The 288358-nt window shown below is 41.6% G+C and overlaps 5 protein-coding genes and 1 long non-coding RNA gene across 12 annotated transcripts in view; 3 read left to right on the forward strand and 3 right to left on the reverse strand.

Annotated features, from left to right (window-relative positions):
• Positions 1 to 1115: 1115 nt before the first annotated feature.
• On the reverse strand, positions 1116 to 117150 carry LRP6 (LDL receptor related protein 6). Of its 3 annotated transcripts, none has more exons than XM_063153961.1 (23): positions 117002 to 117150; positions 101936 to 102329; positions 71643 to 71840; positions 61443 to 61639; positions 60493 to 60624; positions 51453 to 51849; positions 50780 to 50951; positions 36712 to 36928; positions 34958 to 35247; positions 33642 to 33868; positions 31282 to 31466; positions 29146 to 29472; positions 24598 to 24800; positions 22955 to 23166; positions 22578 to 22768; positions 18218 to 18427; positions 16878 to 17003; positions 15329 to 15523; positions 13552 to 13662; positions 11539 to 11769; positions 10647 to 10783; positions 9393 to 9490; positions 1116 to 6878 (listed from the first exon to the last, which is right to left on the reverse strand). In XM_063153961.1, the coding sequence occupies exons 1-23, from the start codon at positions 117054 to 117056 to the stop codon at positions 6578 to 6580; spliced, it is 4806 nt and encodes a 1601-aa protein (XP_063010031.1). In that variant the 5' UTR covers positions 117057 to 117150; the 3' UTR covers positions 1116 to 6577. The 3 variants fall into 3 exon arrangements, with proteins under 3 accessions (XP_063010031.1, XP_063010030.1, XP_063010032.1); XM_063153960.1 differs by having other exon boundaries at positions 15329 to 15565; XM_063153962.1 differs by lacking the exon at positions 60493 to 60624 and having other exon boundaries at positions 15329 to 15565.
• Positions 117151 to 117691: 541 nt separating this feature from the next.
• LOC134417118 (uncharacterized) lies at positions 117692 to 127193 on the forward strand. The gene is made up of 3 exons (XR_010027506.1): positions 117692 to 117890; positions 118261 to 118346; positions 126096 to 127193. It is a non-coding gene; the product is annotated as an uncharacterized LOC134417118 (long non-coding RNA).
• A 1934-nt stretch (positions 127194 to 129127) lies between these two features.
• On the reverse strand, positions 129128 to 133433 carry MANSC1 (MANSC domain containing 1). Its single transcript, XM_063153963.1, has 3 exons — positions 133199 to 133433; positions 132245 to 132385; positions 129128 to 130455 (listed from the first exon to the last, which is right to left on the reverse strand). Exons 1-3 carry the CDS (start codon positions 133416 to 133418, stop codon positions 129482 to 129484), a joined length of 1335 nt encoding a protein of 444 aa, XP_063010033.1. The 5' UTR covers positions 133419 to 133433; the 3' UTR covers positions 129128 to 129481.
• Positions 133434 to 137336: 3903 nt separating this feature from the next.
• Positions 137337 to 197608, forward strand: BORCS5 (BLOC-1 related complex subunit 5). The gene is made up of 4 exons (XM_063153970.1): positions 137337 to 137422; positions 137837 to 137980; positions 178421 to 178578; positions 194236 to 197608. Exons 1-4 carry the CDS (start codon positions 137365 to 137367, stop codon positions 194464 to 194466), a joined length of 591 nt encoding a protein of 196 aa, XP_063010040.1. The 5' UTR covers positions 137337 to 137364; the 3' UTR covers positions 194467 to 197608.
• A 2668-nt stretch (positions 197609 to 200276) lies between these two features.
• DUSP16 (dual specificity phosphatase 16) lies at positions 200277 to 258531 on the reverse strand. Of its 5 annotated transcripts, XM_063153967.1 has the most exons (9): positions 247728 to 247821; positions 233594 to 233707; positions 230590 to 230666; positions 224139 to 224732; positions 222856 to 222994; positions 211561 to 211724; positions 208409 to 208568; positions 207601 to 207724; positions 200277 to 203881 (listed from the first exon to the last, which is right to left on the reverse strand). In XM_063153967.1, the coding sequence occupies exons 4-9, from the start codon at positions 224367 to 224369 to the stop codon at positions 202765 to 202767; spliced, it is 1935 nt and encodes a 644-aa protein (XP_063010037.1). In that variant the 5' UTR covers positions 224370 to 224732; positions 230590 to 230666; positions 233594 to 233707; positions 247728 to 247821; the 3' UTR covers positions 200277 to 202764. The 5 variants fall into 5 exon arrangements, with proteins under 5 accessions (XP_063010037.1, XP_063010039.1, XP_063010036.1 ...); XM_063153969.1 differs by lacking the exons at positions 233594 to 233707; positions 247728 to 247821 and adding an exon at positions 258363 to 258531 and having other exon boundaries at positions 230594 to 230666; XM_063153966.1 differs by lacking the exons at positions 233594 to 233707; positions 247728 to 247821 and adding an exon at positions 258363 to 258531.
• Positions 258532 to 277818: 19287 nt separating this feature from the next.
• Positions 277819 to 288358, forward strand: part of CREBL2 (cAMP responsive element binding protein like 2) — an 11247-nt gene continuing 707 nt past the window's right edge. Inside the window, exons 1-4 of the mRNA XM_063153973.1 lie at positions 277819 to 277954; positions 284818 to 285015; positions 286394 to 286541; positions 287250 to 288358. The exon at positions 287250 to 288358 is cut by the window's right edge and continues 707 nt beyond it. Coding sequence (XP_063010043.1) covers positions 277940 to 277954; positions 284818 to 285015; positions 286394 to 286541; positions 287250 to 287251 — 363 coding nt within the window. The 5' untranslated portion in view covers positions 277819 to 277939 and the 3' untranslated portion in view covers positions 287252 to 288358. The remainder of the gene's footprint in view (positions 277955 to 284817; positions 285016 to 286393; positions 286542 to 287249) is intronic.

The raw sequence follows: 288358 nt of genomic DNA on the forward strand, positions 1-288358 counted from the left end.
GAGGCAGGGGGGGTGTAAGGAAAGAGGCTGAACACAGGTGCAGCTCACAGGGGAATTTTGGGAGAGGGAAGGGCTTGCTGAGGTGTCTCACATCATTCCCAATGCCATTTCCTCTTCCAGCTTGCCTGCTCCCTTGTCCCCTCACTATCATTACATAACAAATTACAACTGCACAGACACCAAATGTAGCCACCATCGTTTAAATTAAGAAAAAAATAAATAAAGGAAGGGCTGTTGAGCCCTTTGCAGCCCAGCAGCAATTCCCAAGTGGCATTTTAAGAGAAAAACACAGCACCCTGCAGCTCCAAACTAATGGTTGTTTTCCAAGGTGAAATCAATGTAACACATTGAAACAAAGCAGGCACAGCACCCTGGCTGAGGGTGAACAGGAGGTGTTTTTACACTGCTCTGTGAGATTGATAAATGCACACCCTGACTTACTGATGTGGGAAGTGGGTGACTTGTCCAGGCCTCCATGCAGAAAAACTGGAGCCGCAAAAGAATCTCAGTACAGTCAGATACAAACTAATACAAAACCATGTGATTTTTTCCAAGACCAGTGGATGCAAGTGGAGTGGGGAATTCCACTCCAGAACTGGTTCTTCTCCAATTACTTGTTACAGCAACAGGATGAGGGGTTGGGGGAATTTCTTTTACATTTTGAAGTTAAATGCTTCTCTCTTGCTGAACATTTCAACAGAGATTTCAAGAATCAGCAGTGTCCAAAATGGTCACCTGGCACCTGATAAAGATTCATTTGGTAAAACAATCTGGTTGTTATTATCCTGTAAACCAATCTCAGGGATCAATAATTGAGACTTTAAGCTTTAAAAGATCATCAGTTGCACTTCAAACCCATGTGTCTGCAGAGCCTTCTACAGCATTAGAAAACTCAGCCCATTCTGACTTTTATGGAAAGCAAAGACACACATTGTACATTTAATTACATGTCCTCCAGATGCTGAAATAAAATGAAACATACTTCTCCTTTTTCACTCTTAGTTTTATTATAAAAATCAACATTTCATTTGTTACAACTCAGTTTATAGTAATAATTGGAAAGGATTTTTGTACAAGGTTTATATACACCGTACAAGTAAAGCACTTTATTTTACAAAAAAAAAAAAAAAAAAAAAAGTTAGTGAATGAGTGAATAGGGCTGGCCAAATGTTGGCCATTATAATATAAATACATCCTTGCAAAGCACCATCGTACTGAAGTTGATGAACAAGAGACACCAGCTGGCTTTAAGACAATGACAAACAGTGATTAAAGCTTACCAAAAAAAAAAAAAAAAGAAGAACAAACAAAACAAACCAAAAACAAAACAAAGAGTTAAAATCTGAAAGCAGCACCAGATCCTTCACTTGCAAACAAGGCTAGCTCAGCTTAAGCCTGGTGGTATCCTCTTTGCAAAAAACCATTTTTCCACTGACTCTCCCTGCATGGTTTAAGGCTGCAGCCATTTTAATCAGGGCTTCAGAGCTGCCCCTGGTTCATTCAAAGAGGGGAACACAGGGTCTCCAAGAGTTTGTAACAACTAGGACAATCCTGAATAAAACACCAACATTTTACTCACCCTGCCCTGCACAGATTCACAGGTGTGAATCACCAGTCCCTATAAATGCTACAAATCCCTTCCCTTTTTAAAGATGGAAAAGAAAGGAAATTTTGGATCACTACTGTATTTTGACTTCTTTTAAAAAATAAATCTACTGTTTTGTAGCCCTTTTCAAGCTATTAGTTCATTCCTAACTTATTGGCAACATTTATCTGTCACCGGCTGTCAAGTTAAAGGTTAATTTTCAAGCCATACCAACACCAAAATGCAATTTAAAAAAATCTCATTGCTAAGAAAGCAATTTCTGAATAGCAATGCTTAAATTATTTTTGCACTCAATGAGCCAGTTATTTTTCTGCTGCAGAACTAATCACAGTACAGGTTCAGAAGCAGATTCTGTCACTAACAGTACTGTGTGACAAACATGCTCAAGGCAAAAAGGTCAGGAAAACAAAGTGATTGATTTCTTGTTAAGAGGTATTTTGAAGAAGTCATCTGATCCAACAGCACGTGTGACCAGGGAGTTCTGTAGCTCAAGTAGTTCCCCCTAGAGTGGTCCTAGTTAGTTAATTAATTAATCTGACATTTGCCAAGTAATTAGGAATGGAAATAATATTCAAGACAGTGGCCTTTTCTTCATCTTAGCACAGGTTTAACTACTTTAAAGCTTAAAGTGTGTTTAGGACTTACCAATGAAGCCATCTCTAGAGAATAAATAAAGAAGCAATGCAGAGCTGGAGACCACAGCACCATCAAGGCCCATTAGTGTAATAAATAGGAATGACAGGGATTTTCCATGTGCACCCTCACTTGCAGCTGACTGCAGCACCTGCCATGCCAAGCAGTTTGGGGGCAGTTTTCTTCATAATTACTCTAGGGCTGCAGCAGACTGCTTTTCATGTCCTACAAAACACAGAGGAGCTTTACTCATCTGCAAAATGGACTCCAAAAGTAGGGGAGCAGTGTAAGAAATGTGCTTCCTCTCCTGGCAGGCCTGACAGAGCATTAAGGACTCAGGTGTTCTGCTGTAAACCTGGCCAAAAGGAGCCCAGGGCAGGTGAGACACAGCAGGACAGCACTCTGGCAGTCAGGGAGGCTGAATCCATGCACAAGGGAAAATGACCAGCTTTGGGTTAAGTGCCTGGTACTAAGATTTGGGTACCTGCACATGGGGAGGGAAATGCTGGGGCAGAAATCCAGAATTTACAGCACAGAAAGTTCCAACTCACAGCAAAGTGAATCCTTTGATATCAAATTATGTATTTTGCATTACTGTAAATATTAAATTTAATGTCTGTGCACAGGTTGCATTAATTTATACTCATGGAGAGCATTCTTTATTTCAAATGCAGATGCCACGTGCATGTTCCATTTATCTCATCCAAGTTATTTCCTAACAAATACCTTGGTATCCAAAAGCAGTAGCCATGAACTGCATGCACCATGACATGCCAGGTATACCTTTAAAAGGTAGACTTAGCTCTCATTAATGCTGCCATTTAAACATGCAATGTTGGTTTTCAACAAATGATGCTGTAATTTGTTGATTATGCTGTAATTATGCAGTCTTGTTTTGTTTTTTAGCTACAACAGACTGGGCATGCCAGCTGCTCCCATCACCAGCCAGCTCAGAACTGCCCAGTATCTAGAGAGGAAAAAGTACAAAAGGTCCCTGTGTTAATGCCCTACTGAACCTGATGCTGTAGGATAAGGAGCTTTATGCTTAACTGGAAGGACAAGGAGCAATTTCCACTGCCATCATGCTACAAACCCACTTCAGCAATGTCCTGGATGGGCATATCTGCGTTATCTATGGTCCCAATACCTCAGTCAGCTGGAGAAGGAGAAAATATGATCCTCACTGAGGGAAGGAGAGGATATGAATCACAACTGGCTCAGTGCCAAAGGGGAACAAAGAGAAAATGTTCAGTCTCAGCATTTATCTATTGATAAAGTGTCAGGTGTGGGCATCAATGCTTTCGTAATTTGGAGATCTGCTCAAGAGGAGCTTCACAGATCAGCACCTATTTCAAAAATTTACTCCAGATTTACTGAGAAAATACATGTATTTACAAAATCATATCACAGCTTCCTGCTCAGAAGAGGACCAGCCTGTTCTCTATGCTGGGCATTTTCAGACAATGGAAAACCCCAGCCTGTCCCTTCCCCTCTCATGAACCTCCCAGAGGCACCCAAAATATTTGATGCACAAATTGAAACATCTGTATCAGAAAAACCTGATCAAATCCTACATGGAATTCTATGGCAACACCACTGACTTCAGTTGGGATATGTGGATGTGAACCAGCACAGGAGGCAGCAGGATCCATATGCAGAGAATGTCTTTCTTTTAAACAAATCCTTGCTTATAATTAACACAGATTTACCTGCAGGAAGCTCCCTCCAAGGGGATGCCTCAGTGAGGCAGCCCAGCTGCACCAGAAAGAGGATACCACTCCTTAAGCTCAACCATCCTGGACTTTTTAAAAAAGAAATTGGCACACTGAGAAAAAAGCATTTTGCAAGAAGAGACCATTGCCATTGCAGTACAAGCACTTGGACTGAGATACAACAATACAATATTCTTCTGAGTTCATTAGTGCAAGTTTCCACATGTGAACCCCACACGGAATGCTGCACATGAAAAAATGTAAACAACAGAGAAATTCTAATTCTCATTGGTGTGCCAGCCTCACCCCCACCCTGACACACCCGCCCTCCCCCCTTCATATAAATGGTTTTCAGTTCCCTTATGGTTCACAACACCCTCCTCAACATCCATCCTGCTGGACAACACAAGGAGGCTTCTCCACCAGCAAGGAAGAGCCAGAAGAACAGCTACCACAATTCCTAGAAACCTAGAATGAAGCTGGGCAAAAAACCCCTCAGTACACCATCTTCAGAGACCAACAGCAAGAGCCTGGAGATCATCAGGCTTTTTAAAGGTATTCTGGACTAGAGGAAAAACTCTTTGTTACAGATGGAATCCCAATGAGAGTTTTCCTTGGAGCTGAAACCAAATGAGGATCCAGTGCTCCAGATGAGTGGCAGCTAGCAAGAATAACTTGTCACTAATTTTGTCAACAGTGTCAACTGCAAGCCCATGCCATATTTTCAGATAACTTCTCTTTTAGGTGAAACTGGCTGGGAAGGAAGCAACAGAGAACAACGAAACCCCAAAGGCGCCTCTGGAAAGTTGCTATCCCCATTCCATAGCCAAAGGTGAGGAGGCAGGAGCTGCCAGGACCTTTGTTTTGAGAGAGAAGACTCAGAGGGCCAGTCTGTGAAGGCACTGAGCACCCTCATTCTGTGGATGTGATGTCAGAAGAAGGTGCAAATGCACAATGCCATCTAAGACCAGGTATACTGTGTGCTCTGTTGCAACAAAACAAATTCAAAGCACTGCACTGGAGTCCAAGAGGAGTTAACAATATCCTAGGCTGCCCCTTAAACCACACAAATAATGTTTTCACTTGATTAATAATCTCCCTGTCAAAACCACCGTGGTGAGGCTGATGGGAGAAGGGGCTAAATATGACAATATACAAAAATAGAGATGTGAATATAAAATGGTTTGGTTAAGAATATCTTAAAATTTGACATTCACAGCGGTTAATACTTAAGTATTAAACTCACACCACGCAAAAGAGGAGGTATGTCAAAATCATACTGAGAAAAACTGGCTTTACCTAACACAAAGAAAACGAGCAGTTAATACAGCAGGGGAACCCCTTCCAATGATCAAAACATCTATTTTTCTTATGGACAGTTGTTCCACTGAAAGTTAAATGCTTCCTTACTAGGAAAAAAATAATATATATATTTATATATATGATTTGTATACTGTGATATCAATATACACTGAAAGTACTGCAAGGATATATTATTCATTTACAGTAAAACTAACAATCCATGGTTAAATTTATAGATTATAAATATGCTGTCTATATTATATGTGGTATAAAAATATTTGACATTTTGTGGGCACTAGGTCAAAATAAGATTTTCTTTTTTAAGGGACTAAAAATCATTCAGGTATATGCATATTACCCTTGTCAATGATGTGAGAATTGTACTGACCTGGTACAAAACAGAGTCCTACCATGCTGGCAAAATGAGGAGGGTAATGTATAGCATGATTAGCATGATAATCACTGCATGACAAGGCTAATTAGGAGAAAACCCGGCATTTACAGCAGCCCAGTTCTAGCAGTACTTTAAATAGAAATATCATGAATTTAAGTGACACAGGCAGGAAGAAAGGATGAAGAAAAGACAAGAAAACCTAACTGGGATTAAAAACCAAATTTTAAGATACACCCAACAAAAATAACTGAAATTCCAGACGAGGGGAGAAAGCTTTAAACGCTCTCATTTGTTAAATGCATTAAGGAAAAACAGAGGTGCATTGATTTAAAAAAGTGTGCAATTGATTTTCTGGATTCACTGCTACGACTGCTGTATTCCTGTAGAAAACAAAGCCCTTTGTGTAAGGTTAATATCTGTCCTGACTGCATTTTCAAGTTTAACTTTAGTTGCTGGCCCTCTGCAGTTAACATAGAGGTTATTTGGCTACTTCCAAGTATCTATGGTATGCTGCTCTGAGACGGACTTCTTTATTATTAATTACTTTAAACATTTTTGGTATTGACAAAACCCACGTATCACCTCACCGGACAAGAAACACATCCCAGTCCTTCCATTTCCTTATGTGCTCAGTCACTTCACTGGATTAAGGCATGTTTTTGTGTTCCATTTGCAAAAATAAAAACTTTTTGTACAAACGTCTGGGTTCTTTTTATACAAAAATTTCATTTCTTCTTATGGCACAAGCAGCAGCTGCTGTTTAAGAAAATATATAAATATCCTTTTTTTTTTTTTTTTTTTAATTCTTCTGTACAAATATCTTCAGTGCTCCTCCCCACATTACCTGTACACGCTCGGCTCCCTCCCCCCGTCCCCGGCGGAACTTTTTGTATTTACAGCGCGGCGGGCTCGGGGCGGGGGGGCCGCGCCTCAGGACGAGTCGGTGCACGGCGACGGCGGCGGCGGGTACAGGTGGTGCGAGTAGCTGCGCTCGGTGTACGGCGACGGCGGGCAGCTCTCGCAGTTCTCCTCGGCGGACAGGTACTGGCTGCGGGGCGTGGGCGGCGGCGGCACCGGCTCCGAGTCGTAGTTGAGGTCGCTGGTGTAGCCCTTGGCGGCGGCCGAGGCGGCGGCGGGCGGGCGGCGGCTCGGGCCGTAGTCGCTGTCGCACACGTCCGTGCTGCAGGGCGTGGTGGGCGGCGCGAAGTGCCGGTAGCTGTAGGGCCGGTAGCTGTGAGGGGACACGGGGCGGGGGAAAGGGTCAATTTTCCTTTCTCAAGGTGGAAACAGAAAGTGATAAATACAGGGTGACCTCTGCGGTAATGCACGGCAAATATTAAAATGAATGTTATATGTGTTGTGTTAGAAAGTAATGCTGTATTAATTCTCTTAAGTACTGTGTTAAATATAGTTTTAGGTTATAAAAAATGTTCAAATAGAAACTATGCGCTGTAGGATACTTTTTTTAAGGAAAGGACTTGCAGCGAGATAGCAGCCACAGGACACCTAAATCTGTCAGAGAAAAAGACTTTATTGCCCTCTTATCAGAAGAAATGAACTTCTTCCCGCCTTGAAGGCGCTGTCAGGATTCAGAGGAAGAAGTTCATGATGACCAGACAGAATCCTGTATTTGAATGGAATTTATGCATCATGTATGAGATGTATGAACATGCAACAGGCTATTGTTTTTAAGGGTTAATCCTTTGTTAATGTGTGTCCTTTTTCGGGCTCATGCTGCCCAGAAGAAGGTACCCGGATGTCTGTAACTCTTTGTCACTATTGTTTCACCTTGTCCTAATTCAATTTGTCCAAATTGTTATTATTCTAATTGTATTACTATTTTTTTATAACCATTTTGTTACTATTAAACTTTTAAAACTTTAAAAACAAGTGATTGGAGTTTTTCACACCTGCAGAAGTGCTACAGCATTGGGCTTTACTGGTAGAAAATTAATTTTGTGTCCAGACTGCTGGGATTGGACAGTGGGTGTAAGTATTCTGTTATCATGTTTGGGTTCATTTAATCCATAATGCTGTGGGCTTCTCATCCCTGGAGGTGTGCCAGGCCAGCCTGGACAGGACATGGAGTAACCTGGTCTAGTGGAGTAACCCTGTCTAGTGGAAGATGTCCCTGCTCATAGCAGAGGGTGGAACTGGACGGGCTGGTCATTCCCTCCCAGCCACAGCATTCTGTGATGCCAAGGTCACTGCAGAGCCCAGGTTTGCTGAGTGCTTCCCAGTCTCCAGCTGTTCCCAGTGACCCTGGCACTGCTCAGAGATGCAAGGAGCACCTGTGAGAGCTTGTGCCTGGGAACAGTCTCTCACACAGCAGGCTCCCTAAGGAGTTAGGTAGAAAAATGTAACAGCTGTGTTGCAATTATGGAGATAATTCTGTTTCCATTACACAGTTTCTGGATACTAACTTCCAAAGCCAGACAGAAGGACTGAAAATTACCTGGTACACTCAGAGTACTCAGGAGAAGCATTCCTTAAAGAAGTAACTGGGATGAAATTCTCAAAGGCTGCTACCACCAAACATCTTTTAAAATGAGCCCAAGACAGTTTCAAGGAAACAGATTAGAAGGGGAAATGTATGGTAACTACAACTCCCAGCACCACAGTCAGCGGATGCAGCTCCTCTATAGTCAAGTCAGAATACTAGGAAAGAACTAAGATCAGAAGCAGCAAGAGCAGTGTTTATTTTTGGGTGAGGGAGCATTTAGAAAATATCAAACCCTCTGCTACATCCCTAATATAATTTATAATACTGAAAGTCACATCAGCTAACCAGCAGATGACCCATGCTGGTGCCTGAATTTGGTTTCTTTCATTAGAAAATTACTTGTAATTTTGAAAGATTTTTCATATGGCTGCGAGGGATCATTATAAACATCTGGTCTGACCTTCTGCACAACAGAGGCCATATTTTCTGCTAATGGAGAAGAGATGTCTGTTCAGCCCCAGAGACCTCATTACCCAGAGCCCCCAAAGGCTCTGTGTTAGGGAGGCACATCTTTCAGACAAACACAGCACTCTCTTCTCACTGACCACATCCACTGGTGATTTGGGAGGGGAACCTTTACACCCTTGGGTAGCAGGGGTCTGTTGCTCTATTTTTGGTAACTTGTTATAAAATCATAACCAACTCCAGCATTCTCACAGGGAAAGTAAGAAAAATACATTCAAGCAGAGATAAAATGCGTGCTCATAAATTCTAGTCAAGAGAAAATAAAGCAAAAGGTTAGCAATCTTTTCCAGATATTAACCCTTCATGTGTCAAACTAGAAATTCTGTGCTTTATCTAGACAACATTAATGTTATTTATGACTTATTAGCCTTTATATTGCCAACTTTTTCTCAACAGGGTATTTGCTTATAATTTCTGATAATTACATAACAAATTATTTATAGCAGAAGCCTAAAAAAGGCAGAGTTCACTGCAGGGTAAGTTTTTTTGGCTCAAAATACTCATGGCACTGCATTTCTTTTGGCATGCAGCTAGTTTTGTGATGAGGAATATACCCCAGGGATGTATCACTACCCCCTCAGTGTATGATTTACCTCAAACAGTAACTGCTGCACTTCCACACAGGCAGCAGTGCCATGGTACAATTTAAGCACCAGTTTAGTGCTTGCAGAATTAGGGCCTTTGATTGCAATTCTTACAGAGCAGAGGCTGCCTTTATTCTGCATTTTCTACACTAACTGCTTTGATCCTGACAGAAGCTATTGTAGTAGTAATTACCTGTAGGATCTATGAGTGGATGGGCTGTTTGAAGAATAACCAAATTCCATGGTGTAGTGTGAACGTTCAGTGGCTGGTGATGGTGGTGGGTTCAAAATCTAAGGAGTAAGAAAGGAAAAAAGGCACTTGAAAAAATGAAAGATACAAAGGGAACTTGAGAAAACACCAGTTTATAGCTTTTAGTACTGTCTAATAGGAACCTTAAGTAAAGAACTGCATACCTAGCCCTCCCAGCAAACAGGATTTTTTCCTATTTATTCCCCAGCTCTTAAGCAGACCCTGGAAATGCCATTTGTTGCCCTTCCTGTTAGTTACTACTAAGCTCTTCTCAAAAAACCCTGACTGCTTTGGCCATTTTGACACAGCCAGTGCTGAGAAGTAAAGCTGCAGCAAGCTGTTCAGTTCTGGATTGTCACTAGGGCCACCACGGCCCCAGGCAGACTGGCAGATCTCTGCTCCTGCCAGCTGCAGTCCCCAAGTATTGCTCTGCTTACAACACTTGCAGAGTGCTGGCCAAGGCAAGCATTCCTCCCCTATGCAGGCATGTTCTTACTCCATGTGTCTGGATTAATTTAAAGCTGATTTAAAGCCTGATCAGTTGATTCTCAGAACTGAAAACCAACAACTGGAGATTCCAGCCTTCACTGACCAAGCATGGGACTCTAACACTCAACAGAAGCTTGGTGAGCTCCATAAAAATTCCCAAACCAAGCACCAGAGATGATAGGAGTGAAGAGACAGGGAGCCCTCTAGGGCTGGCACCAACTGTTACACAGCACTTAGTGCAGCACACCACACATTTGTGATGGAGCTGCAAAACACTTGTTTACTTATTTACCTGTCACTTGTGAGACACATGACACAAAGCTTCATTTTAATTCCTTGAAAGGTCTGTGCAGAACCAACCTTAGTTTTACCTTCAGAGGAACATGGCAGAGCATAATAAAGGAGATCTCTCTGCCAGAGCTGCTCAACATCTACAAGGATTTTTTCATCTCTCCTGACATTCAATCTAATATATTTCTTCCTGGCACTGAGCTCTCTCACAATTTTTTTTAATTAAGTGAAAATTTCTAGACCATTTGGGAAAAAGACAATCCTCTTCCTTTCAAAATCACTTACTCCATATCCAAACAAGTTTATTAGACTAGAATTCTAAATCAAAACATGAATCTGTCAATTGATTAACCTTTAGAAAGACACTGTCACTTCCCTGAAAGCTATTAAAGGTTTATGAACAACAGAATGACTTACTGGAGGAAAGTAAGTGCCTTTGGTACTTGAAGAGCTGCTGGAGGAGGCTCCTGTAACATGGGCCCTGTCATAGGGTGGGCCACTGCTCCCTCCCATGATGCTGAGGGAGCTGATGACAGATTTACCTCGAGACATACCTGAGGAACAGAGATGTATGTCAGTATTCAATTCTTCCTCAATTCACAGACAAAAGGAAGCTTAAAAAATAATCTGGAGGACAACAGCAGTATGTTGTCCTTGCAAACCCAGAATTAGTTATCTTGGTATTAAAACCAAGTTATGCTCTGAGAGCAGCCTGCTGGATCTCAAAGCCACAAGTTACAGTACATATTTCATCAATCAATATGAACAGAAGCAATGCATATAGATGAAGTGCAATGTTGTGGTTAAGTTTTACTTTTTCAACAGCAGTAGCATCATGTGCTTGGACTGGTATTGGAAAATTCATCGTTAAATGAAATAAGCTGAGACCAAAGTTATTGCTGATCATTACAGACTTGGCAAGAAGTCTCACCAGCATACAAACCTAGACTGCAGACCTACCAAGAATGATTACATAATGTTTAAAGTCTCATGAATATAACTCTGTGTAACTTTACCCTGTACTGTTGTGAAACTTTGCTGGTGCTACAATAGCCCAAAAAGGGGATTCCTTAGTAGCAAAAGAAGAAAATGCACAGTGTGTGCATTTATTTAAGCTTAGGTTCTGCTAACTACCTAAATGCTTGGGTAAAATAGCAGTTCATTATTGTGAAGAAGGATGGCAACAAGCCTTGGCAGCCCTGGCTTCTCACAGCTTCCAAGAACTGCATCTGGAGCAGACATTTCCTGCACACAGCATCCTCAAGTACAGCTGTGGGGTGCCAGGGACAAGGATCACCCCTTTACTCACCAGGCAGAGAGCCTGACAGGGAGCTTGGATGAGGCACGTAGCCCAGAGGCACCGAGGGTGGCCCCTGCACCACGTAGTCGTTGGTCATGGTTTCCCCATCGCCCTTCATGCGTGGGCACAGCACCCTCTGGCAGATGAAGTACATTGCTCCCACCACAAAGACTGTAAGGATCACACCAATGATGGAGCCTATGGTGTTATTGGGCTGTGGGGCAGGTTCCTCCGTTGTGTCTGAAAGGGAAAAGGAAAATCAGGCCATGGAAGTTGAGACCAACATTAGTTTTTCTTGCATCTTTCCACTTTCCTGTTCTGTAGGTAGACAACAACTTCCAAATTAATATATGGGAGGAACAAACAGGCCCTAGGTCTGTTCAAAGACTCTGAGTGTCCATAAGGGCTAAATGCAGCCTCCAAGACGAGCTCCAAACATGCCATGAGGTTTTTTGGATCACAAATGACAGGAAATGAGCAGTAAGCACATGCATGTGCAGGGGGAGTGATGGCCCTGCTCTTGCTTCAGGCTGACAGCAGAGCTTTCCTTTGAACCTGATGAACAAGACCTGCAGCCACATCTCCAGATGACACTGTGTGTGTGCAGGGGACTGCTCTTGTGCTTTTCATGTCACTGAAGATGGCAACAACTGCTTTTCATGTCACCCTCGCCTATCAGGGTAACAGACTGGCACTCCCTTTTCTCAGCAGTGTAACAATCACTTATGGTGCACCACCTTCACTGTTCAGCAGTGATGAATTTGGGGATTGCTGCTGTTTATTAAGCTACCTAAACTATTCCACATCTGACCCACCCTTCTGGTTATAGATACAGCTGAGCATCAGCCTGAGAAGTGCCACCTTACGAGGAATCTGTACCCAAAACAATTATTCAACAGTCAAAATGAGTGGCTTTCCCTACAAGACCAGTTCTAAGCAATGACAATTCTGGGAGTAACTGACAACCCCCTGCCTGTGCTCATGAATTTGACAAGAAAGGCAGACTTTAAAGTATTTTCTGTTCTAGTCAGTGTTTTACATCTTAAGCATTACTGAAAGTTTTTTTTCTCTACACATTTTCTTCTCCCTGAACACCAAACCCACACTTGAACCAGCTTGTCACCGTCTACAGAGATAAGTAAACAGACTTCTGATCATAGTGAAAGAGGGATGGTGACAACTGCCATCTTATTCTGGGTGGGCCAATTTTCCATCCTCTGTTAAAAAACTGGAGAACACACAAGCTCTAATAAAGGGAACTAGACAAGCCTGTGATAATGTCACTAGTGACTTGGTAGCATGACAGAACATCTCTTAATACTCCTTCTTAAGATCAAGGGTCCAACTCTGGCTTTGCATTTTCAAATTATCTGTGTGCCAGCTGTGATACATGGATCTCTAAAACAAGACAAGATGTCCCTATTTACAATTTCTTTTAAAGCACCAACAGTGAAAGTAAACTTTCGAGTTGGAATTTTAAAGGCAGTGGCTTTCTTGTAGAGCCCTGGAGATTTCCAGGTAGGGATATCACATGTTACAAATCAGAAATCAAGCTCAGAATTACATCCTTTCAAGATAAAAAAAAAAGAAATTTTAGAAGGTTTACTCTATAAACAGAGTGCTCCTCTGATTCTAAAAGCACCTGCTATTAATTCTCTGGATGAGAAAACCATGAAGCAGAGAAGTTATAGGTGAATGCCTCATGCCAACAGATATTTTTTAACATTGCACCACCTCAGCATATAAATATTATAGTAAAACAAACCTTTGATTTCTTTTAAAATTTAAAAAAATAACAAGAAAAATGGCAGGCATTCTCTGCCTCAGAAACTTTTTCAGAATATGAATTATTTTTGTTATTCCTATTCCATCACATTAATTGCATGACAGCAGTTATGAAGCATTAATTCTGGGAACAAGTAATTCAGTCTGCTTGGCAGAATAAAATCAAACTCGTAGGAAAGGTGAGAAGCAAATTTTGCATGCTGCAAGCAAGTCTCCAGTGTCAGACAGTACACTTACAACATCCTTGCTCATCAGAGCTGTCACTGCAGTCCAGGTTGTGGTCACACTTCTTGCTTTTCCCGATGCACTGCCCACTGGCACAGCGGAACTGATCCGTTAAACACAGCACTGCAAAGAGCCCCACACCAACAGTCAGCACCAGAAACTGCTCTTGAAAATCATTAAGAAATAAAGACATCAAAGTATACAATCAGGAGTTGCTTGGGAGAGCTTGGAGTGCTGCAAGTTTCATTTCTGGAAGTGGACAGTGGCACACAGAGTCCCTCATGTGAACTATGCAGAGCAAGTGACTCTGTTCTGTTGAGGATGGTGCGCACTGGTACCTGGGCTTTACTGCCTGCCCACAGTAAGAACACTACAAGATAAAGTGACCCTCATCTAAAATAACAGAGGCCATTGAGAAGACAGGCACTTCTCAGGAAATGGTTATTGCAATATTACTATTAGGATCTCCAAATTCAAGCATTTACTGTAATATAAAAGAGAAGAATTAACTTATGAAAAATAAACCTGCCAAACCATGATAATAAAATTGTTTAAGAAAGATAAATGTCCTTCTTAATGTCCTTGTGCTCTTCCTGTAAACCAGAGAAATCCTCAATCATGAGACAATATACTGACTTGATATTATGTTTTTAAACTGAAATGAAGGTCAAAAAATAAAACCGAAGCTTTGCCAGTACACTGAAAAAATAAAAGGTGCTGCAGGCAAGATGTTGGCTGCTGCTGTTTCCACATATTCCTGCCTCCTGTTTCTCATAAATCCAGAAATCCTTTTTTGTCTTCAGTTGAATTAAGAAGTTAAACTAAAGGCTTTTCTGATTTGTAATGAACTTGAATAATCTCAGCAACAGGACCCCTTTGAAGGTGATAAACAGCCCCTAGTCTGCCATCTCCAGTTGCTGAATGACAACTGAAAGTTAACTTGCACAACAGATTTTCAGATGTCAGCATCTCAGCTGGCTAATAATCACCTTTCAGCACACAGGAATTTCAGCTCTATGGTTTTGTTTGAGTTGGAGCACATCTTTTGGAAAGAAATTTAGCCTTGATTTAAAGTCATTTCAACAGTCTCCCCAAAGAAGGAAAATGCACTGAAAGGATATAAAGAAGAAGCATCCTTTCAAGCTTACAAGCTCTCCCTACAACTCTTCACTACATTTGGAATAGGGAAAGGATCAGTTTGCTCAGATTTCATGTTCTGTAGTGGTGGGGCAGTTCAGATTTCACCAGCAAAACCTGCCCTTTCCAAAATGAACTTAATTCTCATTGTGCTGGCAACAGCACTTCCCTCTGTAAAGACAGCTTAAATACTCTCTTTTGCTGTGCTCTACAGGAAGAAGAGGTCTCCAGAAATCTCCTCTGTCTCTCACTCCTGCTTACTCAGAAAAGCTCATTTTGTTCAGGTACTGTAAAATAAACAACCCCAAAACCTTTACTCGGTACGAGGCACACAAAAAGCTATGACAAGGATTTGCTCCACTTTGTAGTTCACTCCCAGATACTAGGTTTTTAGAGCTTGAAATCATGCCATTTTTGATAGGACTTTTCACAAACAGCATTTAAGCCTCTCTGCTGGAGACCACTCTTAATTTCCACTTCACAGGTAGAGAAACAAAAGTATGGAGTTATGAAATAACTTCTGTTTAACAGACCAGTTTAAAAACTAGCAGAACTTTGGTTCTTTTCAAATCCTGCTCAGCAGTAACACTGCTACTCATCCCTGTTCCTGTGACAGCTACATTCCCATCCCAGTTGGCAGCATCCCCCGTACCTTCGCAGTTCTTCTCATCTGAGTTGTCCTGGCAATTGGCTTCCCCATTGCAGCGCAGGGCACTGTCTATGCACTGCCCACTCTCACACTGGAACTGGCTCTCAGAGCACACTGGGCAGTTCTTCTCATCACTGTGGTCCTCACACTCGGTGAAGCCATCGCAGCGCCAGGCCACCGGGATGCAGTCAATCTCACCTGTGAAACAGGTGAACTGCTGAGGGGAGCATGTTGGTGGTTCTTGGGAAATCAAGCAAACAAACAGAAGTTAAGAATCCAGGTGAACAAAGAGAAGGACAGGTAAGGACGAGAGCTCAGCTGCTTTCCTATATCAAAGTCAAGGTCACTTCCACAGCCACTGTGTTCACAGCCACTTTTGCAGACCTCGAGGCCAGTGTGACTGATGCAGGCTCACAGCAGCAGAGGCTTGACAGATGAAGAACAAGAGGAACAGAGAAACATGCACACTCAAAACACAATTCTTCCCTTCCCATTTCAGACTATCACACCTTTCTCATAGTAAGATTTCATGTCAAAGTCATTGCACTCTTCAACTCCCCCTTTGCTGCAGCACCACTGTGTACACAGCCAATGGCTTACCCTCTTTTTCATGCTTGACAGTCATTGTATAGAAGATGTTAAAAGGATGTAATTTGCTGCAGATGGATGCACTGTGTGACTCAGTGTCTAGTTATGTGCCCTTCACAGCTCTATTCAGTCAAAATTATTTTAAAACAAAAAACTGCTCCATCTAGTCAAGTTCCACTACCTCAACACATCTGTTAGCTGTTATTTAACATTTACTACATTAACTGTTAATCTCAGGCAGTAAGGAAGTGTGGATCTTTTCCCTTTTTTTAATCTCCCTTTCCTCCCACGGCTTTTTGGCCTGGTATTAAACTTGCTCTGAGAAAATATCTGGATTATGTTAGCTCTTGTTCCATTGTGAGACCACACATCGCCTCGATGGCGAGATGATTGCATAATAACCCCATTCAGCCCAGTGGCACCAAAGTGCCTGTCCTGGCCCCCATTCCAGCCCCACCCCAGAGACACCAGGGCGTGGGCTACAGTGGCCATGGAAGGAGGCAACTCGCCCTTCTGGGGCTGCAGTTCACAAAGACACGCACAGGGTGAGCTTGGGGAGGACAACAGAGAAGACCAGAACAGCACAGACTGTGCAATGTGCCAGAATGTGAGAATCCACCACTGCCTGAAAAGGCAGAACATGGGGAGTGACAGCAAAAAGTAATGAAAATCATACAATTAAAGAATCAAGTTGAAATAATTCAACTTAAGTGGAGTCTTAAGTAGAAAGGGTGAACAGAAATCCTTATTCAGCAGTTAGGGATTTTTTTCCTCTTCTTTTACTTCTTCTCAATACTTGCAAATTTAGCTGGAGGGTGGAGGGAAAGAGGTGAGTCTGTACAGGTGTGTAACAGCACCTGGCGCACTGTCACATTCCTTGGCTCAGAAACCATCCCTGAAGATGGAGACACTCCCCAAGGCTGAAGCCAAGAGCTCAGGGACACAGAAGTGGGGAAGGACTCACCTCCACAGGACAGCTCATCCTGCAGCAGCACCAGGTGCACGGGGCAAGAGCAGCGCGTGGAGCCGTCCCCCTTCACAATGCAAATGTGGGAGCAGCCACCATTGTCCTGAGAGCACGGATGCTGTCCTAGGGTTTTAAAAATGAGACAGGGACTGATAAGAAATCCCCAACTATTTTATGACCTTTCAGTCATTTCTTCATTACTCCCTACCCCCTGGGGAGAGGATTAATGAAAAAATCTCTGGTAATGTTGCATTTTGTTGTGTGTATTTCTCCATTTACACTCATCTAAATTTATACATTGGTAACTATCCATGATCTGAAACTAAGAATTTATACTAAAACAGTACTCAAAGCATTCTGCTTCTTGTGTGAGGTAGCAGTAGTTCTCTGCAGCAAATGGCACATTAGTAACACAAAAAGATATCTTGGATTCCCTACTTCATTTTCTCTACCAAAGACCATTAAAAAAATAAACTTTTCTAATTTATGAATTCTGAAGCTTCCACACAATCTCTGAAACTCAAATTAACATGCTCTAGATAAATATGTCTCTTCATTTTAATGTTTAATAAGGACAACATACTTCTCTTGGAACTCCTGACAGATTTACTGAGATTAATAGCACACAAAACTAGTAGTAGTCTGCACTGATGTTTTAATTAAACATCCCCAGACATTTTTCTACATATTTCTCCAAGGCATGCACCAGAGCCTACTAACCAGGCCTATTTCCTCCAGGATGACAGCAACTCCACTGCTTTAACCATTCATCTCTGTGTGTGGAAAGGTAAGCAGAAACTTTTTATAAGTGCAGCCATGATCAACACAAATTGCTATTTAATACACACTTCCCTTTGTGCAATGCAACGTTGCTCCTCTGTCAATTCACTTTCAGTATGAAACACCACCACCAAAAGTTGTTCACTTTGCCTTCAAGGCAGGCAGTCCACTGAAACATTGACAGCTGGTGACAGGCCCTGAGAGCTGTGCTTGCCTAAACAGTGAACACCCCATAGCAATGCACTAGCACGATCCAGAAAGTCCTCTATTAGGGATAACAGGATATTTCCACTGTGTCTAGAGACACTGAAATGCCAGGTGCCTGCATGGGACTACCAATCAAGTTGTCATCAGCAACAAAACACGATGCTGGGGTTGTGATAGATTTCCAGTCTGTTGCCAAGTGCCTGAAGGAAACAACCTAACAGCACCGATACCAACTCCTCACCCCCTCCATCTGCACTGATGTGCATCAGCAACAAGGCACAACAGGCTCATGTCTCTTGGCTCCAGCCTCACAGGCCCTGCTTGCACCTGCAGGCAGGGATTGCACTCACTGTATTCCTGCAGGTTGAGCTCCTTCACAGCATGGATGTCACTGAGTTGTGCAATGCGAGCCTGGACCTTTGTGCGTCCTTCTCGACCGGTCATATCAATCTTCTCAATCATCTGCTGCTGCCTGTCAATCCAGTAGAGCCAGTTCTCAAAGACAGTCAGGCCCACAGGCTGCAGGATATTGGAGTCTTCCAACACGATCCGGTTAGCACCTGCAGAAGGGAGACAGGGCTTGGTTCAGCTAGGCAGAACTATCAGAAACATCTCCTACACCACTCACACCATTATTTTTTCACCATTATTTTTTCACTACTTTTATGCTACTGGGTAAGCCTACTACAAAACCCCAGGCAGTTCTGGGTCCTCTGATGCAAGACTGATGCATTTTGCAGACAGATGATCAAACTATTCTTTCTGCTTTCACCAAGAAGAGAGTTTTTGTGCTTAAAAAATATCTAGTGTATTTAAGAAGCACCTGGAGTGGAGGGGCTCATCTCTCATGAGCCTTTCCAGTCTCATCAATATGATGGAAATCGGGAGCTCTTTTCATTCCTCTTTCCCTTTTTGAGAGATTAATTGCTTTGTCTTGCTATACAACAGGGAATAAGAAAATGGATTATTGGCTTCAGCTAACCCATACAAGATAAATTCCAAATGAAAGCAGGGTAATTAGGACTTCTCACATGAATGATGAGATTAACACTTCTGACTTCCTCATGTTCTTTCCTTTCAGCTACATTACCTTCACTAAGCTATTAGTGCTAAATGGGGAATGCTCCTTTCTTTCTAGCAGACTTTCCTGAGTTCCTTTAGCAGTCACCAGGAGCAGACAAGAGGCCTTACACCTCTGAAGAGTGGTTGTTGATTTCTGTGCCAGATTTTCTGGCATTAAATACAGCCAAGAGCAACTGTCACATTTCATGGTTAACTCTCCACATGAATAGAACACAGCCAACAGTTGTTTTAAAGGTATCACTAAAGTCTGTCTGAAGACAGTGAAGACTTTGTAACTCATACAGAAGAAAAATGTTAGTTAAAACCTGAGGGCTCAGGAGGGAGGCTTAATCTATGCTTCCATTATTTAACAGGATGACGTGGTCATTAACAGTCAAACATTCATTGAGTTGATCAGATTCTGAGCACAAATTACTTGCAAAGCACATGGAATCTGCTTCAGTTTTGAGAAGCTGAAACAGGATCACACAAGTCAAGCTAAAGCTTGAAAATTTACCTCTAAATCCTGGTATTTCTGATATGTGAGCTCACTGCTGTGCTTTTTTTTCACTTCTACTACAGCAAACAATATCTTTACCTTGTTCATCCATAGAATGATTTAGCATAAGTTTTAATATTTTTGTTCTGTACAACTATACTGGAGTAACTGAATACCAGGGGAAGAAAATCTACATTAGCCACACAATATAACCTTACAGGACAGAAGACACACGCACTTCATGATTTTCTACTTCAAATAAATTCTATCTATCCTTTGTTTAGTAGCACAAAGGGGTTTTTTGCTCGTTGAGAATTTAATCAACATAATGCCAATGATGATGACTTATAAACAAATTCAGCTATGAAAAATGTATTTATCACCTTTTGACTAAATGCACAGAGAGCTCAGAAGTTAAGTAACCTTCCAGACATTTACCAAGCACTAAAACCTGAAGGAAAACATGGGAATTCAAATCAGCTAGGCTGAGCTCTCACCACCACTTTGGAGCAACACCAGCAATGATCTGATTAAGAAAAGACGTTGATGAATTCTGAAGGAGGTTATACCCAGACTGATGTAGAAATTAATAGACTGAGTGATGTAAGTCAACCTAAATAACTGCAACCATCTATTATAAACTCCAATAACATGACTAATTCTGACAGAAAAGGTAAGAAACAGAAACCTGCATCTTGAGAAATAAAGTTAGGCTGAGAATAGGGCAAAATGCAAGGAAGACAGGAAGGAATACAAAAGGTAAAACCTTGACCTACCCAAATGGAGTCTCTACATGCCCTGCTCTGCCATGCCCACGTCAATCAACATGGCGTTTTGCAGTATGTTCCTAAAGCTCTGAAGCTTAATATTTTCATTCCCTTAATGTCTTAATCTTTCTTTTTAATATTTGTGACCAAGTGTAACTGACTATTTCTGACTAAACTGAGACATTAAATCCCTTCTTCCATAAACCAACAATGAAACCCTAAGCTGACTCATCAGGGTGCTAGTCTCCATTATTGGGAATGTCAGATGAAAGGGAGACATGATTAAGAGGAGCTTTGTCTCCTGGCATCACCATCCCCTTTCCAGCAATACCATTTACAAAAAGACTTAAAACCAACCAAATAAATACAGAAAATCAGGACACACCCATAGCTCATTCTGTTTCCAAATAAAAATGACTTAATTCCAGAATCATTAGACATTTCCAAATCACACTAATTATTCTGGAATAGAAGAACTAATTTCCAAATAGTTTCCATGGTAGGGAGCTAATTCCAGTCATCTTTTCATAAACAACCCCTTAATCATGTGAAGAATCTGGTTAACTTCAATAGGATCTCCCATTTGGGCAGAATAACCAAGTCCTAACTGCATGCCTGAAGGACAGGGAGGAAAAGAAGGACTACATCACATAAAAGGCATCCTAGCTGTCCTTGTCTTTATGGGCACTGGAATCTACAGAATTGACAGAGCAAGAGACTGAATGTTTTTAAGAAGCTAACATGCAGAAAAATTACTCTGCTGGTCAAAAGAGCTTATTAATCAGCATTCCTAAGCACAGGAATGCATCTCAGCAGTCAGCAATTTATCCTGGTGATTATAGCAATCTATTTGTGGTGCAAATGCCAAAAAGCAAGAGAGGTTTTGGAACAGTTTTTTTTCAAAATATGGTTTGTAAAGCAAATCTTTTACTACATAACATTGGTGATCCAACAGCCACATCTTTCAGGAAAAAAAAAAGGAAGCAGAATCATTAAACCTAGACTGAATTAGAATTTAGACCCATCTCCTTGTCTGGTGTCCCAATTTCAGGTAGAGAACAGACAAAGACAGAAATAAAGCACGTGTAATATTCTCCTGCCTGTTACTCTACTCTTGCTAACCCTGGATCTGGGACAGCTTGGAATGTACCAAGCAATGCCACAGCACTTTTTTTTTTTTTTTGTTCTTTAATAATTCACTAACTCAGGTTGTGTCTTGCATTTTAAAACAGTAAACAATCATGATATCGCAGTTCAGTAGTGACCTTGAATCTTCCAGTGACACACCACAGAAAAAATTACTGTCTTTCTGAGCTTTAATTCCAACCATCTAGGAAAAACAAAACGTTTTCCAAACCAAAAGCTTATTCTAGGAAGTTAACAAAAGGCTGAAAATCCAAGTGGTGTCAACAGGGTTACATGCTGCTGCTTTGAATGAAGGTACCATGTCATAAGTGGAAGACATTACCACAAACATTATTGCAAGCTGCCATAACTCCTTTTATGTTTTCAACTCTCACTTCCAGCAACAACATCCAGCCCAATCTGTATCACAAATTGGTACTGATGTTACATGAGGCAGCTGAGCTGATCCAACACTTTGCTGGATTAGGCTGGTAAATGAAAGACATTTGTCTTTCTTACACAATCTGGACCATATAATTTTCCCCTCTTCTCTTACTCCACTTCTGGTTGCTTGCTGGACTCTTTCCTGAACCAATGCAGCTTTCCAAGCCAACAGAACACCATTCTCTAGTTGCCTTTTTCTGTATAATGTTGTTAGGATGTTGTTAAATGGGCTGAATGAACTCAGCTCATAGAGGAGGTCAGACAAGCAGCATAACCAATCTTGGGGAGCAAGCAAAGAGAATTCCACAGCTGGAAGAGGGAGGTTTTTGTCTTTTGAGGACAGAGAGGTGTTATATCTTCTCTATCCTTCTCACATCTTTTCACCCCATATGACAGGTACAAAACTAACTTGGACACCTGCTGCTTCAACTCTGCAGGACATATTTTTCCACTAACAGGGAACTTTCCTCTGATTGACACCAAAAGCAATGCCTTTAAAAACAACTCTTTTTCTTCCCTTTCCAAAACTGCTACTATTTATTTGTCAGCTGACTTTGGGAAACTACACAAAGATTTTGCAGTGAGAAACCAAAGTAAATAGCATGTGTATCAATTAATAATGCAGATCACAGAGTCATGAAACTGTAAAGACACGCTGCATGAATCATGCCCATTCCCTGGCTGGGAATTCAGGGAGTGATTAGAATCATAGTACAGACTGTTTATAGTAGGAAGGAAAAGATGACACCTTTCTCTGCATTCCCCCACACCCACACCACACACATGAGTCACTGAATTAAGGTGCTACTCTACCTGAAAGGTCACTGCTTTCAATCCTGCGCAGATCTGAGTCAGCCCAGAACAACTTGCCCAGCTGGCTGTCAACAGCTAAGGCGATGGGCTTGCTCAAACCACTGAAGAAAAGGACTTCTCGCTCAGTTCCATCCAGTGCTGCTCTCTCAATTTTAGGAGATCTCTCCTGGAGGTTGGTGAAATACATGTATCTGGAACAGGAATGATTAGAGGAAAAAAAAGTTAAAAAGTTCATTTGATCTTTCTACATTTTTTGCTATAAATCCAAGACATCTTAACAAATGTCAAGTTGTTTTTCATTCTGCCAAACAGAAAACAAGCTGCAGCAAGAAAATAACTTGATTCTCAAAACCCTGGGCCTGAGTTTTCCTACATACCCTTTCTCTGGATTGACCACAATGGCTCTGGGCCTATCCTGATCCCCCTTGAGCACCACTCCCATGGGTCTCCCATCCAGGCGAGTGACATTGATGACGTTGGTGGCCTCACAGGTCCAGTAGATGTAGCGGCTGTAGATGTCAATGCTCAGGTCATAGGGCTGCATATCCAGGTTCTGATTGGGAACTGGACTTGTCACAACAGTGAGGCTCTGCAAAGGAAAGAGAATCAACACACATCTTAATCTAATATTAATAATTTTATGTGTTATGGATGCACCATTTCTACTGCTCAGAAAAAGGAGAGAGCCAAAATATTAGCATAAAGTAAGGAGAGACCCCGGTTCTGTTGCCACACCAACACCTTTGATAAGATAGAGGCACTTAGTCCTGATGGTTTGCTGTAATGGTAATCACACAAGCTGACTGCAGCTTGTAAGACTTTGCAAGTTTGACCAGTAAGTCCAAATTGTCTCTGTGTTCAAGGTCCAGAGTCAGCTCCTGTATTTCCTCTACTTTTTTGACAACTCAGGAGTTCAGTTTGGATAGACCCAAACCCAGCACATTTAACACTCTACAATAGAAATGTAGCACCACTAATTCACAAAGCTGTAGTTGAGCAGAGCAAAACAAATGCAAAGTGAGGCCAGACAGCACTTGAACACTGGCCTCATTCTTCTCCACCATTGCTGCCATCTCAACTGGAGGACATGAGGGTGGTTAATAAATGGAAGGCAGCTCAGCCAAAGATGGAAAGGACATCAGCCAGTGCACAACACTGACTTCAGAGCATTTCCAGCTAACATCTTACTAGTTCAAGGTCATGCCTTCTACTGGTCTAGACTTCTGGAGCATGCCTTTTTCTTCTTTTATAATTATTATACTTTTAGAAAGTACCTCATCAACATATTTCATGGATTTTTCTAAAATTCTGAAAAGGATTAATAAATCAGTAAACATGGCCTACATAAACGTTTTGGAAGACATGGTTATGAAGTGAGCAGCCTCTACCCTCTCATCCCCAAATTAAACTTCACCAGAAAATTTGCCTAACTTTATTTGGCTTGTCACCTCTATGAAATGGTGTGCCTGCAAGTCTTCATTTGTTTATTCTGCTGAAGTTGGCAAAAACATGGTGGCTTTGAGTAGTTTTGGGTATTATTTAGATATTCCAAAATTAAAAGCATTGCTAAATTAAGAGTCAAGGCTGAAGGGCATACAGCAGGATCCAACTACTACCACACCCACCACCAGAAACCACACTCTTAAAATTCAACTGAATATGGCACCTCTCTTGTGTTGTGTTGCTCATCTTAGTCTCTCGCTTGCCCCACATTCAAAAAGTCAGGAAGAAAAGATCTATTTTAAAATGCAAAATTGAATAAGCAGTCACTGGTCACAGTTAACCTCACTAAACTTCACCATTCTACCTTTGGTAGCTATATACCTTCCTTTCTCTTCCTCTCTCTTTTTTCCCAGTTCCTTCTCAACGCATTTTGCTGTGGTCATTCAATAAAGGTACATTGGTTTTTGATTAATACTGCACAAACCACTAGGGTGTTTTTTTGCACTCTGAGATCAATCCATGAAGCATCACAAAACCCATTTGTAAGGCTGGCTTGTGACAGCAGCCCTGAGGATACCTGGCTGCCATCCTCCTGTGCCTTGCGGATGACGTTCTGCCGCGAGTCGATCCAGTAGAGCTGCTTGTCCAGGGGGTCGTAGTCGATGGCGCGCACGTTGCGCAGGCTGTGGATGGGCAGGATGATGTCCGGGCTCTGCTGCTCGTCTATCACCATGCGGTTGATGGCGTTCTTCTGGCTGAACAGCAGGAACGTGGTAGGAGCTGCATGGGTTAAAAAAGAAAAGGGGTTGAAAGGGTCACGTGTGGCAATAACACTGGGCAATAACATTTTTATGTTTAAGAATAACAATTACAATCCATAACCAGACATTTATTTCATTCCCCTTTTCCCTCTTCCTTTGCCAAAACCAAACAAAAAATCAAACATAACAATCCCGCTCTCTGATGAGTACGAAGTCTTTCAAATTAACTTTTTACTATAGATGTCTGTATGTGAAAGTGATAGGCAAAGATCAGATTTTTTAAGTGGCAGGACTAGTGAATGTGAAGACTTTTGTCAAAAGCAGTAACACTGGGCATTTTTATGTTTAAGAATGACAACTACAATCCATAACCAGACATTTATTTCATTCCCCTTTTCCCTCTTCCTTTGCCAAAACCAAACAAAAAAATCAAACATAACAATCCCAATCTCTGATGAGTACGAAAAGCCTTTCAAATTAACTCTTTTGACTGTAAATGTCTGTATGTGAATTTGATAGGCAAAGATCAGATTTTTTTTTAAGTGGCAGGACTAGTGAATGCCAAGACTTCTGTCAAAAGCATCTCAAAGAAGAATGGTCAAATATGCCTCTCAAAGAACTGTCCATTTTCTTTCCAAAGGGGTCTCAGGGAAATGCAGCTCCACTATATTGAACTCTTTATTAGGTGCACTTATACTTGAAGAGGAAGGTAAGAAAAATCCAGCACTCATTCCTTATTTAGATGTTTCAGGGGAAGATTGACAGTGGTTCAGTCCTGTTCCTACAAATCCTTTTTCTGCCTGTACTGGAATGAAGCAACTAATTCATAGGAAAATTTCTGAACTGTGTGTGAGGCTGTGTTTTTGGAGAAAAATGCATTTGCTCTTCTCAAAGCTATGTATCTTTACTATTTCTAGGTGGTTATCTGGGAATGACAACCTACAGTGAGAAAAAGGAATCTCATATTCTGCCCTGCAAAAATTTCCTGGACAAATGTTTGTTCTTCGTAATTAGAAATACCATCAAAGAGCAGAAGGTAAGATTTCAACACCCTATACAGCTGTAACTTACAGTAAGTACACAAAACATTTAATACATCATTGAGAAAAATTATCTCTGTATTACATAGCTGGGTCAGAAATCAGAGAAGGGAGTGAAAGCATTTTCCTTTTTCAGAGGTTTCTTTTCAATAATGCTCTACCTGAAGCCACTGCTGTGCAAGATGGTACAAGAGCAAATTGCCAGAAATGCAGCTTGAAGCCTCCCTGAAGTTTGTACAATCAATTCTCTACAGCCCAAGCCTGTAGAGAGATTAGCAGTGGGACACTGCATTCATTTACCAGCCTGTAAAACAGGTACTGCAGCACCTGGGAAAGGGGAGGAAGCAAAAGTCTCCTAGAGAACATCATCACCTTGCTTTGTTATTTTAGCATAGGCTTTGAACAGCTATTCTGACTGCTGGGAAAAAAAAAGCAGGGAGGAGTTTCCTTGGAAACCAACACTCTCTCCTAACATCCTATAACAATCAGGCCTAATTGCAAGGTATTTCTGCTTTCTGGAAAATCTCTGTTTTCCTTCCAAGCATTTCTCCAATAATTTCAGCTGCCTTCTACTTAACTCTAAACTGTGTAAGAAAGCACAAAAAGAAATAAAGTGAAGATAAGTTTATATGAATTTGTACAGCAGAATAACGGATTCAGAAACATCAGAATTCTTACCAAGAAATTATGATAGAAATGGAAAGGGAAAAATCTTAAGGTAAAACAGTGGGGGTAAACATGTAGGCACCTAAAATTATTTCTACTCTTCCCCAAAGATACCTCTCACTTTCTAAGACTGCCTGGCTTACAACTTTGAATTGATGGCTCATTATAAAAAGCAACAGCCGAATTTCTCCCCTTGAGACTCCACATCTCTGAAACAGTACCAATTTCAGAAATCCCTTTCCAGTTTTCATCATTCTCCCTCCCAATAGTCACATATTTTAACTGTATTTTTGGCAGCAGGCAAATGGAGTGCATTGAGTATGTCTCCTGTGTAACCCTGCCTTCCAACTTCTTGACACGTGGTAGGTCTGAAGAGATCTCACCAGAGTATAATTAAAAGAACTATGCATGCATGAGCAGGGGGTTCTGGAAGGGAGGACCTCTAGACAGGGCCTGGACTAATAATGTTCAGGAGGTACATAAGCAAGTAATACAGGCAAAAGAAAGTTAAAACAATTCATGCTCCAATTACAGTGTCCAAAAAAAGGAATTAAATTATACACAGAGAGGCCTAAATCTCCAATTAGCTACAAATGAGAAGCTGGAAATTTCCCAGGTTTGAATATAGCAGAGGAAAACACCTAATACCACACAAAGAGCCCTGAACTGTACCATGGGGAAATGGTTCTATTTGCTTACAATATATTTCCTGTATTTTGCTCCTTGCTCTGTTTCCAGGAGCATTTTCACAAGAAAAACATGACCTTTGATTATTCTGCTACTTTTTCTCCACTGCAAGTCAAATTCCTCCACCTAGAAGATCACAGTCCCTATCAGAGAGGTGCCTCTAACTTCACAAACATGTGAAAGTATCAGGGTGCAAGAATCCAGCTGTCATGCAGGGGCCATTGTAATAAAAAAAGGAGACAAGAAGTACAGAACATATGGGGAGTAGAAAAGCACAGTTTTTTGAAAAGCATGGTTTTCAAAAAATGCCATGAGGTGGCATTTGTGCAACAATCTGCCCAGCTTTTGGCTTTAAGACAACAGTTGGATGTCTCTATTCATGCATAATGTGGATGAGATACAATCTGTCTCTCTGTACCAGGAATCTCTTCACCCACTGACTAATGTGAATGACACCAGTGGAAATCAGCCATCCAGAGTTGCTGCCAAAATTATGAGAGCTTCACTGCAGCCAGTTATTGAGAGATGGATAAATTATTTGGTTAGAAACTAATTACACACAGCCTGAGGGGCCTTGTGGTTTGTATTCTGCACAACAATAAAGAAAAATGGGGCTTGGCTGCACTGAGATCAGGAACCAGACTGCTGGGGAAGCCATGGAGCCCAACCCATCCTCACTGAGGAAAAACACTTGTAGAGGTCTGAGAGTGGCCCACCTCAGCATCTCATCAGCCAGCAAACACAGCTACTGCAGAATGAAATCCTGACCTCATAAAAGCTGCACAAAGTCTGGAATCCAGACTAAAGTATCACATATCCTTTATGCCAGGCAAGACTAGGAAGATATAAGCAGATAAAAAAACAAGCAAGTAAGCACTTGAAGAGGGTCTGACAGAGACACAGAACCAAAACATTTTTGGCTTTTGTGTTTACACAGATGTAGCCAAGCCACTGGAAAAGTTCACTAACAGCCATTCTTCTTATTTAATTAAGATATTGGTATGTTGCAAGATTATTTTCTTGGGGTTTTTTTGCTTTCAACATCCTATGTTGTCTTAAAACTCAGTAAGATATTACTACAGGAAAACTGTAAAACTCTTCTTTCCTCCCAGTACAATGCTGGCATGGGTCACTAAACACATGTGCTCCTGCACTTCCTGTTCATTCCCTATGGCTTACTGTCAGAACCCAGGAAATTCCTCTGGCTGCCCTGGAGGACTCAAGCCTTGCCCAGGGGGCACAGAGACCTTGGCACAGAGCCCAAGACCCCTGTGCCTTTGATTTAGCCCTTGGAAAAAACAACCTTACCAACCTTATATGAAGAATTACAAGCCACGAAAGTTTAAGTAGAATGATAGTGAATTTATCACGGGGCAAAAAATAGATTTTTGGGGTTTTTAGAATGGGGGTTCAGGGGGAAGGCAGAGTGCCTCTTGCTGAGCAGACCTCGGCAGGACAGGAGAAAGAATTTTATAGATAAGATACAATAAACAACCTTGAGACTGAGAAATGAAGGGCTGGGAAAAGAGACTTTCTAACCTGTGACAGTGTTCACAGAGGTTTGAGATTGGGGAAGAGACGAGGATCTGACTCTGTTTCAGAAGGCTTGATTTATCATTTTATGATATATATTACCTTAAAACTATACTAAAAGAATAGAAGAAAAAGTTCTCATCAGAAGGCTAGCTAACAATAGAATAGAAAAGAATGATAACAAAAGTTTCTGTCTCGGACAGAGTCCAAGCTAGCTGACTGTGATTGGCCATTAATTAGAAACGACCACATGAGACCAATCACAGATGCACCTGCTGCATTCCACAGCAGCAGATAATCAATGTTTACATTTTATTCCTGAGGCCTCTCAGCTTCTCAGGAGCAAAAATCCTAAGGAAAGGATTTTCCATAACAGATGTCTGCAACACTAACCTATCTCAGGGTCACTATGAGCAGCTAGAGACCCCCATGGCTTACCACTGCAGGTCCTGTTGTCAGAGTTCAAGGAATAGTGAGCTGGGCAGCCACAGACAAAGCCTCCCACGGGGACAGCCAGGCACAGGTGGGAGCAGTGCCCGTTGCTGGAGGCACACTCGTTCCAGCCTGCCTGGCGGGAGGAGTGGAACACCAGGATGTCCATCACGTAATCCAGGTGGCCCTGGATGATGGTTCGGTTCTGCCCGCTGGTCTTGTTGGCGCGCTCGATGCTGCGGCGGCTCCAGTCTGTCCAGTAAATGTAATCCTGGTACTGGGTCAGGCCAAAGGGGTGAGGCAGATCGTCAGCTATGATCTCACGGTCCAGGCCTGTGTAAAACAGAAGGGACAGAAAATGGGGTTACGTGGGCACAAGCAGTGCACTGCTGAACGTGTCCCTGCCCAGAAAGGTTAGCACGCAATTACTTTAAAGAGTAAATGACAAAGTCATGGACAGCAGTCAAAAGGAATCTCAGCCTACCACAGAAATGTGCCAATCCTGCTTGCCATTCACAGAAAAATGTGCTTTACTGAAGAAAAAATGTCAATGCTGAAAGGTATGAGGGGTCTCAGAAAGATTCTGTCCGTCATGTCATGTCATATATGTCATGACGTGATAAACAATCTCCAACCACATTCCAAAGCAGCAAAACACAGGAGAAGCAAATGAGATAGTACTGTTTTCTTTTTCTCTAAGGCTTCTCAGCTTCCTGGGAGAAGAATCCTGGGCAAGGGGATTTTTCAAAAAATATAATGGTAACACCCTCCTTCCCAAACTGACAGGATGCCTCTCAATCCAATGCAGGATGCTGACATTGTATTTCCAGTTGAGCATCTCTTGCACCACACTTTCCCCACTGCTTATAAAAAGAAAATTGATATGAACTTAATGAAATACTCCATTGCATTATGAGAAAAATTAAATGTACAAGGCTAAAATAACTTGTCTATGGAATGTCACAACATTCCAGAGCAGCCAGAAAGTCAGGACAGGGAACAGCTAATTGTGTATACCATGGAAATGTTGAGAGATTTTAAGGAGCAAGAAATGGCAGGGGGAAATTATTTCAACTCTGTTTTATTAACTACTTCATTACCATAGTACCTCCTGCTGTGTGCTCACATAAAATGAACAGGAGATTATGAAGCACAAAGTCATTCCCTCTTTGCACACAGAAGTCAAGGATGCACAGCCCCACACTCTGCTGTCACCAGACACAGGCACAGGGAAAAAGAGGCTCTAATACTGTTTCCAATCCCACATTTCAGAGGGAAACATGCAGCAGGCCTCCACAGCACACCAAAATATATGAGAAGCTAAAGAAAAGCTTTTCTGTCACACGTAATTCCCATATTGCATTTTCCTATTTTGATCTTTTTCTAGCTTTGTTCCACTACTGCAAGCATACTGTTTAAAGTAGACTAACTCCTTTAGCATTAAATACTGGCTAATTAATAATGCTTAAATATTGGCTATTGTTAATGCAGTTCACTCCTGTGGGTGCTCAGAAGTTAAAACTAGGTACTGTGCAAATCTGAGAGGGCCTAGGTCCTCCACACAGTACTCGGAACAGTTAAAGAACAAAATATTCCACCACCATTTAGCTGCAATTACCAGTTTATAAAATCATCACAGACTCCAGCACAAGAGAACTCTCATGCTGATAAGCACTAGCCAGGAAAAGGTCCTCAACATGCAGGATACAGGGGGAGAAAATGTCTGAGGATACTAACAAAGATATAAAACCAAATTGTATTGAATTTCATGCTGAATAAGATGTTATCTTCTTTTCCTTTTTACCTTTTTAAGTATTTTCTAGTGCTCTTGAGAGTAGCATAACAAGACTCTCCAAAACACTGCAAGATGACATCTTTGTCCTACATACAACTGGAATTATGTACACCTTGTGTAATTTTAACTTTCTGAGATACCCAATCACAAGAAAATCGAGGCCTTGCTAACCACAGCGTCACATGAACATGAATTATAGAAGCAAACATTAAAGGCGTGTGAGGTTGGGAAATTTTATTTCTGTCTGATGATGTGTATCTTTGCATTATTTAAGCCACAATTTGCCACGAGGGAGCTGCAAAAAGCAGCATGGCCCTGAGGATGCTGCCCAGGGCTCTGGGGCTCACCTAACATGTTGGAGGACTCGATCAGGTTGGTGTCCAGGTCGGTCCAGTACAGGCGCCTCTTGGCGTAGTCGATGGTCAGGCCGTTGGCGCGTCCCACGTTTGGGACCAGCGTGGTCCTCTCACTGCCATCCATGGCAGCCCTGTCAATCTTGGGCTTGCCACCCCACTCAGTCCAGTACATGAACCTGGTTAGGACAAAAGAAAGAAAAATAATTGCATTCAATCCAAGAGAACTCAAGAGGAAAACCAAAACAAAAATCCTTAGAAAGCATAAGAGAAAAAGAAGAGCTGTAAATTCAAGCATTGTGCTAAATTAGGTTGGCTTTTTTTCCAAAGTGTAGTCAAGGTTCCTCAAAATGTTTCCAAGATCATTTTTTCCCACTTGGACCTGGATTTTCACCAGCAAGTTCTGTGTGACAACACTTTGCTAGTAACTAATCTGTGTATGTCATTCAAGAGGCAGAGGCTGGCAGGCAGGCACCTTCATTTATACCTGGTTATTTAGTAGGGTGTTTTTGCAGAGCACTTATCTTCTGTTTCTAGTCAGCTGTCTCTCAAATGAAGGAACAAAAAAAGGTAGATCTGCAGGGCACTTTTGTTAAAAGGTGCCACCACTCATGTCCACACAACTAAGTCATCACATGTACACAAGTGACTTACATCTCAGCCAAGACACACAAATCTGTGTGCAATTTCCACTAGAGCAAAAATACAATTATTACATACTCAAATACCAGCTTATGCCTCATCTGGAAGAAGGACAGACTTGCACATGTCTACATTTTCTTTAGGCACTGCACAGTAGAGTAGGATGTATACTTGTATATTATATACTTGATGGCTAGTTAGTCACTTCTTCCAAAATATGAGGCTGATACCATTCCAAAATAAAAGTGAGAAGCAGCTATCCAATATTTATACCTTTCAGTTTTAATAACTCTAATAACAACGCCCTGTGAAGCCTTTTAGTTCCAACCAACTGCACAATAGGAAAAGCTGCCTCAGACACTGATGATCAATGGGGAGAAGTTCACTGAACACCAGGAATACATGCAAACTTTTCTTAAAATTTTTGCAAGTACTTTGGCTACAAATTTTGCAAGTTGGATACAGCACGGAGCCAAGTGTTAGAATTGCCCCCAGGGCAGCAATGCCTTTAAAACTTTCATTTAAAGTATAACTATACTGTATATTTATATAAGTATACATAATATATAAGTATAGATAATCTATAAGTATACAGCTATACTATTGCTGTAAGGAAAAAGGGGAATTCTGACCCAAGTAATTTTTTTTCTGATCTGTGGTGTAGAGACAAAGCATTGAATGATGATAATCCTTGGGAAAAACCTACTTCCAGTGTAAAACTAAAATAATCCATCACAGCCTTTTGTTACAAATGAGTAACTGGATCTAAGAATCTGATGTGGAATTCTCATCCAGGCAACCCCTGGCACATCAGAGCTGAATCCAATCTAGGATCCCACTGGAGGTGACCATTGCCACCACCTTGTTGAAATAAAGGAGAAAGAATCTCTTTCAAGTTCTCTGCATTGCTGTAGCTCTCACAGCATGACTGGGAACTAGGATAATGTCATAACCCTTGTAAATGAAGTTCCTTCATTTGAAAAATAATGCAATATTGGTATAACCTCAAAAAAATTTTGCACTAATTAGTTATTGTCAAGTGAGGATTTCAGGGTAGAAGAACTATTTCAGAAGCTGAACAGTTAGCTTGACTTGCCCCATTCCTTCCTCCCTCTCCCTGTTTATTGCCCTACTTTTGCTATCACACTTCAATCCAACTGAGAAGTTTCCTCTCAGAAAATCTTTCATTTGGGGCATAGGTGAATACAATTGCTTCCATTCCTTCTCTGTCCTTCTTCCTTTGTCTGCACAAACGAAAAGGTTTCCTTATCTGAAGAAATAAATACCTTCCTTATGCTCAGACCATAAACTTTGCTCTCCCACCCTCAAATTAAATCATTTAATACCTTCATTGGACCCTAACTTGTGCTAAAAAGAATCCTAATTTCTAAAATGATAAATATATTCCTTTCAATGCTATAGTCCTTTTCTGATTAATGAATTTCATAAACCTAAAACTACTTTGATTCTGTGGTTAATTAAAAACTAAATATAAATCCCTTTCTAATGAGCTGCTCTGAATTTTTTTTTTTTTTAGTGTTTTTAATGATTATTCAGGACATTAAGAGTGTATTTCTCTAAATTACCAGGTTGTATTCCCCAGCTCAGTTCTCTCAGGGTTTACAGGCAGCACTTCACTACCATGCCCTAGAGGAAGCATGGCAATGTTGTTTTTCTCTGTTCACAAACACAGAATTAAACCAGCGAGTTACCCCTCGGCAGGGTCGAGCGCCAGCGCCCGGGGGCTGTCGAGATCCTTCCAGACGAGCACCTGGCGGTGCTGCCCGTCCAGCTTGGACACCTCGATCCTGTTGGTGCCAGTGTCAGCCCAGTACAAGTTCTTCCCCAGCCAGTCCACGGCCATGCCCTCGGGGTAATCCAGGCCAAACTCCACCACGTGCTCCAGCGCGCTGCCATTCATGAACGCTCTGCTGATGGTCTGCGGGGATGCAAAGATACACAGGCAAATTAGAGAACTTACCAGTCTGTCACTGTTTTCTTTGTTGGATTTTAAACACTTTCAGATTTTAGACATCTCATAGGAAAGAGGATCTTACAATATGCTACTTATTTGCAAAGCAAACAATGCTGCTATTCAGAAGTAATGATTTACTGTGCTCTGTGAATGTATTCTGTGTCAATTACAATAGCATTTCACTGGGGAAATAAATGGGATAACTAGTCTGCTTGAATTAAGCATCTACATGACAAAGTGACCTTAATAACTCAGTGCCAACTTCGAGGGGGAAATATTTTGGCTCTCCCAGGACTATACAAAAGCATCAATGTTATAGCACGGAACACTATTTAAAGCAGCCTAATGAAACAAAAGTGCAGGACAGAACAGCAAATAGAAGAAAACAACCAAACAACTGATGAGCTCAGTAGCTTCAGTACTGATGGCTAAATTTAATTTCACTAAACACAATCTCTTCCTGGACTTTTATTCAAAAGACTTTTTTAAACTCTGTTCTCAGGATCAGCCTGTGATAGCAGATACAGCCAGAATTCCATTTTAATAATATATTAGAGTTTAGGCATTCCCTGATAAGCCTGAAAATGTTAGAATAGTACAGAATTCTTTTGGCAAACATGGGCTACCTTTCCATGTCCTCAATATTTTTATCTGCATGCACTCCTCATACTCACAACCAATCAGAAGTTAACAAATCCCTGATTTTGGTTTACGTCCTAGTTTGAACACAACATGCTAATTATGCCAGTTTGTGACAGCAGGGCAGTTTACAGATCAGTCATCATCACTTATGCAGCTCAAAAGAATATCATGCTTAGGGAGTTCAGCCAAGTCACCTCTTGCAGACTCATTTAAACTCCATGTTTTTAACTACTATGATTCTCCAATTGCAAAAGTCCATAAGTTATTGTTGGCACATGTCTCAAGTCAGTTGCAGAAAATGTAATTTAAAACAAAACTCTTACATATCCCTTGAATTTTGTAAACCCCATTAATCAACCTACTCTTAAAGACCTCAAGGAGTATAACAGCCAACATTGGCTGAATCTCTACCTTCAGTGAAATGTCAGTCCAGTAAATGCGATTGTCTGTCACATCAAAATCCAGAGCAGAAGCCTCCTTGACTCCGGTGAGCGGGATAGCAACGTTGTTATTGTTGGTTTCGAGGGAGATGCGCCTGATGTCTGCTCTCCTGGAGAAGAGCAGGAAAGCTTCTGGCACAATGCAGGTCCTCATGTCACTGATGAGCTCCAGGCCGATGGGGCAGGCGCAGCGGAGCCCTTGGGGTCGGTACAGGCACAGGTGGCTGCAGCCCCCGTTGTCCTCTGCACAGGGGTTGGTACCTAAGCAGGCAGAGAGGAAAAGCAACCATTGCAAACTGCCTGCAGGTGAAAGGTGAACTAGTCCTCACATGCATCAGCCACACTATGAGTCCTCCAAGCAAACATGCAGTTTTTCTCCTTGTATTCTCTGATCAAATTATTTTTCATTCATTTCCTGTAATTTTTTAGACAGACCTTACTCTCCTCTCCTCAGGCCAAGAAACAAACCCAGCACTAGGGAAAGGGATCTGGGCTTCAGTAGCTACTGATGATCCCAATTCACAGCACAAACACTGAATACATGGTAGGTGTATGTTCTGCTGCCTTTTACAGTACGCTGGTCCTGCCACATACCCCCTTGCATTCCTGCAGGTAAAAAACTTGCAGAGCTATTTTCACATGCATTCAATGGTCTCTCCAGGATGCAAGTGAAGCAGCTCTTTGCAGTACTCACTTATGTACCTGCACATGCTGGAAATTGAACTAAGAGAGGCTTGGCACTAAGGAGTTCAATTGGCCAAGGAGTTGCAAAGAGGGCTCCATTCAAAACACGGTACCTTGGGGCATCAGCCACACAAAGATATGTATCAGCTACATTTTACTCCTTTCCTGCAGTACAATCCAGACACAACAGCAAGAGGCTGCAAGCCTTATCCATATAGCAGGATACTCAGGTACTGTGATGAGTTCTGTGATGCTACAATTATACTGCTACCAATGCTTGGATAGCCTAGGGTAGGCAAATTAAAGCTAGATACTGCTTTTTTACACCACAAGCACTACAGGGCAGAAAGCATGTCTAGGTTTTTTTAAAGATAATTTTCTAATATTAACATAAAAACTATTGAACACGCTAAAACTGACTCATTCTTAGCTTTTGCATACTGGGAGCACATGTTCAGCTTGATATTCTTCCAAGCTACAGAACTGAAGCTCCTCACAGAAGACCCAACCTATTGTATTTGCTGGGAAATGTCCCAACAAAGGCAGGAATGATGGGTCTGACTCCATGTTCTCAGAAGGCTAATTTATTATTTTATGATACTATATTATATTAAAGAATACTATACTATACTAAAGAATGCAGAAAGGATACTTATTAAATGCTAAAAAGCTAATAATGAAAACTCCTGACTCTTTCCAGAGTCCTGACACAGCTTGGCCCCGATTGGCCAATGAGTCAAACAACTCACACCAGAATCCAATGAAACAATCACCTATGTTTTGTGAAACAGATATATTCTAGATGAGCAAAACACAGGAGAAGCAAATGAGATAAGAATTGTTTTCTTTTTCTCTGAGGCTTCTCAGCTGGGCAAAGGGATTTTATCAGAGAATGCGAATACTACACTAACCCACCCACTCTATCAAGCTGCAGCCTGCATTGCCACAGGACTGAATTCTGCCCATTTCTAAAACTCTGCAGTACAGCAGTGCTGACATTTTCCATCCCATTGTCCCTTGGGTGATTAGCAGCCCACTCACCGATGACCTGGTGGACATTGGTGGCTTTCAGGCCCATCAGGTCGGGCAGCTGATCGATGATGATCTCCCTCTCTGCCGTGCACTTGTGCACGCGCTCAATGCTGCGCCTCTGCCAGTCTGTCCAGTAAATGTAGTCTCCCAACAAAGTGAATCCAAAGATATGAGGCAGCTTGTCCTCCACCAGGACTCTCCTGCCAGTTCCATCAGCATTCATGACCTAGGAATATAGACAAACTTTTTAGATTTATAGAATAAACCTGCCACTATTTGGAAGATGAACAAACTAGCTGCTTCATGCTCAGACTTCAAATTAAAAAATAATCTCCTATGCATTATAATGTCATCAATGTTACACAGCGCCCTAATAAAAAAGAAGAGACTCTTTATTAACAGGTACTTACTCTAAAAGCCTTATTTACAAAGTTAGTCTTGTAACCAGATCTTAGTGTGGAATTATGACACAACACTCGTTACCTTTGCTTTAGGAACTATTATTATGTAATAATAGTTACTTCTGTTATGACTCTCTCATTTCTGACACGAGTTTTGGTTCAGTTTTAAAGAGGAGTCACTGTGTTTTACATAAATGAAGACAAATTTATGGCCAAGGAGTTCTGGCTTAGCATCTTCTAGTCCACAGTCCCTCCCAAGTGACCTCTGCCCATATTACAGAGAGCATTGAGAGGAGACGCCACACAAATACCGGGAGGCAAACACTGAAGAAGATCCACAGAGTATATTTATATTCCCCAGTATATTTCTATTCCCCAGTCTGAATAAGGAACCAGTTTTACATTCTTCAAAATTAAGTACAGTAATTTTTTTTTTTTACTACAAGGAACAGCTGTGGTCTGTAAATAATTGCATGCCTTTGATCGAGACACTTGAATTTACTGTGTCATTTTTCTCTACAGCTAAAAAGGAGTAATACCTAACTTCCTCAGTGAGGCACTGAAAGGATTAATTAAACATATGTATGCATGTTCAGGTGATGGAGTGCCTTATGAATGCCAAGTATTATTATAAAATGTACCATACTGACAGGGGTAAAGAGTCCCATGTTTTAGGACAAGCTTAAAAATGGTTCAGTGCTGCAATTTTTCAGAAAAAAATCCTTCTGAAATACTTCTACTTGTTTCAAGGCCATAGCTTAAGTTTACAGTATGTATACCACTCTTCCAAAACCAGGAAAAAACCTCCAACCAACCTCACTATAAAAACTTTCAGAAAATGTGATTGATAAAATCCAAGGTAGCATGATAATCTCTGAAACATTAAAGCATCCTTCCCACCACCCAAGTATGTTCTAAGTGAATGACTGAAAAGGGGTGGTTTATTAAACCATTGTTTTCAAATCTCTCTCACTTATGGAACTGAGATAACCACAACCAAATCTATATGGCTTCCCATCCTTCCCATGGCTCAAATCCAAAGATTTATGCAATGACAACCTTCAGGATCAACTGGTTTAGTACCTCAAACTAGACTGATGATAGCTGGTGGCCAAAATATCTTCCCAGATCACAAGAAATGTAAAGGCTAGTTTGGAGCAACTCCTACCCAGACACGTATGAGAAGAGAGGAAAGGAATAGAGAAATGAAACTGAAACACACACCTTTCCCAGGACACAGTATAATAAAATATGTATAAATTCCCTTTAAAAAGTGGAAGAAATGCTATAATCTTAACAATAATTCAATTTCTCCTTAAAACTATACCTTGTCCAACTTCCCAACATTTTGGCACTTACTCTCAGTATATTAAAATAGGAACTGCATCTTTATGTGCACATTTCCCTAAAGGGACACTGCATATTTGCTGGATTGTAGGAATAAGCTCCATATTTACATTTGAAGAAAGGTCATCATTACTTGATGGAATTAGCTTATCAAAACCCTTCAGTCCAGCAGAATATACAGCATGCTCCTACAAATGCTCTAATGTCTCAAAAATAGATGACTTGTCTGTGGTGACTTGTTCCCCCTCCCCCTTAAACTACAGAGATAAGCCATTTGTTCGCAACTAATTAATACATGGCAATTAGTGCTTGCTGAGCAGACCAAGAAGATCCACGGAATGGAAGGATGTTGAAAAGTGAACCAAGTAAACCCACACAGTAATAAGCAATAAAACATCACCATCACAAAGTAGCATTTTTTAAAATTACATTTTTTTGCCTTGCATTTATAAAAGAAAGAAAATTCTTTATTTAAGGGAGTGCTTAACTACTGACAAAGAAAATTAAGTTGGAAAGTGTGGGGTGTGAGATGAACTTTCTTTGGCAAACTTTAAGAGCTGTTTAAATAAGCTTCCCCCTGTAGTGAAAAGAGTCAGTAAAAGAGAAGGGACTTAAGGATTAAGTATCTGCTTTTAATGAATTTTTGGTTATACACATAAAGGCTATTTTGAAAGACAGCTTTACACCTCCTAGACAAAACAAGCACCTTTCTGTAAAAGTATTTACACATATCTGCCATTCTGCTCCCACTGCAATTTTACCTGATATACACATATACACACATATATGGTAGCAGCCATATATGTGTGTGTGTGTATATATATATATAGATAGATAGATATATTTCAAACATATACATATAATTTTTTTTTTCCATGGCACCATGTTGTCTGCACTGACTTTGGCTGCCTGTTAGGTGACTTCAATAGAATTACATCCATTGGCTACAGAATGGAAGAGTCTGGTGTAAGGCAGAAGGGAAGTGGCAAGGGATGTAGGGGTGATACATACAAGAAGAATAAAGCAAAAAGGAACAATCACCTAACAACCAGTTTCAAGGGATTTCAGCATCACCTTTTCACACACTCAAACTCAGACAACAACCAAGTCCCAGGCTATAATCTTTGCTGGATTCCTCCCCCTTCCTCAGCTCCACATGGATGAGGCTCCTCACAGTGAAGCTCCACAGAATCTCCCACACAATAAACCCACCTTCAGCTGCTATGAGGCAGTGTCTCCAGAGCTTTATGCTGCTTTTAACCACAATGTGGTGTGAGTTTCACATTCTGAGGCCATTCTGAATACTGCAAATCACACTGAGAATATAGGCTACAACAGGAAACAGATGTGGTGTAACCACAAACACCATCTTTACTGAAAGAGCGAGTAGTTCCATGAAAAAAACCCTAAAAGTGCAAAAATTAAATGGCCTCAGACAAAATACCAGATCTCCTGCTTGAAGAATAAGGGCTTTGTTTATCCTACAACAATAATGAATGCAAACCTATAGTCTCATGAACACACAGCTTATTCAAAGTAAGTGAATTACTGCTGAGAATGTAGTCACATTTTAAAATGCTGTACTTAGTGATCAGCAGAAACAATAAAATAACAACTTTGAAGCACTACTTCTAATTTAAAGTTACAGTCTGGAATGAACAGTGACATATTCTAAGGGTCTTTCTTGTTAGAAAGATACCTTGCATTTAATTCACTTCTAAGTAGCAGTAATCACTGGGATAAATAGGCTAATGCAGTGAATTTACCTTTCTGATAATCTGGGATTTGAATATATGGCAGTTTAAACTTGTCACTTGACTGCTTTAGGTCTAGAGTTTCATCACGAAATCTATCTCATTTATGAAAACCATGTTCAGCTCTGCATAGAGCTTGTGCTGGGGCCCTGGCAGCACTGCAGACTAGCAGTCCCCTCAGGGGCAGTGCACCAAGGGCAGGAGACAGTGAGCAGATGTGACAGGTTTATGTGCACTGCACTGAGGAGATGCCATCACAGAAAGGGTCTGTCCCTACCAGGGATGCTGAGCTCAGCACCAAACTAAGAGCTCAGTCCTACAAGGTGTCAAGACTGAGATGAAGGTGACAAGTTAAGATCTTTCATCTTAACTCATAAGCACAGATGAATGTTCAGTACAGAAGCACAACATCATAGACCAGTCCAGGTTGGAAGAACCCCTGAAAGATCATTTGGTCCATTTTTTTGTGGGAAAGAAGCCTAGATAAGATTATCCAGCATCCTATCCAGTTACATCTTAAAAACTTCTAGTAAGGGACTCCACTACATGCCTCAGTAAACTATTTATTTCTTATATTAAAATGAAACCTCCCTCAAGGCACCTTATACCAGTTGTGCCTGTCCTCTCCAAGGTGGCACCATCCATGTACCAGGAGCGCCTCCCTCCTCCTCCGTGAGCACTGGATAAATGTGAGCCTTCTCTTCCCCATGGACAAAAGACCAAACCCTTTCTGTCTTTCCTCACAGGGTGGGATCTCATCATTCCTTTAGGTGCTCTCCACTCTCCCTGCAGCTCTGTTGGATTTGGGGACCAGAGCTAGACACATCCCTGAGTGGGATATCAATGTGCCTATGGATGCAGCCCAGGACCCTGTTTGTCTTCACTGTACATCATTTGCCCTCAGTAAACCTGCATTGGCTTGTCCCAACCCCCTGCTTCCTTTGCCTTGCAGGTTTCTAGGAGAACTCTCTCCAGGGATTGGAATAACACTAATGGGCCTGGAGCTTCCCAGCTCCTCTTTTGGATGTACTTGTAAATGATCAGAGGGCAGGTTAAATATTATGCATGCTAAGCTCTGTCTCTGGCTGACAGGAGCAGAGGAAGTCAACAATCAATGAAAACTTATAAACAACACCTGGTAACACTATGTTCAAAAAATAGATTACTTATGAGCATGGAATAGGCCTCTGTGATGGACTGTAAGTCCCCAGCTACACTACAAGATGTTGCCAAAACATTATTTCTTTCACAGACACACATCAGTAAAACAAAAATCCAAAACGAACAACTCTTCCAGTAAAATCCATATGCTCCTCTAATTTCAGATACTTGAACCCAAGCCCTGATTTTTGAAATCAACAGCCTGCTTTTGGACAAATACCTCAGCCATTACTGATTTCTGAACTTCAGCATCTTTACCAGCACCACCTTACTCATCATCAGAGAGGCCAGAAGACCTCAGTTAATATGCAGGACCTCAACTGCTCTGCTCAAGTACTACTGCCATCACTGCCCCAGCTCTACAACATTTTTATCAGGCATCACAGCTGGAAAGCATCTTCCCCCACTGAGTCACAGGAAGGATGCAATTGTAGCATTCACCTTTCTTCTGGAAGGAAAAGGAATTAGAAAGACTTCTGAACCCTTGGCATAACAAACACTACATAAATAAGATTTATTTGGTTAAAGAAATTTGAGCAGCATCTCTCTTAAAAATAACTCTAAAAGATAGCTGGAATGCCTTATAATCATTATATTTGCATTTTTTGGACTGGGTTTAAGAACAATGTATTTTCAACTTCTCTAAGACAGACTGGAATGATTTCACTGTTATGACTGCAGCAATATCATATAATTAACACATGTATTTACTGCAAAACAGCTGCTCTAAGAGAGAAACAAAGAGATATCTTGTCTAAATTTCCAATTTTATTAATCAAAAAAGTCTTGATTAACTATACTCTCTTTAAGTGAACAACTGAAGCTTTCAACTCAGTTTGAAGAAATCATTCTGTCATTGTCATTTATTTACTATTAACAGCATTCCTCCTCAATTTTAAAACATTAAGGAATGAAATGGGAAGTCCTCTCTTCATTGTGGTGAAATGCTGAGGAATCAGCAGAAAATCAGCAGAAGGGATCCCTGGAACCCTTTGGATTTGCTTCAGAAACCAAATGCCTCCAGCCAAGTCCATGATTTCTTACTGTTAATTATTTTATAATAGCTGTTAACAATTCCTAATTTAACAGTTCCTCAGCACCCTCAGTTTCCTTTAGAGCTCCAACAATTTTTCCAAAGAATTCAAAATATATTTTTTCTGACCATGGATAATATCCTAATAGGACTGCCATGAAGATGAATATGTACAAACAGTCCAGAGATAACTTCATAAATACCCTTTCTATCAGGCTACACACACTCTGTTAACTAATTTCTTTCACAATAGGACGAACTCCTTAGTTCACTGACCAATGCCAACAGCAGAAATGTTTTAGAAACAAATGGTTCAGTTTTTAAAGAAATGGTTAAAGTCAGGTAAAGTTACAAGTAGGCAAGGAAAAGATTTTAGAACCATTGTGACAATCACAGATGACATCTAGGCAATCACATGCAATACAAAAGAATCCCTGCATTTGTAAAGAACAGGCCAACACAAAAAAATGAGCCAAAATTACAAATAAGATGAGAAGAGAGAAGGAGCTCCTCTGAAAAGATTCAGTGGTAAAACAGGTGACTAAAACCACTTTACTACAGAGATTAATTTTGGTATGTAATCCATAGGGTGGAGAGGCAGCAGTCAGGGAGTGTTCTGTTACCTGGCCATAGGCTGTGGGGGCAACAAAGAAAATTAATGACTGCATTTTGCAACTTACTATTTAGCAACTAATACCTGTGGGCAGCTGCACAAAACACTCTGGAGAATGTAAACCAGACCAGCCAAGCCCAACCTGAAACCTCACAGTGGGTTTGGGGGAACAGTTTTACAAGCTCAGCACAGCAACTCCTGATGCTCTTGCATGTGGGCAAAAGCCTCTGTGCTCTTCTTTCCCAAGGTTCTTTCCTTCAATGCCTTGCCCCAGAAACTTATTTTTCATTTGTTCTCTATCCTGATGTTTTCCAGACTCTTTAATAAGTGACTATAATTGTTTTTTCATAGAGGGGAAAAAATGTTGAAAGTTTTCTACTGTTTTACCAAGTCCAAGTTGCTCAGGCAATAGTGCAGTGAGAGACTCAGCCAGTTATGGGACAGTTTTCACCTTTGGTGGCAGTAAGCTTTCAAGCTGATTCAGTTGCTCCTATTCCCTAAATCACTTTGATTCCAAGGGTCTTGCATGTCCAAGAGCTTGGTTTTCCACCTTTTTCCACAGGCTCTTTGCCACACTACAAGATGATGCATGGTACCAGAAAAGATGTTCAGGTTAAGACTACAAAATCTCCCAGCAAAGTAAGAAGCCTGTGTGAAAAAGCTAAATCATTATTGAGAGTGATTGGAGGTGAATACTTCCAAAGAAGCCCAGGTCCAAGATCAGTACCAGGTTTTGCACACTAATGCAACTCAGCTTGTGAAAAGGGGAAAAAAACAAAGCCAGAATTTCGGAGACTAAGGGATGATAGTGGACAGACAAACAGAACTCAGCTGAATCAGAAACACAGACAATAGCTCAGTATCTCTTCACATTGCTCCCCAGCTTGCCATAAAATATCTGATGGCAGACTCAGCTGAGCTGATGACTCTGGTTGGGTTGGTTGGAGGGATTTCAGTGTTTTGCCTTAGGTAACTGATACTGGCTGCTAGCAGAGGCTTGTTGCTTTCTAGGTGAGACAGCTGGGTAAACCAAAATACAATTTCCTAACTCCAATGTGAAAAATCTGGGAAGCATCCATGACATATAAATGTAGATCCAACAGTTATACTCCAATCAGCTGCATGCTGGGCCATGGGGACCATGAGGCTTTCAGAGCTATCAGCAGCAAACCAGCACTGCTCATCTTTTAGCAAAGGTTGTGAGAAATGTCTCTCAATTCCCAGTGTGAGCCAGTCAGCACAACTTTCTGCTCAAATGTGTCTCAAGCATGGGTACTTGCCTCTGACATGGTGATTCCAGGCTCTCCTTAGAGGTAACAGGAAAAAAACCAGTGCTTTTAGAGTAGGACTCATCTAATCTATTCTAAACATTTATAGTGTGGAAGTGCTGATTTCCAACATTTTCATAAAGGAATTTAAATGAGCTGAATGTGTCTACATCTCATGAGCTGAAATTACAGATTTCAGGATGAACTGCAGATCTGTGACAGAAGAACTATTTGAAAACTGAATGCCAAAAAATCTTTTCCACATAATTTTTAGGGCAGTAATTTCACTTAGAAAAATACCATGTTTGGTACTCAGATCAGAGGGTCAAGTTACTCTTGGGCAGGAGTTCTGGCTCCATTTCCCCAAAAGCTTCCCTCAGAAGCCTCTTTGGTAGGAACTTCTCCCTGTCCCATGAAGCACAACAGCCTGGGATAACAGATTCCCTCAGGACTTCTTGGAGAACTCCTCAGCAGAAGTGGCTTGCAATGTAAGGTCTCAGTCTCAATCATCATACTTTTCACATCTGAATTTTGTTTGGGTAATCCCAATTAATCAAAAGTAATAAAAAGTTAACTTTTATTGTTCCAAATTTGAAACTAGCATGGATGTTTTAAATGTTTTTTATTTTTGCATTAAAACACTGGCGGTTGACTAAATGATCTCTAGAGGTCCCTTCCAACCCTCACAACTCTATGATTCTGTGAAAAGGTACATCTCTAAGTGATAATTCTGTAGCCCCATGTTCAAAAGTCAAAGCAAAAAAAGAGATTTTTTAAAAGAAATAGTAACAAGCTTACCAGTTAGGTCCTAACTCAGCATAGGAGTCCATGACAAGGGACCATTCAAATCCTTATATTCAGCTCTGCAACAGCCAGGAGACCTTACTAATAAGTTGTCTGTGGCTGCCATTTGTTTGCTTTTTAATAAAGTTTTACTATCTTGGTCAACTTCACAAAATTTCATTCAGAAGTTCAAAAGAAACCTGTCAAATGCAAACTACACCAAGTATAAACTAATACTGGTTTGGGTTTTTTTTTTAATAAATCCTTACTCTACTACTAATTTCAAAAATCTATATTTTTTCTTACTACAGGCTTAGTAGGTGTTAAGAAATAGCTGGAAATACCCCAACAAAGTAAGTTTTAAATTTCTGACACTGGGATGGAGTACAGGGATCTGTCCCTACGCTCTACAGTACATACTTGTTTTTTGTTGAATGAAATTCCCAAGTGCAAAGCAAAAGTAAACAGCAAAAGCAACTTCAGGTATTTGTTTCAACTACCTTACTTCTCATACCTGCAAAAGTTTAATGCAAGTACACAAAAGCAGTTGTGTTCAAGGACTAGGAATATAATGGATTTTGCTTCTCAATTTTCAAACCTGTGCTTCAAGTAGGCTGGATGGGGTAGGATCAGTAACCAGGCTTGCAAGTCATCAGCATTTCACAGCACAAAGAATAATGGTATGAGACAAAAAATTCCCAGTCAGAAAATAATTGGTGTATACTTAGAAAACAAAATTTCCTTATTAGGGTGGCAGTAAAATTGAGGGAGTTGTCATCGGAGGAAAATATAGCCCTGCAATTTCAGGATTAAAATATGAATTGGAGCATTCTCTACATGCCAGACTATTAGCTTCTAGGTCAAAGACAAAAATGTCCTCTCTGTTCAAGATTTCTGTGCTCTATAAAGTCTTAGCAGCATCTGCTTTTCTGTTGTCCAGCAAGGCTGAGTTCTGAACACTGGTGTGTACTTAGGCTGAAAAACAGCAGGATGTAGTACTTTCCATATTAATCATGAGGATTACAGACAGTAATGCCAGGCACAGCTAATAGATTTGGGAATGCACAAACACTTCAAGTTGGAGCTGCACTTAAAAACCACCAGATAAAGGTTGGATCTGAGCAGGAGGGACATCCTTTCTCTACACTCACCACTAGTAGGTGTTAGTGGGCGCCATCTCCGGCTCTGAGAATGGAGAATACAAGAGGATGAATAAAGAAAAACGAAGCAGAGATTGAAAAACTATGAGAAATCAGCCATATCATCATGACTTCCCCTTAACACACACAGCCACACATGCAGGCAGCCATTTCTAATTGCTTTATCAATACCAGCTTTGCTGACCATTTAAAAATCCAACCTATGCTTTAAAACAGGTAGTGTACGTGCCAGGAACACAAATGTTCACCAGAGCAGCAAAACACAAGACCAATTCAACAGAGCAGATCATACATTTTTAACCTCATAGCACGGCAGGAAAATGCTTTAAACCTGTAGCAAGTCAATGAGAATCTTCCCCACTGGTAAGCACAATAGCAGCCATCCATTTCAATAGAAGTTTATCAGCAGTGAAACCTGACCGAGATAAATGACGAAGCTGTTGAGCCACAGCCTGCTTCTGCCTGCTGCAGGCTGCCAGATAAAATGGGAACAAAAGCTCCCTGCTGTACCCCCTACCAGTCTCCATTAACCCCTGCTGATGCTTTATTATCGTCTGGGGGCTCCAGAACAGCATAGCATGAATCAGTGGGTAAAAAATAAATAATAAAAGCTCCTATGTAGCACAAACAAACCAGAAATGTGGCTTGTAAGAATGGTATTCGGTTTGGTACCCCTGCAACTGAATAAGGGTTCTGAGGAATCCCACATGCAAAGGCGAGAAAAATGAGAAAAATCACAAAGTATGTAAAATCATGTATGAAAAAGGCAATAAAGGCAAGTACACAAATGCATTTCTCCTGCTTTTACCCCCCTTTTCAACCTTACACAAACACATGAAGCAAAGCAGGGACCAGGGATTTTATTCTGTTGCCTTCATGTCCAATTCCAAGTTTCATCTTTGGAACCTGTCACAAACACCTTTGTTTGCTGCACCTATGCCAGTGTCCTTTCTTCAAATATAAGTTTAAAACATTTACTGAAGGCCAAAGCATCTTCTATTACACAGATATTAAAAAATGGACGGTGAGGGCATGGAAAGTGCAGCAAATCTCCTCAAGATTCCTGGTTGCCATTGGAGAGTAGGCAGTGTGAGCAAACTTGAAATGTTAGTAGTATTTTAGCTATCACAGATTAAGATAGGAATGCACATTTAGCAAAGGCCACCTGGTTAGCTAACACCAGAGGCTCTACCAGTCCAGCTGGCCCTGCCCAATCAAAATCTCCACTGTAGAAGGGGATAAAGTCCTTGTGGTGCCTATCAGGAATGTATTAGGGAAGACAGTTTGGATCAGCTCTGCCTCAAGCAAAGGCAAACCCATCTGTGGGGTTGTTTTTGTTCAAGACTGGGGTGCACTTGGTGGGTGATGTGGAAACAAAATGGGCACCTCAGGGGGATTTATTTTTTGGGTGAGAACTGTGTGTGATGTTGAGCTGTATAATATTGGTTGCTGAATGACACTGTCGCTGCATGCCATAACTCCATGGACAATGAGGATGGACTGCTCCCGACACACCAGTCATGAGCTCCTGATGTAATTTGCAACCAGTCAATGCCACAAGAGTCCTCTTGTCCTAGAAGACACTTGGGACAGATAGAACCCACAGCCATGGACTTAATTAACTCAACAGACATCTTGGGGGGATGGCCATTGACTACAGAAATGAAAGCTATACTTTGAGTGTGTATATATACATGTATACATGATGGACATGGTATAAAATAAGGGGTAGGACATGTCCTGGTTCTGGCCAGGACAGGATTAACTTTTGCAGTAGTCAGAAGGGGGCATGGCCAGGAGCTGGAGGTTGTTCTGTACCCCCTAAACTCATGCTGGGAATGGGGAAAAGGGATTCTCTTTCAGGGAGAAGGGGTTCCTTCAAATTGAGGAAGCACGGCAGAGAGAGCCATCCAGTTTTTTCTCTTGTCAGGAACAGTCTGAATGAATCATTTCTTTCTGTCATTACTATTGTGCTGTTACTGTTAGTTTTCTTATCTCCTCGCTGTTTTCAGTAAATTATTCTTATCTCAACCAGTGATCTCTGCTTTTTGTGCCTCCAATTCTCCTCTCCATCCTGTGGGGAGAAGCAAGAGGTGTGTGGTTTGGAGAGTCTCGATGGGAGCACTAAACTGGGGAGCCCCATTCCTTAATCATGACAGGTGTGGATAAAAATAAAATCCCCTTTAGACTGAACCATTCCCTTGGATAGACACCCCCACTGCATCCTACAGAGCCCTTCCATGCTTTACTCACTGCAGAAGCCACACTGAACATGTGTGCTGAACACCACCAGGGTCACTGATTTTCGGCCCTTTCTGCCCCTCTGAAGGGCAGTTAGCAAGCAGCAACATTGCATCTAAGGAAGAACATGACAGAATGGCCTCAGCAAGCAGAAGAGAGGCTGTATGGGTTCCATCCAAAGGTCTACCCATCCCAGTAGCCTTTCTCAGAGAATAATCAACACTTACAGAACTGCATAACTGAAATGCATACAGAAACTTTTCAAGAAGTCTCCTTTCTTCTACAGCAATTTACAGTTCAGTGATTTGTAGTTCAGAGGCAATTTTATTTGCCACTAAACTGTAGTGGAATTCCCTTCCACAAACCTACCCAGTCTTCCTAGTAATGTGTAAGCTTTTAACATCTACAATCATTTCCACAAGTTACAACATCAGCTTTTGCTTGTTCTGCACCCACCACCTAAAATTAGTTACAAGGACCAACATCTTCCGTCAAAAAAAAGTGTCTGTATGGGAAGTGTTGGCCACCTTATGCAAAATTTTATATATCTGTGTCACATATGCCTAAATGAACACCTTCAGGAATCAAAAAATACAAACCCACAACCTCAAACAAAACCAAAATCACCAAAGAAAAACTGTGGGAGAACTTTTTCTCTGTTGCTTTAAAAGTTTTAGCCCAACTGTTTCAAGATTTACTGCAAGTTGATAAGAGTTAACTTTTTATAAAAAGCAGCAGCGGTAATACAACTAACACTTGGAGACTCATAGGAAAAAATAACTAGTAATTCTGAAATCTTAGAGTGATAAATCTTTTCTGGTGCCCTGCAGAGATGGTACATGACAACCTGGAACAAACTCATTTTATTGGCTTACACTGATTTAAGAACAATGAAATGGAAATTGTCCCAAAAAACCTTTGTGCCAAATCAGATATCTTCTGTCCTGCCACAGACACTGTAATGTTGACATAAACATTCTATGATGTGTTCTAGCCAGTTTGACAGAATTGCAGCAGTGAGCTCATGCCTGATCTAGATGAAAATTTCTGCCACAAACTGATCCAGCACTGAATAGCATCATTATTAATGAATAAGGAATCTCAGTGTTCTGGCAAACATGAGGGTGAAGAATGCCTAACTTTCCTTTTGCAAAACACAGTCAAGGCTGAGACAGTATCAGGGCTGAAGTGCTCAATAAATAAATCTCTACACATCCCTCAGACTATTTTCTCCTCTTTTCACAGAGTTGGTGTAATATTGGGTGAATTACAGACTATAAATCTTGTTTTCAGGACAAAGAAAACTCTGCTCCCTCAGGCTCTCTCAGGGAGTGCTTCAACGCAACTCACCTTGCAGGACTGGAGTTACTTTGGCTCTAAAGGAGAACTAACAGTTGTGTGACCTTCCAGCACATGACTGTGACTTCACCTTGACTTATTTGTAGTTATAAATGAGTAAAAACAACTTTGTAAGTCTAGAAAAAGAAATGATTGTGCCAAATATGATAAGTGTTAAAAGTTATTTGCAAACAATTAGGAATCAACAAGGAAACTAATTCCGTAAGGAAGGCAAATCTACCAGGATATAGCACAGGCAGACCTGAGCACCAGGTAGCAGTCAGGTCTTCCACTTCCAACAAAAGCTTTTGACAACAAATTGATCAAATGCTAAACAATACCATTTTCTCAAAGACTAACAGATAATAAATGCCAAATTTGTTTCGTAACTGTTACACAACAAAAATAAATGCAAGACTTTCAATGTGGGAGAGAAGAAAAAAGTGTCCTTTTTTTTTAAATCAAGTTTCAATTGGACATGTAAGAAAATAGGAAACTCTATGCTCTTGCTGAAACTCTAATTAAACAAGGGAGATGCAAAGTATAAAGGATTTCTGGAAGTATAAATAAGTGCATGTGAAAAAAGATTTATTTCTTTAAAATATATTTTACTAGGCTCTAAATTGAGCAGTGCAAAGACTGAAAGATGATTTTTTTTTAAAACTACATACATTAATCCCAGTAAAAAGCTTTTCCCCCCAATGACCTAAGAATTTGCTTATCTAACAAGTCCTTATCACACATTCTTACAAAGACAGCTCTACTACAGGGATATAATTTCTATTTTACACACAAAAAAATGAGGGAAGAATAGCAAGTAACTTGCACAAAGGCTGAGAAGAACAGAGTTGTTTCTAAAAGCACAACTCAAACACCATCCCATCACCCTTTTCAGCTGTATCAGAATATGAACACCTAGAAAAGCAAAACTACATTCTATAACTTCATGGAATAAAAAATGCAGGTACAGTTACAAACCTCTATTTTGTCTGTTTTGGCATCTCCCCAGTATATTTTGCTTTCTGCATAATCCAGTGCCAACCCATTTGGCCAGCCAAGCGAGGTGTTCACCAGCACAATTCTGTCTGAGCCATCCAATGCTGCCCTCTCAATCTTTGGGATTTCTCCCCAGTCAGTCCAGTACATGTACCTGCAAAGGAAACAAACCTCATTAATCCAAACCTCCAATATTCTTATAGCATCTTCTGGACTACTCTTCCCCAAAACCACACAGCCTGCAAAAAGCTACATCCCTAAACTAAAAGTATTTCCTTACCTAGGTAAGAATGCCCAAACCATTCAGAAAGAATTGGCATGCAAACATACAAAATTCCGGTACCAGTCTGCTCAGCAAGACAATATAACCAGGGCTATTAGCTAGAATAAACAAGCTGATTCACTCAGTCCACAAAAATATTTTTAAAAATCATAAAATATAGACACATAAGGTGACTACCCACATGGTCAAAACAGAGCAGCAGTGCTTGTGCCTCAGAGATTCCCATTATTTTCATTTGGAAAGCTCAGAAGTTTATCACTACATAGATAGAGAAACTATGTAGATAGTTTACCACTATCTAGATAGAAGCAGACAGAGATATCTTCTTTGCATGACAAATATGTTAAAAAATGCTCCCAAACAGCTCCTCACCCAACCATGGGATCCAGCACAATGGCTCTGGGTTCTTCCAGGTCCTCTGATATCAAGATTTTCCTCATGGTGCCGTTGAGCCTGGTGACCTCGATGCGGTCCGTGCCCGTGTCCGTCCAGTAGAGGTTGCGCGCCACCCAGTCCACGGCGATGCCGTCGGGGTGCGCGATCTGCGCCGTCACCACGAACTGGCTGCCCGAGCCGTCCAGGAAGGAGCGGCGGATGGCTCTCACTTCGTCGTCTGTCCAGTAGATGTACCCTTCCAGAGGGTCAAAGTCGATGGCGATGGCGTGGCGGATGTCCTCCAGCGGCAGCACGATGTCCGTGAAATCCGGCGTGTCCAAGGAAATGCGCCTCAGGTCCGTCCGGCGGGCCAGGAGCAGCAGCGCGGTGGCACCTGCAGGAACAGGACAAACACCTTGGAAACATTCCTGGAAACAGAGAACCTGAGTCTGTTCTTTCCCAACAACATGGTCTAGCTACCTTGATTTCACAGTGTTAAAAATCATGGATTTCTGTGGTTGAGCTGACCCCCGAGGTATTAGAAAGTTTTTTTTTCCCAGCTCCATTACCACTGAAGAAGTTGAGATTTGTTTGTTCTGTTTTTCAAGGTTGTTTATTTTTTCTTATCTATTACATTCCTTCTCTGACCTGCTGAGATCTGTCTGGCAGGTTGGGTTGTGGCACAGTGACTGCCCTTGGGGTGGTGACAACTTTTTATACTACAAACTATGAGTACTTTATTTACAATAATTTTCTAATACCTATCGTTAGACAGTCTGTCTCTACCCTAAACCAATCAAACAGTGTCACCATCCCAGCAGAAGATGGAGGACAAGAAGAAGGGAAGGACAGAACATGCCCAGACTCCTCCATCTTGCCTCTTGAATCCCCATAATTCTACTTTTCCACCCTGTGACAAATTAACTACCATTCTACTCAAACTCTTGTGGCTTGTAAATCTTCACACAAAGTTGTTGATTGTTTCCATGGGCCAAAATGGAAGGCGCGGGTGTTTTTGACTCCGTGCCAGGGTCTCGAATCACCCAGGGCAGCCAGAGGAATGTCCTGGGTCCCGACAGTTAGAAACTGTTGTAAAATAGTTGACAGATCCTTAAGCATGTACTGTTAGTTTGGTTGTTGTATTGTAAAAGGGGTTAAAAGAGTAATACACCTCAATAAAGTGCACCATGCCCCAGGTGAAACCAGCCAGCCTGGAGAGAACTGTAATGGGCCAATCAAGGCCTTAAACCTTCATGCAAATGAAGGATCCAAAAAGAAACCAATCCAAAGGGACAAAAACCAAGATTAAAAGGGGATTCTGAGCCACTGAATCTGTGCCACATCGGGGACATCCCCAGCGCTGGTGTTGGTTGCGGCATCCTCGACGGGAATGCTCCTGCTCGGTCCACGGACCCCCTTGCTTTAGGCCTTTCTTTTTTTTTTTTTTTTTTTTAATAAAAGCTGAAACCACTTTACTACCAGGAGCCTGCTCTTGTTTTTATCAACAGGACCTAACCAAACTGCTGGGTACCAGCAGAGAATTCCACTCCAAATGTGAAGCTGCTTATAATGTCTCTATTTATTCTTCAGAACAAGTCAGATGTGTTTACAGAGAAAACTCAGTGGTCCTTTCCCAGAACGTATCATGTTGCTCATATTCTCCATCCATATCATTACCTCCAAATTACTGAAATAGATATGCAGCAACTATGCTGCTATTTCATGCAAATCAACAGATGGCCTGCAACCTCTTAGATGAGAAATTAATTATTTACTGTTTGGTGCTATTAGTGAGAGGACACCCATGACAAACAAGCTGTATGTTTCAACAATGCCTGATAAATGGAAAAATTGTAACAGAACACCATGAGTAAACCTCTTTTGAGAAACTCTACTTGGAGGAGTCAGATTTGGGAACAGACCACTGTGCAATGACCATGCAGAGCAGGAGGGCTGTCACCTTCTCCCACATTTGCTAAGAACAAGCTTATTGAAGACATGAAGATAAATAACAGTGTCTTATAAAATACTTTTGAGCCAAAGCACACAAAAGCCTTGCCGGCTTTTGGGTCAAAAGTCAGAATCACAATAAATAACTAAGATCAGCTTGCACTGCAGAAAATGCTTTCACACAGGCAACTCAGCATGTTTAATGGTACTATCAATGACAGTTGCCCTTATTGTGTAATCTAGTTCATTTTCATTTAATTTTCTATTCTATGTCCCCAGTTTTCAAGGTAATGAAGGATAAACAAGCACCACACCCCATTCCAATTAAACTGGCTTATCAGTTTGGAGTCTTAGGGAGATAAGAGCAGCTCAGGCCCGAGGGAAGCCTGAGCTAAGGTGAAAAATGCATGTATAATTGCAGGGAAAGTGTGGTGCAATGGCTCTCCTCAAAGAGTGAGAGGACAGGCTTTGGCAGGGACTGATGGAGGATGAGGGGGAGGGTGGAGAAGGCTTAGGAAAACAAATGCATGAACATGCAGTGAAAATGAGCAATTGCCAAGCCACATTGTGCCCATGTCTCGATTTTGGTGTGTAAGAGGTATAAATAAGAGCTAGAAAACTGAAAAAGCTAAAACTGAAGGAAGTTGGTGATGAAAGAAGAATTTTGGTACCTTATGCCAAATTTGTTTTTTTTTAAAGACAGTAATTGATGTCGGTGCTAGCTGAAACCTCACTGCATGCTAAACCTTGGAAAGATGCCAAAGCAGCCACTGCTTCATTTACAGCAAGTTTTAGGTGTTAAAAAACTCTAACACACTTCCACAGTGCTGCGGGAAACAGAATCTTTCAACAACTGAAGTTGAGGATATTATTACAAGTCTTTCTGATTGGTAAGTCAGAAAGAGTCTTTCAGAATGGACTAAGATCAGCTTTGGGATCCTCTGCCCTAAAACACCTTGTGTTCAGAAATACATGCACACAGTGCTAAACTGTTCTTCTAGTGAGTAAATCCTATGCATTAATTAATCAGGAGGGGAGAAACCTGCAATTACATGCCTATGTATCCTTCAGAATACTGTAAAGCATGAGACACAGCCAATGGGAAAAGGGCCTGTTAGAGAGGTTCGTGGGGGTTTTTTTTATAATTACAGAAGCAATTAATCTTGACACAGCAGTCTCTATGTGTATCTATATTTGCTGCTACTATGTACAACAAAAAATTCAGCACTGAGATTCAAGCAGACAGGTGCATTATGTTCATAGAAAGTCTTAGTACATCACTAATCCCTACAATTTAAGTTCAAGGAAGAAAGAAACCCCTACTACATTTTCTTAGCAACTTCACAGTCATTTATCCAACATAAATGGATTAAACATGATAATGACAAACATATTAAAAACACCAAACAATTATATCTTTTGTGCATTATGAAGTAAACCTAAGGTTGAGCAAATGCCCTAACCTCAGAGTTCAAAAAATATATATATTATCTACCATATACAGCAATAGTGTAAAGCATAATTTAAAAATAATTTGTGTGTCTTGGCTGAAGTTGACAGTCATTTCAAAGAACCAATGCCAGGTTTCCAGAAAGGCTCAGTTCAGTATAACCATACCCTTGCTCAAACTCACCCTTAAAATTGACCAATTGACCTTCCCATTCTTCCCAAAGACAACACATTTCAACAGCTTCAGTATCCTGTTTTCAGCCTGCAACCCTGTTGTTTAGTCAAACAACCCATGTGTTTAACTTTAATTCAGCACTGGGAAATGAGTGGCTTTCAGCTACCCCGTGCTGGACTCTGGAACCCCGAGCTAAGAATTTCATGCTTCTTATCTGGTGGCTTTGCCAGCATTCCAATCCCTCCATCAAACACCAGCCCTGAGCCCTCCAACCAGGCAATAAAAAGTTGAAAGCTTGCTTCAGAGCTATTACCCAAACATTTGCAAGCCAACACCTCAGCTGCTTAGTTAGATCAGCAGCCATTCAGCTCAGGAAAAAGAAACCAGCAGCAGAGAAGCATCACACCTCCAGGCAGGCTGAGGGAAAGATGGCTCTGAATAGCTCCAGGCTCGTCCTGACAATAGCAAGGGCTGGGAGTATTTATAGACTGATCCCATTACCGCCTTGAGAACAGGCAGGGAACAGAACCCCAGGTGGTCTCAGAAGTGTGGCCAACCCCAGCTGTGCAAACTTTACCTGCCTGGGCACTGATCACCACTCAGAAGATGCTTGAGGTACTCAAGGGTATCAGGACATGACAAAACCAATCAATTTTGTTCACTTCTACTCAAAAGATCAGTTATGAAGCAGAAACTAAAATAACAGCAGGATCTCCAGACCTCTTGCCTTGCCTAAGAAAAATCAAGCCTCTAATAATGAGCATGAGGGAGAGAATATCACGAGTATAGAATCGTATTTCAAAAAAAGAAAAAGACAATACAGGTTGCATGCAAGCATAACTTTATTTTTGGCTTAAAAAAAAAAAATTTATCAGCACTTATTAGGGGAACTGGAACAAGTCACAAACATATAAAACTTCTCAAACCTCAGCTGGCTCGGATGCTTTCAAAGGGCACATGGAGGCTGCAGCCAGAACTCTGATCTCACACACATATGCAGACCTGAGGCAGTTTTCCCTCTGTTTCTAAACCATTCAACTTGTGGACTATGCTCAGGATTCTTTTCAGCAGTGCCTCAAGTCACAGGATATTCAAGAGAGTTAGCAATTTTTTGAAAGCCAAGTCCCTTACTTGTCTAAATATGGACATATAAGCCTTACTACTCCAGACTCTTAGTTTTGAGAGCTTTAGCCTACTTTTATTAAGCACTTTGAAAGCTGGGATTACAAGCTCACGGACGGTGCATTACATTAGTACTGGAACTAATGCTTGCCTCAAAAATTCACTATTAAAATTCTAAATAATTTAAATCTGTGTGCTAGCTGAAGTCAAGAGAAGGGGGAGAAAGGGGGAATCAGAGCAAGCACGAAGATACATGCAATGGCAGAGCTTTAAGTCCAATGCCCTTCTAACCTTTATAATTAATTACATCTTCTCAATGATATACAGGCCTCAGTCATTTGTAAGTTATTGAACTTTAAAACCATCAGTGGTTGCTGAGCTACACAGACACATGCTCAGGAATGCATACAAAAGAAATGCTAGACCTAAGACATGTATAATGCATTCCCTGTATCTGAGAAATCACGATTTTTAATACATCCCAAATAGAATTGCTTCACATTTGACCAAAACATTTAATTCCTAGATTTCTCCCCTAGTTTCACAATAGTGACTAGTTTTGAAGTCACTATTGTGAAAGAGTCCCTGATACAACAATACAAACTAGAGTCTTTCATGTAAGCTCAACCTTAAAACTACAAAGTCAAAAGAACACGCATCTGCAATTAATTATATATTTCTTCTTTCCTCTAAAAGAAATTAAATAATGATAGTGTGAAACTAACATATTGATCTGTGCTGACAAATTGGGATCCTGGCTATTCCTGACAAAGCAAATTAGGCAGTGGACTGCCCTAAATTGCAAAACAAAGTGCAAAATTCTGCTTCCTGCCTCCAGGCATATCAGGGAAATAGAATGTGAGTATCTATGGGGAAAAATAAAGATTCTTTTCCTGGAAGAGAACAGAATGGCCAAAGCAAGGCTGAAACTGAAGTGTGCGGCACTGCTTTTTCTTTGTGAGTCAACTCACACCTCCTTGCTCAGCTGAAGTTGCCACTGGTTTTCTCAGTTTAAACCACATTTCACTGTTGGCAGAAGCAACTGCAGGACACAAATCAAACTCCTTACGGGCAAAGACAGAAGCTGAGCACCTGGACAGAGAGATCTTCAGGCACCAGTAAGAATCTAACTCCAATGACAAACTCATTTATATAGGAAAATTCAGGTTTGTCTTACAACTGTCAAAAGATCATTTGAATGTAGCACTGCCAAACTCAGAACAGCAGAACACACAATACTGAAAAGGAAACTGCAGTATGTTGTGCAGAAGAACAATACATTACCAAGAATATGACACAAGGTGGTAAAAGCTCTCTGGCAGAAGCCCCAAGTCCTGTCTGGGTGCTCAGAAAGGACTCTTTGCTTCACATGTCACTGAGAGAGGACTATCTGGCCATGAAATAACTTACTTGGCTCTCTTTTGCTTGAGGGACAGGGATTTACAAACTTTCACCTAGGGAATGGGGGAGCTAAAACCTCACTAGAAGCCCACATCTCAGTATACTTTATTGTTTTGATTTGTGTTATCAGGTATTAGAAAAATAGTTTTATTCTAAGGTATCACCCCCCTTCCTGAAACACTGTGGAGAAATCTTTCAAAATTGGAATGTGTGTGTTATTGTATTCACAGATCTTACCAGAAATAGTAAAACTCCTCGAAGGTATGATTAAAAAAACCCTATAAAAATAGAGAAACTAGCACTGGGAGAAAGGCAAGGGAGGAAAAGATTTCCTATAAACCAAGATTATTCAAAAACGCTAGGTTGTCATGGAAACTGCTCAGGGAGGTCAGCCAGCCTCACCTTTGGCTGCCAGCATCATCTGTCAATGCCAAAGCACTGCAAACACCACAAACACACACTCAAAATTCACCCATCAGAATCCCTCCAGCACAGCCCAGTATTCTCCACAGCACAGCATGAACTAAAGCTCTCTCCTCAAAGAGGCTCATTTCACCATGAAACAATTTGGATTAGGAACCAGGTTGATTTTAGTCTGCTGCTATAAGACAAAACCATCTTAAAGAAGAGAAACTCAGCCTAATTTTTCACCTTTCTTCACTTCTCAGTCACCAGTCTCTCCCATGGTCATGTACACATTCTAATTGCAAATGGGGGTTTAATCAGCACTGCAGCATTACAGATGTACACTGAAACTATCTGAAGTAAAAAATGTTCAGTTCTCAGGGTTCTACTCTAATTTCACAGCAGATATAGAGAACAGGTAAGTACAAGGGGAAAAAAGCAGCCCAAGAAATTAGAAACAATCCCCCACCACTGCACACCTGAAAATGAGAAAACAAATTTATGTCCCAGGGGTCCTGGAGGAGCCTAAGAAAGGAAATCCTCACAGAGACAAGTCCAGATTTACATCCTGAACTCTGATCTATGGCTACTCTGGCTCTGTTCACTTGCCACACTCTCCTCCCTCCCCCAAATAAATAATTGCAGCCTTTGCACCTACAGGAAGGAGTTCCAGGGGATCTGTGCCTGGAAAAGCTCTGGAAAGTTGTAGGTCACTCACAAAAGCCCTAAGTATGCTTAGGGATCTGCACTTCCCTTCAGGGAGAGAGGAGTGAAAAACAATCACTGTTTTGGGGCATGCTCAGCTCTTAATGCTGAACTTCTTGCATGAGTATGTCAGAAATTAGCTCTGCACAGGATCAAAGCTGCACAAAACCAGTGGACCTGATGAATAATTTGAGTAGGTTGTTTCATCTGGGCTATGTGCTGTCTCCTTTCTAAGACCAAGTTAAATAAACAGACTCAATTTTCTCCTCTCTTCCCACTCTTTTTTTCCTGAAAAGGCAGAGGCAGAATGTGCCCAAAAGATAAAGTAGCAGAATGGTTTAAAATGCAACATGATATTGACAAGCAGAAGAGAAATGTTCCTGAATAAATTTTTTTGCATACAACTGGACAAAATACTGTAGCAACTTGGTTAACAATATTTCTAGTACAGTGGGGCTTATATTCTGTAAATTAAATACATGGCTGACTGGGAACAGAAAATTTGGCTTCTCACGTTCAGGGAGTGGGAGAAAAGAGCAACAGTTATAAATTCTGAGACATAAGAAATGGCTAAAAAAGTGAAATGATGATTCTGAATATATCTGCATGAAAAATCCTTTTAATAAGGTTCTGGGGTGGATTTTTAATACCATTCTTCTACTTACCCTTGGTAATTTACTTTGATACACTGGAATTTATCTGTGCATATCAAGTATTTTTGAAAAAGCACATGGATTTGTGTCACATTCTGACTGCATACAACCAACCCAGAGCAGTATTATTAAAGCTTCTTCTTACACCAAGGGAAATGGAAGAAAAACATCTTGTTTGTGTATTGGGAAATTCTTATAAACAATCCTGCCAGGCTAAATTGGGAGCTGCTTTTCACATAAAAGCAGCAATTTATTTTAACAAGGTTCACAGAGACACTCAAAAATAATCAGCAGAGAGCATGAAATAGCATGAAATTAAAGAAAACTCTGAACACAGCTGACAAACCTGAAATAATTTTTGAAATATAAAACTCCAATTAAAAAAATATTTCTGTATCCATTTTATTTGGCTTATTTACACTAAGCTCTGCTGTATCATTTCTTCCTCTATTTACTTCTGTCCTAGGGAGATGATCTGCATGAAAGATGGTTATTTATGATCCAGCTAATTATCTCCCAGTGTTAATTTTGAGCCTGTTAGTGTGCTACAGCAACCACAACACAACATCACAAGACCTACACTTAAAAAATATAACAATTTAAAATCATGTATATTAGCCCACAATGAGAAACTAAAAGCAGTTTTTGGTCAGAGCTTGCAGCTCTAAATCCTGATCATGTCTTGAGTTTTAGGGCTTTCAACACCTCTAAAAACATGTCATTTTCAGAGAGAGATGTCAGGTGTAAGTGTGTATAATAAATGGAAATCAGACTTAAAAAAAAATTAAAAAGGAGCTGTTGTACAATCTAATTAGCCAAATACTTCAGGATCTATGCCAGAAATATTTAAGAGACAACAGAGAATGTAGGTATCTTTTTCTCTAAGAAAAAGCAACAACAGAGCCCCCCAAAACTTGCAGGGAGTTAGTGACAAAGATAGAACTGCAACTTAAATTTGGTAACTGGAGGTAACCTGCCCTTCAATCACGAGAATTCTTCCTTTTTACAATGTAAAGGGCATTTTCCAATCACTTTTATCTGTACTGCAAAAGCATACACAGTTTCAGAATTTGCCACCCCTAACAGGCATCATTCACATAGTCCAGCTGGAAGAACCCCTTCCCTCCAAAAGCTACTTTGTGCTTAATCTACAGGATTTTTTAAAAACAAAGCCTACCATCTTTGCAGGTCTTTCCATTCTCAAGAAGTTTCACACCAGTGGGACATGCACACTGATAAGAGGGCTTGGTAGGAGACATCAAACACAAGTGGGAGCAGCCACCATTATTAGTTCCACATGGGTTTGTAGCTGTTAAACATAAATCACACAGATTAATGCTTCTGATAACGAATGACCTCATATCATGTGTTAAGACACAAATGGCATTTGAGTGATGGAATCAGTGGCAGCAACACAGATTAAAGGAGGAAATGATAAACACAGAACAAGTAAAAATTACTTCCAAGTGTTGAGTAGTGGGGTACTTATGGTACCAAAATGCACTGATGTTGAATATTTCCCTTCTTGGCAAAGTAGCACTTGGCTCTAAACAAGAACTTTGTTTCAGCTCTGCTCTTCTCATTTTTACAAACTCTTCAGCATACTGGTGCTGAATGTGTATATATATAAAAAAATGCAAATACAGTAAATTAACCCAATGGTTAAGACAGTGGTTGCTACACTAAAATATATACTTTATATATACTATATATATATATTTATATATACACTATACTAAGACAGTGGTTACTACACTACTACACTAGTCCTGCTTAATATCATCTGCCAAATTAACACTACTTTCCACTCAGGAACTACCTCTTAGAAAAATAAAAATATTGCGTTGCCTGAAGTTATGGTACAGGAAACAGAAAAATATGACAAGAGCATAAATGTGTTGGGCAGAAAAAAAAAAAGAAAGGGAGGAGTTTTCTTGCACTCAAAAATCCCTACAAAAAATGCAGAGAATATCTGGTTTCCCTTTGGATCTTTTACTATTCTCTGCACTGGAAAAATTGCATCATGACGTGGTTGAAGCCACCCAGCACCATCCAGAAAGACTAATTAAAGATTTTTGCAAATCAGTTCCAGATTGCAATTAAAAAAAGGACAGCAAGACAGCTTACCATTTGGCTGCCTCTTCTGGCTGAAGGCATGGATATCCATGGGGGAGAAGATGTTGGAATGGATCTCACGCAGGTCCTCCCCGGAGTACTTGCTGCAGGCCAAGATGGAATGAGTGTTCCAGTCCGTCCAGTACAACGTGTCCCCAAACAGTGTCAGAGCAAAGGGATGTGGAAGGGAGCCTTTAACCACTGCTTGCCTAATAGAGCACAGGAGAAAATGAATGTTCAAACACAATTCATGTGACAAGTTTTGCCTGAACAGAGCTTCTATGAAAAGAAGTTTGGGTATTGCTGATCGCAACATTGTATTTATTTATTTCTGGGAAACAAATATACTGCCCCTGCTTTGGGGAATGATATGAAGGAACAGCACAGGAATAGTATTTTCAGGCTGCCTAGTGGTGCTGAGAAGCCCAAGAGATGCTAACTGAAATCCTTACTGACATCTATTGGTCCTTTTTATCTCTTGAACAGCCCATGCCTGTAGGGCTCTCTGCCACCACATGAACACCAGCTGATTTGATGCAAGTCTGACTGCTACCTGCTGATACACCATGTCCACCAATTCCAGCCTCACCAGATTTCACACTGAGACAAAATGGTCAATTAGCTGTCCATCCATCTCTTCCAGCTCCTCTTTTCAACCATCAAAAAAATACTGTAAAGTCGTTTTTCACTCTAAAGAAATCCTTAAAGTTACTTCCATTATTATGATAATTATTAAGCTATTGTTTTCACTATAAGCAGTGCCATTCAACAGAGTTCTAGTGATTTTCTGCCATGGTAATGATATAATTTCTGAGCAAACTGGGTCACTGCCGCTCTCCAGGTTCACAAACAAAATTAAAGCATATACTCATATATTTTATGTATATATACAAAGACATGCTCATTAGCCATCACAAAAATGCAGCACAAACATTACTGAAGACAGTTTTTCCAGGTTCTTGTGATGTAGAAACTAATTATCTATACCTAAGATCCTCAGAACTGGAATTAAGTAGCTCAAGTCTTATTTTTACTTTATTCACAATCACAGAGAAGTTTAAGATGGAGAGGACTACAGAGGTCATCTGGACCAACACAAAGCATGACACCACACAAGTACCACTTACAGGAGTGCTTCTTCCCACCTCCTTTCTTCTTAACTGCCTAAGTGGAAGTGTGTTCCCACCTAGGCAAGGTCCTTCTGAACAGTGGGGGTCACCATCCCTTTCCGGGAATGTATGGATAATCATCCATACATTTACTGAGAAAACGCCATGACTTCTGGAAATAAGTCTAACTGAAGTGGTTTAACAGACGACAAAAATACTCTTATTTTCCAAATATTTGCTGTTAAAATGTAACAGAAGAGTATATTAAAGCAAGAAGATTGAAGGTGTCCTCTGAATACAAAGAAACTATAGTCATTACTGTCCTTTCACCTTAGCTTCTGGAAAAAGATGCATTATCATTAAAGCTTTTATTTTTTTTCCTATAGATTCCCTTGCTTATCACTCTAGTGTTCCAATTCTACATGAAATGAAATCTTCTATTTCTTGGTATTGTGCACTCAAAAGTAGGACATAGTATCTTTTCTTTCTTATCTCTGTCTGGAGTCAGGTATGTATTTGCTTCTAATTAAATGCACCAACTAAGCATCTTACAAAAGACCATTGTAACATAATTTAAAGCTGAAACCTGCCAGCCAAACAGTGAAGCCAGAATGACATAACACATTCTGGTAACAAGTATAAAGGCATTCTAAATCTGCAAAGAGTTTAACCAACCCTACTCCCAAACTCTAAATATCTTCAGATTTGAGTTTTATTTTAGAGCAGGCTAGGGGACTAAGTCTTTATGTATGACATATTGTACATTTGACAAATGACACCTACAGCATTTTGTTATATGAAACAGAAGCAAAGACCAAAACTCTCACTATAACCAAACCTGCACCAAAGGCAGCATTCCCATAATAAAGGAGCCACAGTTTCATGAAACATTCTGACTAACTTTAAAACAAAACTGACCAACCAAAAAAAAACCCAAAAAACACCGAGAAATTTTACATGGGATTTGTACCCACCAATAAATCTTTGAGTACAACAGCTGCTGTTAGACATACCTAACTTTCAGACAACCCTCTATTCATATGACAATGCATCAGGTGAACTGTGACCCTTATTCAAGCCAGCCCTTATCTGGAGAGATTCAGAATCCTTTCATTTGACTGTGCTGTCAGTCACAGTCTTGAAGCAATTACTGCTCAACTTGTATTATTTTTCTCAGCAGATATAAGGTTGCAATGCATGAAGATGGCTTTGGGTCCAAATACAAGTGTGTATTTCTTGCATCTCATTAAGATCACTATTACCAGGAACATGTACTCTGTAATCTTTGTTTCCAGCAAGCCAGTACAAGGTGATAGCTCACTTCCAACCAGCAAAACCAGCAGGGCTTTTTCCCAGGGCTTGAGTTGAGCTCAATGGGTCTCCACACCCTAATGAGGAGTGGGAAGAAGGGACTGGAGAGCCCAGCTATTAGAAAACAGGAAAAGGAAGAAGAGAGAGAGCAAGAAATGACCTTCTGATGGCTGCTGTGAGCAGCTGTGCTTTAGCACAACCTGCATGAGGAACTGTAGAGCTCTCTCTGCTTTTGATGAGCAAGATGAGGGGCTCCGACTTCTTCCTAGACCAATTATTTATTAAACACATCCAGGTGGATGAAGGTGGCCAGTGTCACCTGTAGCACTCAGCTGCTGCACAGTGCTGATGGGAGCATGTAAGAGCTGAAATGGGGGATGTGAGACTCCAGGAAGCTCTCCAAAATGCAGTTTATTACATCCAATGTGTCACAGCAGTCCAGGGTCATGGGTGACAGAGCTGTGCCCACAGCTGTCAGCTCCAGCTGCAGGCAGGCCTGGAGACCCTTTGGTTTTGGTTACAGTGCATTATATACTTTGCTGAGCATCTTAATACAGTAGAACCAATCTATATCTTAACTTTTATCTATAGCCTATCATAACTACTGTAATTACCATATTCATGTTACTATTCTCCAAACACTAAAAGTTAGTACATGACAGTTTAAGCTAGAAGTTGTTTTCCAGTTTTCTTGCAGTGGAAAATTCTGAGACCTTTTTTCTACTTGCAACTTTGCTAACTTGTTCACCTGTGCTATCTTTCTGCTTGGTAAAAATATCTTGCTTGTGGTGGGTTTATTCTTTGCGCTAAGTCATAAAATCTCCTTTCTAACTAACACACCCTTTGCTTCCTAGGTTATCCAGTAAGACTGGCTCAGCAATTCTTTTCTTCTATATCAAAACTTGCTTCCATCTCTATTCCTTCTTCAGATTCTACATTCAAAAATATTTCTGCTAAGCATACATATCTGTGAGACTTTCTGGTCAAATTTTCATCGTTCCCAACATAAGCAGGTGCCTCCCACCTCCAGGGTGGTTCACAAGCACCCACACAGGGTTGGGGAGCAGAGAGGTCTCCCCATTCCTGGCCCTGATGGGTTCCAGGTATAGCCCTGCAGGTGCAGCTGGGCTGATGGGGACTGACAGCTCCTTGCCAGGCTTCACTGCAACAAGTGACAGGACAGCAAAAGGCTCTCCACCCTCTTATCCTCCATCAAGCTCCTTGGATTCCTCAGACTGCTGCACTTGTGTCATTAGGCTTGTTTAAAAGAGACGCCAGAGACAATGGGAAAGTGGGAGCTGGGGGTAAGGAGCAATGGTATTCCTTCAGGAGACATCTCCAGGGCCTCAGCAAGATGCAAATTGGATCTAAATTAGATGGAACCAAGTACACACAAACTTTAATAATCTCTGCACCAGACATATAATCACATAAATTTGCTTTAAAAATCTGGATGGCGATTGGCATTTAAAAGGCCAACATCTCTGTTGAGTTGGCTGGGAAGAAAATGTGTAAAGGGACAGCAGAGAAGGAAGGTGAGGAGAGAAACAGAGAGAAAAGATGCAAATTCCAGAGAAATTAAATTCACTCTGTGTTGAATATCATGATTTCCCAAATACAACTATTTATCATCACAGTAATCAGAGATGCCATTACAATAAATATTTGCTATGGTAGAGTTTTCTACTGTCTGGAGAAAATATAGAGTTGATTTAAAAATATTCACCTTTGTTCTATTTTTATTCTGTAAAGAGTCCTGTGAAACACTTGGTGAAGATAAAGGAAACAAGCAATAAACAAGTTAAAGTGGGAATTACAAAAGGAGCTCAGAAAGTGAGAAGTGGAAATCTTAGCAAGTGGCCAAAGCACTCAGAGCATGAATCAGATGAAGCAGGATGAAAGATTAGGATGCACCCATAAAATACCACACCAGGGATGCCACAGGAGGGCAGGGAGCTCTGGTTCCCTCAGCTCACAGGATCTCCTCTCCTGCCAACCTGACAAAAACATTTGCAACACAAACTCAGAAAAGTAATGCATTTTTATGTATTTTTATCATGGATGCTTGTCCAAATCTTCCTATCAGAAGAAAAGCATACTTTTAATTAAAAAGTAAGCAAGAAACATGATTTGTGGGATATAATGCTCCCTTTTTCAGACTCAAGTGTTTTTGTCTTTTGCCACTTCTTTAAGCCACAATTGCCATGTGTTTCTAGAAAGAATATATAACAAACAGGTCTAACCATGACATTTCAAATCCCACCTGCAATGAAAGTCTGGAAAAGTCAATCAGAAATCAAATTATAGTTGAGAAAGGAGGTCATTCTGTGGGTCACTTTTCAGGCAAACAGATGCTTTGAAGCTCCAATTTCTAGCATTTTTGTTTTCAGAAGTACCTTGGGGAAGAACCAAGAAATTCAACCTAGCTCTATGTCCAAATAATCTAATTAATTCTGTTTATGCAGGATTCTCTAGCAGTTTTAATTAGGGCATTATTTGGCTTCTGCACTGGCCTGTGTTGGTGAGGCATTGAAACAGGCTTCTCACCACTGACTGGTTCTTCATTGCTTGAAGGTGTTAAGCAATTTCATCACCCAGAAATATACAGAAAGACATGAACAGAACATGAGATTTTATACCTTGTACATAATGTCATGTACTGTACACATTATAGGCAAATAAGGAAAAAATCCTCTTCTAAATGCAGGGATACAGTATTTTCAGTGTTTCAACACATCTGCAACTAATCATCTGGCAGACAGACATGAGCTGATGCTTGAAAAGAGGAACTAGAAAAAAAAAATCAATGCTCAAGTGCAAACTTAAGACATTCACCTCTTGCAAGAGCTTCCCAGCTTTCTGACAGTTGCTGAAAGTATGTTTTCTTACAGTGGCCTCAAAAACCATCTCATTAGCACAAACACTTCCTGGGGGACCTTGTAAGTGCATTTCCCTTCAGCCAGTAACGTGTTAACTTATTAATTAGAACTGCTGCTGCAGGGTAAAGGAAGGGGAAATTAATTCAAGAACTGCTTTAGCAGGCCAACCTATCTTGGGGACTCTACTCACAGGAGAGCTGTCTGCATTTCAGTTTTGTTTAATTAGTCCCACAAAAAGCAACTGCTCCTTCTGATAAGAGCAGGGCAAGAGCTGCAAAAAACACAAAACCACCTCTTCTATGCATCAATTTAGTTCTGTAATTATTGCATTCTGACATGAAAAACTGTTCATTCCCTTCTCTCACTGGCAAATCAAGGGCATTAGTCATCAAGTTCTTTGCTCTTCGTCTTTATTCTAATGAGCCCAACACTGGAGCAGCTAGGGCTAGTAAATCCCAGGGCTAGCAGGTAATGAACCATAATCATCCCTGTAAAATTTGCTAGAGAGGTTTTCTCACGAATTTATGACTCTACCACGTATTTAACTGAGTACTACTGCCAGAGCTGTCACGCACACTGCTTTAGTGGCTCACTGTGACTACTGGAAGATGTGACAAAAGCTCCACCAAACCCCAAAAATCAAGGCTTATAATTTGTTTCTCTCTCTACAGAATCCTCCCACCAGCCTACTGTACTCTTTCACTTTCCAGACCCCTGCAAACAACAAGTAAAGGATTCAAGTCCATCATGAATCTGGGATGGGGCAGCCCTGGACACACTGGAGTGAAGCTGGAAAGCAGTGCCAGGGAAAGGGACCTGGAGGGGCTCCTGGTCAATGGCCAGGTGGACATGAGGCTGCAGTGTCCTGGAGCCAGGAGGGACATCCCTGTCCTGGGGACATCAGGCGCAGCTGGGCCACAGAGGGACTGTCCTGCTCTGCTCTGGGGCAGCCTCAGCTCGAATATTGTGTGAAGTTTTGGGTGCCACAATGTAAGAAAGACAAAGCCATTAGACAGTGTCCAGAGGAGGGCACGAGGATGGTGAAGGGCCTTGAGGGGAAGCCGTGTGGGGAGCAGCTGAGGGCACTTGGTCTGTTCAGCTGGAGGAGGCTGAGGGCAGACATGGCAGTCACAGCTTGTGCTGAGGGGAACAGGAGGGGCAGGCCCTGAGCTCTGCTCTCTGGGATCAGGGACAGGAGCCAGGGAACGGCTGGAGCTGGGTCAGGGGAGGGTCAGACTGGAGATCAGGGAAAGTTCTTCCTCCTGTTCAGGCACTGTCAGGCTCCCCAGGGAATGGTCACGGCCCCAAGGCTGCCAGAGCTGCGGGAGCGTTTGGACACCGCTCTCAGGGATGCACAGGGTGGGATTGTTGTGATGTCTGTACAGGGATTGTTGGGGTGTCTGTGCAGGGATTGTTGGGGTGTCTGTGCAGGGATTGTTGGGGTGTCTGTGCAGGGCCAGGGGTTGGACTCTATGATCCTTGTGGTTCCCTCCCAACTCCATATAATATTCCATAATTCAGATCAAAGTACTTCTCTGAGATATAAATCTTAAAAGTTTTAATTCTTGTGTAGTGTCAGGTGTAGAGAGCTAATATTCAGAATATAAGAATAAAAGAATAAAAAAGTTTCGGATTTCTTACAGACTTAGAAATACGTCATGAATTTCTAGAGAGAACTCCTTCCAAATTTTAGATCTCTGAAGTCTGAACTTCAATACTGTCAGTGACATCAATTAAAATATTTTCCTATTTACATTGCATTTTTTCATTTTCCAAACCACAAGGTCAGTTTTCTCTAAACTGTTTGAATTTTTTTAATACAAGGATGTTACTTGCTACCAAATTTTTCTCCCAAAGCAATTAAAACTTATGCCATCCTACTTTACATGAAGGTTTTACAATTGCTTACCTGCTACAGACTCTTTCCCACCTCCTGTCATGCAACAGTAAAAAACTTGACAGATCACCTCTTTCCTCATCTGCTTCCTTTTCTAAGTTACCAAAACTATTCAGATCTAGAAGACCCAATTCTTATGAAGACATGTCTTTCAATAGCCCATTTGCCTTTTTCATTTCAATAGGGCCAACTTCCAGAAGCATATATTTTCCCAGACATGACATTTGATAAGGCATCAGAAAAATTAGCAACACTTCACCAGGATAAAAGAATCTATTCTGATCAAGAGAAATTTAGAAACAAAAAAACCTCAAACCAACTAAGTATAAATATAAAGCAGCAATTTAGAAAAATGGTCTAAATATCAAGATTAAAAAATCACCAGAACTGGCAGTTTCTAAATAAACCAGAGTCTGGTTTAAATTAGATTAGGCACTTGATAATGATCTTGTTCGCCTCCACACTTAACTCTTAAGGAAAAACCCCTAACTGATAGCCCTCTTAAGAGCTGGTGGTGGATAACTGTAGGTGGGGTTATTTGCTGGTTGCTTTTTTTTTTTTTTTTTTTTGAGGTGTTGGAGATGGCTAAAGGCTTTGTGGATTTTGATTGGTTCTGTGGGGTGATTTTTTCCACAGAAAAGTAAAATCTAAAAGGATTTTGCTTTGGCTACAGAATTAGAAACTGTGTTTTCTTTCCTAGTATTGATGAATCAGTCAGTGAAAAAGATGAACAAAATAATTAAGAGATAAAATATGAATTACAGCTGTAAAATATCTCATTGAAAAAGCTGAATTTGTTGGATAGCCAAAAGACAGTATCTACACAAAAAAAACACCCCAACACTTTGGACATCCCCAGAAGATCTTTTTTCTTAATACAGGCAGAGGCTAAGAGGTCACAGCAGAAAAGAAACCATCCCATAAAATCCCACTGTAGAACAGCCTAACTTCTGCAGTTCTCTTTTCCCCCCTTATGATGTAATGGCAAAGAATAAAAAATGAAACCAAAATGCCTCGATACAGATGTTGACTGCTTTTTGAATCTTCAGAACTTTCTCCCATGCCTAGGGAAAAACAGGTGCTGTTAGTATTGGTTTGTGCCTCTGAGTGCTTAAGGGAAGTCAAATGTGCTTTCCTTTCTAGGAATGACTTCCCCTTCTGCCCCTCAAATAGTAATATATTAGCATACTGCCATGACATATTCCTGGTACTGAAATGTATGAATTTGTATGAAAAAGAAACTTAACCTAAAGCATTGGACTGCTTTGGGTTTTATGGCTGTGTAAGAAAGAATTAGTAGATCTAAAAATCTAAATTACTTGTCTCTACAAGTCTTTATTAGAGGCTTAAGTAATTCCCGAGAATTTAGTGTGGAATGAGGTAACTGCTGGGACTCAGGTGATTTCAATTGTGTGCCATGAGGCAGCTGCTGGACACAGCTGTGTATGCACAGACAAGGCTGGTCAGCCCCTTGTACCAAGACAATTCAGCACCTCCTCAGCCTTATCCCCCAGATTAACCCAGGGCAGACCAGGGAATAAACACCATGAAAATAAAAACAGAATACCATGAAAATAAAAACAATATACCCAAGTATATTTACACCACTGTGCAATAGATCACCAGCAAGAGACAAACTGCAAAGAAGTCAATAGCAAAACAAGATTGAAAAAGCAGAACTGCCAGCAGGAAACACTGAAGTAGCTCTGGAAAAAGAAAGGCTGGAGACACCAGATAAAATTAAAAATACTCAAATTTCTACCATATATAATAATTTCTATCCTTTGCTCTCAATCACTTGGGAACTTATGTGACAGTCATTTTTTTTAAAAGAATCTCTAGGAAATATTCTTTTTGGTACTGAGTTTTTTTCTTGTGAAACAAACAGCAAATGAAGGACTACTTCAAATTAGATATCCACTATCCATGTTTTTTATTAACCAAGCTAGTCATAACACATATCCAAAGACACAAATTTAAAACTGCATCCAACTCCAGGTACTTTCCATGAACCATACTGCATGAACTTGTGATCACTTAAAAGGCAAAACTTAGGAGAAAAGTGATGTAACCTTTCAAACCAGCATTACAAAGGCATTGTGGAGTTCAAAATAAATATCACAAGAAGACAGTGGGCATGTTTCATACATGTTGCCTGTGGTCCTACTTGTCAGTCCACACAAAACAATGATCTTATCAATAGAATTAATTCCTTTATGTCAAATTAACATTTGTGGTGAAAGGTGGGCAAGTCCCTAAGAGGCCAGAACAAAGAGCATAAGAAAAGATATTTCACACCCATCTAAACTAGCTGAAACATCACAAAAATTTGCAAAGAATAACCTCACAAAAATCATCTCTCCATATGACACCTTGGACACAAGCTGTGATTTGTGTATGCAAGCAGTAATCATCAAACTCATCTAATGAAGAGAGTCATCACCCAAATTAGAGATGAACACATATACACAAAGTACCAGTTATACCCTAATTAAGAAATAGCCATGATTGGATCAAAAAGAATCACTTGATTGCTATAAATCTGTTTTTAAAAAAATCATTTTAACATAGCTCTCCTTTAAGGACTGTTTTCCACTAATTTCCCAGCACCTAGGATTAATGAAACTGAAATATTAATATATGATGATCCATTTTCTCATATTATCTTCTGCCTTTCTGAATACCACAGCAACCTTGCACAGAACACCTACTGAAAAGAGACAAATTTGCTGTATAGTCTTACAGCTATTAAGAGCAGGATTTGAGGATTTTTAAATGGAACTGGTTCTGAGAAAAATCTTTGGGAGAGTTACAGGATACCCTGAAGAGAAGGACACATTCCACTTCACAGTGCTGGAAAGGTGAGGATGGTGAAGGATAAAAGTTTCTGACAGCACTGGTTTGCTTAAAATTTTGTGAGTGCTGACAATTCGCTGCAACAGAGATTACAATATTGCTTAGGCAGCATCTTCTAAGAAAATCCCCACATTACACCCATAAACCAAAGACTTCTCACCTATGACTTCCATCCAGATTTGATTTGTGGATGAAATTCAGTTTAGCATCTGCCCAGTAGAGTTTCTGTTCCTCATAATCCAGTGTCAGTCCGTTTGGCCAATAAATGTCCGTGTTAACGATGATGGAGCGGCTCGAACCATCCATCCCTGCTCGTTCTATCTTTGGTGCTTCTCCCCAGTCTGTCCAGTACATGAACCTGCAGTTATTTGGAAAAAGACAAAAAAAGAAAGCAATCATGTACAAATCTACACCTTTCAGTAAAGGTACTGTCTGTTCTGCAGAGACAATGTCTGTGGAGCTCTGCTCTACTGGGTAAGGGGCACATACCCTGGGAAACAAAGCAAAGTTACTTTACAAAAAGCTGAAGAAAAACAACTTAAAACAAACCCACAGTACTATATCAGGTTATATTTCCATGTTTCCTTCTTTCCTTGGGTAACAGAGAAAGTTGGAGATATCCACCAGATCTCAACAACAATCTCAAAATTCATCATAAACAGCAAAGGCAGATATTACAAATTGTCATAAAAGTACAACCGCTCCTCTAATATGTGTCAGAATTTAGGGGGGCACAGAAGAAGGTGTGCAGACTTATAGCAGACATAGCTGCATGTGATGCAGTGAAGTGGTTTTGATGGAAGATCAATTCATGTCCTTTTATTTCCAGACAAATTCCAAGACAAGCAGCTACGCCAACATGTTTAGAAGCACAGCTTGCAACCAGTAACTGAGAAAAACATTCCATAAAATCTTTTAAGACTGGACAAGCAAGTTTTAAAACATCTAACATGCATCAATCTTTAAACATTATTTAACAAGTAGTGGGGAGAGGGAAGCTATTCGGTTGCATTTAAGATAGTGGCAAAGCAAGGGAAATCACTTTGTTTTGGTTGGAGACTAGCAGGGAGTAAGAATATTTGCCCTTTTTCTGCAGGTGGTAGAAAATGGATTTACTTTTGTGGGTTGTTGACAGAATGCATAAGTAAACTGAAGTAACATAGAATACAAACAGATCAGCCAAAGTGTGTCCATGGTGCTTGCTCTGTTTTGTTGTTGCAGCTGAAACAGACTACTGTCCTAAATTGCTTCTCATAACCTCATGACATCTGCCAGCATTACCTGCTCCTATCTGTGCTCCAAAGCCTGGCTCAGTCAAAACAATCCAGATTAGGAAAGACCTGAAGCCTTTAATCAAACTCAGATCATCACACAACCACAACAGGTCAGTGTATGGTAGCCACATGTGAGGAGGCCTAGCCACCCATCCTCTAAAGAAAAACAAATGTGCAACACATTTAAGAAACACTTGCAGATGAAGTTATTCTTGGCAAAGATTTTTTCTTATTCTTATTTTTATTCCTATTCTTCTTATTTTAAAAATTCAGGAAATTCCATGTTATATCTTCCCCCTTAATTCATGTCTACAGCATGTTTGTTTTAATGTGCAGCAAAATCTGTGCACTATAGAAATGCAGCTGATTAACACAAATATTATCCCAAGTAAGTCATTCTTCATGGAGCAACACGTTTAATATCTGAAGAGAAGATGTGAGATTTCTGAAAGCACAAACAAGTGCCTCAGATAAACTGGTTTTTCACCAGGAAGAAGGACAAACACCAAATAATTTTCAGATGGGTAGCACAGTAGCAAGGCATCTGGTCAAGCTATGCAATAAGAAATCACACTTGAAAGAAGAAATGTTCCAAAAAGTCAGGCAGCATTTCACCAGTGAGCATGTGAGAAAGGAAAGAGAAAAACACAGCTTTACTGTTAACTTCTTTAAGACAGCCCTGCTTTGCCCCAGCTGTCAAGTCTTAGACTTACAAATCAAGGTTAATGGGTTCCAAGGCTCTGACCAGCCTGCTGGACTGATTTTTTGGGGCTGAAACAGCTCATTAATTGCTGTACAGCCTCATATTCTTCCCTATCTCACTCTCACCTCTGCAATTACTGAAGCAAAAGCAGGTAAAGGTAGTTTGGTAAGAAAGTAAAGGCTTCCCAGACATCACAATACCAGCCCTATTGCATTTGTCAACAGGAAGACACACATACAGAACTCACTTTAAGATTCAGTAATATTTCCAATCAGCTCCAGTGACCTCTTGTGCATTTTCTTCAAATGTTTGGTTTTTTTCATTATCAGGTTTGTTTTCCTCTACCCTGCTTGAAACCCTGTGGGTTTTAATGTCTCCATTAAAATCTCTGGAACCAGCCATGCTCCAGCTGATGACAGCCATGCAGACAAGGTAAGGGCCGTTCTCCCTCTTCCCCATCCTCTTCAAACACATTTTGCTATTTCAATTAAAAAAAAATTTAAAAGCCACCACCCAAGCCCATGGGATAGATCAAAATATTAAGAGAAAAGTAATGTCTTGTGCTAAATCATCTAATTATACCTTGCAATACGATTAAAATCCAGGAATCTAGATTTTAATTTTACCAGCAGAGGCTGGAAATGGTTGTGAGCTGTTATAAAATCTAAAAGCAGAAGAAAAACAACAAGAACAAAGTGTATTTCTTTCTATATGTGCTTATAACTTTCAGTATTACAGAGTCATGCTGCCCTCCAAAGAGTTAAGGAACATCAAGTGTTTGATATACACTTATAGAAGAGAGGAAGGTTCTTAGACTTCAATAAAAAATATTAGTTGATGGTTTTTTTGACTGTGGCTGAAAATGCTGGTTTATATTAAAATTTATCCCATCATTAAAAATTATGAACAAATAGAGTTTTGATAGTTTTCCCTACAAACTGTTTTCTATGCCTCTTTAAATCTAACAATTTTTGGGTTTTGCATTCTGCTGCATAAGGTGAATCCATGCAATAAAACTTCCTTCTAAAAGGCCCCTTTGCACTGTATAGTTGTAACTTCACAGTTTTGATTGCCTCAAATAGAAGGTTTTGCCATGGGTAAAAAAAAACCCAACCTAACAAAAGGATGAAACAGCATGTCACAGTTTATTCTACTTGATGAACAAATCTAATAAGTAATAGAGATTTTTTCCAAAAAGCCTATAAAGTCTAGGCACTCTGATGGCAGAATATCCCCCATACAGAGGAGGAAACTCAGACTACCAATGCCAAGATTAGATGCTGTAATTTAACACTGATTTCTGACAGTAAGCAGAGGAGACAAATTTATTGCCAGCGCCCATCAGCTTTGCAACTTTCTGATCCACAAACACTCACTTTCCTGAGTGTTACTCAGCTGCTTAATTAGGGCAGCTAATTATTTGGTGAGGTCCTTCACAGTGAAGGCCCCAACTCTGCAATTATGCTTGGTTCAGGGCCCTAAGAACTTGTGAGCTCTACAGGGAGCTGCCAAACTTCAGAGCTTGCAGCAGCCCCTGTGGAGCTCATCAGCTCTGCAGTGGACTCTGCTCCAGCTCCAACAGGACTGGCATTCCTGTAACCAATAAATCCAAAGTTACACACAGTTCAGGAAAACTATGCACTATAAGTATGTTTGGTTATTAAAATAGCTCTTGACTTGAGCAGAAACGTTCAGGAGTTTACAAAAAGACAATTGAATCAAGCGACCCTCCAGGTAGCTCAACAGAGACTCTTTCTGAGGCAAGTTCACAAAGGGAGGAAAACTGCAATCCAGAAGCACACAGCAGCAATGAACAACACAGAAAATGGATTTTCAAATAAGTATGACAGAAAGGTTTTAATAACAAGTTTCTCAACTGACTGCAAAAGTCAGAAAATATTTTCGGTCCTCCAGGAAAAGCAAAAAATGTACATATAAATTAAATATGGAAATAATTCTTCATAAAAGAGAGGAAGAAATATCCTTTGGGGATACAATCAAGATAAACATGAGAGAAAATATGTTTTTAGCTAGCTGAGAACTGTGCTCTTTTACAATAGCTTGTCTCTCTAAATAAGTATATTAGTTGATTGACTAGATTAGTTGAATGTAATTTTCAGAGCTGCTTTACAATAATATCTTATGTTAATATTCAGTGCAGCCAACATAATTTTCTGTGCAAATTACCCTATCTGCAGCCTTTTGGTTGCCTCTACACCACTCTTGCACATACTAAGAGCAGCTATGTGAAGAATAGATGTGAACTAAGCAGGGAACTGTGTTAATACCCTAACACACTGAATCTTTTACTTTTTATCCTTGTTTTGGGTTCAGAAGCCAAAGGGTTTCCAACAGAGTTTCCTATTTCAGACAGGTATGGCTGGCTCTGAACCACCTGCCTTAAGCAATGCTATGTACACTGGACAAAATCAAATCAAGATTTCTTAAACTGCAAAGCAAGGCTTCTTTTATTTCACTATTCTGCAAAGCATCAGTGTGTCTAGTAAATGAGTAAATGAGCTAGATGTGCTGAAAATGCTTGACAAGCAAGAACCAGTGGGCCCAGCTGTGCCTCTGCCACTGTCCCCACCCTGACCCTCCATCCCCATCCCTTGCACCTCAGGGAGGGTGGAGGATGAACACAACCCCACAGGTGCTTGGATCTCAGCTACTGAGTTCCACAGCCCAGACCATCAAACCTAGACAGGGGTCTCAGTGCAGTGCCTGGAACACAGTGACACCTCAATATGGATCACTGCTCACACAGCAGGAACCTGTGCAGGAACAGGGATCATTGAGGATAAATTACTGCAGCCTCTGCAGCTCACCTGTCAGAGATGCTAAAAGACTCAAATGACAAGTGGGAGAAACCCATGTGTAAAATTCCATGTGTACGTTTACTATACACACCAGGAAAAGCTCTACTGGGACTGCTGTTTTTTAAGGCATACAAATATTTTGCCCAGTATACTCTGTACTGGTTCCCTCAAGATGAAGGTGCTGTTCTGGTGACAGCACTTTAATGCAAATGTCTGCATTTATCCCAGGACATCAGGCAAAAACCATCTGTAACCAGAATGGCAATGTGAGGATTTCCACTTTGGAGCTGGTTTTACTCCCCTACTCAGACCTTATCTAGCAGGAGAAATAAAATCATCACCAGACCTTCCCTTTTCTTGGAATCCATTTCTAAAATAAGGGATAAATACAAACATTCCACTTTTGGAATGAAGAAAAGCTTAGATGAAGAGATCAAAAAGTGATGCTTTGTCTCTAGCTCAGTATCAGGAACGAAGGATAAAACTAGAATGAGATTTTGTAGATGGCATTCATAAACCCTGAAAATAATGCTTTGGAAAAGCCACTGAAAACCTTTCATAAGAAGTCAACATAGAAGAATAAACCTACATGATACTCTCATTTCATAACCAAAAAGAAAAAACGCAGTGTTCAAGCTAGTTACCATGGCCTCTATTTTCAGGTATTTCAATTTTAAAGAAAATGCTGGGCAATCTAACAAAACAGATGAGAGATTGTTTTTCATTTTCACCCAGTCATTTCTGAGGCTCTGTAGGAAATAAGGTTTGACTTAGCTGTCAAACCAAACACAGACTGATGCACTGCAGAGTCTCATGCATATGGTTGTCCTTTTGGCCACAGACCTCCAGGAAAAAGAGAAAGATATTCATTAAAAAACAAGAAGCAGCTTTTTTTTTTTTTTTGCTGAATGCTCACAAAGGCAGAATTTTAATTGTTTGAGCAGGTGGAAAGGTCTCCTGCTCCTTGAACTTGTAAAATTAACCTTTGCTGTCTCCTGACACAAAAGGTCTAATGACATGCCTTCCACAGTTAGGAAACAAAAGCCATTTCTTGGTTTCTCCTAGAGCCAGCAGGAAATAAAGCTTGCTAGAACTAAGCAGCATTTGAAAAACAGTATTTGAAACAACAATTTCCCCAGTTTATGCCAAAAAATAGAGAAGGATACAATTTCCTCTGTCTGCTACCAATTAACACCATCCCTAGACTCTTGCTGACCTCAAGACAGAAGCAAGATCCAAATGTGCTTTGGAAGGCTCCAGCCAGCCTCTTGCACAGGAGCCTCTCCAGATATTACACACCAGACCCTGGCAAGTTCACACAGCAGGTAAGCCAACAGAAAAACAAAAGCATTATTAATGTAAAAGGAGATGGACAAAATAGGAGTAGAATTCCTTGCCTTCCAACCTATCTTGGTTCTTCAAATATAACAGGAAAATAGAGGAAAGAAAACCAGCTGGCAGACTTTCAGAAAAACCAAGCACACAAACAAAAATACCACAAACCAACAACTGTGACAGAGTCTCTCAAGAGGCCAGGAGAGAAGCTGAGCCAGGAACATGTGCTGGGTAACTCTGCAGGGCTGAGGAGTCTCACAGAGACTCCAGCATGGCCCAGGAGGAGCCCACATACACAAAACACCTTCCAAATAGTTCTTTAAGAGCCTACCAAAAGGTGCAGATCTCTATGCACCTGTGAACTGAACTAAATTGTAAAAGCTAGGACAAAAGAATATTTAGCTACGTTAAAACTACAAGTGGGGGGAAAGCAATGAGAAAATGGTGAGATCACAGTTCTTCACATTTCTCAGATGAAATTTACCTTCTTTGTACAATGAAACAAATCTGTTTCTTTACAGGGACTTGCACTAAAATATAAACATTTGCATTTCACATATTTAGTTGGTAAATGAGGATTTAGAATTCTGTAATTTCAAAGAGCTTTGGGTTGAAACTAGACAAGTCAGCTGCTACAATAATTTTTCACTTCTTGCTTTTTCAGCTCAGTCAAAACCAAACTTGTTTCTTATTCTTCAATAAAAAAACTGGGAGAATTGTTCTCCATATCTCCCTATACATCCTGAAGGCAAGAAGGGCAGAAAGATTTTTCCCTATACTTGTATCTTAAACTGAAGCCCTAGAACTTCTAGAATTGAAGCCCCTGAACTTCTCCGTGGCAAGACACCACAGTCATTTATGCCCAGTTGTGTTGCTCAGTGAATGAGGGCAAGAGATAAAAATCTGCCATTTGGCATTCTGGGCTGTTTCTCAGAAACACCAATCTAGGCATACCCCACTGCTGTGCAAGGCTTGGAGTGATGAACTGCTCCATTCCAGGTACCCCACAGATACATCCCCTACACCCAGCAAACAGAACATTCTGCTATGACCATCCCAGCAATCCTCAATGCAGAGTCATCTTACAACGAGAACAGTTTTTAACCATGACTACTCACTCAACTTTACTCACTGATTTAATGGATGTTTACTCTAAGTTGAGTCCCATCAATCCAGCTGTAGTTCACCTTAACATCAGAGGGTACCAGTGCTAAAACATGGATGGGCAGGATGGCACAGCCAGGAACAAGAGAAAATTAGGTCAAAAAAAACCTATCAGACATATGACCTGTCTACAATCAACTGAAATTGGGGAACATGTTCAGTATCATGAGATCTTGTAATCAGTAAAATATCCCCTTGTTATTCAGCCCCTCTATCAGGGCACAGCTACAAATTGGATGATTTTTATGTTCTTGATTCCTGACTCCTCCAAGAAGCCCTACAGAACTTGAATGTTCTGCCAAGCCATGCTGAATCCTACCCTCCATATCACATTTCAGCACCCTGCTAATTCTTTTTTCAGTTTTCATCCTATTGTCTGCTATGTAAATCAGGCTTACTTACACTTACATCATTCCTTAGGCTTTTTTTAAAATTCAATTAACTCATGTCATCCAGGGGTTCAGTACATTTTCAGTGCAGCTCCTGTCCTTGTGATTTATCAGTTTGTTGATATGGAAACCAACCTGATGCCACTTTGATCTTCCACCAGAATCACTACATCAGTTATTCTCTTGTAAGAAAGTGGCACACACCAATTAATCTTTTCACACCAGAAAATTACATGAAATATGGCCTTGTTTTTAACCAAAAGCTACATGATATTCATTACAAAACAAACCACTAAAAAGGGGGTGGGAAGACAAGAGATTTCTCTATAGCAGGTAAGAAAAACAGAAATAAAGGGATGCATTGTAATTAATGCATAATGAGACAGGTTACATTACACAAGATTTGGTTAGAGACCTAATTCTGGAGATACAAATCTAGGTAAACTTGGCTTAATTGAGAAGAAACTATGTTTGTCCAGAGCATTTAGAAAGGTCCACAAAATGTGGTCTGAATACTGGCCAAAGGCTTCATACACAGATGGAACAAACACCACTTCATTTCTGTACTGGAAACATTATGATAAAATAACCTTATTATAAAAATAATAATAAAATAACATTATTATAAAATAACTGAGATGTCTGAGACTTCACTCAAGCTTTTTCTAGGTTAGATTTTGCTATAAAGGAAGTAAGAATTCTTCTACTTTTCCATTCCTACTGCAAACAGCTAAATATTAAGTACTTGGATTCAATTTTTATGGAAGAAGTGGCTATGCATTCTACAGCAACTATTACACACCTGTAATTCTGAAGTTAAAAATCAATTAACACAGTTTTAAACCCAGGTCATTAGCTTTTTCTCCCTACAGGTTTCTTTTGCAGGTCACTCACAGCTCTTCAAGTAAGAGCCACTTGCATACAAATTGCTTCCAGCACAGAGATACATCAAAAGTGGGAAAAAATTCCAAATCCTTGCCCTAGTACAAGCCTCATTCACAAGGCACACAAAAAATGCCCACCAAATATTACACTAAGGGAAAACCCCAAGTATGTTTCCAGTCATGCATGACGGGTCACAGGGTCTCTCACTTTGATAAGTTCTGGTCCATTAACATATTGGAGTTAATTGTCCAATTACAGATTTAGGTTATGAAGTCCCATCCTTTATTGTTTTTGCCTCTTCATTCTGCCATTGTTTATGCTCTTGGGCCCAACATTTGGATCAGTTGTCCTTGGTCCCCAGCTAGAGAAGAAATTGTTTCGTCTCCCTGCTCTGTGAAGAGAGTTACTATCCCTTAATATGAAGCTCAGAACTACACACTAAAGCAGTCCAGAATCTGAAAAATATAAAAGCTAAAACCTGAGGCATCACTACTGATGATCTTGTGTTAAAAACATCTTGATACAACCCCCAGAACAACTGCACTTCAACAGCAAGTGAGGGCCAAGCAGAAGAAATGCCAACTTAATGATTAGTAATTTAATTCAGAGAAATTGCATTTCCCAATATGTAAACTTGTGCCACATTCTGCCCTGTAATCTCTATGCTAGGCAAGATCAACTGTTCTCTAAAGCACAACTGCAAGAGCAATGCAAGAGGAGAGGTGCTGGTGTCAGCTGCCACAGAACTCCTTCCTGACCACTCACACACAAAGGTGGGGTGCAGTCTTTTTTGCACTGCAGAATTGCATTAGTGGGGTGACTGGAAGGATGCAAATTGTCAAATTTCTCATCCCTCAAACCACACTTTATTTATTATTGCTCTCCCACTATATCCCTGTTACACCCAAAAGCAGATGTTTTAGCACTTGGTGTAACACTGGTCCTCTCCACTATAAATTAGTTGTTTCTCAAGCTGACTGAACACAGCATCTATTTGCCATCAATGCAAGGGACCATGATTCACTCTCTTGGAATCAGGACAGCATTAGTACTGTTTTATTGAGGAGGACAAAGCTCTTGTATTCCAAACCTCTTACAGTCACACTCTTCAGATTTGCAACCAAGCTGTAACTTACTGTATAACTTACAGTTTTTGCTGTATATGTCTGAAAGCAAAGTATGGTAAATATATCTCTGTTCTGGGTTTTCCTTTAAGCTTACATCTTTCATGTAACATGCTCAGCCAGTGCTCGTAGAAAAACACAAACAAAATCCCCCATGATGTATTCATGGATGTTCTTCCCCTCAGGAGCTGAGTTTATGTCCACCAGTGATCAAATCAAATCTCAAGTGCAACAATTTCTGAAAACTGACTGCATACACTTCCAAAAAAATTGTCTTTTGCTCTACATTTAATTTACTCCTTTCATATCAGGTCCCCCTTTAGTCTGTCCATTCCATGGTCTGCTTCAGATAATACTTTCCTTTGTTATAAGTCATGAACAGTAATCCCTTCACGGTTGTTATCCAATTTTACCAAAGGCTTTAATCTGCTTTATTGACAATAACTCTTTAACTACTCTTCTCTGAATTGTAGTAAAATGGATCTGCAGTTCTGCAACTGAACAAAAAACCCCAAAAACCCAAACAAATCAACAAACAACCCAGAGTTTAGAATCACCACTGAGGACAAAAATATGTTTAGAAAATTAATTATATGAAGCAATACAAACAGAGTATTTCTAATAATATACACAAGTGGTAGCAACAGTAAAAATTTCCCAAGTGTGTAAGAAATACAGATGGTTAATTGATTCTAAAGAGACTTAACTCTTTATAACCTTGCTCTTCTTCTGTTCCATGGACTGCTGTGAGCAGATTTTGCAGGATTAGCAGTGAGGAAACAGAGGACCAACCCTTTAGATAACAAATGGCACAGGGATGTGTGACACAAGGAGGTGACCAGACACTCAGAGACAGCAGTGACAGCCCCCAGACTTTCCTGCTTAGACTGAGAGCGTTAAAAGACCAGGGTTTCCTTTGTTCAGGGCCTCAGCTCCAGCTGTTATTTAGCTATTGCACCAAGATAAAATTATTTTAAGGATTGATGTACGTGACACTGTGCCATGGGAAACCTGGTCTGCCTGGGTGAGTGTGGGGCTGCAGCTGGAAGGAGATTTGTTCCCAGCTCAGGGGTGGAAGAGCTTGAAATGGCCCTGGATGGTCCAGCAGGGAACTTCCCTCAGCACCAGCCACTAAGAGCTTGATAGAATCACACCAATTGTATAAAAGGGATGGCTGGACCACAAAGAAACTCTGTTACTTGATAGGGGAAACAAATGCATATTTAGCTTAACTTTACTAATTAAAAATGCAAGAAAACAGGCACTGCAGCTTTGTCACAACATAAGGAAAGAAAATTGACTTACTGACAGCAGTAGATATCTCCTAAAATCTTCTAATCAACTCCCTTCCCACACCAGTAACAATGCCAGTCTCTAAGTCACAACTCAGAAATTTGAAGAAAGTGGCAGGGGTATCAAGGTACTTTTTCCACCTCAAGTCTAATTGACTCATTTCTACAGGATCAACTGAGTGAGCTGATATAACTACTTGCCTGGGAAAGGGCTTTTCCAGTGCAGCAGGAATTAATTCTGTAAACAAGCCCTTTTCTAGGATAGTATTCAATTCCATGCTCTGTACTCAGGGAAGCTAAGAAGCTGAAATTCCAAGTAATACATAAAATTACAGGGTTGTACATACTGATGACTTTATTATCCCCTTAAGATTTTCAGTATAAAATCTTCTCAGAGCTCTTCAGTGCTCCACTACACTGGGCTGCAATGCTTAAAATAAGATTTTCCAAAGCAAATTCTGACATCAGTGCATAACAACCATGAGGACTCCTATGAAAAAGGGGATGGGGAGACTCCACACCCTCTCTGGACAATCTGTTCAGTGCTCAGGCACTGCACAGGGAAGAAGTTCTGCCTCATGTCCAGGTGGAACCTCCTGGCATCAGTCCCTGACTGTTCCTCTGGTGCCATTGCTGGGCCCCAGAGCAGAGTAGGGGTTTTTTCCAACACAAAACCCAAGCAAACTTTTCCTAAATCATTTAAATAAAGTTCACACAAAGAGACTGTTACAAGAAAACATAGTAGCAGAGATCTATGTATTGCTTTTTCTGTTGTGCACCCCCTGCAATGCACTGGATGTTGACTCATATTGACTAATGGGCAGAACCTCTGAAAATAAACAGAAACTGCCCATAGGAACTTGATCTGTGAACAATGGAATGAAGAAAATTTGATCATCTAGAAAGAGGCACATCAAGCTAGATTCCTTGAAGTTTAATGGAAACAAAGGCACTAAATGAAGCACGTCCAGCAGGTGCAGCACTTGGAGGCCACTTCATCTCCCAGTGGCCTCCCCTGTCACAAACATGCAGCTGGGGCCCAGCTTGACCAAAATTGAGCAACAATTTGCAAAGGTCAAATTGGGAGTTAGACAGATACCTGCAGTATTCACACATGCATCATATATTAGCTACTATTGGTGCTTTTATTCCTGTTTTTAGACTACTGTCAGCTCCTAGATCAGTCAGGTTTTTGTATGCATGTACTCAGTGTTAGTTTAACACAACCCAATCTCAGCCACTCAATGTGAAAAGCTGTGAATAGAATACTGCTTTTCTCAGCTGCACAAACCTCAGATGCATAAATCTGTAACCTCAGAGGAGCTGATGAAGAATACCACAAACCCTTTCCTTTGCACTCTTCCATGTGACCCAAGGTCAGGAGTGAGAATTGCCATCTATCACCAACTAACAACTTTTGGCTTTTAATCACACTGGCAGAGGTAGCAATAGGCTCTAGATATCCATGCATGAAATATGTGGAAAGCTAGACAGGCAGCAGAGTTCTTGATGAAACTTCTTGGACAGAGCCACATTAGCTCTTGCAGCACCCTCATGGGAATGGCTTGCTGCTCTTTGTTCAGCCCTCCATGGGAAGCACTAACCTGTGTCCAGATTGTTTTTGAGCTGGGCATATTTAAGACAAAATTATCAGAGAAAAGAGGTATTAGTTTGCAGAATAGCCTGTCACTAACTCTGCCACTCCACCACAGCAGTGTCCAATCCCCACACCACTGAACAGCTCAAACACTCAGTTAACAGCTGCTCTGACAAGGCTGGAGTGGTACATGAGGCCCATGAGCTATTTATTTTGGCATAAAGTGATGCTACTTCTTTTCTGTTCTCCCAATCCCACCTGCAGAAGCAAGAATGCATCCTTTGCTAGAAGCTGATGGAGCAAGAACATCCACCAAATGATAAAAAGGGTCTGCTAATAACTGTGTATATTTCCTCTTTTGCATCTGCTCCTATATTTAAAGACAATACAACTTTTACAAAGTTGCTTAGTGCTGAGACAAAAGATGAACAAATCACAAAGTGAATTGGAAGGCTGCTGTAGCAATTTAGTGACATTGCTTTTGATAAGTAATAAAGTTAGATGTTTCTGCATTTCATAGGGTGGACCTCTATTAGTCAGCAAGAAAATCAGACCTTTAAAAAATCAGAAAACTGATATGACAGCTTAGTACCTATTAACAGAAAGCTTGCCTATGAGAACAGCAAACAGATAAACACCATTCCTGTTATGTCAGTCAGATCATACAATGGAAGTATACAGGTCAACAAGCACAGGAAGATAAAACTTCTGCCAAGGGGAAGAGGTTCCATCTCTCTTCAGCTGCTCTGTTTCTATCTCATGAAAAAAAGACCTCAAACCCATATTTTTCTCACCCTCTTGCCTTCTAGGGTCTACAAGACAGGTATAAAAATTCTGGTGAGCCTGACAAGCCTTGATACACTCTTCCATCCAGGCAACATGCAGTGCAGGACAAACCACAGAGCCAGAATGAGGAAGAGCTGACAAAGGAAGGAGGACTGGGGATGTGGACAGGGCAGTGTGTTTTTTCAAAAGTTGGAATTTCACTGTCATATAAGCATTGCTTAGTTGTCACTGCAGTGGAACAGCATGTGACAATAGCATTTAAAACTGAAATATCAGTGTGGATAGAAACACCTAAGAAGAGTAGGATCATGATGCTGCCACACCTGAAAATCCTCATCCACCTTACCAGCTACCCATGTGGAACGACTGGAAGAGAGCAGGGAACTCAAGGCTCCCTCCATGTGACCCAGGATGCCACCCTTAGGGAAAGCTGTCAAAACAAATGTTCTACCAAAAAGGTCAATTTTGATGAATCAGATTCCAGCTAAAATAAATGGTCAGATAATTCTAGACCAATTTCAACTACCTGAAAATCCTTTAATGAAAGCTTTAGCTCTTACTTCACCATTCAGTTTATATGATTTATCTCTTCATTAGGAAAAGATAAATCATATAAAATTAAGACAGGTCAGCACCTGTTTCTTTGTAGGCAGTTCAGCAGCACATTAGCATCATGTTTTATACAGTCTTAAGGATGCAGCACTGGCAAAGAATGCTTTTATCACAAACATTCCTAGAGTTCATCTCAGAATTTCCCAAAGCATTCCCAAAAGTGTTCACATTAATTCTAGGTTTTGAAACACATTTTTACTTTTGCCTTTCTAATTAATCTGAACTGTTTGACAAGCAGTGCTGTTAGAATGAATATATAACAGCACAGCTGCTGCACCACACATTTTAAAATAATCTCAAAAGGCTGGCACAGCTTTGGCCCAGGCCTATCCCATTCAGGCAGAGAGAATCTCAGCACCTCTTCCTGCAGAAATCTGCAGGAGTGGAAGATGGGAAAAAGAAAAACAGAGAATCATATTGTGCTCACAAACCAGCTAAATAACATTAAATGTTTTGAAAAAGAAAGTTAAGTCAGAAATAGTGATTTACTCAGGATTTGTCATCAAAAAACCACAACAAGCCACACAAAGAAGAATCAGAAACAAAATTCTCAGCTTTCCACCCCTTGAAAAACGTTGTAGTATACAGAGAATCTGTTCTGTGATACACAAATTACTCACTCAGCTATAGTGATAGGGCAGACTGCATCACTACTCAAACTCTTGTCTTTTAATATTACACCACTAAATATGCTTTTGTAAAGTTACATGCTTGTAACTATTGCCATTTCAGGGCATATAATCTTCAACTTAATCAGTACCTAAACATTCCTTATCTAAAGATGTTCTGAAGCTCAAGTGATGCAATGCTACCGTAAACAGTTATTATTTTCTACACACTGACTTCCTTGTGTAAACCAGCTGTTGGAATTTTCAGAATTATTTCAGATTATGCTGTCTGGATGCCTGATACTTTATATCATGGCCCACTCTGCTGCAAATCACAGGAGCTAAGCATCCATTATAGCAAGAGTTACACACAGAAACCTTCCTTTGAGACATCGTCTATTTATCTATGCAAGTGGTTTGACAGCTTTTAACTTAAATTAAATAGCATCTCACCCTCAACTAAAATATTCAGTTGCTAGATTTCCTGACTTCATTTCCCAGGTTACATTTGGACCTTTACAACACCAAAACCTCACAGCTGTGCCCTTTTGGGTGACAAACCATCAATTAAATGCTCTCTTAAGCAATTGTCTATTTCAGGCTTTGTGCTGTGTTGTAATTTTTGAGCTGTCATTGATATAAAATATCAACATAAATATATTTTATGTATTATAATAAATATATATTTATAATATAAAACCACTACCCATCAACTCAGAACCAAGTGCAGGTGACAACAGATGGCCCCAAGTGGAGCCTGGTTCCAGCCCAGCAGCCACCATTTCCATGTGTTGGTGTAACATTACCCACACTCAAATTCCACAAATCACACAGTTAAGTGTTTCTATGCAAAAAGAACCTACACATTAAAAAGTGCCTCAGTCTCTGTGAACAGCATTCCTAGTAGAGTTTACATTTACCTCACTCACAGTCACCTTGGCAATGGTCATGGATTTTATTACTGAAAATACACATCAAAATTCAATCAAACGGTACTTTTCTCTGGCAGCCACAAAAATTTGTCTGTGGGATCATTCAGCTTAATTTTGCTGCCATGTTTTGCCCATTGTTGTGCTTCCAAAGAGATAAATAAAATAACTTCTTCTCTAAACAAATTCATCCAATGCACTCTGGAACACATCAAGAGTGACACAGACAAAACACTACAATGCAGAATAAAAGCCTGAAAGAGCAGAGGGAACTCTTAAAAAGGGAAAAAAAAAAAAGTTTAGCTTCCTCTTATGATATGTGAAAGCAATCCTACTTCTCACTAGAGAAATAGTAGTAAAACACTTGTGTTGAAAAGAAGTGGTAGAAAGGAGGAAAAACAGAAGTTGGTATTCACATGTGTTCGTGAGAAACACCTTGATCAGGTCACACTGTCTTCACTACTAGTTATTTTTATTTAATTTAAAACCTCCTATCTTCTCATTCCACTTTCATGCGTTCCCACTTCTTACCATGGTGATAGAAACAAACTTAAATTCAGTGAAACTTGTGAAAAATAGACCAGGACTAAAATAAAACTGAATTCTGAAAGAACCAATTCAACTCCTCCACTACTAAACTGCAGTCATACCCTCACTGAAGGGCAGCCCTGTCCCAAACCAGAACCCTGTCCATGCCACTACTGTCTCCAAAATCACCAGCTGACTACAGAGAATTTCAGCATTTGAAAACAACTTAAACCACTTTGAATCCTAAAGAGGGTAACAAATCTATCCACAAAAAAAGTCAAGGAAAAATAAGACACTCTGAATAAAACTGGGCATGGCCATTCCTGTCAAACAGTTCCTCCTGCTGAAACACTGAATGAGGTGTTGTAATCAAATTAACTATATAACAGGGCATGTGAATTGCATAACCCAGTCTACAAATGTCTAGGTGGAGACTGCACCAGGCCCTAAATTACCACTTTCTTAACTTACATGATTTCTCATCAGGCATGGAAACACAACTACATTAAAATGGTGTTGTCTTCAGTTATGAAAGACAGGGTAATTCTAGGTGAAAGAAAACTATTTAAAGTCAAAAGTTTTATGTACACAGTTTGCCTAGGAATTTTTGTTGATTTTCTAGATATATTAATCAATAAATCAATATCAAATATATCCCATTATGATTTTGGAGCATTAAACAGTTTTATTTTTCTTACATCCTTAAAACTTCACAGTTAGCAGCACAAAGAAAAACCAAACTATCTCTGTGAAGATTAGCACACAGCTCTCAACAGCATTGAGAAAATAGATGCCAGTGCCTTTGTAATTCCAGAGGGACAGGCTGAAATGAAGAAACAAGTCATGTAATATCTTCAAAGCCAGACATAAAAAAGCTAATTGTTCCCCTAGATTTTTCTTATTGTTTCTTTAAAAAGGACCCAGAACTTTTCCATCATAAGAACATTTAGTCAAGCATTCACTCAATATATGTTTGACAAGCTTTGTCTTACACTCATGTGAACTTCTTGACCATGCTCACACCAAAGGAAACCCACCTAGAAGCAGCAGAGCATAATGAAAATGGCAAGTTTCATGGTTCACAAAAACCATACATTTGCTACAAAGATATATGTGCAAAAGAAGAAAGTAGCCATTCCTTTTGTTGAAATGAATTTTTAAAAACTTCAAGCATAAAATTATTTACACACTTGTTTCTCATTATGTAGCTTGGGCATTTTTCAAATTCCCAGCTAAACTCTACTTCATTAACCAATTTTGGCACACACATAGGGGAGAGCAGTCATCACACTGTTTTAAATGTGATTTTGGTCAGAAAAAATACATAGATTAAGCTTAATTGTATCCTTTACCATCTGAAGGGGAAAACCCTTGAAGTTCATATTCAGCAGTTCCTGAAAAGGAGTTTTATATGGTATCTAGGGTCCTGCACTAAGAAAACAATCATTCAAGTCTGGACACTGGAATGCCACCAACTTTTTGTACAAAACCAGAGCTCTCTACCTAAACAGCATGGTCAACACTGTTATGGCAAAATAAGGATTAATACTGTGATTTTATCTGTGCAAGCTGCATGGTCTACCACAACAAGCCAGCCTGAAAAACCAGACAGGTCACAGGACAGATTCTAAGGAGCATCTGAAAGATAGTTGGGAAAGTAGAACTTGAGAAAGAAAAGCACTTAAAAAGCCACAAGCCCAAAGGATATCCCTAATGCTTACATTACATACATTCCCCCCAAAAGCTGATGGCAAAGCACACTTTGAAAGTCAGAAAAGTGGATGATGTACATGGTGGAGGCAAATGGAGGGGTGAGAATGAAAGAAGAATGGCACAATTACATGATCTTGATAAACATGTATTCTAAAAAAGTCTCATCTTCTTCCACCTCAAAACCCACATATTTGCTTCTAACTCGGTGTTTTTAATGCAGAAACTTCACTGAGTAACCCTATTTTCAAAATACTGCATGCTTTTCCATTAGCAGAATTTTCTCTTTTAGTATGTTTACTCCAGAAATTTAGTTTATAGATAACTGGCTCTGCAGATTCTTTCACTGCTACAAAACATTTTCTTTTCCCTAGCTAAGCAGGTAGTTGTAAATTTAGGAACAACAATCCCCAATCAAATTCAGTCCTGAAAATCAGCAATAGAAGAATGATGCCAAGTAATTAATGAGTTTAAGATTAGACAGGCAGTACTCAAAGCAAGGTTTAAGCATCAAGTAATTCCCATAGATGACTTTTCACCTGATTTTAGGACTGTCTTCATCAAGCCTGTTTAATTATTTAGTGTCACTGTATTTGTTTTGTCTTTTCTCACCTTAAATATAGGACGTTTCAATATGACAAATTTTACTTCTCATCTTCATGAACTGACTTTTAGAGTACCTTAAGGAGTTTCTCTCTCCTCCATCTTCTCCAAACATCCTGATAGCTGTTCCAATCCCTTAGCTCCAGGACCTCAAAGTGTGAGGTGAAACAAGCAGCAAGGAAGGATGCTTGTGAAGGCTTCCAGATTAAGTCCAAAGACACTGTGGACTCTGAAATATTTACACCCAAACCAAGCTGTTCTGCAACTACATTCTGTTTTTAATGGGTTGGCATCTGTAACACATTTCAGGCACTTCTTACTCATAGATCATTTGATATCATGTGTACTGCTAACATTATACTGGTGAACTTCACAGATAAAATATCCAGCAGTTGTTTGCAGAGGTCACTCTTTGCAAGCAGAAGAGTAACAAAAAACTTTAACAGGAGCCAGAGCTTGAAAATCTAAAACCTCTCACCCTATTGCACAGGTGGCCCTTGGGCATCTGGAATCCTGTTCATACTGGAGAAAGCCTCAAGACTCTCTCTTTATGGATGACCATAAAGCCCCAAAACACAAAAATTACCAAGCCTTTCTTCCAGACACTGCTTGGCTCTATTTCAGGTGTGTCCTGCTGGACATTTAAAATTGCTGATGCATAGAAATCCTCCATGTTCTGGATTCTCCTTTTTTAATTTTCATAATCTAATTATCTGTGTGTGACAGCAGCCATTTCATTCTGAAGAGGGATACACAGAAGACAGGACTTGCAACAATAGGGCCACAGTTTAATGAGAATCTGCCCCAGACAGGGAAACTTGTGACTCCAAGCAAGGAGAACCTGTTTACATTTCATGGCTATCAATAAGGCTGCCCTTTGTCTACTTAAACAGTGGGCAAAATGCTCTGGTTATGCAAGCTGATGAAAGATTACCATTTTTAATTACATTAAAACAAATACATTTATATTAAGGACTCAGTTCTCCAAGTCTCATTTCTTTAAATAGAAGAACATTCTTTTATGCAAGGAGACAATTCTTCTCAAGTTAAGTAACACATTTCTGTCAAACCTCAAGAACACATTGTACTTTCATGCTTTCATAGTATCCATCATTTAAATCCAAATTTGGTTTGTAGTTATAAAATGTTGATTAGGACTATATAATTTATTTAATGCTAAAGCTTTTAGTGGTTATGAGCAGCAATCAGAGCTTTACTAAAACAAATCTCTGGTTACAGTGCTGACTGGTTGGCCAAGCCATCCTACAGCTGCCAGCTCAGCACTGAGGGCTGGCTTGGACACCACATCCAGCAATGCTCCTGCTCAGCCAAGAGATTGTCTTTACATGTGTGGAGAGACAGGGCAACAGAAATGCTCACCAGAACCTCCAGCTACCACTGCTGGCCACAGTAAGCACATTATAAAATACTGATTAAAGCAGCATGCCACCCTATTGCAATAAAACAACAACTAGTTGTTTAATCAGGAAGCCACAGTAAAGTTACAGCACAACCTGGACTTTTTATACAGCTCAGAGTGTTTGTGTGACATCTCATGACCAGGTGAAGCACCAGTTCAGCAACACAAGCAGGGACAATTAACCAGACTGCTCTGGACTGTTAACAACTGCCCAAGCTCCATCACATTCCAAGTGTTTACAGTAATAAATAGACAGGTTTTGGTTTATGTATCTGAAAGTTCTTCCAGAATGTACTTACAGTTCCCCTGCTTTATAAACCATATATCCCTCTGGAGTAATTTCCCTCCCCTGTTTAATTTTTACACCAAGTTAGCCAGGCTTATAGCCAGATCTAAACATGCACTTCACAGAAACAATTTTTTTTAGCATATACAAGAAAAATGCATGCTAAAATTCCATAGAAGTATCAAAATAGTATCTTTTAGTACAAAAGTTTGTCAGAATTTAACCTGGTGGTTAGACCATTATATAAGGAACAGCTTTATTTTATGACAAACATCTTGTTTATAGCAAAACAATCTGCTTCTGCTCAAGAATTAAAGACATTTATATGCTTTGCTATAATACACAGCAAAAGAATCACATAAGCTTACACAATCACACAAACAAGACCATTTTCTTGAATTTTAAGGGAATTTTCAAACAATGGGCTAGAGCAGAGATCTTACTTATCCGTTGAATAAGAAAAGCAAGTTTCACACTTAACACAGATTTATTTAGAAAAAAAGCTCTTAGACTTAACAGTGCTCTTAGCTGCATAATTTCCTATCTTTACTACTTCTTGCTTGAAGTGACAGAGAAAACTTAATACAACTAATACTTTATGCTGAAACATGAAATTAAGATGTAAAAGTGAGAAACTACACAGTTCCCATGAGAAATGAAAATGAGAAATGAAAATGTAAAGTATGTGTTAAACAACCCTGGGGAAAGAAAGGAGGCGGGGGAGGAGGGTGGAAGAGAGAGGCCCAGAGTACTGACTTCTTTTTTTTTTTTTTTTTTTTTTTTTTTTTTAGGAGAGTGGTATTAGAAGGATTCTAATTAAACCATTAAGGTCCAGAAAATGTGTTACTATTCTTTATGTTTCTACTCCTCAGTTCAAGGGGGAAAAAAAGGTTCCATATTTATGGACACTTATGGTTTGTTGTTTGTGTTTGGTTTTTTGGTTGGGGTTTTTTTTGGGGGGGTGGGAAGGAGACGTTCTGTCAGTTTGTTTGGATTTTGGGTTTTAAGGTACAAACCAATTAGACTGCTTCAAGTATGAGATACAATTAACTAGACACAGACACCACAAACACATATTACATATACATTCTCACCCACACATATGCATTTAAAGTACACACAGTGTAAAATCTAGAGCACTACCATGGAACAGCATCACTGGCTGATCTAAGTGACTCTGCTCCCACTGACAAGGCTCAGGTTTTTTCTATTACTTTCCCTTGTTACAGAACACCCACAACTGAGCCAAAATGTTTTAAGAACAACCTAGAAGGGGGAATCCACTGCCAAACAAACAGACTAACCAGAAACTCACAACTCACAGGCTATAGCTGTGCAGCAAAAAGGAGTTAAAAGGAGTAATTTCTTTCTCCAAGTGTCAAGCAGAAATCCAAAGCAGGAACTTTTGTTTTGCTCAAGCTGGTCTTCATGGCATATATACACAGATCCTAAAATGGTAAAATAGTCCTGGTTCAGATATAGGCTCAACTAACAGCCCTGACATCCTGTAATGTGAACCAGCTCTAATCTGCTCCTGTCCCAGGGTCACTGCACAAGTTCTCAAAATGCTTATTTAGGGATTTTATTAGGCCACCTCAGCATTTGTCCCTGCTATGTCCTCTTTTCTCACTGGCTGCACTGCAAAAGCTGCATTTGCTAAATGTCCTCCATACAATGTATTGTCCTGTAACATTTTATCTGACCACTTTACAGAGATGTCAGAACTGGAACACATTCATTCTCCACAGGGACAGTCTTATTTTTTTCCAGGAATGCAGCCAAATAAAGATGGTTTTTCTTGTGACTATTTTCTTTGTTAATAATGCCAAAATTTCATACAGCTGAGTGCTCTGATTTTCATTTAAAAAAAAAAAATATAATCCATACTTAAAAAATATAATCCATTGCTTAAAGAATATTATCAGTCTGCTTCAAATCATGCTAGCAAAAAAATTTATCAGCTTTCTTCAAGAAATGAGCCATAAATCAATCCTTTTTTTTGTCAAGAACATAAATCCAGTTATCAATGTCCTCCAGAGGAACAAAGGCAACTTTCTGCTCCACTTTATACAACAGAGACCAAAACCTTTGTTCTAAAGTTTGGACCAACTTTTACCTCTAAAATGAACACATTTCAGTAACTCCCCAAAACACAGATGGAGGGCACACCCAATCCACAACCAACCATCCCTACTTTGATTTTAAATGAAGGAAATTAAGATTTCTTCCCTCTGTGCACCCCATGAAAAGGCCAGACACCACCACGCTCCTCTGCCCTGCCGTGTCTCAGGCTGGCTCTGCACAGCTACAAATGCCCCTGGCCAGCTGTACAGGTGTATTGGCTGACACAGCACAGCAAGAACTGCGAGTATCATTTCATCTTATGGCACAAAGGTGTTTGTGGTGCTGCCCCTCACCAAGGAAGCCGTGAAGATGGTTGCAGAACGCATTAAAAAAAAGTTTAAACCTCACTGCAATGAGTTGCAATCACTAAAGGCTAATTTTGTCTTCTGGTGCAGATCTGCCTTAAGATACACTGTGTGCAAGGCTCATCATAATTTCTGAAAAAATCCCCTCTGTAATATCCTGCTTTGAGATAGTAAAGAGATTACAAACAAAACCTTTTTCCAAGATGAATTATAAAAGTAATTCCTTGTGATGATTAAGCTCAGTCAGCTGCAGTGGTTGCAGTGAGCAATCATAAGCTCCTGGCTATGAGTCTTAACAGCTGCCATGGATTCTGAAGTTATGATTTCCTGACAAACACTGCCAACTTAGATAAGTTACATTTGGGGGAGGGAAGGATTATTTGTAGAGTTTTTGCTTTGTTTGGGGTTTTTTGACTTTTTTTTTTTTTTTTTTTTTTACTCTGGCCCCTTCCTCAGAAACTGCAGGGACTTTCCTTTAAAGCCTCTCCACTTCCTTCACAAGCAATGCTACTTTAGAAGTCTCAAGCAAGAACATGGAATGAACAACTTACCAGATTATAACTCTCTGCTGTAAATTAATATGGTCCCTTTGAGTTCCTGTTAAGGTATTAAAAGTTATCTTCATATTTTCATTTTTAGAAGTGTGTGAAAAAATATTTTTAATTAACATAATGCATAACAGAAGCTTAAAATCATTATTTTTCTTTTTTTAAAATACAACAGGTCTTCATAGTCTAGACTTGGATGCTAAATTATAATTGCAGGGACTGAAAATGCAGATACAGAAGCCTGCCCAAAGACTCATCACCAGATGTTATTCATGCAGAGCAGAAATTACTACCTCACTTTAAATACTTGGTTCTAACTTATTAAATAAACACTGCATGCAAATCTGAAGTATACTTTGATACATGAATACTTTATAGCAAGTTGCATGAAGTTAACTAATCACTAGAGCACTGTCACCCTTATCACTACAGCACTGACCTGTTAAAGGACAGGATAACTCATACTCTTGAAAGTTACCTTAAATTGCCAATAGAACATCATTTTATACATGTCTCACCCAAACAAGTCTGAAGCTGAAGATAAAGTGAAAAAAAAAAGCCAAAGAACTGTTCTGACAAACTCCACAGTGCTGCAAGATGCTCCTGACATTCACAGGAAGGTTTGCAGGAGCTGGAAAGCACAGCTCCCACTGGTCCCCTCCACAGCCTTCTTTTCTAGCCCAAGAACTGAATGAAGGAGGTAGGGATGTAAAACTATTTTCAAACTTGCCTACAGATAAAAGCATCTACAACTTTGTTATACAAGTCTATAAGAAAGATGTTTGTCCTGCACTGATCAATTCTATGCACTCTGGTTTGATTTTTAGCTAGCCAAATCTCTCCCATCTCCTCTCACAAAGAAAAAACCAGGTAAAACAACTGCAAAATAAAGAAAATATATTAGCAAGCATGTTCCTCTGAGTTCTTGGCAACCTCTGGCAGTAGGGTGAGGACAGGCAGACAGTGGCAGTAACATCTAAAACCAGCACAGCAAGATTTACAAGAGAGGTCACCTCTCCAAGTCCTCACTGGTTTAAGTATGAGGGTTTCTGGTTACCTTCCTTCACCTCCTCCTTCAAAGACGATGAGGAAGAAACTAACATTTTGAGCTGTGCCATAAAATGACACCTTTACAATTTCTGCATCAATCCAACATGGATGGATTCTAGTCCTAGCATAGGACTAGAAACTAGCACAGACCATACAAGACCAATCTCAAAGAAACTTTGCAAAGTTTTGCCTGTCAATGAGATTAAAACTAAGCAAAAAAAACCCTAAATAATAACAAACAACCCCCTAGAGTTAAAATTCAAGGCTATTACAGTAAATGAATGTCTGCTCTTGTTCCCAGTAGCCACAAAGACCTTCATAGGACCAAGAGCCAAACTGCAAACAGCAGTACCTGAGAAGCAAAGGGAGCTACAGCAGTTCTGGGGCAGGGGGTGGCAAGAACATTCCAGATGCTGTGCCAGGCTCCTGGCAGTACAATCCTGGCCTGGGCAACCTTCCCTGCTTTGAAAGGCCATGCCTGCAGATTACAGTCAACCAGCAGTGCAAGGATCACCCACCTATGAGTGACAGCAGAGCTGCATTTTAGATCTTCCCAGAGCTACATGCAGCCCCTTCAGCTGCCATAAAAAGTGATGCAGCTCTTTGTACTCTAATTCCATTCATTAACCAAGGTAGGCCACTCCTGGGGCAGTTTCATCAGGACAACCTCTGCAATACTGTTGCAATCTTGAAGTAATGAAAAAGTACCTTGTGGATTGTTTAATATCCCAGCTATTACCTGAATTTAGTGATGTATTTGCAATCATCAACATCAGCTGATCAACAGAGCCTCCTTAGGTGAAGAAAGATGAAATACACCTTATAAATCTCTGTGCCATCAGAGGAGTCTGCAGATTTCATATCACCTGCCTCCCTGTCACCTGTAAAACCTCAAAATTACCTCCTTGGTGCACAGGCCAGGCTATACAGAAACAATCAGCTGAGTGCACTGATCTGTCACCTGTGAAGCTTAACTGTCAGCACAGGAGCAGCAGAAAGATTCCCAGCCAGAAATCATCTGCTCAAGGGAGAGGTGGCATCAAGCAAGAGAAGGTATGAAGCAAAGCCTTCAGTTATTTGCATTATTTTGAGAATTTACATCCAAAGTGCCATTTTATTTAATGTTAAAACAAAGATATACTGTATAAAATATATACAGTATATTTTTGTAAAACATAACTGTATTAAAAAAATACTTGCCTGAAAACAAAAATATACTGTACAAGTGAATTTACTGAGAAATTCTGGGGTTTTTTTTTTTCATTTTTAAACTGTTTTTTCCCCAAATCAAAAATACTGTAATTGTTAATAGAACTGTTCATTTCCCTTTTCTTATTCCGTTGTATAACATCTACCACTCAGCAAGAGTACTACCACTTCCCACAAATCTTTTGTTGCAATGCTAAGATGTAAGCCCTGTACTACAGTTGCTTTTATGCTTGACATGCTCAGACACCAGTTTTCAACTTTCAAAAAAAAACAAAAGAAGTAAGTCTATAAAAAAAAGTATGTGTTCCCTACAAAATTTTGCATGAAAAAAATGCAAGTCTGCTGGGGGAAGGGTACCCATTAAACCTGAAGATCTTCCCCAGCATTCAAAGCACTTCATCCAGAAATCAACTTCAGCTGCCATAAAAAGTGCTGTAGCTCTTTGTACTCTAATTCCATTCATTAACCAAAACCCTTTACAACCCAAAAGTTTTACAAGACCTTAACAATTAAGGTAACTCTATATAGTCACTTGATTTAAAACATGTACTGAAAAGCAAGCAATTAGTCACCACTTCTAGGAGACACTTAAAATTCCCTTTGTGGTGAACAATACACACATAAAAGTGAGAAAAGCCAGCTCATTCTGATAGTGCTCCTCATGAAGAAAGTTGATTGTCTACAGGGTAATTTTTGGGGAATTGAAACTATGATAATGAAGTCTTTACCATAATGACAAAAGGGCTGCTCAAATTAAAAAGCAAAAATAACCAAAGATACCAACCCCTAATAACAAAAAAACCCAAGACAACAAGAAAACAGCAGCACAAATACACAATACTGCACTTGAAAGCTGTACTTGCTCAAGAATCTGGATATGCCTTTTTTTTTTTTTTTCATCTTGAGTGCTGAAGCAGAAAAATCTCTTTTCTACTTGCTCAACTTTCATGTGAGCTGCTCTTAAATACAGTGCTCTCCTGTGCTTGGTGACCTAACACTTGGTCTTCTCCTGGAAAAAGTCACCAATACAGTGTCAGTGTCATCCCCACCTGCAGATTTTTATTAATTAATTATTTTAAAGGGTCTTGTGTTTAACACCAGTCAGGAAAACAGTTCCAGAAAGGATGGATAGGACCAAGGAGCCTTCCTGGAATGTGCCAGCTCACTTCAAAAGAAGGCTAAACTAACAACCCATTCCCCTCACTTTCACCTTGGGCCCTTCTTTCTCCTGCTACACACAGAGTATTTTATTGAGTATCAAGACAAGTAAAACAAGGAAGTTGTAGTGTATGGAACATAAGGAATAAGAAGCCCAAACCTCAGAGTATATATAGTAGATAGCCAGTGAGAGGAATATAGATTTTTAATTTTTTTAATGCTTTCCTACAGAAAGTAAAAAAAAAAAAAAAACAACCCAGACTTGGCTGCTGTGCCTCAGTTACCAAATAAGAAATATTTTCCATTAGTAAATCCACTGCATTTCTTATTACTGATATCAGACACGGGAACCAAGTCCAACTTGTACTCCAGTATCTCTGCTCCACACAGAACCTCACACACAATCACCTGATGGTTTTGGCAGTGAAGTAAAGGCTGCCCAAATCATTTATTCTTTAATGCCTCAACTGTTTCTGTAATCTGCTCTAAAAGAGCCCAGTGACATTCCTCCAAAGCATCACAGCACCAAGCAGTGACCTCCACAACCCTGGAGTGTCCTACAGCAGCAGCTGTGAGAAAGACCAGAGCACTGGTGAAACACTGAAATTTCACTATGTGAGACACTTCCAAGAAAATGCATTATTCACCACTATGTATCTCTGCTAGCTTATACTGTTAACATTTCATTTCCAAGTAGGCATTCTCATGTTTTCAGCAAGATAGATGCATTTAATAAATATACATCCAACCCCAGAAAATTCTAATAATTTGGGACTTATATCAGCCTTCAGCTTTTTCATGAAACTCTCGGTGCATGCTATGTTAGATAAACTATTTTTCACAATTTAACTTTAATGAAAAACTGAACCAATTGGTAAAGATGACCTTAGTGTAAGTTTTGCTGCTAAATTATTTCTTTTCATGAATTGCAAGTTTAGAAAGTTGTATCTGAAACAAACATCATCTGAGCATAACAGGAGGTGGATTAGACTGCAGGAAAGCGTGAGTGGGTTTGCTTTTCCAGGTTTCATATTTTATTAACTGCTCTTAGAATTTTTTATGGCTTACTCCTTCCACTATTTGCCAGGCAACATCTTGAAACCAAAAGACAATTACAGGACTAAAAAAAATGCAAATACTAGTGAAAGAAGCATCCATACACAAACAATTTGGGGAATTATTTTTCTTTTCAAATTTACATCTCTGTGCTCATGTCACCCTTCCACCTATATTTCAAGCTTTGGAGGGTGTTCTGAAATGTAACCAAATTTATTAAAAGCTGAAAGGTTTTCTGCTTTAAAACAGCATGTGAGAACTGCCATTTTTGCACCTGCAAAATGGTAAACCAGAAAGTGGATTTACTGCTGTATTACCTTCTTAAAACATACTCTTCACAAAACTTAGAAAGTGACCTTCAAAAATTTGGAAGAAAAACTATTTTGTCCTTAAATTACAGTTGTTGGAGGGATTTTTTTGTTTTGGTCAGAGGGATTTTGCTTGAGTTGGGGAAGGGGGTTTGGTGTTTGCTTTTTTTTTGCTTGTTTTGGTTTAAATTTCAGTATGTTTTTAGGAGTGTTTACTCCTACTGCTTTAACAGATCATCAGTATGGAGAAAGTTCCAGGTTTGCTTTACTTCTGACCTATTTCATTTTTCTTCTTTTATTTTCCTCTTGGTGTAAAGTATTAAAAGTAAGGAGTATGCAAACATCAAGCTGGGATTGCTGGACATACTACTCTGCACACTCAGAAAATACAAACACTGTTCTAAAAAAGACCAACTGGCTCCACAACAGAGCTTTACTCCTAACCAACCAGAATCTCATTCTCTCTGGTTACAAGCCAAATCAAAGCCACTTTCAATGTGTGCTTCCTTCCTTTTTCTCTCACTTTCAGGATGGTGGGTAGAAAAGACATGAACATTACACTTTCCTTACACTCTTAAAGGGTTTTAGAGTCTAATAAAATACACCTAACACTATCACTGCCTCCAATGTACAAGTTGGGAATACATGGAAAAAGCATACATCCATACTTTTGTTATTTCCAAAGCTTGTAATATAGGTACCAGAAAATAAACACATCTTCTGTTTATAAAAACTATTGGAACTGTAGAAGAAAATACTCAAGATATAGTGTTTCTATGAAGTTCAGGAAAGAAGCTGTGTTTTGCAGAGATTTCTTCTTTTGGACATAAAAAGCCAAACAAAAATTATAATGCAAAGAAATGGCAGCAGTGAAACACAATCCTCATCTTTCCAAAGAAACAAGGCACCAATTTGTCACCCCTAAAAAAGAGTTGGCTGAAAAACATGTAAAATGGCAGTACAACAGATTAACTTGCTTGATCAAGGAAAAAAAATACAGTAAAATCTCATTCTATACTACAGATATAAAATATTTCCAGAAGGTTACACAGCATCAAGGATATTCCATTAGTATTCCACTTTGGCTCTCCCAAACACCTTGCCACAGATGACTGCCTTTGGGGTAACCTCAAGCCAGCCATTCATGTAACATCACCAAAACTCCACTGAATTTTCCACTGTTGGCAAACACTGCTTTGTCCCAAGAACAGAGCAAAAAGAGCCACATCCAGGGCTCAAATGAGAGCTGAGAATATAAATCAGTTCTAGAAGGAGCTGAGACAAAACCACAGGATTTTTAAAACAGGAGTTCCCCCAAGGGTGGGGGAAGGAGCCTCTCTTGTAAATTTTCTGATTAAGCTTCAAAACACATCTCAAGTTGTTATTAATAGAGTATGTTGACTTCTCCCATTTCTTCAGATGCTTCAATAAAGCATGAATATCAACAATGAGTAAAGCTCCAAAAAATTTCATTTCCTGACACTTCAGAGAGGCACAAGTCTGTCTGTTCACAGGCAGCTGACACAGCTTTCTAAGGAAAGCAGATTTTATTAAATTTTAGGTTAGAACTTCTCCATTTCTGCTAATCTTCTGCACTACAGCCAAACTAAGTTTCTAGTACTGTTTTCTAAAGTCTGATGATTCCTGATTGTTCACAAACCAATATGAATGGAACTTCACAAGTCTGCAAATCACACCAACAGAAAGAGAAACAAATGATGCAAAATGGCTTAGGATAACTCTAACAACAGCATTTGAAATCATTCAACAAACAAGTGCTACAGTAGCCTCTTCCAGCCAGGTCTGGTAAGCTCTCAGAGGCCTATAACACACCCAAGATGGTTCAGCTACCCTTGGAGGCATAAAAATCAGCAGGATGGCTTCTGTTGCAGTGTTGAAAACAAAAAGGTTTAATAAAAAGGCAAAATAACAAACAGAGAAAACCTGAGCCAGGTGCCAGAGGTTCTTGCTCCTGGTAAAACACCTTACCAAAGTGATTAGTTTCTTTGTTCACTTCTTTTTCTAGTAAATTGCCCAAGTGAGACTTTTTGGCTCCTGTCCAATTAACTATCCTTAAGTCTGAGGTGAAGTCCCCTAGTGTAGCCATGACATTTTCTGAAAAATCCTCTCCTTAGGATTTTTCCTCCTGAGAAGCTGAGAGACCTCAGGAACAAAATGTAAACAATGATTATCTGCTGCTGTGGAATGCAACAGGTGGATCTGTGATTGGTCTTGTGTGGATGTTTCTAATTAATGGCCAATCACAGTCCAGCTGTCTGGACTGTCTCAGTCAGTCACAAGCCTTTGTTATCATTCCTTTCTTATTCTTGCTAGCCTTCTGATGAAATCCTTTCCTCTATTCTTTTAGTATAGTTTTAATTTAATATATATCATAAAATAATAAATCAAGCCTTTTGAAACGTGGAGTCAACATTCTCATGTCTTCCCTCATCCTGGGATCCCTGCAAACACCGCCACACCCTAGGCTTATGAGGTGGCTTTTTCACCTAATCAAAGAGAGAAACTTCTGGGCTTCTTTCCTTTTTGAGGAGACAAGGGATAGTTTTGTCACTCTGTCAACAAGAAACAGTACAAATTCTGGTATCTGTAACTATTTTAAAATAGACTTACCCTCTTGCAGGATCTAAGGCAATTGCTCTGGGTTGATCCAATTCTTGCCAAAACAAAACTTTCCTCAGTGATCCATCTAAGTTAGAAACCTCGATCCGATTTGTTTCCGAATCTGTCCAGTAGAGCTTCTCCCCCAGCCAGTCACAGGCCAGCCCGTCAGGCGACAGCAGCCCAGAAACCACCACGTTCTGCACGCTCCCAGACCTGTTGAACTCTGTCCTTTTGATGGCCTCCTCGCTGACATCACTCCAGTAAATCAAGCCCTTGAGGAACACGAAGTCCACGGCGGCCGCGTCCTCCAGGCCGCCCACGATCACCGTGGCGTTCTCCTTGCCGTGGGCGGCGTCCACCAGCCGCAGGTCCCGGCGGTTCGCATACAGCAGCAGCGGGGCGGCTGCACACGGGACAGAAACGGGGACACACACACAGACAGGTGTTAGCATCACTCTTATCCATCACAGCTTGCACTGTCAGGTCATCAGGAGCTACAGGTTTAAGATATCTTTACAAAATTAAGAAATAACGGAGAGCCGTTTTGAAGTTTGACTAAAAAGCACCGGCTCGAACCTTTTCAACTTGGTTATGAGTCTTGGTAATGGGCAGCTCGCTATTCTGGGTTGTGCATTATTAAAATAACATTAAAGAAGAAGGGTGAGAACAAAGAAAAGGGAGGTTTGAAGTGCCCAAATCACACTGGTCTGTAGAGAAGGATCCGAAAGACAAGAGCAAAGCAGTTTTCTAAGCACTCAGTACTGACTCACCTGAGCAAGGATTACTTTTCTTGATAGAATTTAGTAACATACACCCCACCTCTATAGAAACATAATTCATGTCAAGCTATCAGAGCCACCTGCATGTCAATATTCCCTGAAATTATGTATCTCAGACATTTTACATATAGTACATAAAAATACAAAATTCATTGCACAGCATGAGGCAAATGTTGGTTTAGAGTGTTGAAGGTAGAATGAGGAGGTAGGGAGAAAAATAATTCCACAGGAATGGACAACACAGTTCTTTCAAACTCAGCTCTACCATTCCTGTTTAGTTCTCTAACACAAAGCTTTCATTTTATATGCTTTATTTACTTACCCTGTCTGTATATTTTTCATAACACCTAAGATGACTAATGTAAAGCAGTAACCATGAAAAAAGACAGCTTCTTAAATGTAATATGCCTGCTTAATTGTCCTTAACCACAAGCTATATATAGCATTATGAAAATTCCAGCCTCATTCCTACTTCAACAAAAGGTTCAGAAAAATACTACATTTGTATAAGGCAGACAATGACACCCTTTAAAACCCACTACCAGAAAACATTTCTGCCTTTCACTGCATTTATTCAGAAACTGTAGCACCAGAGTTCCATAGAGGCATTTAGATCTGTAAATGCTCCTCTACCTGTCACCACACAGGGATCCTGCAGATTTATTCTTCAGCATAGGTGGGCACTTCAAATCTGCAGCAGGATGGATATCCTATGCAAAAGGTCAAAATTTACAGAGCCAAGGACATGCATGGCTCAGGAATGTCAAGGGCCACACTGCCAGAAGAGGAACAGTTCCCTGTATGTCAAACACACACTGAAACTGGAAATACTCAGACTTCAGTGAACTCAGAAGTTGGTTTCCAAGATCAGACTACTCCTCTCATTATCTTATCACGAAATTTCTCAAAGACCTTGTCACATGTGAATTGGGAGAAGTTGAAACAACTAAGAATGTTCATTCATCTACCTGCAATTAAATGAGTTCTATATATGTTTTGGGGTGGTGAGAGTTCTGTTGGTTTTTAAGAAAACTGAATTGCTTAGATTGTCATCCTAAATTTAGAAACACTGAATATAACATGATTTATGCTGAACTTTAGATAGAACAAGAGAGGGGTGAAACTTTGTTGGTTTTAATAATACCAAATTTTTATTTGTGTTCCCTTCTCCAGAAAGCAATTTTTTATTGGGGGAAAAATTTTTTATTGGGGGAAAAAACCATGCAAGTTTAGAAATTATCCTCCCATGGAGAAAGAGTAGACTTTTTAAAATTAGATGGAGAATCTTTATAGTAAAATAAGTTAATAATAAATTCTTAATATCTCCTTCCCTTCCTTGCATAATTTCCTACCCCCTAAGATTTAAAAATAATTACAGTACATTTTCTTGAAGGGCAGATTGCTTATGAAGACCACATGTTTCAGAAAAAAAGTATTCAACAAACTGCAAGGTGTAAAAAATTGTAATACCATAAACTACAAGGTGTAAAAATTTGTAATACAATGAAAACCTTTACTTTTTAAAGCCTGCCTTCAACTGTAACCTGAAAAAATCTAGTTAACAGCCAGCTCAGTGTCATCCAGTGCACACAGGGGTGTGCAGCCAGCTGGCACAGCTTTCTCTGGTAAGACAGCGTGCCCAGCATTTGGAGAAAAGTAAATCCACACAGCAGTGAGTACAAACTTCATGACTATGTGCACCAGGGAGCAGCCATGCACACAGCATGCCCTGAACTGAACACCAGGTAAGCAGCCAGGCCTGGAGGCACTGCTGAGCCTCCCACAGCCATGAGCACAGGTTACTCACTCCCTGCTGGGGCTCAGACTGGCTGAGCAGGGACCGCAGACAACACCTCTGCATCAACCAGACAGCTGAGCTGAATGACAACTCGGGAGAAACACAGCCACACTTAGGATGTGCAGCTTCATGCACATTGATACAAAGCCTCAACTTGTAACACATTCCAAAGGGCTGGCAGATGAGCACGTTCAGCTTTCCAATTTGTTGCGACATTCAGGAATGAAGCCTGCATCACCAAAATAATAAAAACCAGGTTTGTTCCCCACTGCCTCCAGCCCTTCCCAGAACACACTAAGGCTGCAATGGGCTATAAAACCCAGTTACTGAAGTTGGCAGCATTAGGACTGAGTACATCTCTGCAAAATTGTGCCAGAAGATCCCACCCTGTCCCAGCTCCAAAAGCACAGGACACTGAAGAGATGGAGAGATGGCTTTCTTGAATAATGAAGTTATGACCTGTGCTAATAACCTGGGAAGAAGTCCAGGAGCATCTCCTGTCAAAGCTGGGCAACTATTTGGCAGTTAAGTTATAATGGGGCAAAAAGATACAATTTAGATTTTATTTTAATAAGCTAAACTGTTTATATGTTTTTATTTCTCTTTCTATAGACATAATAACAAAATATAGCGTAACTACAAAAAAAACTACAATACATTGAAGAGAAGCACATATTCTTGAAAGAGAGAAACACCTACCCTGGAAATCAAGAACAGAAATACTAATGAATATCACCATGTCCTCTATGACCTGAGAGGTCTACATGCAGGTAATTCTTCTAATTAAAATATCCAATACTTTGGGTACTCTTACTTACAAGAGTAAGAGTTATGCTTAGTCATAAACTAAGGGATTTTTTTTGTATCCACCAGCAAGAAAAAATGTTTCCTTAAAGAACACAAAAATTACAAAAGCTCAAGTTCAACACATTTCAACCGCAACAAAAATAAATTTCATGGTTAGAAACTTCTGCCGGTAGTGGTCACTGAGCCTGTAACTGTTTCTCAACTCCAATGTTCAGGTAAGACCTTTCTTAAGTTTACCACAAGCAGTATTAAAGTCCAGACATTATCTTTTTTGCCTTACTTTTACATCTAGAATTCTACCAGCATCCTTCTTCCCACCACCAAACTCCAGTTCTTACACCATGTATTTCTCTTGGCTGCAGCTCCTGTCTCTCTTACTGAAAGTTGCTAATCCCCAGGACACTCAAGTCTTGTCTTATGGGCATTTTGCTTTATCTGATTTATGGGCATCTATTACAGGCATAAAAATGCTGCTGCCCACAGGATGCAAAGTGACAAACCAAGATAAAATGAGCACTTTACCAGCTAAAAAGGATTTTTAATCTTTTTGGTGTTTCAGTGGGCAATTTTAAGCTGTCAGAATTTGTCATGCTTTTCTTTAACTAGTCCAGTGGCCTTTTCCACAAATTCCCACTTTCTCCTTTCTACCTTCAGCGATCCAGGACAGCTCTGGGTGCCATGAGGTGAGAGCAGTGCTACCTTCAACATGCTCATTTGTCACAGACATGTTTTATGAAAAATCCTTTCCTTAGGATTTTTTCTCCTGAGAAGCTGAGAGGCCTCAGAAGCAAAATGTAAACAATGATTATCTGCTGCTGTGGAATGCAACAGGTAAATCTTTGATTGGTCCATGTTGGTTGTTCCTAATTAATGGCCAATCAAAGTTCAGCTGTCCAGACTGTCTCAGTCAGTCACAAACCTTTGCTATCATTCTTTTTCTAGCCTTCTGATGAAATCCTTTCTTCTATTCTTTTAGTATAGTTTTAATATAATATATATCATAAAATAATAAATCAAGCCTTCTGAAACATGGAGTCAACATTCTCATCTTGTCCCTCATCCTGGGACCCTGCGAACATCACCACACTCATTCTCTTTCACTGACATGGAGTTTAGCCTGGCTAAAATAACTAGCAGACACTCATTTCCCCCAAATCCTTATTTCTCAGTCCCAATCCCCAGCAATAGTGTTCTACCCCTCCCTCAGTTAAGGGCCCCCTCCCAAGCTGATCCAAATCCCTACGTCAGCGAAAGGTTGGACTGGGTTAGCAAGCTGAATCAACTCAAGAAGTGCTTCAGCCAACTCCAAAGCTGACATAAGGCGAGCAGCAGGGAGCTGGCAGGGGGAGCAGCTCTCCCCCCTCCACTGGCAGCCTGCTCTATCTGCTCAAGATGTGACTGCAGCCATCTCCTTTCTCCCCAGCTCCACTTCCAGCTGTCGGTTCCTGACCCTCTTTTGCGCTGGCTCAAGCACTTGTCCTGTGCCACAGTGCAGGAGGGACAGTGCAGGGAGCTGAACCAGCAGAGGGATACTGAGCTCTCCCCATCACCTGCCAAAAAGCAATTTTTAGCCAGCCATCATCCAGAACCAGTTCAGACCAAAAATCAAATCAATATAAACAGTAGCACAGCAGGGAAAGGAAGGACTGCATCAGCTTTGACTAATTAGCTGAACCAGTTCCTCACGAACCTCCAGTTAAGGAACAGGACTCAGAGAAGAGGTGGCCACTGATAAGTTGTGGCAACCTGCCACAGAACCACAGTGTGGATACCACTGAGCAGCTGCTGACATTGTGGAAAGGAATAACCATGTTGAAGTCACAGGAAGAAACCCCTGGACTGTCACACTGAAAGATGAGTTGGGAAGGGAATAATCCCCATCTTTTAAAAGTCTTGCTGAGGGATTCTGAATGTCTGAAGTGAATTGGCATTGCCAAGCACACTGCTATGAGGACAGCAAATGTGAGGAGTGGAGAGAAGAGGAGACAGTGATGAGATGTACCAAACAAATACATGCTGACCTGGAAGAGGCACAGTAAGCAAGGACTCCAAATGTCTCTCCAGAATGACAATGCACTCACATTCAGCTCACAAGAGAAGGAAAAATAGAGAAATGGACATAGATAACCAGCAAAGAACCTCCCTAACACCATTCAATACACAAAACTCCTTGTATGCAATACAATCATCATCCCCAAGATGTCCCACAGAGAACCAACACAAGAATGTAAGGAAAAGTTTCTGGACTGGCACAAGGACTCTGGAGCAGTCAGTTGTGAGGACTGTCCCTTCACTCCCTGGGTTTCAAATTTCTTCATTGCTCCTCATGCTTCCAAAAAATTCTGTATATTTATTTTCTGCAAATGTTTGAGTTTTGCTGCTCAGTTTGGAGAAGCAAGAATTAAAAGATTGAGGTGGCATTGGGAATAAAGCCAGGGAGACTTGTATCAAATAAGAAGAGAGACAATTAGAAAATTAACATAAATTTTTCCAAATAGCAGGGAATCAGCCTCAAAAAACTTATACAGAGATGGTTTATATTTTCCAGTAAACAATAAAATCACCAGGAAATACATAAGAGTTTTAAAGCACAGCAAGCAACAGGCCAGGATTTTGCACCTAGTTCTCCATCACAGCACTTTCCCAGTTTTTTCCACACGAGACACAATTCCATAGATTTTTAAAAATAAAAATAAAAATAATTAACTGACTTTCACTGTGAACCGAGAGCACTCTTCTCTGTGAAACTCCTTACTCTCACAAATAAACTTGCAGGACACAGCAGGCAACAAGGAATTTAGTAAACAAGCATGAGGCAGCCCAAACTTGGCAGAAAGGAATTTCTCTCCTCTTTTCAGCTAACTTAAATATATTCCTCAGGTTAAATGTTCAGATAGTAACTCAAAAGGTCACAAGAGCAGCAGGCCAGTGAAGGAGATGAGTAGCCATATCAGTGCAACAGCAAACACACCAAGCTAGGCAACAACAGCATTTGGATTCTGCACTAAACTTTACTTTTTTCAGACTTTGGCCAGATACCAGCCTTATAGACCAAGACATCCTGCAGGACTAGCTGGTACAGAGGCAGTAAGTCACCCTCTAGCCTGCTAAATGAAGGGAAAAAATTATCTTACTAAAGCTAGAAGGATGGAGACATGAGAATGAGAGGAGGGAAAAAAAAAACAGAAAAGGACTTCAGGAAAGCAAAGAAATACCAGGTCCAGGCATAAAAAGCCAACAGACCTGCCAGATTATAGCAAACGCACTCATCACTGAAATACACCACGAAGTCCCAGCCTATGACAGGCAAAAAACCTTCTGAATAGCAGGAATCACCTGCCAAATCATCCCACTGGCAACAGAGCCACACAGCAGGATTACCAGAGCTGGGCTCTTCTCAGTGCTAGGTAGCACACTCACAGAGACCTTTTGTACACCTTTCTGTAACATGGACTCCCCTGTCCTGAAGCTCTTTTGATTGCACTCTCATGGGGGTGGAACACAGCACTTTGGCTCTGACATTTTTATAACTTTATATTCTGAATCTACTTGGCTGACAACAGGATGAGCAGAGAGCTGATGCACCATCTTGCAGCTGCACTGCCATGAAACACTACTAAAATGTATCACCACACACTACCATCTTCTTCCCTGACCCTTCTGGTAACAGAGCAGCAGCAAAATAAAGGTGACCTGGCACTTTCCAGGGCAAACTGCAGGCTATGGAAAGCAGGAAGGGATGTTCAATCAAGTACTTCCGTGATCCACATTAATGTCTGCAGAACTTCAACATTATACAGCTCATTTTCTCAGGTGTTCTCATAATTTTCCTCCAACACTCTTCCAGCCTTTCAAACAGTTGTCAGAATAACACACAGGGCTGCAGATGAAGTCATTCCAGTTCCACACACATTGGCAATAGCTCCCCAGTTCTACAGGCAACACCCATGTTTAAATCGACATGATCTGTTTAATGAAAATGTGAGTTAAAAGCACCTCTGCTCCTGCAGAAAGGCCTTGCTGGGCTCCACCAAGGAGAGTCCCACATCTCAGCAGAGATGGCATTCTGCAGTCTAAACTAAGGGAGGAGAACTGGATCACACTGAAACAAAATACTGCCCTTCACTCCTTCTGGCACCACCTTTTCCTACAGTGCTCCTTTTCCTAACAGTGACAAACAAGCCAAAAGCCTTGACCATATTCCTCAGGAAGCTGTTGAAGCTGAGTCACTCCACTGAAGGACAGCACTGAGACAACACTGTGCTGCTGGGACAGCTGGAGCCCATTTCCCAAATGCTAGGAAGGCTAAAGGCCACAAGACACAGGTGGGAATGCCCCAAGGTTTGTTGCTACTCTGGAGCAATTGCAGCTCATGATGTGTTCCAGCCTAAACAGCTCATGTTTGAGGGTGCAATCCAGTCAGGAATGGCCTGGAAGTGTCACTCTCAGTCACTCACCTCCTTTGCTGGAGTGTAAACCAAGCACATGGGGACAGCCCAAGCCATGGGGTCTTACCCCAACTGCTCTTAGTTCCAATGGATCAAAGAATTCACACCCTCAGCAGCAGCACCCTTCCAACAAACAAGGCTTTTCTCCACACTGACAAGAAGCTCACAGGCAATGAATACTCTCAGATGACTCTTCCAACAATTTATCCAAGGTTGCACAGCAGTCTAAAAGATACTCAAAAAATATTTCCTGAAGTGTGGCAGTTTGTCTCACCAGATAAAAATGAAAACAAACAAAACAGCTAATTTATTCTGTTTTGTTGGGTTTTATTTTTTTGTTAGTTTAGATTTTTTAAGCACTATCAGGAAGTTGCTGTAAAGTAGGAACATAGAATTTAGCACAAAAGACCCCATTTAGAATGAATAGTTATGGATTGGTTTTAATAGGTAAGGAAAGATGTGCACATACTTCAGTAATTTTGAGAATTATTGCACATTCAATTTTTATTTTGTGAAATAACTATTGTAGCATACTTGTAACTCTCATACTTTTAATATCCCAGCACTACTAATGTCAAATGTTCAACAGGCTTACATTAGATGTAATGACACATAGGAAAAAAAAACAAACAAACCACCCCATGAAAACACACACACACATATATATGCAGGATCCCTTGGAAAAGGTGAATGACCTTGTCTTTTTCAAATTGAATAGGACTCATTCTGGAAATTCAAAAGAAAAACAAACAAACCCATATATACAAACCCACCCAACTTGGAATTACATTACTCCTTTTACCATTACCTACAGGGTAAAAGGGTAACTGCTGAGATTCAGTTACGTTTTTGAGTTATAAGAACATCATTGCATTTTCTAAATGGACATAGTAAGACTCAAGGTCTTATAATTTGTAGACCTTGTATCTTATAAGGTCTACAAAGACCTCATAAGATACAAGGGCTACAAATTCCTACTCCTCTATTATTCTTTCTCTATTAATCTGTGCGTGGACAAGAGGATTCTTGGATTTCCAAAGTGTTAATATTTTAATTAACACTGTAATTAATTTAATTTTAACTAATACTATGAGTATAAGTAGGAGTTTTATTCCCTGCTTTGATAGAACAACTAAGGGAATAAAGTTTAAAATCCTATAATACCTTAAACTTCTGTTACTTTCCACATATCCTTAACTTCCAGAATGCCAGCAAACATCAGCTACTTTCTATAAGCCTGAACTGACAATGGACAGAGGGGAATCTTCGTTATTAAGGAATTCTAGAGGCACAAATGGGTTAAAAACCTCAGCACACTACACACAAACTATATTTTTCCTCTGGGAACTAACTGGGCAGAGAGGGGAGGAATAACAGGAAAAATATAAAGGTATCATAGAGAAGAAAACAAACCATTTTTGATTATGCAAAATTATATAGCTAGCTGATTAAAATTTTCTGTCTCAAATATGATTACTTTTCAAATTGGACATCAAGAACTCACACATGGCCCTCATAAACAGAATTAACACTATAATCCCATTATTGCTGCATTGATTATATCACAAGGGAGTAATTCTATTTAGGTAATGTGATCCTGTAACAAGATACTAAAAAAATCTGTATTAATGTTGCCATTTTCCATGTCTGTTTATACTAAAAACATTTCCTTATTGTTCTCTCCTTATAAATACTGAAGCTCAAAAAGCATTCCAGCTTTTAAACTATCATGCTTCTATCTCTAAGTAGTTTATAACATTTTGCAAAGGAAGCAAAGTTTTACTAACTAAAGCATTGCCTCTTTTAACCTAGACTTTGGTTAGTTTCTTAAAAGTCTATTAAAAATAAGGTATTACAAACAAAGGTATTAACAGTATTCCCATTCTATTCATACACTGGTATGTTTGACTCCATTTCAAAATTGGTGGGGAACTGTTCCAACTACATGGAAATCAAAAGGTCTCTAGCAAGATAATAATGAGACAAAAACCCCACCCTATTTTCATAACCATTTCACCAGAGAATATATCCAAAAGCAGAAATGACAACAAGATCATTTCTACTTGCAAATGCAAGCACTGTGTTCTGAGCAAGTTTGTCCATGTGGAGCAAACAGCAAGCCTTTCACATTGTGAATGTCCTGACATAAATATTTATAAACTACAAGGATATCTAGAGAGTTTAATGAAGGCTCTCTACGTCAGCTTGCCTGGTAAATATATAAATTGGAAATTATTAATATTTAGGATGTCAATACCCAGCATTTATTAATAATCTGTTAAAGATCCAAAGCTTTCCCCTTTCAAGCCTTAGACAATTACCACAAAAGAATGACACAGCCTCTTTGTTTGGAGCACTGTGCATTCTGTAGCTCTGCAAGTGGTACATACTCTGAAGCCACACCTGATGTGTGAGCTGAAAAACTAAAGGTTATTAGGAGAGCACTTCGTTCACTGAACAGCAATTACACTTTGGAAGAGTCATCACTACAAAGTGCTTGGCACAGAAGGAGTGGAATCACTGCTGGCTCATCCCAAACCTCATGTGCACACACCAACAGTCACCCTTGCTGAGCCACAGCTTTTAAAACTCCAGGGCTCAGTTTTAAGTGGGGAGCACAATCTGTGAACATGAACAGACCATCCCTGAAGCCTGCAGGGCAGCTGCATCCCCTCCACATCTTTCTAAGCAACTTACACCTCTGACTGCTACAAGTCCATCTGAGGGAAATTCCTATCAACCTAAATTCTGCCCAAAGCTCTCAGGTGAGGGGGCTGAAGCATGAAGGCTCCCCAAGAGAGCTGGAGAGGAGATGAGCAGGCTCCCAGACCCAGCAGAGCCACCAGCTCAGCCAGAAGCAGGAGTGTGCAACAAAGCTTCAGCTCCAACTGCACTTCTGGCACCACAAACAGTAACATGGACCCCTCCCTACAGTACAAGTAGCTTTGGAAGATAGCATCAGCAAAGCAGCCCAAGTATTTAACATTTCTTAGGAAATTAATGAGGTTAAATATGTGGGGGACAAAGAACATAGTAATATTCTTTGAATATAGAATATATCTGCAGACTTGCTACCAGAGGAGATGAATGGTGACAAACCAGAAACTGAGACCATTTTCTCCCTGTTTTCCTGCCCTAGCCCACTCCCTCAGAGGGAAGAAAAAGTATCTTCACTTCAAAAATAGTTGGTTTAAACTAAAAAGTAAGTCCCATATTACATGCACTGTAGCAGATATTTTTGAAGCTGGCATTTTTGAAATGTGACATCATCTTAAAGGTGAATTACAAATGTCCAGAGGAATCAGATTTCTCCAGCTCCCAAAGACAGAGCTTGAAAGGTTCCTATATGCCCAATCCTTTAAAACAAAATAAAACAAAAACAAAACCCTTCTACATATTCTATCACTCATAGCCAAATTCCTTACCTAAAACTCTGGGAATGCAGATTGAAGCAACACTCTAGGGAAAAAGGAAACATGAATACAGTTCATGCCCCTCTAACCAATATTGCTGTGAAACAAAAACAAAGCTTTCCACATGAATACCTTCACATAACTCATGCTGAAGGATACAAGAAGTCCTTTACCTGCATAAACCCTGACCAGACCTTCCCTATACCTTCAGAACTTCCCTATATCTTGTCAAAAATGCTACTTTACCTCACCTCCAAGACAGTAAAAACTGCCATCAAACTTTTTAAGTCCTAATTTTTCAGTTTTAAATAAAAGCCAAAGCAATCTGATGATAATTAAACTGTATCACAGAGATGCAATTGAAAGAACTGTAAAATTAATAGTGGATTTAGGAACACCTTAGATCACACTAATTTTAGACTATTCTATGAAAAGATGAAAGAGGAAAATGGCAGACAAGGGCACACTGATTTCTGAGGAATCATACAATGAAGAAACATGACTAGAAAATGGTTGATTCAAGCTTGGAAGCAGAAACAGACCATGATTATTAAAAAAAATATTTGCAAGTCTTACTGCCATAGTATTGTACAGTCTCTAGGTGAAGAGACCCTTCCTTCACCTGAATGCAAAAACACAGCTCCACCTGGAAATGCCACATCTGGTCTCCAACCTGAGTGCTTCAGGAGTGACAACCTATTCTTTATCCCCTTCTCTGACTTCTGGTAGAAAAATATGTGCACACAGCCCCAAAGTATAGCAAAGTTTTGAACATTAAACTCCTCTAAACAACATGCAAATGGATCTTAAAAAAACAAAACAAAAAACAAAGGATCTGTTTATGAAAACAGAAACAATGGATTAACAGATTAAAACAGTAACAATATTACAACAATAATAATGGATTCAAACAAATTCTCTTCTGAACTCTAGGAAAGCATAGTTTGAAAATACCCATTACCAAAAAGGCATTTTCATTTCTTCACTATCTGACCCTAAACACAGAGGCCTGCAACATTCAGTAAGTTTTTACAAATATCTTTTATAAGATTTCTATTCAAGCAAGAGCTTTATACACTGCCTGCATGATCAGGGTTTAAAGCCAAAACAAAGCAGCACTTGCACACTGACTGGAGAGCTATTTCAGGAAGAAAGCAAGCCATGAACACTGTGGAGGAAGAACTCTATTTAGCACTTTTTAAAAAGTTGAAACCTCAGTTCCACAGTTATCTGCAGTGTCCTGACAGATATGATGACACTGCTCTTGCCTCTCTGCAGCTGTCAGTTATTTAACAATTCTCTCTCTCACTGCTTTCAGAGCTGTCCTGAAGAACACCTCAGAGTGCCATGGAGCAGCTCTGACTCCACTGCTCTGGAATACCCTGAGGGAGTGACTTCACTGTCGGTCAGGGGTGGAAGCCCAATCTCCCAAATCAAACCATGGGCCAAAAGGAGAGAAGAGACCAGGGACATCTTTCTTCTAGCAGCTAGAACATTAAAAAAACCCCAAGCCCAAACCACAGAACCTCCACAGCATGCTGTCCTAATGGTAACCTCCTGTCCCAGAAATTCAAACATCATCAGTAGGATCTGGTTTATTGCAGTCCTTGGATGATTTTTGAGACAGGTGCCTCGCCCTGTGCATCAATTTCTAGCCAGTAACAGCTCCAAACTTCTTCAAGTCCTAATGCATTTCCAGGTACTGATTTTTTTCCTTTCTAGACAGGTAAGCAAATTAGCAGAGTTTCTTCAGAGTAATAATAGCTCAGCTGTCATAAACCTTTGTCCATTTGCCTTTTCTATGAGAATGGGAGGCTGGCTCTGGAAGAGAGAGGATGCTGCAACCCACAAACACACGCCACTGCATTTGCTGGGTTTCTGTCTCCAGCACTGTCAGCCTCTACAGCACTGAATTCACAAGCTAAACAGTGAACTTCCTAACTTCAGCTCTACTTTCATGTATGAGCTTATTCATACTCATGCTGGCACTGCCTCTGCCTCATTAAGGAACTGCTGACACCTCTCCTGAACTCAACACATCTTACTCCAGCCTACTCCACTTGCACAGATGCTGTTTATTAGGGAGGATGTGTGCATTAAAATTTGATTTTTGTTTCTTCACGGTTCAGCTGTTCCTGCTGTTTATCTCTATCTAAAGTAACAATTAGCCAGTAGGAAAATTACTGTCGTGTCACAAACAGAGGATTACAACTTCAGGTAGGCAAGCTAACAGCAGGGCACCATGAACACAGAAGAAACAGAAATGCTGCTGGGATACAAATGTCCTTGGAAATAGACAGAGGTGAGAGATGAGAAAAGGAATGACAGCCATATGATTTACAGACTTAACGCTTCTTCAAAGTGTCCCATTAAGCATGAAATATACAAAAATTTGCAAAAGCACATGCCACTATTTTGAGGTTAATTTCAGAAGTTACTGTAACAATATTCTGTGATATCACAAACAACAGCTATTTCTGGGCTGTCATTTGAATTAGACTGAACATCAAATTAAAGCCAAATACATGGCATATTAAGCATGGGTTATGATTGTTACTTATTAAAATAAACTAATCAGGAAACAGTTTCTCCCTATACTGGAGAGCCAACTTAACTTTTGAAATTTGGGGTTTAACAGCCACAATGTAAGTATGAAAAGTTACACATGCCATTTAAATAAGTATATTTGTATCTCTGCAAACAGGATACAATATGGCAAACAGATGCACAGGGTGGAAAAAAAAAGGCTATGGATGAGATGAAAATCTTTGTTTTCCAGATTACTGAGCAACTGGAAGCTGAGCACTTACTTCAACCTACCCCACCTTTAGACTAACTTTCATCAAAACACTCTAATGGGGAGGAACTCTCTAAACCAAAATGTGGTTGATTAACTGTTAGCAGTTAATCTCTTGCCCATCTAGTATGAAAAAAGTCCAAATCAAGTAAACAGAAACATCATGTATGCAAGCACCACAGATGATTTCTTCCCAGAAAGACTGAACAGAGATAATAGTTACTGTAGTTAGGTCTACAGCATTTTAAAAAATATATAAATAAATAAAAATCCTGTTTTCTTTCAGAGCGTGTCCTGTAAGATAAGAAATTTTGTTGGAGCAAAATCCTCAGCTACTTTAAGTAACATCCCCTCGTAAGGCACTCGACTGCTCCTTTAAAGCTGCGTGAACATCCGTGGCGAAACACAAACTTCTCCCAAGTCCCAGCGCAGCGCCGGCCGAGCTCAGAGCCGAGCCTTCCCTGCTGCCCAGGCTGCGGGGCGAGGCTCGGAGCTCCAGCAGCGGCTCCCGGGCATTCCCCGCTCCGCGGCCGAGCCCGCGGGGGCTCCGCGCTCCCCGCACGACGGAACGGCGGGGGCTGAGCGGGGCCAGCCCGGCCACGGGCACAGCGGGACCAGCCCGGCACCGGCGGGGCCGAGCTCTGCCCAGAGCCGCCGGTGCCCACGGACCGCCGGGCTTGCAGGGAGACACGGCGGGAGCGTGCGATACTTTAGGGGGATCCTTAAAAAATAAAAGAAGGAAAAAGAAAAGGAAAAGGGAAAACTTGAAAACAACAATGGGGCGGCTCGGGACGCGGCCGGTGGCCGCTGGCAGGGCGGGCTGCTCCCGGCGCGGCTCGGGAAGTTGCTCAGGAGCCGCCGGGGAGGCGGCGGCGGCCGGGAGGGAGGGAGGGAGCGCTGCCCCCGCGCCGGGCCCCGCGCCCCGCCGGCAGCCAGGCCGCGCCGCTCCCCTCCCGCACGCCCAAACATGGCCCCTCGCCACCAACCCGGCAACTTTCCCCCTGCCCCTCCCGCCGCCACCCGCCCCGCTCACCTCGCATCAGGGAACAAAAACTGCAGGCGAGTAGGCTGCGCAGGACGGCCCCCATCTTCCCTCCCTCCTCGCTCTCACCGGCGGGGAGGCGGCGGCGGGGAGCAGCACCTCCGCTGCCAGTTCATGCTTCCAGGCGGGCGGGGGAGGCGGCGGGGAAGGGGAGGGCGGGAGGCGGGGAAGGGCGGCCGCGGAGATCGCCCCTCGCCGGTCCCTAGCAGGCCACCGGCCCCGGCATGCCGCCGCGGGAGCGGGCGCTGCCCTCCATGCCGGCTGCTGCTGCTGCTGCCGCCTCACCGCGACCGCCGCGCTCCTTCCCCCATCCACCCCTCCGCCTCCGCCGGGCGCGCACAGGCGCAGGGATACAGTCCTCCTCCTCCTCCTCCTCCTCCTCCTCTTCCTTCTCCTCCTCCTCCCGCGCCGTGCCCGGCCGGCTCCCGGCGCAGCGCCCGCCCCCCGGCACCGCTCCCGTCGGGGAGGGCGGGAGCGGAGGGGCGGGGGCGCGCAGCTCTGCTCTCCCGGGCGGGATCGCGCACACCCCCGGCAGCTCCGCAGCCGGCAGAACCCCGGCGGGAAGCGCGGCCCGGGGGGGTTCCCTAAGGGAGAGAGGCGAGCGGGGTCACGGCACCCCCCGAGCGCAGGGACGGGGCGAGCTGGGGGGCAGCCGCATTCCAGCGGGACTACTTTGCCTCCCCTCGCCCCCTCCGCCGCCTGCGATGCGTTCAGCCCTGGCCCGTGAGGACGGGACTACTTTCTGCCACAGAGCTGCGGCGGCGTCCGAGCGGCAGCACAAAGGCTCCGATCCCAATCCCGATCCCCATCCCCGTCCCGGGACGGGCCGTAATCCCGGAGCATGGCCCGGGGGGCGGCAGGCAGGCAGGATGAAGTTACGGTCCGTCCCCCCGGTGTGCGGGCTGAAAAGCGATAAATCCCGGCCTTTCCCGGAGCACAGGGAGCAGGCGTTCCTTATCAGCAGGAATTGCCGCCCGGCTGATGTAATGATGCGTGATTTATTTCCCAGAGATTTTGGGGGTGCCCTGCGTTATCGTCCCCCTTGCTAAATTAAATGTGGTGGGTTGGGTTTGGGCTGCTGGAGTGTTACCAATAATATGAGTTTAAACGTAGTCTTTTTCCCCTCTTGCATAGTTCAGATTTTGTAATACACCCCCAATTGAAAGGAAAAAAAAACAACTTCCCTCCTTACCTTCTTTGTTTGTTCCTAATAAACAATGTAAAATGCAATTTTCTTGCATTTCCTCTAGATGAGAAAATCTTCATGATTTCAAGGTTTTCATTCAGTCTAGACGTCTACATCCCAGTCTCCCTCCCTCACAGAATGTGACAGCTGGTGAGTAGAATAATGGCATGGAGCAGAACAACTTAGAGCAACATTTGAGGCACTTCCATTCCAAAATCAGTATAATTTTCAGGACTATTAGAAACTCACAGAAACATTTAACTTTTACCGTCTTATGCGTTCAACATATATTTTCATAGACTTTCTCGTTATTACAGTAGGAGATAACATCTGGGCCAGATTAAAGGCCTGGGCATTGTAGGCTGACTCTGAAGGTCTCCTGATGTCATGTGATATTATCAGACTCTCAGCTTTTACTGGGGAAAAATTTTTAAAATAGAAGAAAACAGAAGGATTCTTTAAAATGAAGTGTATTCCCAACCTTCAAGGTTGCAAAAAAAATTTTTTTTTGAAAATGTAAACAATTCAGCTCAACAGCAATATCTGCCTGAGGCCAGGTCTACATTACAAAATTTGTCCTTGACTGTCTGCTGGGTGAAATAGCCCCCTCTGTTACTGTGCTGTCAGCTGGGAGAATTAGCAAAATTAGTAAGATCCACGTGGATAATGGATGGGAAGACTTGCCATACAAAAATGTACCCTGGAGAAGAGAGAACCTGTGTCCAATCCTTGTTTGTCACCTCTGGATTTTGTAGGAGCATGCAAAAGAAGCACACTTTTATATTTATTTTCACCCTTTAAAAGGAAAATGAAGTTGTTGTTGATTTGGGGTTAGGGGTTTTTTCCCCTCACAGTGTTTCCTTATACTTTTTCCATACTCACAGTGTTGCATAATCTGTCATTAACCTCTTGAGAAGTATGGCAGATCTGTAATGAATTCTTTGTATCTTAATCATACAGTGCACAGCTGGGGAGAACCTCAAGCCTGCACCCCTCCATCACAAACCCACATTTCTCCACATGCCATTCCCTCTCACATCTTATCTGTTTCTGCTGGAAACACTCTGGTGCCTTGACTATCTCCCTTGGGAGCCTGATCCCCTGCCTGGTTGCTCTGACTCTTCAAGGAATCTTCCCTGCTGCCCAAGCTGACTGGTTTTATTTTTAGCTTTTGAACATTTATATGCTATCACTGGTGCATTTTGCCATTTTTCTATAATTCAAACCCTTTCCTATTTGGATTTCCTCTAGGCCAGTTAATGATTATTGGCTTCACCTCCCTTAGCCTAGCCCCTTTCCCCACAGCCTAGAATCCTCCTCTGTTTATTCCAGCCCAAGTATCATAAGATCACAGAATCACAGAATGGTTTGGATTGGAAGGGGCCTTAAAGAACAGTCCAGCCCCCTGCCATGGGCAGGAATACCTTTTACTGTCCCAGCTTGCTCCCAAGTCTAAGTCCAGCCTGGCCTTGGATGCTTCCAGGGATGGGGCAGCCACAGCTTCTCTGGGCACCCTGTGCCAGGGCCTCACCACCCTCACAGAGGAGATTTTCCTGATGTTTGACTTAGATCTGCCCTGTTTCAGTTTGAAGCCATTCACCCTTGTCCTGTCACAGTATGTTCTTGTAAATAGTCCCTCTTCATCTTTCTCATAGGCTCCCTGCAGGCACTGGAAGGTGCCATTTGTGTCACTGTCATGGTTTAGGAATGGTGCTCCTACCAAGACTCTCCAACCCATGCACTGTCACTCACTCCCCCAAATCCCTTTTCCCCTCTGCAGCAGGATGGAGAGGAGAATTGGAGGCACAAAAGGCAAAGATCATGGGTTGGGATAACAACAATTCACTGGAAACAGAGATGAGATAAGAAAATTAACAGTAACAGCACTCTAGTAATGACAGAGAGTACAAAGAAGAAACATTCTTGCTCACTGCAGTAGCCTCAACAACAGACAATAAATTGTTCCCTCTGGTTCAGAACCTGGGCCTCCCCAATTCTCTATTCAACTTAGTTACTCCACTAAGTAGGAGTTACTCCACTAAGTAGGAAGGACCCCCTTCTCCTCAGAAGAGCTCCCTTCCCCTCACCCCCAGCACTGACAGAAGGTGTCAGGATAACTTCCATGTCCTTGCCTTGACCTCTCCTGGCTACTACAAAAATTAACCCAATTGGGTGGGAGCAGGACAGTCTCCCTGAAGCCTTCTCTTTTCCAGGATGAACATTCCCAGTTCTCCCAGCCTTTCCTCACAGCAGAGCTGCTCCATCCCTTTATTCATCTTGTTGGCCTTCTCTGGACTCATTCCAACAGGCTGATGTCTTTCCTGTGCTGAGACTCCACTTCCCATGGGCCACTTCAGTCCAGGTCCCTGTGGACTGGCCTGTCCTTCAGGTGTGTCCCTGCACCCTCAGCTTGGTGTCATCTGCAAACCTGCTGAGGGCACACTCAATCCCTTCATCTGTTATTAATTAAGATATTTAAAGAACTCTGGTCCAATGTGGACTCCTAAAGGACACCACTTGTCACTGAGATACATCAGGACTCTGCGCCATTGATCACTACCCTGCAAAAATGGTCTTTTTTGAACCTTTGTCCCCATCAGTGCTTAGAATTCAAGACCAAGTCTATCTCCTAAGTGTTTGTCAGCTTTACTTCTAATTCATCCATGTAGCATTACCTTCATAGCAGAGGCTTTTACAAAGTAAAATAGGAGACAAGATTGCCACACACAAAAAGCCTCCAACAGGCATGATTTCTCTGAGGTGATTATGTTCCTTTATTTGAGTTTAAAGTCAAAGTAACTGGAGAGAGAATGTCTCTTTTATTTTAGTAAGAAGCTCCCCTTGTTGGTCACAGTTATTTTCATTCACCTTAGAAAGAGAAGCCTTGGTTTGCTGACTCAAATCCAGCTGAGGCTGAGAAACCTGGACAGCTCTTACCTCTGAACTTGGATGGTGGCTCGATGACACAAGAGTTTTCATGGGATTATTTTTAAACTTGGGCAAGTTCCCTGGTTTAGTTGGTGGCCCAGCTTCACGAGGAGTTGTGTCAGCTCTCAGGACAGCAAGGGACAGCAGCCAGAGCTCATGAAACCAGCAGTGACTGCCAAAGTCCCTCTGCTTTTGAGCTGTGCCCTGAGTTTGAGTGGAGTCAGTGGGATCTTCTGTAGAACCAGAACCAAAGTCCCTAATGAGCAAAAGCTGTTAGAAGAAGATGGATGCTCAGCAGTTGAATTTGTGGCTGCCCACATCACAGAAGCCACTATCATAATTAGCTTTCTCACGGAATGTTTCCACAAGAATTAATGGGCATAGCGTGCTGAAATGCTGCTCCCTCTGAAGGCAATGGTGAAGTTCTCACTGATTTCAAAAGGGCCAGGGTTTCATACTGAAACTCAAGCTCAAGCCCTCATGCCCTCAGCAGGAAAGTCTGCAGCACAGGAGCTGGGGAAATGGGATGTAATGTTGCCATCCAATGATGCCTGTTACAAGCATTTCACAGAATAAAATAGGACACCTTAAACTGTGATGTCATCATCATCATCTTGCCACATTGCTTAGGTCATACAGTTTTTATAAACAAAAATATTTCATCCAACTCTTCCTCAAAACAAGGCCAGTTCTAATAAATGTGATAGAAATGTCTGACACAGTTTATGCTATTCCAAGAGAGCAATGGGTTCACCACAGCATTCCTTCTTCAGGATCAGATCATAGAATAATAAAGAATTTCTTCCTTCCAGTTGGAAGCCATTCTCCCTTGTCCTCCCACTAATGCCCTAGTGAAAAGCCCCTCTCCATCTGTAAGCCCCCTTCAGGCTCTAGAAGGCTTGAAGCCTCCTCTTCTCCAGGCTGAACAACCCCAACTCTCTCATTTATGGCTCCAGACCCGAGCTCATCCTTGTGCCTCCCCTCTGGATCCAGCAGGTCCACATCCCTCCTATGTGAGGAGGCAAAGAGCAGGATGCAGGACTCCAGGTGGGGTCTCATGAGAGCAGAATCACCCCCTCAGTGATCATGTTTTCCCTCTTGAAGTTCAACCACAAGCATTGATACTTTTCCCCTCACTTTTCCTCCCGTGCCATAAGAACTGCACCTTTTTACCAGGGTATAGGTGCCTTATAAGCAGATTTCTTTGAACAGAGAGTCATCTCTCTAGTACAGCAATTTTCTCCAAGCATCAAACCTGACTTGTTTTTTGCCATTACTATCACCACAACCAAATCACAGCAAAAATTATCACTTCCACTAATTCTTGGGCAATTTTCCCATCAAATTCCCCTTTTTTATCACACATGGAGTTGCATTTTCTCCTTGCATTTCAGTACTATTTTATTATTCCCCCAACTCTCCCTCTCCCCCCATTCTTTCTTTCCCATCTTCTCTACCAGAAGAGGTTGCCTGGTGCCCAGGATGAGAACTGTATTTCTTTGTGGCTAAAAAAAAATCCTTGCAACAAAAACTTCACAGAGGAGAAGGTGCTTGAGTTCAGCAGCCCATACAGGCAAGCTAGTCCAACAGAAATCCAGCAATATCCCCACAGGGAAATATGAAATAAGATGACCTGGAAGGCTTGGGCATTTTCTTTGTGACTTTGGAGGAGTGTTTGGACTCCTGCTGATGGGGCACTCAAGGTCAGGCTGTCTACCTAGTACCTCTTTTCTCCTCTCCCATCTCCCAGGGAGTTGAAAATAGCACTGCCTGAGGATACCCTTCTTCAGCAGCCATGTTTTTTAGTGTGAACCATGCAGGATTCTGATTTTAATTTGGCACTGCCCACCACCAGACCACAGGGCAAGTCCAAGACTTTCCTCAGGAATATTTAGCTGTGGCTACATTTCAAAGCCATATTACAAAAATGTCATTTGAGAAAGTTACTGTTCTAAAATTTGTAAAGTACTTTAATGCTATGTTGATACAGCAAAAACATCCTTTTAAAAGAGCTCACATTTCAGGCTGACAGACACCAAAACACTATTTTGTTTTAGCTTGCTCAGCTTTTCAAAACCAGTCAGCATCTGGGCTCTATTAAACATAACGTGCGTGCCTTTTAAGCAACAACAATTTAAGAATATTTCCTTTTCAACCCCCTTTCAAACCCCTTCAGCATTTTGCAATATGCATAATATTTAAGAATTCTGCTTTGCACTGCAGCCTTTGAAGTTTAAAAATTAGTTACTGGTAAAGCCTTGTACATTTTCTTGCACTCGTTTTAGTCACAGGGATTAGTGACTAGAATTTATGCCTATGGTCAGGAAAGGTAAGTCACTGTGTCACAATAATTAGCAGTCTTTCCTACAACAGTTTTCAATCTTTATGTATGTCTTATGGTGTGCAGAGAAGAGCTCATTTTCCACCTGCAGTAGCCACTTCTGGGCTAAAGTACTCTACCACAGAGTGCAGTGTATGGCAAGAAAAGAAACCATTCCTCTTCACTCAGACTTTGTGAGGAAGAGTCATATTCATATTTCCTATTTGTATTTCATATTTATGGCCATGTTCATGTTATATTTGTTGATATTATTATCTTAATTTTTATGTTCATATATAAATTAGTCTGCAATTCAGCAAAGACACTAAGCACCTCAAGAATGTGGATGTGGAGCATCAACCCTGGTATCTCTTCAGGGGTGTTGTTTTTATGAGCTGTCAGTCAAGCTCTCAAAATAGGCTAGAAAACCATGCTGAGTTCCTCAGAGCAGGAAAGATTGCCCTCTAATGGTTAATCTCTAGGTTTAATGTCTGCAATATTTTATGAAGTGCTCTTCTTCTACGTGATTTGTAAGGTAAGGCCACACAAATGCAAGATGTTGGAACAATTATTACTTCAAGGAAAACCCAAATCTTTCTTATACTCTTAATTGATGAATAAATTAATTATTAAAAATGAAGATGAAGGCATATTCTTGGTAACATTTTCATTAAACTACCATTAGCCAGGGTCTCTCAGAGGAAGAGGGATGCCTCTGACAATTCAGAGCTATTACTCACACTGGATTTGACAAATTCTATATTTCACTGTGGGAAATGTTTCAAGGTCGGAAAAAACAGCATGAAATATATCCAGTCTATCATAAAAGTTATTGTGAATGCCCTAAAGATTGATATCACTCTTGCAGGAGTAAACTTTAAGGAATAAAATTCTTAAAGTCTTTAAATCAACTAATCACAAGGCACTGCCTGTTAAAACAGGAATTCATGTGGGTCCTTAAGCTTGCAGTGGCTGCATCTATAAAGGTTTCTGTGGCTTATGGCCTGTAACTCATCCTGCATGTGATGAGGGGATAGAAGAGGCAATTATACAGAGCTGAAGTGTCATTCACTGCCTTTCCATTTTCATCAGTTCTTTGAATAATTTCCTGGCAGTGTAGATTTCAGTAAATGCTCTTCCAATATAGCTGGCAACTAAATGAAGATAAATGACAAAGGAATACTCAGAGAAAGTAAGACCCAGTTCCCAAATATATTTATTTAAAAAGTAGTGGCTGCTATGAAGACATTATTGAAAGATAATATATTTTGGAATAATTAGATTATATTTTCTCCTTTCAAGAAGAAACAGTGATTAGAGTGAGGTTACCCAATCCATTCCTCATCCTTCCTTTTTTCTACCCTACCCCCAGTCAAAACCACAAAGATAGTATTTGGTCACATGGATCTTTGCATAAAAGACAGGGAATTGTGTCTGAATAGCCCTGGCTAATAAAGCTCCTTCCAATGCCTTTTTCAGTGTCAGAGCTTTGCAGTTAATGCAACTTCTACTATTTTTTTTCCTTATTGCAGTTGTGAAAAATCTAATACCTTTACAACCATTTGAAAAGGGCTTACACAGAGCAAAATCCCCATTTAATCTCAGCATATTAAGAAATCTTTTTTTTTTTTTTTAACAATACATTTAAAGTGCTATTTTCCCAAAACACTTTTTTCTTTCAAGATAACCAAAGCTCTAAAAGTGTTGAAAGGAACTATGATTTAGAGTCCTATCTTCACTTGTGGTTTAAGAATCCTGCCACTTTAACAGGAGGAAACAGCTAGTATATGTGTGGCCTAAGGTACACTGTAGCAGCAAATAATTCAGTATAGCAAAAGGTGTTCCAGTCACCACAGTTAAAAACCCAAAACAATGGGAACCACAGACCAAAACCACTTGAAGATAGGAGACAAAAATGTTTGCAGACACTTGGCCTTGTCGAATTTCTGCCTCTGACATTTCTGGTTTAGGCACCCATTGCTTTCAGCCTGTGCACCCCAGAGACTACAGCAGACTCTTTGGCATTACATGGGAGAGCTAAAAAGCCTTTCCAAGAAAAGAGGGTAAAATGAGTCAGCTTTGGCTAAGCTGATTCCAACTGATGCTGGCTTTAGCTGTATAAGCCCACTGTTGGGTGGAAATGTTTGCAGGCTTCTGCAGCATGCACAAATTATCTTATTACTACTCCTGGATATTATTGGTCTGACAGAATTTTCAATTTTCTTCATCAATTTTCTATTAAAACAAAGTGAACCAAAAAGAAAAAGGATCAGAACAGCTTGAACATGCCATATCTAAACTCTTGCCTCTTACAAAAATGACATTTTATAGGCTGGTAGGAGAGGAGTAAGAGAAAAAGAGAAAAGTAATGCATGGCCCTCACACCTTTTTTTTTTTTAATTAAGTGAGCCAATATACAGGAAATAGTGATACAGCATAGTTGTAGTGAAGGTTAAAAATACTTTTATGCATTGTTTATAATACCAAACACACAGGTGACAAAGAGCAGCATTTTTATGCTTTGTGCTTTGACATCCTCAAGAAGTGTAGAGACCTAAAGGAAAAAAAGCAAATTTAGACTGTGAGATTGAGTGTAGGCTTTCTGAAGAGGAAGGAAAATGTTCAATATATCCATGTTCAATATTTCCTAGCCCTTCAGGGGACATACCTATCAAGACATTGGGAAAGCATCTGGACTTCAAGGATGAGGGGATGCAGCCAACTACCAGTGAACAGGAATTCACTGAGAATTAATGTGGAGAAGTGCATTACCTGTGTGAGAGGATAAGTAATGCACAGGGAGAGCACAGCTGTCCAGGCCCATTTCAGGAGGGTGACAGGAAGAAGTCCACAGGAGCAGAGCTCTCTGTGTGATGGACACTGCCTGGGAACTGCTGACTGCAGAACTGGCACCTTAAACTCCACGTTTTTATCAGCATGGAGTGTGGGATCAAAGCATGTCATCAGATTCAAATCCACTGAGATGGCTTTGCAAGAGGCAGGAAAGCAAAATCCAGTTTTGAAACTGTCTTCTCATGTAATTTTTTTTTTTTTTTGGTGGTTTTATTTCCTTGTTTGTTGGGTTTTGTTAGTTGGTTAGTAACTTGAAATAATCCTTACTGTAAGCCTTTCCTGCTCCTACAGGAGTTAAAATGAACTGAAGCACTATTTGCAGAGAACACACCATGCTGTTTGCTGCCCTTTGAGGGAGGGACTTTGCACCCTTCTCATCCATCTCAAGTAGAGCTACAATTTATTTCTTTACAATTGTTTGCAGTGGTTACAAAATTTGGGCTATTTGCTTTACTGTACAATACCACAAGACAGTTTTGTTCATGGCAGTCTATATTTACATGCCTTATGTTTGCTCAGCACTGTAAAGCAACAAGAAAACAAGCAGCTACAGGATTTATGACACTCTCCAGGTGACAAAAGTCAACCAGCTTTTGGCCTGCTGCCATAACAGAACTGGTTATGGCCAGAAAGAGCCACCCCAATGTGAGACTTGTCATCACAGCGTGGTGATTAATGATCCACTTCCATGGGTGGTGCACAGTGAAGACCACAGGAGATGTCAGTGGAAAAATAGAAGAGTGCACAGAAGTTTTAATGTTGGAAAGCATAACAAACTGGGTGGACTTTTTTAGTTACTTTGTCTCGCTCCTTTTTGATTCATAATACAAGTGCATTATCCAGGCAAATAAATAAGCTCCAAAAGTGCATTTAATAAATCATCATATTCAAAAGAATGATGATGGGAAATCTCTCTCTTTCTCTGTTAACTGGAAATGCCAATACATGACTAATAATGCAACCTGATTCAATGTTATTAAAATAGAGAATATGCTTAGTTTTGTTGTCTTCTATGTTATATGATGCAGTAAAAAGTTTTAAAAATGTGTGTATATAATCCTCCACCCAAACCCTTTTCAATAAACAAAAACCTTTCCTATAAAACTTTTCTGCAATGAAATAGCCATAGTTTGGGAAGTTAAAAAAAACCAATCTTACTAAAACTTTTTAAAATCATCAAAAATCCTCATAACTTGTCAATTCTATTTAATAAACTGTTGTTGCCCTCTAGTGTTCAAACACAGTTTGTAAAGGCCCCTCTGGAAAGATCCAGACTGGTCAGCTATCAATTAATTCCCTGATAGTTCTTAATCCAACATGTATTCTTCTCAGTATCTAATCTAAACCTTCTCTCTTTAATTTAAAGCTACTCCCCCTTGTCCTATCACTGCATGTCCTTGTAAAATGCCTCTCTCCAGATGGATACATGACCTGTGCTCTGAGCAACACTGAGATACATCTGCTGGTTTCTCTTGAATATTTTGCTACTGTACTTTAACCATATCAATTAATACCAACCACCTTTTCCTCCAACAAATTATTTATTGCAGCAGAAATGCACAGTGAGCACTCAGGGGTTGTTCTCAGCACCTCTCCTGCTGTAAAGACATCAGCAACAAAGAAAGTTTCTCATGAAGGTTGCAGTTCTTACGAGAGAAAATTATGGCGAACCTCAGATCTGCATCTGCATTTTTACAGCTAAGACTAGTATTATCATTCAGTGAAGTAATTTCCCAAAAATGTTCCTCCTTGTTATGTTCCTTGACAAGAAACCTCTGAAAATAGCCATTAAAATGAAAAGGAAAAGAAAATGAAGTTTAACAAAGCACAGTCAAAAAACAAGCTAAAAGATACATTTGAGGTACATTTCTAAATTTGAGGTACATTTCTCCTGTAATTTTGTTCACTTTTAAGAGGTTATCCAGAGGTTATCCTGCTTTTTTTAACCATTGTCAGACTTAAACAATGTAGCAGACCAGCTGTTTTTAGATATATAAAGCAATTTGCACCCACCATAGAGTAAGAATTCAAGTTCTTGGCACAAGGAACACTGACTTTTCTTTGATCTCTGAATAACGGAATTTTCAGAGAATTTTCTGCATTTAGTTATTTAGAGCTTTCAGAAAACTTGCCTTGAGGCCATTTTTTGGATCACACCTGCTTCCCACCACACTAAGCTCGACAGATCTAAGAATCTCTTGGATGTGAGTCAAATTTCATATTTTGTAACAGAATTGTTTCCTTGCATTTGTAAGGCACCCTTCTTTCTCTGCTGTGACATTTGCTGTTGATCATGCCACCTGACACGAACACTTTGAAATCCAGCCTTTCATTCTAAAACCAGGTTTAGACTGACTGCACATGAAGGGAAATTTAAATAACATGAACTGGAAGTTGTGTGGCAGTAGATGCTCCCACTTACTCTCCCTGTTGAAGAGTCAGGAAAACATAAAATCATAGAGTTGTTTAGGTTGGAAAAAAACTCAAATATCAAGATAACTGTTACTAAGCAGCCATGCTTATTACCAGTCACATGAAGGGGATGCTAGAAATGAAGAGGGTGTGCTTTGAGAGCACTCACATTTGCAGTATGTAGTTTTAGGATACCTGTGATGTATGCAGAAGAAGAACTTTAAAGATATGTATATAACCATAAGCTATATTTAGGTAAGGAAAATTAAATTATGCCATATGTAATACATTTTTTTCCTGTTTGTACCTAAAACCATTTGGATGCAAAGCTCTATTACTAAGTATTTCTTTAAAGCAACAAGTAGGGTAAATAGGATTGCACCAGCATTTGGTGCAAATAGCATTGAAAACACCCATGTGCTGCACAGGTACTCAATTTATTAGGTGCACTTCAATTTCACTAATCTTGTCACAGTACAGATTAAGCTCGTGAAATTCCTTTTCTCCTTAAATATAAGACCTTCTTAGCTTAACTTGGATTTAGATGTTTACTCTCAGGATTTAGGAATAAATCAAAAATGACAGACATTATAGTTCAGCACAGACAGAGCATTCCTTCTCACCACCAAACCCATCTCCTGTCTCCTGCTTTCCCATTAGAGCCCAAAAAAGGAATCCATCCTCTTCTGAGATTTCAATATCTACTGTTCCATTTCAGAGTTCTCCTCTCAAAAGTGAGAGGTGCTCCCCACAATTTTATTCCCTCTCCCAGTCAGACATCAGCATAAATTCCATTGATCAAATAATCCAGCCTGGTGTAACGCCTCTTCTGAAGAGATTCATGGATTTTCCTCCCTGTCAGCACAATAACCAGCAACAAGAACATCATCCCAAAAAACAAAGCTGCTACAAGGCTGCTTTTTTCCCCCAGCTGAAAGACACCTTTCCCTCTCAGAACACCTTCTGACAGGGAGCTCTCTGAGTCAGACAGGTCATAACCTTGAAGGTCATTTTGGGAAGATGCAGGAGAATCGCTGGACAGAATGAAACCTGGAAAAGAGGGCAGGGTCCCATGGCTGGTATCACTGGAGGAGAGAACTGTTGGCTCAGGAGCCATGGCTGGAGTCCTTAGTCCTGATAGGGCAGTGGCAGATCCAGAATTCGTGGTCACCTGCACGGTTGTAGAAGGAAAAGCAGAATTTGTGGGCTTGGAAAGAGGAACATGATGAGTGGCAGTGATGCTGGAGGCAGGGACAGCAGGATTAGCTGCAGGTGGAGAGGCAGCTGTGGTGGGATGGGCTGTGGTTGGTTTGGCAGCACCAGGATGCAGAGAGGTTGTAAGAGACTCCAGCTGGGCAGTGCCTGTTGGCAGAGCAGCAAGAGCAGCACTGCTGGTTTCAGGGGCACCTGCCTGAGCAGAGGTGGGGAAGGAAGCAGTGGGGTTTCCAACTGGAGCAGCAGAAGGAGTGCTGGGTGGCACATTAATTCCCTGCTGCCTTGAGATGGGGTCCAAGCTCTCAGATTCTTTTGCTCTTTGAGGTTCAGGAGAAACTGTATGAAGTTCCATGTTGTCCAAATGCTTGCCTATGTGGTTCAGGAGCTCAGATGCCTGATGAAAGACAGACTGCTCCAAACTGGCAGTGTGATTCTGATGGATGTCCTGGCTGTGAGAAATGAAGGTTCCAGCATCCGAAGGCAAAGAATGCTCATCTGAAGAAAAGTTCTCAGTCTTGATGGATTTATCCTCTGAAAACAGAAATACTCATATTTAATTATGAAATCTATTTTTGACTAATGTAGGCATACTCTATTTGTATTTCTTAGAAATATTTATGTAAGGGGGCTCTAAAGAGATAATGACTAATGAAACTCCCTTTGTTTAAAATAAGCACAGTGACATTTAAATTCTATGTCATAAAAACTGTCAGCCTCAAGCCTACTCACATAACAGTGTTCTGTGCAGGAATACCATTCAAATAATAACCCTAAAAGCTACCTGATTTTACTGTATTTACCTCAGGTATTTAGGTAGGTATTTACAGGTATAGAAAGTACTTGGCTGAGTAATTGTCAGTTCATATTATATATATAATTTTATTTATAAAATTATAGAAATATATATAATATATTCATTATAACCATTCAGCTGCTGCACAGAATATTTAAAGGGGAACATGCTCTCAAGTAATTCTGACTCTCATTCATCTCTTTTTAATACCGAAACAAAAAGATTTGTTAAATGCACTGAAATTGGAATAAATGAAGTATCTTTTCCCCTTTCAGTTTGGTTTTCAGTGTAACCACATACAGATTCTCATATGAAAGAACAAAGTATGAAACATTTGTTGCTACCGACACTGCTCAGGTGCTACCTTTGAAAACTTACCAGGAACATTAAACAAGCTAGCATAATCTTTCTGCAGTTAAATGCTCACAGAAGATCAAGTCTCCAAAAAGAAAAAGAAGTGTTAAATGCAATCACGTTTTTCACTCAGCACTGCATTACAAAGAAGTGTTAAATGCAATCAGATTGTTCACTCAGCATTGCATTACATGCCGAACAATAGCACAAGCATGATTGCATTTCTTGTTTCTTTGTTTGAAACCCCTGATGTTCTTCTAGGGGAGAAAGAGCTGGAGGGAAGTTTAATTTTAGTAATAATTTTACAGAAATGCAGTTCGTTTGTTGCACATTGCTTTTGCATGATGCCTGTGAGATTGGGCTTGCACAAAAATACTTGGTAACTTTACGTGAGTAATCTTTCTCTATTTCATACTGTTGCCCCTTGCACAGTTCCTCTTGGAAAAGTTCTCTTTTCCAGCAGAAGTTTGGTCTCTCAAGCAGCCATACAGAAACCACCTTGGCATTATCAGTTTCTTATCTGAGCTGTTCAAACAGGTCTGGTGCAAGTCAATGTCAATCAACAAGTAGGCCTTGCTGTTAAAAAAAACCAGCACAGGCCAGAGAGCAAGAAATTCCAGAGTGTGCAGCCCACATGCCATAAAGCTCTAAGTTTAGAAAGTTTGCTTCTGCACTCCAGGTTCCCTAACTGAATGCAGAAAATAATGATTATTTATTATTTTTATTATTGCCAATTATTCATCAGTGTAGCATGGGTCCTTTAAATACACAGCTGGCTACAAGGGTGTGGTATTTCCATTGGTTTTCATGATACTTTTCAGTATTATATACAGGAAATTTTCCTTCCTGACTACATCTAGATGGAAGCAGCTTCTCTTTGTTTTAAGCAAGGACAAATTATGAGGATTTCTGAATCTAATGTGAAGGAATATTATAAGAGTTGGGACATTATTCCAAACTGGAAGTGGGGCCCACAAAGGAGCTCACCACACACCTGCCCATCCATCCTCCACAATGAAAAAGAACAATATTTTAAAATCATAATGCTTGGCTTAGAACACTTTGCTAAAAAGATGACCCCTCAAACAGTTCCTGGTCACTACAGAAAGTTCACAGGTGCAAAAGTAATTTTGCAGTGTGGTGTGGGGGCTGATGGCTCTCACTACTATTTACCTGTAGTTATCCAGTAGCTCACAAGTCCTGTTGCAGGTTTCATTGGACAAGCCTCAGTGCTAGGACAGTAAAACAAGTAGCAGTTTGGATGTGTACTTGTTCTTGCAGCATAAAAAATAATCAAATTACACTTCTTGTCTCCTGCAAAACAAAGTAAATACCTGTTTCAGCAGTAAGAACTTTTATAGCAGTATGGTAATGCGATCTAGTTTGTTAACTTTTGCTCATGTGAGTAAGAGGAAAACTACTAACACATAACATTCCTACAGGAAAAAAACCGCCAAGGACTGCAGAAGAATGGCCCAGGGCCAGAATATGAAAGGTCACACCTTCCTTTTCCTGTACAAATAAAGTTGGGGAAATTATGAGTCTAATCTCTCATCCTCCCCTCACGCATACCACACTGGCACCACTTTATACAACAATTGCTTGCTTACAAATCCTGATAAATCTGAAAATCTCCTTGATATACTCATGGGGAAGAAAATTATTTAAACATTTTTATTACATCCCAGGAATCACTTGGCTAGTTTCTGCTTTGGGGGGTCACCTTCACCACTGCCATTTCTACTTGCTGCTCTGCCTCCTACTGCTCCAAGAGCTTGATTCAAACCAGCTGTCTCACAGGAGGGTGAGCATTCTCATTTTTGGCTAAAATTAAATACAGTGCAAAGTGTCAGGTAGTTTTAGTGCGTTTACTAAACACAGCTTATGCACCTTCGGGGTTCAGGATTTGGGAGGTTTTGACACTGTTTCTGTGATGCAACTATTTTTCTGAACACTACGGGGTCTTGCCTTATCTACTGGCAAAAGAAGGTAGCAGCCGCCAGCTGGAACTAAGCGCAGCCTGAATGAGAGGGTAAATCCCGTGCTGAATAGGGAGAACGCCACCCCGAGAGCCCAAACTGCAGAATTATCGTCCCAGGCGGTGGCGGAGAAGGAGGCCGGGGTTACCTGCGAGCCGGTGCCCCGAGCAGCAGGCGCGGACACACGCACCCGCGCCGGGGACGCGCAGCGGCTCCGCGCCCCGCACGCCGCGGGGCAGGGACAGGTTTATATCGATGATGGAATTCTCCATCTTCTCCGCCGAGCACTCCTGGCCCAGAGCCGGCCCGGCCATCAGGCAGGCGGTCAGCAGCAGGCGAACCGGCCAGCGGCTGCCCCCGCGGGACATGGTGACCCGGGCCGGTCGCCGCGGGGCTCCTCCGGGACTGGCGCCGAGGGGGCTCCGCTGATCCCTGGGCGGGAACGCGTTCCTGGGACACCTTCGGGGTCGGGAAGGCAGCGGCGGAGCCTGGCCCGGCTCGGGGGAACCGCGGCTGTCCCGGCACGTCCGGGAGGAGGGGCCCGGGGAGGCGGGCCCGGGACGCCTGCTGCCCTGCTCCTCCTGCCTGCCTGCCCTCTTCCTCCTCCTGGAATTCCTGCTTACCTACCTACCTACCGGCCTTCCTGTCCTCCTCCTGCCTTCCAGCCTGTCCTCCTCCTCTCTTGTTTCCTTTTCACCTGGAATTCCTGCTTACCTACATACCTGCCTTCCTCCTGCCTTCCAGCCTGCCCTCCTTCTCTCTTGCTTCCTTCTCCCTGCCCGCCATTCTCCATTCCCATTCCTGCCTTTTCTCCTGCCCTCCCTCTTTCTCCCTTGCTTCCCCCCTCCTGCCCTCTTCCTCCTGCCTGACCTTCTCCTGCCTTCCTCCGGTCCTCCTCCTCCTGCCTCCTCCTCTCTGCCACTCGCCGGCACCAAGGGTCCTTCCTGAGCATCAGACACAAGGCAAAACCACCTAGAGAAGCTCTTGGTGGTCAGGCTGCTACGGCTTTACCCACAGTCAGACTTTTCCTCCACCTGAGAACTGGTTTTGGGAGCTGTAATGAAAGAGATTAATATGCATATCCTGGACTAAACGGATGTGGACATAGTTCTGTGTGTGTAAAAGTCTCCCTGCTACCTGAGTAATCCTGTTCAAATCATAACCAAGCACAAAGTGTTTGTGGAATGGAGAAAAAAAATGAACAAAAAAGCCTGTCTACTGGGACCCTGACTGGTGTCTTGGCCATTCTTCTGTCAGCTGTCTCAGTGCAATTGCTTGCTTAAGTCGTGGTTTTGCTTGGAAATTTTTCATTTCCGCTTTTTAGGTTTTTTTTCCTTACTATTTTGGGGTTGTGTTTAGGAGTAAAAGTAGACCAAAGGAGTGCAAAGAGTAAAAGGATTATAAGACAGATTCCTTCTTTTTCAGGAAAGAGACCATTTTCTTTTCAGAGATGTGCATTACCTGAAGAGATCCCAAAGGGCAGGTTAGTTTATGTACTGTAATGGTTAGATGCCAAGGCATGGGTGGCTGTCTTGTTTTCCATGCCCAGTCAGTCCCCTTTGTCAGTACTGCTGGGTGTTGGCTTTTATTTGGACATGAGTGCTGTAAGAGACTGAGCCCACCATCTCATTTTGCACCCCATGGCCATCTTGGGGCAATTAATAATGTTTGTGATTCTCACAGTCTTGGAGGGATGGTTTCTCCTAAAATTTTCAGCTGCACTTGTTTAAGAAAATGTTCCTTTCTAGGTAAACTGGTGACATTATTTTCACTGTTAAAGAAAAAGTCCCAAGAGAATCTGAACATTAAGGCGTTGCCTGCTAACTGCATTACACAGTGAATGAGCAGGGGAATGAATACTAAAGGCAAGCACAGGTATTACCCCTGCTATGTATTAGACAAAGTTGCAGCTTCTACCTGCCTTTGCTTAAAGTAGATGTGGTGGAAGAAGCCAAGCAGAAAGAAGCTGAAAAATAAGGCTAAAGGTCTGGCTGAAGTGGTCAGAACAGTTGAGGAAACTGGTTTTTCACCTCAACTGTTGGGATGGTGAATGTGAGAATATGCACAGAGACTGGCATCTCCCAACTGCCAATAAATATCTCACTGTCCAAAGCGAGATCTGGAATGATAAGGTGGATTTCTGACTGACAGACATCTCACTTTACAACTATAAAAACCACACCAAACTTCCACAAAGCAGAAATCTTCTACATATTTCCCTGGAATTGTGGGGAGTTTCTCCCCTGAGCAGGGACACTGCTTTGTGGATACTCTCCTGGAGGCTGAGTGAAGGAATCTGTGAATGTTGTTGACCTTTCAGTGGGAAGTTACACATCACTCCTAATATTATTTCTTTTGCTACCTTTAATAGAGGCACCTTGATATCATGCACTGTTTTGTGTTGTGCTGTAATCTACCCCTAGTTGTTTTAGTTTTATACTGTGTAATAAGTAATTCTGATTAAGACCTTTATCTGTTTATCACTTGTCTGTTCAATAAATAATTCATTTTTATAAATAGACCTGATCTGCCATCACTAGAACTTGCAGGCCAGAGTGAGTCCTTACATTTAAATAGTTGCCAAAATCTGAGCAGAGCTTATCTGAAGCTCCCACTCCTCCCATACACTCTTCTTATAGGAGAGATGTTGCAGACCCACATCATCCTCTGCTAGACCCTCTCCTCACCACAAACTGGGAAATGAGCTCTCTCACCCAGTTTGTTAGGTTAGAAACCCGACATTACTTTATTCAGCACACAGGCACATGGGTATTGCCTCATCAAATATGTTAGTCAGTTATCAAAACTTTTGACTATTTATACATTTTGGTAAATAAAGGAATTAGTATTCATTGGTTACTGGTAATGTAGTTCTTTTATTAATTAGTATTCTATCTTCTATTAGTTAATGATTCACTTGCTTTTCATGTTAATTAGTCCATATGTGTCGCAGACATATTTTATGAAAAAATCTTTTCTTTAAGATTTTTCCTCCTGTGAAGCTGAGAAGCCTCAAGAACAACATGTAAACAATGATTATCTGCTGCTTTGGAATGCAACAGGTGAATCTGTGATTGGTCTCATAGAGTTGTTTCTAATTAATGGCCAATCATAGTCAGCTAGCTTAGACTCTCTGTCTGAGGCAGAAGCTTTTGTTATCATTCCTTCCTATTCTATTCTTAGCTAGCCTTCTGATTAAATCCTTTCTTCTATTCTTTTAGTATACCTTTAATGTAATATATATCATAAAATAATAAATCAAGCCTTCTGAAACATGGAGTCACATCCTCATCTCTTCCCTCATCCTAAGACCCCTGTGAACACCATCACACACATGCTCAGTTTTTCTCTTCTTTTGGGTTTAGGAGTTTCTTGGGCTGGTGGTCTGTGATCAGTGGTTGGAGATGCCCCCTACTAGAATGACCTTTTCCCACTTGGAGCTGATTTCAGCACAAACACTGAGCATCCCTGGCTGGGCCAGGAGGGGATTGTCCTGCTTTGCTCTAGGCTGGGGCAGCCTCAGCTCGAATATTGTGTGAAGTTTTGGGTGCCATAATATTGGAAAGACATTAAACTATTAAAGAGTGTTCAAAGGAGGGCACGAGGATGGTGAAGGGCCTTGAGGGGAATCGTGTGAGGTCTGTTCAGCTGGAGGAGGCTGAGGGCAGCCATGGCAGTCACAGCTTGTGCTGAGGGGAACAGGAGGGGCAGGCCCTGAGCTCTGCTCTCTGGGACCAGGGACAGGAGCCAGGGAACGGCTGGAGCTGGGTCAGGGGATGTCACACGAGATCAGGGAAAGGTTCTTCCCCCAGTGGGTGTCGGGGACTGCCCAGGCTCCCCAGGGAATGGTCACGGCCCCAAGGCTGCCAGAGCTGCGGGAGCGTTTGGACACCGCTCTCAGGGATGCACAGGGGGAGATTGTTGGGGTGTCTGTGCAGGGATTGTTGGGGTTGTACTCGATAATCCGTGTGGATCCCTCCAAACTCAGGATATTCGGTCATAGGCTCCTTTTTAAAGAAATATAACTTGTCCGGCAACACCGAAGAGCACAGAAGGGGACACAGCACTACAAACATCGGCCTCACTAGGGAGAGCAGCGGAGGAGCATCCTTCCATGCCACACAGATCGCCGCTCTGCCGCCCCCCAGGCCCTGGGACGCCGGTTCCGGCGGGGCAGAGCGGGGCAGATCCGAGCAGCCCCGGCGCCGAGCGGGGCCCCGCCCGCCGGGCGGAGCCGCCTGACCCGGCGCAGCCGGAACCCCGTGGGCGGCGGCGGCCCCCGCGCTGCGGCGGGCGGGGGACGGAGGCAGCGCCATGGGCGCGGAGCAGAGCGCCGAGGCCGAGAGCCGCCCGGGCGAGCCCAGCGCCGCAGGTCGGTGCCTGGCGGGGAGCGAGGGCTCTGCCGGCACAGCGGCTGCGGAGAAGGGCACGCACGGCTGTTTCCTTGGGAGGGACGGCGGCTGTGGAGAAGGGAAGGGCTGTTGCTGCGGGAGGCAGCGGCAGCGCGGCCCGGCCCTTCCTGTGACGGCGCGGGGGCACCGCCCGGTTCGGGGGAGCCGGGCCGGGCATGGGCAGCGCCCCGGGGCCGTCCGTGGTGCAGGTGTTCCGAAACAGCTGTTCCCCCGTGGGGAGAGGGAAAGGAGCTTAGAGCCCTTCAGTGGTCTCGGCGATGTGCTATAAAAAGCCTGCCTGTGCAGTGTTGAATAGAGCAATATTCGCATAGGGTTGGGTTCTGGTGTGGTTACACTGCTTATAAAGGGTTATTCCCTTTCCCTCCAATATCCAGCATCTCCGTTGCCAGCCAAGCAACGAGCAAAAATGGACGACATTGTGGTCGTAGCCCCAGGAACACAATCCTCACGGAATGTCAGCAATGATCCAGATGTCATAAAACTGCAGGAAATTCCAACTTTCCAGCCCCTTTTGAAAGGTAAGTGATTATTCTTCCTCTGTTTTTAAATGCCTTCTTTTTTTGTACCTAATGGCATTTGTGCATCCTGAGGTTTCTACTGAAGTTCATATTTCTGTCCCTGTTTTTCACTTCCCTCTTGTTTTAAACCTGACTCTCTTTTATAATGCCATGATTAATCCCAGCCTTCTAAACAGTGGGTGAACTAGTTAAGAGGTGTGCTGGTAATGTTCTCTGCAATGGAACCATCTACTGTGAAGACAGAACAGATCCAAACATACCAGCTTGCCCTGTACCACTGGTTGATGAGAGATGCTGTGTTATTTTCTAGTATATAATGGATGGCAATCTCCTGTTTTGCTCTAGTCTTTTAAAAACAGACTGTATGTTACTCTCAGAGTCATAGCTACCTGTGTGTGTGTGTTCAGCTGCTTGAAATCAAGGTACCTTGTGGGAGTTTCCAATACAGAGCAGGTTTTATTCTTGTTTTTTTGTAGTGGGGTAGATGGGCTGAGACTTTTCTTTGTTTCTTTTCCTCCCACTCTATTTTTTTTACTTTCATCCTTGCACTCATTCTTTGTTCTGTCGAAAGGAAAGTGAAGATTTCAGTCATAGTTGTTGAGCCTGCAGTTTAACAAAGAACAGAGGTAGCATCACACCACCACTTTTTGGACAGAAAGTAATTTACTTTTTGTTTGTTTCTGTATGCTTACTGCATGAGGGTACTGAAACAAGACTAAAACTTGTAGACATTATTATAGCCTACTGGGCCATGCATTTAACATATTATTGGACACTTTATTTTATGAGTGTGTTCTGGGTGTGCATGGCACTGACTGCTGTTTACTGCAGAAGGGGCAAAAAGATAGAGGGGCCATGAAAAAAAAGCAGAACATGCTTTGCCTGTAAAGCACATGCTTTGTCCTGCTTTGTATGTAAGACAGAACCAGGGTCATGCCAGTGACAGCTTGAAGTGTAAATGCTAGAGTCCAAATCCCTAAAAGAAATGAGGAAGTTTTAATATGAGAGAAAAAAATTTAGAAGATGCTACAACATCTGGCACAAAAGTTGTTGTGTGTAAGAATGTGATGACAGAGTTTCAGTTCCACCCAAGCTCATGAGCAAACCTGGGTTGCACAAGACCTGTGGAGGGAAGTCCTGGGAAGTGAGACTGGTGATTACTTCCAGAGTTGGTGTTCCTGGGAGTCTGTTAGAGTGTCAGGGTTCCAGGGCTTGAGGTGGGAAGAGAGAAAGAACAGAGAGCAGCAGCCATGTGGCTGAGATGCTAAGGTTGGAGAGCACTGCCTTAGATGACCAGTCCAGGTCCTTCAGCTCCTAAATGTGCACCTTTAAGTTGTCTTGGTGACTGAGTTGCTTTTTCTGGCCTTACTTTGGACCTAAAGCTGTGGATGTATGATAGAATCATTCTCTTCTGCTTTTGTCACTTGGCTGCTTCCCCACGAGTCTCCTGAGACCTGGTGACATCTGGTGACTGCTCAAGAGTTTTGCATGTTCAATCACTTTTGTGATCACCTTTTTCACCCTCAAGTACTTGTTATTACTTGAACAACCAGACTGATACTTGTGTTCACTACAGAAGGCAGTGTGGGCCTGTTGAGTGAATTGACTCTTGAGAGGTGGCAGATCTACCACAGGCCCACTTGAGAAGCTGTTCTGTTTTGGACTGGTCTCTTATCTGTATTCTTCCCATGCAAGATTGTTTCTGGAAAGGTGGAAGAAGTTTCAAGATCTTTTAGGAGCTTATTCTAAAAGCTTGTGTCTCGTGATCTACCAGCTTGCAGGTGGACTTCATTGTTCTATTCAGTTTCTCCTTGCCTAAGCAAAGCCAATTGGTTTTGTGTTTCAGAAGGGGAATAATCATTAAATAAATGGACTGGCAAAGTACATGGTCATGTAAACACTGCATGTTCTTGAAAAACAAATGCCCTTGTTCCTCCTATCCATAGTGAGCTGAGCTTACAATCAGTGAACCTGGAAATCTTTACCATTGTGCAGTCTCACTTGGCAGAAAATGCCAGTGTCCTGTCCATTACATCTTTCATGCTTTCCCTTGACTTCTACAGTGAGAATTGCACCTCAGAGGTACAGCTATGACCCCTTGTAGAAAGTCCCTCTCCATATTTCTTATAGGCTCACTTCAGGAACTGTAAAGCTTCTGTCAGGTTGCTCAAGGCTCTGTCCAACTTGACCTTGAGGACTCATGATCTGGACAGCCTGTTCCAGCCTCATCATAAAAAAATTTTCTTCCTTATGTCCAATCTAAACCTACTCTCTTTGGTTTAAAACCTATGTCCTTGCTCCTTCATTGCAGGCCCAGACAAAAAATCTCTTCCTTTTCTTACAAGCTTTATTTGTCTCCGGAGGCTTTTTGGGGAAAGAAATGTTTTCTTGCTTATGGCTAGAATTGTGCACTGGTAAAAGGTATAGAAACAGAGATTGCTATATGACTGCAGAGGCACTGTGTGAGCAGCAGAACCTTCTTTACATACTGTGCCTCCTCCAGTTCCCATAGGATTTTGTGATTAGTTTCCTCTCCAATCTCATTTCATGGTTCTTCAGGTCAGCCTGGTGTTACTGTGGCCATCTGAGAATCCTGACTGGGTGACAGAAGCTGCCAGGTAGGCAGTGACTGTCAGCTGCTGCTGTGACCTTCCTCTGGTGGATCTTGTACATCAAAATTAACCCCTAACTAAAACAGCACCTGTAGTAAGTTGAAACAAACTTTTGGTAACCAGTCCCCTGTAAATACTGGTTATATTTTTGTGCTTTCCCTTTTGTGCCTGCCCTTTCCTTTGTTGTTTCCTCCTTGTTTGGAGGAAGCTGTTATGGCAGCATCCCTTGGAAGTCTGATACTGAGTATTGAGCATACTGTGAGTTCACTGAATATGGGCTTGTGGTTATTTAGACATAATTCAGCAGCCCCTTTTGTGTTCTGACTTATTTCTGGAGGAAACCTTAGTACTAAAAGAACAATTTTAATGCTAGATATTTAGCTGTTGAAGCTGTTGATGGTAACTGCTTGGCTTTCTGCAAGAATGTGATGATACTTTTCTTTCTGTTTTGTTTTGTCTGATGGTGTTTGGATTGTTGTGTGCAGGTTCCCAGGAGAGCAGGGATTGTTTCTATGAATTAAGCAATATGCTGATGTGCTGCTGGAGGCTGGCCTATGAACAGTTCAGCTATGTCACATGCAGTTTGCATTTCTCATGTGCAGCATGTCTTCTCTCACAGGAACTCCTGGTGCCTCAAGCCCTGAGAGAAGAAAGGTCAGCAGAGGCTGCTGAGGCTCACCTGCATTCCCAGTTGTGTCTCATAAATGTCTTTTTGCAGACATTCAGCAAGTTACTTGTGCACTCCCATTCCCCTTTGTTTTGAAGACCACTTTGTAGCCTTGTGAAGGGTATTGTGTGCAGCTCATCCTCTAGCCCAGAATAACTGGATTCTTGTCCTACAAATAATCCTGCTGTTTTTCTAAGAATAGCAAGTAATGGGAAGAGGTTCTTCAGTAAGGTTGGGGCATTTCTGCCCATAAAGTTGTTTAAGGGCATATTGAGCAAAGCTCTGTCAGTCATGAACTGGAAGTAAATTAAGTAATTACATTAAGGAGTATACAGTGAGAACTTTACTTACTCTGCTGCTTGTTACCCATATTTATTATTGTTATTTATTAGAAAGACATTTCATAAAGAACACAATGAGACTTTTTTACTCTGAAAAGTCGAGGCTACAGTTTACCTGGAAGCAGTGCAACAAGGAAAACCAGGTTACATGGCAGAAAGAGTAGGTCCAGCACAAGGAATTTCCTTTTAGACTCAATATATTTTGAAGTGGCAAACTTGTCATGTATTACAGCTGGTGTACAACTTCAGCTGAGAAGAGCAGGGAGATGCTGAAAAATCTGGGGTGAAACTTGTGATGCTGTACAGATGCTCTGTGGTTCTTCAAGAAGAAGAAGCTTGTGTTACCTTGAAATGATTGTTTATACTTTTATAACTTCTTTTATGAAGTTGTTTTTCAGGTAGGAAAGCTACTTGTCAAAAAAAATACCAGTGTATTTTTCTTTCTAGCATAGTGTATAAAGGAAGGATGGATGTTTAGACTTTACTGCAGTTAAAGCAAGATTTTGTCACATCTCATTCTTCAGTATTTTCTTACATCCTCTCTTCTTCCCCTTTCCTTGCTGTATGCTCCTACTTCAATTTATAGTGTAGGGAATTTAGCTAATAGCACATGTCAGTGAGCTTTATTGCTATAATTCTCTACACATGCTACTTGAATAGTTTTATTATTCTGCCCCTGTGCCTTAAAAGGAGGATCTGCTGCTTGCAACTGCTGAGGGTATAGGCCTCTACTAGAATTGGAAACATCCAAGTTTGTTGGATGGACCCCATGCCCAGTACTTGTAACAAAATGTGCATGTTGGATGGAAGGAGGTACCAAGAGTGTGAGTACATCTGCCTGGTGAGTTAGAGCTTTTTTATTGTTATTATGTTTGTTAGTGGGGTTGTTTTTTAGGTTTGGGTTTGGTGTTTATTTGGGTTTTTTTAGGGCTGTAGAGCAATATTCTGTATTGTAGAGATCTGTCTCTCCATTTTGAATTCATGACTTGAAAGTAGCTCCTGAAATCAGAATCTAGAAGGCGCTTCAGTTTTGGGGAAGGGAGCTTTCCCTTCAAAGGACAGCTGAAGGAGTGGATGATGATGTCTGACTTCCATGTATTCCTCAGTTGTTTGTTGGCTGTTTGGAGACCTGAACTAAGTCAGTTTTCTGTGTGAGAGGATTTGGGTCTCTGGTTAGACATTATCCAGTCAATATGCTCCATACCCACAGGGAGAGCATTAGGAACTGCAGATTCTCCACCTTTCCCTTCCCTTCGCCAGCTGTTCCACACCCCTTGGTGTAGTTTGTGTGTTGGCTCCTACCTTTACCTTCACAGAGCCTGGCAGAGCTGCCCTTGGGGTACATTAGAAGATGTGCTGAGCAAAATAACCATGTGGGAGGGAGTTAACTGTGTCCTGGCTTATCAATTTGCCACAGACTTTAATGAGGTGTATCTGCATGCTGGTCAGTGTGCCTTGAAATCACTGTTAACAGGCTAAGGTGAAAGGCAAATAACTGCTTACAACATCCAGAATATCCAAGTGTAATCATAAATGCTAACAGAATGTGTGATCCCTTTATGTTGGGAGGAGACTGGAAATCAGATGCATCTGGTTGATTAGGCAGAGGAGCTGGAGTGTGTTCTGCTGGAGTGTAGATAGTGAATCTTTCCAGACAAGGATAAGCATGTAATGGGAAAGCACATGGAGAACTCTTTTGTCCTCAAGGATTTTAGGCATCAAAGTCTGGATGGAATTTTTTCTTTTTTTTCTCTCTCTCCTTTACATTTGTGTATTTTATTCAGCATTACTGCCTTGTTCATAAGCTAAGACTTGATTGAGTCTTTGGCTGAGGGGCCAGTTACATTTCTCACTTCTTTTTAATGTGTCTCTTGGTATCTTTCTCTGATGGATATCCATCTGTTGAACTTGATGTTTTCTGTCAATGAAAATTGCATGCAATGAAATGTTCATGTCAGAGACATGTTTAGGAGATACATTTATGCCCTGTACATCTGTACTGTTTTGTAATTTATTTCAAAGGCACGGGGAACACTGCTGCTAGTTTAATTACTGTATTAAATTTGGTGCTTCTCTAGTTTTTTACTTGCATTTCCAGAGAAGCAGAGGAAATAAGAATTTCAGCAGACAGACATTATAAAAGAGGAATTAAGCGCTGCATCTCTGGAGGAAGGATCTGTATATACCAGCTGTACATGTGTAGGTTGCTTCATGTGATGCTGTGTGACCCCCCTACCCCTGTTAATATTCTTTCTCTTGACTGGTGGCTGGTTTTGGAATGTTTCTGTCTTACTGCTGGACCAGCATTGCATTGCATTGCATCACTTTTGAAAATTGAATGTTTCTGTTGGATCTTAGGCTTTATATGAATTAATAAGTTTATCCAGGTTCAGAAGGATATTTGGTTTTGGGCCAGTTAGTTTATTGAGAAATGTTATGCTTACCCAAGAGGGTGTAAATTATTGCACCCTAATTATTGATTTTTTTCCCTCTATGGGTGCTGATTCAGTCAAGTGACTATGCCAGAGGTAAAAGATGAGAGGATGCTTCTGTATGTTCTGCCTGTCTGCAGTTAACTGCACTTTCTGTAACATCACATCATTCAAAAACTCCACTCTTGTATTTATTTCCTGCCCAAACACTATCAGCAGAATAAAGAGCAGATTCCAGAAAGTCATATGTGTAAATAATATGCCCCTTTTCTAATTAGTGTTTGACTTACTAAAGTAGTATAAAAATGAAAAGGGTTTTAAGGTACAAATGAAAGAGCAGGTCTGCTCCAGCCCTTAGCTTGTTATCAAAGCAGTGTGGTGGGAGCTCAGCTTTAACCATGTTCTCTCTTGATAATTGTGTAAGATGAGATCAGCAGCTGACCAATAAAGCACAGGTCAGCAAGCTCATTGTTATGAAACCTTGAAGTCTAGAATCAAATTTGATCTGCCTCTCTTCCTTTCTTAGGGCATCTTAACAAAAGGGAAAATAGGAATTTTGTGGTTCATTTGGCTTAAACAGTGAGGTCTGACACACTGAATATTCCCTCTATTTTCCATGTGGGGCTGGCCATGGTATGCTTGGCTTGTTGACACCCTTGCATGCATAAACCAGATGATGTGCAATTGCAGATTGAACCCTGAGATACAGATGATCTCCTGGACACCCTGATTTTCAGTTTGCAGTGGTAACAAAGTGATGAGTAGTAATGTTAGTAGGGAGTGGAGTTGCTGCCTGTTGTAGCTGTGCATAGGCACCACTCTGCCAGCATGCCTGCAGGCTGAGCTAAGGGCTCCAGGCAGCCTTTGGTGGGAGCTCTGAGACACTGTGGTCATCCTTGGAATGCTGTAATGCTTATTGGTGTGGGAGATTAGTGTTTTCCTTTTTTATAGTGGAAATTCTTATCTTTCAGCAATCTTAAGCCACTTGAGTAGTTCTGAGGATAGCACTGAAGCGATGTGAGCACCTTCTGTGTGTGAGCTGGTATCCTGGATGCTTGTAGAGTTTTTTGTTTGAGGTTTTCCTGTGTGTGTGTGTATGACTGTTTACATGGGTGTTTTTACCTGTGTTGCACATGTCTGCTTCTCTCATGTTTCAAAATATTTATAATATTATAATTACATGTGTAATTGTGGCAGTAATTTCAGAGAGGACACAATATGCCCAAACTGCCCCTTGATGTATTCATTAAATGCAAAATATGCAATGTCTCCTGCCTGTTGTATTAAAGATCCACTATGAGTATGTTTCTTATTAAAGATACACTATGAGTATGTTTCTTCAGGTGGTAAACAGTTGAAGGGCAAAATTAAGTGCACTTGCTACTTACGAGAGGTTTTTTAAAGAGGTTAAGGGCAAACAGTAAAAATACCAGGCTGCTGTGTGAATACACTTGTATGGGGTTTTTGTTGTTGTGTTTTTTGTTGGTTTTTTTTTTTTTTTTTTTTTTTAATATGCTGATGTATATAGAAATGACACTCTTGAAAAGGTGGATGAGTCTGTACTAACACAGTGAAAACTGAGACTTTGGGATCCCGTGCTGCTGTTGTTAGTTAGGATGTCCCCTGGAAGTCACTTGTGTAACTTAGACAGCAGTATTGAAGTGTGAAGTGTCATTCAGTGCTGCAGTAAAAGACCTGAGAAGCTGAGGCATTAAAATGAGATTATTTTCACCGTGCTACATCAGCATGGCAGTGCTGTGTTTGTACCCAAGGGAAAGGTGTAACAGCAAGTGGGATACTGGGACAGCAGCACAGGCTGCTAGTGGGTAACTGCTGTGCAGGAGAAATCTGTGCATTTCATGCCTTGGGAGTAAGGAGATGCACCAGCAGTCCTTCAGCTCAGGCTTGCATTGTCCTTTCTCTGTTTTCTGGCCTGCTGTTTTTTACCCCTGTAGTTAAGAAAATGGGTATTGAGATTGGAAAGCCTGCAGTCTAGGTAAGTGCCACAGGGTGTCAGTGGAATACAAAAGAAGTAGCAGGCATGGTTGAAAAGGGGTGGAAACCTTGCTGAAACAGCACGCTGGAAACTGCTGTCTCTTCAGGCTCTTTCCATGAATATTTGTGTTCTGTTTGCACTGGTACCAAGTGACCAAGGTCTTGGTGACTTTGCTGGGTTTAGTACACAGTTGATCCACAAAGTGCTTTTTGCTGAGAGGCTGCTACAGGCTGAAACAGTACTAGGTATTTGAGGAGGAGATGGTGCAGTGATCTTCAGCTGAAAACCTTTCAGAAAGCTTTATGATCTTGCAAAATAGAAATTTTGGGTGCCACTTATTTTTGGTTACTAGCAGATTTCTAAGTGTGCGTGGTAAGAAAATGTGTGTATAGATCAGCAGTAATTCAGGTGAAAGAATTTGAGGTTCAGAGGCTGTCCATGGCTCTTGATCCTCACCTCAGCACCATCTGTAACAGGGAGTTCAGTAATTTTTTCTTGACAACACTCTTTTGATCATAGGTGTGTTGAAGACCGAGGTGGTCTCATGCCAAGAGTGGTGCATAGTAAATGCTTCCCTGTTGGCCCATTGTGCTGAGAAAAAATGTTTATCCAGCACAGGAGATGGAACTCCAGAACTGTGTCTAGAAAATGATTGCAGCACTCTTCCCTTCTCCCCAGCTCAGAAATGTTCAGTTCCATGAGTCTTCTTTCCAGTTCATCACCAGCCCTACAAACCAGTGTTGGTGCAGGAGTGCAGATCATGGGATGAACTGGGAGAGAACTGATCATGGGACAGACACAAAGTGAGAAGGGGAAAGGGGAAGAAATAACCTGTCTGTTAAGAGATAGCCTAAAATTCCAGGCTTTTACTCCACCTTCCTTGTGTATGAGTACAGGTAATCTCACATAAATGAAGACATTTGTTTGGGAGAATCTTTGTATTGATCACATATGTCTGTTCAGCTAAATCCAGTGCTTTGCTAATTCCTAAGTTATTTTTAGGAGAGGGAGTATGGAAGAGGAATGTCTTCAACCTTAATCTCTCTTGCCTTGGAAATGTCATGAAGGTATCTTGTGTCCAGTCTATCATGGCAATAAAAGCCCTTTGAGCTGGCAAGGGATTTATGTGATTCTCTTCTCATCAGTGCATTAATGGGAGTCTGTACCACAACATCTGGACATCAGCTGGAGAGTAGTGCTCTTCACTATGTGCTGCCCAAACCTTTAGGTGCTTGGGAAGGTTGTTGGTGCACACCAGGAATTTAAGATTATAACCTATTTGCATATAACCACTTAAAAAAATTTGAAATGCTAATATAGGCAATGTTACTGCTTGCCTAAAGTTGTTCTCAGTGAGACACCTTGCAAAATTACTTGGGCATGTTCTCCTGCCCCTGATCTCAGCTGTCCAAAGTGAAATCCCTGGCAAGGCATGCCTCATCAGCATATGATGAGCTTTTACACATTTGGTGTAAAAGCACTGGAGTCTGAGTTTCCTCGTTTAAAATTCACTCTTTCTGCAGACTTTTTCTAAACTCCTGTGCCAGCTACCATGGATGGGAAGCCATATTTCAAGTTAAAACAAGAAGCATAGTGCCAAGGAAAACCCTTATCCTAAAAAACCCTTTCCTTTTCAGATATTAGCTTGGCCACACAAGTGTTTGTCTCTTCTCACTGTGTTTTTACTCTGCTGTGTCCTTGTTGTGGTGGGTTTTCTGCTGTGCATCCTCCACCTTCTGTCTGACTGTAGTGTGTCATTGGAAGCTGACCTGGGATCTGCTGGACTGCAGGTACCATTTGCAGTTGTGGTGCTGTAAATGGAATGCTTCCAAGGAGCTCCTTGGAAAGTGTGATCTTATGGACCAGGGAATTATAAATCATGGTCATCAAGAGATCTCAAAAAACATAATTTTCATCTGCTAGTGTTTCAGTGAGTAACCCTTTGCTTTTAGTTCTTAATCAGACTAAGATGGTGTTGATGAGCTCCAGGAAGAACAAATCCTGGTGATGCTTCACAAATTTTGGATAAAATTAAAGCGTTCCTTTTGATACCAAACACAAAACTGCTGGAGAGGCACTGCTGGCACTCCTGGTGCTGGCTGATCTCTCTGCAAGGAATGGCTCAGGGTTGGTCTCAGCTGGCTCAAGAGGAGGATGGGAAAAAGGTTGGTCAGAATTTTATCCATTCTCATTCTTTGTAGTAGGAGTCTAGGAAGGTTTCTGTCAGCTAAACAAAGCCTGAACCTAAAGGGGAAGCTTGATTTTCCTTTTAACCCTGAAGTCTTGACTTCATCTGATTAAACAGAACATTTACCTTTAATAGGAAGTGGAAGAGATACTGGAAATAAAACTTCTAAAGTACTGCATGCTGCTTTGCCTCCCATGAGAGCAAATCTTTTTCTGTGATGTGAAAGTAGCAAGGTGCAGGTGACTGAAATGGAGGTACATGTTTGCATTTATACAGTTGCAGAAACAGGACAAATCAGGATAGGATACTTACTCTTGGTTTTGGTTGTCTCCCCTTCAGGGAACTTGTCACCAGTTTCAGTATGAACTGAAATTTGGAGTCAGTTTGGGTGGTGGCTGAATTTCTTTTTTTTTTTTTTTTGCAATAGTTTGCAATTTTCCACTGTTGTACATTCCCTCAGTTATTAATCTGATTTATTATATTCTGTGGTAGAGAAAACAGAAAGAATTTGTAGATTAATCACTTGGAACATAAATGATTTCTTTTGTGTAATGATCTCTATTATGACAACTGATGATTAAGCTGCAGTGGTGTTTTAGACTTTCACTTCTTTATTTTAAATGCCAAATGCCTTTTATTACTATCTGAATCCAATTACTTTTGTGGTCAATGTTTGCATATGTATTTAGATGAGGAATGTAAAGGCTTGGCCTAGATTTTAATGCCAGGCAACGGGACAAATGTGGTTGGAGCAGAATTATTTTTCATGTCATAGCTCTTGCTTGTGCAGGGAAAATGGTGGTGGTCTGTCAACCTTTGTACCACCTCAACTTGCAAAAGGAAGCCTCTAAAAAGCTTAAAGTTTTGATTGCATCAACTGTTTAAGATGGAAGTAAAAATAAAGCAGTTTTCTATGCTGTGAAACACAGGAGTGTGAGTTGGATACTGAAGTACTGTTCTGCAGGAGTAGGATTGATGTGAAAAAAGGTGGTTTCTCCATAAAGATACAGTGAAATGGTTGAGTGAGTTGGCTAAAAATGGGCTGTGCTGATCTGCCATCATGGTCAGTGCAACAAAGATAAGGGTAGTGCATTCAGGACAAAAGAAAAGGTAGGAATTGTTAAATATTAACAGATTTGGTAGAGTTTTGGGAAAAGATAAGAAACTGAGGATGTTTGTTTTCCAGCCCCCAATCAATTAATATTTAACCAGTGGTCCTGAGTGACTCATCTCTACTCCTTGTAAACAAAATTTTAAGATGAAAGGAAGAGAGAGTGATCAATGTGACCAGGGAACTCCCTGGGAAACAAAAAGGAAAAACACTTCTGGCAGTCAAGGAACTTGATTTGGCTCACCATGGGATGTGGCAGGCACTTGGGCTGGTGTGGGGAGCAATCCCAGGGGTTGTGGACTGAGGTCATGTGGGCACCAGCTGAGATCAGCTCTGCCAGCTGTCCCAGTTAGGTACTTTAGGACTAAGGCAAGCACATATCTAAAATTAGCTTCTGGACTTGGTGCAGGAGAAGATAACATGGGCAGGATTCATTGAGGCACTCTGGCTTCCCACAGAGTGTCCCTTTTGGATTCTGTGATGCTTTGCTGACCAACATACTCCTCAGGAAAGTGGGGCAGGGTGGTTATGAAGCACTGAGTGGTGATGCTGTGGCAGGAGCAGAGACAGCTGGACTGGTGGACTTGCACCTTTGGGCATTCTGTACAAATATTTTGTATTCTGCTCTTTAATCCTCAGTCCAGTTTGGTGATTTTTCCAAGAGCAAGGGTGAGCAGAGCAAGCTAAACCTAATGGCTTTGGGACTCTTTTCCCTAAAACCAGCGGAATTGGTCTTTACTTTGGAAAGCTGCCATCCAGAAGGAACTGAGGTTGGAAAAGATAAAACATTCTGAGACTGTTCATAAACTTTTTGTTTAGAAACTGTTTTGATGCCAACTATTTTGATGGTTTTGATTTTCCCACTCCCTTATCTTCTTAACTGAAGGGGCTTGGTAAGAAAACAAAACCTGTACTGCTTCTAATTTTTAACCCTACTGAAGTTTTTCAGAAGACTGATCAAGTTCTCTGCTGTGCTAAACTGCCTCTTTATTATCCAGATTGCTAGGCTTATTTTTCTTGCAAATCAAAATAAGGTACAGTGAAATCAAGATAAGCTGAGGAGCAGATGGGCTGAGGGCACACGGATTGGGGTCCCCCTCCTCAGCCACAGGGCTGTGTGCCTCTTGCCATGCTGAGGTGGAGCAGAGACAGCCAGAAAAGCAGAAATAACTTGGGATGAGATGCAGAGGGGTTGGTTCTCATTTTTGAGCACTAGGGAAAGCATCAGTGCCAAAGTTCTAGGTTGTAGCAAGCCTTAGTGCATTTCTACTCCCTCTGTGTAGTGATAAAGTAAGGTAGTCACAATCACAAACTTGCTGCACAAACTCTGTTGTCTATCTAGAGCTGTAATTTCAGGGAGGAGTGAGTTCTGCTGGTGAGCTCTTAAGTACTGTTTCATTAAACTTTGGTTGAGCTATTGCTGTACCACTTTGGATTTTCAGCTGTGGGATATTTTCTCTGGAAATTAAGTCAGGATGTGCTCACTTGCACAAAGTTGTGTGCAAATGCCTTTTTTCCCCCTTGAGCCTCAGTTATCAAAGTTTGGAGTTCACTGTACCTTGTAACTATTTTCATTAATTTAACACACTAGGCTTGTTCCAGCCAAAATGTTGGTCATGAAACAGTGCTAAGAAAGAAAATTTTGTATTTCTTCCACAGGAAATGTAATAAGTGACCTTAAAATAGTGTCTTATCTCATGTTTATACTGAACTTCAACTCTTGTTTATCAATATTTTCTTATGAAAGGAATGAACATTATTTCAATCCTTAAGGATCAGAGAGCTGAAAGACTCCTGTGTTTGTATGTTTTTCTTCTTCCTTGTATTTTTTTTCTTCACAGTGACATTTTAGGACTTGCACATCCTAATGAAGTTGTATTTTATTGGTGAAGGAGCAGCTGCTCCATTTGGGGTTCCCTGTGGTTCCAGGGACACTCAGAGCCAAGGTTGCTGCAGCTGGAGGAGGCTCTCATCTGAGCTGCTCCCTCACAGTGATGGTGTAGGTGTTGTTCTTGTTAAACAGGTCAGGAAATGGAGATGTGCTGCATCACTGCCCTAAAAACCTTAGTTTTGCACATAGTTTGGGTCAATACAGATGATTTCTTAACAGATGAGGTGCCTTGTTGGGTTTTATTGAGTTAGGTTTATTTTTTGGCTTTGGTTTCATCAGTGAGCCTTTGAAATGAGACCTGGGATTTCTGACTGTAGTAGAAAAGCAAAAAAAGTTTAGTAGCTGGTTTTGGTTTTCATAAATATTTTACCATTAGGCAGAAATGGATCATCAAGACTTTTGCACATTAGGAAGCAGTAGGACAAATGACAGTGCTAACATTTTTATTTTTGCCTTATTCTTTAACTATATGCTCCATGGGGCAAAAGACAGAGCCACTTAACAATGGGCCCTAATGTTCTAAATGGCCTCAAGTTTCATTGTGGCAGCTTTTTATTTGGAGCTGAGCTAGGGAGCTCACCTCAGTATTCCTGTCCTTGGAAGGACAGTGTTCAGCCTTCACTGAAAAGCCCTCACAGGAGGGTGATTCCATCAAGGACTCCAAGATTTTTAAGGCATTTGTTGCCTGAATGTAGGTAGGGGTTAACCAGTGGTGAAATGTACAGATTAGTTCACTGCCTTACCTTCTCATTCTCTTGTGAAGTGACCCTGTAAATGTACTGAGGGCATCTCTTCTGTCCAGGAGGGCATACTGCCCAAACCTGGAAAGGCAAAAAAAAAATTTAGATTGATTTTTTTTTTTTAATTGTTGGGGTTTTTTTGGTTCTTACAATGTAGAAGACAATTAATTAATTAATTGCTGTAGCCCCAAAGAGCTCTGCTCTTCTGAGGTGTCATTGAGGAGTTTGGCATGACACTAAACATGCTTGCCCTCAGGCACGTTCTTGTTCCACAGTTAATGATTCTGTCTAAAGGAGATGATGTAGCTGATGGATTTTTTAAAAACTGTGTGAAGCAGGTTGTACTTAACTCCTGTCCCCCTTTTTTGGGATAATAATCATAGGTTTGTGTTAGGAAGCTGTTCTGTATTGAGAAACTTGTTCCTCAGGTGCAATAACTTACAAACTTTTGACATATCTCTGTTTAATTTATTTTTTTGTTTTGAGATGTTGGCATCTTGCAGTGAAACACATGAAGGTGACTGTTTGTGATGTGCTTTGCTGTCTCTGCTTCTGGGAACAGTTAAATTAAACCAAAAAAAACCACTTTGCTTTTAAGAACATCCTAAACCACTGCAGTCTTTTATTCAGTGACTATCTGTCCCTTTGCAGTGAATGTTAAAAACATGGTCACAAAGTTGAATTTTCACTGTCCCCTGCTTCTGATGCAAAGAAACAGTCATTGCATACTTTTCTGATGTCTTTGAAAGGAAGCTATTTCTGCAAAGTGAATACAATCTCTGTTATCTGAGTGAGCTGCTATCCCAGTGCATGGCTGAATCAATCCTTGCACCGAGAGGATGCCTGAAATGTTCTAGATTCATCATTTCTTAATAGATGAATCAGACTGATGCATTAGTTTTGCTTTTTGGGCACATCTGATGAACTAGCCCTCATGGAAGATGTGGAAAAGTAAAATAAGGAAACATGCTACTTTTTTTCCCCCTTAAATGAACATTTGATTCCTATCAAAGTAACATTTGTTGCTTTGCAGTCATATAGCCCTGTATTGAAGTGAGGCTATCACTGAAGAACTGCAGGTTTAAAGGCTGTTAGCTCTGAAAACTTGCAGAAAGCAAAATTCCTCTGGCCTGTGTGTGGAAAGAGCTTTGCTTGGGCTCTGCCTGGAGGATGGGTTCCATGGGGACTGTTGCTCACTGCTTCTCTGCAGGTTGTACCTGGGGTTCCTGGAGTCCATCTGCCTGTGCTGATGGATGGGAGAACATTAAAATGGTGCTGAACACTGCATGGAGAGGCTGATAAGAGAGGCTGATGGCTCCTCCAAGGCCAAGTGAGGCAGTCTGGCTCCTCAGGGTATGCAGTGTAGCTTGAGTTGATGTAATAGCTCCCACCTGTCCAAGGAGGAGAATACACCCACCCACATTCCTCCTTGGCATGTCCTCCATCCTCACCGAGTCTGACATTGATCTGACCTGTGTGAAACTGATTTGTGCTGCTAACCTGGCAGAGAGCTCTTGTTGTGCCAGGTTAATGTTCCACTGTTAATAACCTGCTTTGGTCTATTGCTCTATCAGACAATGCCAGGGCTGGTACAAGAGAGGAGGTGGATGCAGGGCCACCACCCCTTTGTGTCAGTGATGGACCTTTGTAACTGAGGGAGCTGATGGAGCTTCATGCCAAGGCTTTGCTCCTCTGGTACTGAGTGTTGCTCTTTGATGACCCCATCCCTTCCCTTTACTTTGTGCTGCTGCCAGCCCTTGTTTGGGTGATGTGCTGAAACACACTGACACTGCCATGAAACTGTCATCTCTAGGTATGATAAAAGAGCTTTCCTTGTTTTTTCTCTTGGTGGGAATCATGTTTCACTGATGGCATTAGCCTGGCATGTGTGTTCTGGCATCCCATGGCACACACATGCTGTTCCTGCTCAGAACTCCAGGGTGCATCCGTACCTTTAGATAAAGTCATGGCTCCCACGTCTGATTGCTGCATTTGCTGAGTAAAACAGGTCTAATGGATCATACTTCTGCCATTTATATTGTCAGCCACATGTATATTGTCCATTTCAGCTGAACTGTTTATTTTTGTCAGCAAACTACAGTAAGAAATTTGGACCCAATAGTAAGTCCCTGGTGGAATGAAATTAGATTTTTTTTTGGCCATGACTGAAATTGTTCTGGATATCAAAGACACTCTTAAATTCTTTTTTATTTTTAAAGACACTGAATAGCCATTCATTCTTGGCTGTTGTCTTCTATTTCTCCCCCTGTTAAGTGATTGCACAACTTGACATTAAAATCAATAATTCCTCATTGATAATTGCTCTCAGGCTATGACATCAGGATTTTCTGGAAATATAAATCCATAGTGCTGATAGCAGACTATATGATTTCACTCTGGGAACTGGCCAGTACAGTTGGATTCCCTGATGTGCAGGAGATGATACAACACAAGTCTGTGTATGTGCCTGACACATTTGGTCTGTGTTTTTGATGGTACAACACGAGTCTGTGTATGTGCCTGACACATTTGGTCTGCGTTTTTGATGGTACAACACGAGTCTGTGTATGTGCCTGACACATTTGGTCTGTGTTTTTGATGGTACAACACGAGTCTGTGTATGTGCCTGACACATTTGGTCTGTGTTTTTGATGGTACAACATGAGTCTGTGTATGTGCCTGACACATTTGGTCTGTGTTTTTGATGGTACAACACGAGTCTGTGTATGTGCCTGACACATTTGGTCTGCGTTTTTGAGGGACTAATGTGTTACAAGAGCCCAGTCTGTAATTCAGGTGTGCTCTGATGAAACCAGAGCACCTCCTTGCTATGAACTGCTGGAATATTTTGCTGCTCTTATTCAGCTGTCCTGTTTTCTGCCTTTGCATTATTTATTTTTGCTTAGCAGAGTGATTAAGTGCTTCTTCCAAACATTGCTGCAGGGATTAGTCTGCCATAGGCTTTTTCCTTCTGGCATTCCCAGCGTTCCTGGCAGTTTAATGCCTTCAGGAGGCCTGGTGCAGACCTGCATTGAGGCAGTGCTCTGCTCTGGAGCAGATGTGTTCACAAGGATTATCAGGAACATTCCTTGCTTGCACGTGGGTGGAGTGGGCTCGGTGTTTAAGTGAGACAGACCGCGGCAGGCGGCTCCAGAAGTTAGGAATTGCAATTAGATGCTGGAACAGTCAACCACAGGATGCTGCTGGGGCCAAGAATTTAACAAGGTTCAAAAAGGAGTTGGATGCTTGCTTAGGGGTTAGGAATAGAGGGAGTTGTCAGAATAAATGATTACCAAACGTTTTGGAGGGAGTCTCATGCCTTGTATTTCTGAGTCTGTGCTGGCAAGGTTACCTGTCTTCTGCTGATGCCCGGGCTCCTAATATTCCTGTTAAGGAGAATTAGTGTGATCAGTATTATTCATTCCTCCTAGGCTGCAGTGCAGCACTAGTCAGCCCTCTAGTTATGATCCACTTTGGCAGTTCTCTTTTTGAAAACTATGCCTGGGGCTTTTGGGGAGCTGGGAAAATGAAATTTGCAGCTTTGGCGTGCAGTGCAGTTACAACCTCTTGGTTTTATGCACTTAGGGGAGGGCTGCTTGTGGTAGGGAAAGGTAAACACACCCAGCAGTAATACCCTTGCTGTGAACACCCAAACTGCCTTGGAAGGAGCAGATTTGGGTGTTAGGGACTGACTTTTAGGCAGTGCAAGGCAGTGTCAAGGAGTCTCAAACCAGAGTAGTGGGGCAGAATCACTCTCAGCTAATAAAGTTGTTGCCCTGAGCTCGGGCTGTGCATTTCCCCCAGACCTCACCCTGTATCTTTTGCAAGAGCCTGTGCTGGACTCTGTAGCTTTGCCTGCTTGTTCAGCATTGACTTTTACCTCTTCAGAAAGCTTTTTAGATTTTATCATGTGCATTGTACACACCTCAGGCACTGCAGTGGTCTTTGGGGAGTGGCATGAGCACAGCAGGTTTCATCTCCTGACCTTCCAGCTGGCTCGCCAACTTCACTTGGAGCTTAAAGCTGCTTGAAGGCAGTCTTGTTTTCCCTACTCCCTTGTGTTATCCCTGCTCTCATGCAGCCAGACAGGGAGCTGAGCCAACTGAAAACTTAACCCTACCCTCTCTAAAACACCACTGGTTTCTCTCAATCTAATTTCCCTGAACTACTTTTGTACTTAGCTGTAAAAGCAGCAGTGATGTAAAGGAGAGGTCAATATAGTGTATTTGGGTTGCATTTGGGGATGTAGGACAGCAGCTTTGGTTTAAGTTGACCTGCCTTGTATGCTGAAATACAGGGTAGAAACCAGCAATCCTGAATGCAAATTCAAAAGAGAAACAAGTTTGGGGGTTTATACTTTAGGTGTTTGAGCTTAGGCTTCCATGAACTGTCCTCATTCCTCAAGAGGTTACTTATTTATTTATTTTGCTGCCAACTTTAAGAGAAAAGAAAATAAGTAAAAAATCCTATGGGTTAATTCCATTGCTTTTAGATAAAAAGGACAGAATTTTCATTCTCTTCCTATGCTTGCTGGAAAGCCCTCTTACAAACAAGGACAGTGATATTATTGAGGGCTGTTCATTAATGTTTCCTATAGCAGCAGTGTAATTTCTTGACAGTTAAATGGTAGGATTTTATGCTGTGCTTCTACCAGTTTTAAAAAATTTCCTTAGGAAATAAGAATAGGATGGAAAGAGACTTAAAGGATAAGAAGAGGGTGGAAAGATACTTAAAGGGTTTCAGGGGTGAAAGAGTGGATGAAAGAATGAATGAAGCCTTGCAGGATATGGTCTAATGGTTGTGGGGAAGGTGACATTTGGCTGTAGGGAAGGTCACCATTTTAAAAATCATTTCAGTGATGTGAGTCAAAGATGTGGTACCTTCAATGTAGTGTAGTTAAAGAAGGAAACTTGAGTTTCTTTACATTGTGATTTTTGTGCTGCAGCCATAGTTGAGAAGTGATTTGTTCTCCAGAGGTAGAGTTTTCTGCCCTGTGTTTCCAGCCTGTCTTGGTGTCTGACAGTGGCTGGGTGAAGGTTGACATCTGGGATGCAAACTGCATCCTCTTTTCCAGGTTCTCTGCTTCCATCACCATTCTCTTGCAGTGAAACCTCAAGGATGCAGACAGAACTCCTCCACTCCTGCCCCAGCTGGTTAAACCAGGACAGACTGGTTAAAGCATGTGCAGAAACAATGGTGCTATGGCAAAATGTTCAGCCCTCACTTCTCTTTTTTAAATTGTACTGAGACATGACAGTGTTCTGGTCTCAAAACCAGTGGAGTCTGCCAGACATGTTTTATGGTGCTAGTCTGGTGGAGAAGAGAGTGTCTTCTTAAAGACTGAACATAGGCAGGTTGGAGATAAATAGCTGTGAAGTTTGGTGTGCTCTGAGAGGGGAGAGGTTGGGTTAAATGAAGCAAAGCAGTGACTTTCAGTCATAGATCTTGGAATGCTTTTGGTAAAGAGCACCAGAGCAGGGCTTCATGGCCTTTGCTTGGAGGAGAGAAGGGTGAAGCTGCTCCTGTTGGAAAGACAAGCTCTGTGTGATGGTTGAAGCCAGTGCAGGTGGCAGGAGGTGCATGACTCATGCAGGAGGGGGAGTTGGAGCTTCTTCCTGTGTGACCTCGGGGGAGTGTTCCTGTGCACAGCTCCTCTGGATGACAGTCATGCGTGATTTTGAACAATTTGCGTGGGCATCACAGAAATTGTAAGTTGAAGCACCTGTGTTTACCTGAGTTCTCTCTGAGGAAAGACTTGATGTGGATTGAAGTGTTCTGGTTGAATGACAGTTGTCTTTATCAGCCACAAGCACTGAAGAGTTGCATGCTAACCACAAAAATTGCCACTTAGACATTTTGCTTTGCAGACAAAAAATCAGAAGGCAAATGGAGAAGTATGGGAAGAACATGTGTTTCAAGTTCTCTGAAGCCAGCATGTCTAGAAGTACAGGAGAGAGTCCTATAACTTTGCTAGTGCTGAAAGAAAAAATCCTGCACATCCTGAAATTAGCAATGCAGTTATGGAGGTAGCACTGAGTCTCAGAGTGTGGAATGGGTGCATGCACACATTCACGTGTACATTAATTACAATGGCCTGATATTGTGTCCTGGCCACAGTGAGCTTGCTCCATTTCTCAGTAACTAAGAAAGGAATTTGGCCCTGTGAATGAATTTGAAATGCTGTCAGAAGCATTCTTTCATGTTACAGGAAACATGTGCATTCTGTGGTCTCAGGCAGTGATGGCCATATACCAGAATGCAAATGATGTGCTCCTTGCTGCTGCTTCTCCCACCCTGGCTGCACTTGGCCAGTTTGCATTGACCAGGTGGGAGAAAAGAGGCAGAGTACAAACACTGAGTTAGAGCTCAGTGTAAGTTAAAAGTTCTGTCCTGGTAGCATTTCCGTGGAGCTCTTTGTTGAAAGGATATACAATGATCCTGCTGCAAAGGGGTAATGTGCTGAGAAGTTTTGTAATGTTCTTTAAGAGTAGCAGAGATTACAGAAGCACTGTTTGCAAGTCATCAGTGCCTTAAAGACCCTAACATTTGCCTTTGCCCTTGCTCAGAATTGCTGAAGGTGGCTGGTGCCTCTGGAGACACACTAGTCCAGTTTCCCTGTACAAAGCTAGGACAGCAGAAGTGGATTGCCCAAGACCCTGTTTGGTTGTGTTTTGAGTATCTCCAGGGATGGAGACTCCAACTTCTTTGGGTACCTGATCCACTGTTGGATTGCCTTCATAGTAAACAAAAAATCAACAGAACAAAACCAAAAGAAGCTTATGTTTGTGTTTCAGTTTTTGTCCACTATGTCTTATCCTTTCGAAAAGAGCTTGACTCCTTTTCTGCCTCCCATCAGGTGTTTATCATAGATGGGATTCCCCTCCATGCTTTTTCTTCTTAAGGATAAGCAGCTTCAGCTCACTCAGCCTGCCCTTGTGGGACAGATTTGTAGTTTGGTTGTGTTTTGAGTATCTCCAGGGATGGAGACTCCAGCTTCTTTGGGTACCTGATCCACTGTTGGATTGCCTTCATAGTAAAAAAAAAAAAAATCAATAGAACAAAACCAAAAGAAACTTATGTTTGTGTTTCAGTTTTTGTCCACTATGTCTTATCCTTTCACTCCACACTTGAGAAGAACCTGACTCCTTTTCTGCCTCCCATCAGGTGTTTATCATAGATGGGATTCCCCTCCATGCTTTTTCTTCCTGAGGATAAGCAGCTCCAGTTCACTCAGCCTTCCCCTGTGGGGCAGATTTGTAGCCCCTTAATGATCTCTGTGATCTTCACTGGACTTGTGCCAGCCTGTCCATGCCTGCCTTGTACTGGGAAGCACTGGGCACAGCACTGGGCTGTGCTGGCCACAATGGAAGGAACACCTTCCCTGATGTGCTGGCAGCTCTTCCCCTGCAGCCTGGGATCTCTTGGCTGCCTCTGCTGCAGAGGCTTGCTGTTGGCTCATGTTCAGCTTGCTGTCTGTCTGTCTGTCTGTGAGTCCTGCTCTGTGAGGCTGCTCTCTCCCCCAGCATCATCTGGGGCTCGGGGTGGCTGCTCCCCTGGTTGTTGCTGAAATTCATGAGATTCCCAACAGCACATTTCTCCAGCCTGTCAAGGTGCCTCTGAATGGCAGAGGTGTTTTCAGCTATTTTACATAATCTGAAAGTTTGCTGAGCAGGCTCTGTCCCTTCATCTAGGTCATTTATAGATATGTAAAACAGGATTGGCCCCAGTATCACAGTCTGGAGTCACACCACCAGTGACTGTCCTCCAGCTGGACTTCATTCCACTGACCACAACCCTTTGAGCCTGGCGGCTCAGCCAGTTTTCAATCCACCTCACTTTTCTCCAGCCCATTTAGAGGTTGTATGAAGTTAAAATCTGTGTCAGTAAAGACCCATTGAAACCATTGCTAATTAAAAGGTCCAGATAAATATTTTTTAAAACAGGAAATTAAAAATAAATAGTAATGCATAGGCAGAGACAGAAGGTTACAGAAGAGCAGGGAGAGGAAAGGAGGTGGATAAAAGTATGGTTTTGGGTGGGAATTCTGCTAATGAGCTGTGGCTTAGCTTTTCCTTTGTCTGTAAGAGACTTTGGAAATGTAGACTCATTTTTGGAGGAGAGCAAGTCAAAATGTTAGAAAGGAAAAGTTCACAATCTTCTTTGGAGATCTCAAAAAGCTGCACAGAAAACCTGAGCTGTGCCATGGCTCAGTTTCACAAGGACAACTGGCTGAAATAAATGTACTGGATTCAAACCCTTCTTGTCCCCATAGGAGAAAAACTTTCCTTTGATTATTGTTGATTTATACAAACTTTTCTCTCTTGAGTATGGGAAATGATCCAGTACTTAATTATTAGGCATTGTGGACCTCAAGGTTATGCATGCTGTGTGTACACATTTATCTCAGCTGGTTCTGTTTCAATTGATACTAATTGGTTTTGTTGAAAGAAAAACTTCTGATAAGATGTCTTGTTATCAGGCTTCATTTGAAGCTAATTAAACCCCTGAGACAGCACTGCTATATGTTTTTTAATTCCTTTTGTGAAAAAAATGTGTTTATTTTGTTCCCAGGCATGTGAATTGCTGTATTGCAGCTCTCACCTCCCTCGTTGCATGGGGTGTATCCAGTGGAGGAGAGCTCTGGCAGTTTCTGCAGTCTGTCTGTCTGCTGAAACAAACCAGCCAGGGAGGTGTCTGTCAGCCAAGCACCACTAAAATTAGATGGTTAATTATAGTCAAGGTCGTTTGGGAATTTGTGTTCCTGTCAGTATTTCTGTGAGCAAACATCCTATTTCTGGGTACTGGAAATACTCACATACTTCAAATGCTCTAGAAAAGATAGCCTAGAAAAGAACTCAACCCTAAAGTGAGCACAGGTGGGACCTGGCACTCAGGTTTCCTATGGAGCTGCATCCCTGCTTGTCAGCCAAGGCTTGTTTCACCTTTAGGACAGCAAAACAACCATTGATGGGGTAGCATCAAATGAAAATGCTTCTCTATCCCTCCAAAAACACTCCCCCCTTTTCCACTCAATTCTGTCTGGACACTGTATTAAAATATGTTTCAATGCAAATGCTTGTAAGCAATTTTGTGCTAAAAATGTTCTTTGTGTATTCTGGAAAATCAGTCATTTAAAAATTGTATTTTAAGACTGCTGTGTATAGTTTCTGTTTGTGTGGGGGTTTTATGGCATGGTTGTTCATGTTTGGTTAAAGGTGTGTAGTGTTTCTGTGTGAGGTGTTGGTACATCTGCCTGTCTGTTTAGTCATGGAAAGGGACAGGATAACCTTGAGGGCAATCTGGTACAGTGGTGGTGTAGCATCTTATCAGGCCTTCAAGGCAGGAGGAGAATTCCCATTTATTTAGGCTGCCTTATTGGAAAGAGAGAGGGGATCCCAATAAGATTAAGCACTACTTTGCAAAATTTGTATTTGATGGCTTTATTTTTCAGCTGCTACTAATATTTTGCAATTCTGAAATAACTGTTAAGAAAAGAAGAAATAAGACCCTGATCTTCCAAAGCACCTCTCTACAAGATGGCAACCTTCTCACTGAAAATTGAGATTAAAAACTCTAATTTGTTGATTAAAGTTAATTTGAGAGCCTGGATGTTGCTTCCTCATGGTTTGAGAACATATTTCTTGCCTGACCTTGACTATGATTATTACTTGTACTCTGCCTACTTCCATTAAAGCAGTCAAGGCTTTTAGAAAATCAGGTGATGAGGAGGAACTGTCTTGTTTGATAACATTTTCTGTATGAACTAGGAAAAAAAAAAAAAGGGAACTACACAAGAACAGAGCTTGCTGTTATGTGAGATGTTGCAGGGACCCCTGTGGCAGCAGGTACCACTGGGATTTGTGAACTCGCAAGGGCAGCTGGATCCAAGTGATGTTAGAGACACCACTGAGAACTGGGAAGGTTGAAGAACCCAAGGACAGGTTGAGGTCCTGTCTAATCACTGGATTCCTGTGCTTTGTTTGAAGCCGGGTTGTCATCTTGCCTTTCTTCTCTCTAACTTTCTACGTTACAGTGGCAGGGCAAGGAGTCATTTCCTGTGGGTTTTTCTGGGTACTTCTAATACATTAGTACAGCTGGCATATGTTCATGGTAATATTCAAAACTAATTTTTTTTCCTTACCTTCTTTCTGAAGGTACTTGTTGTTCATTGTGTCACAGAGAAGCTAAAAGAACATTTTTGTTTTCATGAGCTCTAAGAACAGTTGCAGCCTTTTCCTGAGCACTGGGGGAGATTTTAAGATGGGTTTCCTAGAAAAGTGGGAGACTGCAGGTTGGTGCTAGCAGAACATCTTCCATTTACAGCAGACCTTTCCTTCTGGATAAGTGTACAAATGGATTTTTCTTGCTCCCCAGTGACCCAGGGAAGGATGCAGTTGTAGTTGCAACATATCAATTATCAATTTGTAGAGTGCTTGCTCTTTGATGGAATTGTATGTAAGAGCCAATCAGGGTAAAAGGTGTCTGTTTCCAGTCTTTATTCACTGCTAAACATTTCAGGGCTCTTGACCTTTACTCAGCCCTTTAGGTTTTGTCAAATTTACTCTGCTTCTTGCTTTAATAGATTGTCCATGGGCCCATGGACAGACAGCAAATGCATTTTGTTCAGCTCTAGTTGTCTGAAGACACAGGTTGATGTACTTCAGATAAATGTCAGCTTGGGTAAGGGAAATGGAGAACATACCTGGAAAAGGATCATTTGCTTCCCTTTTCTCCAGAAAAGGGAAGAGGATGTGAGAAAGGATGGATAAAGGAGGGAGGGGAGAAGAGGAAATCACAGGTTCTCCATCAGGTGGGAGGAAGGGACACCAGCCCATTAATCAGCTATGGCTCTTCATTAACTTTAGAGCATGCTAGGAAAGGATATAAGAAAATCTGTTAAAAAAAGAAACCTAAGGTTAAAAAGACATTGGTCTGCACTCCTAAATTTTTTTTTATGTCTGTCCTTTTTTTTTTTTTTTTTTTTTTTTTTTTTGCTTCTCTGCAGTATCAGCTTTTTCTTGTTCACAGAGAGACAAACAGACTCTTGTTCCAGGGGAAGGGGGTGGTGGGAGACCCGGGTAAGCAGCAAGGAATGTCCTGTTCACTGCTCCAGGTCGGAGACATGCAGGGGGGAGGATTTTAATGTATAACGAGCAGCAAAGTGTCAGCAAACAAACAACAATGAAAGCAAAACGCAGCCAGTAACCTTGGGGCTCTGACACTGAGCAAATGTTTATCAGAGGAAGATTCTGCTGGACATCACCGGATAAGAATGAGTTGATGTCACTCTTGGCAAGGGAGGGAGCTCGTTTTTTTCCACACAAACAGCACAACACAGCAAGAGGAAGGAGAGGGAACGGTGGGAAGGAGGGGAGGGGAAAGAGGAAGAGGAGGAGAGAGCTGTTTGCTATGAATTGTTCTAATAAAAATGTACTAAAGCATGGCTTGTTTTGTTGGAAGGGGTCTCAGTGCTGCTGGGACATAAACACACAGAAGTTAAGGATGGACCAGGGCTCCTCCTGCACTGTGGCTCTGCAGACCTGTACACAGATTCCTGACAGCTGTTGCATAATTTGCTTTGACTTGCTCCCAGTCCAGAGTGTGCTACAGGCTTATTGCTGTGGCCCTCATTCAACAAAACCTCATTTGGCTTCAATGGGAATTTCTGCTTGAATAAAGAAGTTCAGCTTTTGTGACCTCTGGTAGTTTCTGTGCCTGGCCAATGAATAGGAGGACACCCCCTCACCCTCAATCTCTGTATGTCCTTATTTTGAAACTTCATCATATTTTATACTTCAAGTAATGCAAAGTTTGCTCTGTAGAAAAAGAGACTTAAATCGCATAGGCAGCAGAACAGTGAAAGCTGCCTTTCAACAGGGACCACTTGCTAGCCAAGAAGCCACAACTCGTAGGTATTTGATGAATTTCAAGGTGAGCAGTGTTGGAAAGCACCTCAGAAAAGATGTAAGTATGATAAGTGGATGTAGTGATAGAACAGTTCTAGAAAAAGCTGTTCCTAGAAACAAAACAATCTTCTAAAACTGAAAAAAACATGTGAAATCTTTAATAGCATCTAATTTATGGGTTGTCTATACTGAAACATCTACTGCTCATCATCCCCTGTATGAATGCTCCTGCAGAGCACAGAAGTGACAGGGAGTCTAAGAAAAAATTGTTTTAAAACATATAACAAGAAAAGGAGTTGTATGGTGTTTGCTCTGTGTTCATGCACTCTAGCTCAGAGCAGACTATTTCTAAAGTGGCTCAAGTTAAACTAGACAAGAGCTCTCCTAGGCTGGAAGAGGTGCCAGTACTGAACCTTCTAGGAATATGGATGTGAGGAACTTTTTGTGTCTGTATCCTTCCCTTTCTCACCCTCACCACGTACATAGGTTGCCATCAGCAACCTGAGCTATGCAAACATCTCTGAGGTGTTTGTGTGGTTACCAAACAGCCCTTCAGGATACTGAGCACTTGTAGGAGATGGGGCCATTCTCTTCCAGAACCTTACAGGGTTTAAGGGCTTGGCTCTTCAGAGCCCAAACATTTCAGATCAGTTAAACAATGTAATATGTCCAGCTGGCTCTCACCACCAACCTTGTAAGGAGGCAAAGCTTTACATTTGGCCCTCTTGCTATGGGATTCCTTAGGTATGTGTGACCCTCTGGAAGCTTTTCCATGTGATCACCTCCTGCTAGACCACACTGTGTCCTTCAGAGCCCTCAGCTACCTTGGTGTGGGGGCAGCAGACTGGAGTGTTCTCTGCTGAATGACCTTGCTGGACTCGTGTGCACTGGAGACCTTTGCAGTGACTCAGCTCTGGGCATGAGCAGAGAACAGAGCATCAGCCCTCGAGGCACCCTGGACAAGGAAAAGAAAAAGCTGTTGTGTTTGTGTTGGCTGGAGCCTTTGATAAGTGCAGGCAGCTTCACTTGGGGAGGAGGAACAATCAGATTTGTTGCATGTTCCACTCCTTTACCCAAAGCTTTCAGAATCAAGCAAATAATTTAGCTGCTGCTGCTAGTGCTGTCCTCCTCTCCTAAATTAAGTCAAAAGAAGGGGGGGGGAAAATCACACATTCATTACCTACACAGTTGCATGAAAATATTTAAGGTTCTAGTGAATTTTTAGGAGATTCTTAAGAAGTAAAAGCTCTGGGCTTTAAAGTTCTAACATGTCCTAAATTGTTTTATGCCTTAATTTTAAATAAGTTGAAGAGGCAGATACTGTTACATGTTGCTATTGCTTGTATTTATATAGAGCTGGTTTTCCTATTTTTTCTTCTCCAGTCCAGGAAGAGATGCATATGTGTCTGCACTACCACAGTTTGTTTGCTTACTGCTTTTAGTCTTTTATTGTTAGAGCAGAGATGTGGAGTCAACATGTTGATGTGTATTTATATTAGTAAGAACAAGAAATGCTTCATAATTTCAGAGCAAAAAATGGTTCTTCTGTCATCACCCCTGTGGTTACAGATGATCCCAGATCATCAAAATTCTTCTCCTACAACTTCAAAAACGTATGTATGGCCTTTACTGAAATCTACCTGTCAGTCTGCTTTTGTCTTGTTTGAAAAAGCAGTGCTAAAAATCACTGCAAAACTGGAGATGTTAGCATAGGGCCTGATATGAAAACAACATCTGGAACAGCTGCTTTCTGTTAATAGCTGCAGAATTAATTGCTGTCACAAACCAAGTATTGTTTCAATGAAGAGAAAGTGAGCTCTGTGGACATGTATATATATTAATATTAAACTCAGCAGCTGAGTAACTGTTCGGTGTTTGTAGTTCTGTTTGGCTGTTGTGCATATTTTCTAGTATGAGGAGCATCTGGTATTAGTATGTCCTTGTGTACCACAATTACTCTCCTTGGTGGTATTCCATAACATGATCTTCCTCACAGTGCAGGAGGATTATGCCAAGAGTGAATTCTGTGCTCAGGGAGGTGCTTTTATAAGTTTGCATGCCAGACTCTGCCCCAGACTGTGGAAGAATGTCTGTGTCTGTCTGTCTGTCTGTCTCCAGAGCAGGAGAGTCGATGTAACAGCTGAGAGGAGGGAGGACACACCTATGGCTTTGTGTGAGCCAGCTTGGCTCAGGGGGATGAGGAGAATCTAGGAGGGACAAGTAGGAAGTTTTCTGGTAGGGCTGAATCCGTCTGTGCAGGAGCTCAGTGAGAGCCAGAACTGGAACAAGAAAAGCAAGGAAGGATGGCAGAGCAACAAGATGAATTCTATTTTCAGGTCAGCACTCCAAGATCTACTCAGAGTGTCATTCTGAGAGTGTCTTTAACAGGGACAGGGGACTTTTCCAACTGCTAGGAGGATTTGCAGCTGGAAAGGCTGTATAGGGAGTGTAATGGACCTTATAAGTACCTTTGTGGAAACTTAGAGTATTGGCAATATTTTTTAAATTTGTTTTGGGATTTTTACTTTTAGGGGAGCACTGACTTTGACTTCTATTAACGGAGAAAGTTTCTTAGACTTTAAGATAGACTAGAATCTACAAAAGTGTAAAATAGATAATAGAGAGTAGTGTAGGTGTACTACTTAAATGAAAAAATTAAGTTTTGAGATTTTTACTATGTTGTAAATAGAAGCAAGATAGAAGACACAGAGTGTCATCCTGGGTTTCTTCTTCATACTTCTTCCTTCTTCATGGGTTAGGGCGGCATTTTGTAATTAAGCAGAAAAGTCTGCATTACAGACTCTTGGGAATCAGTTATTGGGTTAAAAGGGAAAATAATCTAAGTGTCAGTTCTTAATTAAATAGTTTAGTCTTAAAAGATCTTGTAACAAAAACTTGTTTACCATTTTGTACCTTCTAATGAAAAGCTACCAAACTCACACTAATGAAACTATTTTATTAATAAAAATAATAAACACTTAAGTCCAAACATAAACTACCATATCAAGTGCCTTCAATCCAAACCCAAAGAAACCAACAGCTAATACCCCAACATACCTTGAGGGAGATGTGATTCAGGATGAGCAAAACTCCACGTGCCACTGAACCTTCTAGGAATATGGATGTGAGGAACTTTTTGTGTCTGTAAAACCTTTGTGGTGACTTTTTGCTGTAAAATGACTGATCCTTTCCATGACAGACATAGGAAACTGGTTCATGCTGTGTGTGAGCAGCACACCATCAGCAGGCTGGATATAGAAAAATAAAAAAAATAAGGGGGGATGTTTTGACAGCTGCCCTGTTTTGAGGGGGTTAAGTGGAGGAATGAATGAATTGTTATATTCTGGCTGTTTCTAACTACAGAGAAGTGGTGCATGTGCTCCAGTCAGGCTCAAGGAGCTCCCAGGCCTCCTGAGCCTGGGCTGTTGCTCATTGCTGTAAAAGCAGCACTCCTAGAATGCAGCTGCCTAGAAGGACAGGATCACACAAATGTTGTCATTTGGTATTCAAAGCTTGCTGAAGTAGCAGCTTATTTTAATAGTGAGATTACTCTCTTTCATAATATTTTTACTAATGACTTCATTTACTGAACTGCAGAAGGAATGTAAACTGAGGAGGTGCAGTTTGCTTTATTTTCACCCCCCTTCTTCTGAGAATTTTAAAACACTTTGTGCTAAGGATTCCTTTTTGTGCTTTGTCTTTCTTCAAGGCACGTTGCACTTGACAGTATTTGACAGAAGATGATAAATACAGAGGTAACACAGAGCACAGAGAGCCACTTACTTCTGTAAGTGTAACTGTTGAATGTTTTAGGTGCCACGATAAGGCCCTCCAAGCTGAGTGATTAGTTTCTTAAAAATAATGTCAGAAGTAAATAGAGTGTGTGTGTGTGTGTATATGTGTGTGTGTGTTGTAGGCTGCTTCCCTCTCCAACTCAACTTTTAGGTCCTTTCAGTATCCTAAATTTGTTGTTATAATTTCATGCCAGCTCCATGTTTCCCTCCCATTTACCCTAAAAAACAAGAGAATCCAGTTAAACTTGTTATAAGAGCCATTTCCTGATTTCTGTAAAGTATATGATGTATGAGCTATGTATGGATGGATTACAAAAATCAAATGTTTCCTCAGCCCCACTTGGACTTTGCTACTCCTGAGTAGTGCAGCCATTTCATGTCAGGCTGGTAAAGCCTTCAGAGTAGAAAAGTGTCATTCAAATTAAAATTGCATGTGACAGGGAAGCCCACATTGCTAGCAGAACTGCCGAGTGATAAGTTGGGTTTCATGTGAGAAAAGAAGATAAAGTAGAAAATGTCAACTTTGTTGCATTTACAAGTTTACTCCTGTTCTTTGCTGTATTTTCCTGAATGCACGCAGCAGAGATAAATTACTGTTCTTAGTACCTGTGGCTAGAACATGCCAAAGTGTATTTTAGACAGTGCTTCTTTAATGTACATTCTAAATAATGCTCTTGAAAAATAGGCAAAGGCCATGATATGGTCATAATTCTTTTTATCATGGCAATGTGCCACCATTCTGTCCTCTGTATTGTGTGGGTACAAAACTGATAGGAAGTAAATGAGTTGGAGTTGATGATTGTTGTGAGTCCCGTCCAACTCAGAATATTCTGTGATTCTGTAAAAAGTACCAAAGAGGAACAGTGTTTCATGAATATAAATGATGGTTATACCAGCACCAGCACTGGGTTTAGTTTGCAATTATAAAGTACTGATAAAACATTCAATTATAAAGTACTGCTAAAACATTCACCCAGAGATCCTATTACTTCTTTAAAAAGGAACTCTTTTTGTGAAGGTTTTCTCCACCACTTTTAAATCAGTTTTCTCCATGCGTGGAAAAGAACTGAAATCTTGGACTTGCTGAACCTGTTGGTAAGTGTTGATCAGTCTTGCTCCATACTGTGCTGTGAAAATAAATTGCAAACAAGACTCTCAGATTTACATCTGAACTGAAGAAAATGCCCAAAAGTAAATTTACACTGCTGTCTGTTAATTTTCTCCAAACTTCTGGGCTCTTGGTGTAAGCAGCACAGTGCATGTGCCCCATTGTTTACCTGGGGTTAGTGTGGGTACACAGGCTGGAATAGCAATTATTGTTTGTTATTATTGAATTATATTATTTGTTATTGTGGAATAGCAAATGTACCCCAACTTCACATGGGTGCCCTTGTGCTTAGAAGTGATTTTAGATGTCACCTTTTCTCTAAACCACAAAATGCTGGTATTTTGGGGCTTTTTTTTTCCTCCTGGTATGGGCTGTGTTGTGGATGAACACCCCTGCACTTCTGCCTAAAATAAAATAAAAGTTGCTGTGAGGCTTATCTTTAATACTAGTAATAGAATCAGTTGCATGGGTTTTGGCTTGTAGATTTTTTAAAAAAAAATCTTTAAAAGAAATGGAGTTTATTTGATCCTGCTGTCCCATTTCTCATCCATCTACAGCCTAGAAAACTTTGCAGTGAGAGAGACAGAAAATGTAGTTAAGGTCCCATTATTTTAAGGAAAATGGATGGGCAGGTAAAGTTGAGATTCACTCAAGGCTTTGCACACATGAATTCACTCACTTTGCACACATAGAATAATTGAAGTGACATCTTGTTGGTGCTGGAGCAGATAAGTTCTTCTCTGTCCTTTCCTTCCCCCTCTCCTGCCTCTCCTGGGACTAGCTCTAGTGTTTGATCTTGTGGTGCTCTGATTCCTTCTGCTACCCTAGAGGAAAGAGAAAACCACAGGATTAGTTGTCTGTGGTTTCAGTGGAGTGAATAATTTTCTGTGCAAGAGCTGTGGTGAGGAAGGTGGGAGTTGGATCCTCCTTTCCGTGGAGCCTGAATTTGGGAGTCAGAAGGAAGAAGCTGTTGATTTGGCTCTGGCTTTGATGAACCTTTAGTAGATAATCTGGGAATCTGTGTGGGAGAGGCTGTGTCAGTGCTCAGCCCTTGTGGTGCTGTAGGAAATGAGGCTCCTCTGCTGCTTGTCCCTCTGGTGTTTGGAATTTGGAGGTCAGAGAAGGGGAGGGATGTTCTGGTGCTGAAGTCATCAGGCCAAGGGACAGCAGCTTCCATGTGGTCTCAGATAAATGGTCTAATGTCTTGGTGTCTCAATTCCTCATCTTTTAAGATGCTGTTAGTCTTGTAGCTTTTGGGTTTGCAGATTAGTCAGACTATCAGCTGCAGCCCCTGGATATGACATGCTTGTCTGATCAGATGATTGTACCCCATGGGTCTCTCATGGTGCATTTTCATTAAAAAAAAAGGGTGTTGCAAAGCAAACACAGTTCATTGCACAGCACAAGAGCATTGTCTCTCACTTCCCTGTGAATAACCCTGTCCTTTTTTCTACCCTTGTGTCTATTTTTATACTTTGAGGTCTGTTGCAGGAAGTTGAACCTATGATATTGGAACTGTGTAGTCAAAACCACTTATTTTCCATATTCTGTACTCTAGAAGTGAAAAGTTCATGGGGACATGGCCTAAGTAGGATCTTGACACTTTTAGTTGACAAAATGCAGCTGTGTGCTTTCTTCAGAGTATATTATGTACCTTTTTCCCTACCTGAAGCTTCCAAAGAAGTTTCCAGTTTTGTGGCACCCTCTAGGAACTTTTTGAAGGTGTAACCCCTGGGCAATCTCATACTTGCAGAGAGGCACATCTTTAGTGACTCCAGACTGAAATCTCAGCACCTGCAGATGGTGCACTGCTTTTTCCTTTTCTTCTGGACATTCAGGTTCCTAACAATCTAAATGAGGCAGCATTTCTGATTTATTTCAGCTTCACATATTTGGTCTCTGTGGTCAGAAAAGTTGCCTCTTAAAGGATTTGACAAGAGGAGAGTGAGCCCATGTGTCACCCATGCAGAAGTAAATGCTCACATGGTACCCACTCCAAAGTAGAGGGAAAATCTGCTGCTGCAGCCAACATTCTTTGCAACAATACAAATGTGTTCTTTGCTCACACAATAACTATTCAGTTTGCCTACAGTCATTGTGCTCCCTCACTAAAGTTCAAAGGAATTGAAAATATACACAGGCAACAAAGCCAACTTTTGTTTTGGAGTGAATATGTGTTTTAGTACAAGGTATTTTTTTAGTGAGATTTTTAGAAAATTAATTGCTCTGAGTAAAAGATCATGAAGTCATGAACACTTCAGCTTAAAAATTTCTGGATGAATAGTAGTGATTTTATTTTTATTTCATTTTTCAGCTTCTTTATGATTGACTTTTACTAATTGCCTTTTTCTTAGGGGTGGCCTGAGTTTTCAAATTTGAGTGTATAAATATTGATGTTTCCTAACTCAAGTGTTCTTAAAAGCACACAAACAAACAAAACCTTCCTCAACCAACCAAAAAAGCAAACCATCCAAAACCCCACAACAAAACCAAAACAACCTTCAGAAACGTTATTTTAACTGTTCAGGCTTTGCTGAAAAATTTAATCTTTTCTTGGTTTTTGAGAATGAGAGAGGAAGTACACAATTAGAATTCAAAGCATTTAGTCAGTAAGAGTCCTGTAAATATGATTACAATATCTGTATGCAAGTATTTTAATATCTTTTATTGTGCTGCACATAGGTGTGCAATTCTTTCTTTTCATCAGATGATATTGAAGTGCACCTGCATAGACAATATATGGAAATGAGCTCTCTATTGCAGCTAATAACAAAATCTGCTGCCTCCAAACATGAGCAAGCAGCAATGGTCAAGAAACAAGACTCTGTCTTCAGGGATGTAATTTCATCTGTTTCTTGTGTGGATCTTTTTTTAGTACTTGGGAATCTTGAAGGTACTGGCAAAACAATCTTCCCATGCAAATAGCAACGAGGAAGACAATGATGACAGTGAATCTGTGGCCAGACTTTATTGAAGAAGCTGACCAGACTGGGCAGCTTCTACCTAAGAGCTTTAGAAATGCTTGATGAGGCAAGTTGTGGGGTTGATAGGTTTTAAATACCCTTGGAACACCGAAATATTCCTGGAGACTTGAAAAACATAGTTATTTTTGAGCTGGAACTAATGCTGCCTTGATGATAGTAAATGAAATTACTCTTTTATATATACTACATTATTATTACATACTATAGTAACTGTAATCTACTCAAATTTATGTGGAATAGAAGAGCTGAAAAATTTTACTGTCTTGGGTTAATTTTATGAAGTGGAATATCATAAAAAACTGAGAGTGGCAAGGGAAGTGGGGAATGGCTGAAATAAGTTTCAGGCAGCACAGGTGGGTTTGAAGAATGGTAGAAGGAAAAGCAGTGTAGTTAAAGCAGTATGAAGGGACTTGTAGGCAAAAAGTTACCCACACTCCAAAACAAAAAAAAAAAAACCTCAAACCCAAATAAAAAGAAGCTTGTGTTAGGAGAGTGAAAGGTTAAAACTGTACTGGATTACTTAGGGAATCATCAGAAAAGCAGAACAGAAATCTCCTTCAAAATCACTTGAAGGAAAGCCATTTTCTACTTGTATGTACTTAATAAAAAAAACCTAAAAGCTTTTTAGGTTCTCTAGAAGCTTGCTGGAGAGTCTGTGAGATTGCCTTCAGAAGGGACTTTCAGGAAAGCATCATTCTTTACCAGGATGAATGAGAAGTTCACTGAAGAGGTTTTAGAAAAAATGGTAATGCCCATTGTAATAACCCTCCAAAAGCAGGTACCAGCAGCAGGAATGCCTCTGTAAAGCTGAGGAGCCATTGCTAACCATGGTGTGCAATCTGATGCTTTATTTAACCTTGGGAAGAAGTGATGCTGTGCACTGTAATGCACACTCTTAAAAAGGGTGGTGGTGATTAGCAGGTCCTGCAAAGGGGTAGCAGTTATAAAAGCATCTGCATTTTTTGTGACTAATATACTCTGGAGAAGAATTGACTTGGCTTTTAAGGAGAAAAGTAAGGCCTCAGGTTAGAGGTGTTTGAAGGTATTACAGAGGTAATCAAAAAAATTCAATTATCTGTGGGAGAGGAGACTCCAAGCTCAAAAACTCCACTGGATCAAGGATGTTGGGATGAAGTACAACCTGCTCAGACTTCTCTTGGGTCACAGCACAACTACAGAGCATAAAGCAAGTGAGAAGGGGTTTTTTCATGCTGTGTAAATAAGCATTGTACTTATTGTCACAAGACATTGTGGAGATAAAAATATACCTTTCAAAAAGGAGTAGTGAAATTCAAGTATCCACAGCTTCACTGAGCACAGTCTTTTCTGCCTGAAATTTTTATTAATATCTTATGAGGTACAAAAAATATGGGTTTTTTTCCTTTAATATTCATTGTTGTTAGATGTTGGAAGCAGTATTCTGGGCAAGGCAAATTTCTGGCCTGATTTAGGAAGGTGTAACTTCTGAAGTCCTCTCTTATATTCCACAGAAAGATTGGCTCATGACAGCAACTCTTTCTGGCCTTAGAATTAGTAACAAGACCCCACAACATCATATGCTTTGCTGTCTGTAATAATAAATTAACAACCTACTGGTTTACTTTTTGTAATGCCTGCTGTTACTGGTTGAAAGGGGGATTGACAAGTGGAAGTACAGAAGTCAAAATGAAATATTAATGCTTTTCAGGTTGGAAAGCACTCAAAATGTTGTTGGGATTGCCCACTAAAGCAGCAGAACATAACCATGGTGTGGTGCTGTGTTCTGTATGTGTGTAGAACCAGCATTGCGTGAAAAGCTTGCTTTCAAGAACTTCACTTCTAGTAATAAAAATGCTTTTTAAACTAACAGCTTTCTTCTGCTCAGTAGGATATGATTTGTTGGACGTGTATGTTGACCTGGAACCAGCAAGGAGATGACTAAGTAGGAGGAAAATGGTTTTAACATGCCTCTGCTTTGCCAAGGAATATGGAAACAATAACAGATTTGTCAAGTCTGTGGGTCAGCTAGCCTTGTAGTGATATATGATATTTCTCTGTGCACAGCATACTTGGTGTATTGAGCTGTTTTTTTCTGAAGCATCGTTGTGCTTTAGAAATGTGACTCTTTCTTTGTCCCAGCTGCTGTTTGTCACCTCCTGGTCATGCTGTTTACTGACCAGATGTGTGGGTAGGTGGGAGGTTTGCTGTCTCGTCATCATGGCAGGCACAGAGGTGGTCTGTGGTCTTCCTTTTTTTATGGTGTAATTGGATAGCCGGGACTGTGCAGTGTTTGGCACTTGCCAAACCCTTCTGCCCTGCACTGGAGCTGTGCAGGAGCCTTCTCCTGTTCTCCCATTCCTGTTCTCTCCAGCCACAACACCCCCGTGGAGCCCTCCCTCCTCATGCTGGGGTGTGTTATATCGCTCATGTGCCAAGGAGCCTCTTCCCAAGGCTCCAGACAATCCTCCACACAGAGGATTCCTGGTGTGCTTCCTCCTTTGGAAGAGAACCAGCAGCTTGAAAAATGAGTATTCGGTTTAATAAGAAATGAAAGCTCTCAATGCTGTTTTCTTTTCATTTAAGAGCAGAGCTGTGCTCTTGTGGGGCTGGGAGTAATAATCCCACAGAAGAAATCCCAGGAACACCATTTCCTCAGTGCAGGAGGGATAGTGCACCAGTGGTTGGTTGCTCTGAGATGTGCTGGTGGCCAGGTTCAAGTTCTGGATGTTTCAGGAGCGAGCCTGAACCACTCAGTGACCTCTGTCTCTCCCCTTTTTGGCACTTGTAAGAGTGACCTAATAAATATGTTATTGCAACAGATGTGATCTCATATCCTCTTACAAACCACATGTAGACCAGCCACTGAGGGATGGCCCTGTTCAGTGGAGAGGTCAAAATGTGGGACAAGGCTTTAAGAAGGAAGCAGTAATTTTTAAGAGGAGAGATTTTTACTAATATATTAATATAAATAAGGTTTACTAAAAACCAAAATGCAGCAAATTAATTAAATCATAGAATGGTTTTGGTTGGCAGGATGATCAGATGGTTGGGAGGTTTTGGTCAGGAGGATGACAAGATGGTCTTTGAAGATCATCTAGTCCAGCCTCCTGTCATGGGCAGACACATCTTTCACTCCCTTTCACTAGATGACGTTGCTCAAAGTCCCATCCAACCTTACCTTGAACACTTTCAGGCATGGGACATTCAGCTTCCCACCACCCTCATGTTTACAATGTTTAAAGACATGTTTACAGTGTCTTCCTTATGTCCAATTTAAATTTCTTCTTGTTTAAAACTATTGTCCTTTGTTCTGTCACCTGGTAAAAGTCTCTCTTTGTCTTTTTCACAAGCCCCTTTAAATATTAATAAGGTCTCCCTGGAGGTTTCTCTTTCTCAGGCTGAACAACCCCAGTGCTCTTCCCTCCCTGGGGAGGTGTTCCAGCCTTCTGACCATTTTGTGTCCCTGATCCCTGTCTGTCTTGTGCTGGGTCCCCAGAGCTGGATGCAGAGCTCCAGGTGGGGTCACACCTGAGCAGGGCAGAGGGGAATGTTAGTAAGAAATGCTAACATTTATAGTGTGGTTAGTAAGTGGTTACAGTGAGCAGCAAAAAATGGTGGATTGACCTTCTGACAATGGGAGTTCCTGCCAGGCTGCATGGCCTTTTGGGGCTCTTGTTTACTGTACTTTTTCCTTTCTTGCAAGTTGAAAATAAGCTAAATTGTTCTCTGGCATTGTCAGCATTGCCCCAGAGGTCTTTGGATAAGCTAATTCCTCTGGTTTCTCCCTACTGCATCACCCAGAATAATACCATAGTCTATCTTTATGCAGCATATGTTGTTTGTTTTTTATCCCTAGTCCAAACATTTGTACTGGATTGTATTTCCCCTCTGCTTCTTATGAAGGCATTCCAGCTGAACAGGGAATGTCTCCCTTCACTCGAGCTTGTGTTTTTCAGGATAGGAAATGAGAGGCTTAGGTTTATTAATTTTTGTTTTAGCATTATGTAACCTGTGCAAGGCTGTAAGTACATGAGTTTAAGTAGCATGTTCTTTATTAGCTCATTTTACAGTCCTTGCCCTGTTCCACTTCAGAATTTTCATAAGCAGCATAAGTTGGCCAAAGTACATACTTCATGTTAATTAAATCTCTCAAACAGTGTCTAATTTTCTTTTTCCTCTTGAAGTTGGTGAGAGATTAGTAATAAAAGAAAATTAGCTGGCTGATAGCATCATGTATTTGATCAGAGCAGAGACAAGATAAGTGCCTCAGGTGTATGGTGAACTCTTCATTCCTGTGTGAACATTCAGCATATTAAAAGTTGACAACATCATTTGAACATTTGTCCTGACAAGATAATATTGTAAAAGATCCCAATTTGTGAACTGAGGAAGCACTAGAATATGAAACATAAACAATTTTTATAAAGTCTTATTTCATTCAGTGGGTTTGTTCCTGTCACATTTTTGTACTTTACCTGAAAATAGATTTGAAAGATCTGCATCTAAGATTTTGTTTGAGATTATTCCCTCCAAAATATAAAAAATAAACTTGACTGTTGCTAATACAGGGTTTTGAGACTAAATGGTTTGTTTCCTCTCCTGACTCTTGACTGAGGCAACACAATTGTAGTGGACAAATCAGTAAAATTACCTTTTTTTAAATCTCTTATCATGAGGTTTTGTGTGGAGAGCAATTGAGAACATCCTGGGAGAATAAGATGTTGAGTGTTGATGAAATGTAAACCTGCTTCTTCTCCATATTTGATGAAGTTACTGTCCTAGTTTTATTTTCATTTTGGTCTGCAATGTTTTCAAAAAGGTTTAGCTTGCTCATATTCATAAGATATTTCTGACTTGCTTCTTGGTTTCTCTTTTGTTCTTGAGCTTTAGCTAGAGCTCAATGTCACCAGTTGTAGCTTCCAATAGGCACGGGGGCCATTCAAAATACTTTCCATTTTCCACTGAGGTACATTCTTAGAAGAGCTTTTCCAATCCAAATAACTGGCATTTATGACTTTTTAATTGCTTAGTATGATACTTGCTTACATTTGCTGTTTTAATGTCTTTTCCTGTCTGTAAAATGAGAGTCCCAGAGGGCACATGCGTGCAGTCACTGAATTCAGTTTACATAGCTTGATGGATGTTTTGGGAAAAGCACATTGTGTGTATGTGCAGTTTGTCACACATGGTGTCTCAACAAGAAGAGAGTTGTGCTAATGCTGAAGGAAAATTTTTTCCAGCTGCTGTGGGGAAGGTGGTCAGTGTGGCACACACATGCTTGAGCTCAGCAGGCATTCTCAAGTTGCACTATGTAGGCAACAAACAATGGGCAGGAAAAATTTCTCTGGGCAGTTTTGCTCCTCTGAATATTACCAGTGTCCCACTTTTAAGTACAATGTCTTTTTTTTTTTGGTGAACTTTTTTGTGAAACCTGGTCATGAAAGTAGGTAGGGATCTTAATTCCATACTAAAGAAACAAAAAGAGGTATATTGCTAGTCTTTGAGAGTGTAAAGTAAAGCCTTAGAAGGTAGAAGAGTTCTGAAGCTTTAAAAAAGGCAAGGTAGGGAAAATGCAGACAATTCACCCTTAATAATTTAACTTAAGGTGGGCCATTTGTTTGCTCAGGTTTATTTTGGGGAGCAGTGAATTTTTAGAGCTCTGGTCTTGGCAGTGTGAGTCTGGTGAAAATAGTATGACTCCAGTGCCCTTCTGAGAAAGCAGATTTCAACTCCTTCCACTTCTGTCTTAGATAAATTAGGAGAGGGCTCATTCTTCACAGTTTAGGATTGCTTGTGGAGGAGAAAAAACAGGACTAGCATATTGCTGAAAACTGAGGAGATGTGCATGATGGACTTACATTTAGTGTCTGTTTAGGCTCTGTCAGGGAGAGCCAAGCTTTGTGACAAACTGTTCTATGCACTGCTGTGAATTCAAAACATCCTTAAATGATTCTGAATTAGCTTTTCATCACCCCTCACAAATCTTGTCCGCTGGGTTTGTTCTGTATTGTATTGTGGGGTGCCCTGTGGCAGGAAGGAAAAATTGATCTGACTCCATGTTCTTAGAAGGCTAATTTATTATTTTATGATACTATATTATATTAAATATTATTATATTATATTATATTATATTATATTATATTATATTATATTATATTATATTATATTATATTATATTATATTATATTATATTATATTATATTATATTATATTATATTATATTATATTATATTATATTATATTATATTATATTATATTATATTATATTATATTATATTATATTATATTATATTATATTATTTAAGATGCTATATTATATTAAAGAATTCAGAAAGGATACTTACAGAAGGTTAAGAAGATAGTAATGAAAATTTGTGACTCTCTCCAGAGCCCCGACAGAGCTTGGCACTGATTGGCCAATGAAAGAAAACAATTCACAGCAGAAGCCAATGGAACAATCACCTGTGGTAAACAATCTCCAAACACATTCCACATGTGAGCAAAACAGAGGAGAAGCAAATCAGATAATGATTGTTTTCCTTTTTCTCTGAGGCTACCCAGCTTCCCAGGAGAAAAATCCTGGGCGAAGGGATTTTTCAGAGAACGTGAATGCCACACTGCTGTCTCTTGGGTTGCACTCAATCAACAGCATGAGCAGTCAGATGAACTCTGTGCCTTCTTTTCTCTGCAGGACTCCTCAGTGGGCAGACATCTCCAACCAACACCAAGCTGGAGAAGCTGGACCCGCAGCAGGTGCTGCAGCTGTGCCTGCGCTACCAGGAGCATCTCCACCAGTGCGCCGAGGCCGTGGCCTTCGACCAGAACGCACTGGTGAAACGCATCAAGGAGGTGAGGTCTGGGCAGGGGCTGGGGCTGTGCTGGGCATGGTGCTGGCTGAGCTGTGGCATCCCAGGCACGCCAGGGCAGCCCTGTGGCTGTGCCCTGCAAGCTCAGTGCCCGGGCTGGCACTGTGGCTCCTGCCAGGGCAGCTGTTGGGAAGGATGCAAGTTTGACAAGGAAGCCTCACAGATATGTATGCCTGGCAGAATGTAGAGTCTGATGAAGGAATAGAGATGGAAGCAAGTTTTGATCTAGAAGAAAAGAATTGCTGAGCCATTCTTACTGGATAACTAAGGAGGCAAAGGGTCTGTTAGTTAGAAGGGGTTTTTATGGCTTAGAGCAAAGGATAAACCCACCCCAAACAAGAAGATGTTTTTACCAAGCAGAAAGATGGCACAAGCAAACAAGTCAGCAAAGTTGCAAGTAGAAAAAAGGTCTCAGAATTTTCCATTGCAAGAAAAGTGAATAACAACTTCTAGCTTAAACTGTAATGTACTAACTTTTAGTGATTGGAGAATAGTAAAATGAATATGGTAATTATAGTAGTTATGATAGGATATAGATCGTAGTTAAGGTTCTGGTTCTACTGTATTAAGATGCTCAGCAAAGAAAAGTATATAATGCAATGTATCCAAAACCAAAGGGTCTCCAGGCCTGCCTGCAGCTGGAGCTGACAGCTGTGGGCACAGCTCTGTCACCCATGACCCTGGACTGCTGTAACCTCTTGGATGTATTAAACTGCATTTTGAAGAGCTTCCTGGAGTCCTCACAATCCTCATTTTAGCTCTTACAGGCAGCCCTGTGGCTGTGCCCTGCGAGCTCAGTGCCCAGGCTGGCACTGCAGCTCCTGCCAGGGCAGCGCTGTGGCTGTGCCCCAGGAGGGCTGGCCATGAACAGTGGCTGCTCCTCTGTTGGAATGGCAGGTGCTGCAAGCAGCTCTCCAAGAAGTAAAAGATGAGTGAAGTTTTAAGGTAGTGTTCCTTATTTAGGTCTGTACAGCATTGTGGTGCTGTTCACAGACGTCCCACCGTGAGGGAAGAGATGAGAATGTTGACTTTGTTTTAAAAGGCTTGATTTATTATTTTATGATATATATTATATTAAAACTATACTAAAAGAATAGAAGAAAGGATTTCATCAGAAGGCAAGCTAAGAATAGAAAAAGAATGATAACAAAGGCTTGACACTGACTTGGACAATCACAGCTGACTGTGATTGGCCATTAATCAGAAACAGCCACATGAGACCAATCACAGATGCACCTGCTGCATTCCACAGCAACAGACAATCATTGTTTACATTTTGTTCCTGAGGCTTCTCAGGAGAAAAAATCCTAAGGAAAGGATTTTTCAGAAAACATGTCTGTGACACAGCATAGATTGTATTGTGCTCCATGGCTAGCTTCTAATTTAAGGAAGGAAGCATTTATCTGAACATCTTCTGTGGCTGGACAAGGTAGTGCTTCAGTTGATTTGTTCTCAAAGCCCATAACATGCCATCTCATTTCTGACCTCAATGGCAAAAAGGTCTCCTGTGCTGCTGCTTTACCACTAAACCATCATTTGGAACACTGATCTGTTGAAATATTGAATGTTTGACTGATGTTTGATGATACTGTTTGGGATTGTATTAATTCCTGGGATAAGCATCCTGCAGTGAGGTTGTCTTTCTCATGTGTGACTGCTGATGTTGGAAGCAGTAGAATGGCTGCCAGATTTTTTTATTTTCTAAAATCAAGAGTCTGGCATGACAGGGAAATGTTGCTTCAGGTGTTTTCTCAGATACTCCCAGATGTGTAGAAGAGCTGGTGAATTCTGCATATCTCAAAAGTCCTTGAGACCAAATATCTTTTCAGTGTCAAAAAAATGTTTTTGAGCATGTGGTTAATTTTTATTCACCAAGTATAAACACTGACCTTGATTTGTTGTTGCTCTGTTGGCTTAGAGTTAAGAAAATCCCACATGACAATCTGGGTAATAAATTTGATTCATGTGCTGTTTGGAGAAGCTGCTGTCATCATGAAGTTGTAAGTCCAAAATAATGTGGGAAGCATTAAAAGGCCTTTTTACTTTGGCGTATCAAGATCTGAGGCCAGCTATTACACAAGATGTAAAGATATTTGCAGGTGTTGGTGACTCAGATCACACAATCTCAGAAATGGGATTTCATTGCCAGCCTAATGACAGTGTACTGCATTAATCCAAGCAGATTGTAATTCTTTTGGCTGTTAAAGTGTGAGAGGGAATAGTGACATGATTTAAAGTCATGGTAGACACCACCAGAGCAATATTCATTAATTGGGATTGCCTTCTGTAGGGCAAGTGGCAGAGTCCCTTTCAAATTAGCTATGCTGGTTTTCTTCTGCTTCTTAAGGCTTGTGATTATCTTTCATCTAAAATAAATTAAATTATGATACTGATAGTCTCACTAGCTTCTTTATAACAGCCTCCTCTGACAAAGTGATGGGGAAATGATGAGGAATTCTGTAAGTCAGAGAACTGAGAAATCAGCTGTGGTTTGGTTTTGGTTTTTTTTTTTTTTTTTGGTCACAACTTCTAAGCAACTTCAGGTGCTTTCAGTCTCTCTGCCAGATCTGGTGGGTTTTTACTGTTCGTTTTCCTAATAATTTTTAAATATTTTTCTTGCTTTGGCTGTTCTGCATGTGTGTTCTGGAGGATCTGGGTGGGACCCACTTGGCTTAAATCATTCTTTCCAAATTGTTTGGGCTCTCCTTGATGCACTGAATTGAACCACTGCTGACAGTTGTTGACAAGCCCAGGGTGCAGCTGAACCAGAGCAGGGGATGTCTCTCCTTACAAGTGCAGACAAAGGAAATTGCCTTTGGCTTCACCCATTTGTCAGCAATGATTTCGTTTTGCCATGTACACAAAACTTTGACCCTTAGTAAAGCTTAAAAATGAAAGAGAAAATCAAGTGTATTGTGAAAAGCAGAATGTGTGCACAAGCTGGGACAGTAAGTTCTTTTATCCTCATTTGGGTAGCCAGTATTTCCCTTTCCCTTTCTTTAACCCTGTAAATACTGAAGTGTTTTTCTTCTGATACCAGATTTATCAAGTGATGATACTGATAAAACTGATGGTTTTATCTTTCTACAAAATGTTGGTCAGCTTCAGTCTCTGATTTCTTACTTTTTTTTCTGAGTTATGTTCACTTCTCAGACTCTAACTCTACTAATATTCCTGCTGTATAATATGCTGCACTCACACTGCCTGCAGCCAGGATTTTTTTAGTCTTTCCTTGACAAAATGTCCAAGAGCAAATATCTTTTGTTCATTGTCTGTGTCACCAGGAAAGAAGTTTCCTGGATTCTGCCAAAACTCAGAAGTACTGCTGTAAACTAATTGGCTCTCAATAACTCAGAATTAAGTGTGGTGGTTTGCAAATCAGCACACAGATTAAATTACAATGGTTCTGAATAGGAAAGAGAATGAGCTAAATAAAAAAAAAAAATAAAAAAAACCCCAAAAAAAAACAAAAAAGAAAACTACTTGCATGACAGTGACTGCAGGTCTGAGCAGAGCCATCTGTGCCTTCAGGGAGCAGTGCAGTCTGGCTTTGCTCTCCATCCCATTTCCCAGTGCAGCCAGAATTTCTTTGCAGTGTTGGCTGGATCCATGTCTGCTCCTAAATGTAGAACCCTGTGCAGCTTCCAGGTGGCTGTGACTGTTCTCTCTTGAGCAGAAATCCATTTATCCAAGAGATGCCTTGACGGGGAAAGAATTGAAGACAGGATGGAAGGTGATTGACTCAGGTGCCTTTTTTCATACCAGAATGAGTTTTGCTTTTGGGAGGGAGTGATTTACTTGTGACAACAGATTCTGTCTTCATTGTCAAGAAAAAAAAAGAGGATGTGCTTGCATCTTTTTAGGGAAAATACTATAGATTTGCACTGTAACTCATTGGAAGTTTTGAGGAACTCCAGCTGCTGTGGGTTTGATAGAGTCGCATATGCTCTCTTCACCAGGAGTGTCTGCTCCAGTTCTGTGATCTGCAAAACAGGGTTTTGGACAAGATTAGTTTGAAGGCAAATGTTGACTAGCTCTAAAGGTTTGAATGGGGGAAAGCAGCAAATAAGGGAGGATTACTTTACATTAAGTCCTTACCAGTGGAGGATATCTGTTTTGCGTGCCAGGGAGACAATTTCAAGAGTCATGTGATAGGAGATGGTGAATACCAGGGAATGGGAAACAAGTAGAATAGGTAAAAAGCTGGGGAACAGAGCTAAATTTTCAGAAAGTGCCCATGATTTTGTGTGCCTTCAAAACAGTCTAGTTTCAGTGCCTTAAAAAAGGATTATTGTGCTCACAATGTACTAAGCTTCTCAAAAATCACATCTTACAAAATATCTGAAGGTGAGCTTACAAAAATTACTTGTCACACGTGAAAATTGAGGCCTGTCTTCTTTCTATGAAAGCAGAGAGGAAACTGAAAGCCCTCTAAGCTTTTTTCAAAGAAGCTTTGAGTGAAAAGATCTTCAGCATTTCTTACTAGACCTCCAGCATTGTCAGTGGGGTTGTGTTTTTGAAGTATTTGATGTACCCTTAAAGGCAAATGTAATTCCTGCATACTGTATGCTTAAGATGTATTTGGAAATGGGAGGGGTCTGATGCTTTGCCTTGAAAACAAATGTTAATGCAGTGTTATTTGTAGCTTTTATTATTACCACAGGAATCCTAGACTGCCAATAATTTTGAAAACAGAGCAGTTTTTACAATACAAAGTGAAATTTCAAATGTCTCAGTCTAAGCTGGCACGTATCTATGGGTGGGAGTTGGGGGAAACCCCCCACATTTTTAAATATAATAAATATTGCTTTTATATTTGTGATAGTTAAATGAATCTTGTCCAGGCAGGCATTATGGCTTGTTTCATACCTGTAAATTCTTTGGGAGGGCTGGCTGTGGTAGGGACACCTTGTAGCAGTCTGATGTTCCTGCTGGAATTTGAAGGGCAAGGTCCCTGAAGGTGGTGGTAAAGGGAAAAGCTGCCCTAAGTGCAGCAATGAATGAGATCTGGGCCAGGAACTTTGGCAGGACATTGCCTGGCTGGGGACAGTGTCAGGCACATCTGCAGTGAGACTCAAGGTGCACACTGCTGTAAGCACACAGAGCTTCTGCTGTGTGAGACACCACAGGCACTCTCCTAACTCCAGCCCTCCATGGGCAGAAAGATCTGAAGTGCCTGGGATTCATCCCATGCTCCAGTCACAGCTGGGCTGTGTCCCTTCAGGGAACAGACTCAAATGAAGAGCAGGTTTCAGGGAGGTGTTTTTTGCCTGGTCTTTGGTTTGTTTTGTTTCAGGACTCATCTGAGTGAGGTGTTTATTGCCATTTCCTCTTGGTTATGGTTTCCCTGTAGGTGGTTTCAGACCTGGGTTTCCAAGACTGTGAAATATGTTTTCAGCAGATGTGCCCTGAGAGTGATCCACCTTCTGACTAAACTGAATTAGGCCAGGAAAAGATGAATGGCCTTACTAAGTCCAAAATGCATCTTCAGCTTCAGGCCTTTGCTTTAAGGCCCATATGGAGCAGCCCATGAAGGAACCTTTCAGCTCATTAAAAGGAGGGCTCAGGGAATCAAAACTAAGCCTGTTAAAAGAAGCCTGGCCAAAGTGAAAATGGAGATGTGTTTAATTTTGACACAATATATAAAGATGTTCTAGATGAGGCTGTGTTAACTTGCAAGCAATATTGAGCCTTTTGGTTCACAGACTTAAATTACCAATGCCTCAAATCCAGGGAAAGGGGTCTGAGATCCCTTGTGCTATAATATTTCTGAAAAGAGGAAGAACCTTGGTTGAAATGCCACTTGTATTTTCAGGGATTTAATGCCACACTGCCCTTTAGAAAAAAATAGGGAACATTGTGTTCTATAAGAAATAAATACCTTAAATTTAGTCTTTGGCATCTTGGAAGTTGATGGATGAGGACTGTGACAATCTATCCAGCTCTTTATGTCTCCTCTCATCAGCAATGAAGTGTTGTTTATAAAGACTGGAATCTCAACAGGCACCATCATGCAGAAATAAATGCACAGGATTATTAAGCTGGAAACATGTTAATCTTCATGTCCTTTAGTTGATCTTGCTCATTTTTCTCCAGTCTGCTGTGCAAGTAGCTTGAATACCTAAGTGGTGGGGTGGTGTCTTAACCAGCCAGCACCAAAATGTGACAATGCTCTTGAAAAGGCTTCACAATTGTTATTCAATATAGAGAATTAATGTCTAGCAGTGTATGCCTGAGGCAGATGGCCAGTGCTCTGCGTGCTCTGCTGTACCTGAACTTTATGAAGGGATCTAGCAGTTATAAAGGAAGAGGAAAGATTGCACTGGTGGCAGTCTGAAATCTGTTTTGCTGACATGCACTGCTTTGTATGGTGTCATAAAAAAGAGCAGTCCCTTGCTCCTAGAATATATGTGTGTAATCAGTTCCAGCATGTTCCCTTCTCTTGTGCTTTATGGCCTTTTGAGAAAAGATCTAAACTGGAATCCTTTCCACAACTGAATTTCCAAGGAAGAAAATTAAGCTTGAACAAGCATCTAGCAGTCAGAAAGGTTTGTATTATTATAGAGCTTAGGTGCTTAAGAGACTGTCACTGAATATCCCAAGTCTGGCATGCAAAACCTTTTAGTAACACTTTCATTGGGATTAGTGCATGGAGTTTATGTTCATCAGGCACCAGAAGGAACACAATTCACTTCCTTCTCACGGGATTATTATTAATATATTAATTAATATATTAATTAAACTAGGAAACTGGATTTCTTATTCTAGCCTTCTTTTCCCAGGTGGAAAAACCCTCCAACAACCCCGTGCCCCAAGTTTGTAGAACTTCAGATAGAAATACAAAGTGCTGGATTTCATTGCAGAGTGAGCAGACTTGATGGTGGACTTGGGCATGAAAGGGGCTTTGAGATAGGAAAAAAAGAAGTATCAACCTGGGGTGAATCACAACTTGTACTTGCAGGAGAAAGGTGAGGATGCTGATTGTCTTGCACAAAGCTGGGATCTCATCTGACACACTGTGGGCAGCTCTCATAGTGCTCAAACACAAGGAAAGGGCTGTAGGGATGTGTGGGGAGTTTCCTCGTGGAGGAAACTGGAAAAGCTTTGCTTGTTTGGCTTAGTCAAATGATGACAGAAAATGATAGGATTTCTCTTTCTAAATCAGTTTGGCATTAATGTAGACTAAAAATGGCCTTCTCCCTCCCTGAAGGATTGTGTTGATACAGGAAATGTCAATTCACAAGTTTCATTCTTAACTATGATGTCCTCTTGCAGTGTTGCATTGAAATTCTCAAGGTGTCAACTCTGCCCTGAAGTGAGAATTGGCCTGGAGTGTGGAGGTGCCAGGAATGTTGGCTAGAAGCTTTTCAGCAGTTGAATCTTTGTTTTAGACAGGTTAGCCAGCCTTACTTGCAAATATTTGGAGTTGCACTGATGACTTTAAGATGGTGGTTGGTACTTGAGGGAGCAGGGTGGACCTTGTGTTGGCAATCCCATAATGAGCATTGTGGCAACAATCAGATGTGATCTGCAGAGGTGACTTCGTGTTGAAAGCATTACAAAACCTTAGTGCAAGTAATCTGCCCATCTTGCTTTTTATGAAGGGAAGGGTTTCCTAAATGTTTCTGTGCCACTGGGGCATGAATGCCTCTACATGAGAACGTTTATTTGCCATTATTGCAACACTGCTCTGAGGTATGAAACATATGATTTACTATTAATTAATTCCTGAGGGCATTGCTCCTGACTGGATGTGTCATCTACCTCTAGAAGCCTGGATAAAATGTTGAACTGTGGTATAGTAAAATTCCCTGTAATCACATGTATGAACTGTGCCAAAACTGTAGTGAACTGGACAAAAAAAAAAAATAAAACTTGTAAACTTTTTTTAAACTGGAACAGCAAGTGATGCATTTGAAGAGTGACTGCTGGACTTGCTGCAAATTGTCTGAAAGACAAAATCTCCAATCAGATGAGTTCCAGCTGAAAAAGAGGCTCAGGTAGCAGTTATAAAAGAAATCAGCATAACAGCAGTAAATGGTAAAGAATTTATAGGAGTTTTTAACATCAGAAAGGATTCTTGGGTCATAGCTTTTCCTTTTGCTTTATCCAGTCTAGAGAATTTAATTCTTCCTTATGCCTGACATAAGACCACACAGAAACTAAACTACTTTTCAATTGCAAGTTCTTCTACCAGACTGTAGTACAAATTTTCAAAGGCCTTCTTGCATTTGATCAATTTATTCTAGAGATTCATTAGTAGACATAAATAAGAAGAAATAAATACTCAGATTTCTGTGAATCTTGGGGCCTGTGCAGCTGAATACAATAAAAGTGAATGCTCAGAGTGGATCAGAGCTGGCATTACTGCCACACTGAACTTTTGTGTGAATCTCTGATGGTTTTGTACTCTTGTTGCTGTATTTTGAGCAATACTCTATAGCCTGAGAGGAGCTTGGTCTGTAAATGATACACAGTGCTCAGGATTTCCTTGAGGCTTTCCTGAAGTCAAAGATTTGCTGTCCAGATGTTGGGACCTCCAGAAAATTGCTGGGATGTCTGAGCTTCAGCATTGTGGAAGTTATGGTGGAGTCAGCCTTGAAAGTCTCTGTTCTGGGAATGAAGGAGTAGAACCTTCCCTTAACATCACTGGGGTGTACTTGGCTCATTTCATGTGGCTTGCAAATGTAATGGTGCTGACTGTTTTCACTCTGAAATGAGAATGGTGTTTTCTGAGAAACATCTCATTAATGATAATGGTTAGCTCTTTTCAAAGAGATGGCAAAACCAACTTGCTTAAAGCTAGTCATACTGACATGTTGAAAGTACAAAACTGAAACTTATTTGTAATAACACCCTAAATAACATAATAAATAACTGTAAATAACATTTATAATTGCTGTTGTCCTGTAGCATTCAAGTAATGTGTCAGCAGTGTAAAATCAAGAAACTAGGAGATTGAAGGTTGTGTTTTTCTAGCAGAATTTTTAGGTAGCCTGAAATAAGAGTTGTGCAAGTTGTCCTTTAGGCAAGAGATCTGTAACAGATAAGTATTTGTTCTTTTCCAGGAACAGCTGATTAAAGACAGATCAGGAATGTGTTATTAATTACTGTGGAATTATATTCCACAAAAGAGAGGTTTTGTGAGAATTTTGCACACACAGGTGCAATAATCTTGTTTGTGTAGCATATTTGTATTTATTTTTCTTAAACTTGGTTATTTAGAATAGGTATGGAAGCATGTCTAATGTTCAGGATGTAACTTAGCATTTTTAGCCATGACAAATTTTAGAGATGAGTTCTTAGATGGATGTAGATTGTTCTACAAAAGCAGCAAATGACAGCTCTTATTAATCAAAGACAATGAGCTAGAAATTACTGTGACCTTTTCTTGGTGACAGTTTAGAAGGCTTACTAGTAAAATTTGATCTTTTGGGTTTTTTTCCTTTCTGCTTTTTCAGGAATCTCGTGCATTAAGTCTGATACAGCCACAGCAAAGGCTGTGGAACCCAGGACCACATGCAGGGGGAGAGATGGTGCTTTTCACCATGTGACCCTGCTGGTTTGTGACTGTCAGGCCAGCTCCTGGGCCAGAACACCAAACCACTGAAGAGGGAGGCTGGGAAGACTGGGAGGTGAGGGAGGGACAAACACCTCCTGTCTGATAACACAAGAGGCAGGGAAAGACTGACATAAAGGTGGAAAAGCTTATTTCAAGAACAAACCTTCTTATTCTTTGGAATTCTGAACACTTTTGTGTGTCTCGAGGCCTCCCAGAATAATCAGATTTACAGGTGCAGCAGCTTATGTTGATACATGTTTTCATGTATCTACTGTAGAACTACGGGGCTAAACATGGATTTAATTTAGATCTTTAGGAGTAAAGGTCTTGATAATATTGCTATAATTCAGTTCCAGAGCCACTTAAAATGGTTACTCTTCATTCTCTAGCTTGATTGTGATCTGTGCAATGCTTAGACAGAATAACCCTTGGCAACTGTTTACAGATCACAGAGGGAGCAAAAGGAATATTTTGGCAGTGGTTTTGATCTTAGATAAGGAAATCCTAAACACAAACTGTAGTTGTTTATCTGGCAGGGGGGCAGAGGAAGGGTACAGCTCCGTGAGAGCTGAAGCTGGGATCTGTGGCTGGGCATCCCTGGCACAGAAGCTGCCCAGTCAGGCTGTCACTTCCCAATGTGTGCTGGGTGGGAGAAACAGGGGATGCTCCCAGCATCAGGAAATCATCATGATCTATTGTGCTGGCTTTGCGTGACATTATCAAAGAGAAAGGGGAAGAGAAAAAAAACGCCATTCATGGAGCACATTTGTTTTCAGGCAGTAGAGAAAGAGGAGCTGTCTTCAGTCTGAAGTGTGTTGATTGAAAAGTATTTTCACACCAGCACAGGGTGATTAATACTCCATGCAGTCGTGTTCCTGCCTGCTGCCTTCTGCTGTGGTTTGTGTGCAGCTGCAGGAAAATGTTCCTTTAACCCCAGTCAAGCACCTGACAGTGGGGAGGAAAGGCTGCTTGTGCTCAGAGTGCTGTTCTAGAAAAGGAACTTTCTGGAATAAGGATTGCACCTTAAGAGCTGTGTGTGTTGGAGGGGCAGCCATAGGGGAAATCCACAGGATGGATTTCCAGCTGAGAGGAAATTGTTGGGACAGAAGGACACATGCATGTCTGGATGAGCTCTTGAAGGCTGTTACTAAATGTGGGGGGAAACAAAAACATCATCTTGACTTCTGGGCATTTAGGAGGGACTGGAGAAGCTGGGAATGTCCGAACATCCTCTTAAGACATGTATTTGTTTTGTTACGAATGTCAGCAGTGCCTCTAGAAATTTGATTCCAAGTTTAATGAACTTCTGATTGCATTTGCTTGTTCTGCAACCAGGGAAAATGTGTCTAGTTGCACTTTTCAGTCTCTCAGTCATTGAACTAACAAGATATGACCTCTGTTTCTGAGAGCTTAGGAAACTCATGTGCCCATGACAGGGGTACTATAAAACCATGCCAGGTAAGAAGTGTATATATATATATGTGTGTGTGTGTGTATTATATATATGGGCTCTGGTTTGTTTTCAGTGTTGTCTCTTGAAAAGAATTGGGCATTGGCCAGCGCTGACCTCAGTCTTTTTGTGGGCTAAATTAATGTCTTTATTCTGCTTGGCAATGTGGGCCAAGAAGAATTTTTAAATGAATGCAAGAATTTATGGTGTGCAAGATGTCTGACAGTATCCTCAGTTGTTTTTGTGTTTCATCAGTGTGGTGTTACAAATGGGCCTGTGTAATGCAGAGGGGACTCAGGGCTGACAATGTGAATGGTGTAGTAGGAGGGGCTGTGCTGGGGCCCTTTTAAGTGAGGAAATATCCATCTTGCAGTGTTGTTGGAAGTAATTATTAATCTGGTTTCATTTGACGAAAGAAAAGCCCAGTAGATGTCATTTCATGTTTAAATGTGAAGCTGAGGCATAAATTAGTGTCCTGGTGATGATAATCCACAGAGGAGGCATGAGCTTTGAAACAGAAACAGACACAAATTCTGAATGGAATTGGCTGTACAAAAACAGTGTGTCATGATGAGGGTGAGTTTTAGGCTTGTCCCTTTTTATGGACCTGTGCTTCTGAAAGAAAACTGAAGAAACACCTCCATCCTTTTTGATGTAGGAAGGGCAGAAAGATCCTCTCTTCTGCTCTGGGCATGTCCAGCCTCAGGTTTACTGCTTTGACAGGAGGAATGATTTTTGGAAAAAAAAATAACATTTGCATTAGGAGCTCTCACCCCTTCATTGAGAACACATCTTTTTTCCTCAACTCCAGATGGGGCAGAACCTCTTGCTTTGATGAAAATTAGGACTCTGACATCACAGGCTGGGCTCTGCCCTCTGCTTTGTTCTGTTGCTTCTTAACAAGCTTCAATCTTTGAACTCTCCAGAAGCTTGTACACCATTGAGCTGGGGATGTTTGTAGCTTACTGAGTGGTGATGTTTGAAGGACAGATTGGTTGTCAGGGGCTGGTGAGAATGCTGCTGCTTCACATCTGTCACATCTGATGGGTTCAGGGCAGTAGGATTCAGTTGTCTGCAGCTCTGGTGGCCTGGCATGGTAGGGAGCTTGGAGGAACCAGAGCAGAAACAATGGCTCAAATAAACACTCTCAGATGGTTTTGGGACAGTGAAGAACTGCTGGCTCTGGGGTGTCTTGCTGGGCTTCCCAGAGAGCTTCACAGTCTGGGATGGCCAAGAAGGCTGAGAGTTGAATGTTTTCCAGATGAGAATGTGCAGGGCTTTGTGGCAGGGATGTGAGAGTTGATGGGAACTGTTCAGAGAAGGCAGCTTCACTCACTGACCCTCAGGGGTGTCTTGGACTGCCTTGGCTGTAGGCAAAGGACCAGACTCTCCTTCAGCTCCCCTTTTTCAGATGCTTTTTATTGCTCCTCTATGATATATAGAATTAAATAGATAGGAATGAGGTGCATTCTTATGTGTGTTCCCTGCTCATTATGGATTCCTGCAAGCCAGTGTGGTGGGTAAACAGGGCTGACCCTCAGAACCTGAAAGCCCCATCTGAGTGCCAGAGGAATGGGACTGCATGCCAGGAGAGATAAAAGCACAAGGTCTGCCACTGGAGGAGCTCCCTTGGAGGGGGAGGAGGTAGGAAGGATGTGAGTATGTACTTAGGCCTGCTTCAAGGAAAGCTGAGAGAAACATTGGCATTTATCTCCAGGAATTAACATGTAGCTTCCTTTTTTTTTTTTAATAGTTAAAAAGACCAGGTTCAGAATGAGTAAAAATTGACCTTTCCTCACAATTGCTCCATTTCAGTTCTCCCTGTTGTGTCTCAGGCTGTGCAGCTGCTGTGGCCTCCCTCAGTAGGCAAACTTGGATGTAGGTGTAAGGAAACACTCACTTCCACCCTTTCTCTTTCTTGTGAGGCAGCTTTTTTATGGCTCTTGTGAATGTGTCCAAAGTGCTTGGAGGCCACTCTGCATTTCTTCCTCCTACTGCAGGTCAGTATCAGCTTCTCCCCTTGTTCCCCATCAGTAAGTGGATGCTACTCATACTTACACAAGGAGCATAAAGTCAGCAGATGGAAATTATTGGAATGGAGAGAAAGGGGGGCGTTGGGTGTTTTTTGCTGGGAAGCTTGGTGGGTGCCAGCTTTGCTTCTTGTACAGTGCTGTGAGGCCACGTGGAGAACCTGCCAGTGGAGGAGAACTTCAGAACCAGAGGAGGATTCTGCCTGGGTCCCTGTGCTGGTCCATTTAATGAGGCATGCTGGCTTTTGGCAGCTTTCCCACTGGCTGCCCCTCCAGGCCACTGTCTCTCATTAGGTTGGATGTTTTTAGGCACTGGATTGAACTCACTGGTTGGTGGTGGTCTGCTTTTTACACACTGCACTTTACAGAGCTAGTGCCAAGCTACTAAATTATTAAGCTGGGGTTTTAATAGAAACCCCTGTGTAGGCTTAAATTGTTTCCACTCTATTTGGAGTTTCCTGCTCTGCTGGTTTTTATTTTGTCCCGTGCATGAAGGCATGGAGGAGAGAATTCACAGGAAAGCACAGAGGCAAAGAGGAGGAATTCAGCCTGAGAGCAGTAGAAAGTGCAGGCAAAATAAAAGGTCAGTTGGTACTGTGTGCAGCTCTGATGGAGGGGATGGGGGAAAATGCCCCCTAATCCACATGACAGTTCAGCAGAAACTTCTTGTGTGTTTGTTTCCAATGCTGTTTGTAACTTAGGTTTCTCACTAAAATATTTTCTTGCCCGACTGTTTTTGACTTGACCTCTTCCCCAGGGCTTGAAAGGGACATTTGTGAGCACACCCAGCTACAGCAGTTTATCCCCAGTGCCAAACCCTGCTGCCACCAGTGGGATGCCAGAATTCTCTCTGCTGCCCTCCCTCCTCAGTGGGGCCTTCCAGTGTTGTACCACTTCCACCCACTCCTCCCTTGTTGCAGGTTCTCCCCTACAGCACTGGACAGGGGGTCAGGATTGCACCTGCTCAGTGCTATGTAACTCAGGTCAGGGCAGCACCTTGTGTTTTCTTAGCACTGCACTGATAAATGTGTGCTGTCCTGGGTGACAGGTACATCTGGGGGATACAGTGTGGGTAAGTGAAGGTGGTATAGAATGTGATCTTATCCCCTAAAGAGTTGCAGCTGGGTTAAATACTAAAGAGTAGGAGCAGGCCTGATGTTAACAGGCCACACCTGTAGCCAATTAAAAGAGTGTTATAAAAGAGTGGATTGGTGGGAACTGGAGTCAGTTGGTTGCTGTGGGGACAAGGAAGAGTCAGTGCTTAGAAGAGCTGCCTATAAGAAACATCAAGGAGGTATGAAACTCTGGCAATTTGGAACCTTTTGGAATGTAATATAATGGCAACAGGTACAGTCACTGTCCTCTACCACGTGGGTTGACTCTGTCACACAGTTCAGGAGAGGGATGTTGTTTGAACCTATGTGCCTTGGTAGACCAGGAGTTCTCAGCATTGGTTCCCTGAGGCTGCTTCATCGTGAGCAGTGACCTCCTTCCTCTGGGAGCAATTAGATGGGAAAGGTTTGGGAAAATAGTGGTGGCAGTGGGCTAAAACTGCTCAGTGTGTGTCCTCTCCTGCCACTGTGGGCTTGTACTGAGTGCCAAGCCAGGGAGCTGCTTTCCACAAAGACATCCTAGCTGGAAGTGACACTGGAGTCACTGGGGTTGTTAAGCACAGCTGCAGTGAGCCAAAGTAACTGAGCTTGGAGTGTGCATTGAGGGCTTGGAACAGCCCTGTTACTGAGCTCTTGGAACATGTGGTGCATATCTTAGGGTATGTAAAGGATATCTTAGCATGGTTTACAACTTAAACCACCTCACTGGGCTTGTGTGTAAGGTACTGGCTGAATCCTGCCTGGAGATTGCAGGTCTGGCTGGACAGAAGAATGGGCTGTGAATTATAAAGGCTGCCTTCACTCTCAATGGCAGGAACAGCACTGCAGTTCCTGTCATTGTCATCATGCTTGAGCCATGTTTGGGTACTGACTGTGTTTAATTGCATGGCTAATTTACTTAATGTCTCTCCTGGGGTCACTTATAACACTCTTATTTTTGGGTTTCAGGGAAATTAGGGACACTAGCAATCCATTGTGGTTCTTTCAAGGCAGGAGTTTTCCAGATGATGGCAATAACAGCTGTGGCTTAGTTGCAGAGTAACCTGTATAAACTGAGAAAAATTAGCACTGGCAACTGTGGTAGAGCTTAATGCTTGCAGGTGAAGGATCTCCAGTAAAATATAGTTCAGGTGTAGGCAGAGGCCACGGGTCCCCTGGGTTTGGATAACTTGGAGGATGTGTTTGTTGGTTTACTGGGAAAACCTCAGCAGCACTTGTTGGTTTTCAGTCCTGCAAATGAAGAATGTAGATATTTAGGTATTTGGGTGGAGAGCTGAGGTCATCATATGTCTTCCCTGGTAGACAACTATGAATCATCCCATTCCATGACAGATTGGTTATGTACCTTCCAAGGAGCTCCTCTGTACCTGTTTCCTCCTGTCAGTGGAGCCTCCAAGGTGGTTGCTTTTGGGAAGGGCAGTGTGCTGAAAGCTCTGTGACAACAGTTGGCCTCATGAGCCTTGCTGTGCTCCTTGTTTTTCCCCAGATGGACCTGTCTGTGGAGACTCTGTACAGCCTCATGCAGGAGCGCCAGAAGAAGTACGCCAAGTACGCGGAGCAGATCCAGAAGGTCAACGAGATGTCGGCCATCCTGCGGCGGATCCAGATGGGCATCGACCAGACGGTGCCGCTGATGGAGAGGCTCAACAGCCTCCTGCCGGAGGGGGAGCGCCTGGAGCCCTTCTCCATGAAAGCCGAGCGGGAGCTGCGGTCGTAGCGCTGCGGCAGCGCCCCCTCCTCACCTTCCTGGCTCCGTGGAGGCGCTCCCGGCCGGCGCATCGGGAGCGGGCGGCGCTGCCGCGGGCTCTGTGCCGGGCAGCGCAGGGAGAGCGGCGGCGCTGCCCGAGCCGCACAGCCAGGAATGCGGGAGCTCCAGGAGGAGAGGATTTACCGCTCTCAGCTCCCTCCTCTTGCCCTCCTGTCTCCTCTGCCGCTACACCGCCTGTGCAGACACATTTGTTTCATTGCTGTGACTAGTCGAGGTTTACAGAGGAGGAATTTCCTTTTATCTGATTTAATTTTTTTACTAAAAAAATTCAAAGGGATATAGGGTGTGATGAACCCTCTAACATGTTTTTTGTGCCATTGGGGTTTAGACAATTAGATGGCTGGAAGATCCCCTGGCCTTGGAAATATGTATGTTTTATGAAAGTGTGAGAGCCAGGAACTGGCTTACTAAAATCTGGCCATTATCATAATTAATGTGGTTTGCACTGCAGGGTTTTGGCATGTCCTTGAGGCTCCTGTTCCTGTGGGCTCACTAATTTATGAGGCTGTAAAGGAGTAACTGTTCTAGATATGTTTGCCTGTTAATGTATAGCAGACCTTAGTGTTCCTCTCCCCCTTGCCCTGGCAATGTCCCCATTCCCCAGATGATGGCATTTCGTGTCCCTCTGACAGGCACTGGTACAGCCTGGTCACTTTGCATCTCAAAGTTGCACACAAGGTGTCTTTTTTTATTGGGACACTCAAGTTATCATGGTGCTTTTTTACCAGTGGGTTGCAGCTGCTTCTTCAAGTGCATGAAGGTGGAGGGGAGAGACACAAGAAGTCCTTTGGCTCTTTGTTGGTTTAGCTGCCCTTGTGCTTGGAGCTGGTGGTGGCACAGTGCTGAACAACTGGAGCCATGGGGCCCTCCTCAGCCTCCTGCTCCCAAGGCAATGGGATGTTCTTATCTCCTGCCAGGCGAGGCAAGGCTGGAGAGCCCATGAACCCCAAGGGTTATTGCGTGGCAGGAGTGCAGTTCCAGCAGTGAGGACAGTCAGGGACAACCCACCTTCCAGGACAGTACGAGGTAGGGGAACTTGCCAAAGGCAACTTGCTTCAATATTTCTTAGTTCTTAAGAGCATTTATTAGGCAAAAGGTTGTCTCTGAGCATTTGGAAGTAAGAGTGCAGTAGGTTTTTGACTGTAATAATTACTGTCTGCTGGCAAGAAGCAACAGGCTGTTCTCTTGTTGCATTCCCAGAGATCATGTAGTGTGAATTTTTGTCATGCAGACTGCAGCCAGCTTAGATGTGCATCTGAACCATGGTGGTGGCTGGATCCCAGGGCCTGCTGAACACTGTCTAGATGCAGAGTCCTGTAGAGGTGCAGCCCCTTGGAATGATGCCCTGGGAAGTGGGACTGACTGCTTCAGGGAGGGCAGGGAACTCAGCAGGAGGATTTTTAGCAAAGACAGCAGGTTTTCTTGCCTGCTGCTCCCACCCCAGAGGGTTTTACACAGTTTCATGTACATAGGCATATGCTGTGTGTTGCCCAGGATAAAACATTAGAATTCCATCCTTGTTCAAGCTTCCTGCCATGTTTTACACTTGGATTGTTAAAAGCTTACATGAGACTTAACTCAGGAAAAGCTGCTTGTCATGGCCATGTCCTTGTGGGTCCTCGTTGTCCATCATGGAATGTGTGTCTGCCTCCCACCATGAGACACAAAAATATTGAGCTGCTTTAAATAGTGGCTGCAGCCATTTTTGTCCCCTTTGTCCAGATGATGCTGTCTGGATGTTTAAAATGTGCGACATTCAGCTGTCTGCCAGACGGGATCAGGAGTGTCCCACACCCTGGTGTGCTGGAAGCCTGTGCCAGTGGGAAGGTCCTGATTCTGGATGTCAAGGCAGATGCTCTCTCCTGTAAGACTTCTCTGAGGCTGGTGGACATTTGGCCTCAGGCCATGAAGTATCAGATCAAAGCACTGCTCCCTGCAGTGCTAATGAGGGCAAAGCAATAGTATTCCCAGCTGAAGGCTGCACTGCAAATCAGTTCCTTCCTCATTTGCCAGAAAACACCAAGGCACTGGGATGGGAATGGGAGAAAACCTTTGTTCCTAGGAACAGTGCTCTTGAAACTTGTGGCTGTGCTGCTGGGCCTCGCACACTGAGCTTCTGGAACAGCAAGGGCAGGTTGTGGAAGGTGTAATAACTGAACTAGAAAGAAATTAGAGCTGAAATGTGAAGGCCAACCTTTTCCAATGTTCACATGTCACCACCTTCATTCCACAGGTGATAGTCTTATAGTATGGGTACTATAAGAAGCATGCACCCTGTAAATGCCCTTGAATGATGGTTTACAGTTTTATTTAAAATATTGTCATTGCCTTCAGGAACTATAAGTCTTTGGCCCTCTTGCTGAGGGGGAGATGTGTCCTGCCACATTTTCTTGAGCTGCTGTTTGTTGCTTGGCTGCTCCCTGTTGGCTTTGCTCCACATGCTGCTTTCAGCTTCAGCTCAGATGCAAGTGATGCTCCGGGTAAGACTGAGGCTCCCCTCCCACACTGTTTAGCAGGAGCTTGGAGAGGTGACTGGAATCACCTTTCTGCCTGTGAATTTCCTTTTCCAAGCCAAATGCTCTTGGAGGAGGCCTCAGGTATCTCTGGTGAATGTACCAGCTGTTACTTCTGTCACAAATTTAGTGCTGTGAACAGTGAATAATCTGGTGTGCTCCTCTGAAACCAGACACTGCTGCCCTTTTCTGCTTTCTGCTGGTGTGTGCTCTGGGTACAGGCTAAGCTTCTTGATACCTGATCTTGTGAAAAGCTGAGGAGCAGGACAAGTCACTGGAGTTCTCCTCTGCCCTGAGCTGCTCTGGCCCTTCCCTGACTCTGCTGTTGCAACTCCCTGGTTGTGCTGCTGCTGGTGCTCCTTGTGTCTCACACTGGTCACTGTGCTGCCCATGCAGAGCAGGTTTGCTTTGTTGTTTCCGTTGTTTTTGTCACTGTATGCATTGACAGAGTGCTAAAGTGCCAGCCTACCTGCAGGGCAATTCCTGTGAAGTTCTGCTGAAGGGGAGAGAAAAGAGTTTTTGTTGTTGCTTTCTTTAATATATGTATTTTAAATTAAATATATTTAAAGATCCTTAAATATTTTAGAGTGTGTTTTCCCCTCTGTCAAGCTTTTACACAGTAGAAATACACATTTTCACTGGCCCATTGGTTTCATGAGCCAGCCCCTCTCTCAGACTGTGTGCCAGTAGTTTCCCAGGTGCTGCTGTAACTTCCCTCCTGTTCCCAAGTGCCAGGGGGTATTTTGATTGCCAGCCTTGTGGCTGAGCACTCCATGGTTTATGGGTGGTTACCCTGTTCAGCTTCCTACATGCTCCATGTTCCACAGCTCCAGCATTAAAACTTCTGGTGTGGCTCTTTTCCAAGTGTGTTGTTTCTCCAGTTGCCTTATTGCTCATTCTTCATTCCCACCGTGGTGTCTGGGCAGTGCAGGCTGATCTCAGCTTTACTTTGCACCCACTCTGTGACATGGAGGTGGCTGATTTCAGCTGCCCTGGGGCTGCCTCTGCCATGGGATTGAAAGGAAGCATATCCCCGAATGAAAATGAATGCTGGTTGGTTTGTTCCCTCCCATGCTGTCCCAGTTCTGGTTGGCAGTGATGTCCAGTTTGAATAGATGTGAGCAGTGATGCTTGGCACTTGGCATTGGGAGAGCAGAATGGTCATGAACTCTCATCTGCACAGGTGATATTGAATAGAGAGGCAGATTTACAGGGTTTCTCTTCATTTTGCTGGTGTTTTGTTTTTGCTTTTGTTTTTTTTTTTTTAATGGCCTGATGGCCCAGCCCCATTGCTGCCTGTAGTGTCACACTTTGGCTTTGTACAGTAGTGGAGCATGATGAGGATCCCTGGAGATGGCAGCTGAAATCCACTCCTCAAAGTGAGCAATCCCTTGCAGCAAGACAACTCTCCAGAAGTGTTTGGCAGCGTTTTCCATGCCAGGAAAGCAGCCCCTTCCCAGAGGGGTGGGTGTTGCAGAAGGCAAGAAATAGCTCCCTTTCCTTTTCTATTTATGGTGAGTCTTATTAATATTCTTGGAAGTGCAGAACGAGCTCAAGGCTTTACTGCAGAAACACTTCAGTTTGCCTCAGAGCAACCATTTGGACCTGAGGGCCAAGAAGTTCTTTGCAGGCAGCATTCAAAGGGGCAAGTGCTGTTGCCAGGCAAAGCTGATGGATTAGGAACACTTCTATCTGAATTCTCAGTTGTGGGTTTGTGTGTATAAGTGTGTTATTGTGTATGTAATGCTGTCTAAAATTGCAAGAATAACTACTTCTATCAGAGATTAATAACAAATGCAGACTAGGTGTATGGCTGCCTAAGTTAGATGTCTGGCTAGGTACATTTGGTTGAATCACAGTGATTTTGGATTTAAAAAGTAACAGTCTTACCCTAGTGCTGTTCTCCTTGTTCTGGGCTTTTCATGCCCCCACTTTCTGGTAGAAGTCAGTACAGCTTGTGCTGTGAATCACAGCATATTGAGCACCTGATTACCACATTTCTACTCTCTTATCCTCTCCAAACATAATCCCTGCTGGGAGGAGGTTTGCTGTTTTCAGTTCACTTCATTCTGGGAATGTCATTGTGATGGTTACATCAGGAGCCTGGTGACCTTGGGGACCTCTTCCCAGTAATGCCAGGCAGGGAAATGAAAATGAGGTGTTGGTGACATGCATGAGGCAGATTGCAGTTGCCCCTTGGGTCTTTACTGGAGGTGGAGTTAGACTGGCTCTTCCCAGAGCTGGCTGCTGGCAGGGCCAGGGATGCAAAGCAGGCAGGAGGAGTGCTGAAAGCTGAAGTGAATGCTTCAAAAAACAGAATTTGAGGGAACAGAGCTACTGCAATCAGAAGTGGGCTTCAGAGTGGGGTGAACAGCTAAATCTTAGAGGATTGTCATATCAACCTTTTAGTGTAGGCTCAGCAGCTGATGATGCCATTTGATTTGCATGGTTCTTGTAGGAGCTGCTAGATCTTATTTGTAGAAAATAAGCACAGAAACTCACACAGGTTGTTCCTTGTTGGTTTGGTTTCTTTTAGAGAGGCTGAAGATTTTGCATTTCCCTTTCTGGGACTGTGCTTTGAAATTCTCAAAAGAAAAGGCTTTGTTACTGCACCCTGTTAGAAGCTGCTGTTACATAAACTCACAGCTTTCTCCTATAAGGATACAACTGTGGTAGCCTCCTTTAATTCTAATCCGTGCTATATTTGTGTGAGCAGCAGTGAGAGGTGTGCTCCAATCTCACTGAGCAGAACTTGCTCTGAATTTTTCAAGACTGACAACATCAGTCAAAACAAGTATTTAAACGAGTAATTAAATTATTCTTCAAATAAGTAGTATGGGAGGGAGGCAAGAAAAAAGCATGGGGTTCATTCTGGGTAGCTTCAACAATTTGAATGGGGTTCATTCTGGGTAGCTTCAACAATTTGAAATAGTTGCTGCACCAAGACCACCCCAGCTGCCTGAGGAACAGCTTACTCACATCTGGATTAGACAGTGGGGGTGTTAATGCACACAAGTGCCACTGCTGCTCATCAGTGGAGCAGAAGAAGGGGGATAATCAGGGACAGGTAAGAGCTCTAAATGGTTACTGGTGCTGTAAAATCACTACTGCCTGTGAGAAGTGCTCTAAAGCTGCTCCTGTCATTGATGACCACACCTGCAGGGAAGGGGGTGTCCCATAAAGGACAAGGCTCCTGCTCTCCTGGTCCTGCTGCAGGTAAAACACTCCACAACTCCTTTCCCAGCCTTCTGTATAAACAGGTACCATTTCTGATTTTATTTCATCATAACATACATGTAATGCTCATGACACAACAAGATGAGAAACTCACATCTCTCTGAACCATTTCACCAGCTTGCCATACACCAAACATGCCAGGTATGCCACACACCAAATGCCATACATTATATTCATTGTGAATATGTACACATTTTTCCCTCTCACATCCTCCACTTTGCTTTTCAGCCTTCTGCAAACCATTTCCAGTATTGTTCAGGGACAGGACTCTAGTTCAGATATGAGCCAGGGCACCACCCTGTGCAGGACATGGGGTTAAGGTTTCCTCCCATGGGAACCTGCCCTTCACCTTGGATTCATCCAGAACACACTGGGAATCACGAGGAGCCACCAGACCAGATTTCAGTTCTTCAAAAGGCAATCAACCAAACCAACCCCAAACACACAAAGAAGGGGAGCACACACATGTCTGAGGAAGCACAGAGGAGGAAGAATCAGTTTCTGTCCCTAGGGATTGATAGGTGTTCACTCCCATTAACTGGTTTAAATCAAAGCCACCCGCTTTTCCTGAGCCCTGCTCAGCTGTTAACACAGGCAAACACTCACACAGCTGAAAATAGCTGTGATGTCATCACTTCCACTGCAGATGTAAACAGAGACAAGTGGCAGCACGTTCAGTGAGCAGCCAGCACCTGACACAGTGGCCAGGCTGCTGTGAGCCTCTCCCTTGCCCAGCCTCTTGCACACACAGCACAAAGAGCTGAGCAGAGTCCTCTGGGCTCAGGGACTCCTGGCGCCTCCTCTCTCTGTGCCTTTTGCACTTTTTAGGATCAAGTTAATCAATGCTGTAGCTTTCAGTGCTATTTTCAACAGTCCATTGTAGGAAATTAAAGTCACATCCTAGCCACAAAACAAAACAATGACAAAAATCTTCTCCACTTTTCAATATAGTAAAACCTGAGATTTGAGTCACAAACTAGCTAAACTTACAGTAAAAAAACCCCAAACATAGCCCAAGCTGCTGACTTGAATTAGGGCTTCAGTTTGCTGCTGACAATTTTTTTTTTAAAGCTGTTGGCCAGGGTTAATTATTTGTTACTACAGTTTTCAGCTGCCTGCACTGAAATGGGACAAAAGAATACAGCCTCTCCTCAAGGTGTTCTGAGGGTGCTGGGAAGGCCCTGGGGGCAAGAAGGATGCAGCTTTACACAGTGACTCGGTACCATCCCTCGCTGAACTGACCATAAACCTCATGGCAATGTGCACAAGGAGCCCAAGGTGAGCAGCAGCCAAGGTGAGAAGGGAAGCAGCTGGGTCACTGTTAAAAACATGAGAAGGGCTGTGCCTCGTCTCATGTGAAACCTCCATCCTCGAGATGGAGGTGTCTGCCCTGGGTGCAGAGGGGGAGGATGTGGCAGAGCCTTGACATCTGCAGTTCCACCCTGGAACTGCTCAGTTAAGGACAAAACCCACCACAGCTCATTTTTACCTTAAAAAAAACCCCAAACTTTTGAATTGTTTTTCAGCAACTGAATTGTTAATGGGCAAGAAAAGTGTGTTGTGGCCACTCGTACCAGCCACTTCTCTTGCATTTAGCTCAAAATACCAACCACTTTTCTATAGCTTAGAAGCCAAAGCAGCTACCCCTCTCCCAGAAGCCAGTTTAGTATCAAAAATACAAATACTTTATCAAAAGACTGGGGGGAACAGTCCTAAGTATGGTTCATTCATCTTTTAAGATTAATTGCTGCTGAGCCAACTGAAACACTTGTGCGTGGACAGCTTTAAAAAAAAAAAAATTAAACGTGGCCAGTCATTACTTGTTCACATTGTTTATGAACTCATTACCAGCATGTGGCAGCCATTAAGCCCTAGTTTATTTTATGTATTTTTGAGGTACTGGGGTTTTTTTTTTCTCTGAAGCAGCTCTCTAGCGAATCACCTAAAGCCTATTCATTAGAACAATAGTTACACCAGTATTTACATTTGTCTGAACGGTGTGTTCAGACCAGCCTTGCTGTAACCGGTCCCTATGGCCTTTGGAATCGCTCCCAGTCTCCTTTTCTTTTAGGAAAAAGGTCTCCCTCCAGAGGTTGGCTCAGTGTCAGGGCTAAGGTGCACTGGTGAGGACGTGGGGCACGGGGAGGGAAGAACACAACTAGTTCTGACAGGTAGGAGCGTGGTTTAGTGGGAGCAGAGAAAGGGTTTGATACCAGGAGAGCTTCCTTGTTAAAAGCCACTGAAAGGATAGGCAATCCATTGCACAGAATTGCTTCCTCTGCCAGGGAAAGGTCTGTGAAATGTTCTGCCCTTCTCCCGGAGAGGAGAAAAGCCCAGCAGCAACCTTGGTCTCTGTGCAGTACCACCCTTTCCCTGGCTCCCAGCAAAGCCTCCGGTTCTTCCCTCCCCGCACCTTTTTACCCAAAGTTTCAGATTTACAGGGACCTCTCACACGCCGGGGGAGCAGCTCTGCCACAGTCACAGGAGCCTCCGCCCCTCAGGACACTTCAATGATTTCCATGCTGCCTGAAAAGCTGGACTGACTGCCCACTTTGCCCAGTTCCTCTCTGGACCTGTTGTCCGCCAGGATGCTCTCCCCGAACTCCATCTGGCAGCTCCTGCGCTTGAACTGCTTCTCGAAGGAGCTCTCCTCGTGCCAGCTGCGCCGGGAGTCGCCGCGGTCGGCCTGGCGGGCCCGGCGGCGCACGGCGCTGGGCTGCTCGCAGCCCGAGGGCAGCTGGCTGCAGCTGTAGGCGGGGAAGGCGCCGCCGCCCCCGAACACCGCCGAGGCCGAGTAGAAATGCGAGGAGGACTCGGCGGCGAAATACCAGCTGTTGGTGAGGGACGAGGGCTGCGGGGCCAGGATGTCCGAGTGCCAGCCCTTGAGGCCCAGCCCCGCGGCGGACTTGGCCAGGTGCTGCTGGCTGGTGGAGAGGCCGAACACGAAGTTCGTTCTGTAGGTGTCCTCCACGCTGCCGCTGCGGTGCAGGGGGTACAGCAGGGGCCGGCCCGCGTGGGGCCGGGAGGCCGCGCTGTCCAGCGGCCACGGGCCCGGGGCCTCCTGCGGCCGCGCCGCCTCCTCCTGGTCGGGGCTGCTCTCGGGGCTCTGCTCCGCCACCTCCTGCACCGGGGAGAACTGGCACAGCTTGCCGCTCCCCTCCAGGGCAGCCGCGTGTTTGTAGTACTCCAGCGTGTCCTCGGAGGAGGCGAAGCCCTGCACCGATGCGGTGACGCAGCTGCTGCTCGCCGAGTAGGACACGGATTTGATATCCAAGGAGAAGGAGCGCTTCAGGCGGTTGCTGTCCTCCACCTTGTCCAGGGAGACGTGCAGCCCGTTGATGCCCTGCACCAGCGGGCCGTCCTCCAGCGGCGCCGGGTGCCCGCGGGTGTCCGTGGGCTTGGGCTCCAGCAGCTCCGAGGCGGCCGAGAGGCAGAGGCTGCTCTGGCCGCCCTCCAGCACCTGCTCGCTGCTCTTCTCCAAGTGCAGCAGCTTCAGCTTGCTGCTGATGGGGCCCGGCTGGCCGCTCTGGTTCTTGAGCTTCTTCTCGAAGTCCAAAAGCTGGCCCAGGAAGTTGAAGTTGGGAGAAATGGTTGGCCTCTTTTCTTTCACAAATCTGGTAAGAGGGGACAAACAAAGAGAAAATTAATTCAAGAACCTGTTGCTCAGATAACCCTGCACTCAATGTTGTGAGTGTCTACAGCTTATTCTTGACTTGGACTAGGGTTCAGTCAAGCATAAGTGACTTGAGGATGGAGTTTAAAAAAGGCAGTTTAAAGCAAAATGATGCTTGCTGCATGCTCTAAATCGTCTCTGTGAAAAACACCAAATCACTTGTTTTTAAAATTCTGAAAGTTAATAGTAATAAAATGGTTATAAAAATAGTGATACAATTAGAGTAATAACAATTTGGACAAATTGAATTAGGACAATATGAGACAATAGAGACAAAGAGTTGCAGATGTCCAGGTACCTTTTTCTGGTCAGCACAAGCCTGAAAAAGGACACCCCTGAACAAAGGATTAACCCTTAAAAACAACAGCCTGTTGCATATTCATACAGCTCATACATGATGCATAAATTCCATTCAAACACAGGATTGTCTGGTCATCAACAACTTCCTCTGAATCCTGACAGCGCCTTCGAGGCGGGAAGAAGTTCATTTCTTCTGAAAAGAGGGCAATAAATTATTTTTCTCTGAAATACTCAGGTGTCCTGTGGCTGCTATCTCGCTGCAAGTCCTTTCTTTAAAAAAAGTGTCCTACATAGCATAGTTTCTATTTTAACATTTTTATAACCTAAAACTATGTTTAACACACTACTTAAGAGAATTAATACAGCATTACTTTCTAGCACAACACATATAATATTAATTTTAATATTTGCAAAAAGCCAATCATAAAATACACATTTTTCACATCTCTGTAGTTTCATTTTTCACATCTCTCCTGTCCTACCTGTCTGATTTGCAATGCAGATAAATAAGGACTTTGCTTTTAACAGGCTGCACAACAGAGGTGCCCAAATCCCTCCTCCTCCAGTTTTGGTTTTGTTTTTTTTTTTTTTTTAAGAAACATTCCTGGAACTATGCTTAACCAGATGACAAGAGAATTAACAAGGAAAGAAGCCTTGAAGAACTAAATCTAGTACAAACACACATATAATGTGCCACTGGGAAAATTAAATACTATTAAAAATGAAACCTGTCTGAGGAAGTGTACAGAAGATGAGTGTGCAGTCATTAAAAGCAGAGTGAGGAAAATGGAAAGGTGTACTTGGGTATGTCAGTACATGCTAGCACATGAACAAAGTCAAAACTTGCATTTTTTATTACTATTTGAACAAACAATCCTAGGAGTAGTCAAGCTGACACTATGACCTGGAATATCAGATTGCATGAGCTGATAGTGGAAACTTCCACCCAGAAGTGTAACACTGGCAAATGGAGAAATCTAGTGAGTCTTCTCAGGAGAAACTCTGTAGTTTGTCCTCTTAGCATTTGATGTGAAAGTTTTTAGCAATTTTCCCAAGAATTCATAGTTTTTGTTCATTTTTTCCCAGTCAAAACTGTTGTACTTGGGTTAGTTATTAAAGGAAGGTCTTTCTTGCCTGTGGCCTGGTAGCCTCCCCAACCCTGTTCTTTCCACTTTGTCCTCTTTATCCAAAATACTGGGCAGTCCCAGATTTAAACCTAGAATTTTAAAAAATGAAAATAGTAGAGAAAGCATGCTGGATCCCCTGACAAGTTTTACAGATTTTCAAGCTTTTTCATCTCAAAATATGCATTATTTTTTCCAATTGGAAAACATGTATAATTTTAAATTCTTATGTTTATTTCTGTTAAATAGTCCATTATACAAAAGATTTTAAAAGTTTATTTCTTTGACTTTGGCTTAATGTAATAGTATCACCTTTTTATCTTTGTAATAATGTCAGACAAACATTTTATCTAATGACTTCCACTAATTCAAAGAAAAGTATTTTTCTTTTAAGCTTGGCCAACAAGAGATCCCAAACCAATGAGTAAAATGTTCTGCAGATGATTCTCCCTGAGCCATATCAAAGGAAATATGACAGAATATAATCTAAATTTCACAGCAGTTGCTCACTGCTAAGAGAAGAAGACTTAGTGGGATTAATCCATCACACTCTGTTCATGCTTTTGATTAAGATACAAATTAGAATTTAATGCAGAGATTTCCTGGAGGAATTTCGAAGCTCCCAGAAGCAGTTCCTTGAGGTGTGTGCATTTTAGCAGTGTTTGGTTCTCTACAGCTCTGCCCTCAGCCACTACAGCCTGAGACCAGGCAGGTTTTTCACTGAGCTCACACCTTGCACAGTATCTGTCCACACTGACTGTAATTCATGTTGTTATCTGTACCTGAAAAACTAAGCTTTAACTTCTTAACCAAACCTGTTCCCTGTTGGAATTCCTGCACAACACCAAGCCACCAGCAGGCTCCAGTAAGGAAATGTGGGAAGTGTCCCAACACAGCAGGAGAGAGGTGCAGCTCAGGCACCTCTTACATGCAGTTTTTTCAACATTCAACAGCTTAAAAGTTTCAGTGGAAATCACGCTCCACATGGCAACACCCAGTGCTCATCTCTCTCTCCTCATATCCCTGTTTTAGGGATGGTGGTTTGGAATCACACTCAGGTGATTCCAAAGGGGCTCCTCTGCCCCTGCTCCAGGGCAGTTACTCAAACTGGTTCTGCATAACTCCTTACAGTGATGCCCTAGCTGTGCCAGGGAGCCATCAAAAAGCAAATCATCATTTTCTGTACAACACAACAAAGCAGTTGGTTAAAGTAAAAAAAGTAAGAAGTAACACTTTCCTACCTGGTGGGTAGGAAAGTGTTCACAATCCAAGTAGATATAAAATGGTATCTGTAAAGGAGGAAAGGGAAGGGGGTCTCCACAAACACTACCAAATGCCAAATGAAGCGATACTTCAAAATGCTTTCCCACACAGTTTTTGACTGACTTCGAGAGCAACAAAGAAGCTTTCTCCATTCCTGGGCATTTCACTTTCAGGCAGCTCTTTGTGAGCACTACCAAACTGCAGGAGACAGATCCAGCCCAGCATTTGTCCCAAGTGTGGCTCTAAATACCAAATCCCCTCAGTTCTCTCTTCATCCCTGACCACTCTGCTGTCCCTGTGGCTCACAGGATGCTATTACACACATGTGTGTTTGTACACAACAGCTGTGGGTCAGCAATGACACTCCCACCAAAACACTCCCAGACCATGCACTGCTCCTGTGCACCAGGATGGAGAGGAGAGCTGGAGGCACATGGGCTGAGATAAGAACAATTTACTGGAAGCAGTGGTGGGATTAGACAATGAACAGTAACAGCACCATAGTAATGGCAGAGGGGTGAGAAAGAAGGCAAATGATTCACACCGTGTGGGAGCCTCAGAGTACCTGACCCTGCCTCAGAAGGGACCCTTCCCCTGCTCCCAGCAGTGACAGGAGGTGGCACAGAATAACCTCCAGGTACTGGCCATGCCTCTCCTGGCTACTGCAGAAATTAGCCCTGTCCTGGCCAGAAGCAGGACGAGACACATACCTTGAATAGGCAGTTTACATTCCATGTATTTGCCTGCTTGGATCAAAGATCATTCTGCAGTGGGCAATTAATATTTGCTGTGTGATATCTATTCAATACCATTAATTTGTTTCTGGAGGAAACCTATGCTTAAAACAAATGTGGCCAGTGAACTACCAGGTAAAATGTCTCCTTCTACCCTTGGTCATAGAACCTTTTATCATCCACCCTAAAAACAAGGCAACAGGCACAAGAGTTAGTAGGAAAGGAAGATTTGTCCCTACCTGTAAGCTTCATCCAAGGACATATCCATTCTTTTCATGATGTATGCAATGGCAATTGTGGCAGAGCGAGATATCCCAGCTAAACAGTGCACCAACACATGGCCATTGGATGCTTTTGCTTTTTCTACATGGCAAAAGAAATTGGCAACTGTCAAACTCAGCAGCATCATACCAGGATGAAAAGTTTTTAAAGAAAGCAGTGTTACTGAAAATTATTCAAAGCTTCCAATTGAACTGCTAATTGCAAATCTCATGGAAGCTTGAAACAAAACTCACTTATTTCCTCTAGCACTGTGTAGTAGCATTGAGTATCGAAAAAGCATGACTACACACAGGAAATATCCTGCAGTCACAGCATAGCTCATTTTAATGTGCACATAAACAGCCCTATTTAGATGTCTGGGAAAGGTGATTGTTTCTAATTTTATATGCAAGTAAAAAGCCAGCATTCATGATGGAACAATCTGGCCAGTTCAGACATGGCTAGTGCACTTCCCAAAGGTAAAGGCAGAAGTTGTATGTCCAAATTTCTGACCCACTCTCTGCAGACATACATCAGGCATCTGAGAGGCTGCCTGACAGCAGCTCTGAAGTGTCTTTGTTCTGTAAAGCAGCAACATGCAGTGGCACAATCTCCCCACTTTTTGCTCCTGTGCTTATGGAGTGATGCTGATCATGTCCACAGATCCTGAGGGCATTTTCACACTCCCCAGAAAGAGCTCTGGGCTTCTCCAGCCAAAACAGCAGAGCAGACACACAGAGAAACCCAAACACTATTTGAGACAGAGAATTAAAATTTTCTACTCACCTATAAAATCCACTGATTTATCCAACCAAGGCAAAATTTTCTCACAAAAGCTGTCATTCACAGGCACTCTGAGGAAATGAGATTCTGGAATAAAATCAGGCTTTGGACAAGTATTGCTGGCATTCAGGACGTAGCCAATGTCGTTCTGCTGCATCAGCTCCTAGGAAAGAAAGGAAGATTAAGCCTAGAAAAGTCAAATGGTACCTTTGGCACATTACAAAGCTAAAGACCAAACTGAAATTTGTGTTGGAATTGCTCAAGCTGTGTAAGGGACATTCTTCTAGGAAAAAGAGAACTCCTCAGCTTTGAATTCTTCTAACAACCTCTAATGAGACATCCAGTGTGTCCAAGTAACATATGGCCTGCAAATCCCATAAAAATGAAGTTAACAAAGAACAGAAGTAATGGTAGAATACCTTCTGCTACTCTGAAGCATCACTTCCAAGAGAATGAACTTTTTGCTACTTTGGTTTAAATTCTTAGCATGCAAACTGACAACAAACACTTCCCACATGCAGTTTGCTGACCTGAATATGTGTTTTCCAGATCACATATCTGGGACTGAAATTGCCCCATCACAGATTTTGGTGGGAAATAGGAAATGAAATGATGCCTCCTGCAGTCACCTCTCAAGTCCAGGAGTTTCTTGTTTCTAAGGGAATGTGCAAAACTCTCTCAAAACCTCAAGGAAAGAGATTAATATCTTTAATTAAACCATTTCCAGACAGCACTGAGTGGCATTTTGTAGGAGTCCTGCTCTGTGATGTACAATTTCAGTTTTTAGTCTCTAGGCCTCTTGCCTCTCACAGAAATGTCACAGGAACAAGCAAAGACTCTCAGTGTACATTTAAAAGTCAACTGGGCTTTTAAGTAAGTCAGTTTTCATGACTGAAATAAAAGAGAGGCACCTCTTTTCTGCATCTCTCCATATGGATGGTATTCAGAGTTGTGCAAAGTAGTTTGGGATGCAGTGGGCAGCCTAGTACAAAAACATATGGAAGAAGTACTGGAAAAGTAGAGATGGCTCCACCACAAGCCATCCAGTCTGCTCCAAGGAAGCATCTTGACACAGAAAAGCACTTTAGCATGTTGGACTAATGCTTATCAAAGTGCCCCGGTTCAGAGAGGATCTGGCAGTAAGTGACATGCAACATGGCTTGGACACTACTTACATTGAACATAAACACTGGGGAGCTTCTGGCCAGATTTCTATGGAAACTCTTATCTCAAAATAAACATTAAGAAAAAGAAAACAACCCAAAATCTGGTTTTAATCCTTTTTCTTTCATAGCAGATATATAATAAAGTTTGTCAATCCATAGGAGCAGCAGCATGAACGAATTCTTATACTGCTGATTTCAACTGGAATACAAAGTCACAGAGCCAAATGATTGATTTTTCCCCATATTCTTTCTGCAAGCATAGACATCTTTTAGTGAGGAGAAACAGAGAGATGCTTATTGAGCAGAAGAGCCAGAACTCTGACTGAACTCTGTCCTGTTCAGTCAGAGCAGTCTAACCTGTGATGTTGAGTTCTGATAGCCCACGCTCATGGCGCAGCGTGGACAAATGGACTGCCATGGTCAGGTTTGTTAGGAACATAGCTAAGGGGGGGTGATGAATTGGGAAGAATAGAAAACCTTATTATTTCTTTTAAAACACAACCATTGATGGGCTGCACAGTCCAGCCATCACAGTAATGCCAGGTTTTTGATGTAGGATTGATTATTCATATGGAACAAGAAGGCTGCAGATGCCAACGTCCGAAATCTGCAAGCCAAGAAAACCACCCCAAAATATTAGTGCTTGTCTTTCAGACTGAGGCTAAAGAAAGAAGTTATGCTTCCTTCTGTTCTGAAGAATCAATCATTCCCACTGTGACATGCTCCAGTGTAATAACCATAACAGTGCCTTCATTGTAAGGCACCCAAGAGGAAAAAGTGAATTACGATGGGAGGAAGATCCAGAAATCCTAATACTAACAACTCTGTGAAAAGAAGGTAAATGCTCTTTTGTAAGCTTATTTACATTTTATGACTTGTTTAATCTGAAAATTAATAGCACCTTAAAATGTTATTTTGTTCCAGGAAATAAAATCCAGGTCTGGAAGAAAAGAATAGTTATGCAAGTGGGAAGGTAGAAAGTTATACATTTTAAATGCTGGCACAAGCCATGAGGTGTAAGTAGGAAGCTCCTTCAGGGCCACAACCACACCACAGATTGCTTTCTGTCACACTAAGTTTCAGAAAGGACACTGTCACTCCTATGTAGGTTAGAATGCAATTTTCTTCTCTTTCCCAAAGAGCAAGGAAGATTTTCTGTAAAAGTAAATACTGTCTTGCAATGCCACCAGTCTATCACAGGAAAATAACCAAAATGTAGCACACTGAGACCCAAAACGAGCAAACTTTCCTTAGAACTCTTAGGAGGTTTAAATGCTGTTTTTTTCCTAGCACTTGAAGGAAATACTAAAACCAGGCAATCTTCCTTTGTCCTGCTGTAACCACGAATATAATTGTGTCAACCTCCAAGACCTGCCAAAACAAGCGGGTCAGAGCTGTGACAGGAATGCACTTGACCTGCTGTCATGGCAGATGTGACAGTAGGGTTGACAGGTTCCTGAGGAATGTACCATTCCATCTGCCCCAGCATGAAGGAGAGAGACACCCAAGTTTCATATTACATGACCCACAGATTAATTACTTGGTGTGTGGATCACTGCTTCTCCCACAGCTTTCCATGGCTTGTGCATTACCTGCCTCCACTGCTGCTGTTTCACAGCTGTAACAATGCCCCATGATGGAAGATCCATGGGGATCAGATACTCCTTCCAGTGACCCACATGGCACCCAGAATGCCCACCTTGTTGAGGACATCTCACTGAGGACATCCAGTGACCCATGTGGCACCCAGAATGCTCACCTTGTTGAGGACATCCAATGACCCATGTGGCACCCAGAATGCTCACCTTGTTGAGGACATCCAGTGACCCACATGGCAGCCAGAATGCCCACCTTGTTGAGGACATCCAGTGACCCACATGGCAGCCAGAATGCCCACCTTGTTGAGGACATGCAGTGACCCATGTGGCACCCAGAATGCTCACCTTGTTGAGGACATGCAGTGACCCATGTGGCACCCAGAATGCTCACCTTGTTGAGGACATCTCGCTGACACCCAAGGTAGAGATGAGGCAGGATTCTAGTTGGGCCAGTGTTGGAAACAGGTAGGCAGGGTTGAGAAATGCAAGTAGGGATGAGTGTGGATTTTCCTTCACAGAGACCAGGGAAAGAGCTGGAGAACTCAGCAAATCCACCTGTGAGAGGAAGAGCAGGTATTTAATCTACAAACATGCTGGTGCCCGTGCCAGTTCTGGGAGAGCAGCATTTAGCATGGGAGATGGGGAGGCACTGAGGGGCAGCAGGAAAGCCTTGGCAGAGAAGCTGCACATGTGCCTTTCCTTAGGTCAGCTTTGTGGTTCTGCAGACAAAATGGGAAACACAATAATCCTTGGTTTTTCAGTCCCTAGAATATGAGAAAAAATACACATCTTTCTGTGGAACCATACATCAACAGCCAAGGCCTGGCGACGTATTCCCACTCTGTCTGGAATAGTTATTTCTCTCCCTCCACTTCTCAGAAGTTTTTGATCCTTCTTCCCATTCTTAATATGTGGAAATGATTCTTCAGAAAAACAGGCACAGGACCCACCACACCATAAGCTGGCACACCTTTTAGTCTCCACCCTACCAAGGTGCTTTCTAGACACTTCCTTCTCCCATATCAGCTTTATACTGACAGTTCGTTAAGAAAACATCATGTTTATTCCATTTGGTAAAAGCATTAATATGCATTTGGTAATGCTTACTTTTAAAATCCTACATTACTAATTAAAATCCTATAGTACTAATTAAAATACTGCAACCATTTTGTGTGCTGCTCCATAATTAATGTATTTCATTCAGGACACTGGAAGAAGTTTCATCTTTCAAAACCACACCAAGCCAAGGCTTCTCCATCTCGAGTGGGGGAGGTGAAGCAGAGGGAAGACTCACAAAGCACAGTGAAAATTCCCAGCTCTTTCCTCCCAGATGAGCAGAGTTTTAACTGAAGGAAGAGTAATTATAATCTATTCAGAATGGAGCACCTTTTTATCATCAAGGAATTGAAGCACTGACATGCTCAATCTGCCAAATGCTATGTTCACTGTGATTACAGTTTGAAGATGTGAATTAAAATTGCTCAGGAATAAGCTAATGTACTGTTTTGCCAGGGCTTGCATTACCATTGCCTGAATTATTCCTATTCTTTAGCTTTTAAAATTTGTATCATTAGTAAATGTTGAAATACCAAGGCAATAGTGTGTACCAACCCATTTTATCTAATAAAAAAGCCAACAAGCAGATTCCAGAGCAAGCATTTTATGAATTAATTCCTGTTCAGTCTCCTGAATAAATAAATAAATGAATGAACAAATAAAATAAATAAATTACTATTTTGTGGGACAAGCTAAGGCACTGCGCATCAGGAGCACAGATCCTGCTTGTTCCATCAAATGAGAAGAGTTTGCAAAACAATTCTCTCACATACTTGCTAAATTTTCTTCTGTATAGCCCAGTGTTTTCCTTTCTATTACAGGAAGCATTCCTTGAATTGATAGGTAGTGTATACCTCTGAGATTGAATGTAAGCAGTTATCTGAGAGGATAGTGAAGAAGAGGAAATCAAGGATTTGCCTTGGTTTCATTTATTTTCTGGGAGCATTGTTGGCTGCTCTGTGGATCTTGTCACTGACATGGCTGGAAATAGAGAACTCCTTACAAAGAAGCTGCAGAAGCAAGGATTTTACATCTGTGCTATCTTTGCAAAAGACTACATGGGAAAAGTTCAGCAAAAAAGTCTTTCCAACTACCTAGGGATTGGTCTCATTTCTGTGTGAAACCTGTGGCAAGAAATTAAGCAGGAAGCTAATGTGCAAAACACCTGAGATTTTGGGGAGATGGAACCCATGCTCGGTCATCCTAAGAAAAGGAGCACTCTATTTTATTTTCTTTTTATTCCAGGACTCTTTCTAGGCCAATTGAAATGATTCAAGATTAGATGCTTCAATACTTCCTCTATGGCATTCATCCTTTCAAAGTCATGTTTTGTCTTTTCCACTCATGCTTTCCTAGTAACATGCTGCTTCAGGATCTTTACAACATGAATTACACTCACAAAACTCTCAAATCTTCAAAGTCTGACATTACACTGCCTGCCTTTACATGTGCACCAAGTGAACCCTCCTTTCCTCTGAGCATATTTTAACCTGGTGTTAGTATCTGTGCTGAACTGATTTGAGAAAGCACAAACCCAGTGATTTGTTTCAAATATTAAGCTGTCTTCCCTACCATCCTCTAGGACCAAGTTTCCAAAAGGTTAATAGCTTTTGAATCAATCTGGCTTTGCTTTCTGGCACTTCCCAATATGAAAATCCCTTCTAGGTCAATGTGTATGGAAAAATTGCTTTAAAAGCCCACAAGCAAGCAAATCCCAAACCAAGAAAACACACTCAGATATGCATCCTGCTTAAGTACCAATTTCTTTAAGTGCCACAAACTATCAGGGGTCTGGAACAACAGCATCTACATGCACAATCTCTAAGCTGTCATGGCATTGTGAGACTCATTTCTGTTCAAAAGAACTGTACTCATCACTCTTTGCTTGCACTAACTTATAAAATATACTTATTTTTAAAATACACAGGGAAATGTATTAAAAAAACCCCTCAGCACCTAAAAATGTATAGAGAAAAAGGATTTATTTCAAATGTCTGTTTTCTAACACAGATGGTGGCTCCCCAGATGAACTCTATGACCAGTCTACATGAGGAGCCTCTTATGAGAAAAGTGTTTTAAGCACTCAGACCACCTGTACACTTCTGCTGTAAATGAAGCAGTTTTCAAAAAATAAACATTTGGAAAACTAATTTAGTCTACAGGTAGGAATGCAGAACAGAAAATTGAGCCTTAAAAGAAAAATGGGACAGGTTTTGTTTCACATTCCATAATTTGGGGATGACCTTTGCAAGAAGACAATTTTTTTTCCTTTAAATCTCCTTACCTACCTCAGTTGGAACAGGGACATTGGCAGCACTGTGCAGTTTGTTTTAATTAGAGAAAATACGCTTTTCTTCTGGAGCTAGTTTTTAATAACACCCTTTCTCCCAGCACTGCTCCAGCCTCACGTGAATAATAAATCAATTGCAAGAGCATGTTGAAACTGTGGGGGGGAGGAAAGCAAAAAATCCACACATCATTAACAGAGCTGCTGGGTTAATGGAGTTTCACTGAATTCTTTGATAAATGTCACTGGGCCTTGGAAATACATGACTGACAAATAACTCCAAAATACTCTCTCCTCAATAGCTCTGAACCACACAGGTTTTCTGTATTCTTAGTGGTAAGCTGAGCTGAAACAGCTCTCTTGACATTCAACAGGATGTCTCTACAAAACCATGTCAAGGTGCCAAAAGCTCTCTGCTTTTGCAGCCCTTGTGTGTGGCAGACAACCCAACACCTCCCAGTCCTTACAGCAAAGTGTTTCTTGCTTACAAGCCTCCACATCCATTAGCAGAAATCTGGCAAGAGCCAGTAAACCACTTGATTGCCCTGTTGCTATGGTTCTGCAAAGTGGTGACTACAGACTTCCCTTTGATCCAGGCTTCCCTAACTACAGCTGGGATCATAAAGGTATGATCTCTAAAGGAATCTTGGTATCAGAAGTGTCAGCTCCCTTCTCAGCCAGCTCAGGAAACAAAACAGGGCCAAACCCAGAATGGATGAAAAAAGTTTCAGCAGAATTCTGTGGTAAAAGTCATTCCTCCTTATAGATTCACTGCCTAAGTCCTTATATAAACAGAATTCCCAATTAACTTTGCTAGAAACAGGAAGAGGCAGAGAAAGAATATGGGATCAGGAGGCAACAAATGATAAATATTTTTTATTTGGGAAGAGCTTCCTTTCACTGAGGGAATGGAATCCATCCAGATCCTTATGATTAATTAGTTTAACTACCACTAAACACAAATCACAAATTAATTCAGAGGAATGGCTCCTGGGAAGCACAAGCAGATACAGCAGCTCTTTTCTCTGTGTTCTGTGGAAAGAGAGCAGGAGCATTCCAGTGCTGCCAGCTGCCCTGCTGCAATCACAGACAGAGCTCTGCAAACCACTCTGCAGGATCATCTAAGCCCCAAAGGTCTGGATTGAACACTTAGGTGTTCAATCAAAAGTTGTGAAGTGCAGATCATATTTCATAGTTTTTACCCAATGCTTAATAAAACCTTTCCGGTTAAATGACACCCTGACAGGACAGGTGGATGGTTCTTATGTTCATTCCATGTTACACTGGTTTCTCTTCTTCCTCCTGGTCTTTATATTTCCTTCAATGGGATAGCAAACCATTCAGAGATGTGACCATAATTAGACAAATTCACAGAGAACATACTAAGTACTGATTTGGCCCAGGGAAAAGCAAAAAGGTTAAATAGAAGCATCAGTTACTACAAAATCACTTTTCAAAATGCAAGCATTGTTCCTCATTCACATCACAGACCACAGATGCTCCCTCATACATCCATCCTATCTCTCAAATGTATTTCTAACATATAGGAAAAAAAATCATCAGGAGGCAATCCTAATATCTCTTTATAGTTGCTCATAACATTACTCTTTAAACAGCCAATTCCTGAAATAGCTGAGTTCCTTTTCATCATGAAGTGTCTGCAGAGTTATTGACACCAGAATTTTTATCCTTAATCATCCAGAGATGCTCTTGCTAATCAGGCATGTGCATACTGACAAAGCAGACAGGAACAGAGGTCTGACTGTGCTTCAGAGATAAGGTGAGAGACACAGAAAACATGGCAACCCCTAAGAGCTTGGCTTCTCTAAAACTCCAGGCTAAGAAAAGTCTAAAAAGTGTTTAATACAACATCCCTGCAGCTCCAGCTGGCCCTGCAGCTCCATGTGCCTCACCCAGGAAGCACAGAAAGATCCTGTCTGGTGCTCCTGATGGAGATGTAAGAGACAATGGATGTGTCCTTTTTTCACATGGAGTCTGCTGGAAAAGACCACAGACAAGGCACACTGGTAACAGAGTAAACTGGCATTTTTCTGAAGTAACATTTAAATCAGATATTGCTCCTTTCTTCCCTGTTTTGGATTCTGACTGTTCTGAAAAAGCCAAAGGGAGAAATTGGTTTTCTTCAATGAATTCTTGAAAACAGACTAGAAGCTACTTCCTTCCTTTTCCCACAAGACCTAACTGTCTGCCAGTACATCAGTGTTAATTCAGCATCAAAACCCATTATTTTAAAGCAGGGAGTGGAAAAGGTCTGAGACCCAAGTGATGAGTCAGAAAACCAAAGACTACATGCATGGACTCAGACAGCACTGCAAGAAGGAGAATATGAAGCTTGTGGATTTAACAGACAATTCCACCTTCATTAAATCCAGAATTTTCTTCTTCATTACGGGCACTAATTATTCACAATTTTATATAACCACATACTAATAAATCTTATATTGCTATTCCTTTTTAAAAAGGAATATTGCCATACTTTTTTTTTTCCCTTTTAATTTAATTTTACCTTCAAAGGAAATAAAGAATAAAAAAGCAGGAAAAATTGCAGCTACCTCTAAAACATAATATTTAGGCCCTATGATTCTAAGTAAGCCTCACCAAATGCCTGTATTCACTAAAGGTATGCAGTGGCGTAACTCATATTTAGCTTTTGGGGGCTTTCTTTTCCTCTCCTAAATAGCAATTAGAATTTGTTACTGTAAATACTGATTAGTGCCAGGGCAGTGAGGAAACATTACCAAAAACTAGGCTAAAAAAATAAATCAAACAGCACCACAGCAAACACAAAATATCCAAACCCTGAAGTTTTAAGTTTGCTTTGCCTCAGAGGCTCTCGGTGCTCTTTCCCAGTCACATTCCTGTTGAACATTAACATGTTTATCTAAAAGCTGCAGTATAGATTTTTCCCCTTGCCTTAAGGAAGGAAAGCTGTAAACTTTCTGACTCACAAGTTTTATGAATCTGCAATGTTTCCACTCTGTTTAAACGAGGCACTACAATTGCCGCATTCCAGCCCCGCTCTGCAGGGACCCGTGCCATTTTCCATTACATAAGCTCAGGCTGGAGAGCCCTGTTGGGAGGGCTCCCATCCCATTCCTGTCCCCCCTCCTTCCACGGGATCCAAGGTTTCAGAGTCTGGGGAAGCCAGGGGTGTTTTTATTCCAGTGGTGCCCCGTTATTCCAGGTGTTTTACAAGCACAGTAGCAGGGGAAGTTCTTTGCCCTGGAGGGTTTCTGCCTTTGGTAAGACAAGGTTAATAGGCAGGTTAAGCAAACAGGGAAGGGAAGATGTGTGAGAAAGGGGTCAAGCTTCCCATCCCACCCAAGTGCCATATTCCATGTGGCATGGCAAGTACAAAGAGCAGAGTGGAGCCCCTCACTCTCCTTTTCTGCCTTTAAGGGGAAAAAAACCCAAAAAACCTTCACCATAATTTCAGTCAATTAAATTTCACAGGCATCCAGAGGTATCCAAAATAAAAGCAAACTTAACAAGTTATTCTTGGGTTTGAGAAACGTTATGTGAGCTCTACTTTAGTCAAACCTTGCTCTCTCTCAAAAGACAGGACACACATATGAAAGTAATAAACCCTACTCCCATTCTTCAAGTGCTTAAAACAATTATGGCACTAAATGAACACTGAAAATTGCATTTTAAGTACAGAGGGTGGGAGGATAGTCAGAGGCCGGGCTGTAGCCAAGGGTACTTGCTTTTCTAGGCTCTCTTAAAAACTGATGGAGAGGGAAACTTTTCAAGGGGGTGATTCAGAGCTAAGCTCCTCTCTCACTCTCACCTCCTCCCTGCCAACACTGGCTGTACTCCATGGGTTATGGGACCACTTGGGAATACTGCATTCCCTCAGCAAGATTTTTACTTTTCTCAGTAGAGGCTTCCTTCTGATGGAATCAACCAGTCAGAATGCCAGGAAAGCTGGCATCATTGTGCTACAATCTTTCCTCCTCCAAACAGAATATTGGCAGGATATTTAACAACTCACTCCCACTACATTTATTTCAATTTGCAGATAACCTGATTAATGTAATTGGTGACATCAACATTTTAAGGTGTGCTGGGGTACTCTACAAAGACTTCTATGTAGGAAACACTCAGAACATCAGTAAGCCATAAATGAAAGTTACAGAGCTCCAAATCCAAATGTTAAAAGGTGTCAGGATGTTTGCCAGGACTTTATCAAACCTTGTGCCTTCTTTCAGTCCACACTGAACCACCCATACTTGCCACAGGGGACTGCAGAAACTGGGAATAAAGCCCTGTGTCACAGCCCTGGTCCCTTTAGCACATGGAAATGACCAGCCCTGCAAGAGAATATTCTTCAGATTTCCTACTGCCCTGCCACAGGGAATGGTTCCTTGGAGATAAAGCACTGGGCTTTCCTTATCTAGGCTTTTCTTTAGGCAAGTAAGACAACACAATGGTGAATATACCCTAGAGATACTTCAGTATTTTGACACTAAAGATTTCTTTAAATGTGAATATACCCTAGAGATACTTCAGTATTTTTACACTAAAGATTTCTTTAAATGGGCTTCCAATTTCAAATATTTCTAAAATGAACAGCAGGGTAAAGAAGACAGAAGAAGAGTTCCTGACTGGCTTCCTTCTCCTCATACCTTCCATGCCAGTCTTCCATTTGGTATACACACTTTGTCAAGTGAGGGACAGGTTGGGGAAAACAAGGAATTGGGAAGTTTCAGCAAAAATATACCTTTTGCCACACTCCCTGGGTAATCACTCACTGCTTTGTTTCCAGGACCTTTGTCCAATCTCACTGAACTCATTCTGCCTAGGATGCCCTTCACTGTCCATGCATATAACCCCAACATTTGTCATTGAATAAAAAACCAATAACTTATTTATTTCTCCTTATTACTCCTTCTCCTAGGAAGAATCCACTACATCCCATTACTGCTGATATTTTTCATAGGCAGAAGGGTAGCAAGAGATTAGAAGGAAAGTCCCCACCAACCATTGCTTTGAGAGGGAGGCACACAGTGTATCAGTGTTAGGCTATCACAGTTTTTAATGACATTTTGTACATATAGAAGGGTTTTGTTTAGGTTTTTTTCCTGTCTTTCAGGATGCCTTCCATTTAGGCAAAGTGTTCTCAACACAGACCAAAAAAAGTTTTTAAAAAATCAACACAAAATAAAAAGCTGGGCTTCACCTTCATTGGAAACATTTGAAAGGTAACTGTCTGAAGACATCTGTGCTTGAATGAGCAGAACTAAGCCAGATTAAAAGCAGGGGAGAACAAGTACTTAAGGCAAGTAGAATATGAATGCTTCCATTCACAAAGTGGAATAGAATTTAATCAAGACTCTTGATGTTTACTGCCTTAATTATGAACATTCAAGCAAAAATCTCCTAGTCTCTCCTAAATGTTTCTGCAGAGCAAACAGGAAAATCATAACACTACTAACTAGGAAAAGGACTACATTGCAAATCCAATTCTCAAACTATGAGAAGGAATCAGGTGGCATCTCTGTATTTAAGTCTTACTTAAGTCAGAGTAGAAGATGCCATGATGGGAATAGAATTAAGCCCTTGGTGCCAACATATCAGTATTCTGTGCTCTGTTAAAAATTAAGTACCACATGGAATATTTAATTCCTGAAAACATACCTCACCAAATTATAAGTATTTTTATGAGGTTATATCAAGATCTTAAACTAATTGGTAAGGGTTCCTTTGAGGTCTTTACAATAATTACTTCAATCAAAAACAACCTCCGGGGCAGAGCACGCCTTTATGAACAACCTAAATCAAAAACCACCTTACTGAGTGCTCAGTAATGGGGGGTTTCAACAAGAACAGAGGCAGGAATTTCAGATATTTGTTAAATACTCCTTATTCCATCCCAACAAAAAATATTTTCCTACCCCAAAATGTTTATTTAAGGTCACTGTTTTAAATAAACCAGATTTAGTGGCATATGGAAAACTCAAGTCCAAAGGTTCTTCTTTTTACACAGTACACTGACCCCTGCCCTCATTATGGGCTATAAACATTTATTAGATTTCATCATCAGCTTGCTGAGACAACATATTTTATCTAGTTTCCTACAGCCACATATCAATAAACTCCAAGGAGCTTTCTGCAAGACTGAATTTACCCAATTCTCCTTCACTTCACATCCTACAAGGTTTCTTGAGTGTGCATTGAGTAGCTAGATTTTTAACAGATGTAAAAAAAGTACATGAAATAAACACTGAACTGTAATAGATCAGTAGTAAATAATTTCCTTATATTTCCCTTTTTTTCTTGTCCTCCTCTTCCACTGGTTTTAAAGCCATCAGTTGTTTCTGCATTCATAAATATCCCCATCCTAGCTATAAACAAAATTTAACAAATATATAAACAAATATACAAAAAAGAAACAAATTTCCTCTTATGTAAACAAACACAAGAGGAAATTCTCAAACCTGATGTTTGCCATTTGACACGCTAAAGTAAAAGTCCTGCTTTTTATAAGGAGGATTTTGACACATTAGATTCCCAAACTAACCCTTACCAGCTGTGTGTGGCTAAGTTCACCCCAGCTCATGTGCACAACCATCCTGCTTGTGGCTTAGGTGACATTTTCATCTTGAACAGAAAACACCCACATGCTGGAAATGAAAAGAAAACCATTTCTCCCAGTATCATTATGATACATGCAACTGGTGATTGGCCAGATGATGCACTGGGAAGCTGGGAACAGCTGGGAACAGCTTCCCTTCCTGGTCCTGGGCATTCCTAGGAGAGCCACAGGCCAGTCTGAGAGTGGAGACTGAGCACTTCTTTCACAGGGTCCAGCAGATGAGCCAGAAGATCAAAGACATGTCTCACACAAGTGAGGAAGGGAAGTTCTTGACACTTTCCTGTGCTTGGCCCCTCCCCAACACCTCCCTGCCATGAGGTCTAATTCTCAGTTGTAAGAGAGGTGTTTCTGTCATGGAAGTTAAATTGAGGATAGTCTGATTCCTGCCTGGAGCTGTAATCTGCTTCAGGTTAAAAAACCCTCAGGACAGCTGAGCAGAGTTGGGAATTTGAACAAGAAAAGGATTTCTGAGGAGATACTGTTTCTAGACTGGTTTCTTTTTCAAATACCAATTTTCAGTTTAAGAGAGTATTACCCACTTATTTCAGCACTTTTGCATTTACTGTGCCTACACACCACACAATTCTTGGTAGCTCGTATGTAAGAAGAGTTACCTAATCTAATACTGTAATCCACCACCCACAGGTGTAATTCTTACCTAGACAGCAAAGAAAACAAAATCACCAACCCTAGCCAAAGCAAAACCCACTTGGCTTACTGTAAGTAAAGCTCACATGAGCACCAAACTCATGTCCAAGTGCAGAAATTATTCATTTTCTCTGCAATCACTTTCAAAACAAGCTGAGAAAAGTTCTCTCAGTACCACAACCTCTCACACTGTCATGTGAAGTCACTACAAACTGTAGTGAAACCCTGTTGCTAAGAGGAAGCATCTCTCAGGAGTTATTTCCTTTCTCTCACCATTATTCAGTCCCTGTGTTTCAGCATTTCTCAGACACAAGGTGTACACCTCATTAGATCACTGATCCACTCACTGCAATGGATTTCCTATTTAAATTTGTCATTCCCTCCTTTCAGCCTTGGATCTACTTCATATCCCTCCTTGCTCCTTCTTGTGAACAGTTTCTGCTGTTCCATGACTGAAACAATGGCACTAGAACATGCTGAGAGCAGCAAATCCTGTGTTATAAGGAATTGAATTTCTATAGGTGCTTTGACCTGGGATGTAAAATAAAAAACAAAAACAAAAAAGGAGGGTGAAGGAAAAGACCTAAATAAAGTGCTACCACTTAGGGAGCTGAAGTTTAAAATGTCACACACACTAATCTCTGTAACTCTGGGAGATCATTTCCTTTGTTCCTATTTTAGCAATTACCAATTCAGTAAGGAAGAGATTTTCTTCCTACCATGTACAATACTTAAAAAACCAGGGAAGCCCATTTTTTTGCTATTTTTTGGCCCTGAAGTAGAAGACATATGCCTCTAAAAACCTCTGCATTGCTCCATTTCCATTTACACAGAGTAATGGTGTAATAAATCCCCTGTAAGATGCAATTTCTAAGCACTGCATGTATTCTGAGTGCCACTATATGCAAAAAGAACTACAGAAAAGTCTCTGCTGTAACTGAAGTTTATACCTGCACTTGCAAAACCGTACAGGTCTGCTATACCAACAGCATTTTCTTTTTTCTCTTTATTCAAGTGTTTCAGAGGTTTCTTTTGGTACATGTCACCTGAAAGGTGTTTCTTTTGTTACATCTTACCTGAAAGCAGATACACAGAGCTGAAGTTCTTCTCCAGTTTGCCCAGGAGCACAGTAAGAAAACAGTCAGATGAGAGAGAGGTCACATCTTTAGAACTTTGGTCATACACCACCACTTCCTGCTTGCAATCAATTTCAATCTGAAACACAAGGAACTCAGAGTAAAACAGGAAGGAGGAAGATGATTAAAAGCCCATCATTATCACCTCCATCAGGGTTCCCACATATTTGCTATAAGAGCAGTTCAGATATATAGATTTCTTATGCACTTGTTCACTAAACAGTTTTTATTTTATACTTCATAAGCCCTTCAGATTTAATTCCCTGGAGAGCTTGTAAATTGATTATTTGCTGCAAGCTGAAGCCCACTCCACAAATTTCTATCATTTGGTAATTTTATGTCACTTGTGAATTGCTCTACCTTCAGCTAGGATGGTGAATTTGTTTAAAAGCTGAGCTTTTGAGAAGGTGGCCCTGCCTCACTTTCTGCTTCTGAGGTTTTGTACATAAACAGTAAAGAGACCTCAAACTGCCTCTAAGCCACACACATTTTGGTTACCTGCACAACTTTATATATAAAATAAAAAGCTTCATTTTTAACATGTCAAAGCAACAACATAGTAGATTATTTTTGTACCCAAAACATGTGAATCAAATATCAATGGATAAAAGCCCCAATATCCCCTCCACAGTAACACACACACATTCATTTTAAACAGCATAGCTATTTTCTTTTCACTGATAACACTATTTGGAGAAAACAACACCACTCCTCCCAAATAAACAAACAACAAAACAAACACCAACATTCATCAAACTACCCCCATGAAAAGCCTTTTAAACAGCAAGTAGGAGCCAGGACTGACAGAGAGGCAGTTTCTTTGCAAACCAAATGACCACTTGATAAGCAAGCTCCACCACCACAGACCCCCAAGAATCCTTCAAAGTTTAGGGGAGACTGTTTCCTGCCTTAATTACATACATTTGAGAGATTGTGCTTTGCAAGACACACAAGAATCCTGAGAACATTCTTTCTGAGTAATTTCTAAATCTCTCCCCTTAACTCTGTCACTGATTCTACAAAGAAACCCAATGATAAACTCAGTAGTAACCAATACTCTCTTTGATGAGATAACATCTCAGTCCTCTAATCTTGTTGGGTTTTGGTTGTTGGTTTGGTTTTTTATAATTATTTAATTAAATATTTAAGGAAAAATTATTACAAGTTTCTTTCCAGCCACTCCTTTAAACAAATACAAGGAACAAGAGGAAAATGACCCCTACCTTGTGTTTTGCTGAGTGCTGAATGAGCTCTGTGATCAAAACTTTGTCCTGCTGCAGCCTGCGCTTCATGAGCTTGGAGCAGTTGATGTTGATGGCATCCAGGATGTGGGAGGTGTTGTACTCCACAAAGGGGCGGCTGTCAATCAGCAGCAGCTTCTCTGTCCCACTCTCCAGCAAAGCCACCAACTTCTCGGGGACAATGAGCTGGGTCCTGATCATCTCATGGGCCATGACAACAGCGAGGCCTCTTTCCCCACCGCCCTTTCTAATTTGCTGCGATGATGTAATGGCTGTGTACTCAAAGGCTTAGCCACACCATTGTGCTAGAAGTGTATGAGGTCATGCTGGTAGTGACTGGCAAAAGAAAAGTTAAATCCATTTTCAGAGAGAGCTGTTGGACCGAGCGTCTCCTCCTGCTCCCGGCTGATGTACAAAGGCTTGGCTCCACAAAGCGCCCCTCACGTCTGATTCATCGGGACACAACTACGGAGTGGCCATTGCACAATTCACACAAAAGATGCTTTCTGGCTGCTGCTGCATTACATCATTCTTTACCTTTGCTCCCACCCATCAGCTTTACACCAGATTGAGAGCCTGTAAGAAGGGGAAGATAAAAAAAACAAAAAACACAAACCAGATGAGGCCATGAAACTTCGCAGAACAAAACATTCAGCTCTGAGGCTTAGCTCTACAGTGGGCCATACATGGAATAAACACATTCCTGAGGAGTTCTCCTCTCTGCTGCATGTGCCAAACACCTAGAGAGAGCATTGGCAACTGCAGCCTCTGAATCCATTCCAAAGATCTTGCCTGGACAATTATCTTGTATTTCAGGCAACATACCCAGCCTTAATTGCAGACTTTTGTTGCCACTAGCTCTGCCTCTTCACAAGACTTTGTTAGAACATAATTAAGAGATGCTGCCCTAAATCATGGTATTCCTTTCAATAGCAAAACTATTTAAATGCATTTCAACACTGCACTGCTTAGTAAGAAGTAAAATTTGTTTTTAAAACACTTAAACATTTTAAATATTAAACATTTCAAAGTTTAATGACTTGGAAAATATTTCACAAAACAGCACTGCAAGTTGGGAAACTGAAACTACACAAAGCAAAGGACCAAACTTAGATCCACCTCTCTGAAGGAAATGCTTGAATAGAAACCAGGACAAGATGGCACATGAGGACACAAGCATTTTCTTTGAATTAATCACCAGAGATGGATGAGGTCTCACACTACTGGAAAGAAAAGCAGTGAGCACTCTTCTGTTCTTCCTAGAGCTGTGTGATACTTACATGAGATCTGTAACCCCCAGCACTCTAATCTTAACTAAAGATTATGCTAAATAATCTTTGAAACAAACTACATTTCTCTAAAATTAGATCCTGACAGCATCAGAACAACATCAGCTGAAGGAGTGGCAGCAGCAGAGCAATAAAGCCCCATCACCTTTAGCCCCCTCCTTGTAGCACTGCCTCACAGCTGCCCTTGGGATCCTCAGAGTGTCCCAAAACACATTCTGATGGCACAAGTCCTTGTAGGAACACTCCTCAGAAAGGAGCCACCACAGGGCTACAATCTTGGGGGATTTAGCTCACATTTGAACTTAGATTTTATAGTGTTGACTTGCTGCTTCCATTTGAAAGGTTTGTTGTTTACCTTAATTGCAAGAGAAGTGATGAATACTAACCATCAATAGATTTATATTAAAAGTCCTGTTATACCAACAGGCCAGTTGTATTTGGCACTGGGAAATCCCAGGACTGATGTTTTACTCTTTAGATATATTGTACAAATCTACATTTACACAATGTTAAGCAAAATAAGTTCTGCAAAAAGTACAAACTTGATGTTAACAACCCAAAAGAGGAAACTGGAAGTTGTTTCATGAGTTTCACGTGGCAATACAAGAAAAACACCAGCTTCCACATAGACAGACATTAGGCTGACAAAATGTGATCTTCCATTTGTCCTGATTTAGTGCTGTTGTGACAGTGCTGTTAAGCTTGCCCAGATAAATGGAAGCACATAGCAGTGAAATGCACACTGCTCTAAACTACAGTAAAAATATTGGAAAATGTACTATACCAAGTTTTAATTAAATGCTTTAAAGAACCTGGTTGGCAGGTGTGCTCCCTCTCAAAGAGCAGTCACTATACATTAGTCTCAAGAAGGTATCAAAAGACAATTGATTATCAAAATGACATTATGCAAGTGGGGGGGAGGTGGGGGAGGAATCTTGATAGTTATGTTGAAATTTTCCCACCCAGGAAAAAAGTATTCTGCAGTTTTTAAAATTTCTCTTAACATGTCCTGTCACAAATCTTGATTCTCTTTTATTCACATCAAAGGTTGCCAGATACCAAATCCACTGAACTCAATGAAAACTTTTCCACTGGCTCTAGTGGGAATTGGCTCCAGCTCCTTTGCAAGCTAGACAGTTTGTTCATGAACTAGACAGTTTGTTTTGATGGATAAATTGCTGACTTAAAGCTCAAGTAATAACAGGAAAATATAGCAGCTGAGAAAGTACAGAACTCTAAAATGGATGCTGTTAGAAATAACTTAATCTTTAATTTGCAACTTTCAGTTTGAGTATGCTTCTTATCTTCTAAAAGCTTGCTGTTTGCTTTCTCAGCCTTCACTTTCATACAACAGAGGTTTGTTTCAGAAGACTCTTGTGAAGAACTCAAACCAGTCATATCTGGTGACAGAGTAAAGAGCATGTAAAGAACACAGGGTTTCAGTCAAGAATCCTTTAAAATAGCCCTATTACCTTAACATACCAAGTACCTTGAAAGGATTCTGCCCATGGCGTGAAAGCAACAAACTTAACAGTAATGTCACTTTGAGTTATTGCAACTGAAGTCCTGTTTTGACAGGAACATCTCAATGGTGCTGGGGAGAAACAACATTTTATGAAGTAAAGGATTTTATTTTAATTCCCTCAGTTTCTGGAGCTATCAGTGTTTGGGTGTCTTCCCTGGGACGTATCTAAACAAGAAGAACTGGCAGCCTCTTGCTTTAGGTAAGCACTTGAGCACTCATCCCATTTCTCATGACTGCTCTTATCATTCAGCTTCTATGAGGTGTTGAAACATCTGTTTAATTTCTAATGCATTTGTAAAACAGATAAAATTAAATTTCTTGACTGTTCTCTTTCTACTTGTGACTTAGATCTCAATGGTATAGTATCTCTTAAAATGATGTCATATAATGCATTGCCATAAACAGGCCATTGTGCTGCTGACCTTAAAGCTAGAAAGCCATCCTAGTCACAGGGTGTTCCATGCTGAAATCAGGATTATGAAAAGTGATCCACAATTGAGCCATGAGAATCTCCCACAGGGTCATTCATGTACCCACTGGGAACACTGCATGGCTGCTTCCTCCTTCTAGAGGGACTGCAACACTGGCACTTTTAAACAAGAAAATTAAACATCTAACTCACTATGAAAGGAAAAAGGTCTACACTTTTCCAGTACCTTTACAGCTTTTCCTTATTGTTTAAAGAACCAAACCAACAATCCTCCTACTATCTTGCACACAAACAACAGTGGATGACTAATGTTTACATGTATGTTTAATTTTATAGGATCTCTTCCCTCAGGGATTCCTGTCCTCATCCCAGCTGGTTCAGATGCAGTGAAATAAGCAAGTGCCACATTTTTGCTTATGTGGTTGTGTTTGGTTTTTCAGTCACTATAATTCACATTTTGTATGCACTCTTTTAATTTTTACTGCTATCACTTTGACTCCAAGCAATTCCTTTCCATCACAACCGGATGATTGTTTGAGTTCTCAGGCTTTAGCTCATATAGAATCATAGAATTATTTAGTTTGGAAAAGACCTCCAAGATCATTAAGTCCAGCTGTTAAAGTAACTTGGACATTGCCAAGTCCACCACTCAGCCATGTCCCTAAGCTCCACATCTTTCAAATGCTTCTGGGGATGAGAGGCAGATGTGTTAGGAATATATTTTAAAAACTCTCAGAACAAGAGTCTCTAATTCTACCCCAATTAAGGAACTAGAAAAGAGCTTCTTAAAGCCTTGCTGCAATCTCTGAAAGATTCTGCCTCACTTAAGAAGATAACCTTGAAGTTGAACCTTGCTGTCATAAATGTGTGGCTACGTCACTAATCCTGCTTTGTCAGGAGCCTCAGCAGTGCTCCCATGTCATGCATAACTGACAAAATCACTTTACAGCACCTGAACAAGGTCCTGATGGGCAGCCTTTATGGACTCAGCTGAAACACCTGACAGAGTTGGCTTTTTTGAACTGTGTATTTTTCTATTTTTAACAGGCAAACACACATACAAATGAGAAAAACATTATCATCCCCTAGAGTCCTTTTCATGGTTCTTAGGGTGGGTACCCTTGTAAAAGAAAAACTGAAAAGCTGAATTAAAATGCAAATGTAGAACATCCCAAACTGCAGGACACAAGCTACTGCTGGCTGTTACAAAAGGGGTATTTGCCTTCAGGGTTACTGGGAGTGGTCAGTGGTTCAATAGCTGATGCCAATACCACCAGCACCACAGCCACATGTGATACTGGACAAAGAAACACAAACTAGAGAAGAACTGCAGATCCAGGGACCACAGGGTGAATTCCTACTCCTGCAAGAACCATTCCCTCACCAGACTCAAAAAGATGGAAATAAATTGTGTTCTGGAGGGTTCCTTTTCCCAGTGCTACAAGAGACTAAGTGACAGCTGAGAGAAGTCCAACCCTTGCTCAAGATGCTACTCAGTGTTAAGAAACACAGAGTGTCTATGGAGCACAAGGGAAATAAAATTTTTAATTGAAATTGAGGAATAGCTGTTCTTTTGAATGCAGCAAGCAAGCCAGTAAATTACAGAGATCAACAAATGTGTAATAATGTGCAAAGACTGGGGGAAAAACCAGTAGCTAAAGTTCGAGAAGCACACATGTATTACTTGCCATTGTGCAGAACACATAGGAGTGAGATAACAAATGCTCATCAATTCAAAGAGCTCTGTTAGCAAGGGCTCGTGCCATTCCCTCAGCTCAGGGGAATGAGGGTGTCTTGGGCTTTTTGGATGAGTCAAATAAGCATCACTATCTCATAAACACATCATTTCCTCATGCTTCCTGGCAGGGAGGTTGAAGAACAGACAGTTTCCACCACTCTCTGAGCACTCTTCACTGTGGTGCAAGGTTGGACAGCAGCAGAGAAAGTGACTTAAACAGAAACACAGGTTTAATTTTTTTTAAATGTCACTCATGTACCATGTTCATAAAAAAGAAGTAATTTAAAAAATTTCACCCTGTTTTCCTTTGCTTATCTATGGGTGTTCCCTCTTCTACTTTTAACATACCTATACTTTTATCCTATATATGCAGTAAAAATGCATAGTATTAATTTTCTCTTCCTTATAGAAACACCAGTCACACACATTGTAGATTATATACTCTACCATCATGAGAAAGGCAAGTGTAATGCATTGGAAAAACCATAGATGAAGGTGGATTTTCTGTTCAGTACTCTTGTCCTTCATCCTGCTTGACATATCACTCAGCTTTGATTACTAGTTCTAAAGAAAAGTCTCTCCACTTCTTTGTGCTCACCAATGTGAAAACAGACACAGAAAGAGTCAGAAAGGAAATCAACCTCCCACAAATACACTGCATAAAAGACATCCAGTTAAGATATTTAAGCTCACTCTATTTCTACACCTACTGCTCAGCAACATTTTTATCACTGGCACTCTGAGACAGCTGGGCTAAGCAAGAGGAATGGGCCTCCCATTTTGACCAAAGGCATTTCCTGTCACACAAATAATCATATTTGAAATAATATATTATATTATTTCAAAATAAAACCAAAAATCACACCAAACCACCACATGTTGCTGACCTACTCAGCATAGCTCTCAAACATCTGCAATGTTCTTGCAAATATCATCCATGCACCATCACCATCTCTAAGCAATAAGCCAGGTTATCATCACTTGTTTTTACCAAGGAGCCAATCTCTTTGACATTCCCAGTGAAACAATAAACATTTATTAAATGTGACCACAGGGAAACCTGACTGGCAGAATGTGGCCTCCTGGGAAGCATTAGAAGATGCTGTTGATATGTTACATCACTCTATTCAAATGACACTCAGACTTAATCTGGGGACTCCCTTCTCCACCCAATTGAGCGAGAAACTCTTTCCATTTCAAAATAATTTTTCACTGCAGGTTCACAGCATATAGGTCTGTGGCAACCAGAATGAAAGATTATTTAATTTGCTTCAAACATGTACTATAATACATTATTTTTGTTAGGTTTCTATTGTCCAGGACACTAGACAACCAGGAAAAGTGTCAATGGATTTTTTAAAAATGGTTTTCTCTCTATGACCTCCAAGTCAAAGCAACAGAAAATTTTGGAGTATAATTTTTTAATTTTCATGTCAAAAGCTGTTACTCACCTACATTTAAGTCCAATTTATATGGTCTGAACAGGACAGAAGGTGGTCCACATACAAAGGCCAACAGAAGGAATTACCTAAACACAGAAAATAATAATATTAATAATAACAGTAATAAAATCCTTATTGCAAGATTAAAAAACACCAAAAATACCCAGACAAACACCCCCCAAACCCAAACCAGGAAATGGATTTTATACTTCCAGTGCAGTCATTTGCTGTACAACTCCCCCAAACACATGAAAACCTAGGTGAGAAGTTATTTATGAATGCTGGCATTCATTTATATGGAATGGGTCCAAAATAGAAAGTTATGCTACACTGATTTTCTAAAAGAAAAGAGGAAAAACCCACCACAGCAAATCCCTCTACTATCTTTAAACTGAAATTTAAAAAAAAAAAAAAAAGGTGGAGATGCTTTAAAAAAACCCAACAAACAAAAACCAACCAGTGATTGCCTTCCAAACTCTGACACATCTCACTGCTAGAAAACCAATGTACAGCTCAGCATTAAAGATGATGCATTTGCACAGAATTAAACAAATTCACAATTGCTTGATCAGTACTTATTAATGTGAAAGATTGCCACAAGTAAGTGTGAATACAGCTTTATTTTGCATGGACAGAGACCAATGAAACAGGACATTTGTGTAATTAAGCCCACCTCCTCACACTCTAAAAAAGCCAGCACTGGAAAGCGGTGACACCAGAGTCACCAGTCATTACACACAGTCATACCCATACAACTGCTACCCAAAGCACCTGCTGTTCCATCAGGAACAAATTAAATTACAACTTTTACACAGGGAAGCAAAGATAAACACATCAGCGTCGGTTCCAAACTGTTTCCTGGGCAGCTAAGCCCAAGATTCAAATCATGGCTGCCAAGACATGACAGCTTCCCTTAATCACTGTGGTATAAACCATGACAAGAAATTCTTGCCAAGCAGTGCCTTGCTGTGAGATCCAGGAGTGGCTCTGAAGCACGGAGTAAAGGATATGACAACTGAGAGGAGCCATACCAGCGAAGGGCTGGGGGTGTTATGGTGAACAGCCTGAAAATCCACAGCATCCCACAAGGAAAAGAACTACAGGGATCAATCACCTTTCTGTCTTTTTCCATAATCCATTGGCGAAAGCTTGGCAGAAGGCAATAGAGAACAAAGAAAACCCATCCCACTCATCATACTTGTTGCTATCTCTTTTTCTAATCTCATCCAGAAATGAACACTGAACTAATGCTCAGCACTGATGAGGCCCTGCCTAGAGACAGGGCACTATGATCTGAGACCGCCTTGTGACAGCCCAAGGAAACAAAGTCCTGAGCCAAAAAGCATCTCCCCTTTTGTTCCTTAGCACTCACATGCAGCTCCTGAAGTCCCTTGAAAGCTGTCAGGTGTTCTTCACACTCAACAGTTCCTGCCTCTCTGTGCCATCCATGCCATGACTCCTTCTGCCAGCCACACCTCTCTGATGTTCTTACAAATAAATCAGCTCTCACCTCAGGACACTATATTCTGTTTTCCCAATTTAAATACATGTAAATCAAGTGTTTAAAGCAGCCCCCAAGAGGGGTCATTTCACCACAGGGAATGATTAATTTTGCTGAAGAGCAGATGAAAAACAAAGCATATACTTAATTTCAACACAGTTTACTGGAAGGAGGTGTCATATTTTAAGAACAGGATCCACTCATGATTGAAGACTGAACTGCTGTAACTTCAGCCATAAGCATTAAGCATATTTGGAAATTCCCTGGCAAAGCTGTTTAAGGAAAAGACATTTCCTGTAATTTTCAGAAACATTTTATATCCCTCTCCCCTCCCCTTTTCAGTCTTGGTGGTAAGGAAGGGAAGAGAGAGAGAGAGAATACCATATTACCATTAAGTGAAATATGAATGAGCCACCCAAGTTTAAAGTGGAAACTTCAGCTATTTGTGCTTAGAAGAAAGTTTAAAAAAAAAGTCTTTCATCATTAAGAGGCCAGGATTTTTCTGCTGACTTTAGAAAAAGAAATACACATCTTTCAATTAGGGTGAGTTACAGAAGGATATAAACTTGTCTTTATACTCACTTCTGGCAAATAAGAAGTCCTCCAGGCCTTATTTAAATACCTTTTTCTCTTTTCCAGAATTAAAAATTGAAGCCTTTTTTTCTCCTCTCTTGCTCAGGGCCTTCCCTAAACTGCAGCTAAACAAACCCAACCAGTGGGGTCACGCAGAGCATTCCTCTCATGGCAGAGTGAGGAGAATTGAGCAAGAGAGAAGCCAGGGAGAGATGGAACAGTCAAATGTGACAGCATCCCTCTGAGGACATGACCACCTTCCTCTTTCTCCCAAAAATCTAATCTTGTATGAAGTATCTGGTATAATATTTATAAAATTTACAGTAAGTTAGAAAATTATTTCACTTATCTATGTAATCCAAGTCTGAAGAGAACCAATCCAAAACTACAGCATAACATGAATTCACAAACCAAATTACAACTGAAGGACAACTGAACTGAAAGACAACTGCCTATCCCCACAAAACACACCACAAGTGCTACTTTGGCCCTGCACACCAAATGGCAAAGATTGATCAATTGTGTGGGCAATTAGTGTGACCAATTGCCCACACCTGCCAGCCTCTACCAGCAATTGTATGGTAGATTTCAAAGGCACAAAGAAAACAAAGTAACACAATGAAAAACTTAAGGTGTTGAACTAATTCATAAATCCTCAAGCTGTTGCAATTCCAGCATGTCTTTGCTATTTGTATGACATGGGTGCTTTACAGCAGCTTTTTTCACGACACCAAGTTTTCCATCTCCTACACAAGCTTCATGTTCTGAATCACCTGTTCTGTAGCTCTGCAGACCAACACAAACAGTGACTTCTGTATTCTCATGGTCATCTTTTTGCTGAGAAACAGATTAAAAAGAGGAGTGCTCTGAAGAGTAGTGCAAAATAAACATCAAGCGCAGCTGTTATAATAGTCCATGCTACTTCTTTCAAAGGCTTACCAGGAAAGAAGGTAAGATGGGATCTCAGAGTCTTCGGATAGTGGTTAACTTTTAAATATAAGGCATTCTGCCTAGTGAGAGCCTTTGAGGGGGAGACATCCAAATAACATGGCCCTGCAAATAAGGAGTCAAAAATTTGATTTAAAAAAGGGTAACTCTGATCTACTTTGTGGTCACTGTATGATAAAAACAGGAGGTGGATCTGAAACCAAGAACTAGGATGGATTAAAGACAGGATAATGATGGCAATTCTATTAGGGAAATTAATCAGAATAGCTTCTGGGCAAGGCAGGGATGAATTTGTTGCAGCAGACTTTTTATTGACTCTTCAATTAAACTGAATGACTAAAATGAGTCAATCTCCTTTAAGGACAGAGACTTGTAATCTGCTTGCGTGGTATGGAACAACGTGGGTTAAAGCGTTCTGCTCTTTCACCCATTTGAGGAAATGACACCAGCTCTCCCGGAAGGCAACATGCACATTCAACCCCTTCACATCAGGGCATGAGAAAGTTTGAAAGGAATTTATTTTTTTTTAAACTGTCAACATTAATACTTTGTTTCTTCCTGCTTGTGTCTGAAAACACAGTGCTGCACTGCGCTGCATGCATGTCCTGTCAGCTGTACAGGGAAATATCTAGAAGTTAAAAAAAAAACCTAATAAAAGTGTTGATTAAGTTTGTTATCAAACTCATTTTAAAGCCCTCTGCATGCTTTATGCAAAATAAATATTGCCACTAGTGTATGCTACATAGTGATAAAAACATGCAGAAGCATCTTCAGAAGGGAGGCTGGGCCAAATAAAACATTGACATTACACATATGTAAGCTCAGTCCTACTCATTACAGCAGTTAAATTTAATTGGGTTTCTCCTTAAATGACATTTACATGGCAAGGAAACAGAATAGATGCCGGAAAACAGCAAGTCCACAAACAGGGGACAGCCCAGCTATCTTCAAGTGGGAGTAGAAAAGGAAACTTTCAGGAATATGCTGTACAGCAATGGCTCACAATTAACAACCAGAAATAAATCAAGTTGTTATATGTTTCCAGAAATTAAACAGTTGCAGTAATCCTGCTCAGAGGCCTCCATTCTGGGCTGTTCAGGCTATGATATGGAGTGATGGCCGAATTGCAGATGAGGCACAGAAAACAAATTAACAGACCCCTAGATCCAGATGATTGTGACTCAAATCTCTCACCATGGTGTAAGACTACTGACAGCTCACACTCTGGGAACAGAACATGTTTTCATACCTAATTTGTACCCACAAAGGTAATTATGATGGCTTGCTTATTAAAATTGCTTTCATATATTAACTCAATTGACAAGATGGTACCAACAGGGCCTCAGTCAGGAACAGAAGCAGGAGTCATGGTACCTCACTGAGCTGTGATCCCAGTCACATCCTCTGCTGTGTCTTTCCCAAAGGATCCCAAATGTTTCTTTGGATTTGAATAACGTTATACAAGACCTGCAGCGGGGCCAAAGTCACATTTCTAACATGGTAACCACATGGCTGAAAAGAGAAGCTGCACACATCTGTACAATGGGAGAAGGAGGGCAGAGGATGACTTCTGTTCCCCAGCTGTGCCTCTTGTATCACTACAAACATTACCACTGAAGTAGAATCAAAGAATAGTTTGGGTTGGAAGGGACCTTAAAGTCCATCTCATCTCAACCCCCCTGCCATGGGCAGAGACACCTTCCACTATCCCAGGTTGCTCCAAGCCCTGCCCAACCTGGCCTTGGGCACTTCCAGGGCTGGGGCAGCCACAGCTTCTCTGGGCACCCTGTGCCAGGGCCTCACCAACCTCACAGGGAACAATTTCTTCCCAATCCCTAAACACACCCTGCCCTCTGTCAGGTTGTAGCCATTCCCCCTTGTCCTATCACTTCACACCCTTGTAACATCTCTTGTAGGTTCCCTTCATGTGCTCCTGCCTGATGTAGGGAATGAAAAGTGACCTAACCATGAAATACAGAAATCCCCTCAAGAGCAACTGACAAAATGCGACCACCATTTTATGTAGTGGCCAAGAAGCAAAAGGGACCAGGATTTTTGTAATTTTGAAAGGAAAAAATGCACAATACCAAACTAAGGGAGTAAATTATGTTGTTATTATCTGATAGGCATGTTACTCAAGGACCAGGGTCAACAAGAAATGTTTTATAGCAACCTCTCTGGTTTATAACAGAATTCTGAATATCAAAGAGAAACTAAATATACTCCCTCTAAATACACCCATATTACCCCATGAGATGTGTGCTTACATGTATGCACAGCTCCGTACAAAACTATAAATGTTACATTTCTTCAGAATCTGTAGAAGTGTCTTGTTTTACAGCCCTTTAAAAAGCAACTGGAAAGGCACTGACTGTTGTTGAAGTAATCCCAAGCTTGGAGAGCTTATAATACTTCTGCAAAAATTGAAATAATAGATCAACAGAATGGATCAACTTCAGGGCATGCAGAGCCAACTAAAATACTTGGAAAGAAGTTTCTCATTTGCAAACTGCAAGATCCTTGTATTTCTTAAGTATTCAGCAATGGAAGAAGCATTGGTTCCTTGTCAATAATCATGGATACATCAATAAATGATACTGATTGGTTTTATAATAGCTTACTCATTCTGTATAAATTCCTGCTGATACCCTTGGCATGTGTTCTGGCAATTTGCAGACAGACTTCCAGTCTCCATGTGAGCAGCCAATAAGAACGAGTTGGGATTTGGTAGCAGTCCTGAGGTTTTTACCTCCAGAAACTGATCCTGAAGGATGAAGGTATATGATGGGTGGTCCTTAATCACTTCCTTTATGTGAAAACTGAGGTCAGAGTAGAAAAAGAGCCAAGGAAGGAAGTCTGCAGCACCCCTCAAACATCCCCCACCTTCCTGAACGACTCCTTTAACAGTTTAGAGGGTTAACTTGCAGTTTAAATGAAGTAGTCAGAGGTTGGGATAGAAATAAACAGCTTGCACAAGCAAGATACTGTGCTATTAAGTTTTTATAAGTGACTTAAAAATTAGGTCAGTCTAATTTGTGGCTGATACTTTGTTCTTTCACTACTATGAACTCACAATGATGTCAGTCTCATGTTCAAACATGCCACATTTAGCAGCGCACAGGCTTCCTGAGAGACTCTCTCAACCTTCCTTTGTGCAAAAGGCTTCTGCCAGGTTCTTAGCTCATACTTCACTGACTCAGGCATGCCACTCCAGTTTCAAGGCAGTTACACTGGCTTCCCGTCAAATACTGCACAGTTTGGGGTTTTTTTCCTTCCTTTCCTATTTTTTTTTATTTTCTCTAACTGTACTAACTAGAAGTTTAGGAATATGTGTCTGTATTCAGGTTATAATTTCACAACACCCAGAAAAGAACCACTCACTAAAAGGTGCAGGAAACAGGTGTTTTTGACTAATTCAGCCCAATAATTTCAATAATTAAAGGGGGCCTACAAAAAAAGTCAGAGAAAGGCTTTTTACAAGGGCATGTAGTGATAGGACAAGAGAGAATGGCTTCAAACTGAAAGAGAATAGGTTTAGATTAGATATTAAGAAGAAATAGAAATTCTTTCCTGTGAGGGTGGTGAGGCCCTGGCACAGGTTGCCCAGAGAAGCTGTGGCTGCCCCATCCCTGGAAATGTCCAAGGCCAGGTTGAACAGGGAACATTCTCCCAGACAGGCACAATCAGATTTTTGTGTGAATATCCTCTTAAGATGAGGTCACAAAAATTCTTAGGTGAGAGTAAAGGAAAGCCCTCTATAAATACAGTGGGAGGTTAAAAAAACCCCACAAACCAGGTCACTGTTTAAAAATGGTCACCTGCAAGGTTTTTCTTAGCAATCCCAATTCTCACCATTTGACTCACGTTTGTGCCTGTCAGTAAACAGCTATACTAAACATTGCTGCAGTGAAGATGCACACAGTGTGTTTCCCACTGCAGAGACTTTACCTATAAACACCAAGCTGGAGCAGAAGTAAAAGAGAAAAAAGTGGCCATTTTTATGCTACTAAAGCATTTCTCTTGGGGCTATACTATGAGAGATGTAATGCTAGTCCAGGCTCTCCCACTCTCATTCATGAGGTCATGTTCATAACTTATACAGACATTTATATTTTGGTGTTTTTGGTAGATTGTAAAGTATCATGCCAGTATATTCAAACCTGTATTACATATTTATGCAACAATGCTATTGCATGAACCCTTAACATCCTTAGAAAAGCATCCCACTCTGTCTCAGGAAAAGGCACATCATCCCACAATCATTTCCAGCACCACAGTAAATCCCAGGTTCTTTATGATAGAGAACAAACAGATGTGGTCCACAAGAACTGCGTATCCAACAGATCCCCGCTGTTCCTGCTGCATCTGCAAGTGCCCAAGGATACAGGAAAGGCAGGTCTTGCAGGGAGAGGTGATATCTTTAATGAGAGGTTAGTATGAAGTGATAAGGAGAGGGAGGGCATGAACTCCAGATGCACAAGCCCTTCCTCACATGCACTGACGTGAAACAGAACCAAACTGTGACACAGAAACAGCAGCCAAGGCTTCCAAAACATCTCCACATCCAGCCTGTCCCTCTTCCCAAACAGGAAAAGAAGGCCGAAGCACATCCCCAGGCATGTCATAAATTACACAGTGAATCATATTCTTATGGAAACTGTCTGGCTGAAGTCACACCACTGGAAATATGTGATAAATGCACAAAGAAACCTAAAAGATAGCCTCAAAGAAAGAATACTCTCCCCACCCAAATTCTTGGAGTTAATATTAAGACAAGAAAATCCTGGAGTCATCATGAAGTTACTAGATTTTTGGTAGATTTTTCCCATCAACAAACTTTTCCCTGGATTATAAAGTTTATTGCTATTAATTGACACTTGACCTAGCTTTATATTCACTGGTTTTTTTTCAAGACTTAAGTGAAGTTTGTGTTCCTGAAACCTTGCCTGTTTTCAGTCAAATTTTGTCAAATAAGTCAGTTGAAACCGAAAAAATTCTTCTCCTTACAAACCCTTCTTGCAACCTATTTGAAAATACAAAAATGTTTGTATTTTCTGAAATATTAAACAAACAAAAATCCACCCAAACAAATAAAAGCCCTCACAAAATCATCATAGGAAAATTACTTTCCTTTAGAGTGTTTTCCAGGTTACTGCAAAACTTTGACCATTTCTAGATACAACTTAAAATGTAGTGCATTAATCAAAAGTCTAGAATTAGAAGTTTCATCCTGCAATGCAATGAGGAGACATTAATAACTTAATAACTTAACCTAATAACTTAGGTCATTTAAAGTAAAACAAATTTTCTTCTGGAGTTCCAAGCTGACTTAGGTAGCAGTGACAAAGACAGCAGGTGAGATTAAGCATATTTACCAAAGATAGCAGGGGAAATTAAGCACATTTACCTTTATAAAGTCATGACAGAGATAGATGTAGTTGATGTGTTTGTTACCTGGGGTCATTCTGCTCATTTTTTAAACTTTATTTGAAATGTTATCTGGAACTGGTTTGCCCCTGGGAATGGTGTGTGCAGTTAGGTCCTCCCCAGGAACACCAAGTGGCATGAAAAGATTAACCCTGGTGCTTTGAGCCACAAAGCAAAAGGAGCCAATCCCTACCAATGAACACCAAAAGCATTTCAGACGTGCAGACTAAGGTGAGAAATGTTTTCCAGCAGACTTCATCCCTGACTGCCCCCCTGCCCTCTCTGATAGGATTCTAGCACGGGTCAGAACGTGCAGGAAGAGAGCTGAGCACACGCACAGAAGCAGAGGCCACCAGGAAAGGGGGGAAGGAGAAGGGCTCCTCCCACCCTCTTCAGCCTTCTTCCTCTGCAGCCACACCACTGGGCTCAAGGCAGAGCAGGAATGCCTGGGGCATGTGCTTCCAAAGGCAAGTAATCCACAGCCTAGGAGATGGCAAAGATCAAGCACAAATCCAAATAATTCTTTAGAACATCTATGTTTTAATGTAGATTAGACTGCTTTGGAAGAGGCAAAATAAATACAACCTATTACTGAGTTCTAGAAGAAAATGTATCTAGGCTGCAATGCCTATCCAGGACTAAAACATTCTTCCTAAACTTGTTCTCACCATCAGCTTAAAGCCCAGTCTTGCCAAGGTTTAGCTTTCTGGCACTCTATTGAAAGCATAACCACATAAGACCTTACTGAGAACCAGCTTTAGGTTTGGCAGGGAGACCACCTGACATCAAAGATATGCTTAAGGCCATATCCATGAATTTTAGTGAAAAAGCAAGAGGCTGCAGGTTTTAGAGGTTTTTTAAATGGTTTTGGCAGCTAAACTATTCTGATATTGCATGCATGCTTTGGTGCAGGACAGCATGCAGGGGAGATGCTTAAACCAAAGACTTATCAGCTACCTCTGAGCCAAACCACCAGTGTAGTGCTCAAGCCAGCCTTGATAAAAAGGAGGGTTTATTTGTGCAAGCTCACCTCATGGCACAGCTAGAGAGCTTTACATACCCAAGCTAAACCTTTCCTCCTTAGCAATCCACAGTGCAGGGCAGATGGACTAGGCTGAGCATCTCTAGGTGCACCATCCCAGAGTGCCATGTCCAAAATTATTTGGAACTGTAGTGGCAGTATTTGCTGCCATTACATTACCAAACACTGGACAAAGCAGAGATCTCTAAGTTAGTGTTATTGCCCCTGCTCAGATACACAAAGAGTGTAAGGAATGAAAAATAAACTTGCCACCAGCACACACAGGTTGCTGCAGACAGCAGGGGCGGTGTATGGAATTGAGTGAGAAGCATGCTGGAATAACTGAAGGAGAGGAAAAATACCCTAGTGCTCCAAGAAGATCAATTAATCTGTAAAATGTACAGTATTCCTCAGGATACACCTTTGGTTTTAATCAAAGTATGCACTGCTTGGATGGGAAAAGGGAACTTGGCCACACAGAATTCCCACTCCACTGGTACAAATGGATGGTGCCTGGGCATGAAGGTCCAAAGCCCTGCTGCACAGTCTGAAGTACAGTATTGTCCCACATGCTGGACTGCCATGGATTTTTGGTGTGTTTGAAGTAAAACTGAAGTCAATAGTGCCTTTCAGCACAGGTCAGTAGAATCAGGTATGAGCCAGCCCCAGCGTGATGATTGCTCACAGTCTCAGCACAGCGTCCTTGTTCTTACACAGCACAATAGGGACGCTCATTATTACATGAGCACCTCCCTCAGGGCTGTTCCCTCAAACAAGGAGTAATTATTTAACCGCAGTCCCATCTCCTTTGCATTCCCGTTAAAGAAAACCTTATGTGGAAAGGTAAGAGCTTGGCTACCAGTCCTTGGCCCAAACATCCTCCTGCTAGAACTGTTCTGCTTGCCAAGGCCTCACTGTTTTTACTTCAGGAGTTTGCAGCAGACAGACTGTGCCAAATCCAAAGAACTCTGTCATTAAAAGAAAAAACTAACAGTAGCAAGTGCTCTCCATGCTTTGCTAATCTTGTCAAACTGTACAGGCAATTACAGTTAATACAAGTATTCTGAGGAAGCTTAATGGCAGTTTTAGAGCCAGAGTAACACTGCTTCAGGTAGACTGGTATGAACAAAGCAGCAGGGAAGAAACGATCTCTTGCTGTACCTTTAGCCCCACTCAAACAAGAAAAGGACTCCCAAGGGAAACTGCCCTACTTCAGATAGCAATTTAAGTAGCACAGATCTACCCAGGAACATCAGCTTCTCTCTCTGCCTGCCCAATAGAAATACCCTTGCTACCAGAACCTGAGCTTGTAACTACAGAAAAAGCATGATCCTTCTCTGCATGAGCTGCTTAAAAGCATTTGAGGTCTTTCTTCCAAAAGAATAAACAGACAAAGTTCACCAGCTCCAAGAAGAACATGTGAAAAAACACTCACCCTGTCCCAACTCAACAAAGATAGAGATGTGCAGTAAAATGCCCTGCTCCACTACACTTGGCACCTACTACTGCATGTGACACCTACAACTTAAAGCAGTGGCTCCCAGATGGGGCAAGGAATAGTCTAGGTAGTATCTTTTAAGATGTCTAGCTTGGAAAAATCATAGTCATATCCAAAATTCTTTTGGTGAGCAACTGACATCAAGTGAAAGATTTACTGACTTGGAAGTCATGTTTCTTTTTAGGGATAAATGATCACAGAGAACCAGACTAAGAATTTAAATATGGGTGCCTTTTTGTATTTTTAAGGCATGGTCAAATCCTCCTGAGGCCTTTCACAAGCTGTATCTCTATCCAGCAAGACTAAAGGCAATTCCCATGGTAATCCACCCCACCCCTGGGTTTTTCAGACATTCAAATGCATTCAGGTCTATCCCTGAGAAAGCTTTTCTAAGGAGCAAGTTCCCTGTCTGAACCCAGCAATTAGATTAATTTCAGACACAGACAAAATTGCAAAATCCACCTCCAGACTACTGATGCCCCAAGCAGGAATGGTGATGCATCCACCATGGCAGAAGCATTTGAAACTCCACAGAGAGAGCAGCCTGGAGGAAACAGTGCCATCACTTTGCTGAGATAGGCATCTTTTGATTGTCTCACAACAATTAAGAAAACCTTAAAGTTAAATAATTATGAAGGAGAAGAGCAACACTAGGCCACCTTTTATGATTCACAGATTTATGCTAAACCATAAAGAACAAGAGATTAAGCCTCCTAGAAGGACTGGTAATTTTGTTACCCTATTTATACTGTCATCATGATCAACTGTGATTTGATTTTAAATTTTGAATCCAGAGGAGTTATTTAATCTGCTATAAACTATACATATAGCTTAATTGTTTGAGGTTGACATCCTCACTAAGAGAGAAATAAATCTGTGGCAACATATACAAACAGTTCGGTGAATACCCAGCATTACATATTAGCACCCAAAAAGACACAGCCAGATCTGAAAGTTCCATCAGAAGACTTGGCCATTTGTTGTAGCTTTGAGTTCTCTAAGAAAACCAACACCCTGAAAATAAATCTCCATTCAACACACAGCATCTGCACTAAGTTCCCAAGATACCACAGCAACAGCAGTGGTCAAGGGATTTGTCCTGATAGAGAAGAAACAAGTTTACATTAAATGTTTTAGGGATTGTCAGCAACCATCAGGTGTAAACCAATCACCTTGACAGCTCATCTCATCTTAGAGTGGGTGTCAAAATTCAGCTCTGTTAAAATCTCTACAGCAAACCTAATCACACATTAAGAAAACCAGTACTGCTTGTAATACAGTCTCAAGAGAAAAAGCAGAAAGACAGGTATTTACACCAGAAGTTACAGAAAAAAAATGTGGGTTTATTTAAAGACTTACTTTGAAAATGGCATCTTGTGTACGTCAACTGTTGGCATCATCAACAAAAATAAATTCTTGCTTTTAACAGAAGTAACTGCAAAGACAGACAACTTAAGATGTCATTACACTTTCTCCTGGATTTTAACCACCACATGTTGCAATAAAAGCAGTGACAGAAAGAAAACATGATTGACTGATGGCCAGTCTAGAAAAATGCAACATTAGGTAATGGTGTCACTTTCAAAGCAAGTCCGTGCACATTCAAAAAATTTCCAGTACCCTCCTGAAGGAATTCAGCTACCTGCTACAGCCAACAGGTTCCCTTTTTTCAATTTTCTGCTCTTACACCATTTTATGTGATGGATTTCCCCCCAGACTTCTACATTGAAGTTAGAGTTCTTCTCATTTTTCTACTTAATCCTAAAACACTTCAAACACACAGAAGGATGAGAGATGCTCACCTAGGCACACGATTTCTTCTCTAGTAGCACAGTAGTGTTTCTTTTTGCCTTAACTATGCTGCTCACACCTACACACTGCAGCAAATGTAATTTTTCAGACCTGTTCTTAGACCAGATGCATCTTTATTTTCTTCTTAAGCTAGCTAAAACAACATGAGACTGTCACCTCTGTCACACTCCCTCCAAACCATTATTTGCCTTATTGTCTACAAGGACTTTGGCCTCAGTACCAAGACTTTTTGTGCTGACCAGAACTGCCTAGGTGAACACTTTGCCTCTGAGACCACCAAACACAGCAGTCCATGGTCTGTGTCTGGCCTCCTGGGTTCTGTAATAAATCTCTTTAATACTGTATGGAAGGGATACTCTAAAAAAGTGTACACTAAGTAAAAATAAGCTGTGTCTTTGGTTTTGCATGCCAAAGCAAACAAGATTAGTACTCCACAAAGAAAATAACCAAGTTATTTACCACTTTGGAGTTTTACCAAGTATTTGATACAACCAAACTAAAGCTGAGGATTTTAGGATATTTTCATTACAACTTGTTTTTGAATAATTGGGTCTCAAGACAGCATTATTTTGCACAAAAAAGATGCAAGCTCCAATACCTTTTCTCTACTTTTGGAGTAGAACTTCTTAATCATTCCATTTCACAACAGTGATCAAAACAAGATGAAGAAACAAGTATTTTGATAGCAAGGTCTCTGTGTTCAGCGTTTCATAACAATTTTGTGGCTGCAGAGATGTCATTCCAGACAGAGTGTATCTCAAAATGGAAACCTATCCAGAGGGAAAATGAAATGAACACAGTTGACACAGAAGAAAGAGTTCACTCTCCTGCAGCCCAGCCTTCCTTAGCTCCATTGGTGAAGTGGCACTGAAGTCAACTGAAGCCCTCTGCACACAAGGAACCATAAGTTGCCATGAGGACTGATGAGGTAATGTCTTCTCCTAAGGGAAATAAGAACTAACCAACTCCCCAGAGAGTCCATCAGGGGAGGAGGGGAGGAACAACAGGAAGGAGGAAGAACTCACTACGAATCTGGCATCTTTAATTCAGGAAAACATCAGAGCTCTTGCAATTCCCACAAACTAAACAAGGAATCACACTGTGGAAAAGGGGGAAGGGTCCAGCCAATTCTGTTTAGAGAAGGAAGTAAGGGGAACACCGAGCCAAGCCAAGAGGAATTTAATTTGATGGAGAATCTACATTTCAATTTAGCCATTGAACCACTGCAGGTCATGCCAAGGGACATTTTTTGTTCTGTGCTTGTTCTTTACCTGGCAATAGGAAAATAAGCTTTTCCCCTGCTCTTCACTAGAAAGATCCTACAATATGTTGGAAAGGCAGGTCACTGCTGAATGCCAGTGCCCATAACACAACCAGCTCACCACATTCCTGGAAGAGCTCCCACCAAAACCCCTGTCATGCTGCTGTGCTTCACAAACAGTGGCTTAGACACTGCTGGTTGGTCCAAAAGATCCTCAATTCGAGAAGGGAGAGGAAATGAAAAGCTGCGTGTTTAGCTCCCAGCTGAGTCTGGAAGTTGTGGAAGGTATACATACCACTTCACAAGGAAAGGGAACAGGAAGCCATGAAAGAAAAGAGTCATTATGTTGAAATGGTAACATTTTCTTGAGGTTACACAGGCCAAATGAGCACATCCCAGAAAAATGTGAATCAAAGCCTCGGTAAAGAAACAGAAAGCAATATAAGTGACAGCAGATAGAAAAAAAGAGGAAAAAAAAGAAAAAACTTTAGAAGAACAGAAAGTATCAGATATAAGAAAAATCCTAAGAGCTTATGCCCAAAAATCAAAGAGTGCAATTAAATTTGATATCAGGAACTAGATAATAATAACTGAGAAAGCAAAACCAAGTTTCTTTGCAAGGGCCTCTCCCACATAGGGTGCTGGCAAAAGGTAAGTTCAAGATGGATTAAGTCAGGACTCACACAGCAGAAGAAGAGGGGAAAAAAAGTTGATTAACTAAGAGTAAAAAAGTTGATTAACTAAGAGGAAGGCATCATGTTCTCAACATTTATGAGGGGATTAAGTATTTAAGGGTTGAACAGAAAACAGAAATATGTAATGGCCACTAATGGTCACAATAGTCACAAAGCAAGCTATTCCAGCACAGGTACAAAGTGTTTGTAGAAAGTGCTATACATGACAGAAAAGAAGAAAAAGACAAAGATTGCTGAACTTCAGTACCAGAACAAGTTAGTTAAGAGCAGCCACACAGAGCTTCTGACAGACCTTATGACAAGGATAAAGGAGGATATGGCAAGAAATAAGGGAGGATACAGAACCACCCTTCTCTCCCAGACCCAAAGACACCATTAAATTTCCTCATGTGTCTTTGAGCATGTCATCTCCCATTGCTTGAAGGGACTTTATGTAGACTTTCTAGAAAGCTCACTTTGAAGTCTATAGCAAAAAGTTTTTTAAAGAAAAAATCTAAATTTTAAGATAAATGTAATATTTACAACCATGTGCACTCATTCCCCTACCCAAGGAGGTGGGAATAAACCCTCAGTAGAGTGGTAGAAGGGGAAAAACCCCCAAATTTATGTGTCTGTTGATAGTAGCAACATTGGATGGAACCATTGGGAAGTAACCACTTTAGATTTGCAACTGGCTGAAGGGCAGAGCTGTGCTGACATGACAGACAGGCTATTTCAGTTAACTGGTTTGCCAAACTCACATGGAAATTTGGCACAAGTTAGCAAAATGCAGTCTTAATGATCTGGCAGAGGGGAAAAAAACCCTCTTCCCTGAATGACAAAAGCCTTCAGCTGACAAAATGTCACCACTAATATGACTGGTCCCAACATGCTGTAGGGATGGCAGGCTCACCAGTAGGATGTTCTGGATTCCCATGTGCACAAGACAAGATTTTCTGCAACACCATCTTTTCCAGTGTGGACACCATCCCATTACAGCAGTGCCATGCAGCACCAGGAGCTCAGCAGAGCTCCAACAGAAACCTGCAGAACTCTTTTACTCCAGGCAGGACTCCAAGAACATGGTCTTGGTGTCACCATGCTATTACTTAGAGTAAATGGAAGGAATACTCAAAACCCCCAAATGGTTGAGACTGAAACGATATAAAAATACAGCAGTAGGATTAAAAAGAAATCAGACACCACCACTTGAACAGGAATGGGAATGCTAAATGGAGTTGTAAGTTTAATCAAAACGCCCCCCAGAGCAGTGGGCAGAGATGACACAAGCTATTAACAAGTGAGAACAGAGACAACTCTGAACACTGGCACCCTTTAAGTTAATATGAAAAGGATAAAAAAAAAAACAGGGTTAAAAATGAATAGACATTACTAGCTATCCATTCTCATATCAGAAAACAGATTTTTCATTTTACCAAATAAGTATGATACAAAGTAAATGCTTTTGAGTAGGAAGAGGTTTTTATTTCACTTTTGTTTGAAAGATAAGTAATGAATATGCTTGTGATTTCTGATCAGACAGACACACCATAACCTACCAAATGTACAAAATTGACCTGCCTACTTCAGATAGCTATGACACTAAAACTACCAACTACATGAAGACAATGTCACCAGATTTTCTCAATTCATTATCCCTAGAAAGAGTCTAAGAAGCCTTATCATCAGCAAGGCTATTTTGTTCTCCTAGCTAATTAATTGCTTTAATTAATAATTTTTCTTGTCATATGAGCCATCAAAAAAACCAAAAAGAAAGTCACATTGAGTGAAAGCTTTATAAGATACAAACTCTGGAGGAGTATATGGGTATATATTCACATGTGCACATTCATGTACATGGTTTGTATGCGGATGTGTACATGAAAACACTTACACATATATGTCTGTGTCCTGGCCATGTTTTAGAGCAAAAGCATCCTGACAGAACCCAAGCTCTGAATTTGTCAGGTGGCAAACAAGAGTTTCCAATGGAGCACAAAGCTCCTGGAGCCCTGGGAAGCCAAGACAAGCCAACTTGAATGCACACTGGCAAACAAAGAGTAATCAGCTTAATAGCCTGAATCAATGGCTCCAGCCTTGGTTTCCAGTGGGTAAATCCATGCCATGAATATACTTCTTGCTGCCTCTGCAGAAGACAAGCTTGAGGGGGTACATTCCATGGCAGCTTAAAACAAGTGAAGTCAGGGCTACCAGTGAGCAGCCTCCCTCATGCCAGCTCCCAAGTTAATCCAGCAAGCTGACTCAAAGAGCTACAGCAGTCACAAACTGACTGTACAACCAAGTAGAATAAACAAATGCAGCAGTAAACGACAGCCAAACAATCTTCAGGCATTTCTGGTTCCCAGCTCTGGCTCACTGTGGGATCTTGACAGCCATTAGAGAGTGAGTTTGAAAAGAAAGAATCTCAGTACCTGCAAGGCTTTGGTGTTACTTGCCACAGAAATGCACTCTGTGTCATCCTCACGTGAGAGAGAGAGCTCCACTACTTTCAGCAGATCCATGTTAAAGTTCTCCAATTCCAATTTTACTGTGACTGAACCCACTTCTTTCGGACAACAAAGGTAATAGCCAGTTGGGCAGAACACAGAAGAAAGGAAAAGACAGCATACAAAGTATTTTACTTCTAAGATTTTGAGAAGGCAGGTAATTTAAGGTCTGGCATGGAGCAAACAACGACCTAGAGTCTATGGATCAAACAGTATGATGGATTTCTGGTCTGCTTCAAACCAAACACAAAGAAAATAGGCTACTTGTGAATTTATTCCCCAGCTTGGCCTCGAATGAAGTAAAAACAGTCACACAAACTACCCTAAGCAGCAGGCTTAGGGTAGCAGCTACAGGCAGAGGGACTGGGTCAAGTAGCCAGCTGTGGTAACCTTGTCTACATGCACAGCTGGAAAAAGACACTTTGTCAATAGTCTTTAGCTGCTATTCTTCTGCTTTGTGTATTTAGGTTCAGGCTCCTTGGGGCACTGACTACTTGTACTTACAAAGCATTCCCACCAATGGTACCATTTAGCATAACCCCAAAATGTTAGAAGACAAACAGCAAAGGCCTGGGGGAGCTGGCACATCTGTATCTACAACGTATTTAGAGGATATCAGCCTCTTGTACTCAACATATTCTAGAGGCAAACACAAAATTTGCCAACTTTTTTCTTTAATATAAGTTTCTCTCCTGTCTATAATAACTCCATACATACCAGATCTTAAAAGAGCCAACAATAAATCACTAACAGCACGAAGACAAATAGCAACTTGTAATAGAAGCATTCAGATCATTTTCACACTTCTTCCCATTCCCTCAGTTGCACTGAAAGATATGTCTTTATGTGGACTCAGGAACATGCTATTTGAAGCTTAAGCCTCTGAACTGTAAAGTTTTCAACATGAAGGTATGGTTTATAATGAAAAGTTCCGAAATTAACTCATTCTGAAATATTTACAAATCCCTAGTGATAAAGGCCAAATACACAAACCCACACAATATTATTTTCTCAAAAGCCGCCACATAATCTCAGCCAACATTTCTAGGGTTTAAGGTGTACCTTCAGTTACATGAATTATAACTATTTAACAATCTTCAGAAGATATTTTCTAGATGCACAAATAGTATTTACTACTATGAACCTATTAGAAATTACACCTTTCCCTGTACTTCCTGCAACTTGTCATTAAGACTTTATTTAGACAGCCTGTCAAAAAGGCTTCTCCTCATACACACAGAAAATAACTCTTCTGTTATCTACTCCTGCAAGCCTAGCATTACCAGCCAAAGTGGAATGATCCTATTCTGTTGTCAGACAGAACAGACATTACAACTACAGCTTCTGTGATTTAAATGAAATGTCATTTTCATGTGCAACTAGTGCAGAACTTTTCTTCCTTCTTCTTAGAAATACTTTTAATCTCTTTTGACTCTACCTTCTTATTTTCTTCTTCCTTTATTTAATGCACGTAGGTATATTTTCTCAACATCTCATCAATACCTCTTTCTATTGTGCCCCGTCCTTTCTCTCTCTCCAGTCCTGTTCCTTACACACATCCTCCTTTTCTAGTATTTTCACTATGACAGAAGTTGACCTTTATAACAGACAGCTTTTGAAACTGGATAAACTGTTTGAAACTTCAGCTTGAGAAAGTTATAAGCTTGAGTATTTTTCCACTGCAGTGCAATTTAACTTCATTTTGAGTAAAAGCAGGATCACAGCTCTATCCACAGACATCAGAAAATAAAACTACATTTCAAGTTAAACATTTAAACATAAATCAGAACAAAATGTGCAGAATTTGGAATTCAAGGAAGCCCATTTTCCTGCTGTTGGAGAACCTGAAGGATGTGGTTACATGTTGGTGGCTCAATTTCTTTATCAACATCTTGTCCCAAAGCAGCTGATCTACTCAACAGTCATCCCACTTAACCTTAAAGAAAGAGTAATTCTATTTTCTATACCACTCCAGCTGTGCTTTCAAACATAACAACTGACATTTGAAAGGGAGAGACATTTCAAGGAGGAAGTAAGATTTGTATATTCTCATTCTGCTACATAAATTACAAAAATAGGTAAATAAGTAATAAATAGCTAGGTAAGCACAAGGTATGACTGTACAGAAAAGCAGTACCACAAGCTGAGCCAAATAATAAGCACTCAATAGAAATGCCTTACTTTGGTGGGTATAGCAAGAAGATTTTTGTAAGTGCACTTAATAATTCAGTTAAGCTAAGATATATAAAAATGCTGCTACTGGATATCTGCTCCAGAATCAGGCAGGTTCTAGGTCAGGGAAAAAGCATATTAGGTGATGTCTCTTTTTTCCTTAGGATCTCTACCTTGTAACTTGTAGATGGTTTGTAGAAAGGTTTGCTTTCTTTCTTTTCTTTTTTTAACCCAAATTGAACTGGAAATCACATGTCAATTCTGAGGTATATATATATGCTTATTATGTACATACACAAAAACTTATATGCCCAACATTGCTCCCGAGTTAATTCATGACATAAATTCTTGGCTTTGAAATACTTAAATCATCAACACAGTCTTACTTTTTTTTTAATTATTCATCATGCCACAAAAGTCATTTTCCCATCAAAGTAGACAGCCTCTACAGGGGAAAGGGGGAAGGAAAATAAAATGAAAAAAATGTGGGAAAACCACCATCAAACAGCTTGGCAGACTTTAAAAATTCCCAAAACAATTCATCTCTCTAAGCCAGCATCTGCTAAGTGTATCCAGCTTTTTTCTGTGCCAGCCACTAAGCAGCTCATTCAAAGATACAGTCCCAAAGGCTTCTGAAAGGCCAATACCTGAACCTTTACCATGGATCAGTCCCCACTTCCCACCCACCCACCTTTCCTACTGCATTACCTCCCTATTGCTGACTTAAACAGCAGACAAAGTCAGTGACTGAAAAGGACATGCTCCTTTTTAATGCTAAATCCTCAACATCCTCACCATGACTCAGTCAGGAAGATTAGATGATCATTGGTTGAACCCTCAATATCATGTAAGTAAAAGAAAAAGATTTAGCGTTAAACAGCAGCTGTATTTTCACTTAGCTATGCAGACATTTCATAGCCACTCTGCCATACTGGTTATGTCTGGGGGTTTGAATAAAAATAGCTGATGTGCTTGCTTGTTACACCATGAAATGAAGTGCACAAAGCAATTGCCAAGTCTGGTTTTGCCCATGAAAGGCAATGGTCATTAATAGCTTGTATCTGCAGAAGCCTGTCAGAGGAGCAGCGTGCCTGTGCTTCCTCCAGTTTTCTATAGTTTAACCATACATGAGGCAGCAGGGACAAATGCACCACACATTTCCTCATTTCACAACAGGTCATGCCTGCAGGAGAGATGACAATTCATGCAAGCCTCAGTTGCAGAAAAATATTCAAATCCTGTAAATTTGAGGAGGTGGAAAGACGTGTGTCTCTTCATGGAAATAGTATGTTGGGAAAATGTGCAATGACAGTAATAGTTAATAAGTATTTCATCACTTTCTTTTGCTGTCCAGACCAGTATCTTGGAGATTTGAACTCCTGCTCTTTTTCATACTTGTTTTTCTTGAAGGAGATAAATTTCTTTCAGTAATATTTAGACAGGAAACAGGCAAAAAATGGGCTAGTCATACAATCATGTCTGGGCTGGATAGGCAAATTTTTCAGGCATCTTCAAAGAGGTCTACCTGGAAATCCCAGCAGACAGCAAAGTGAGCCACACTGAGGAAAGATGCTTTGTCACCTGGATGGTAACCACACATGGATCTCTATCTATGGTTATTAAGTGTGGCATTCTATCTCTAACAATTATCTAACAAGCAGAACAGAGGACTGAGAAGATGACAGCATGCCCACACTGTGTCACCCAGGAGAAGTCAGGGATTTTCAGCAGCTGGACAAGAAAAAAAGGACCAGGAAAACCAGACCTATTCAGCTGAAAAGTTACATGCAAGAAAAACCAAAACAAAAAAGTGACATTTTGAGAAACAAACAAGGTAGCAGCAGATAGTACAAGTACAAGCAGCTCTCTTAGCTTTATTAGATTTCATTGTAAGTCTCCTAGCCAGGAGAACATGAAGTTTACCAGCCCTCATAAGGGTGGTGCCTTCAGCTGCCCCTGCCTTCCTGAGACACAGGAATGTGAACATACAGACCAGTCCTTGGGGATGACCCCGCTTCAGTAAGGCCTCCCAACACCCAGTGTGTAAAAGCTGGAGAGCTTTTAGGAAACTGAAAGGACATGGGAGAAAAGGGAAGGAGAAGAGACTTACCATCAATGCAGAACTCCAAGCAGACTACGGGAAGAGTCTTTCACAGCCCATCCTCAGTTTGGAGCACACCTGCCTTAAACACAAGGTCTTCTGACAGGTGGGGAGAGCCCTCCTAAAGTGGTGACACCATTTGCCTTCTGCTGATCTGGATTCAGTCTCTTGCATGTTTTGAAACTTACTAGAATCCAATCTGGATTCAGTCTTTTGCATATTCTGAAATTTACTAGAATCCAATAACATGTCAACCCAATGCACTAAGATTACTGCTGTACTATGCTGTAAGCTGCAATAGTTTTTCTTCTTGCTTAGAAATTGGAAAACATTTATGAATCTTTGTAGAAACCAAGCTGAAGCTTATTCTGTTTGCTCCCCAATTGTTCTTAGTAAGAAGTCTCTACCTAAATTCTCTTAGTTTGGAAAGGCAATTCTGAGTGTGATGGCATTAGAAGAAAGATGTAACACAAAGTTTCTTCCCTCTCCACCTCTCTTCCCTCCCAGTTTTCCAGAGTTCAAACAGACTCCTATGAAAGTCAGGGAGAGCAAAGCTGGAAGGCAAGAGGAAACACTGTGTCCCAAGCAGGAATTTTCAAGTAGAGAGGTATGAAACCCCAACACCTAAGCACTTGTAACAAAACACCTGTGGGAACTGGATAGGTGATAGGTGCTATATCTATTGCTGGTGGCATTAACAGAATGAGCAGAAAGTAACCCCATGCCTGTTCTTCAGGTGATTTCAATCCACCTCTGGCATTAAGGCTTGTTTCAGTGGCAGGAAGGCAGAGAGAAGCCCTGTGAAGCATAGCTCAGACTCTTTGCATGTATTTGTAAGATGGTGTTTAGAAGACGGGTGTCCTCCTTAAGGAACTGCACAAACTTAGTGAAATATGCATTGTGGAGAAAGGACCATCTTGCAGGCAAAATCCCAAGTTCTAGCATGGGATTTGAGTCTACCAATTCTGGGATGAATGATTCTTACCCCTAGCAATCAAGAAGCAAAAACAACATGCAGGCTATTAAAAGTGTGGCATTTCTATCTCTAACACTATGAACTATTCAGCCTAACCAGAACTATAAAGCCTAAACATGCTTTCCTAGGGGTTCAGTAGGAGCAAAATGCAGCACTGAATCAATTTTATCTGGAATAGCGTGGGAGGAGGGAGAGTTCCTTTCCTATTTTGAGAGCAACATCTATGCTACACATGCAGAGCCAAAGCCTTCTAATCCAGCAGGCTGAATACATACTAGTTATTCAAACTCAAGAACGTGTGCATAAAAGGAATTTCATACAATTAGTCCCCGTTGTCCTCCTCAGTTCATGCTCTCCGTAAAGTTCTCATTCCAGTGTTGCTACATTACACACTCAGACCCATCTTTTTGCCTCCCACATTGCCTTCAGTAACATAAAAACATTAGATAAGCAGGCAAAGATGTGTAAAAAGAGTATCTGTACAGCCACTGATCTCTCATTTAGTCAACAGGCTCCATTCATAGACCATTTTAGCAAAGCAAAAATCAAGTGAGGCAGAATGAAAATATTGGAAAATGTGTCAATTTTCTGCCAAATGAATGTAATGGAACACAGTTCCACTATGATTTTATGAAGGTTTTTTTTTCATACTATTTTAGCAGACCATCACTCTGACTTGTGTGTAAAAAAATCTTCTGGAGAAAAAAAATTACATTTATTCTCAAGTAATGAAAGCTTCTGCACATCTCTTTTATACAAAGATACAAACTTTTGTATCTTTATTTGCTAAACAAATGACACAAGTTTATATCTTCAGCTTGAAAGCAAAGAAGAGTGCAAATGTACCTGAGGAGGTCTGAGAAAGGAACTGATCCTGGTTTATGGGAAACATCATGAAAACTCACACAGCTCAGGGAAAAATTAGTTCCAAAAACACACTTAGAGAGAAGCTGTGTAAGTCACTGGCAACATAAGTATCATATTGTAACCAGGAAAGAGAAGAGATAACTAATTCCCCTCAAAGAAGAACCTTGTTTCAGGAGTTCCTTTGATACCTTCCAGCTTGAGACAGTGAAAGTACAGAAAAGCAGCACCAAGGGAGCTTGGGAATGTTCCCACTGAATCCCTGCAGCCCCACTGGAAACCTCCCATCACTGAAACAACACTTTCCCCTCTTTCCTAGCTTGCCCAATTATTAATTTTGGTGGGGTTTTTTTCAGCTGTTGGAGCATTTCATAGGGACACAGCATGGAAGGCTGCCAGCCTTCCCAGAGCCAGCTCTGAGTAGAACACTCTTGGCTCAGCAGCAGACCACAAAGTGCAGCAGAAGGAAACACAGGGCCTTGAACTCACACCCATCTTGCTCTTGCCCTCCATTCACACCCCCTACATGCAGCTCATGTAGGGAGCTCTGAGTCCTGAGCAGTAATTCATTGGTGCCCAACACCATCTCTGCTGGAAACCATGGTACCTGCCAGAAGGCCTTTGATAGAACTGCCTAGTTAAAACTAGGCAAATCTAGAAGTTGAGATGCCAAACTTGACCATTAATATCTATTTTTTGCTTGCTTCAGGAGTTACAGGAACTTACAGAGTAACTATAATAGAGATTCCCTATTTGGAGCTGACAAGACAACACCAATGCAAAGATCAGGCATGGTGGAGCAGAGAAATGGTGATAGGAGCTGCCCTGTTGCCATGCCTGTCCTCAGCAGCAGGAATACTGCAGGAGCCCAGGGCATCCCAGCCTCCTGCCTTGCTCCAGAGGCAGTTTCATCTCCATTGGCTTTAGTATTGGGGTGAGGATATCATTACAATAGTGATGAATTCCTGGGGATAGGATACCCCCAGAAGCAGCCTGTACTTAATGTTCACTTCACTTTCTTGCCAATGACCCCTGGTCTTCAGTCAGTTAAAAGCTTTAGTTTAGAACAACATCCTGACACTCACCACCAGGCCAACCATCACCTGTGGCTTTTGATTTGTGCAGAAAGTAGAGGTCATGTATGCAACTGGCAGCCCTAAAGGATGATACACTTCCCTTTGTTTATGAGTGGGGTACAAACAAACCACAGAAATACTAGCAATACTGATATGTACTTATTGGTGTTTAAAATATTCTACAGAAATCCTCTGTGTCACAATGCTCATTCTGGAAGCTATCCCTAAGGAATTGTAGGGAAAGTGAATGTAGCATTTGACACATTAGGGACACACTTTCTTCCCTATTACCAAGAAAACCAGCTTCTTGAAAATTCTTAAATAATCAAGGATTTAGCATTACACAACCATGCACAAAATACTACAAGATTGCAAGAAGCATTTAGTCACTATCATAACAACAAATCCATAGGGGCAGATTCAGTGGAGTCACAGACCAAACCCATGCTTCTTTCAAAGGCTGGAAAAAAACATGGAAAAGAAAAAGGAAGGGATGTGTCAATCCTTCCACACCTCATCCTTTGACAGTAACTACTCTATGCCATCTGGCTATTAAGGACTGTCAGCACTTGAAGAATATCCATGATGCTTTCCTGACTGCTTCTATAGAAAGGAAAAAGAAAAAAAGTCCTAGAAAATTCAGCTGACATGCTACAAAGTGAAAGCTATCATCCTGCTGCCTCCTTTTCTTTGGGGGGAAAAATACTTCAGCTGTACTTACTGTATTTTTTTTTTAGCAAAATTGCATTTTGAAAGCAGTGAATTTGCTGAATTGGTGTGAGGATTATGGCACTGAATGTTAAAAACCCAGGTGATGGAGCAAAGCCCTCACCTGCACGCACCTCTTACCGCCCAACGCGTTGGAGCAGAGCTCACTTGAAGCTAAATGCAAGTAACAGAAACCAACATCTAACTTGTCTATTTGACATTTCTTATGAAGGCCGGCCGTAAAAAGAGAGGCTGAATTCAGCCCCCGAGGGCTCCGGCAGGCCTACGTGAATCTCTTATCTGATAGGCAGAGGAGCGCCTGGCCCATCTCACACCCAGGGACCGCGAATGACTTCACTGCCGCTGAGGCAGCAGCGCAGTGCTCGCAGGGCAGAGCCCATGTGCCAGGGAAGGTGCACAGGCACATGGCAGATCCAACCACAACTCCTCCCGCGGGCTCAGCGAGGGCTGGCATCCCGCCGGGGCTGCCTTGGGAGACGGAGCTCCCAGCGAAATCCATTTAACACATTCCTGCACAGCTTCTGCCGATACCGTCCCCATGGTCAGGCCAAGCTAAAAACAAACACCCCTGCCCGGCCAGCTGTCTTTGCTGGAAGAGGAGCGCGCATTTTTACAGAAACAAAGATAACTGAGCTCGCTATCTTCTACAGAAGTTTTTCTGGTGTGATTTTGTTCCATTACATCTGTTTGGGTAGCTAACAAAAGCAGAGCTACTGGAGCAAGAATGTACTCAGGTATCTTCATACATGTTACATTTTTAAATGCTTGGTTTGTTTTTCTGGATCTTCCCATATGTATTAAACCAAAGCATTTTGAAGCTACTATCTGTAGCACAGAAACTGACACATTCTCTGGTGCCTCTATGTGTTTGTTCATTTAAAAAGGGACTTTTAAATTGTGTATTAAACAAGTACAATAAGTGGAACTTACTACAACTCAGATATTTCTTATAGATTCCATCCTTAAAATATTAATGAGCATACTCAGTAAATGCAAGTTTTACTTGTGAGTATCACTATTCTTTGTATCTTTTGTCATTAAAAATGAAAGCTAAAAATACATGTACACCTCCCTGCTGCATACTTCGGTCCACATTCAAGCAGAAACTCCCAGACAACCAACATAAACAACTGTGATTAATGTTTCAATCTCCAATGGGCAGTGGGATGAACACCACAAAAAGAAATTAAGACTTACTATTTTTCCACCTCCCCTCAAAACACAAGAGTCTAAACCAACTCCTGTTTGGTCAGTTGTGACTTTGTAAACTCTGTATCTACCAAACCACACACTGCTAGGAATAGCATAAATCTCAGAGCGAGGATTACAAAATCATTCTCGGGTTTTGGTTGGGGTTTTCTCTTTTAAGAACCCCAAGAAACATCCTTGCAAAGAGAAACAGTTCAATCTGCTTTTAGGTTTCAAAACTAGCACAGATCTATTTTTTCTGCTGAGTATACACTGAATGTTTGAACAGAAGAATTAGTCATAGGTCAGACAATATAGCTTGTTATCACTACACCCTTCATTTGAAGGAAAACCAAATAAATTGGTTTTATATTTCAACCAGCTGAAACGACGGTAAAAGAAAGTAAATTCTCCTGCGTTTCCTTTTTCAAAAAAATAAAAAAAATCAAAATTAATTTAAAAAAAAATTAAAATCCCAGCTTCTCATCTGACATGTAACCAAATATTTTTTGGCCGCTGAAAAATCCTGCCATTGGTCAGGCTCGGCAATAGGCACATCCCATACACCAGGTGATGCGCGCTCAGCCCCGCATCCCGGCCCGGGGGGGACAAAGCCGGGAGCAGGGATCTGTCAGGCCGCGTCCCGGCGCCAGCCCCGGGCCGGCAGCTCAGGCGAGCGCGATGCCAGGTTAACAATTTGCCTCCCTCCTGGACGCCGCGGCAGCCCTCCATTTTGTCAGCCGCCTCAATTTAAACGTTTTCCGAGGCGAAGGCAGAACTTCAGCATTTCTTCAGGAGCCCTCCGGAGCTTTAAAGCATCCCCGACCATTTTGCGGAGCCGGCGCTGCGGGCTAAGTTTAGCAGGGCAGCGGCGCACGCCGCGGCTCACGGGCAGCGCCGAGCCCCCCGCGGGGCAGCCCGCGGGCTCCTTCCCATCGCTTCTCCCGGCGGCGCCTCCTCCCGCCCCGCGCTCCGGCGGTGCCCGGCTTCTTCCCCGCACGGGGAGAGGCAGGTGGATGTCGGGAGGAGGGCAGGGAAGGGACGGGAGGCAGGAGCCGCCGCGGGCAGCAGGGTGCCGGCAGCAGGTAGGGAGGGCAGCGCGGGGCGGCCGCCGGTGCCGTGCGGTGCCTGTGCCGTTCCCCCTCCCTCCGGCCCCCGTTCTTACCACCTGCGGAGGCGGCCGGAGCCCGCCCGGGCCGGGGCAGCGACCTGTCCACTGCGGGTGCTCTCCTCCGGAGGTGAGGGGGCGGCGGGGAAGGGCATGCGGGAGGAGGGAGGGAGGGCTCCCGCCGCCCGCCTCTCCCTCACCTCCCTCCCCCTCCTCCTCCTCCTCCCCGCCCAGCCCGGCCCGGCCCGGCCCGGCCCGGCCCCCCCCGCACCCCTCGCCCCACTCCCGGCTTGGCTTCCGCGGTGCGGGCCCGGGTCGGGGTCCCCTGCGCTGCTGCGGCACTTACTGTGTCACCCCTGTCAGTCTGGCTGCCTGTCCCCTCGGCGAGGATAAAAGCAATTGCCCACTAGCCTCGCCGCTGCCGCCCGAACAACTTTGTCTTCTTCCAGTCGCTCCTCTTTTTCCTTCTTCTTCAATAAGGAAAAAAAAAAAACCAACAAACCAAAAAAGCGTCCTCTCTAAAACAACAACCAAGCCTCAGAAAATTTAAAAATTAGAAAAGAAAAAAATATATTCGGCTTTTTTTTTTTTTTTTTTTTTTAAGAGTGGGAAGCGTGAAGGTGGGAGGGGAGAGGAGCAGAAAAAGGAAGCATTTGGAGCTTTGGAGCTCTGTTTTCCCTCTCCTTCCCCCCTCCCAAGATGGCTTGAAAAAATTAAAAGGGGACAGTGGTGAGGGGGACACGCACACCGAAAAGCTCGGGAGGAGGGAAAAAGTTTGGGAGGTTGGGGGTTTTTGTGTGTGTGTTCGGTCTTTTTGTTTGTTTGGGGGTTTTTGTTTTGTTTTGGTTTTTTTGTTTTTTTTTTTGGTTTTTTTAAGCCTTAGAATGACAGAAGAGACTACAAACACCCGGGAAGAGCAGGCACAAGGAGAGGAACGAGCGAGAGAAAAGAGTTTTGCTGGTCAGTAAACTTCAAGCTGCAGCGATGAGGTCATTGGTGTAAATATAAAGCGATGGCGTCATTTGAAACCAATCCCAGTGAATGAACTCAGCCGGGGGGTGAAGGTGGGGGGAGAGGGTGAAGGAGAAAGAGGAGGAGCAGCGAGAGAGGATCCCTGCGGGGCCCGGCGGCAGCGGCGGCCGCGCAGCCCCGGCGGCGTGAGGCAATGGCGGATGGGGAGGTGGGGGGGGGGGTCTCTCACTGTCCCCAGGGCAAACACGGGCCCCGCTGCCCGCGGCCTCCAGCGACAGCCGCCGGGCCGCCCCTGGGAGGAGCCGCGGAGCGATTCAACCGAGCCGCCGGCACGGCCCTTCCCCGCCCCTCGCCCGGCCCTCGCTCGGCTCCGGCCTCACCGCAGGCCCTCCCCGCCCGCGGCCCCGAGCCCGCCCGCCGTGTGGCGCCTCACGACGCCTCGGGCCCGCTGCCGTGTCCGCTCGGCCGCTTCTCCTCTCCTCTCCTTCTCTCTGCCCTGCGCCAGCTGAGGGGGCATCCGTGAATACCGCCCTGGCCTTTGCTTTCACTGTGAGCCGCTATGCGGTGCCATGCACAACCACCTGGGTGTGAAGGCGTCACATCCTCCTGTGGTAGCGCTATGAGATTCTACATCCACAGAGTGTCTGAGGGAAGGGAAAGGAACTTAAAGTCATCCAGGTCCAACCTCTGTCACTGAGGTGGGCAGAGCACCCTGTGGGTCATGTGGAACACTGGGGGCCTTTGCCCTTTAAATAACCTTCTTAAAGAAATTTAAAAATCTGAAATCACACTGAAAATCTATGCAGATCTACAGAAGTAGATGTTATTTTTGCCTGACATGTATCTGTTATGGCTAGTACCAATCTGAACTGGCAAGGTGCATCATTCAGGGGCTGCATGGATCCTGTCTGTCATGCATTCTTCTTCCAGACATGACAGAATATTCTGCAGTCCTCTTTCTCCCTTAGGGGCATCATTACTATGGGGAACCTGCTGGCACTTCTGGGCATGCAGGATAGCTTGCACACCAAAATTCAAACTCCAGTCCATCACCTCTGACGGCTTTGAATCCCTGTGCCAGAAACCCTTAGAAGACAGCATGAGAAAGAAGATTAACTACATGGGTCCTTACGTTCTTGGTGGCTGCCTCTTCCAAAGTGCCATCAGAAAAGCACGTGGCTATCTCTCACAGTAGAAGGGTTTGGGTGTTTGGTGTTTCAGGAAGAAGGTAACTTAATAAATCGTATGGGGCGGAGGAGGCTCTGTCCTGTCAATATTGACCATGAACCACCTTGATGAAGGCCCTCGTGCTAAGGAGTTGTGAGCTGTGTCATGAGAATGCCTTGTTAACACTTGTACTGAACAGTCACGTCCCATGAGAGGGAGAGCAGAGCAGGCAGGGAAGAGGGAAGCCCAAGCTCCACGACAAAGACAAAAGCAGTGAAAAAATTATGGTAAAGCAATTAACATTGGGATGTTCACTGTTTTGCACATGTCCCTTTCCAGTATCTGAAAAGCAATTTTGCCCTTCTGTCTCAATAAAGCAGTGGTCCCAAAGATGCCTTTCTCAAACCCCCAAAGTGCCCACAGCATTAAAAATCTGCACAATTAACTGCTGGTTAATGGAGCTAGAAGTGACCCATTTTGATGAAGGGGATCAGAGAGCGTGCCAGAGGAACTGGAGGTGACGGCCAGTGCCCCAGCTCTTTCATTCCAGAAAATTGCAGGAACAAACAGTTCCAGCATGGTTATTCTCACAAAGAGAAGTGGGGAGCAGTGGAGAGAGGTGCATGGAGAGGAGGAAAGACATTTCAATTCTCTCTTCCCTTTTCTCATTTCAACTCAGTAGCACCTTATGTAACAGGTTTGGGTTTTGTTTAAAGTGTGAGGCTGTGAAAATTTCCTGACTGTAAAACTGTAACAATAAGAAATACTTGTCATCTTTTGAAAACATTTTTCTTTTTAGCAAAAAAAAAAAAAATGCAGAAAAGCCTGTACTAGAGCAGCAAATTAAAGCCTTTTCAGTATAGAGTCACGATATTTCTTTGCCTGATGTAATAAAGCGTGTGACAAAACCAGTGGTATCACATTTAATTCCTGCACATTGAAATTATTACTAAGAATAACTTTTTTCTTTTCAGCCAAGCTTGAACCAAAAGTCTGATTTGGGAGAACATTGCAGAGTGAAACTGGGCAGGTTCATTGCTAACCTCAAGACACAAAAAGAAGGAAGACTCAAACACAGCAGCATCAGACCTTGCTTCGTTGAGAGTAGGAGCTGCATCCTTTGCCTCCTGTTTGCAGTGGCCAAAGTGTGAGTGTGTTGGCAGCTGACATCCCTCAGCTGGCCATGGCCACTTGTGTAGGAGCAGAAACTCCTTTACATGTCAGAATCTTAACATCATTTTACTCATTTTTTCCCCCTCTGAGAGCCTTTTGTTCCTCCCTTCCACTCGCTCAGCAAGCTCCTGGAAATGATCTGAACTGCAGGTGCAGACCAGGAGAGGGTCAGGCCTTGATTTGGCAAACACCTGAACCATCTGGGAGAGAGAGTGCTTGGCTTTGCTGGTGTCCCTGGCTGCTGACCTCCCCTCCCCAAGTTTTTTAAGTCTGTCAATTCCATGAAATGTATTTTGCTGCACTTCTGGTGATGGACTTTTTGGCCTAAGTTCACTGCTTGTTTTTGAGAAAATGGTACTGAAAGAGTTAAATTTATTGTTCCTTTCTTGTGCCTCCTTATGAGGCTTATGAGATAAGAGGATCAGAAGTGTCTATGTGGGGTGAAACAAGGGCAAAAGACATTGTGGTGGTTATCCAACCAGCTGTGTCACAGCCCTTGAACTTTGACACTCCCCCCCGTCCTACCCGTTCAAGGCTCACTTCTGGCAGGAGTGGCTCCAAGTGTGTCACCCCTCACTGCCCCTGTCCCTGGGGGCCAGGGAGGGGCAATAGCTGGGTACTTTCAAGAGCTGGAGGTCATGCACCTTTTTTACAAAGGTTTCTCTTTCTTTATTACTAAAAAAAAGCTAGTTCAGCTTTTTGTTCCTTTTCCAGCTAATGGACTTTAGTTAATCAGTTAGCAGTGATTAAACAGGGGAAAGATAAATGACAGCCCGAGTAACGTCATCACAGTTTCTGCGTGGTGGAAAGGAGTGGTTTGCCAGGGAAACCTCTTGTGAAATAAGTGAGAATTGAACTATAAGCACGGAATTTACCATGCTTTAAAATCCCCTTGTGGGTGCTCACTTCCTCCACAGGCTGAAGTGGAGTTGTTGAAGAAGTTGCCATTCCCACACAGCTCCCAGTCACCGTCATGGCTGTCTTCTGCCAAAGGCTACCACCTCCCCTCCCTACCTGCAAGCTGCTCGCTCAGTCTCTCCAAAATTAGCTTTGGCCAAAGTCAACCAGAGCAGCTTAAGCAGTTTAAATAGTAGAAGTCTGTTGCACTGGTTTGTTTTGGCTGAAACAGATTAGGGGAAACCCAAGTCACCAGATGGGAAGCGAGGTGATGACTTTTTCATGGACAGCTTCAGGGGCAGTGCGAGGTTGGGCCTAATCTGCTTTCAGAGCAGGCTTCTGTACCACACATAACTGCTACCAACTGTTCTTCAGGGTATTTAAAAGTAGAAGTGTTGCTGAGATACTCACATTGAAACATTTGTAGCATTTTTAGATACCACTTCCTTTGTTGGCATGGAGAGCAGGGTGCAGCAGTCAGAGCAGCACAGGTTTGTGGGAGAGCAGCAATGGGAACATGAGGATTTGGAAACCATAGGAGATGTAGGGCTGAGGGTGGGGAAAGAGCAGAAGAGAGAAGTTTGTGGCTATAGACCAGTGGGAGATCTCAGAGCTCAGTCCAGAGAGGAAGGATTTGAGCAGCGTGGGAAATGCAGGCATCAGAGCTCAGGGGCAAACAGTGATTCTTCCCTTCCATGTGTGCATCCCACCTTGGAAACTCCATCCCTGTGGAAAATGGTTGGATGAGAATAGCCTCACTAGTCTGTCACTGCAGGTAGTTTTCATAGCTCTACTTCCCTGCAGCTTCTCCAGGACTGCCAGATTCACAGCCCATTCAACAAGCTGGGGGTGGTATGCAAGTGGAGGGGTCTAGGTTTGATGCAGATATGGGGTTTGGGCTGGAATACAGGACAAGATGGAGCTATATTCTTATTCTCTGAAAGAAAACAGTGGGTGAATTGAAGCAATGAAAGAGAAAAGAAGAATTACAGGAACAGGAGCAGCAGAAAGTACAGAGTTTTTCCTCTGAAAAAGGAAGGAGAGCATCAGCTTCCTTGTTTGCTTCCCTGTAACTCCTTGTTGTGGTGTGCTGTGATGTCCCATTTTGTCCTTCCAGGTCACTTCCCCAGGTGTGCCTATACTCTCTCCCTTCCCCCTTGCCCCCATGCTGAGTGAGTCCTGTCAATCAGGCTTAACATTCCAGCAAGGCATCGTGTGGTTGGTCAAGTTCAAAGGATGCCCCTATGCCCAGAGGTAATTGGCCTTTCTGGGTGTCATGTCCCCTGAGACCCTGCCCCTCTCACCTGGTTGGTGGCTCACCTGTACCTCCCCTCCCCCTGTCCCTGAGCTTAAAAGGTGAATGAGACCATGCGGTTGAAATTCTGTTGGAGCAGTTGCTCACGTTCAGACCTCTGTAACCATGGAATAAACCTCTGGACATTAAACCCTCCAGCAGAATCCATCCTTTTCTCTTCACCATCGCCTGAAGCTATTCCTCTTGAGGTAAACGGGGTTCCTTACAAGCCTGGACTTGTTCAGTGCCCAGCTGCAACCACCAGCAAGCCAAGGTATCTCTGGGGTGACACACCGCAGTTGCTGCCTTTGGCCCGGCAGCGAGGGTCAGACTGGCCCAGGCACAATCTAACTGGTAATATTGGGAGCTTATTCCAATAACTCCTTACTTCATAAACCCCGTATCCATTACTCAATAGAAATGTACATTATTCCTATCTCTACAAAACCCTTTATTTTTTGAAGCCCTTTGTGGGACAGAGTAGCATCATGAAACAATGTTTTATGGATTTAAGATTGAGTTACTGAGATGAAGTAACTCATCCAAGGTAGCTTAGCAAGATGGTTACAGATCATAGAAATGAACCAAATTCTCTTAAATTCCAAATCTAACCACTAATTCATCCTTTCCCCTCTCCTCTCTTGCATCTCAGAAAAGAAATAGTAACTTTTGCTTTATTTACCTGCACAGACAGTTATTAAAATTAAGCACTTGCACAGAAGTTTGTTGGTTATCTTGCAATTCAGAGACACACAAACACACAAAGGCTATAGATGAGTTATAAAACATAAGACATTGTGAAAAGATAGAGGAAGAAGTAACAACTATTTCTGGTTCTAGGCATGGCCTTTATCAAGCTTAGGGAGTTTTGCTAAAATTCTAGTCATCTTGGAAAAAGAAGTTACTATTTTGATGGTCAAGCCACTTCTCTATGAAACAGCAAGATGAAGTTTCAAGGAGGCATTTGAAATTGGAGATCATAATAAATGTTATTTACAGAAAAGGAGCATAATAACATGTGGTCATCAGGAAACAGAATAATGAAATACTGTTCTCAAGAAACATCAAGTTCAGACAAATCTATAGCAACTGAAAAACTTAACTAGTAACATTTCTCACTTTCTAATATATCCAAAGAGAGAATATTTAAATAAAAAACCCAAAAAAGCTGATACGTTAAAAAAGATCGCAAACACATTCCAGAAATTAAGACAGTTGTCACAATAAACACCCACCTCACTTACTTTTTGCTCTTACTCACTGTTAGTCACTTGTCTGTAGGCTGGTACACTTCTATGGAAATGAACTGCTAATGGGCTGTAAGCACAGATGGTGTAAATCATCATTGCTCAACTCACACTTCAGTTGCTATCCTAATTTATACTATCTGAGAATGGCTTTGTGTGTTCATGTTTTGTTTGTGGCCAATGATGAATCAGAAGTAAAATGTATTTGCGTTTATTATGAGGGCAGGAGAAAATGTATGAGGTCTTTGACAATTCATAGCCTCTTTTTAACTTCTTGAGTACTTCAAATTATGTGGGATTTAGTAGTTACCAGCCTTAAATAAATTTTAGACTTCCTGTTTTTCTAATAAGAAATATTTTCTTAGGAATACCAAGGATATGATAAAAAAAGTACAGCATTCATAAAATGCTTTAAAGTTGTGATATGTGAAATGTCATCTGGCTCAATATAAACGATGAAGTACAAAGTTACTGTCTTGACAGCATTCTTAACTGAGCTCACAATCAAGAAAATAGTTTAAAAGTCTCAATGTAGGAAGAGAATATATAACCTGTGGTAATGAAGACCAGATTATTTATGTTTATTTATTTTAAAATACTTTCTTTTCAACATATGTACACAGGAAATGAAATTTTCAGGCAGTTTTAGAATCTTTAGCATTTCTCATAATCCATTTTGTTGTTTCTGCAACTTTTAACATCTTCTGACACTTACAGGTATCCTAAATGTTGTGGATTTGATAGACTGCTGTTTATTTAATTCTAAAGTGCAGTTTGAGTGTTGCAGTAATATGCCAGCGAAACTCCATTGTTATTCAAATGGATTGTGAAAGAGATTTCGATTCCATGGGGTCATTAAAATGTACTTAATCGTTTAAAAAAAACCCTAATATGAAAAAGGGAAAGACAGAGAAACCCATACTGGACATGAAAAATAAACTTGAGTGCTAATAGGGGAAAGAAAACGAACTTAATTACAATTTGTTGTTGCTGTGGGAAAGAAGGGCATGAGCACCACAGTGACCTGCATTTATAAGCTCTCATTCATATAAACTTTTAAGTGGATAACACCCAGAACATCAATATTTTGGCCTAACAGTAATAACATTCTTAGGATAAAAGACTGTTAACTCTGAACAGAGTCTTATTTTGTTGAATGCACTGGTAAGAAAATGATCAGTCTGAGATTAGCTCAATTGTCAACCACAGTGAGCAGAGTTTGTTGAGAAAGACAGGTGAAAATCTCAGGTTACAGAGAAAAGAAGCATGTGAAAATTTCAGAGCGTGTCTTTCTTTCCTTTTTTTTTTTTTTTTTTAGATGCAAGGTGGAGGTGAGGTGAAGGACTGCTGGTTTATTTTTATATTTTTATATTGCCTCCTTGACTACCCTTCCATGGTCAGGCACAAGCTGGCTTCTGTGTGTTAGTCATGGGTAGAAGTCTTTTAGCTCTACAAGGGGTTGAAAACCTTGCAAGAGCATATCTGCTTCAAAGCAGTTTGCCATTTGTTCTCCTTGTAGCCAGGGAAGAATCATGATTGTATTAAAAATGTTTTAAACTCTGGTTTACATTCAGCCTGCAAAGAGAAGGGGAGAAGATCAATGAAGGTGAAGCACAGGGCTGCAAATATAATGTTTCATTTTCTTTGTGAAGGTCTGCCTCAGCCTCCTCATGACTTATTTGAAGCTGCTTGTGCTTACCTCAGATATAAATTTGGCTTGTTGACTCTCCAGTCACTAAAAATTGTTTCAATCCATTGATGAAATGATGATGAGTTCCAGATAAAGTTAAGCTGAAGAATGTGCCCCTTCATGACCATTTAAAATCTGAATGGGATATTATGAAATCAAATGGGGCAGAAGGTTTTTTAAGAGGGGGAATTTCAAGTAGAGGATGTGACTTTCCAAGACATTTTTTCCCAGCAGCTGTGAAAGCTCAGAAGAACTTCCTAGACAGGAACATATGAGGACACAATCTTTTGTGAGCCAGTCAGTGGAGACATTTGTGGGAAAATGGTGGATGCAACTTGAGTTCCAGAATATAAAAGGAAAAAGAAGCCCCTGTTAAAAGAGCTTGTCTAATTACTAAGTTGCAGAAATTATATGTTTATTCATCTGTTATTTTGTAGTAGGACCTACAATTAAATGATGTCAGCCACAGTTTAAGAAAAATGGCTATTATAACTGATGATTCATTTAAAATACCTTCTTACCATCTAATGCCAGCAGGACAGCAGGCTGCAGTTGCACTAATGCTGAAAGCTGAAAAAGGAGCAAGCTCCCCCTTTGGTTAACAGCACGTGAGCAAAGGCTTCAGCCACAGGAGAGGAGATGGCAAAATAGGAAAAAGGAACCCAGCAAGTGGTAGGGAAAGAGAGAACCAACATCTGCCAGTGGCATGGGTGCACAGAGCTTGGGAAGATGCCTTGGCTGAGCCAATCTATCAGGTGACGTTCTACCTCACAGTTTCCTGTCCTCAGCTTCTTACTGTGTGGTCCTGACCCTTCCCTTGCTGTGGGTCTGGCACTGCTGTAATGCAAGATGAGCCAGTCCTTCTTGCCAAGCCAGCAGAAGTAGAGAGACTTACTCTTTTTGTCAGTCATTTGTTGGAGAATTTTGCTCAGAAATGGCATATAGAGTTTTGTTCAGACATGCCATAATCATATACAGCTGATGGCAAAGTAAAAGGCAGCTGTGAGGAGTAAATTCTCACAGCCTGTTTCTGTAAACAGCTAAGTTCTCAGGCAGTCTTCTCATAACAGGTAAACATTCTGTCCTTGGCTGTTTTGGGAACAGACATGGAGGTTTTGAGAACCATTCATATCAGGGTGAGAACACAAATCTTGGTTTCAATAACAAACCACAGGTATTGAAAACAAAAGGAGGGGTTGGTGTTTAATCTGTAACCAATGATGAGCTCGGGTTTTGTAATATGTATAAGCTTAATTAACACCACTATAAAAATGTGCATGTTGGGTCAATAAATGGGAGTTCAATGCTGATCAAAGGATGGGTCGTCTCCCTTCGCTTTCAATAGTCATTAGTTGACATCTGTTGTCTGACAGTAGAGAAAAGCTCTTTAGAATGAGAGTGGTCAAACACTGCAACAGGTGCCCAGAGAGGCTTCCCCCTCCTTGGAGTTAGTGCTGGAACAGACAGGGTCCTGAGCCACCTGGTCTGACTTTGGAGCTGGACTGAATGTTAGCTTGGCTCTGCTGGGAACAGGGAGTTAGGCCAGCTGGCCTCCAGAGGTCCCTTCCAACCTGATTTGTATAGGAGGCACTCATGATCCCTCTATCTTTTATTTATTATTTTACATTGAGAAATCTCAGTGCATCAGTGTCCCCGGCTGAAGCTTTATCTGTCAAACATCAGGATAATCCTGTCACTATTATGAAATTTCAGTGTAGGAATTTCTATGTTTAAATTGTTGTGAGCAAAGGGATCTCAAGAGGACGTCAGTTCTTTTCAATTATAGATACTGTAAGGTTAATCCTCTTATTGCTAAACCAAATATTCTAAAATCAGGTTATTAAAGATTAATTTATGCTGTAAAAATTACTAAAATAACATGTACACAATTAAAGTTTACAAGCAAGCTTAACTTTATGTTAAAGACACAGCAATAATCATACAATAATACACAATGTATTTTAACTGATTCATCTCAGTGGGTGTTAAAAACAGACTCAGATCCTGTCTCTGCTTTGCCTCTCTGAGGCATGCCTGTGATGTAGTAAGGCTTGTAGATTTTATATGACATATAAAAGTTGTTGTTGTGCTTAGCAATTGGATGTTTATATGGTAGCAAATCACATTTACATCCATAGGGAAGCCTTTTTACATTGGTAAAGGTGTGAAAAAAGGCCCAGAACTAAAATGAGTCAAGGCCATATATAAGTAATTTAAGGAATGAAGGTATAAAATCCTTCAACAACAACAACACTACCAAAATCCCTAGTAACAAATGGAAAAGCACATATATCTTCAAAAAATCCCAGAGTCTTATTCTGTATTACATACCTCACTCTCCATGGCTGTTCATAAGTGGACAGTGTAGCTACACAGGGTATATTTACTTCCAGTTAAATGTTTCTCAACACTTCTAGAGTGATGCAAAAGGGCTGTATTGTATTAGGTTCTTCTCAGTTGTGCAGCCAGATTGTGAAATGTACAAGCCAAAACATACAAAGACTAAGAATCAAAGCCATCTGGATTGTTTATGAATGATTTGTTATGCCAAGGAGCTTTATAATTTTTAATAATTTTTAATATCTTTTTTTCGTTTATTTATACAGACTGACAGCCCTACAGATTCAGGGACATCTGTCTTTTCTGCAATCCATAAGGCATCTGGCTTTTTTTTTTTTAGTAGTTTACACAGGTATGCTCAAGTAGTTTGAGATTCTTGTCTTTCAATAAGACTTTTCAGTAGGTATGTGCTTCCTAATGGCACTTCAGTGTATTTTGATGGGAACACAGCTATAGAATCTACATTGTGTTCAGAGAGGAGGGCAAACCATCCTGTAAATTGTCTGGCACCAGGGATTTGAGAGGTGCTGGACAGGTTATGTATGATTACCCCACAGTGCCCACCAAATGCATGTGTTATGCAGATAAATTTGCCTCAGGGTACTTGCCTGCAAAGATTGTGTCTGCCCAGTGAGAATCTGTACCTGTACCACAGGCAGTGAGTGCAACCTGTCTGGCACTACATGTTCTTTGCTGAGAGTTTTTTTCTATATTCACAGTGAGTTGTTCCAGGAAAGTACACAGCAGCACTTTTCTGGGATTCCCTGTGAGTTCCTGTCTCACAGGATGCCCTGTGACACATCCATTAAAAGTCATAGTCTGCTGCCAAAAGTGATGAAAGATCATCAGAAATTGAGGCACACAGGACCTCCAGTGTAACTCAGAAATTCCAGTTTCACTTCTTGAATTGATGTGTAGGACATCAGTCACCAACCTAAGCTGTGAATCAACTATTCTTTCTTGAAACTAGGAATGAAAAAATAATTTTTGTTTGGACTTCATTTTGAAAATCCCAATTGTCTCTAAAACGTGCTGGGTCTAATCACTGGTTTAGAGCAGCTTAAGATCTCATTTTTCAGGTGTGGATCTGTGCTGGCTCACAGCTTCTATACTCAGTAAAAAATTATGTCTAAGTGGGAGTCAAATGCTGGCACCAGAAGGCAGGCAATTGCATCTTTGTGGTATGCTACATTTGTGAGTCCCTCTTTTGCCTGGCCAAAGCCAGTGTGGAAGAGGAGATTCTGCCCTTAAAGCTCCTCATGGAGCAGAGCCAATAAGAATCTTTCAGTACACAATATAGTACAAAAACACATAATTATCCAGTTTATTTTGGATGATTGATTAATGGGGACATTGCGCATACACCCAGTGTATGACATTTCCTATTACTTGTTCATATCATTGGAGATTTAAGGATATAAACACTTAGGAATTTCCCAGCCGTTGGGTTGCCACCTGTCTGCTGAACATATTATAGGGGGAAAAGGGTGAGTTGTATTCCATTTATGAATCCTGCAGCTATCTGAGCAACTCTGAATAACATTTCTGACACTGTCAAGGGAAAATTTTCCATAGCAATCTCAATACAGATTCAGCAATTCTCTCCCTGACACAACTAGACATTTAAAAGATGTTAACAAAGGCAGAGGTAGTGGGAAGGGAGTGATGGCACTGAAGGAAGTTTACAGTGCTCTGAAGCTGATGCTTCTTGCCATAAGACAAGTCACAAAAGAGCTAAAGCCTCTATACATGCAATCAAAGTGAACATTTAGCAAGCAGCTGTCAATCTCTGTACAAATTCTTCACTTCCTTGGTTAATGTTTATACCTGGCATTGTAACAGTTTGTTAATAAATAGCTTATTTGTGTGAAGAACTGGACATGGTAAAAACCAATAAATATCTGTAACAAACACCCATGCAAATCCCCCACCTGCATTTCTTTTCTGTGAAACACCTGTTGAACTGATTGCAAAGCTATTCTGTGGCATGACATCATTCAGTTCTATGAAATGACTACCAGTGGGTCTGCTCACAGCATCTATAATTAGCTCCTTACCTCTAAGTTTCAGTGATATGAGCAGCACACTGATGTAAATGTTTTAAATCAGCTCCTGGAAATGCCTTTGAAACCAAGCAGCACCTAACATGGGCATCAACACTACATATGTATGTCAGGCTTTCTCCTGCAGCTTAACCTGAGCCTTGCAATTGTGAAAAATACTTGGAGAAAACTCCAGAATGTTCCACATAGCTGTGGATCTCAAGGGATCCTGGAGAGGATGAAAGCTCTGCTTGCTCTGGGTTTACCATCCCTGAATTACCTCAGAGCATCATTTAGCCCTTTTGTAGAGATATGTCCCAGTAGATAAAAGCCAGGAATGGTCTCTCATGGGGAGGGGGAACCTTTCAGGAATTGGTAAAGCTTTAATGTCCACTAATCCTGGGTCTGACAGCAGAACTGCTGGACACAGTGCAGGAAAGGGGCACAGAACCACCCTGCACAGCCTGACCAGGAGTGGTTTGTAACACCAGACCATACATCATACATCATATTTTGTATAGTTTCTAAAACTCTAGTCTTAGTTTCCAGTTCTGGGGGGGACAATATAGTCCCCAGTCACAAATTCTAAAAGGAAATAATGAAGTAGAAGTTCGAAACAGACCTCTTGCTTAAAAACCAGGTACCTTGATTTCAGTGCTTCTGTTTCACAGAGTCTGTTTCCTTCTTCCCTTGGATCAGTCTTGTCTGACATTTGCTTAGCAGTCTGGTAAAATTCAAAAGAAAGAGTAAGAATTCAGTGTGTGGGTTTTTATTATGGTCCTTTTAGACATAGGGAAAATAAATACACACCCACCCCACCCCTGCCCTGATCTTGTACTGAAATGCTTTTTGCAAACCAGTCAATATTTTCTAATTTTGATCTTATAATTTCAACTAATCCTCCAAATCTTCAAACAGTTGCCACAAATCAATTATGTTTTCAAGTGAGAGATAGTTTGGAGCTTACAATTGTTTTGTGCACAATATGTGCATGTGAATAAGAAAATTAGATATTTATGTGCATTTGTAATCAATCTTCTTGGTTATTAGATTTTTGATATGATAGTTTGAGAACTATCAGCAGTCTGACTTGCAAATTTAAATGCCATTTCTTCCAGTGATGCCAAGATCAAAGTGAGCAGAGTTAGAGGCAGATGCCTGACTGAGGAGTTTAACAGAACTTCTAAGTCTCTCATTTTAGTTGTTACCCAAATTACTCCAAGTACCTGAGAAGCCATTCCAATTTGCTTTGAGTTGTCAAGAGAGAAGCATAGGGGTATTTACATTCATTGTTTAGGTGTCAGTAGTACTTTTCAAGGAATCTGACAAAGCATCACGTTGTGTAAAAGTAGAAAAAGAAATTCAAGAGTATCTGCACTTTTTAGTGGGTTGTACCTGGCCCACCTGATAGGCAAATTTTTGCAAGCTCAATGAAGTAAAATGCAAAATTTTATCAGCCTGTTTTTCAAAATACCTGCTTAAAAGTAACATTCTCTAAAACCAACCTACCCATGTGAGTTAAACTGTGGTAGCCCAGTCACATTAAAAAAAGTGTTATCTGTTATTTTTCTTTCATCTTTCATGTACCTGGACCCTTCTCTTCTCCAGGCTGAACAACCCCAGCTCTCTCCAAAGGAAGGGAAAAGTTGGTGGATTTTTTTTTTTCAGGTGGAATGGGAATGCTGAGACATGTCAGGAACATTTTGGGAGCCATGAAGAAGGGAGCTGACAACAGGTTAAGCAGTATCAGTGCTTTTTTCAGTGTATTTCTGAAACAACCCACTTTTATTTCCCCTGCATGGGTATGGATGGGTGAGGCAGGCAGCCTGTCACCTCCCAGGTACCTGCTGCATATTTTCCCTGTTGCAGTGAAATTCCATGTGAATTAGTGTGTGTTATCCAGGAGTGTATCCTTCATTTACATTTATTACAAATTAATGCAACACTTTTTGCAGTGCAGATTTGATCCTGTAACTGCTGTTCCCATGAGCAGTCTCCTTAAATACAAACCTCATTAAATACAAATGCAAGGCTCATGGGCAGCTACAGCAACACAGGAAATCCAATACACTTAAACAGAGTTGCAAACCAGGAGTTAGCAGGTATGATGCTGACTTAAGATGGAGTGAGCAGTGCAGGCCAGGGCAAAGTGCTGTATGTGATGCCCCAACCCTTCACACAAGGGACAATGGCATTTCTGACAGTAGTCAAGGTCATCATGGAAGTCCTCTGACCCAGTTACAGTGCAGAGATCCAGCTTGCCATGCAAGTCCTTCAGTTTTTGCTCAGGCTGTGCAGAAACCTTGTTTATGCCCTTGGACAAGGCAACAGTATCAGACTTAGATTAGTATATGTTTTGAATGTGAGCACAGCCCATGCCAGAGAATCTGGGGCTGGACAAAAGTGTTTAAAATGATTCTCTGTCTTGTGGAAAGCAACCAGAAATGCTCTTACCAGAAAAGCCAGCTGCTGACAGCAGTTTTGAGTGGCTCTAGTAGGTTTGCATATGCAGACATATTTGTTTGCGTAGGCCAAAGGGGAGTAGCATGTTGCAAAATATTTTAAGAACCAAAAAAAAGAGACACTGAGCTGAAGTGGATTTTTAAACCTCTTGAGAATGAACAATATGCCTTTTTAGTAAACCAGTTGTGCATAGAGATCAATGTACACAATTAAAAGTCTAATCCTGCTGTAAGTTCACCTCAAGTATTTCATGAATTTCACATGATCCACCCACTTTTTTTCTGTACCTCTGCAATTACCATTTCAGCAGCAATAATTCTCTGTTGTTCAAGTGCCAGATGCAACATGGCTGTCACATTCCTGAACGTGGCACATTGTGCTGATCTGTTTGTTTGTTGTTTCAAAACAAGGTAAAATTTTACTCACTTGCGCACCTCACTGAACTTCAACCCACTCTTTGTCATCTTCTTAATCAGTGATTTGTCTTGATCCTTGGCTCTCAGTTTCTTATATTTAGCTTAAATTTTGTGTGAAATCCATGTTAATCAAATGACTTTTTGAATCACTTCTAGTTCTCCCTTCTGATCATATGTGTGAAGTGTAGGATCATTTAACTTATTTTTCTTCCTTCAACAAGCTAGAAAATATGAAGTAGCTCTTTTCCAATTGCAGCATAAATATTTTCATGCAATATTTTAATTTACAGATACTCTTCAGCAATATAAAAGCATCATAAGCACCGTCTCAAGATTTTGCTTATGTGGGAAAGTTAGTCTGGCCAGATAAAGCAGTAACTTTTCTGCCTGTGTGGATGCACAGGACAAGAGCTGATTATTCCAAATTATCTTCTTTCGAGTCCATTTTGCTTGAGAAGTACATTTGCAATAGCTAAACAGAAAGAACTCCCCTTGTAGTTGTGACTTTACACATTTGCAACTACAGAAGGCGCTCATCTTGCCACAAAGTAGAATTTAGCAAATATGAGAGTAACCCCCTTATCAACATTTAATTATACAGTGTATAAGTAGTTGCAGATCAGACTTCCAATGTGCTGTGCTTTGTTCAAGCACTGAATTAGGTTTTAAAAACCATATTTCAAAGAACATTTGTTTTAAAGAGAATTTTCTTTTAATCATACCAATAATGTGATCAATCACTGTACTTGTGAGTATGTGCTGTTCATGTTTTGACCAGGTTTTCCAGGTCTTCAGCTGATTTCTTTAATGTAAGAAAAAACCAACAAACCAACAACAAACTGTTTGTTATATATTCTAGTTATATAAACAACAATAAGATATAGAATATTAGATAAATAAACTTTTTTTGGGTCGCTCCTCAGTGACAAGTGCTTTAACTGGTGGGATTAAATGACAAGTTAAAGGTGTTCTCTGCCTCAGTGTGAACAGAGTTGAAATTGAAAGACAGAAATTGAAAGACAGAATTTCTTCTATTTCCAGAAACATTTCTTGGGTATCATATTAAAGAATGCAGAAAAGTGCAATTTCTCTATCAGTTCCACAAAAAAACCCCCAAACCCCAAGGGATTGAAAGACAGGCTGTTCTTGCACTGTCTTTGCCCAGTGGCAAAGGAGTTAGCATCTCTATTAAAGCAATTAACATCTCAGTACATTTGGAAAGCAAGCAAGAGAATATCTTAACTTTATCTTTGCCTGCACATCTATAAATGAACTCATCTCAAAGGCTCTGAATCTCTAAAGACTCCACAAATGTACAGTGGAGTAATTTCAGCAAAATGCTTGATACCAAAAGATTGCAAGATTTATTTTTATTTCAGGCAGGATTTCAGAGGAACAGATTTTGAATTGCCTGAATTAACACATTTACAGATCTGGGGAGAATAAATGCCCGGTTGGGATGTGTTGAAATACGAGCACATGGTGCAAAATCACCCTGTGAGTTATATCTCTTTTTTTAGTCACACTGACATAAGCAATGATTTTTAAGCTATTGCCTGATTGCTGAACTCACTTTATTTATCTTCCTCAAAGTCTCTCTGGATCTCAGAAGCACAACTCTTCTTTTAACAAATATTACTAATTCCATCAGGGACCTGCCAATAGTTATTGTGCAAAACACTTTGTGACACTGAATGTAACACAAGGTAGGATTTCCTTGGTGAACATCACTGTGGTTTAAATGTTTAAACAGCTAAAATCAGTTTAAAATGTCATAATCTTATCCTCTCTCTGTGCATATCTACATATAAATAATATCCAGTTCCATTCACAATTGTTCTTTCTGACAGACTCCCACTCAACTCACAAGTCTGAATTCACCCAGGAGGACAGCAGAGGCAGAGTGGAAAAGCAGAATGCAGTGCTTAGTTTGAGTTGTTCCCTGCTAACATACAGATCCCCTTAAGTGCTGAGGCAGGGAACTTGTGCTTTATCCAGAAGCTGGGAGCTCTGCCTCTCACCTGACATGAAGCAGGATGGGCAGTGTGGGGCAATCGAGTGGGAAGAAAAGATGCAGCTACAACTTTAATTTGCTGGTTAAAAGGATTCTGGCCTTTCTGAATCAGCACCAGGGCTCTGTCTAATCTCCTTCCTCCACTCATGTTGCAACAGAGAGTTGCCTAAGTGAGCTATGTTGGCTCTCTGCCACTCAATATTTCCCTTCACCGGGGAAACCCCCAGCTGGCTTTTAAAGGCAGCTTTATGGCCCGAGGACAGTGCCAAAGGCAGGAGGAGGCGCCCCACCACCCTCTGGAAGAATTTGAAGGTAAAGATGGGGGTGGGATCACAGGAGACAAGCTCATAGCAAGCCATTCCTTCCACTTTATTAGCTGATGTTTGACACATTGATCATCCCTGCTTTTTTACTACTATTATTTCAAAGGAGAGTTACCAGAACTGATTCATTGTTTTTTGGACAAGCAGTGTGCAAACTGCCTTGTCTATGACAACATATAAGTTATAGAGATAAAAAAAAAAGCTTTAGAAAGTGCTTTGTCTCTGCCATCTAGCAAGCATATCCCTCCAAGAGGAAGGTCTGTGATTCAGGGGGAAAATCCCATGACAAAGCCTTCAGCCCTAACAATTGCATGTAAAAGAGATTAAGTCATGGGAAACTCTTGCATGAATAAAAAGAAACATGCAGCAACATGAAACACGCCAAGCTTCAGGTTTCACCGCCAGCTTGAAACGTGGGCCGTGCTGAAGAGCATTGTGTACTGGGGTACCTGTGAAAAATGCATATTTTATGATTGGCTTTTCACAAATACTAAAATTAATATTGTATGTGTTGTGTTAGAAAGTAATGCTGTATTAATTCTCTTAAATAATGTGTTAAATATAGTTTTAGGTTATAACAAAATGTTAAAATAGAAACTATGCTAGGTAGGATACTTTTTTTTCTAAAGAAAGGACTCACACTGAGGTAGCAGCCACAGGACACCTAAATCTTTCAGAGAAAGAGAATTTATTGCTCCATTATCAGGAGAAACGAACAACTTTCTGCCTTGCTTGGGTAGGATGACACCATTAGGATTAGGAGGAAGAAGCTGAAGATGACCAGACAGAATCCTGTGTTTGAATGGAATTTATACATCATGTATGAGAAGTATGAACATGCAACAGGCTATTGTTTTTAAGGGTTAATCCTTTGTTAATGGGGGTCCTTTGTTGGGCTCATGCTGCCCAGAAGAAGGTACCCGGATGTCCGCAACTCTTTGTCTCTATTGTCCCATATTGTCCTAATTCAAATTGTCCAAATTATTATCACTCTAATTGTATTACTATTCTTATAACCATTTTATTACTATTAAACTTTTAAACTTTTAAAAACAAGTGATTGGCGTTTTTCACATACCTGTGTCCTTCCAGCAAGCACAGGGCTCATTTGGGGGCACAGACATGGGAGGATGGCCTGGGTTTACCTCAGGGATTCCGCATGAGCCCTGCGCCCACATGGAAATGGGGGGAACTGGGTATTCTCCAGGAATTACAGGCTCAGTAGTGTCCAGGTGGCCTGGAAAATTCGGCTCTGTCTTCAAGAACTCTTAGGGCAAAGCAAGGCAAAAACCAGCAGAAAACTTAAATTTGTTGTGTTATGGGTTTGGGTTTTTTGCATCTAGCCCGTGCTAGGGTGGGAGCCGGCAGCCCTGACCCCACCAGCCCCTGGTCATCTTTCCGGAGCCATTGCGGCTGCAGCAGAACAGCCGTGGAATGGTGCGAGCGATAGAGAAAACACAAACAAACAAACAAACAAACAAACAAACAAACACCAAAAAAACAACAAATTCAGTTGTTGCGGGGTGAGGCGGGGGAGCGCGCGGAGCCTCCTGGGAAATGTAGTTCGCTCGCTCGGGGAGGCGAGGACAAATCAGCGCGCCACTCCTTTGCTGGGCCTGCTGGGAGTTGTAGTTTATTCTGTCCCCGCCAGGGCGGCGGCCAATAGCGACGGGGGCCGAACAAGACTATAATTCCCAGCGTGCACCGCTCTGCCGGCGCGACCTCTCCGCTGATCTGTAAACAAAGATGGCAGCGGGCGATGGCGGCGGCCGCGGGCGGCCCTGAGGCTCTGTGAGCGCCGGTGTCTGCCGGGCCTGCGGGCGGGCGGCTCCGTCTGCTCCTCGAGCAGGGGCTGCGGCGAGGCGGATCGGGGCTGGCGGCACACATGGATGACAGCAAGGTAAGGACCTGCTGGAGCTGGGGGCAGCCGGTGAGGCTCTTGGTGCAGGGACCCTTCTGAAATCCGCTCTTGGCCAGCTCTGCTTCCCGCAGCTGATAGCAAGGAAGGGTTGCCGGCTTAGTTCTTGCTTGCAGCGCTTCGATGCTGCTTCTGGCGATTCCTTAAACCTCCAGGCATGGACAAAGGCTGGGTACCAGCAGTGTGGCGTGGTGCAGAGCCTCATGCTCCCAGCAGCAGCCTGGATTGATTATAAATAGCACAAATGGTGAGGTACGAGGGCAGCAGCGTGGGCTGCAGCCTTGTACTGGGTGCTGGAGCTTGGAGTCTTCCAGCATTAGAAGAATTTCATGAGAGCAGCACAGTGGCATCCCTGAAGGTGTGGGGTGCCAGCTGAGTGAAGATGAACATGAGGAGGTGCCCAAGGAATGGATCTTCCTCCACCGTCCTGCTTAAAGTGTCCCAAATGGTGAGCACAAATGGTGAGGTCGAGGGCAGCAGCGTGGGTTGCAGCCTCATACTGGGTGCTGGAACCTGGATTCTTCTAGCATTGGAAGAATTTCATGAGAGCAGCACAGTGGCATCCCTGAAGGTGTGGGGTTCCAGCTGAGTGAAGATGAACATGAGGAGGTGCCCAAGGAACAGATCTCCCTCCACCCTCCTGCTTAGAGTGTTCCTAAAGCAGGGCCTGTGGGGACAGCAGCCGTGCCTGCTCACTGCAGCCCAGATCCAGCTGAGGCTGGGTGTTTCAGCTCCCTGCAGTGCTGGTTAAGCCTTATCCACGGGGATTTTACTGGAACAAAATTACACAGCCTATGAAGATCTGCTTTAATTCAAAGCAAGAAAAAATGCTTGACACGATTTCTTAAGGAATAAAGAAATTTGGAAGTGATCAGTAATTTGGTAATCCACAATCCACAGAATGGGTTGCAAGGCTCTGAAAGGTTTGTGGTGATCTGCTGTTTTAACATGTATGCTATTTTATTTTATTAAGGCCTTACCTGAAAGCTGTGAAGGAGGTTGGGGGAAATCTGCATCACTGATGTCTCACAACTCTGGGAACTGCATGAGTGTTTGTGTAATTTGGGCAGTAGTTTAGAAGATCCAGAAGATTTAGTTCTGGAGGTGTATATAGTTCATGAACATTATCTGATTTTTATTTCTTTTTATGTTCTTCTCTGAATTAGGCTCTTTTTATTACCCAACTTCCAAATTTTCAATCAAAAATAATTTTTGGTCTGCCATTATGTCATGTGGAGTCATGATAGTATGCATTTTTTTTTCCCCTGAAACATTTTTTGACACATTTACTAAATAAAATAAATCTATTTACCCAGTCAGTAAGTTGAATCTTTGGTCTTTTTCTTTTTTTTAAAATTGATGTTGAGTTGAATAAGAAAAAACAACAGAGTGGAATATTCACTCTTCTTGCTATCTTCACTCCCAAGTACAGTTTTTATCATTCATGAGGCTGCAGGTCACCTTGAGGTGTTGGTGACTCCATTCAAGAGATGCCATTTCCCTTAGGAGGGCTCTTCCCATTGCAGGTTGCTGTGTCAGGATGAGGCAAGCACTATTTATTTATTCATTACTCATTTTATGGCCACTGTGATTACACTGGAGTCAGCATGTCCTTGAAATCTCCTAAAAATTCCACTGAGTCATGCTTTCCTCCTTGCTGAGGGGGTTGGCCTGTGAAAGGACTTTCCCTGCAAAAACTCAACCAACTAAATTGTGTTGGTAGTGTAGTGACCATTCTATAACTCCCTGCAGCCAAGTTCAGTGTTTCTTCCATCTAATTGACACAAAGAATTTAGAACTGAGCTTGCAGGCTGCAGAGTTTTCCCTTATTCATAGTGCATTTTAATTTAGCTTCTTGTCTGATTTAAGAGGACATTAGAAGAATGGTTCTTGTCAACACATTCCTCAAAATTGGAAGGAAATAGCAAGAAATAAAGGGAGAGGTAGAATATCTTAACATCTAGAACATCTTAACATCTAGAAGAATTTCATGTTTCATTTCAGAAGGATGTTCTTAAAATATTCACACACACACAAAAAACCCCCAAAACCAACCAAACAAAAAACCCCCAAACCCCTCAAACAACAAAAAAAACCCCAAACAAAACCCCAAACAAACAATCCCAAAGAACCCCCACCCAAAAAATGACCTCCTTCTATAGAACTGCTTTTAACCTAAGGGTTGTTCAGGTACTGGCCTCACTTCTCGCTGTGATTTGAGCTATTGGGTGTGGAAGGGAAAGAATTTAGTGATGGAGCTGTTACTTGCAGTTAATTCATGTTAAAACATCAGTTGTGCATCTCTGAAGTCTTTGGACAGAGGAAAAAGGAGAGGCTGTGTTGTGGTGGCTTCAGCCTTTATAGGTGAAATTTCTTGATTATTTTACAAGGCTACATATAACATATTATGTATTTGTTATATGCATTGGGAAGCAGAGAGTAGGGACTAGGGTAAGAAGTTGGTAACTTGTTGGTCAACATTAAAATACAGTTTTATACAGCTAACTGCAATCCTTTGTATTAATTACAGAGTTTTTTGTAGGGGACACTGAAAATAGTTATTTTAGTAATTAACTGTTCAGTTTATGTCCAGAAATGAGAAACGAAAGTTTGTAATGTCAATTTTGTTATTCCAGTGAAGTTAAAACCAAGCAAACAAAAACCAGACCAACACCAAAAAAGGTTGGGGTTGCTGTCTTTTATTACAAATATTCTTGTCTTGCACAGAAAATATATTATATAATATATTTGTGGATCCAGCAAGTGTTGATTTCTTGCTCTGGTGTTCATGCAGCTTTCCTTTCCAAGGGAACACATGCTATTCCAGCAGGGGAAGGCTCTCAGCAAAGGGCTGCACCCAAGGAGCTGGGCTGATTTCCACACAGGTCTTAGCAAAACTTCTTTCATCCTTATAACATACATTCAACATTCTTGAGAACTAACATCCCACTATCCATTTATTACAATTAAACATAAAGCATTCTCATTACTGCTTGCTTGGAAATACAAAACCTTAACAGCTTTGGTTATAGTTTGATAGGAGCAATTTCAAATCATTACATGTTTGAAAAAGCTCCTGCTCAGCATTGCTCAGATGACACATCTCATATTTGCAAGGAGCCATAAAAATGCAGAAGATTAAAGTCTCTAAACAGTTTTATTTCATTGTTACAGTGGGCTGGGAGGATACACATGGTAGAGTTAGCTGACCCTCCTTGAGCCCAAGTTCTAACAGAGACATGTTTAGAAAAGTGCCTGGTTTCTGTTCATGAGAACTGAGAGGATGTGTAGGGCCCAGTGGTGGACACAATTCCTGTGTGAGGCTGTAAGTCCTTCCTTGGGGAAGAGCAGGGCTGTCACCTGTGGCAAGGTGGCATCTGAGTGACTGCTGCCCTGAACTTTAGCACTTACCCATCTGGGTGCCTGCATAACACTCTGTGAAAACTTTATTTATCCCTAGCTCATGCTTTTTTAAAACAGACCTTGCAGCAAAGACAGACAGTATTCTTGATGCCTCTGTGCTGAACATGGCATTCTTAAGACATGAAGCACTTTGTATGGTGAGAGTTTCAGGATTAATTTCTGTTGACACATCTGCTTCAGACTTAGATTGTGTTTGCTCACTAAATAGTATCTTACATTTTTGGATCATTATTGGATGCAGTTTGTCTGCCAGTGAAAGTAAAAGAATTGTGTTGGGCATATAAAATGTCATGAAATGGAGGAATAACAAGCATGCTCTCTAGCTGGGTTTTGTACTGCTACTGTGAGTGGTATGCTTTGAATTGGAAGATCAGAAAACTTCATCTTTGTTAGGAGACTTGTGACTGGCTTCATTTACTTTCTGATTTTGTAAAAATGTTTGCAAGTGGGAATAGATTCCCTCTATGTAACACAGCACTTAGGTTTTATTTCTAACAAATAATTTTTATAGTTTTATATAAATTGTGTAGATGATCACCAGTTTCATGCTGCATTAAGTTCTGCAGACCTTTACCTTCAGCTGCAAATGCAATGCAGAGTCTGCCTGAGATGGATCTCAAGTACTGGTTGATGGAGCTGCTTGTTCATTGGTAAATAAACTCAGAGCTTCTGGGAGATGCTGGCCTGGTCAGTGTGATCGGCATTGCCTGGGCTACTGTTGCTTTAATCTGCTAAATTGATTCAAACTTGCAAATCTCATGATGAGGCCAACTCTACCCTGGTCTTCTATCTGAGGGGCTCAGCTCCTCAGGGTTGTGAGTGAGGAGCTGATACAGTGTAGTCTATTATAGGTGCACCTCCTTCCTGTGGAGGACCCCTCTGCTTTCGGAGAGATCTGCTGCAGGCTTCTAATAAAAAAACCCAGAAGTCAGAGGAATTTTCTATATCAGGTCAAGTAATTGCAGCTATTTCCAATTCCAGGTCAAATAACTTTGTGCCTGAGCACTGATGGGAGGCAAGAATGAGGTTATGGGCTAAGGAGGGTATTAAGAGGAAATTGTGGAGTCACAGAATAGGCTGAGTTGGAAGGGACCAATTGGGATCATCGTGTCCAACTCCTGCCCTGTGCAGGACACCCCAAGAACCACACCATGTGCCTGAGAAAAGAGTTATGTTCTTCTGTTTTCTGAGTGAACTGAAATGGGAGCTTGGTCAGATCTCTAACTATTGCATACCTTTATTAATATTTCTATGAAATTTTTTATGATTTATGTTGTACTGAGTCTTGATTGCTTATGACTCCCTGAAAAAACCCCAAATCTCAACTGCTGAATGCTAATAGATCACATCTTTTTATAAACTGCAGAGGAATACAAAGGGACAAAAAATGTTTGCTTGGTCTGTTGCCATGTTCAGCATCAACTATCACTTCTGCTTTGTCTTCTTTCTGTCACATCAGCACAGAAACTGAGCAGGTAAACAGGACTAGAAGCCAGGGAGATATGGGAATGCTGTATGGGGGCAAAGGATTTCTCAGGCCTTTTTTCCCTCAGCTGGGTTGCTTAAAGTTACAGCAGGAGCTTCTAAATATTGGTGAGGAAAAACTGACAAGAATGCAGGATTTGATTAAATTGCTTGTAATTGCTGCCTTTTCAGGGTGATGTGTACTTTTTGTTCACACAGGAGTGTGCTGGGGCCCCAGCCTTGAGTGGCAGCTCACTCTAGTTCTAGAGGGTCAGAACCCAGAGTGGCCAGGGCTTTTTGAGAGAGCTGCAGTGTGTTTCTACAAGACCTTATCTAGCTCTTGAATTCAAAGATTTGCTTTGAAATACATTGCATTAGCACAGAAAAAAGCCTCAGGTGCTAAAAGTGTTTGAGAACTGAAGTACTTTGGCTGTAGTGTGTATAATGTAATATCCACCAATCTTCCAAGTGCAAGTAATAATAGAGAGCAAATTGTGAGTGCCTACAGCCCCACCTGGGAAAATTCTGTGTAGTTCCACCTTCTGCTGAGCTGGGCATGTGGATCACACCATCCACAACCAGGAGAATGTTTCCATGAGAGGACAGACCTTGCCATGCCTGAAAGGGGACAGTCACTTTCCCTTCCTTAGAGCTCCTGCCCCCTGCCTTGGCCACATCTGGTTACTTTTATTTTTGAACTACATTCATTTTTTTGAGCTAGAAAATCTTATGGGGAGCACCTTGATGAAGTAAAGAATTATTTAAACTGTATTCAGCAGTTCAAGTGTAAAAGAGCTTAGTTTTTTTTTTCCCCTTTGCTCTTCTGAATGTATTGTGTTTGTTTCATGATATAGATGTCCATTAAGTACTTTCTGTTCTTTCATTTGCTTATGGTAGGCAGCTACTCCTGAATAAATCAGGAGGGACAATACAGAGAGGGTAGGATTATGTTGACATGTGATTGTTGACTCACTTTCCAAAGAAAGAATAGGCTCAATTGTATAATCCTTTTTTTCCCTCTTCATTCTGGCACGTCAACTCACTATGTTATTGTTTTTATTGCAGCTTGCTAAGTTTGCAGAACAAGTGACTTCTTTGAATGTTAAAAATTACTTGTTTTGTAGCTTTTCACAGTAAAAGTGCTTTTTTAAAAATTATGAACTCTGATATTTTAAACACTGCCTGTTAGAAAAAGTCTGTCTGTGTGCAGGATGGTGAAATACTAAGGCAGCAGTGAAATTCTTGTATGCAGGTGTGTGTGTTAGGTGTATTTCTCCACACCCCCTCCAGTCAAACAGTGTGGTCAGAATGCAAATAAAGAGAAATTCTCTCTTCAGAGGGAGCTGGAGTGTGTGGCTGATGTAATGTTTACTAGGTGATACTGCCCAATGACCAGTGAACTAATCTGCAGACCATATTTAAGATTTTCTTGTGCCACGCCCCCATGTTAAGAATGAAATATTTGAGTGGGGAAACGCAGAGTAAACCTGGGTTTATTTTATTTTTTTTTAATTTTTATTTGTAGCAGGAGAAGCTCTCAGACCTGTAAAAAAGGAGCTACAAAGAAGAGGGGAAGGTGATTGCAAAACCTGCATTCCATGGGGCAAGAAACTAGAGTTACATTTCTGCAAGGGAGAGTTACATTTCCAGACCTGCTAGAGCACCAGCTGTTGGTGATATGAAAACAATTTCACTGCAAGCTGATTATGCCTCCTCAATATCCAGATGCCCTCATAGATACCTGAAATAGTGTGTTGAGTTCTGGGCTCCCCAGTATGAGAGAGAAATAGAGCCACTGGAGAGAGTCCTGAAAACTTCAGAGCTCAGCATTCTTATTTCTTCTGTTGCTCCGGGATGGATATGCAAGATTTTGTACTTGAGACTCCTAATATTTACTGTCTCATGGTTCCAGCACTACCTTTGCAGAGCAGGATCTTTACTGTGCCCTTCCTTTCCAGGTGGTTGGAGGCAAGGTAAAGAAACCAGGCAAACGAGGTCGTAAACCAGCCAAAATAGACTTGAAGGCAAAACTTGAAAGAAGTCGTCAGAGTGCAAGAGAGTGCAGAGCCAGGAAGAAGCTGAGGTACCAGTACCTGGAAGAGCTGGTTTCAAGCAGAGAGAGAGCCATCTGTGCTCTCAGAGAAGAGCTTGAAATGGTAAGGAACTATCATTTAACCTAACCCTCAGTATTGTCTGGGACCTGTGTCATGAACACTTGTTCTCGGGACCACAGTGACTGACAGTGGCATTTGGCTGGCCAGGAGGTATCAAAACATCAGATGCATCCAGCTGTTTGCCTGCTTTGGTGTGTAGAATACAAACTCATGTCACAAGTTATCTGCTGGTTCTGAACTGGAAGCAAGCAAAGGAAGTGCCGTTATACTTGAGTGTGTTGGCTTTGAAATGTCTGCTTTTGAAACACCTTTGACAGAGGTAGATTGTGAGAAGAGGTGTTGAAATATCAAAGGGCAAGCGTATATCCACAGAGTGCCATTGCTTCTCTGCTGGTGAGGAGGATTCTTGCAACATGCTCTCTTTGTAGGTGGTTCCAGGATGTGTAAAATTGGGGTCTTGGCCAAATGAGCAGCATTAACCAAAGAGAATGTTTCATCTGGAAATACAGACACAGTGTTGCCCTGTTTTTTTAACATTTTATAAGCCTTCTGATGCCGACATTCTTGTAGAGAACTTTCTCACACACTTTCTGTAAGTAACTCATTGTTTTGCATTCCTTTATGGAGGAGGAGAAAGTTGATGGACTGTTGGTCTGTCCAGTGTCATTGGAGAGGTGGCACTGTCACCCTCCAATCCACTGTCACTCTCGGAAAACTATAAATGTTGGAGTCAGAAAATAAACTTTTTTTTTCTTCACCCTGAGAACTGCGGTGTGTGCTTGTGTTCTTTCAGGTCCTATAGTGACAACACAGTGGTGTCATTGAAACATCACCAACGCTGAGAATGCTGCATTGACCTGACTTTAGGTTTGTTTGAATGGGCAGGGCTAATCACTACAAGTCAGCAGGTTTAGGATCAGGTGAAAAGCCAGCCAACTCTCCACAGTTTTTTGATGTGCTTCAGGGTTTGGCAATGAAGGATTTAAGATGAGGGAAGTAGGAATAAGGCTCATGTGCTTCCACTGTGCCTTGTGCAGTTGGAAAGGACCTCTCAGTAGTCCAAGAGCCCCAGAGTCATGTGAAATATTTGTTTTTAATAGGCCATGAACTGGAACGGTATTCTCGCATGCCAGCAGCGAGAAATTGCACAGAGTGTTCCATGTTGTTTAATAATTACAGCATTCTGTCTGGGGCTGCCTCTGAGCAGCAGTTTATTGACTGAAAGAGGCTTTGCTGAGGCCAGGTATGCAGCCTTGGCCACGTGCTCAGCTCATTAGGGCTCTGCAGTTTCGTAAGAGGCTTCAGCTCAGTACGTTCAGACCTTCCATGAATGGACAGGAAGGTAAAGATTCCAGCCCTGGTTTGTCTGCTAATGTGATCCTGGCACTTTGCTAAGGCCTAATGTGTTTGCATATTTCAGTACAAGCAGTGGTGCATGGCCATGGACCAAGGGAAAATCCCCTCGGAAATAAAAGCCCTGCTAACTGGAGAGGAGCAAGGCAAAGCACAGCAGAACTCAACCAAACTTGCCAAGGCTGCGAAGACAGAGGCAAACAGCAGCAATCCCTGTAAGTATCCAGCCTGTGATTAATTCCTGTTTTGTTATATCTTTTGTGGTGTAGGAGGGTGGCTGTGGTGTAGGAAGAAACATAAGGATGTGCTTTTGGGAAGAAATAGTTGATTGAAACAAAGAGCTTAGTGGGTGGTACAAAGACTCTGTGTAATGTTTACATGGACAACACAGAAATTCCACTATAGAGGAAGCTGGGCAATTATTTTGAAAGACTCTCTGTGTTTCACCAAAGCCTGTGGAGACCTGTGAAGACCTTAATTTCTTACAGCATATTCTGTTTTTTTTTTTTAATGCAAGCTAAATGGAGCACATTAAACATAATTGAACTTTAAAAACTTTACAAGAAAACATTATTCTAGCTGCAAGCACTCCAAGAGAGAAATGCTGGACGTGGGATTTTCTGTGGAGTCTTCCTTCTGACTCCTTTGTGCTTGTGCAGGGAATGGAATAGGTTTCTTCTGGGAATTGGAAAGTGAGAAGATATATTCCTGATATATATATATACAAAGGGAGAGAATTAAGGTATAGCATGGGCAATTCTAGATCTTACTTCTAATTTTTTAATAGTTTGTGCTACCGGCTAAATTACACTTCACTGAATTTTTTTAAAAAACAGGAGTTTCTAGCTTTATGTTTTTCATGATCGACATGAAAACCGCTCTTCCAACCATAACAATCTTCTCTCCCTGTGCTTCATTCTCAGGAGGCTGATGCAGAACCTTCCATGCTGCAGCAGAGTTGGCTTGGGAGCTGGCAGGAGGAAGAATGCTGTTCTGAAGAGTGGCTGCATCCCCAGGTGCAGGGGGAAGGATCCCAGTCTGTTCTCTTCTCTTTGCTCCTCCCCACATGAAATTCTTTGATTATGGTGCTCCTAAGGCTTTGTGGGTGGGGTTTTTGGAGCAGCAGATGTTGGTGTAAGTGGAGCCTTGTTCTTCCTTTCTCTACCCTGCCCTCCCCAAATACAGCTATGGCAGCTTTGAGGTGTTCCCAGCACAAGAGTGAGGCTGCTTTTATGTCAGAGCCCAGAATTAGGCTGGCTTTGTGTTTGGTGGTTATGTGGTTGTTAACTGTTGTGGGAATGTGGGAGGTTCTGTAAAAGAAAATCAAGAGAAGGATCTTGTAACAGCTTTGCTAAAGCCAAACCCACTATTGTAGGTTGAGGAGAAGGAGCTGGATCAAAATGTTTCAGTAAGATTGATAGCAATGTCGTTTGTAACCTAAATGCAGGTGTTGCTCTTGTCATCCATCTTTAATGCAGCATGTCTTTTGTGTGACTGGGATTCTTAAAGAGATACTAGATACATTTCCTGCTTGTCCTGGTTTAGGGCAAATTTGGGAGGAAACTTCCAAATGGATCCCTTTAGAAAGCAGATTCAAGGAAACCCTCCCCCCAAGATTTCCTTGCAGAAAAGTGGAAAAAGTCTGTTTGTTTAACAAGCAAAGTATTCACAAGCATAAAAAATGAATAATATTAAACAAACCTCTCCCTGTTCTGAAGAGATGGCAAATTCAGAAAATCCTTTTCATGGGGTGTGGTAGGCTTGCTCAGTCTCTCCTCCTGCACTGGAAAATGCTGCATCCCAGGCCCTGGTGGGCTACAGACATGAGCTCCTGATGTTTTTCTGGGTTTTCAGTCCAGAGCAGGGCCAATGAGTTCCAAGAAAAAGAAATGCCACAGTGTGGTGAACTTCTCTGCCTCGGCTAGCTAAAAAAGCTGACTAAAGGCAAAGGAGAGCTCTGTCCTGCTGTCCATGCTGCAGACAGCACAGTCTGTGAGAGACAATGCAGAGGAGCAAGTGCAGTTTCTGCAAA

The sequence above is a fragment of the Melospiza melodia genome, chromosome 4, assembly GCF_035770615.1.
Source record: "Melospiza melodia melodia isolate bMelMel2 chromosome 4, bMelMel2.pri, whole genome shotgun sequence".
Taxonomy (NCBI): Eukaryota; Metazoa; Chordata; class Aves; order Passeriformes; family Passerellidae; genus Melospiza; species Melospiza melodia.

Coding starts and splice junctions, on each gene's coding strand:
- LRP6 (XM_063153960.1), bottom strand. CDS start 117,056: ATGGGGGCCGTCCTGCGCAGCCTACTCGCCTGCAGTTTTTGTTCCCTG. Junction 22,769..22,954: donor GTGGTCAATCCAGAGAAAGG/GTATGTAGGAAA, acceptor TTCCTGTTCCAG/ATACATGTATTTCACCAACC. Junction 17,004..18,217: donor GCTCAACCTGCAGGAATACA/GTGAGTGCAATC, acceptor TTAAAACCCTAG/GACAGCATCCGTGCTCTCAG.
- MANSC1 (XM_063153963.1), bottom strand. CDS start 133,418: ATGTCCCGCGGGGGCAGCCGCTGGCCGGTTCGCCTGCTGCTGACCGCC. Junction 132,386..133,198: donor CTCGGGGCACCGGCTCGCAG/GTAACCCCGGCC, acceptor TTTGTTTTGCAG/GAGACAAGAAGTGTAATTTG. Junction 130,456..132,244: donor GAGCTACTGGATAACTACAG/GTAAATAGTAGT, acceptor TTCTGTTTTCAG/AGGATAAATCCATCAAGACT.
- BORCS5 (XM_063153970.1), top strand. CDS start 137,365: ATGGGCGCGGAGCAGAGCGCCGAGGCCGAGAGCCGCCCGGGCGAGCCC. Junction 137,423..137,836: donor GGGCGAGCCCAGCGCCGCAG/GTCGGTGCCTGG, acceptor TCCAATATCCAG/CATCTCCGTTGCCAGCCAAG. Junction 178,579..194,235: donor TGGTGAAACGCATCAAGGAG/GTGAGGTCTGGG, acceptor GTTTTTCCCCAG/ATGGACCTGTCTGTGGAGAC.
- DUSP16 (XM_063153969.1), bottom strand. CDS start 224,369: ATGGCCCATGAGATGATCAGGACCCAGCTCATTGTCCCCGAGAAGTTG. Junction 222,995..224,138: donor AGCACTCAGCAAAACACAAG/GTAGGGGTCATT, acceptor CTTGTGTTTCAG/ATTGAAATTGATTGCAAGCA. Junction 203,882..207,600: donor TCCTTGGATGAAGCTTACAG/GTAGGGACAAAT, acceptor CCCTCTTACCAG/ATTTGTGAAAGAAAAGAGGC.